The following is a 288,358-nucleotide window of genomic DNA, read 5'->3' as shown; positions in this document are numbered from 1 at the left end:
TGAGGTTGGAAGGGACCTCTGGAGGTCAACTGGTCCAACCCCCTGCTCAAGCAGGGCCATTTACAGCAAGCAGGTTGCCCAGGGCCAAGTCCCGATGTCTTTTGAATATCTCCAAGGATGAAGACTCCACAAACTCCCTGGGCAACCTGTGCCACTGTTCAGTCACCGTCACAGTAAAAAAGCGTTTCCTGTGTTTCAGTTTGTGCCCATTGCTTCTTGTCCTGATCTTCATCCTCTTGGGCCAAAGCATCCTCTTTGCAGCCTTATGATCTGTAGCAGGTGTGAGGAACAGACACTTGAGACTCTTCTGACTGCTGGTAAAAGGCGTGCTCTTCTCCATATGCAAGTTTTCAACTTTCTCCATAGGCATGTTTTTCCAGGTTACAGGTGTGAGGCTGAATATGACACTGCACTGCCCAGCAGTGTTGCTGGCCACATGCCCTTGGGACTCTACTGAGCTATGTTCATTGTGTCTAGCAGGCATTTTATCTTTCTTCGTATGTAGAACTATTGCTAGACCATAAACCATACACACAAATGGGCCTTGCCACCTTTTAGTGGCAGAGAACATTCATGGAGGAAAAAATAAAGTGTGTTTTGAAATGGAAGAGTTTCATGTAAAGGACAAAAGATTAGTCCTCTAACCCATGTGATCCTCTAGTGAAGTACTGTGGTTTAACCCCAGCCAGAAACTAAGCACCACACAGCTACTCGCTCACTCCCCAGCAGTGGGATGGGGGAGAGAATCAGAATGGTAAAAGTGACAAAACTTGTGGGCTGAGATAAAGACAGTTAAACAGGTAAAGCAAAAGCCGTGCACACAAGCAAAGCAAACCAAGGAATTCATTCCCCACTTCCCATGGGCAGGCAGGTGTTCAGCCATCTCCAGGAAAGCAGGGCTCCATCACGCCTAACGGTGACTTGGGAAGACAAACACCATCACTCCGAATGTCCCCCCTTCCTTCTTCTTCCCCCAGCTTTATATGCTGAGCATGACGTCCTATGGTCTGGAATATCCCTTGGGTCAGTGGGGTCAGCTGTCCCGGCTGTGCCCCCTCCCAGCTCCTTGTGCCCCCCCAGCCTCCTCGCTGGTGGGGTGGGGTGAGGAGCAGAAAAGCCCTTGGCTCTGGGTAAGCACTGCTCAGCAGTAACCAAAACATCCCTGTGTTATCAACACTGTTTTCAGCACAAATCCAAAACCGAGCCCCATACTACCTACTGTGAAGAAGATTAACTCTATCCCAGCCAACACCAGCACACAAAAAAATTATCATTTACTCTAAGTGGCCAAATGGTTAGCCGTATAACATGGTAATGGTGATATAGGTAATTACTCTGGCATCAGCTGAGTTTTCTGCTTATACATCCCATAGTTTCTCTTCGATAATAGAGAGGAAGTGTGTAACATGCATTTCAGCACAAGGATTGCCCATGGAGTACTGTAGTTCCAACAAATCTTTTTGTAGACAATCCAAGCCACTATTATTACTCTATTGCAACATGATATTTTCAATTATTAAACGTCAAACTGCAACTTCACAAACATAAATAGGTGATTTTAATTATCAGGTTTTGTTCATAAGTGAGACTATTTATAAAGAGACTATTTATAAATAGATCTGTATTTCTTTATTTATTTAGATGGAAAAGTATTATGTGACTTAATAAAAATTACTCAACTAAATCCCATGAAAGCCTTGGGAATAGAGACTGTTACATCCTTAACTCCCAAAACAGCAAGTCATTCTGAACTTTAGGAATGCTACATAGTGGCTTAATTAGTCTTGGCTTTGTTCTCAGCTACAAACAAACAATCAGCTTACAGCCCTGAGATTTGTGCAATGTGTTATAGTTGCTGTGTGTAGACATTCATCCATCCACATTTAGTAACATTCAAAGCACTCTGCAGTATGTTAAAAATTATCTATATTGACTTTCCCTCATTACTCAAGCCATGAGGCGTTCAAGATTTCCAAGATTTCTTGTGAAACAGTGTTGTATTTGCAGCTTTACCATCCTAGAGGGATTTTACCATCATTTGTCTGCATTTACAGCTTTATCATTTCTGCACATAAAAATATTGTCCTTAGTTGTCCTGAGAAATAAATATTTAACTGATGAGATATGCAGTACAGCTCTTTATCCCAGGGAATCCTAAAGTGTTTAATAAATTTCTGTGAGTTCTGTGTAAAATAATGGATCAGCTTTATTTAGACATAAAATGGCATTGTGGCTTCCCCTGTTTTCCTTCAAGCACAGTAATTCTCAACTTTTTCAATGATCATGATGTCCTTTCTGAAATTCCTTCTCCTCTTCTAACTTTCCAGGGTTAGTTTCTTATTTGCTAGGTGGGAAATAGGAGGTATTTGTTAGCCCATGACACCAGTCTTGGAGGAACCCTGGCCCTACTCTGAGAGCTACTCTCTATGAATATCTCAGGGCACATTCCCAATAAGCATTTGTGTAATTGCTCCAGGAGATCATATTATTTATTATTTTTCAAACAAAATGTCAGTTATAATAATCCAGAATATTATCAAGCTGTCATGTTGCAGCATACTGTGAAAATAAATATTTTTTATTACCATCCCTAAGTATTTGAGTGAAGTAATAATACTATCATTTTCTTTGAAATCTCCACAGTATTTATTCTGTTGTGTTATGATTCATATCAAATACATTACATATAAATTAAACACTTATGTATATCGTTGAAGGGGCTAATATTGCCTTTTGTTCTATTCAGCAAACAAAATCTTTTTGTTGTAGCTTGATAATTCCTTTCTTCAGATGATGCTCTCACATGGGAAGAATGCTTAAAACCTCATCAAGTTCTGAAAATGCACGATGGAAATACTCTTACTGTTTTTGAGGCAGAAAGAGAAGAGGCATCATAAAACAAACTGTCTACACTCTGGAAACATTTTCAGAGCACTCGGGACAAAAAAAGATCCTGATTGTAGATCTTTTCCTTGCCATCAAATCTTTTAGGAGCAAAACTCAACAAAATAACAGAGCCCACAGTCCATTCTCTACCTATGTTAATTTTCTTTTTGCTTCCTTTTGTTTTGCTAGGTTCAAGATGGTTTTGTTCAATATAACTATTCTGTTTATTTACACCTTTTAACATAGTGTTCCAGATACCCAGAAGTGCACCTACTTTGGCAGGTACTGGCTCTGCCTTTATAACAAATCTTTCAGCTTTCACATCTGTATAGAAAAACTGAAATAGCATTTGAGTTGAAGATTTACAACTTGGTCTTTAAATGGTAGATTTTCACTGACCAAATCTCCCTCTAACATGAGCAATCAGTGCAACTCCTGCTGTACTAGTTCATAACTTCAATTTCCTTCTGGATATTCTCACTGGCATGTACCCTCTTGGCAGGGTATACAAATTAATTCAGTTCTTACAGTCTTTTGCCTTGTAATGGAATGCTGGAGCGGGGATATGCTGGATTCTCATCAGATTGCTTTTCATAACTAATGTTATCTTGCTTGAGATGCTAGACAGCTTTTTGGTTTTTGCCAGTGTGTCAACAAAATATGAAATGTCTAGTGCATTGTTGTAGTGTCTTTAGCTGTCCAAGTTTTCTCATAACAAAGTTAGCGGCAAATCCAAACAAGAAAATTATGTGTCCCTCACTTCTGTGTCCAGAGTCTCGATTATAATGGCTGCAGTTAATGCATCTCCAACTGTTGTCAACTGCAGTTTTGGCCCTTGAACAGTGACTAGGAGCAGCTCCATCTCTGCTTCCAAATATGCCAGAACTAGCCCTAGGAATATATCACTGTTTCTTTTGCATTTCTTCAGCTGTACCTGAAAGACAATGTCTAATACTGAAAACTGATATGCTGTGCTATTACAACAACACTTTAAAAAAAAAAAAAAACAAAAAAAACCCCACACAACAAAAAAAACCCATAAAAATAAGAGAGAAGACTAAAACTGGCCATAGTATGCTGTCATCAATATCTTTTTGTCATTAGACACTTCAGCTGTTTATCACATTCATTCTGTATTTTTACATATTTTAATTCCAGGCTTCTTTACGGCATATGCAAGGTTACAAATAATGCTGCTTTGGCTTTCTCAGTAGTGTTTTAACATAATGCTGAAGTTCAGCTATTGTTCTGACTCTTTTATGAAAAAAAAAAAAAAAAAAAGCCAAAATTTTGTTTTGAAAAGAAAGGCTGAAATGTTTGCTTCTAGCTTTATTTTAAAATTTTATTTTCGAGTATAAGAATAACCTCATGCACCAGTATGGGGCTAACTGGGTGGAAAGCAGCTTTGCATAAAAGGACCTGAGAGTCCTCGTGGACACCAGGTTGAACATGGACCAGCTATGCGTCCTTGTGGTGAAGCAGGCCAGCAGCCTCCTTGGCTGCATGAGGCAGAGCACTGCCAGCAGGTCGAGGGACGTGATCCTTCCCCTCTACTCGTCGCTGGTGAGACACACCTGGGTATTGTGTCCAGTGCTGGGCTCCCCAGTACCAGATAGACATGGACACACCGGAGCGCATTCACCAAAGGGACACAAGGTGATTACGGGAATGGAGCATCTCTCATACAAGACAAGGCTGAGAGAGCTGGGACTGTTCAGCCGGGAGAAGAGAAGGCTCAGGGAGATCTCATCAATGTATATAAATACCCGATGGGAGGATATAAAGAAGACAGAGCTAGGCTCTTCTTAGTGGTGTCCAGCGACAGGACCAGAGGAAACAGGCACAAATGGAAATATAGAAAATTCCATCTAAACATAAGAAAGAGCTTTTTATTGTCAGGTTGGTCAAACATCAGCACAGGTTGCCCAGAGAGATTTTGGAGTTTCCCCACTTAGAGTTATTCAAAAGACATCTGGACATGGCTCTGAGAAACCTTCTGTAGCTGATCCTGCTTTGAGCACAGGGTTTGGACTAGATGGTATCCAGAGGTTCCTGCCGACTTTAGCCATCCTGTGATTCTGTAGTTTATAGCATGCTGAGTATAATACCCATTAACTCCCTGACTCCTAATGAATACTGATTTGTTGTTTGCAATATGAGGACATGGTGGAAGGTCTGAGGGTAGCAAGACAGGGAAACCAGTTTGCCATTTTATTCTTGAAACTCCTGAAACTATTAGTTTAAAGAAAATTCTTATTAAAGTATGTTTTGTACAGCACTACATTTTTCTAATTGACAGAGAGTATAGAGTGCCAAGTTTGAATAAATTAAGAGAGTAATAAATCTGAATTAAAATCCTCTGGCTTACAACCCAATACAAAGATGTGCATTGCATATATAAGCCTCCACTGAACATTGTATCTTTTTTTCTTGTGGAACCATCTTCTGTTTTCTCATGGACATCTTTACCTGGGTATTTCACCGCTTTGAATGGCTCTAGAATTGTCACTACGTACCAAATACCCAAAGTGCAAATTGAACAAGGCCTTGCAAATAGGCACAGGGATAAAAAGCAAGATACAATTTAGTATAATATATATGTGAAATAAAGGATCTAATTTAGCAGAAAGGACAAATTCTAGTCTGAATACATCAGTGTAATTCTGTGCTATCAATATACTTTCTTCAAATATCTAGATGTGTTAAAAAGAATAGAATATTGTCCTAATATTTCACCTTCAACTGTGTATTCTAGTCTTTCTCTCTGCTTCAGCTACATAAGTTATGGGTTTGGGGACAAGGGAGAGAGTTATTAGACATTTTTTGTGTGAAAGGGCTAGAGAACAATGAAGCTGTAAGGACAACTTATACAGGAGAGAAAACGGTGTTGGCTTTCTTTGATAAACTTGTTTTATGCACTCCCACTACAAATGTAATTACAGTGCATTAGTACACATTACCTTGATTTCTATGGGAAGTTTTGTGCCAGTTCAAAAGAAAGGTCAAAAAATAAATATTCTACTGCTACTGAGCAAACTTTTTGCCCAGCTCAGTTTCTTGGTCTTCATAAACAAAAAGAGCTACTGATTTTCTCCTCCATAATAATATCATATTTCTTATTAATCCCTCTGTAATTTGCTCCATTCAGTCTAGTTTTACAAATACATTACTTTAATAGCATATTATTCATCATGGAAATATCTGATTATGTTATGCCTTATATTGGAACATATCATGACATGGCTTTACCTCAGGGATTTTCATTCTCATCACTTCTACACTTCACCAGTTTTTACACTGCGGATGCTCTCATGGTCTGAAAGCCTGTCAGTGTCAATGGGAATGCAACATAACAGTACCAGAGGCTGGATGGGCTGTAGCAAGACCTGTATCATGTCTCCAATGAAATGAAGTATCCTGAAATTTTGCTTTGTGTTTTTGTAAGGTTTCAACAGCAAGCAGTGTATCCTTTTCATCTCTCTATCTTCCCATGCACTAAGAGACACCATGGTGATTTTTTCTTATCTCTATATTAAGACAACATTTTTGCACTGTAAAGGACTATTAACTACATTTCATAATAATCTTTTCCTAAGCACCATTAACATAATTAACAGCCTGTTAACCAAGGCATTAGAGCTTCAGCATCACATAACAAATCGTAAGTCCACAGCTGGTAGGAGACCCTTTCAAGAGAAACACTGCTCAGGAATACAACAGCCAAAACTGTGAAAATCTGTTTGTTCAGTGGTGGAGAACTTCCAGCATCCATTAGAGAAGAACAAATGTCTGACTTACTTAAATTGCTCCAAAAATGTACTTAAATAAATATCATGCTAAGGAGCTGCATTTGCACCAGCTAGAGCTCCATCAAAATTGGTTAATTATTCCTTTAAAGACTACTTCCTTTTGCTACATAATTTTGCTACAATAGCTATATATTGGGTCATTAACTACTCTTCAGCAACAATTATTTGATATTATGGTGAACTATTCAGAGAAACTTTAAAGCAGAGAACAAAGATCTTGCTGGACATTAGGAAGCAGGTAAGGCAAAAGCTATCATGTCCATCCATCTTGAGATATCTTGAGTAAATAATTTGCTGATAGCTAGTATCCTACAAGTTTCCTTAATGTTGTTAAAACAAGTGCAGTAGCCAACAGCTATAATTCTCATGATGGGTTTGCCATGCAAGTCTTAAGTTTATGAATTTTAATTTCCTCCCCCCCTCATTTTAAAACACTACCACACTGTCATAACATAACAACATTAAAGGAACATAGCTCAAGACTCTTTTTCACATACACCAGTGCCTTTTCTTATTTGTCTGGGGAATGAACTGCTGTTAGACCAAATTAACTCACACGGTGTGACATACCTCAGTCAGCCTTTGCCACAAGAGCTGTCACAACAAAAGTTGCTGTGCCCTACTTAGGAAATCAGCACAGAAACAAGCAGCATAATGGCACCATTATGGGAACATTAATAAACTGTTGACCACTTAGACCATTTTAGAAAAGTCTAGGGGCTACATGGCTGCCAAATGATTGTCGCTAGGTCATCACAATGCACTAGAGCAAGACAATCAATATAGCTTTGTAAATTTGAGATGAAGAACTGCACTGCCAATCCTGAGCTTTCCAGTAGACTCAGATCCTAACACTTCTCCTGCAAGATATGAGTTGAAGAAATGATATGTATCAAAAAATACATAATTTTCTTCTAACCATCCTTTACTTTCCCAGTCATTAAAACAATAAATTCCTGTGTCAATCCAAAAGCAAGCTGTTTTACATGAAAACTTTTTCTGTTCCTCTCCTGAACTGTCAAGTTTCTCTGTTGTATGCCTTTCATTTCTTTTAGCCTGGTTAAGCAGCAAGCAAGCACACAAAATTACTAGATTGGCTAGGGCTTGCTTGTTTGGTCACTCAGCATATGAGCAACCAGAGGACGAATGTAAAGAACAGCAACAAAATGAAGGTGGAAAACTAGAAAATGTCGCTTTGCTCTTTTAGTTGCTGAATTTTCTTAGGCAGTCACGCTCTTGGTAACTGAATGCTATCATTTTGCTAAAAGCATGAAAAGGAACAAAAGCATCTTCTGCTTCTAGCCTTAGCTCAGACCCCCTTACCCATGTCCTCCAGTCCCACTGCTGCTGCCATGGGCTACATACTCATCCACTTTTCCTCCAGAGGCTTTCACCCTTTCTTCATTGCTCAGTAAGAAACAAAGCTTTAGCTTCCAACCTGCAAGTCCCTCCTCAAGACTCACTTCTGTAACTACTATGGACTCTGCAGGTGTCACAGCATCTAGCACAGCTGAGCAAAATTCTGATCATTGCCCCCAACACCATCACAACAGCAAACGTAACACATCCATGGACTAAGAACCACAACCCAGGGAGCACATGCAGCCAAGACAATACTGTAATTTACCTCAGATTTGTTCTCCAGTATTAAAAAAAAGGCAAGAGAGTTACAGATAAACAGAAAAGCCATCGCATTTCAAAGGGAGTCAGAGCACAAGAAAGTTCCCAATAGGCTGCAGAGCAAGGAGCATTTCACATTACTAGGACCATGGATTTGCTAACACCTTTAAGGAAATCATGCAGATCCTAGCTGTACATGCTCCCTGATGGTTGCAAGCTCATATAAACCTGCATCTTTGTGAGTTAAGCTTCCACTCTTTCCTTGCTCTTAAAAAGCAGGGAGAGATGTTAATACTTAAAGGAATTCAAGGAAGTAAGATTGTCTTCCCCTGTTTCCATGTTTCTTAGCCGGAAAATCCCAAACGTTTGCTACACTTTCAAAAAAACTTCTTCAGGATAGGAATGGAGGATGTGAAGGAATAAAATGTGTAAGGACAGACGATTTTTCTGCTCAAACAACCTGACAACAGATACTGAAACCCCCAGAGACCGGACCTACTCTCAAGTTTGCTCACATGAACACTACTCAGTTCAGCAAAAGATACTATAATGAGGTGATCTGAGGCACATCTCCTGAGACACAAGGCTATGGAGAAGAAAAGCCTTATGAAGAAGGGAAAACTTAGGATGAAACTTACATTTTGCGGGGGTTTGTTGAGAATGTCTTCTTCCATCCATCTTCCTCATATGCAATTGTAAGTGTTAGAATTAATACACACTACATTCCATCTCTAAGGATAAAAGCCAAACAGGTTATTCAGCCTATATTTTTAGTACAACATAATGAACACACAGTTCTCCACTACCTGCCTTGTAAATAACCACAAAAGCACTCATTTTTCAGATTTTCACCACAAATATTATTGTGTCACTTCAGTCCACCCATCTTCCCCGAAGACAAATAATTTGATCTAACAGGGAAAAGAATTTGAACATAAACCAGAGTTCATGCACGCAGGGGAAATCACTAAGGAAACCAAATTTATGATCACTGTATTGTGAATAAATAGCTCTTTGATACATGCTATAGGATGAAATAAATATAGCAGCTAGTTTGTTAACACTTACTGCGCAGGTAAATACAACGTATGTTAAAAAAATTAATCCTTACTGAGGACAAAATATTATTTGCCATTAACATTCAGCAAATCTGCCTGTTGAAGCTGCATTAAAATATTCTTACACATCTCGAACTCCAGTGATCTGTCAAAGCGGTCTATAAATCATTATTTGTTGATCATGATACTGTGGCTAGACCTTCCAATTCACTGATGTTATCAGTGACTCAGATTGGGGTCAGCTCCAGAGCAGAAGACTCTTGCTGAAAACAATTCCCAGCTGAACTGGGTAACGCACAAAGACAGTGAGAGGCTTTAATGATCAAAACCAACACCCTGAGCTGCACTTTGAAGAGGCAGCAGGTCATTTAGGGTCTGATATATGAAGAGTAGATGCTGACTGTGCCAAAGAACATAATTTCCGGGCAGGCCCACCCATTGAGATGGCAGCAGCCATCACTCTGCTTCCACAGGACTGGGCTAACACGGAGCAGGACGACTGACCCCCTCATCCCCGGGGACCGCGCAGTTCCCCGGCAGCAACGTACTGCTCCCTCAGCCCCGTGCTGCTCTTCTTTGGTCTCTCTCTTCAGCAGGAAAGAAGTGATGCCACCTTTGCTCCAGGGGACAATCACTGGTGCTTTCTCTAGTGAGGGAGTGGGCAGGGGGTAAATCTGCTCCTTGTCCCCAACGCAGGTCCCAGAGCAGAGCCTGGCAGCAGCACTGATTTGGGACCACAGCTTGGACGTGCACTGCTCTGGCATCGCCATGGGCCACCCCAAACTCTCTGGAAAGTCCTGGAAGAAGGGGTTCGCTATGTCTCTGGGAATTCATGCAATTGTGTGAAAATTCAGCTTTATCATAACAAAAAACCACAACCAACCAACCAAAAAAAAATTTTGACTTGGTATCCCTTATGCTTGTACAGTTCAAATATCAGAAGGCAAAACTGGAATTCCATTTTCAAATGCTTTAACATAGTGTGACTTGTGGAACCCGACTTAGGTTTTTGAACATTTGGGTGTGCACATGGTAGACAACAGAGCAGTGGCTTGGAGTTTGCTGCAGGAAAATTTGTGCTGATATTACTGAAACAGAGAATTCATTTGTGTGCAGGCAGTGCTGGGATGCTGTTAGAAGAAGCCGGGGGCTCTGACAGACCAGTAAGTGTGGCTAAGAGCATTATCACCCCATCTGCCCACCCCCCTTTTCTCTCCAAAGTCAGTGTTCCCGTAGCAGAGGCATCAGAGGCAAACGTACCTGCTGCTCAGCAGAGATCACACTCTCAGCTCATCAACACTCCAAGCCGCAAAGCCACCCGGCTGCTGCAGCGACGGTGCGGATCACAGCAGCTTCTGTCACCCTGCTCCAGGGCAGCAGCTCCCAGCAGCATGGGGCAGAGGAGAGCTGAGGGTGGTAACACCTTGGATCACGGCTGCTCAGTCTGACAGAGCCCATCTGTCAAAACCCAAAGTGAGAAAGAGAGATAGATTACACAGGAACTGTGGTTGTATTAAGGGGATATGTAAAGTCACGCTTTCCCAGGAAAAATTATGTAATTAAGTCAGTTACCGTGCTTGGTATTTGTGCACACTATCTGTAGCAGCACATTCAATTAAAATTAAGTAATAGAAAATAAATCTTAGCTGAAGCAATGCCTGGATAAGTGCCCAAGCAGGAAGTACAGTTGTATTGTCTGAACGATTTATGTTTATGAGCAATTCATGAAACAGTTTTTTCTGTTGATTCTGCACTTTTTGCTGATAATTACAGAACATTTTGGGGGTGAGGAGCTGCCACTCTAATTGAAACAAATTTTCCACTCCAAACAAACAGGAGGTAAAAATAACCCTGTATCTTATCAAATTTTTAAGGGGAAAAGAGTGTTTAAAAATTCATTGTCTGTTTCTCATCTACTCTGAGGTTTCTTTTGGTATTATAAGTATGATTTATAATACTTTAACGTGCACATTCTTTGAAGTCCCTACCCATCGCCAGCATGGATGGGAGCGACCCTTGCATAAAACACAGCTTTGACTGTCAATGCACATTTTTAAATAATAGTGGTCTGCGTAATGTAGAGCCTGGCACATGCATTCCAGTTTTTCTACAAGATTTTTACAGAAACCTGGGCAAGCCACATCACCTCTCGCTGCTTTATCTGTGAGGGCATGGAGGCATGGAAAGTCATTATAGTCCTTCCTTACCTTACCAGGATACTGAGAGGAGAAAATATGGAGAGTGGGCATATCTTCACATGTGGTTACATCTATAGTAGTAAACTAAACAAAGTGAAGACACAGGCCAAGTGCTGGTCTGCAACTCTCCATTCAGTTAAACTGTTACCACAGTCCCTAACAGTGGTTTTGGCTTTGCTGTCTCAAACATTGCCTAGGAAGGTGTCGTGTTTTAACCCCAGCCAGCAACTCAGCACCACGCAGCCGCTCACTCAGTCCCCCCCCAGTTTATATACTGGGCATGACGTCACATGGTATGGAATAGCCCTTTGGCCAGTTTGGGTCAGCTGCCCTGGCTGTGTCCTGTGCCAACTTTTTGTGCCCCTCCAGCTTTCTTGCTGGCTGGGCATGAGAAGCTGAAAAATCCTTGCCTTTAGTCTAAACACTACTTAGCAACAACTGAAAACATCAGCGTTATCAACATTCTTCACATACTGAACTCAAAACATAGCACTGTACCAGCTACTAGGAAGACAATTAACACTATCCCAGCTGAAACCAGGACAGAAGGGCTCAGGGCTAGTAAGGGCAGGGACCTCTCTTCACTGGCAGCCTGGGCATGGCAGTCCCATTTTATGGGAAAAGGGAGCGGGATTCCTTCAGCCTGGACACACACCTTGCAGCACCAACTGGCCTCAAGACTGGAGACCTGCCCCTGTCTGTTTTATTTACTGTATAGACATAGCCCGTAAAAACCTCTGATAAAGGCACGTAGCTTCTGGTTACAGACAATATAAAACTAGATTAATGGTAAGAGTCAAGCACATACTGTTGTTTGTCAATTTGACCTGCAATTAGATCCACACAGACAGTTTCTTGGCTGAAGTCTTCCGGACATGAACAATGTTTCGCCAGTACAGCCATAGCCTTTTCAGGGTCTGATTCCGTTGATACATGCTTTTCAAATTATTTTCTGAAAAGACTAGACTCAGGGTCTATGACCTGAAACTCAACAGCATGACCTCCATCTCTCTAGCAATGTATGTGCTGCTGCAAGGACCTCTCCTACTTGTACATTGGTGTGAGTCAGGCAAGACAGACAACTAAGGCGTCCTGCAGAACTGCAATGCAAACACATTGGACTGGGAAACACATGGACTGGGAAACAAATTCTCTAGCAAACACCCAAGGAACAGGCTGTTGGAAGAACTTTTGGTGAAAGATATGGTTGGGTAACAAAGCACTCCCCAAAGAGAAGAAGAGCAAAACTGGTTTAAAAAAACTCCTGATGGAAAATTCTGTCCTACTTAAATCAAAGCACTTTTGCAGGAATGTTTCCATCTGTAGATTTTACAAAAATAGTCTACTTATTCCTTTTCAATATAGCTGAAACATTTCATTTTGAGAAATCGAGAGCATTCTCCTTCACTGCTAGTGATACTGTGTTTTATTGCAGAGTCTCTAAGAACTGACAGGCTGGAAGTTGTCTGAAGACAGCAACTGACTGTCCATTCCTCTGCTTTTTAGATACAATCAATTCAAATACAGCATCCCTGGCAGAGCTTTTTCTAATCTAGCCTCACAAGGCCTTTTTTTTCATGAGTTTCATCCTGCTTACCAGTCAAAAAGTTATTCCTAATATCTAACATAAATGTACTTCATCATTTTGGAAATATTATAGAAAAATGTCATCAGTCAGTCCCCTCCACCTGAATATGTAGAGTATAGTAGGACAAATAACATCAAATCAAAGCGAGTGGTCCTTGTTGAAACAGAGCACCCATATGTTACAAAAAAAAAAAAAAAAAAAAAAAAAATCGATATTTTTCTATTCCCTAAACAATTTTTCAGAATGTTTTTCACAAGCAGGATCACAGTCAGATGTTCATTTCAGTTTGACGCTAATGAATAATCAGAATTTCCTGCAGAATGGCCATCCTCACTCCCAGCTCTGTGTTGTCTCTTCATGATTAAATGTGCAGGACTACCTCAGTACACGTCTGCAAATGTAAGCAGAAGCCGTAGGGTGCTTCTTCAGCTTTGTCTCAGCTGAAGACAGCCTTGGGTGAGCTCTCAAGTATGGCACAGGCTGAGCAGGCAATTGAGATCAGGAGGGACGACAAGAAAAGAATGTTACAGAAAATTATTGAAGTATTCTTAAATTGTGAAGATTCTATTACCATACCAAAAGTAGGGGCAGTGAGAACAGCAGGGAACTCTCTGCAAATAGACCTGAATCTTGGCGTGGTAGATTTGCTATTTACGTGCTTGCAATATAAGATATAGCTGCCTTTTTGAGTATCCACTGGGAGTGCTACATTTCCTAAATTAATGAAAATCAAGAGTTAAGTTAAATGACATAATAAACTCCAGACATTGATTTTTATGTTAGTAGTCATCTTTATGCAAAGCATTATGTATCATCCTAAATGTCACTCATTCAGTAATACTATTTTAATGCTATTCCTTGGTGATGGCCAGGGAAAAGTTGTCCAGGGCATTCATCGACATGGTCACTATGTCATTTTTTTGTCTACTGTGAAGCCTGGCTGTAAGAGATCTCAGATATTGGTTGAGAGAAAAACTGGGAGACAGTTGCTACCAGAGCTGGTTCAATTGCGTGTGCCCCATTCCTCTGCTCTTCTGCGTGCTCAGGCACAATTCACCTCTAACAATCAATCAAAGGCAAACGGGGAGCTTTGGGGCCAGAATACTAGTAAAGGGTTTTATAACTGGGACCTCTAAACAATGCTGATGGAGCACTGGATGTATCACCACTAGCTCCCAGAGGTGCCTAACGAAACAGTGCATAAAGGGTTTGCAAATGGAGTTTGCAATGAGGGGGGGCCCTGAGCTTTATGGCCCCTTCCCAGCTCCACCCCAGCTCAGCCTACGCAGGGACTAAGCAGACTCTGAGGGAAGACTGCCATCTACTGAACCACAGCCTTTCGCTGGGCTGCCCACCCAAACACGGCTTGCTCAGCCTGAGAGTCCCATGTGTTCCCACCTGCAGCCTTCCCTGCCCGTGGGAGGTGGCCTTTCCCCTCTCCCGTCTTCCTTAAATACAGCGCGAGCAGTCGAAGTCTATCGAAATACCGTCAAGGTACAGAAACAGAAGTCAAATCCCCCTTGTTTTATAAATTAAATTTTTATTTATATAGCAAGAAAAATAACAGCTAAGCATACCTGTAGTGGTTGGATTGTTCTGGGGGTGATTAACTCAAAGATGTAAACATCCACATCTCTCAGCAGCGCTGTAAAAGAATCATCCTTCTTCATAAAGAATAAGAAATTGATCTATCCTCTTCTAAGACTAGAAAGCATTACATCTGCTGAGCAACATCCCTATTCATCAGAACAGTAACCTGCTGCTACGTTATCTGGGCCGCAAGGGTGCTACAGTATTTTTTCATTTCATTATTATAAATTAGCTGCTTGGCTATTAACGTGCTTCATGTTTAAGGGAGATAGTCACCAGCTCCTAAAGAATCAGAACCAGTCCATTACATAAACTGTCCCAGAGTTCATTTAATTACTGCGGTGCCCAAGTGTCTAAATGAAACTTCCTCCTTCAGATATGCCCCATCAGCACAGAGTGGAATCAATAAGGCTCATTTGAAGCAATTTACCTACCATCGTCTATATTCCAGGCAGCGCTTACATTCATCTGGGTAGTATTAGTTTATCATATGTCTCTGAAGTATTTTCCTGTTGAACTTTCTCATTCCATGCTCATACAGATGAATGAGCAGTGTCAAAATAATTTCAACCTGTTTTATCTTTGCGAGAATTTCAGAGCTGGGGGTGGGAGGTGGGAGTCATTATCTAGGTCCATGAGGGCCATGGAACAAGGACAGCATCCTTTCTGATTGTCACAGACATACTTTAGTTGCTACTCAGCCTTCAGCCAGATCACCCTAAATAAGAGAAAATGGCAATTCACTGTATCATCCCAACAGTCTTTATGGTCCTTTGCTCAGCCAAGGTAGTTGCCTCCTCAGAGTCTTTGTGCCACCTGAATGATATACAAAGAAAACATATTGCCTCACTACCTCAAATAACAGTGAGGAATTTGGGAAATGCAGTGTAACTTGCCCGGGTATCAGTTTGTTATTATTCGGTTACTTCAGCTCATTCCTTTACTCAGCAATAACAAAATATGCAGGAGATCAGGCAGATGAAATCATCTTTATCAGCAGTTTTAATCTGAAAGAAAGGGGCATCAGGTAATAAAAGAGACAAACTGAAGTTTCTGAGCAGTCTGCTTGACTCACAGAGATCAGAGTGAAGGAGACATCTGTTCCCAAGTGACTATTTAAGAATTAACCTTTAAAGAGGGCATTTGCTAGATTGAAAAGAAATGAGAATTCATTACTTACTTAGAAAGATGTGGCCCAGACTTGTTCCTATTCTCCTGGTGAGGTATTGCTCCCTTAAAGAGGCTTCCTTTGACTTTTAGATGATTAGCTATCATTCGGTAATACCAATACGCTCAAACACAAATTTACTAACAAGGGTTGTCACCTGCCTCCAATCCAGGCATCATGGGCTCTCCGACAGATTTAATACAATTCCAGCTGAGCCAAAAGCTCATTTGAATTTCAACAGCCTGTGGCCACATCAAGGAACAAGCAATTTCAGGTTTCTAGGAATTTCTGGACAAGAAGCATGATACAGCTGTATAATTACGGTATAGCAATATGTAAAATATGCAACTAACTGAGTATTTTAAATGATGCTTGCAACTGAAACTGATGCGTCCACTTCATATACAGCTTGATTGTCAAGACTTGTATCAATAAGATGGAGTGGAGCAGACAAGAAGATATTTGCTCCAGTCTATAATAAGAAAGTAGAGAAGAATCGTTTCAGTGCCATGGAGACACTGCCAAGAGGGTCACTTTCCATTGCATTAATGTATGTATAACAATTACAGAGAGGCTTTTTGTTTGCTTGTTCCAGCTGTAGAATGCAATGTGACACTTCTGCTCACACCATTGTGTTTGTGTCTACTGCAGAAGATAAAGGCTTTTTGGAAAGAACCCCCAAATTCAGCTAGAAGAAAATCCTGCCTTCATATCTCAAGTAAGCATCTGCATTGTGCAGTGAAGGTTACAGTAATCTGATTTTTTTTTTTTTCCTGTTAAATTTCAAATGAGAGAGCCTACAGTCTTATTTTGGGCCTTTCATTTTTTTTACTATGAAAAGAGATTTTTGTTTCTTGAACTCCTTCACAAACCCAAGCATGCAAAGCATTGAATATAGATATGATCAGAATGCACTCAATAGTAGACCCTAGTCTTGCAAAGAAATCAGTGCAAAAACATCCTTGTGCTTGGGGCAAAAACAGGAACCTCATTCAGAGGGAGATTAGCTAAATCTTCTGCTCCTTTGTTTTAGAGAACTGCCTTTTTTTGGACTAGGAAACAAAAGTGAACAAATGCATTTCCAGGACATTACTTTCCTGCAATTTTGTATGGAAGAGGGCAGTGCACCTAGTTTGTGAGATTATCCTTGATCTGTAACAATGTGATGTTTTCTAGGGAAAAATCATCACCCCACAAAAGGTGTGCTTGATTGAGAGATTTAGTGGTAAGAGGAAGAGCCCTCCAGTTCCTGTGTTGGAGCCGGGAAGCACAGAAATTCCCACAAACCAAACAGCTATGGGCAAGACAGGCAAGGAAACCTAATCACTTTCTTACATAGAACTTGTCCTGATGACAAAAAGCTAACAATGAATGAAAAGGAAACAAAGGGAAAGTCCATCCTGTGGGATGCTGAATGCCCTTGCCTCTGTTCAGTTCCCTGGGAGCTAAGGATGTTCAACAGCTTGTGTGTTTCTTCATTTTCACTACAGTTCATGTGTGGAACATTTGAAAAAAAGAACACTTCTGCATGCTAGTGCTATCAGCCCAGGACCTTTTCTGGGAATGAGATTCACTTTGAAAAAAAAATCACAAAACACCCACTGTTCAACAGTCCCTATACACAGTGGGGTGGACTGAGAACAGCGTGTCAGCTTTAATTTTAAATGTGTCTGATTTCTGGTTTTCATTTCTTATTTTTCTGGCTATTTATATAGAATTCTCTTCATTTTTCTTGTGCTAGTGCCCTGATTTTTAATTTCTTTAATTCTCATTAGGGTACATGAGAGTTGATACAGTCACACCATAATGTCAAGCATTTGCAAATAAATAAGTATTTACGGAGTTCAAAAAATTAAATTATGCAAATGTAGTTCAATAAAATGTGAAAAGATATATTATTCTCCAGACTGCATTGTGTGCATCTTCTTTAAAAAAATTCTTTTCCACTGATATTATGAGCTTGATAGAGCATAACACTTTTACTGGAACCGTCACAGTTTAATTATGTAGCACCATATGTATTCCAAGTATTTCTAAACTGGGTAGAATTTGCAATGGAAATTAATATCAAAATAGCTATTTGACCTGTGCAATAGCCAGTTTTCAGAGCTATATAGTAATCCCATCCAGAAAACATCAAAATGTTCTAAAAAAAATAAACAAGACACCATTTGTGCACATTATGCTGAAAGAAAAGGACCCAGCACATGCAGGGCCAGGCGTCATCTGCCCACAGTCCTTGTTACTCTGAAAGGATCGGGTTGCCTGCAGCCTGCATTGCATCGAGTCCCACAAGAAGATCATTCAGTTTTTACAGGGCAAGAGGAATTTTAACCAGCAGGAATGTGGCTTTTAAAACAGGGGCATTTTAGAAAGAAGTGTGTACTGATTTCAAAACAGCTTGTCTTCAAGGTACAGGTATGTAATGGTGATGCCAATGCATACCTAGATGGAATGAATTAGGGAAACATTGTGAGTAGAGCATATTTTTTAAATTAGAGACACCAATAAAACCAAGACTACAAAAGGTATTTTTGTTTTGCCGAGAAATCTATGCACACTGCCCATACCCTTCAAAAGATATAGCCACCAGCATTTTTTAAACGAAGGCATGTGCCTGACTTCATCCTTAAAGTGGGTATGTTTTCAGAAGAGTGAAGCAGCTGAGAATAGGCAAAGTAACCTCTTACTCTGGAAAATGCAGGCCATTATACATCTCCTCTAAAAATTTAATTACACAAAAAAAGATCTTAGCTAGTCAAAGTCATACAGGAAGGCTGTGCAGGGTGACTCATGCCGTACTCTGCATTGTGCTGGCAGAAAACTGAGCTGGTGGAGGCAATGCCTTCCCTTGTCTCAGTGCAATGCCCTCATCTGGCAGCTGCGGTGGGCTCCGGCCACTCTGAATTCTGGCAGGGGAACAGGCAGGATGTGCCAGGACCTCACTTTGTACAAGCCAGAAAGTGACAGTGAAAGTACTGCAGCAAGAAGCAGTTATGATTTTCTACAGGGCACAGATCCTGTTACCTACCTGTCTTCTCTTGGTACCCACTAGACGTTTTTCCTGGCAGAAGCTGAATACCTTGTATAGCCATGTCCATTTTGACGCAGCTTCTAAAAGGCATACATTAGACGTGTATCTATAATAGATTAAAAAAAAGACCTTCATAATCAGATTATGGATGCTGTGATAATCACGGTGCTCAACTATACAACTGTATATAAAATACCTAATGCTCCAAGAAGTGACATTTTTCAACATTAAATTAAGGTTGCTAAAAACAAAGTATACTTCCTGAAACTTGTCTCTGTATGTCAGAAGAGTAGTGCTGTATTTATAGCAAAGACAATACTTCTGTTAACTCTTTCAATCAACTAGGGACTGAGAGATTTGGCAAATTCTTTTCACTGTTATTTAGTTGGCTGGCTTTTAACCACAGTTAAATTTTACAACAGTGTTTCTCCCCCCACCCTTCTTTTATTTGATGTTATTATATCTGTCAATCTTGAACAGGAAGATGCACAGAGAATTAAAAAAAGTTGGTGTTTGGTCATTCTGAACCTCGACAGGGTGGCAAGTATGAAGAACTGGGGAAGGCATGTAAGAAAGAAAACATTACAGTTATGACTGATGGAAGATGATTTATCTGTTAAACCTCACCATGGCAGGTGACTGATCTTTAGTGGTTTGTTACCCTCACTGCACTAAAGACTGTTTTCCGTCTACCAGTCCACAGAAGAAAATATATCCCCATGGCAGAGGCACTCAATGTAAGGTCAGCTGTCTATGCAGAAGAGTTCACCCAGAAATGCAGGACTATGCATGGACATTACCTGGAGAAGCAGCACATTTTGTCCCTGCCAGCTGTGTTCAGGAGCAATGGCTGACAAAGAGGTAAAGCAGAAAGTTTAAGCTTGTGGTATGAGGTTTACAGGGATTTTTTGGTTCTCATGTGCCATATTTGCAGTGGATTCATAGCAGTGTCAAGGCCTGTTTCTTGGGAGTTACCTTGCAGGATAAAGGGTTTGGATAGGCTTTTACAATCGTAAATCATAAAAGGTACAAAAATGGGTGCAGGATTTTCCACTGATTCTTTTTCTGGACTATTGAACCTCCTGAAATGCAGCTGTTTGATCAGCTGTTTTAGTCTGCACACTTCTGGAAATAACATGGGAAAGCATTTTACATTTTTACATAGCAGTGATTGTAGGAGAAAATGTTGACCTTTTCCCCCCAAAATGATATGCAGGGTGGGATTCATCTCACCTGGTTTTAGCCATCTCAAATTTAGGCATTGACTTAACCAGCAGAAAGACCGAAGAAGCTTCAGAGAGAGATTCTTCCATCCTAAAATAATTGGCAAAGATGACTAGTGCAGAGTGAGGTGATTTTCCCTATTAGGAGCACAAGTGGGAGGTAGGAGGATTTATATTCTGTTTTAATGTTTTCATAAGGTACAAATCTTCACCATAAAAACTATTAAGAGAGGCCAGCTGGAAACATTCCCACTTAATATTTTAATATGGATTTCCCCAAGAGGAAATGTTTCACCATGGCTTAAGAAATTTAAAAAATGCTTGTTTGAAAAGAAACATTAGGAAGAAAAAAGTGATTTTGCGATGCATTCCAATAATACTATTGTTAAGTAACGGGATAAAAAGCTTGACTGCACGCACACACAAAGGAGCAGAGAGGCACAAAGGTAGGAGGGGGAGCTCAAATTACACCCTGCCCCACCTCATCCCAGGTGCACCCCGGCCGTCTCACCCTCAAAAGCCCATCTCCACATCCGTGAAGGAGCCCAGGGCTCAAGGCAGGTGGAGGAGCCCCAATAACCGGTCAGAGAAACAGCCCCTGCAGGACTGCCCCAGGAGAGCCTCAGCGCCCTGGGCTGGGGACACCCACCTCCACGGGGCGGTGGGAGCTGCTCTCCAGGTCACCTTTCACACTGGGGGGGCCACTGCCTAGGGGCATGGGACCCACCGTGGGATGCAGAGGAAGAGCATTTCAGCATAGCACGGGACTGACTACGGGAGGTTTAGGGCAGGAACCAGAGGCGGGGAAGGGAAGGATCAAGGTGATTTGGGGAGGAACATGCATAGGAAGGTAGAGGAGCGAGGGGATAAAAGGGATCGGTCACGTATGAACCCGGTCAGCACGCTTGTCTGGCCATGCCCTGCGCCTGATTAGTGCAAAATGTCCTCTTGCTAAACATCTCTCTAACTCCTTTCCTGGGTGAGGGACTCTCGGGGAGGCGGGGGGCCGTACGCGCGTGTCTCTGGGAGCGAGGCGGCAGGGAGAGGAGAGTGATGACCCCGAGCAGCTCCTGCATGGACTGTGTGACTAAGCCGAATTACAGGAGGGGTGCACAGTGCGTGTGTGTGAGTGTCGCTGCGGGTGTGCGTGTGTGTAAGAGGGTCTTTACCAGCTGCTGGAGTGAGGCTGCAGCCTTGGGGGCTCATACGTCCAAGTGCCAGAAACTGGGGAGGCTGGGACCCAGGGACAGCTACGGGGTGTCAGAGCCCTGCTTCTGGAGAGTTCCACATTGCACAGATGTATAAATTTCCACCAGCAGACCTCCGTCCTGCTCATCCAGAGAGGGGAGCAGGATGAGGAAATAGAATTAACATTTTCATTTTTATTCAAACAAGATATTTCAACTGACTCAAACAAACTGTGGAATTTTGCTTTAAAGAATATCTTCACACTGTTTTAAATGGGTTTTTCCTCCTGTTTTGAAGCACAGTATTCCCTATGATACCAAAAATATACTTCTATCTATTGCCTTAAAAAAACTTACTGGTACAGGTTCTAAAAGTATTTGCATCAAGAGTAGAAAATGTCTGAATGCCTTTCTGAAACTACAAGTTTGGGGAGTAATTCAGAAATCACACAGGGGAAATTTTATGGCCTCAGTAACGCAGTAGGACAGGTTAAATGATCATGATGTTCCCTTCTGGCCTTAAAATTTATTAACTTCCTCCCATTTTTCCTGTTGATAGGTTCAGTGATACTTTCCAACTACGCAGCTCTCTGTGGATATTATATGGTAGCTGCATATAATTACTTCCATCTTAGAGCACGAAAACCTGAGATTCAGAGAGTTAAGTGACACAATCATCATGCAAGAGTGCACTAGAACCCACATTAGATCTTAGATTTATTGAGTGGCCATCCTACATGTAGTCCATCAGCCTCCCAGTCTGACAAGTTAGTTAAGTCCACTGTTCCTTTTTCTCCTCTTCAATAAAATAAGGGCAATAACACCTTCTTGTTTCTATTCACCTATAAACTATTGTCAAAGGTGATTTCAGCTCATGGAATTTCTTCAGCTATTTCTAAGCAAGCTACCTCGGGCAACATTAGCTGTGTAGCTGCAGTAACATGGAGCTCATTGTAAAACAAGCACCTCAGCATTTAAAAAACATATTTTGCATCCTCTGCTGCCACACCTGATACAATGGCATGAAACCTGTACCAAGTACCTGTACCTGGGTGGCTAGTTTAAAGCCAGCAGAGGCATTCAGAGTAGATTCAAGCTATGACTATACACCGTTACAGTGTACAGGTACCCCAAGCGCACTTGTGAAGATCCGGTGCAGTTTTTTTTATTTCTTGTGCACCTGATATCCATACTCGGAAGCTCGTGGATTCTTCAGGAGGTGCGATCTTAACTTGCATATGCACCAATCTTATCTTTGATTGTCATTCTGTGTAAAAGTATTTACATTTTAAATGATGCATACTCATACAACATTTAATACACATAGCAAATAATTATGACAAACACTCTTCCTAATAAATAGTAGAGCGCAAAAAACTCCTTAGAATTTGCAGTTTGAGAAATAAAGTAAATTGGATTTTAATACTTAATTAAGTTGTTAAAAATTGAAGAACACTTTTTACAGCACATTTAAAAAATATAATTCATGTGTAAACTCTCAGAAGCAACTGAAAAAAACATGGAATGGAAACACCCTGCAGAAGCTCAGGTTTCTCCTCTCCAGCTGAATTCGAGGGCTGATTACAATGAGCTGTTTTCCACATCAGCTCTGTCCCTTTCTCCATTTTACTCAGTGCCTACAGAAGTTTTAGGAAAAGATCATAGGATAATGTACACAGAACTGATAGCACTATGCAGGTGACAATGAGTGCCATAAGCAGTTCTTTCAATCAGCTCTCCCAGCGGCAGCCTGTAAGCAATGCCTGAGCGAAGATGCAGAAATCAAAAGAACTCAGAAAATACACTAAATAACTTGCCTCCTTCATAGAAAGACCACATACGAAGGGCATCCGCCCCCAGAAAATGCATTCATCACACACACAGCCCTGGACTGTGTGACAAGTAACACAGCTGTAAAAATGTCTTTCCATCCTCCAGATAGGAGATTGCCCATCACTGCTTTGTACATAAACCCCGGGTGCTCTGCAGTCTGCCTCAGTCCTGCCAGGCATCTTAAATCTTGCTGAGTCCCAGACAGCAAACCTACCTACGAACCTTCCTAACCCCACCTAGTCCTTTACACTTGTTAGGTCCATCTCTACTTCATATTAGCTATGCATGCTCAGAAGTGCCTTTTGAGAGGAAATGAGTGTCTGTTACCTAACTGGGAACTTGTATGTAGATTAACAGGCACTTGGCTTCTGTCTAAATCCCCCAGAGAACCCAAATGGCTAGAGGTAGTCAGAGATGTGGTTAACTTTACATCACATCCCAATGACTACTTCCTACCTAATAATATATACACAACAGCATTTACCATATCCCTTTTCAGGTGTCTCTTTTCCAAGGTAAAAAATGCTGGGTTAGTTATCTCTTCTTCTATAGAAATCATTCTCTAGCTCTAGTTATTTTTTCTGAGGGGTTTGGGGGATTATTTTTAATTTTTTTTTACCTGCTTCAGATTATATACTCTGCTAAAGTTATTCTGAGACCTTTTTAGTATATACTTGTACATTTTCTATGGACAGAAAAAGGGACACATAGTGATTTCAATAATCACAACAAATACAAAACCAAATAACATCCCTTGCTTTTAGGTTTTTTCTCTTGCTTTGATTTCTCTTATTTATTTCTTTTCTTATTTGTGCTCTTGTTTTTCTTTTCAGTCCATGATCATTAGCTTCTACTGGAGTGTGCTGATCTGTAAGGGGGATATGTTTTGCAGTTCTCAGATACAGAACTTATGCCATAAGAGGCAAGCAACCGTCTTCTTTCACCCAGAAGAGACAAAGTACAAAATACATGTGCTTGACTTACTTAAGCTTCTCTGGGAAAAATACTTTCACACACATCCAACTACATTAATCTAGTTACTGGTCTTACAAACCACAGAAAGAAAAAGCATGAGATTTGCTATTATTTCCATTCTTAAATATATGATGTGCTTAATTTATGGAGATGTGGCACTCAGATATATGAGAGAAGGAGAAAAAATCCAAGCTGGAGGAAGGGGAAAGAGGATTCTGGGTTGTTAACACAGTATTTAAAGAGTTATATATATTCCAGTTTTTTCCTTTCAATGAAGCAAGCTTGGGCTTTGCAAATTAATGTTTCTGTGAAGGATTTCACAAGGAGAGAGAATTAATGTGGAAGAATTTTGCATTTAAAACAAGGTTTTGTTACCTGTACCAACATACGAGTTGATGGCAAATTAGACCAAAGATCTGCATAGAAGTTTTTCTGAGGCAGCAGGGAGAGGAATGGCACAAAGGATTTTGGCAAGTCCTAGTTGCCTGGGAAGACAGATAGCACACCCATCTGACAGAATTAGTACATGTTTCTTAGCATAGAAACTTCAGGTGCCTTTTGTGGCCAGGTTTTTTGCCAGTTCTCTCCTCCTTTACCCACAGGGGGGAAAAAATCTTCAGTATTAACATATTTGTTGAATGAGGCACATAATTCTGTCTTTCACTGTACTCCATTTCTCATAAGGCACATAAGCTATTCTCAGAGTTCCCAGCTGAATGCAGCTCTGAGCTTGTGGAAAGGATTACAGAATTTTATTTGAATAAAAGCTAGTAGTTGCATTTTGTGCGCGGTACGATTACTGAAATCACAATGTGTTCCTTTTTATGTATGGAGTAGATTTATACCAGCATATACAGTAAAGGCTTTCTCTGCCATTGGCAGAGAAGAATATCAGCTGGAGCATCTCCTAAGGCCACACAGTTGAAGTACACCTGTTATTACACGTTGTAGTGTTCCTCCACTGCCATAAAAAACAAGGTCTACATTTTCGCATGTGCATAAACTAATGATAGATGATTCGTATTCCAAATTACTGTTGTGGAAGCCAAGCCCCAGGCACCAACTCATTTTCATGCAAGCATGTCAAAATGAGATAATATCCTTGAGCCAAAATGGGATAAAATGACCCTTAAAAACACTAATAATTCTGACTTAATCAATGATTATTGCTCTTTTTCAATGGAGTTTAAAATTTGTGCAGTGGCTTTGGTTTTCACTTTTTGTTAAATCATCACTGCTTTTGCCAGTATGGAAAATCTGCCACATTGCACTAACACTTCAGGTGCATAAGTACAGTTTAAAACTCGGGAAAGTGTATCTTTAACAAGAGGATGGGAACTAGTTGTTCTTTTGCTGTAATATCTGGGGAAGCTGAAGGCAATTCACATTTTTGTGTGTCACCTTAATAGTTGCAACTGAACTAATCATCCTTCTCCTAGCCTTTTTTCCAAGGCTGTATAAAACCCCTGAGTGTGACACCAGCCCAGCAGAATTCAAGTGAAGATGGTACTGAGAGATGAGATTCATGGAAGAATCATTTATTTCAGAAATTATAGTTTGGTAGGGTGGATTTAACTTAGGAGGACATTCCACAAGAAGATATTTCTATAGAAACCTCTCTCTTTTGCCATGCCTTTTAATTAAGTCTGAAGCCTTGCATGGCTGTAATCAATTTACACAAAGTAAGCAAGCAGGCAGCTGCAAATACAACTGAGGGAAATAAAGGATGTCATGGGTTTCTAAACAAAGATGTGACAGATTTACTGGAGGGAGAAGAAAATAGAAAGAGCAGAAAGAAAGATTACAACCCAACAGGATTCTCTGATTTTACATTCTTCTTCTACTTCCATTCTGCTAGAACATGGGATGGATGCCAGAGATGCATCAAACTGTCCAAGTATAATTTAAGTAGTCAGGGAACAGATGTTCACAACAGTTTCTGGTCAGTGCAGGGATTTTATTACCTGCCCACAAGCTTCTACCCACTGTGAAAACTGTATTTCTTGAACATGCACTATATCAGATTATAACAAATTACGTGTATTCTGTAAGGTTGAATGACCCTAATCAGCTAGCAATGTAATACAATATCTCCTCCCTTCCCCTTATCCTCCCTTTTTCCAAGACTGGGTAGAAGTTACTTATACTGGCCAACATTATAATGTGGGCTTCAAATGCTCAAAGACTTTAGGAGTTTGACTTTGAATGTTAGCGACTTCCTACAGCGTGAACAGGTGGGAGAATGCTGGAAACTGAAGGTGAGCAACAGTTCTCCTTCCCTTCTCCCTTGTACGTGCAGCAAAGGTCACTACTCTAATCCACCTCTTACACTTTCAAAGGAAGAAGACAGCGTGCCAGCTTCAGAAATCTACCAAAACTTTTTTCCTTTTTTATTTTTTCCACAGAAAGTAAGAAAATGGTAATTTCTCTAAGCTGATCATCAAGGTATATTGGTTCTTTTCATTTAAGAAGAAAAGGTAACCCAAGACATTGATGGGATTTGAACATATCAGGATTTACATACAGAACCCAATGTATTGACATGAATGGAACTGGTAACAGAAAGAAGAAATTACTGAAACCTAGAAAAGGGTGACTGGAAAAATGCCAGTCAATGAATCAAATATATGACTTCAGCAGCATAAAACATTTACTGTGCATTAGGGATAAGCTTACACAGCAACAACTGTAGCCCACATATACACACTTTTGCTAGCTTTACGTAGGTCAGCACCAGTGGAATAGCTGCATCTTAGTGGACCTTTGTATCTGAAGTTTTTCCCAACTTCCCTGGAGCCCACACCAAGAATGTGCTATCACAGCAGCATTGCCAGCAGAATCCAAGGCAGGCAATTTTAAGCTACCTGAAGTTCCTCTAAACATGCTGCAGTACAACTGTAGCAGAATTCAAGTCTCCATCATCATAATATACTTGGTGTGTTTGAGGGTACATTTGACTTGTTTGTTTTCAACAGTTTGTTTAAGAAGGTTTCTGGACTAGGTCAGGCAGAATTTCTGGAAGAAGACAAAAGATTGCACATTTTCTTGGAGAGCTTTTGTGCATATTCAGGAAGAAAAGGCTCAAGACACTGTATGCTATGACAAATGAAAGAATCAGAGTACAGAGAGACCTCAGAGGCAGTGGGAAGGAATTTCCTAAGAACAAAGGGGACTCAGCAGTTTTTTGTAAGCTAGCATTACAGTGTTAACTGCAGTAAAGCTTAGAAGCAAGAACTCATTGCCTGGGACACAGTGGGCAGGGTAAGAGCTGTATGTAAAATTATTATTTTTCTTGTTTTCAACTTCCAGTCTGTGCTCCCTATTTGCTTAGAGCTTTATTTCAAAAAAGTGAAGTTCCATTCAAATAAAACAAAAGTTTACTGATTTTGAAAACTTCCTGGTCTCTTGGGAGAGCTGTTGTGGAGCCAATCTGAGTATATTGACCTCACAGCTGTGGCCTGCTTGTGGCACCATCTCGGCTACCCAAGAAAAAACAAACAAGTTAAGACTAATGGCCTACCTAGGCAAATAACACTTCTCTGTAGAGTGGCCAGGAATACTTATTGCAGTAGAGGTGAAAATATTTCTTTCCCTCTTTCACTTCTCTTTAGTATTCCACAGTATTTTCAAGCTATGAAAAAACCTGCATATTAGAAAACTTTGCAATTCTTATATATCCTTCACTGTAGTAGAGAAAAAGGTTGCACACTTGTTCCTTAAATGCTTATCAAATTGTATACTAATGGAAGATCGCTTTTGTAAGTAAGTCTGCTATTTTGAACAGAAGGACAATATAATGTTGCCTTATGACATGAGGGTCCATGTGGTACATATGTTTATTCACATCTAGGAGAACTCTTAAAATAGTCTTGAAACAAGTGTTCTAGCTGGTTTTCCAAGCACTGCCATATCACACTAGACCTCTGTGAAGAAACAGAATAAGCATGGTAAATAAAGCTTCCTCTATTTTAACACTGTCATGAAAGCAACAATGAGAAATTCTCATTTTTCTTTGCTTAAACCAAAGTTCCTAAAGTGACTTAGAAAGACAAAATAAGGAATACACTAAGTAGGCTTTTTTTTTTCTTTTGTTCCCCAGGAAAAAAAAAAAAAAATCTTCAAATATGCTGGCTAGGTAGCTAAGAATAAAAAATTTCAAAAAGAAAAAAAAAAGAGAGGAACAAAACATTAAAACATTAAGCAGGATCCTTCTTTCCCTGCTTAAAATGCACTAACAATCAGATGTTGTGTAAATGGTTCCACACCATCTGGCAGCTATGAGGAGAAAAACAAAACATCATTTGCAGGTACTGTACTTCTCACATTTTGAATAATGTACCACAGTGTACTAATTGTCATAACATGCAGCACAATATACAAAGAATTTAAAGTGCAGCATATTCCCTCTCATTCATATTTATGCTACACAGTTCAGGAATGCACTTACATTGTGTGCAATTACTATTCTGTGTATTGCCTGGCTGTGTAGATTACATGTGATATACGAGAGAGAGAGAGAGTAGATTATACAGAAATTACATACTTTCCACAATGCAGCCTTGCACGGCTGGAAGTGTACCGTGGATGATAATTACAACAACATTTTCTTCCACCATGCCGATACAGGGAGCCTGTCACAACCTCCTAGTGTGCTCCAGCACTCTCACAGACTGCAGCCTATCCTGCAACGATTTCCACTGAATCCCTACAGGTCTGCACAGACAGACATCAGCAAAAGCCAGATTCCTCAGCACTTGGCCACAGCCCAGGTCTAATAAGAATCATCAGATCAGTTTAGGATATGCCGTTCTCTGAGACAATCCTGCATCCGGTCACCTGATATAGTGATGCTAAACATAGCCCCAGTATACCTGCACCTATATTGTACTTCATTCGGACACAGGAAGGTGTGTTTCTCTAATTGCCTTGCTTGATTATGGTGGTCACTGGAAGCACCAGTGTCTGTGGGAATGAGCCAGGAAGGAAGCCACCACAGTCTTCATAGTAGCTCATGCAGGGCCTCATGTCTGCAGCATCTTGGGTTGATATTTTCAAAGCCAGCCAGAATAGTAGCATAGCCCTCCATTTCTTTTCAAATATGTGCCTGTTCTTACACAGTTCCACTGGCAGGAATTTAGAGATGGCAGGTAAAGGGCATTGCTCATGATCTAGAAATGGTGACAAGCAGGACCTTTCCAGGACTCCGTCCTGTCATAGTCTTAGAAACTAGACGGTAGCAAATTATTCCTCACAAACTCTTTAAGCAGCTCTCACATTTTTGTAAATCACAGTCTCTATCAGATGTAGTTAATTTGGGAAGAAACTCCTGAAGATTTGTGCCTTTCTGGTTGACTTCCAGTGGACCTCTTTTTCCCTAAGGAAGTCATCATTAAAACTTACCCAGCCAGACGAGTTAGCATGTGTCAGCCAGTCTGGAATAGCTTTCCATACCTATCTTCTCAGCCCACACCAAGGCAATTAGTTATTTTAACCCTCTTTCTCTGAAAGTTTACATTATGGAAATGTCTTGCTCTATCAGTTGGAGAAATGCATACGGTAGCGTCTTCCCCAGCAGACTCTTATGCCTTCTGTCATCACAGTTTTTCTCTCATCTTTCTCTCCTCCACCACATCCAAACTTCATGCCTACTCCCACTCTTTCCTCGTCCACTAGCCATCCTACACAGCTATGCCCCCTTCTTCAGTTCAGTAGGGTTTTTCCTTCATTAAGTGTGCATGCTACTAGGCAGACTCAGCCACAGAGTGAAGCTGGCATCTTACAAGGTCCTGCCTCTGCCTTCTGTACATCTTCATTATATTGAGAAATAAATTATCTTGTTAGTTACGTTATTACATTTTAAGTTGACAAGTAAATCTTATTATAAAAGTGTAATGATACAATAAGATATTTTATTCATGCATTTAGCCCTCTCTCTCTGACACTTAATTATATCTACTGCTGCATGGTGATCTGAAACATTAATTTGGCAAATCAACTAAAATCCTCCTGTCGTGGTTTAACCCCAGCTGGCAACTAAGCACCACATAGCCGCTCACTCACTTCCCCCCCACCCAGTGAGATGGAGAGAATCGAAAAAAAAATAAAACTCATGGGTTGAGATAGACAATTTAATTGGACAGAAAGGAAGAAAATAATAATAATTATTATTATAATTATAATAATTGTAATAAAATAAAATGACAATAATAATAAAATAATTAGAATATACAAAACAAGTGATACACAATGCAACTGTTCACCACTCACCGACTGATGCCCAGTTAGTTCCTGAGCAATGATCCCCGCCCCCCCTGGCCAAGTCCCCCCAGTTTATATACTGGACATGACGTCACATGGTCTGGAATACCCCTTTGGCCAGTTTGGGTCAGCTGCCCTGGCTGTGTCCCCTCCCAACTTCTTGTGCCCCTCCAGCTTTCTTGCTGCCTGGGTATGAGAAGCTGAAAAATCCTTGACTTTTAGTGTAAACACTGCTTAGCAACAACTGAAAACATCAGTGTGTTATCAACATTCTTCTCATACTGAACCCAAAACGTAACACTATACCAGCTACTAGAAAGAAAATTAGCTCTATCCCAGCTGAAATCAGAACATCTCCATAATAGACTGATTTCCTGCCCTTCTCTTAAGGTTCTAGTTTACTATATACTGAAATTACTTTAAATGTGTCCAGTGAACCTTTGAAGAGCTTGATGGGAATAAAAAAAAAAAAGACTGTAAAGGGAGTATTTCATTATGAACTGCATAGAGAATCAAATCTGAACTTGCATATAGGATGAGAAAAGAAGTTTTGCAAAGACAGAAATGGGATCTTCGCTACCATGAGCAGCACAGTACCCATGTTATCTGCTCCACCACAGCGCACGACCACATAAATAAAGAGTGTTATGCTATGGCACAGGGCAACTGATGTTGCTTCTCAGCTTTTTATGGAGCTTTGGCCCAGGGGACCTTCCTTCACATGCAGATGCGCACACAACCATGCACACGCATGTGCACACTGGCCAGGGAAGTTGTGTGAGCTAGACGCTCCACACCATAGAGCCCTGACGACCCTCAGGATCCAGCGTATGACATCCAGATTTTTTCTTTCAGGGAACCAGCATCTAGCCTGTGCTCAGGCTCCCTACAGCTCCCCATCACCTCAGTGTGGATAGTGCCAGACCTGTTGCGGGTCCTGAAAGGAAAAGCCATAGGTTATTCTCCCTGTTATCTAACTCTACACCCCTTATCTCATTGTAGGAGCTGATGGGGTAGCCAGTGACTGCACAGAGGTCCAGGGCCAGACATCGTGCAGGTAAATCACGCCCGGAGTCCACTTGGGCAGTAGAAGACCCATATGATGCTCCCCAAGAACTCTAGCAGGCTGACTCCACCAGAGCCCTGAAGGTATTCCAGCATACCTTCCAGCTTGATATTTTTATTGGAGCACTACCTTAAGGGCCATTCATCAGACAGCAATGCCAGGGCCCTACATCTTCCAGCAGCAGCATGTAAAACATGCAAAGCCCTATTGCACAGCTCTTCTCCCCCCTGCAGAGCTGAACTATCTCAGGCTGCATCCTGAAAGAGGCCAGAAGTGCTTGCAGGTATGAGGGCTACAGAGACAAGCCTGCATGGAGTTAGAGTTTGAAGGGGGGGAGAAGTCAATTTAATCTGCAATTCTTAATTTAAAAAATCCTCTGAAATTGAGCAAAAAGAATTATAGTTCCCAAACTACCTATAAATTGTGTTGATGACACTGAGATGATCTCCAAGCAAATAATCTTCTCCCACGCTGAAAACAAGCCTGACCCTGGTAATGCACACTTTCAGTAAGGAGCCCACAGACAATATAACAGGGACATTTTCATTTCCATAATGTGGACAAAACAAAGGACACAACTGCATCTCATAAACATGAAAGACATCCACCCTCTTTAACTAATAAAGCTGACAAATTTTCCCACCTAGTGTAAAGGAAAGTGGAAGAAAAGAGGCTGAACCTTTCTCTGTGGTGATAAATAAGGCTAAGAACGGTCCAGTAGAGTTACTGCACAAAATGTATAAGGGAGCTTAAGGTACTTTGGCACCCAGCTTTCGCTGAACATCAGCTGGAGGTAGATGACTAACTCTCCTGCACTCCTTCAAAAATCCTTCTGAAAATCATACTCACTTCATCACCTCAGTAAAATGTTGTCTTCTGCTTGCCTATCACATATCCCATCAAACTTGGGACTTGCCACTTTAAACAGAAGACTTAGTATCAGTAAACATGTCTTTTCTAGCCTGACTCCAGCATGACTCTATTCATCGGTAATAAACTCTGAGTATAAATCTTTTTTACCGCTGTAATTCTCTGTGTCAGAAATTCACATACAGATTTGGTATAAGCAAGTCCAACTTCCTCTGGAAGTTTAGAAGGCAAACTCTGCAATGACAGAACATTGTAAGTTATATGCAACTATAAAAACATTCAAGTGACAAAATATACCTATTTGTTATTCAGGGAGAGTATCAAGACAGCAATTCATGCTACTCTTTTCAGAACAACTAAACCTCTATAGCTGGGACAAAACATTCAAAAAATTTCAGATCTCACTAAGACACCAAAGGAAGTGACCAGGTTTTAATAGGAAGTCAGTCTACAAGTTGTCTACTAGGAGCTCAACATTTTCTTAAAGTCCAACTCCAATTCTGATCAACTCTACTGAAGATTTAAAAATTAGCTCATGAACTCTTTTAAAGGTCTGTTCCTTAAGGACAGCATGATAGGAAGGCATAAAGACTTTAAATTATACCTCTATTAGCTGTACTTCACCTCTTCTTTTTACTCCTACTCTCACTTCTATCCTTACAAATTTAAGTCTTCCCATCCTTGTTACGGAGGCACACACAATCAAATCCAACAGGTGTTAAAGCTCAGATTTATTCTTCAGTAAAAAGTTAGTTAGAAGTCCGGTAACATTTTGTAAACCACAGGCTCAATGATGTAAAGAGAATTAATACTACAGAGCCGACTTAAGAATTCTTAAGATTTAAAATGATGGCTCCAAAATGTACACATCACTCACCTAAAAGCTGAGGGCTCTCTCCCTCGAGGAGTTACCTTGGGCGGTGCCCGGCCCGAGGGGGAGTCCCCGACTGCAGACCCGCTGCTCCGAGGAGGACTGATTCCAACATGTCCTCCGGCGGGACCCCGTTTATACCCCCGTCGAATCTGACCTGTGGTCATTTAATTCTATTGGCCAAGACGGTCACCTTGGTGTACCTGGCACGTCTCAATGGGTCAGTTCAACTTTCAACCTGCGGCCTCTAGGGTTTGGGTTTTTTTCTCTTCTCCCTGCCTGGAGAAGTTTCGTTTCCTGTTGGGGGGAGTGTACTGCCACAGCCCTCCACATTCAAAAGCCTGTAAGCCACCATTTCACCCCAATTTCTGGAAAAGATTATATGGAGAGAAAAGTAGTCCAAACTCATGACTTGACCCCTATGTGCATACTGCTTAACCATAAGCTTGGGTGCAAGTTTACCATATGGTACTTAGGCCATCTGCAGAAGACATGTACTCTAAGTCACAACTGTTTCCTTCAGTACGCAATACTTAGGCAAGATGCCTAGAAGAGGTGCTGCAACGCTATGGGTGGTTTAGGTTCCCTTGAAGGGTCTAGCTCAGAGGCTTTCTGAAAATCAGCCATCCACTGGCTGGGAATAGGTGTAAATTAGTCTGTCCAGTAGACAGAGATTCTTTCTTCTTTAATTCTGCTTTAAGAAGTATCTTCAACTAGGGAGTAAAGGACCCCTCTGAACTTCATATTTCAACTTGAGAAAAATAACTAGTTCAGTTCCTGGTAGTCAAACTATCAACTTACTTAGGCAATTATTAAAGACCAATTAGTTGCTATGCAGTTCTGAAGGAAGTCCTTAAAAACACATACATAAATAGAACTTAGATTCTACCAGTAATAAACAGAAAGTAATCATAATTCTATTTTTAGAGCATTACATAAAACAAGCTTGTTCTGGAATCTGACAGGTTTGAACAACATATGTATGAAAAACACATTTTTGTTTAGTAACCAAGAAACATCATTCAAGAATAATGCAACAGCTCAAAAATATACACCATTATCCTTAGTAATTGGCAAAATCAATACCTTACTGCATGAGCTACAGTATCTGTTCCTGGGGGAACAATAAATTGAATCTACTTGGGAACAGTGGTGAATAGCACCCTAAACTTTCCTAGAACTCCATTTGTCATGTATGATTTACCACTATTTTTTCATTTCATGATGCAAGTGTCACTTGTTGGTCTCATCTTCCTGTAGAAAGCAAATTGTTTTGATGAAGGTCAACTGTATGAATTTGGAAAAAAAGGCAGACTGGTCATGATATTCCAATTAAGTGGAAAACCGTCCTACATGAATGCCATGAACAGTATCCTTCCTGACTGCAGAGTATCTTAATGCAGTGACCCCAGAAGGGAAACGCTCTCATCTCTGAGATTTACCTTAGGGATATTAAAATGTAAGTCAGAGTGGAGAAGACTGAATACAAAGCATGTTTCAGCCCTCCTTGCACAGACAAATAGACTTTAAAGAAGACAGCTTTTTATTTGTATTGCCAATGATATTATTATGATAACACCTCGAATTTTCCCTTCCCCTTAACCCTGTCTTACCCCATTAAGAACTCATTGTGTTAAATACTGAGGAAATCAATAGATAGAACCCCCCATGAATTACAGTTCAATTAAAACAAAATGCAAACAGTGAGAAGGAAGGAGTAAGAAGGTTGGAAAAAATTCCCCAGTTATTATCTTAGACTACAAACATTACAGAATTTGTTGTTTGTAGGAAAGAGACAAGGAAAGGGCAATGGATAAATGACCTAACTTTGGGAACTCTTTTATATAGGATTGATGACATGGAACAAAGAGCACCATTGTCTGCAGAAGTGCTTAGACAAGTAGTGGAAATTGATGCTGTTGTCAAGAATGAGGGGCATTCACAAGAGAAAGTATGAAGAAGAAGCTATGACACCCCTTCAGGACAAAAACCTGTGATGTTCCCCGACTGAGGTTTAAGGTTCAGTTTTCCAGACACTGAAATTACAAGCTGCTTTAAAAGAGAACAAACATACAATCTCCCCTCCAAATTTCTAGTTTTTGTAGGTAAGGAAAGAAATGTAAATGTTTCCTAAGAAAATAATGCCATGGAATCTGTTTGCTTTTGCAGACAGCTCAAAGAGATTCGAACTCCACCACAAGTATCATACATTTCCTCAAAATCACATTGGGTAACATCAGCTTTAGTAAATACAGTGTTCTGGGTGAAGCTAGCACAGATCTGTATTATTCACATATGTCTGGTATGTAGAGCTGACACATGTGATGTAAATCATTACATTTAATCAGAAGCTTGACAACCCCTGCTCCTCCTCAGCCCCAAAATTCTCTTGAATGGAAAAAGTAGATGTTCTCCCAAATGTCAACCTGTTGTGTTAGTATGGTATTAAATCACTCTCTCTCTCTAATGCCTTCTGCTGCTCAATTTGGTTTGGGTTTGGTTCTCCCTTCCGCTCTGTTTTCCTATGTAATTGTTTTCTTAAACAGAATTGAGCACCACATAGCAATCTCCGTCTGAGGTTGAACCACTACTAATTTAACCACAGATCTTTAGATATTTCATATCCTTTAAAAGTGAGCTAAGATGTCTCATCAGAGCAAACAGAATTTGCAAGATGAATTTGAGTGTCCGTGTCAAAAAGAGGTAGCAGTAAAATGGAAGACTGATGCCTACAAAAAAGACTGAAGCAGCTACTGTTTTATATTTTAGTTCAACGTTTAAATGTCTTCTGTACGGAAAGCTGTTAAATATTTTTCCCTTGATCATGATTTGTGAACGTTTCACTTATTAGTTGAACAGATATTTTTCATAATTCCAGAAGAAACAGAATTGTCCATATGCTATGGTCATGCTGCAGTCTTCTAAGCTGCAATTTATTTTTATTTTTTTATATTCAAGGTATGCTTCTGGGTAACTGTCAGGAAGCAGCGAGGCGTGGGGGTTCAGTCCTGAGCTGAAATGGGGCCCTAGGGCCCTGGGCAGTAGTGCGGGTGGGGTCCAGGTCAGGTCAGGGGTACTTGGGGCCCTGATACTAATAATTTCAAAGGCTTTTCTCACCTCAGGAGTAGCATATTATCTGCCACAAGAACACATGTGAAACTTGCACTGTGTACTTGAGTCATCTTTCATCCTATAGGACATTGTTTCCTCGTCACTCCCTGGGAAAATTAAAATTCATGAAGCCATCATCTAAGGCATTCTGTTAATGGTTTTGGTCCTTCTCTTTTCCTTTCTCCTTTCTTTCCTCTTGTTTTCCTCCGAACACACACCTCCCAGACATGAAGTTTCTGACGAGCTTGGTAGAAGCTGAAATATTAAATTCATTTTGAACTATTCAAAGAAACAGGAAGGATTAAAACCACTCACACCTCCAGGTGAGCTGCTCAACTGCTTAACCTGCATTTGCAAAAGAGAAGAGGAGACAGTGCTGTGAGCGCCAAAATGGTGCATGGAGCCACAGTGACCCATTTCAGCTTTCAGGCAACCACTTTGGCCTTGGTTTCAGTGGTGGCTGCAGTGGGAAAGAGCAGAGGAAGAGCACAGCATAAATTGCTGAAGCGATGTGACAAGCCTGTTTGGAAACAAACAGTTAGTGACCGGCTGGCAGAATTAGCAAGAATCAATCATGCAGTAAGTTCCTTGGAAAAAGAAAATGAGAGTAACAAGGGATAAGCTAAACAGTAGCTAAATAATGTGGAGAGGCAGAGTCTCAACAGGCTGGTGAGAAGCAATTGATGGAGAATATCACAGCCACTGAGGCAGAATTATAGCAAGTGTTTAAGCATAGGGACATCGTCAGAAGGTGGGTCTGAGCTGGGAAAACACTGCCGCTCGAGTGTGGGAATGGCTGTGGTCAGTGCTCATTCCAGCAGAGCACAGCAAGGGGTTGATCATAGCTGTCTGGAGTCAAGAAGAAATCCAATTAACCCCTGGATGAATAGACTTATATTTTTTATCTACTGTGCCATGTACACACCACTGCCTTGCAATAGAACATACATAGGTCAATGGAGTTTACAACCTTCAAGGGCAGAAGGACTTTCGTATCTATATTTCTGTGTCTTGTCATGAAAACTTATTTTTACCTGCCCAGTACAACATAATTACATGATCTTATGTCAATGTTTAATGCAGTTATTTCATCCACAATAGTCTCACCTGGTTCAAGAGACAGTAAATCATAAAACTCTTAAAACTGTATATCCAAAGGATAACTGAACCCATTTATTAGTAAGGAAACAAAAGAAAGATAACATATAACCTAATGGCAAAATACAGACTGCAACTTCTGTTTACTTGCATTAAAAATGTTTAATTGTTTTAATAACAGGCTCACTGGCAAACTTCTAATTTGGATCTATTATCTTCCTCATTAGAATTCCAGTGGCAGGGTGAGCACACAGGCTGCTTATTATACAGGAGTTCATTATCAAAATCTACCATAGATTGATTATCAATAAAGTGTTTTTCATTTCCTTGGAACCCTCATCACAGCGCTCTTTTATTTATTATCTTTCCACTCTCTTTTCTTTATCTAATCAGCCTGTGTTGAATCAGCTGCTAAGCATTCAAGAGCAAATGGTTTCTTCAGCCTCATAACCATTAAAAGTCCGTAGGAGCTATCATTCAGACCAAATGTGTTATTGTTCCTCTAAAGATCCAGCTCTCCTTTCATTTTTAAATACCTATGCATCAAGAGTGTAATGATACCAAATGATGACCAAATGCTTTTTCAGATAGATATAGAAAACATGCTTCAAATACAGAGTTTAGCCTTCTGATCGACGAAGCCGGAGTGTGTACCTACACATTGGCACCCTCCTCCTCACTAACCCTGGAGAACAAATATCGCCTGTGCGGAATTTCTGCTGGGAGAGAGCAGGGCCTGAGAAGCGACCCAGGCAAGCTGGAACACACTAACTAGAAGGCCAAGGTTCAGTTGCATGCAGCTGGTCTCTCTGGGTGCCTCTCTGATTAACAAGGTTGTGCTAGAAAACAACACGTGGCATCTCAAGTTCCTGCTCATTTGCAATCAGTGAAACTGAATTACTCAAACCTCCTCCGGGGCTGTGATTGGTAGGAAACAAGGGAAAAACATGGGTAATGTTTAAGAACCATCTTTTGTACATGAAAGTTGTCAAACTTCATAGAAATAATTTGCTGAAAGAGGCAGCTCTGGGCACTCTTTTCAGTGGAAAAGAGGGAAAATAATTCTGGAGATTTAAAGGAAGACCACAGAGCATCCTGTGCTACTAAACAGAGCAAACACTACATGCATCATCTATTGGGGCTGAATATACCAGAGGGAACTCAGATGACTGAAAAATTTGACTAGCTCTGACAAAGTTCATTTATATGACAAGCTAGTTACATCCTTTGAGTCTTAGTACTAGTAGGTGGAGATAAAATAAGAGTTATCAACCTCCCCCTACAAGCTAGAGGGAAAAACCTAATTTCTGATCTATGATTTCCATCCCAGCTATTTTTATTTACCTGAAGTGTAATACAGCGTGCAGTACAACATTACTCAGAGCTTTTGTATTTTGATCTTACAAGTGATGAGAGTTTAATGACTCAACTGATTTAACTGATAATGGTCCATAAACTGCTCAAAGCACACCACAGTAAGAGCCATAAACTGACTGCAGGTCCTCGGTCATTTTGGGAAGAAGATTTCAAGGGGCTCTGAGATGAACTCTCTGAAGTTTCCCAGCTGCCCCACAGGATGCTGTGATGGCTGGTTTCCTGGGACTCTGCTGTGCCAAGTGGGCCACTCTTGGCTGGTGGAAGCCGATGGCTTGCTGGCTGGAGACTGTGGCATAGGGGAGGGAGCCTTCTCTCGACAGCTGATGCAGATGTTGCTCAGTTTCGACTTGTGAGTGAAGTTTCAAATTGGATGGGATGGTGCTACCAGAGAGCTGGCTCCAAACAGGATAGTCACCTCGTAACTGGAACAGCATGGTCGTACGTCTGATACCCTGCTGGAGTTTTTACTGCTCTGTTTGAAAACAACAGTTCATGTGTTTTACCCAAAAGAAGGCACCTACATATCCCATTCTTAAGCATTTTTTTATGTCGGTGGGAAAGAAAAAGCTGCAAAGACTATAGAGTACCTAAAAAATGCAAGAGAAGTATGTTTGGAAGTGGTACTGTACCTATTCATGGTATTTATTTAAGAAAAGTTCCTTGGCAAGTGGCATCTTGGTGATTGATCCCAAAGGCAGGAATTTTAAGGAGACAAAACTATTGTCTAACTAAAAGCTACCTAAAACTTTCTATCTAAAGCTGTCTTCTTAAGGCTATCTTTCTAAAGTGACTGTCTCAGTCCTGGCCTCACCACCGAGCTTTACCAGAACTGACCCCGCAGCCCTGTCCTGTGTGTTTTCCTGCTGTAGATCTACAGAAATAACTTTCCTATCCATCTGGGAAGTTGCTCTTGTTCTTATATCTTGGACCATGAATCCAGACAGAATGGGTGAGACCCTCGAATTATTTAATGTTCTTAAGAAACATATAAAAGAGTCGCATATAAACATAAAAACAGAGAGGAAGGATCCTGTTTCAGAGAAGGTGCATAAAATGAAATACTTTTTTTTCAGTTGTTTTGTTTATATTTAGATAAACCAGGCAGTTTTTTGTAAGCAGATGTTTTTTCAGCATTGAAAAAGGTTTCTCATATAATATGCAAATAGCCTACACAATATTTTTTAGCCAAAATGTTCGTAAAATTTAACCAGCATTAAATACACCTGCACAAAAAGACCATAGGTAGTCTCTACTAGCTGAAATAAGAACTGTAAACTACATAAACTAAAGCCTAAGGGCTCAAACTGATCAATGCTGGAGGCCAAGGAGGATTTATATCCCCTTATATAATACTGTATTCCTGTCTAGGTATCCTGTGAGCTTTTTCTGCCCTCTTTGACAAGCTAGTAGGCTTGATGAATCATTGTTTGTTTTCTGATTTGGAAATTCCCATGTTCTTATAAAGAAAATAAGATATGACAAGGTCAAGAATATGAACACAATTATAAAAGAAACTTGACAGATCTGATAAAAATTCTGGGGTATAAAGGGAAAAAAATAAATAAGGAGTTTGAGAATGGACATTAGTGTGGATAGTAGGAACACAAGCAGAAATAGACAGCTCCAGTCCTGGAAAGGCACAGCAGTCAGTTATTTGTCAACAACAGGAAAAAAGAGGGGAGAAGTAGGCATTGTTACCTGGTAGCAATCTAAGCCATGACCGGTAAGGCATAAGATGTTGGTGTTTTTTTTTTTTAAAGTCCAAATTTAAATTAAAAAAAAAAAAAAAGAGGAACTAAATTCTGAGCTAGCGTAAAAGAAAAGAAATCCACATTGATGCCAGCCCACCTACAGGGTGTGCTCCCTGCAAGGATCTGGTCTGGATACACCTCAATCAGTGTTCAAAGCTGTGTTCAAGCCAAGGGCTCAGGGTTCGTCAGGAAAAGAAAGATGGGGATGAGTACATTCAGAATGAAGAAAAATAATAAGAAACAGCATGTCAGGTTTCAGGTAAGCAAAGAAAAGAAAGTCTTCTTGAATGAAAAGCAATTTACAAGTGAGCAGAAGGAAAAAATAAGATGATCTAAGGAACGTCAAGTCTTTGGAATAAGAGGGGAAAGTTCAATAAAAATTAAATGGTTTTGGTACAGATTACAGAAAATATAAAAGGATTTGGGCTGACAGTGAGAGATGGGTGTACAGGAACAGGACATAGAAGAGAGAGAAGAGCTGAGGTGGAAAGAGATGGTATTGCAGTCCAGGTGCTGGGGTGGGACTGTGATGAATAGCATCTGTTTAATTTTCTGGTTTGCAGTTAGTGTTTTTTTATGTTCCTTTGAAAAATCAATGGCTGGGCAGCAGGTAGGAAGACTGCTTGTTTGCCTTGCCTTGACAACTGGGCTTTGGCAAAAGAGCAATATTTTACAGGCAGCAACTGAACTTGCACAGTGGGAAAAAGGTGCAGGAGAGCAGATCTGGGCAGCTGGGAAGGGACAGGCTTGGCAGGCAGGAGCTGCTAAGGCACAGAAACAGGCGGAGGGGAGCAGAAAACAAACATGTAGTCCAGAGCTAAAGAAAAGAGAATTTTCTGAGGTACCTGGTGTGATGGTGGAAGTTGATCCAAACCAGAAAGCTACTGAAATTTGCTAGACTGAGAACAGGGCTGGAGAGAAAAACCTGCCCAGCCCTGTACAGGAGGCAGAAGGTGTACAGTCTTCTATTTTCAGCTCTTTTTGAGTTTCTCACTTCAAAAAAATACTTACTGTTCTAATCTGTTCCAATAAAAAATATTGTTAGAAGTTCAACGTAATATAGTATTTTTTTGCAGTAGCTGCTTTAAGAAAAAGAGGCAGACAGCAGCTTCTCTTTCTGGCAGATTCTGGCTACTACTGTCACAGGGTGAGGACATTTTCAGTTCAATTTCTAGTCCCAGCACAGACTATTTAGGTGATCTTGTGGAATGGTCTTTTCATTTCTGCTTTGGTCCCAAGTTTCTGATATATAGATGATATGTAGTCAGTGTATGACAATAAACCCTTGCTTAGTTCTGGAAGTTGTACACATCTGGATAAGGAGTAAGAAACTACCCTTGCATGTCCCTTAAGAATTTGTCCAGTTTGTCTCATTTGACACTGCTGCAAAAGCTTTTCTGTTAATGAAGTACAAAGAAGTCCTAGCTTTTAGGTGTAGTATAGTACAATATTAGCACTAGTGTAGGTATGCAAAATAGAAAAGATTAAACAAATTAAACAAGGAAAGGAGGATATCAGCAGTTTAGTAAACCTAATAGTTTGGACAGCTGTAGTTATTACGTATGTCTGTACCCCACAGTAACAATGCGAGAAACATCAAGTGGCTGCGACTCTTTGGTTAGAGTCACAATTCTGAATTCACTCCAAAACATGGCAAAAAGCTTTTGTAACACAACAACATCAGAAACCTCCAGGGAGGTTTTTAGATCAATCAGAAGAATTCATCCTTGAACGGAACTGGGGTCTAATCCTTAGCTAGGTAGTCTACACTAACTCAGTCTTAACTCAGCGACCGTGGAGCTGCTTTGCAGCATTGCCCTTATCTATGTTTTCTCTAAAGAATAACAGCCTAATTTTCCACAGTTTATTCAGATGAGTAGTCCCACTGATTTCAGCAGGAATGCATGGGAAAATGAAGTGCCTCCGAAACCAGGATTAAATTTTAAGAAGGGGAAGGGAGCACTGGAGATGGCGTGGCTGTAGCTATGTTTTTTCTGCAGTTGGAAGTGATGATTCCTGAAGGCACATGACCCTGGCAGCAATGAAAGCAGGGGGGGAAACGATATCTGTCATGAGCTTACCGAGGCCTTGTGTTCCTCCCATTCTGAAAATCCAAAGGAAGACCTGCTGCTTTCTTCAGGCTCTTGCATAAGAAGACCACTGAGCTTTGCTCTGAGCTGTAAGTTATGTGGAGATTCCATTCCTTTTAGCAGAAAGAGAGAAAAAAAACCTTAATTCCTAATCCCTCTAAATGATAACCAGCTACTGCCAGCATGCATGTCCTGGTTTACGGACCTGTTGCACTAGAAGACACCTAACCTTGAGGCTGGAGGTTTGTCTCTGAGAATGTCTCTCCGGTCAAATGCAAAGGGTACATGACTGAATCATGATGTGGTTGTATTATTATAGCCTGAACTATGAAACATAACCTTCATTTGCAGGAGCACAGCAAAGTAATGCACTTTCTCAAAAGTCAACAAATATACTCATGAGCTAGTGATCACAACAGTGATACCTACGGTTAAGCTGATAACTGGTACTGAGGTGAGCAAAAACACAGGATGCTGACACATCGTGGTGTGATTTAGCCAGCCGTGGAGGTGAAAAAACTAGAGGTTGTTTTGTGTGTTCAAACACAGTGTGGACACTTCTTAACCTATATCTTTGTAGTAGAGTTCAGCCTGTTCAGTAACAAAACCACTTAAGAAAAGAAGAAAGCTGTTATTTATTTCATGAGATCCTCATGTAATGCCATTGCTTAGATGTCTCCAGTTCTGTTTTGGTGTGGATGTTGTTTAGGAAAGAATTCTGATAAGTAGGCTGAAGAAATGCAGCAGATTAGTATGTTAAGAAAAGTGGCATATTAAGTTATGTGTACATTGCATTAGCAGCCACTGTCTTTGTATTACCAGGCAGTGCCGTTTCTGCTTTGTGATTTTTTTAGTTGAGCAGTTATAAACACAGGGACTAAAATTTTTAAAAGGTGCACCTGTATTGCACCAATAAAACAGGCAATTTTGTGCCTAACAGGCCATACAAATGCACTCTCATGCTCTTGAGGATTTTCTGAGCACAAACATTATTATGGACCTAACTGAGATTGAAGTAACAAATGGTACAGCCTGAAGCCATGGTTATCTATTTATAATAATAATCTTTCTCTCTTGAAAGCTGTATCCAACCTGTGACATGATTTCAAGGTAAAATTAAAGAAATGTGTTTCTTCAAATGGAGTTTGGGTGGATGCAGTCAGAGTTGGCTGGCTAAAGGCTAGTCTAAATCCTCTACTGCAGTCTGAATTTCCAGGGAAATACCATACTTTGAACCCAAGACCTATGCAGCTGGAGAATGGAATAAAGAGGCTATAATAAATTGTGTTACTCTATTAAGAGCTAAGAATCTATCAAGATGCTGCAGCAAGTGCCTTACTTTTTAATTATGTAAGAAACCATCTTTAAACATAGAGAAAAACTTTGTTCACGATTTGTCCTTCCGCCATAAAAATGTGCAGTATTTCTGGAATTCCAAGGTACATTATTCTTAATGTAGTAATGTATTCTTTCAGGCCACAAGTTCACAAGTGCTTTAAGCTGGCATTTGCCAGCATTGCCACCAAGAAAAACATCCTGCCCGCTTCCTGCACATCTCCTGCCTGCTGTTGTGCTTCTTCACCCGGTCACAAAGCTACAGGCAGCTGAGTGGCAGACTGACAGGGAACTGATACAAGCTAAATCTGAACTGGGAGTAGGAGAGGGGACAAAAGGCTCACTGCACTATTGCATGAGAAATTTAAGCACAAGGGTGAAGGCAATGAACTAACAAGGTCAGGCAGAAGCTGCTGGGGAAGGGTGTACTGCAAGGCTGCTTCTCTGAGCACCAGTGCGAACTCATGGCATTATGGCATGCAATTATACTGCTCTCGCCAAGAGACAATCAGCACCCTCCTCCTTCCCTTCACCTCTGAGAAATCTTCAAACATTGAGAGGAGCAGGCTGGACATAGCCCTAACCATGTAAATATGTGCCTCAAGCATTTCTTAAATAATTCATGGATACTCCCAAAATTACAAAGAAACTGTAATATACATCCCTCAGAGCTTTCTTTTGCACACTGAAAACAAGCCTATTTGCTTTAGAGCTGTCCAAGCAAAACATCAATTGTTTGTTGTTAGATTCATGTTAACTCTGTCCTAGAAACTTCTTTTCTGCTGTCCTGCAAGAGTAACTGGGAAATTATAATGCAACTTTGGTCTAGTCTAAGAGCTGTGTGCAGTGTGGGCATGGCCTATGTTGCATCCTGTGCTTCCATAGAGAAAGCAATTCTACATCTTGAATTACAGTCTGTTCAGAAAAGGTACAACATGAATGCTCTGTGGACAATATTCAACACTGTCTCCCATCCTAGCACATCAGAGCAAGAGCTTGGCTAAGGAATAGTACATCTAAGGAGGCAAAGCACGATTTCTGATTACTGTTTTGATAGATGTTCTATTTTACATGATTTTTTAAATGGAGATGAGTTCAGAAAAGAGCATCTCATTCTTCTATGAGATGAAATAGCAGTGGTAGGAAATATTCATCAAAAGCTCATAGGTGATGACATGCCTGTTTTGGAGTGGGCATTACCTAAGGAGAAAGGCCTTTGTTTCTCTAGGAGGGAAGGGGAAAAAATGTTCAGAGAAATAGAAAACCTGCATGATGATTTCATTATGTCAGGTCAGTGACCCAGTTAGATGGACTAGGACAGTAAGTGCCAGCAAATATTCTGGGTAAACAGGTAAAGGAGGAGGTTACTCACCCGACCAGGCCTTTTAAAAGTGACTGCAGGCATCATGGATCCTTTTAAGCAGAGTTAAAGATGGCAGATGTCTTTGCTGGTCACATATAGTTAGGCAACGTGTTGCCTGGAAACACATCCCGGTGGTTTAAGCACTATAAAGAGTCAATTAAAAAGCTGTCTTTGTTCCAAATTTTAAGTATTCTCTTGTTTTCAGCTTTTGCCTTCTTTAAGGCAACCGTTCTATATTTTGTAAATTAGCCATAATAGATATTAAACTGATGAAACCCCTTAATGCTTCCCTTAGTAAAAGTAAACAATGGTAGGAATGGGTACTTGAAACAACACAGCTAACTCAGCAGAGGTGTAAAGGAGTGAGCATCCTTTTGTCCATCCTATCTTGATTGACTGAGTAGCAGAAAGATGTGGGATAAAGGAAAGTTCACTTTAAAGTGCCCAAGAGGTAAAAGTGGGGAAAATAAAATAGCGGTGGAAAGCTATTAAGGGATCTGGCTGTGGGCAGCACACATGTGTTTGCATAAGGGCTGTCCTTCAGACAGCATTGTCAGCATGCTTGGCCCTTTATAGAACATCAGAGACTCCAAGGCTCAATTTAAAATAAAACCTGATCAAACACTGTATGTAATCTATGCTTACCCTGAAGTGAAGGGAAATGCTCCTGAGGAATGAGCTATATGCTGCTTCTGAATTACAAACACCTCAGCCCGGATCACAAAGAGACAAGGTGCTCAGTCTCACAGCCCCATTTTTAGGAACTTGGCTCCCTATCTGAAGAAATGCCTCAGGAAAGGATCACAAAATAAACCTGCCAAAGGGGAAGCAGCTTATCTAGCCAAGAGGAGACAGAACAGGTTTTTCCTTTGCTTTCCCTGTTCTCCCTCCTTTCCACCTCCTCCCATCTGGAGGAGCCTGCCTGAGATACTCACTGCCCAGGGGTAAATCTTTCTTCCCCAAAAGTAGCAGGCTTCATCCAGTCCTTTCATGCGGTTGCTTAGTTTTTAACTCACCTACGATGTGGGCCGTTTCATTCCCTTCATCTCTGCATATTTTGCAACACTGCAATTTCAGAACTACCTCCCTGGAGGAGACTAAAATGCTGGCCAAGCTGCGGACAGTCTGTCACCCTTGTTGAAGATGGGTCACAGTGCAGCCACGGGTGCAAAACTAACCAAGGCACAAAGAAAGCTCACAGCAGCAAACCTGGATTGTTACCTTCAACACAAGGGAACATGTTGGGGAGGCGATGTCCTGCATTTCAGATCCCACTGTAAGCATTTTACAACCCAGTTAGCATTTTCCTCAGATACTGCATAATATATCAACAGTCCTCAGGAAAGGACTGAAACTCAGGATTTTCCTTTTCCCTCTTTCAAGTCAGGATCCCGATTTCTGATCCAGGAACTAGGCTGAGAGCATGTCTAATGCACCAAACATCAGCACCGAGACAGATGGCACAGCATCCACTTTGTGAAACCTGAAAGCACTCAGGTGTAACACAGATGCCAAAATGCTCGATATTGTCAAATATAAGGCATCTGTGAGCATGCACAGAGGCGAAGTTTCATGTTCCTACAGTATATAGGGTTATGCAGCAGCTGAGCGAAAAGCTTTGGGATTTAGGCATCAAATTGTACTTACGTCCTTCAGAGGGATATAGGATTTGATCTTCAAACCCATGAGTGGGATTACTGTTTGATACTTTGTCACCGCCCCATCTGGAGCCCGCCATTACGGCTCCCTCCGGGAACTCCCATTTTTAACATGTAGAATCCGCCACTATAAAAGAATTAAGCTCATTTAATTTGCAGGATTAGAAATCAGTCACACAGGACAGCAGTTTGTGGGGAATGGGTACGTGTAGCACAGCTTCCAAAGTAATAGGAAAGCCTACAAACTAGTTGCAATATAGGGAAATTAATTAGTAGCTATTAGCTTATTATCTGGCTTATTACACACTCCAGACTGGAGTCCCGATTGGATACGAGTATTCCCTCACTCAGTACTGCCACATTTTATGCCCCAGACATGGACTCCCTCTTCTGCACACAGGTTGAAATGGGTATCTCAGGCTGGAGCTGCTGCAGCAGTGCTGGGAGTGGTGGGGATAGGTCTGCTAGAGAGCAAAAAGGAGATGCTGAAGTGAAACCTGTATCTGAAATACTTTGTGCATGGAAGTACAACTGCCAAAGGGGGCTCCAATGTCTAAAACTTTTCTTAGGGTTAGGTACTTACACCAGTCTTGATATACAGACAGTTGTTTCACCTGTGGACTTTTTGTTTGAGTGTTTGTTTGTATTTAATAGGATAAATTCAGGTGGGAAGGGACCGCAGGAGGTCACTAGACCAACCTTCTGCTCAAACCAGTGTCAGCTCATAGGTCAGGCCAGGTTACTCAGGGCTTTACCCGGTTGAGTCTTGGAAAACCTACAAGGATGAAGACTGCACAAACTCTCTGGGCAACCCACCCCACTGCTTCACCGTCCTCATGGGGAAAAAGGTTTTCCTTATATCCCGCCCGAACCCCTCTTCTTTCAGCTTATGCCTGTTGTCTCTCATCCTCCTTCGATGCCCCACTGTGCAGGGCCTGGCTCCACCTCCTCGATGCCTCCCTGTAGGCACCTGAGGCGGCTGCTCAGCCCCCCAGAAGCTATCCCTGCCCCAGGCTGGACGTCCCCAGATCCCTCTGCCTCTCCTCAGAGGGCAAGCGCTCAAATTCCCCACCATTGTGGTGGCCCTCGGCTGAACTCATTCACGGTTGTGAGTCTCTGCCTGGGACTGGGGACCCAAACCTGCTTCCTCTCTTTTCTGAAATGGCCCCACTGGATGGGGCAAATACCCGGGGAATGGAAAACTACTCTTCAGTGCCGCCTTCCCTTTGTGAAGCCAGCTCCCAAGCCACATCTCAGTGCTCCTAAAAGGGCTTCTAGATAAGGGGTGCAGTAGGGTGGGAAGGTGTGTACTCTGCAGATACACCTGACCCATACAGCTGGTGATGGAAGGTTAATTGAGCCACTGTGCCTGATTTTTATCTCCCAGCAGTTTGGGAAAGGGGAAGAAGGATGAGTCTTTTCCTGCTGCATTTCTTTGTTTTAGCTTGAACAGCTGCTTCATTCAGTTGAGCTCTATCATTTCTCATCCAGTATGATTTTGAAAGTCACAGCTTCTCCGGCTGTTTTGCATGGCTCTAAGCCCTAAGTTTCCTTGTTAAGATGAATTTCATTTTCCAACTATTGATCTTACCTTCTAAATTTTTCATTCGCTCTTTGAAGTTGCAGCCAAATAGAAATGTTCCTGCCACTGACTGTGATTTTCTCACATGAAAATTAGGCTCAGTGTATACTGGTATGTAAAGGTAATGAAATCAGATCATCATCTAAGAAAAATCAAAGCCTTTACCAAGTAACTTCTATGAAATTATTCTCTGTTTTCCTGTACAACGGAGAGCTATAATCTGTATTCCTGGCCTAGGTGTGGCTCTACTCAGATGATAAATATATTCTGATTCCATATAACTTCTTGATGATTCTGTTTACTCTCATAGATGCACTTTCAGCAGATTAATCATTGTTTCCATTCTAGAGAAGATTATTCAGTAATAATCCTTTTGGGTCACAAAGAAAAACTTACCGGATAGAATTGCTAATGTTTAGGTGAAATATTGCACAGGTCAGAATTATAAATTAATGACACATACACATATCCAAAATGCCTAAAATTCAGCTGAGAGAATTGTTTGTACATTTACTCTGCTGTGAATGTGGGGAAAGTATTTAGAGTCAGGTGATGATCATTAGTCAACTATTAGATTAAGAGGTAGGAAATGTTGACTTCGTGGACCCGCAGGACTTTGTAATTAAATTTTCTCCTGTTTTTAATCAGTGTAACCCTAATTATGAATTCACAAACAAGCTTACTGACCAAACTTCTCCATGCAAATTGTTTCTGTGCACAGGACCTCAGTTGCAGGGAGGAGGTTTGTCATAGAACTGAAGGGATGAGCAAGAGTAAAATAATTTTTCTAGAAAATATTTTTTTTTTTTTAGTTCTATTTTATTGTGCTTAGGACAACTTTTACTTATTGCAGGAAAGCCATAGTTAGCCAGACTTTCTAGGCATCTAGTCCAAGCTCTGAAGCCCGATCCAGTACCTCCTGGATCCATCCTGAGACGGATGTTCCAGTGTCCCCGTAGTCAGTGGGGTGCCCTAGAGATCCCAACACCCCTCCCAGAGAGCAGCTCAGGCCAACAGCAGCCCGATGGTGGCAAACAGTCTAGGCACAATAAATGGGATGCCGTTTGGAGCCTGCCAACATCAGAGCATGGGCTTTGTGGTGTCTGAGGAGTATCTGCCTGCAGGATACACTCAGCACTTGTAGAGCCCGGTCCACTGTCGTGGGCGGGTGTGTAGTCACCTCGTGTTTCTGGAGCTTGGGAAGCAGGAGCGGTGGCTGCCAGCCCAGCCGGGTGTCAGGGGGGTGACACTTCTGCTCCCGCTCCTCTGCTGGGTGTCCCCACCTGGGCCAGCCACGGGGCAAGGAAGGGACAGGCTCTGCCCTGCGGCTGCACGGTGAGAGTGCGCAGCTGGGGCTGAGCTGCTCAGGGGCCGGGGAGCGGGGAGGATAAATCAGACTCTGGTCCCCAAAGTCAGATGGGTGCAGGAGCCATAGAGATGGCACTGCATAAAATTTGTTCGTGTACTCTCAGGGACTTTGCAGCAGGAATGCTGGCTACCCTCTAGCACCCACCGGAGTTCAGTTTTCAGTGATCGGTTTTACATGGAAGGCACTCATATTCCCCAGGGATGGAGAAGAGTATAAAACAAGCAAACAAACAATTATACATCACCTTCATCCGCTCCTAAGCACGTTAATCACTGTAAATGTTAATACAGCTGTTAATCCTCCATTTAATAATGAAAATGCCTGTCTCAAAACCTGCCTGACTTTTATCTGTAAGCTATGACACTACAATGCTCTGGCCGTGCTTTGATCTTAGACACAATGGGACTTTGAAAAGCAGCAGACTGTTCATTTGAGCCTCTCGGAAATCTCCTCTCTGATCACAGTGTTTCTGTCTGAACAACCCCACTTTTATGCTGCACTTGCAAACAAAGGTCCTACCTTCTTTCCTCCTCTCTTCACATCTTTTGTGACCTATTTCCCACCAAAACTTTGCTCTTTTCAGAATGGTAACTAAGAAAAGTTTGCAATTTTCCTTAATTTCCTTTTTTTTTTTCTTTCCCTTTTGATGCCATTGTGGTGACATGCTGAACTCCAGACTCTGCTCTCAGCACTCCCTTCCTCCCTCTGGCTCGGTTTGTGCCACCCCTCCCCACCTTTCTGCATTCCCTCCTCTTTATGCTATTTGGTTTATGATCTCAATGAATATAACTGTTCTGTTTAGGAAAAAAAGATCACTTTTTCTTTTGATCCACTTCCAGTGCTCATTGTACTACCTCTTATTTCATTTCTTCTACAAAAGTAATTGTTAAGCCCCTTTTTTCCAAAGTATATGCCTTTTTTTGATTCAAAAATCACTACTTCAGTGCCTTTTCTTAAGAACTTTTTTATCGGTGCTGGTATCTTTTGTCAACTCCCACCGCATTTTCAATCTCCCTTTCCCTCAGTATGATCCCTGAAGTGGTATGTTTTATTTTTCTTACCTCTCTTCTCCTCAGTGCTCATTTCAACCAGGTTCCCATATTACAAACAGTACAGCTGCTGTAATCCTTCATATTTTTGGACAAACTACACATTTTGCTTTCTGAACATTAGTACATTGAAATTTGTTTCATGTCTGCCATTCCAATTCATAAATGTCATGATTTTTCGCTCTGCAGAAACGAGTGATCCTGCAAGTAGCTACATTCACCCTCCACTAATCTTTGGACACAGTTTACAGTTTTCCCCTTTTAAAAAATGTCCATGTTGTGATTTTCCTTATATTTGCAATGTATTTGTTCTCCAGACTGAAGATTCAGCATCTTTCTGACCCATAACTTCTTTTTGTACCATTGTCCCAAGCCATTTAGAGTTCAGCATTGCAAGATACTAAACATAATGCTGCATCGGAGCACTTACTTAAACATCGACTTACTGTTCAATACCTGTGCAGTCCACTCCAGGTGTAAGCACCTCTTCACATATTTAAATTTAAGTATGAAATTAATTTCTCAGGTGGATCAGGGTTCATGGGCTCAGTCACAGAGCAGAGCCTTATGTTTTCCTCTGGCATCCAGAGGTGCTGCTCAGCGCGGAACTGCGTCCACACGGCATCGAGCTCTCCAGAGCTGGATCTGAAACACAACATTTTTTGTAACACCAGTGTGTGGGGACTCTGTGCCCTCAAGTCCTGACATTTAATTTCAGTAAAATTGAAGATAATACTGGCAGAAATACCCATGCACCGATCAGCACATTAAAAAGTAGCTGTCTATAGATGTATCAAGCCACCTTACCTGTCTTCTGTTGAATAATTCCCCCATGCTATTCAACCACCAACCCAGATACTCCCCAAATTAAACCAGATTTCCTACACTACTGTTGCAGTAATTTTCACATACATCCTAGATTGCTTTTCAGTACAATGGTCTGTTCCTTGTAACACAGGAGGAAATACAGCCTGAAATATAAATTTGGAAATGAATAGAGTCCAAGTAATTATAAAAACTGATATTGGAATATATTATAGTTATGAAAAGCATACCAGAGAAATTGGAATAAATTGAAAACTGGAAGGAGAGAGGATATTAAAAGGACATAGAAGAGTACAGTGCAGGGATCAAATTTACTGATGTGAATATCTGAACAAATTCAGAAGAGATATTGCTACACATACTAAATGGTTAAGAGAATTTTAACAGGAAATAAAAATAATCGTGTGTCTCCTACAAAGCTGTGTCATTTCCTATTTACAAAAGCAGGTGATTAGTGTCCCTTGACCATCAACTTTTTGACATGCAAACTTGACAAGGAGTGATTGAGTCTCAGTAAATTATCCCTAAACCAGGCTTTCTTGCACATTTAACTTATCTAGTTGCATTTCCTATCATCTAGGCTATTTCTGCAAATTTCATGAGGACTTCATATTTTTACTCTGGGTCAAGATATTAATTTAAGCTTTCTAAAGTATGTTCCCTTACTGAAAATGTAAAATAGAGAACCACACAAATTTTAAAACCAGTTATTCTCTCTATCTTTTAAATAATCCAATATCTTGCAAAGAATAAGTACCAAAAGCTAAATCTAATCTTCAGAAGTATGTGCTCAGTTTTGTAGCACTTCCAAAACACCAAAGCAACTGAAGATTGAATAATACATCTAAATAAAAAATAATATTCTGGAAACCGATTGCTTAAGAGCAAGTTTTGGAGAGCATTATTTTTAATCCTTTATAAATTTCTAAAAGGAATGGAAGGTGAAGCATGTATTGCAGATTTAAATAATTAAGATACAGATAGACTTAAGGGACTGCATTACTAACCAGTGGTGGTTAAAACACGCAAGTTAAAGTAACCCCTACAGCCATGCACAGTTGCCCCTGACTCTGGAGTTACTGAAGTTACTCAAGTTTCCACCAATAAAATATCCCAGGCATTTGGTGGGTTTGTACATTAGGAAATTAGAAGCCTGACTTGAGCATCTGACTCCAGAAATATAAGGACTTCAGTATTGTGAGAGTCTGCGTTGGCTCCCTCCAGGGTCGGGTCCCAAGCAGCAGAAAGAGTGGCTGTGAGCTTTACTTTAAATGTTTCTTAAAATTTAATTCAGAGGTTGGGCATAGAGCTCACAGCTGAGTTAGGAGCGATAAGGGCCTGAAAGTGGACTTTCTTTTGTGGACTTTTGGACACGCTCCAAATGCACGTGGCTTCAGTAAGACTTGCGAGTTTAAAGCTAAACAGATGCCGAGAAATCCGTGGGCCGAGGGCCCGCAACAATCTTTTGGAAAGAGCTGTGGATGTTCAGTCAAACGGCAGCGGTGGCCCAGCCCTCCTGCCCTGCTGCAGAGATTGCAAGGCAAGCTGAAGAAGCTTGTTAAGAAATGCTCCAAGCAAAACTAAACAGAGAAAATCATTGTAAGGAGAAAAGGGGAACACTTCAAATGCAGCCTAAAATGATTATTCTGCAAATAAGTGCTGCCTTCGATCTCAGTAAAAATACCTGTTTGCACAAAGGCAGATGCCGAAAAGAGCAGTGCGTGCTTTAAACGGTGCAAAGCAAGGCGAGAGACGCCCTTGGAGTCGCACACGGGAAAAGCAGAGCACAGCCTGGGAGGAAACTGCTTCCCTGCTCCATTTCCCCAGGAAAGCCGTTCTCTGCAGCTTCAGGCGACAGCTCAGCCCCCCCGCGACTGGCTGTGGAGAGAAGGGTGCTCGGTCGGCCCCCGGGGGCTTTCCCTTGCCCTCATCCCCAGGCTGCTGCCAGGGCCTGAGGCAGACCCGCCGGCCTCGCGGCGCAGCCACCGTCACGGCCGAGCAAAGCGGGAGGTGTGGGCAGAGGACCCCCCGCCTGACATCCCTCCCCGGGCACAGGTACCTTCCTCAGCACCCAACTGCAGCAACAAAAGTGCGAACTCGGTTGATCACAGTAGACAGCAGTTTAGGGAATACTTTGCCAAGTTTCCCTGAAAACAAAACGTAGCTGAAATAAGGATGTAAATGTAGATTTAGCCAACCTGTATGACTAATTCCTTCTTCCCTTATGGCCACTTTCATTCCTCAGGTCCGGGGGCAGCAGGACTTGAAAACAGCCAGGCGTCCTCTGGAAGGAGCAAGGCTTTGGGTTTTGCAGCGTCTTTGAACTCCGTGTCATCTCCAGCTCCTCCCTGCTGTCTCATCTGGAAACCCAGGAGTCGAGAGGCAATGGTCCTTCCCTGGCATGCCGGCGATGCTACCGTGGGCTGCTGCGGGGCTGGAACCCCCCAGAACTGGGCTCCGTCACCCCGTCTGGTCCCGTCCAAAGGAAGGGGGTCTCAGGCTTGGCAGCCTTCCCACAGGGGCTGGGGTGCTTCACCCCTGCCGTCACAAAGCGGCTCTTTCTTCGCCTGAGTACTGCCCACCATGGGAAGAGTTTTAGCGCTGCTCACCACTCTTCTATGAGACTGGGGTTGCACTGATGTTATATTTCCTATCCTTGGATGATTTCAGTTGTGAAGCTGCCAGGAACTGAGGCTGAACTTCGTTAGGAGCTGCCAGATCCTGTAGCCTGGTAGGGGCAAGGCTGCCACCGCTCCCTGTTCTCGGGGCCATCCCAGTGGGACCCAGAGGTCCATGCTGCCGACTGGGGAGCCATGGGGCTCCAGGGGCCATTTACGCTAGATCTTTTGGTCCCTCCAGTAGCCAACTCTCAGACTCTCTGAACTCTCCACTGGCCATCCCAGACCGGGGGAGGGCTGTTTCCCTGACTGGGCTACTGGGGTTCCCCCTCCTGCCTTCCCTTGTGCCCCCGTGTTCTTTCATGTGTGTGTGGAGATGGGCTTTTATTCCCATAATTTAAAAACTTGAGTTAGTGTCTGCACTTTGTGCTGAAATGAAAATTTTGTCTATGGAAACTATAATATTGGTGGCTATTTAAATTTTACCGGTATTCATGTGATCAGTAAAAAAATGTACCTCTTAGGCATGTCTTCATATTTCTGCACTGTAGTCATAACTTGCTTCAGATGGGTTGAGATTTATCAGAAAGGATTAAGGAAAAGATCATGCTGTTTCTACAGCTGTTGCCTTATGTCTCTGTTTTCTCTGATGCCTGGCCATGTAACCACCAAACTAGAAAGAACTTCTCCTGTAGAGCAATTGAAAATCTTGGGAGTGAGATATATAAAGGCACTGTGCACCTAGTTTTATATTTGAGACAGTTCCAGCCGATTCTTCTATTTCCATTCAGTAGATCACTCACAAAGAAAAGAACATAAATTATTAATGGCAGACAATAGGGTTTTGGTTGCTGGGGTTTTTTTTTAAATCATTCCCTCTGGGCATGATCAGTGGAGTTACACCAGAGGTGAACTGTACCACAAGCAGGTGTTTTTACAGTCTACTTTGTACTAATCAAAATGCATAAGTAAAATGTTAATCAAATTATTTCAGAAATTGCATCCTAGTGTTCAGTGGTTGTTCTAGCTTATTACTGCAAGGTCAGAATCAGCTTTCAGGCTCTTGTCTTTCTTGTCAGTCTGAAAGTATATGTACTTCTACAACATAGAGGAAAAAAATAATGTTCATGTATTCACAGTAGAGATTTTGTATCATCAGATATTACCTGTTCATGCTGGCATATGTTATTGTTCTTAAATAATCATACCTTCAAACTGTATCAGTAAAAGCATTACCATGATTATTGGGGAAACATTTTTGGGAGCTAAAAGCCCACTCTGAAATGCAAAACTACCTACTGTAGGTCTCAACTTACTGAACTCAGTGGGACTTAACATAGGTCCAGTAAAGCCAGCAACACAATTTCTAGCAAATTCAGGGGAAAAAGGATCTGTCTCTTTGATATTACGTATCTCATTTTCCTTCTCGTGTATAGTCAAAAATACCGAGTTTGTTTCCAGTTATCTTTCATTAAGCTTATATAATAAATTGGGCTTTTTAATTACAGAAATAGAAATATGAAAAGCAATTTGAAAACCAGAATGATTCTTTCTGCCATCAGAGGTGGAAGATAATTACTACCAGAGTAAAGTATTATTTGTAAAAGACACCAGGAGAGAAAGAGCTTTTCAGATTCACAAGTGGCTATTACACACTAACCTCTCCAGGAATCTCCATGGCCACTGAATACTGTCAATGCTTGTGTGAAAAAATCCCCTCCTTATGGCATTTCAGCATCTCTCCTTAGAAGTAAGATAGGTTATAACCCATTTTGCAAAATAAAACACTAGAACAACACTGGCAAATCTACATATGCAACAGTTGACATGCACAGATTTGTGAAAGTCTAATGACTAAACACACCCACCACTGCTGTTGCCAGGTGAGCAGTGAAGGAAGCACGTCTGTAGACAAGTTTTAATTGACTGTTACGTGGCTTCTTCCATGGACTTTGATGTGTGCAGAAGCAGCTAACAGTACTTAAAAACACCAAGTGTGTGCTTAAGAGTTGTGTCTTACGCTACTGTCTTCAGTGGAAGAAGATGATACTGGCAATGGGAAGTGGCAGTAAAACCATGCTGGCGTAGACACAAATTTTAGATGCTACTCAGTGGGAAGGCATGTTTGGTTCAGAAGAGCAGAGCTATATTAGATTACAAGAGTTAGTGCAGGCTAAGTAATGAAAAACATGCAGAAGCACATTCTGCAGTAATGAATCATTTTTCTATCACAACTATCTTTTTTTTTTAGCTACAATACTAATTGAGTTTCTTTGCAGTTACTTCAGTTCATCTCATTATTAGCAGAAAATATATTAAATTGTGAATCAGAGCCTGTGGTGATCTCATGGAGGTAGGCTGATAATGAAGGACTAAAAGCGCCCATTTCTGCAGCTATGTTTCATGGAGCTGCAGAGAGAATTTACTGGGCTCTCGCTAGAGATCTTCAGCCTCTGAAGCTGACAGGTAAATGTTTACCTGCCACAGGAAAATTGGAAGGGTGGGAAGAAATATGATGTAGAGGACCCAGTGATGGTTCCCATACTGCCATGAGCTTTTTAGACCCTTCTCAGGTGTGAGCTAGCGGACCCCAGGCAGGAGCAGTGCCACAGCCCACTCAGCTGCCTTTTGTGACTCGAAGCCATGCTAGCTGGTTGCATCCTCTACCTGCAGGGCTTATGAGCAGAGAGAGTTCCCTGCAAACCTGACATCACCCCACAAAGATGGCTCAGATCCTGAGCTTAGTCGGAATAACAGGTCAGCATCAGTTTTGCTTTTCCACATAGCACAGGGGAGTAGCTGCGCATGAATTCTGAGCAAAACTGTCTCCAAATTATTGGTTTTTCCACATGAAAAGCAGTCTGGCATATATGCTTTGTGCTATGTCACACAGCGAATTCATTAGTTGGCAAATTGATCAGTTTGCAGATAACAAGTCACTTGCATCAAAGCTCTGTAATAATGATCTGGACTTTTTTTTTCTTTTTACTGTAAAATGTTTTGTATGCATTGGTATATATTTGGTTATTATATACCTAATTTAAGAAGTTTATCGGGAAGTGCTGTTAGTAATTGACTTCAGGGCTAGAAAGCGGGAGGAGACATGAAACGTTAACCACGCCACAGGAATATCCCCTGCTATCTGGAAGGACTTTGTGTGCAGTGAGCTGTAACATTTGGCGTGTCTGATCCCCAGCCTCAAGGTTACCTGCTTGCAGGTCTGTCCATTGCGGACACAAGCCAAGGTATTCACAAGCTCGGTTTATGCAGGTGAGAAGGAAAAGGGATTATAAACTTCAGTAGCACAAAGTGGTGAAGGAACCAAAGAAGGTGACTTAGAGCTGTGAAATGTCATCAGTGCCACCAGGTGGGCTGAACCGAATGGCTGCCAGGGAGAGGTTGGGCACTAACAATTTTGTAAGCAGCAGGGGAGCGAGAGACTGGCAATGAGTTAGTTCAGGAACAGGATCGTCTCTATAGGTGAAGCAAACAGCCAGACTCAATGAATCAAATGTACACAGAAGAGGAGGAGAAAGGCCATGTGTTTGCCTGTAAGCCTTTGATTTTTTACCTGTGTTTTTCTTCCTGCAGAGCCATATGTTTTGCGTTTTGCTGTAGGATATGTTCTTAGACCTCAAAGTCACAACAGACCTTATTTCTTTCAGTCTGTGAAATTTCACCTAACAGCCATTTGCATGAAGTAATAACTGCTTTGAGCTAAAACTGTGTCTTCCAGACAAGTATTACCAGCTGAACCGTTCAGCACTCCCTGACAGTTTGCTGTAAGAGATAATCCCACTGTTGAAGAGCTGAGCTCTGTTTCCTGTCCGAACTTCTCCAGCTTTGGTTCAAGGCAGTGGTTGCTCACCATCTTTCCGTGCTACTTGAGAGAGCTCTTAGGTACCAAATGTGTTTTTCCTGGGAGGTACTTACACACTGTAAGTCATCCCTCTGTCCTTTTTGATAAAGCTAACCATAGCAATCTCTTTAAACTTGATGTTACTAGGCCTGTTCTCCAGCCTCTAACCATATCTGAAGTTCTTTTCAGCAGCCATTTCAATTTTTCAGTGTTTGTTGTTTGTTCAGTGTCTGCCCTAGGACTATTCATATGTCTTTGATGAATTTACAGAGCAAAAACCCCTTCTCAGCTTCCCTTCTGCTAGGCTAAAGAAGCTGAGCTCCCATCTTCCAAAGCAGATTTTCTACTCCTCCATCCTACTAGCCTTTTCCTGCACCCAGTCAACACAAAAATCCCCTTTCTTGAACAGGAGTCACTAGAAATACACACACACATTTTATTCATCATCTTTCCCCCATGACAATGATTTTTCTTACGGCTGCCTTAGAAATCTATGGGTTTTTTTTTCCAGGAGCTGTTAAATACTAACATTTGTGCCTCTGGGCCACATAATTTTTTCCCAGTCTGAACTTTATAGCATTCCTTCTGTCTTTGGCAGTAAACAAGTTCTGGAATATTCAAGGAATGTCTTTTTCAGTCATTCCCTTGTTGTCCATATCTGCTACCTGGTATCCAGTGATAACTAGCAATCCAAGCGTGCTGCCTGTGCCAGCAAGCCCTGCTGGCACTTCAGACGGATGTGCTCGAGAATGAATGGGACAGAACAGGGTTCTGCAGGGACTTCAGAAACCCCGCTTCAGTTGTCATTTGTAGCTAAATAGAAACACATCACTACCTCCAAAAGAATACCTGATAGTCATATTTATTCTCTCTCTCAGAAACCATAAACTAATTCTTGCCATTTAGCTCTAGTTATTCACTGAAAGAGGAATCATTTGCTCAAAGAATGAAAACCTTGAGTCACCTCAGAAGTCTAAAGATCTGAGCCCCATGCTCCTCACAGACACAAAAAAAACTTCTTAGGGATCAGCAATGGCAGCTAATAGCCAAAAAGACTGAAAAATACACAGGAAGTTTATTCCTTGCAGTAGCTTTTTTCCAGCCATCTGCATTTGAAGGCGGTCAACTGGTGAGTCAGGGAATTAGTCCCACGGGATGTGGCTGTTGGGTAGTCAAGGTGATTTTGAAATGTGTTTGTCATCAATAGTGGCACATTCAAGCATCTGTGGTGCAAAGTTGAGATCATTTAGTGTGACTTCCCAGAGTGCACACGTTAAGGAATCAATTCAGCGTTTGGCCTCCCTGCATTTAACTGACTGGTAGCTACTTGCCCAAACAGTAAGAGCATCAGCCATCAAAACAATTGCTAAGTTCAGCTGTATTTCATTGGAGTGAAATTGAAAATCCTGCCAAAGAAAGGGCAGAGACAAGAAGATCTTGTTTTACCATTTCTGTTAACTGTACTCTTCTAAACAAAGAGAATATAGTTAATATAACAAATCCATTTTTCAAGTGTATTAACAGTAAACTAACATGTTCTAAAGGACTGTCAGAAGAAAAAAATCTTATTAAAGAAATAGGAAGAAGACATCTTATATGACTCAAAATCTCAGACTCCTGTTGCAAATTAATGCCTAAAGAGTCATGCTCAGCAAGTAGAGCACACTCCTGCACCTGTATTTTCAAATATCGTTTGAAAGAACCCCTGCTGTGTAACATCTAGACTCAGTGCAAGACCAGCCACCGAGATCAATACAGACACTCAGAACCCTGCAATACTGATAGGCCATTACAGCAATTCTAAAATCAATGGAGTATTTAACAAGGTGCTAATGCAACTCCAATGAGTCCAAGACAGCCAGCCTGTCGCAACATGCTCCTGACAGATTTTTGCAGAAGTATTTTCAATTTCTGTGTATTTTTGAGAAAAGGATACTCCTGATAACTGATAAATAGCAGTCGCCTTTGTGCACGGCATCCCAGATAACAACCCAGCCCCAGCCCGCCCCGCTCTGCAGCTGACATGGGGTTGTACTAACGCTGTTCTGCCCGACCGCGAAGCAGGTCCTGTCTAGCAGCGGTTCAGCAAGGCAGCTCGCTACCTACGCCCAGCATCCAAAGCTGGTGTTCTAGTCCACTGACCCGAGATGTACCATAGCTAAAGAAAGCAATGCGCAGAGCAACCTCTTCAGCTGCAGCCAATTATTTAAACTGCCGTAGAGCGAGCTGTATAGGATATTCCTCAAGGGTCACTTCTAACTTAATGTAGTAAACTACCCCCTCTTAACATCAAGTACACAGAGCAGATGCCACGGCAGCAATATTGATGGAAAATTCTTTCTCCGAGTGGAAACACGTGACCTGCAACTGCTACTTTTTAGTGAGAAAAGGGATGAGGGAACTAGAATGACATTGCCGTAATCAGTTACCTCGGTCCTCCTGTTGTCCCAAAAGTGGGGTCGTTTACCCGGTGTGCCAGACGCCAATATACACACGGAGCAGAGGTATTTTATTCCTATTCATGTTTGTGCAAAGTTGGGGGCTAGGTGGTAATCTGCAAAGCTAGCACACCTCGTGCCTAAACGGGCAAGCAATTTATACGGTTTAGTTTTACTATTTAGTTTCCAAAGTTCTTCCCCCAAACTATTATTGGTGGTCACTTATCTGCCACCGTTTCTATTGGGCTAAAGTTTTCCTCGCTTTGAATTAAAGGTGCAGTGTTCTTTTATTCTACAGCACATACTCAAGGGGATGGGGGGTGTAAGTCTTTTGGGGCTTGAATTGAATCAGTGGTTGTGATGTCCCCCAGCTGCCTTTACCTGTCCCCAGTTACCAAAGACCTTTGCTGAGTTCATGCCTATTAGCAATTATTCAACTTTCTGGGACCCCTGGGGTAGGGTGTTCCCTTCTTATCAGTCTTTTAGTTCTTCTTCAGAGGCACAGTCCTTAGCAAGGCATGCCTTGCAAAGGGTATCCTGTTTCACAAGACCTTTGTGGCCTTTTTAAGGTGGCTTAAATACATCAATTCAGTATCAGGCAGTGACTAGATGCCAGTTCTCTACAGCAAAGGCAGTATAAGAAGTTCCCATTCTGTCTGTCCTCCCCCACTGCAATTTTCTGCACCCATCAGCTGTGCAAGTATCTCTTGGGAAAATATTTTAAACTGGACCAGTAAAATGGCTGTGTTTTTAAAAACAAAAACAACAACAAAAAAAACCCACAATGACTAGCACTTGAAAATGATTAACCTTGATCCTATTGCACAAGTGGTTTAGATCATGGTCAACAGGCAATTGCATTAGTGAGACTGAGGATGCCTTAAAGTGCAGGCTGGGTGTGAAAAGTCTTGCACCCCAATAGAAAATCTGCATGGAAATATATCATGAAAAAGTGTGTGATGATCGTTGTCTTAGCCTGCAGAGCCCTCGCTTCTGGAGGGCTCAGAAATCTGTCCTCTCTTCCACCTGGTCAGCTACTATAAGAAGGAGGATGCCACTACGGTGTAAATGAAGGTCCCTGCAGTATACTGATGGACTGGGGAAACTTTTGGTTCACATGCAGGAAAAGCAGGATATTTATTAAGTTGCCTAATCTATGGAAACTGTTGCTCTAAAGTTTTTCCATGATGTGGCATTTGCACACAGGAATTAGAGACTGTAGAGAGAAGAAAGAGACGAATTTAAAAAAAAAGCAAAATTAGGAAGTCACTCAAAAAGGTAGATGCAGCTTGCAATGGTTACTTCATGCTTTTTATATCAAGAACTGACAGTAAAGCAGCCAGGTAAAAGGATAAAACACTTGGGTTCCATATACCCCTTCCAATTAATCTGTGAAGCTGTGGAATATATACACAGCTTGCCAAGAGGGAGAAGATTTCCTTCTTTTTCACTCATCCATCTTGCTTTACTCCTTTCCTTTCTCCCTGATCCTAGTCACTTTTATCTATTCCCCGCATTCTGCCAGCTTTTGTATGAGATATTTTACATTCACTAATCCAGTAATTTTGAAGCTTTTTTTAGGGTTTAGTCTTCTCCTGGGTACATTTAATTGGATCACATGTTGGTCTGGTGAATGCTAGATCCAGCACAAAGTAAGCAGTGCATAGCTAGGAACCACAGAAGTGGTGGTGGATACCACCACATTTAAACCACTTTGGCTCATGATGCTGCCTGAAGCCATACACTGGGTACCTAAGCTCAGGTTCTTTTCAGGTGATGTTCTCAAGCTGTTTTCAATGGGATATCATGCTGCAGTCAAGTAGTCATTCAAGGTAATACTGAATTCTGGTCAAATTCTTTGACTCTTGATTTCAAGAATCTGGAATCATCTACTGCCTGGCAATAATTAGAGACATTTCTGGAAAAAAAAAAAAAAAAAAAAAAAAAAAAGCTTTTTTGCCTGGCTGCTAAGATTAAATATTAGCTTATTCTTAAAGCTTGGCATAAAGTATTTCTTTAAAATTGTTTTTTATAAAACATATCCATCTGCAATTATAAATCAGATAGTTTTATAATTAAAAGACATACTTGGCCTTTTTTATCCAGCAAAGGTTTGCACAAAATTGGAGCCTTGCTGTGGGGTTCTTTTTTTTTTACATAATTGAACCTTTTCACAAATTACTTCTTCATACCTCTTAATTAAAATGTATAACAGCTTTTTATTTAAAGAGCACAAATTTATCAAAACAAACAACAGCCCAAATTGTCACTGAATTGTTGCATCTGTGTTTCCTTGTCACCTAGTTAGAGATCTGGAAAGTAATGCAGACATGTAGATGACATTTCATTCTTCACTGGTGCCACTACAGACTCCCAGCACTCCTCCACCTATTCTCCTCCAGGACAGCAGAAACAGCAATTCCTTTAGAGCATCAGTGCTGTTTGCAGCTCATTGGTAACATCTTTCTACTAAACTGTTGTTTTACCTGCTCTTCACCATTAAAACTGTTCATGCCTGCATTAATACACCCCTTCTCCAAAGCCCTAAGAATCATCTGTCAAAGGCATTTCTACTCAAATGGAAGACTACATAATCCTCTTCCTTGGACAAGATGTTCGTTTAAATTATCTTTCTCTCTCCTATCATAGTACTACTTAATTTCAGAGCAAATTCATTATTATTCTGTCATAGTCTCTAGTCTTCTCATATTTTGTCTGCATCATAGCATGGTGCAGTAAGTCTATGACAAAACCTGAATTAATTTTTTGTGGCTGCAGGAAAAACTGTGTGTTTTGTAGGCTGCAGTAATTGGGTGATCCTACTGGGACACCCTCATTGTCACTGCAGGATTTGAAGTGGCAGGTGTTTAGGTGTGATGCAGATTCATCCTCTCATGCCTGCACTGCCTAACAGCATGAAGGCAAATCCAAAGCTTCCAAAAGCCTGTAAAACTCTGATAATCCTACTAAGATTTACTGCAACTGTTCAAGAAAGAGATACGAGCAAGCCCTGAGATTAGATAAAAAAGAAACGTTTTTTTTTTTTAAAGATAAGGAAGTCCACTCTGAAGGAAGAAAGTCTGTAATTCACCTTAAGTACTATCCAAGGAGAAACTAATTCCTTTCAGATGCAGGGTCAAGTTTTATGCAGAGCCATCTTGAGCTGTAATCAGTTTGGCTATGAATAAACATATGTGCTCTAAGGAACCGTGGAGTGAAGATAAAATATGATCACAAACCATCTAGTCCAACTCTCTCGGAGGTCTGTGGAAAGGCTGCCATTGATTTCGATGGGATTTGGATGTAATTCTGTCATTCAGCACAGGTGCTTTTATTCAGGACATTTCAGTTCTCTCAGTGTCAGAACAAATGCAGCCCACACTATCATCAGAAGAAACCAGAAAAGCACGGTACTTCTGAAAATTAAGCTAGTAAATCTTTTAGAAAGAAGATGTGTTACCTCCAAATGAGTCCTTCTCTACTGGTGATGAACACCAGTTCAAGTGCTAGCTTAAATGGGAAGAGGGTTTTCAGCACAGCTGGAAAAAGCAGGCAGAGATTTTGTGAAGCTGGAGGTTGCTGCTTTTGTCCTTCCATGAGTGGCACTTTTTGTTTAACATACTAATTCTAGAGCACTCATTAATGACAGCCATCGCTAACCAGTGGATCTGTTTCCTAAAGTGGAGGGAATAAAAATACATAATTCCGGTTTACAATGGTCAGTGCATTAACAAAAGAGTTCACTATTTCAGTGATTTCTAGAATTACTAACATAATGTCACAAATAGCTGTTTCTCAGACACATCAGCTATAAAACTGAATTCATTTCACAGTGCTGAGATCCATGGGCTAAGTTCTTCCTGGTCCATGACAAAGAGGGTCATAAAAAATTTTAAAACATACTTCTGATTGCTAGAGCAATGGAAAAGAAGAAAAGAAAAAAGAAAATATCATTTTCCATTACTTGAAGTATTTGAATTTCAACTTCTGACTGGACCAGAAGTTACAGGGGAGTTGTAGGGCCTTTGAGGTGAGGCTAGAAGCATCTATTTAAAGCAGATCAAATAAGACAGTCATATCGATCTATTCTGACCATAACATCATTGGACAGTAGATCGATGGTTGAGCATAACTTTGGCACTCTATATAGCCTGTTGATAATTTTCTGTTACAAAAAATTTGTGTCAGAAAACATTCGGAAAATGAAAGCAAAATTCCTTGTGGAAACAAGTCAATATCAGTGACTCTTTCCACTGAGCAGAAGCAAGGACCCCATTGACCCTTGTCAGTCAGACTGGATTCCACTGGAGTATTTGTGGTTTTCAGCTAGCTTATCCTCAGCCCCCAGCAGGATGGAGTCCTTGGGGAGTCCCCCAGCCATCAGTCCCCACACACCATTTAAGACGTGACCTGGGGAGGCAGGAATGATGGGGATCCCCTGGCCGAAGAGCCCAGGTGTCACGTCCCACCTGGGCCACCCAGGACAGTCTGTGAGCTCAGTGTGATGCCAGTTCCTGGTGGCACCGACACCCCTTGTTCCTTCATCCTTCCCACTTTCCCGCTGCATGTCAGACGCTTTTCCTGACTAGTGTTGGCCACCAAAGGAGCGTTCTTTCAGACCTCTGCACTTCACCACTGGGAATAAGTGTGGGGGTTCAGGTCGGCTGAGGAGGAGCCCGCACTCCTGTCCTTAGGATCACCACCCAAAAATGATGGAGCCCTGCAGTTTTGCCAGTTACTCTGAAACTACTCTTAGGAAAGGGTAGGAAAAGCCAACAGCAAATCCATATACCAAATTCAAGCAGAGCAACTCCACTGTCTGTGGAAACAGTTGGACAGAAATGAAGGGAAACGAAGCATGCCTCACACGTGGCTGCTCGTCGGCCTGGGCCAGCTGAGAAGTTGCCAGCCACTCCCAGCCCTTCTGTTGAGGACACTTTCATCCAACCTCATGTCCTCCATTTGTACTCTTGGAAGAGGATGGGGATTTAGGGAGTTCTGGTTTCTTTTACAACCCAGCTCCAGCTTTGGGTGTAACTCAGATTCAGAACTCTCCCTGATTTATTGTTTATTACCTCAAGCGGAAATATCTCTACCTCCCTTACACAAAATCATTGCCTGTTACAACCACTTTGCACAGGTAAAGCCTAGTGCCACTCTCAGCTGGCTGTTGCTGACCGGAAGCAACCATGCCTGGCTAAGCCTTAATAAAGTGTTAACTTCTCATAAGGACTTTTCCAGGGATGTTATGCAAAGGCAGGAATAAATTTTTCACATGTAAACTTCAAGCTTTACTTATACATCCAACTTGTTAATCATATTTAATAGGATGTCACAACCAGACTGATACATGCAGTTTATTACCAACGGTCAGTTTAGAGAGGATGGTAACCACCTCTGAGATGACAGTGAGTTTGGGGATCCTCGTATCATCCTCTCTCTTACAAGCTTGCCTTTAAATGTTGACTTTGAAGACAATCAAGTGGAGCTTTTGTAGGTACCTGGGAATACTTTGATTTGAAAGCCACATGCTTTCATATTGCTGGAATGAAATATTGCGATATTTCAGTGGCACATTTTTAATTTTTTCAGTTGATGTTTTTGTCACAGTTCTAAATATAGTTTTTCAAAATATCAAAAAATGATAGCAGGATGCCAGTTAAATTTCCTGGACTCTGAAAGCAGACACTCAAAGGTTGGGTTTTCTAGGAAGCACCTTTCAAACCATGCATGGGTATAAGTGATGCAGCTAACTCAAGGTATGGAAGAGAGCAAATCTGTAGCCTAGCTGTCTGAAGTAGTTGAGAGAAGAAAAACTTTCAGTCATCCACACTGGGAAACTATAGTGTTTGGTTTTCACAAGGTACAGAGACACCTGCATCGTTTGCTACTGAAAAATTATATTTACAGTCTGTTTAGGTGAAATAATGTACTTTTATTCATGAAATTTAGAAGAGCTGAAGGGTTACTTTTTAAATAGCATTCTCTGTTGCCTGAAAGTTTTTACTCCAGAGCATAAGATGCAGAAGTAAATGTAGTCTGTCTCCAGAGCCTGAAAGCTAAAGTGGCAGCGCTGACATACGAAATAGTGAATAATACAATGAAAGTAGTCTGCTCTTCTTCTAATATGAGCTTGGAGATGTCAGTGCTGGTACCCTTCAGAGTAATAACATTGTGCATTATTAAAGACAAGATCTCAACAGCTGCTTAACGTTAATATAAGACCCCTGAACATATTCTGAGAGGCTCCATGTCAGTCCAATATAGGCACTGCAATTCTAACTTACAGTATAATTACTGCCTTCTCTTATGCTTTGCGAGTTTATTTCCTGTTTTGTCAGGCAATCATTAATCTCTTCTCCTTAAAAAAAAATAAAAAATTGAATGTTTGGAAATAACTCCTAAAAGCTACCCACAGTTCTCCATATCCTTATTTGAAGAAAAAGAAAGTTATTCTAGAGTCAGCTGAACCTCTGTCCCTTTCCTAGGGCCTTGGCATTCATGCTCCATCTTCACTTTTCCTTGAGTAGAATTCCACTGTTCCTGTTTTCCAAGACCAAGCAATACTGGCAGCAGCTCTGAGTAGATTCATAAAGAGCCTCATGCAGGATCTGAGTTTAAATTCTAGCTGTTCACACGCTGTGTGCTAGCATATGTTATTAGCAGCTATAAATTGTGTACAGATGTGTACTGGAATTCCAGTGTAGCCAAGCTAACAACATTGAATAACATCTCGTGTGCTTTGTAATTATACATAATGAAAGTGCTGTCATATAACAGAGTCCATGTTTGTGGCAGGATTTATCCACCGGCTTTGGAAGCAAGGAGTAAGAATTATGGTGTGAATTTTTAAACAAGATTTTTAATACAAGATATGCAAACCAAAGAGAGGAGACTGATTTCTGGGGAATGTTTTATGTAAGAGGCACTGCTTAAATGAGCACACAAGCAAGGACTTGAAAAAGATTTGTTTAGAACACGTTCTGAAAGTCTAAAGACAAAAACATTTACATATAAGTAAAAAGAGAAAGTATGCAAACATTGTCCTACTTGGGAAAGCAAAGTGCCAACAAACAGCAAATAGAGGGAAGCACAGTAAAGGAAACTGGGGGGAGCAGGCAGAAGGCGGCCACTCGAAAGACCAGGAAGAGCAGGGCTGAGGGGAGATGAGCATCCTTAAAGTACCTTGTAAATAATCTCTGCTGTCCTCTTGTGCAAAACTGATGATTTTCATCAAGTGAAGATTAGTTCGTTGCTCTCTGTAAATCAGAGTTTGAAGAATAAACGCTGGGAACATTGACCATCTTTTTTTGCCACATGGAGAGGGCAGACCCTCATTGCCCACGTACCGGCTGTGCCCTTTCCATGGGTTCAACAGAACAGCACCACTGCTTCTCTTCTGACCGGTGGCAAACACCAAACAGATACAGACAGCCTGCCTAGAAGAAATAACACTTTTCTTTAAGCTGTGTGAACAAAGCAGTAGAGGAAAAAGCAAGGAAAAGGCCTGAACACACTCTCAAAATGTGAGCGCAGGTTAGCTAGCAGCTGGCAGAAGATCAGACTTCTGTGGCCTCTCCCACTCAGCGTGTGTTTTAAGCTAATCTAAATCCAGGTTGCTCTGGCCCCACCATCCTGCCCGTTTCCAGCTTTTTATGCCCTTCTCCTCTGTGACTTTAGCACAGGCACTCATTTGATCGCATAGTGAAATGGTTCATGGAGCTGGAAAAACTGAAAACTTACCATGAAATAAAATAATTAGCTTTCAGCCAGGTAAGTTCCCTGAGCGGGATCCGCATGAAGTCAGAGAGGTGCCAGGGCTAATGCAAGAGAGGGGATGGAGGTGTGCAGCCTTGGTCCACAGGGAAAGTGCAGGTTACAGTTACCTAGTCCTAGATTACCTTAAGCTGCCATGGAAGCACACCATGATGCCTCTCAGCAGACATCAGAAGCTGCTTTGCAACCCTGTAGATACACGTTTGTCCCTTTTGGGTAATAGAGAGACTTTTTTTATAAACTAAGATGTTTTGTGTTTCCTCTTCCCCAGGTTGCCATCCTGATCGAAAGAGGACTTGTAGGTTTAATGAGAGTACTCTCCGATACACAGTAGCAGCAAATCATTAGTGAACAGCCTCAGCTGCGACAGAGCAACAGCTTTCAAGATTCATCCTGTGTTTGAAGGTGATTTGCTACATCAAAGCTGAGAAAATATATTAATAAGAGAAAGGAAAAGAATTCCATTACAGTTTGATTATATCTTGCATTTTTGTTATTCAACTTACCTTCTTTCTGCTTGTATTACACATTCCAGTGCATTTCTCCATGCACATAGTATTTGCATCATTTGGCAGAGAACATGAAAACCTAAATGATGATCAGACTTTCCAAACTGTGCTGGAAAGGGTTTGTTAACAGAAAACACATGCAGTTAAATCACATCATATTAAACCAGCAACATTCTTAACCCTGAAGCATGGCATCTTATTATTTATTGACTGTTTATGCTTGACTCTTTGGACTCCTCATATATCATGAGCCTGATTAGCTACATATCTGATGGTTATGTTTTCTCCTCTCTTAACACCCTTGGCTTAATCTGTGCAGGTCATTTTGCTTGACCCACTTTGTCCAAACTTGTGATACTGCTCGGTACCCTCAGAGTCTACCTTACAACATTGATAAAGCTTAACACTGGCTGGTCTCCAGCCTTTCTCTGCCGCAAACAAAAAGCTGAATACTCCCGTCCCTTATCTGGGAGGGACAGCTGCAGCTACATCCTAGCTCAATTTTAACTGTATATTTCTGAAAGATTAAGTGCTATATACAAATTCAAAGTGAATCTTTTGAAAAAAAAATATCTATGGAAAACACGTAAAAGCACAGAAGAACTAACACTGGGAAGGGTTGTGGCTCAAATATCCCAGGTAACATTAGCTTGTCTGTCTACAGACTGGACCAGTCAATGAGCAACATAGTTTTCAGCTATTTTATTGTCCCACGGCCTTTTTTTGCATTGGATGCTATACTATTTCTTTGAGACTTCTTATAAGGCAGACTATATTTGACCGCGTTATGTAGCAATGTTTCCTGATTTTCTGGAAGAACTGGTCTGAATTACATGATGTTATGCCATATAATGGTGGTAAGAGGTAGCAAACTCTGCTACCACTTAAGCAGTTTCTAGGCCAGGATAAACTGCAGCAGAGGAAGAGGACTCAGTGACAAGTTATGACTGGAGGAATTTTTGTAAGGGATGATCTTTCATCTGAGTGTCTTAAACTTCACCTTAATAGAGTGTCGCTGTGCTAGGCAATTGAGGAATTCAGCAGCAATGTGCAGGAATCCACAAAGAGTCTGTCATCAGCTTTCAGACCAGTCATTATGGTAGACCTGATATCAAGTACACAGTATGCAGGGTAACTTGGTAAGAAAGTAAAATACGAAGGTAGTGTATCATACATACAGAATAATCCTGGCCTCAACAACAACAAAAAATCAGGTATTGTTAGTGGTTCTAGTCATTTTAATTTTTTTTGAGAAAAACAACATAAGAGGAGTTGCTCCATCCCAAAGGATATGTGTTGCTACACCAAAGCACGACTAACTACATTGTTAGGACTTCAGCTGTAAGACTTAACATGCTCCACTGCATTCCCAAATGGCATTCCCTACTTAACAGATAAGGAATTAGTTTGGTGATTAAATTATTTCCATCAAATGCTCTCTTCTTTCAGCTATGCTGGTTGTCCTTTTGTTGTTTTATTGACCTCTATTTTCCAGGCCATTGCATTTCCAAACAGCAGTCTTCAGAAGCATTATCTCATTAAGGAAACAATTAGTTTGCAGATTTTAACATATCTGGGGCCTTACTGGTATCTGGTTGCATTTCTTCATCTGTCAGTTTGTTTCAGGAGGTTTTGCATGCCTTTGCTGCCATTTTAAGCGGTTGCTCTGGTTTATTAGGAGAAGCACTGCCATAGCTGCTAGGAGCGATGCCGGAGTACTAGACCGCGTTGTGCTGATATGCAATAATGCAGCTCCAGAGCTCCCCGGATTTCAGAGGCTGAGAGAGAACTGCTTGGAAATTTTTGCTATGGGAGGTGATTGTCTTGCCTAAGAATAAGTGAGTTCAAACTCAAAAAGGTGGCATAAGCACAATAGTTGAACTTTTAGGGGTTAGTTGTGTCTCTGTAAGGACTTTGGCATGGTAACCCCACTGCAGCAGGGAGATGGTGTTGCCTTGTGCAGAAAATGAGGCAGGAGTGTGACTTTGCTTTTCTCCTTTGTGACACCATTGACCAATATCTGTCTTTATAACCAAGAAACCACAGAAACGTTAATTGGGATTCATCCCTACACTATGCACGTGCTCTTTTTGTCTCCTTCCATTTCAATATTGAACCAAGTTGCAGAGGCAAAATCTGGCCCTGTGGTATTACTCAAGGTGAACAGCTGAAGGATGCAGATAGTCACTCTCTGAATGAGCTTGCGGAGGCTAAGTAGCTAGATTAGGAGAGTACAGGTGGGAAAGCGATAAATCCCACGATCAGAGGCATTTACAACAAGCTATGAGACTCTGCTTTGTGCTGTTTGTTGCTTTAGGCTGGGATTTTTAAATCCCAGGCTTTGTTGTTTTCCCAGCTTTGTTTGCTCAAGGCAAAGTGATTGTCGAATACCTCACACAGAGGCCCCTAATTCTGACTGGGACATCCAGTAGTATACCACTTAAATGAGACACAGTACTAGTACACAGAATTATGTCATTCTGGTCTTACTGCTGCTGGTATTTCACTAATTTTACCGTATGGTAGATGTTTTCAGTATGCTATTTTCCTATACAGAGTTTCAGCTCATATGCCAAAGCACAGCATGATGTACGCTAAAGTCCACGATTTGCCCCGCCGCAGTTGTGTCCTGTAAGATCTGACCAGTCCCCAAACAGCAACAGAAACGACATAATGGATTTTGCTGGTTCTGAAAACAGCATCATGGCAGGTTAAGCAAATTTCTTTTGATTGACCCTGATACTGAAGGAAAGCGAGTAATTTCTGATGACTGGCTTGTAATGGAACTATCCCTGTATGGCGTAAGCTTTGGACTGCGGTTACTTTTGTTATTCTTATGATATAGCTAGAGGCTTGATTGCCAAAGTCGTCTTTTATACGCTCAGAAATACAGGGTTACTGCTCAGGAGCTGATTGCTGAGTGCGGCTTCTGGCTCTTTGCAATTGTAGGATAGATGCGCCCTCCCGTGTACCAGCTCCGAAGTGTTTTTACAGCCATAGCATTTAGAGACCAGAGACACCTCTCTAGAGATTTGGAGATTTTTCTTTTTTTAACAATATTTCGTCAAATAGCAACTCTGCCAACACTCTCTTTCAACCATCCAGACTTTATTGATACAATTTTTAATTTGGAAGAAATGGAGAAGCTTAGACTTGAAAAACAGATAGCAATAAAAATAGCGGGGCTGGCTCCCCCCACCTGGCTTTTCTGCTTATGCAGTGAACCCAGGTCAGAAGAAACAAAAGACTACATTCCCCAAGAGTTTTTGCTACTCCCAAGGATGGTGTGATAAGGTTTTGTACATCCACCTTTCATAAAATCAGTAAAATTCCTGTCAAATAGAGCAGGGTAAAGAAAGAAACATTTCAAGGTAACAGTCACTTTGCATAAACTTCTCTGAAGGAGTGTAGCACCAGATGTACATTTTAATTTCAGGGAACCACTAGACTTTAGCTAGAACCACTGAGAAATCTTTTATTTTTTACACACTTTGATTTCGACACTATTATCCCTGCATCAGTTCACCACAAAACATTGAATCAAAATAGTGGCCATCAGTATCTGTGTCCAAAAATGTAAATTACTGCATTTTTCAAGGGTCTGTGTTTCTTCCTGAAATATTAGAGCATATCAGTAAATTGTAAGGTGCCTGCGTTACAGAGCTATAATGCAGGAGTCTAACTGACCAAGAGAGTGCCTTTGTTGACAAGGAAAAGCTCCTGGAGATAATTCTAGTTCAAATGGCAGAAGAGTTATGCCAGCTATTTCTTTATATTTTCCCTCAGAAATGGCATGGAGTGGGAGGTATTCCTATTGCCCATTTTCATGTAGCTGACTAATCCATCTCAGCTCTCAGCATGTCTCTTCCCCAGAGTGACTGGGAGCAGGACATAGGTTAGAGGCTGGCAACTGTCTCCATAGCTTTGTCTCTTCATGGTCCCTGGAAGCAATCTGTAGAGATCAGCTGAGTAATGTAGGCAGCCAGCTAGCTGCTTAAAACTGGGTACTGTGAATAATACCTTTTTGGGTGACAACATAGCTGCCTCAAAATATGCTTTGCCTTCCCTCTTTGTACTGCCACCCAAGGCGGTACAAATGATGCTAGTGTCTTTATTTGGGTTAGAGATGTATTGGACTGCTTTCCTTTCAACAGATTATCCAGTCAGATTAATTTTTGCCTTTTCTTCTTTTCCTTTTTTCTTCCTCTTCTTCAAAAAAGAGTAGTATTTTTGTCTTTGGATGGTTTTCAGGCTATTTTTCTTCATCTCCTATTGTAGCTTGGGAAATTCCAGATGTATTTTGTTTCCATTGATCTATTTTGCCTAGTCACCATAAATTTCAATCTTCTGCTACTGCTGCATTTATTCCATCAGTTGTCTTAACTGGCAGTTTCTTTAATAGTCCTTGTTCACGTATGAGATTTTCATAGCTTTGAGCTACTTCATTTCTCTAGAGAGGAAATTAATTTGCACTTTAAACATAAGCAACACTTAGTCTCCATTCAGACACTGGCAGCTCTTATGCTGTGGGCTGCCTCAGATCTATCAGTATTTTTTTTTTTTTTACCCAATTTGTTTCTTTCCTTTAATAAAAAAGAATCTTGGTACTGGAACCTGATTTCAGATTCTGAAATAACACTTCCTTTCACTCAGGCCAACCAAGAAAGAAACCTACCAATTACTTCTGAAGTTAAAATCACTTGCTTTTCAATAAGCCAGAAGCTGAAGCTGTATCACTTCCTCATTCTGCAGCTCCTGTTAGTATGCCTTAAAAGCCCGAAGGAAAAAAAAGCTTATAAAGAAGACTCTATCAAAGAGGAGATTGAAGTTTGTGCTATTACTAAATGCTCAAATATATTTACTTTATACAATATAAAGTTACCACATAATATGACAGACTAGGAAGATGCTTCTACAGTTCTAACACTTAAGGTCCAAAACTGGATTTGACAAAAAATCCAAAAGTACACACAAGTGTTTCCAAGAGGTTTTTTTTTTTTTAACTGAGTTTAAAACATAGCTGGTAGTATTTATTAGTCACCAAGAGACTGTCCAAGATACATATTCTCATACATGCTGGGCCTCAGGATCCCAAAACTATGCTGTTTGAAACCAAACTTCTATTCATTGTAGCTATATTAATCCATCCTGTAGAAATACCAGCGAGGTACCTTGGATGAGTTCCACGGTATGTTACCAATACGGCGCCTATTCCCTCGAACTATCGTTTCCTGCCAACTATTTCTGGTATCTCCTAAGTTAGATGAAAGTTGGGGTTGTCCCGCTTGTCTGAAAGGAGTCTAACAGGATCTACATGAAGAGCTCAGAGCAGTGTAATGAACTGAAAGCAATAATTCAGAATGAAAAGATGCATCTTCACAATATTCCTGCTAATAAAATTTGACGTAGCTTCCCCTAGATCTACTAGATAATTTGAAATTGAGAGTACCATTGCTGTCTAACAGAAACTTTCTGCATCAATACTTCACAAGAAAGTTGTATAAAATACAATCAATATATGCAAGTAGCAAGACAAAAGATTAATGTTAGTAATTTAGTTGAGGAACAATGATTTAAAGTGGGCTAGTTGGGCTCTTTGATACAGAGATGGGTCTAGCTAACTAAAGAGAGGACAATGTGGAGATTTGGCATTTCTGAAGCTTTATGCTCCAAAGTTTGCCTTTTCTCCTGACATGGAAAAACAACACAACCCGATTCATAAAGATGAATGCAAGGTTTAAAAAAGCTTTGAGAACTAGTCACACCTCTGATACGCAAACACGGTATGCCACCTTCTATCATATGCAAGTACTTTTCAGATAGCTGTTGGACTCATGCTGTACTTAAGCAATAGCCTCCAATTTTTCAATTGCTAATACTGTCACTTGGTATCATTATTCTTCAACAAACAGTTTAGTTTCACAACAGTGAAGTTATTCTGTTTATCCTGTAGATTGACAATATGTTACTGGTAGGTTACTAATTTGGGGGTGGGCATGTTGTGGTTTTTTTTAAAGAACACATTCAGTCAGGACATAATCAGGCCATTTTGTTGCTGACATACTGTTTCCGTCTTCCAGAGAAATAAGCAGGTATATGAAGTGAACACAGTTTCCCACTGATTTGTGGTTTGGGAATCTGGTCAGCTACGCAGGCCCTCCTCCGGACATTTCTCAAGTTCTCACTTGCTGTCAGATATCACCATCCCAGCCAACACTTCCCTGTAATGCTCAGCAGTTTTGCCCAGAACATGGACAAATGCACGGTCCGTTCTGTGAGGTAGGATCTTTATCTTCCTCACTGTCTGGAAAACAGATTTTGTAGTTTGGAAAATACTTAAATGAGAAGAGTAAACCCTATGATTACTATTACTTTTGGTTAGACAGAATGGGAAATTGTCCCCTATACATTTTACTTAGCAGCCTATAATATTTATTTACATAACAAGTGGTAGGAAGAGGATCCCAGTGCAAAGATCCCATTTTAAAATGAAGTAATTTGTCAATATTTCTTTTTTCACTCATTTCAGTTTGCATGCAAGGATACTAAGTTTTATCTCTGGCTGTGCTACAGGGCTATAGCTTATTCACAGCAGGAAAGATAGCAAATATAAACAGCAAGCTAATGGGCTGAAGCACTGTCTAGCTAGACCTAAATCTTACATACGTAAGGTTGATGTTACAGTACAGTAGCTGCAACAAACAGGTCAATGTGTCCTTCAGATTATAGCTTAATTGGGCCATGTGAACATAAATCTGAACTTCAGGTGTGCATTTTAAAAATGCATCTGACAGAATTTGTGATTTTTTCTAATGTATGTACAGAAATGCTGTTTCAAATTAAAATTGCTAGCAGCCACTTCAAAATATGAAAACGACAGTGCTGACATCTAGCTATGGGCTTGTCCTCCAGACTCCTTTAGTGCCAGTGGAGAGACAGAGAAGCTTTTTTGGTGCCACTCACTTGGCACAGTTCAGACATCTACTCAGAGGCAGGGGCAATGGCACGTGGAAGGACCTGTTTCTCTCCATCGTCTACAAAAAGAGTGTGTGCCAAGCTCAGATGTAGATGGCTACATTTCTGACGTGCTGTAAAACTGGGGAGATAATAACTTGCATAAATATAACAAAGTGACTACTTAACCAACACTAACTCTTATGTTGTCCACAGACATCCCCCTGTCAGGCCAATTATTTTGTGCTTATTACTTTTCTTGGGGAGTGCTTGTTGGATTTGGGTAACCTTTGCTGGCTGCATTTGCTTTTAACTTGAATTGATCTGACAGTACATTCGATATTATTTTCAGAGCATTTCCATAACAAATACAAGTTTCCACAAACTAACAGGTGTCCTTGGATGAGGAAAGATGGACTCTTTTCTTCTTATTCTGTTGTGGATACCAGAAATAGTATTAGCCAGCATGATTTGAATTACCACAACTTTACATCACAGAGGATGACTGCACATTCAACAACAGGCTGGCCCTTACCATTGAAACATTCACATAAAGTTTCTTGAGCAGCCTCTGTACTGAGAATGTAATGGCTGCTTCACCTGAACGTGAAGATGTCTGCTGCTCAGTATTTTGCTGACAGTGATGGAAAGCACCCTTTACAAATTTGCATAAAATTTTCCACTGATGCAATAATGGTAGAATATCTGGGAAAAAAAATTAACAACAGAACCTTTTCTTTACCGATATGCCAACTTAATTCATTCCTGCATGCAAAAGCTGAATTATTTATTTGCATGAAATATTATATTCCATATGGTTGCAGCAAATACTCATTGATTTCTTAGGATACTTGATCAGGTAGGTATAGGACTAGATTTTTTTCTCCAGATATATAACCTGTTGTTAACTACAGTCTAAAAGTGTTTCTACAAGCACTGCTTTGAGCTGGAGTTACTGACTTTACCAAAAGTGATGAAAAATTGTCAAGTCTGTTGAGTTGCCTTAGTTGTTAAAATGACATTTTATGAGTGAGATAGCCATCTAACTATTGGTAAGCCTGGGCCTCTTGTTACATCCCATGAGCTGTCATGACAGCTACGTATTTTGTATTTCTGCTGCTGCCTAAAGAGTGAACAGAATTGATCAAATGGGCTGGTAGCAGGAACTGTTCACTGGAAATCTCAGTTCTTTCTGGAGGAAGATGGAAATACATGGAAATAAATAACCTGAATTTCAAAAAGCTCTATGTCAGAGTCTGGATCCTGAGTTTGAGGATGAAGTTGTTCAAATACCCCTAGAGGTGCATTTCCTCATCCTTTCTGGAAATGAGAAATTCATGGGAATAGAACTCTATTCTCCCTGTTTGTTTTTGGTTTTTTCTTCTATTGCTCTGAAATTCAGAATGGTCTTTTTCCCATAAGAAGGATCTCTGAGTAGGCACAGGTAAGTGATGGTTGGATAAGAAATTTCTGGAATAAAGTGGATTGGGCCCCAAAATCCAGATCTGACAGAAATGAAATCTCAGTTGTGAAGGATACATAACAGGAAAATCAAAGCAAATATGTACAGTAAATCTTGATTTATCTGGTAACAAAGGCAGACCAACAGACACTGCAGTAGTCTTCAGCTAGAAATTTTGGCCCTCTCCAACTTACGTTTCTAAGTAATTCTGTAATAGGAACAAAATGAATACCTCTACTGTAGTTCAGACATTTAAGCTTCTGCCCGGAGCGTACGTTTCCAAGGATCTCCATATGTACTGGTGGCAAATTCAGACTTCAATTTTCTGTGTTGATGAAGCTTGATCACAAGCATAAACGTGAAAGTCCAGTTCAAACAAGTATGCTTTACTGACTGTGTGCATTAATTCTCATTTGGAAGCTTGTAGGAATTCTTTCGAACAAAACCAGCCTAAGTTTCATAGCACCTGTCTCTGAGAGGCTTTCTGTAGTATCACATCTCTGTCAGCCTCTCATTTCTGGCACGTCTTGATTCAAATGTGGGGTACATACAGAAGACTTCGAACTGTTAAAAGGTTCTTTGATATGGTGCCACAGCAATTTAATTATTTACTCCAGTGCTGCCTCAGCTACACTAAGCTTAATGAATTAGATGGGATGCAAGATTTTAGCTTTAACTTACAAAAATGCAAATGATCTGGAATTAAATTGCTCAGGAACTTCACTCTCCATCATACAGTGATTAGAAGCACTTGAGCTGGAGTTCTTTCCCATGGCACAGCATCTTGCCTGAGTGATTGTTGGACTGGGAGCTTTTCCACCTCGCCTCCTTTTCCCATCTCCAAAGAATTTAAAGCACTACAAAGCATTTACCTTCCTCTCCATTCTGTTTTCAAGGAGGAAGTGACCTGAAGTGAGGATCGCATTTCTGGAAAGTCCTTTCTGTTGCATTTCACATTTGTTCTGTGGGATATCTGCCCAGGACATAAGATAGATATCCAGGACTGCTTTGTACAAGAAATTCAGCTATGTCTCCCAGCACATTCCTTGTGAGATCTTGGGGGCTTTACTCCACCTTCTTGATCTCTTCTGCTTTTGAAAAAGTAATTTGAAAAATCTCCCCTTACTCATTTTCTGCAGGATCTTCAGAAGATTATAGCAGATGAAGAACACAAATTTCATACAGGGTGAGAAACCAGCATGATTACAATTCATCATCACTCAAGCATGTAACAGAAAGATTACCCATTGCATCCCTATGTCTTTTTTTCCCTGAATGCTGTGTGGAGTTTTAAACAGAGAAGTTATTAACTTTGCCTTCCATATAACCAGGTTTGTGTATTTTCTCAGCAGACTCATCTGGATTATTGGAAGTCTCCCACTAGCTTCCTTGACGTAAGGGACTTGAGCTTCCTGTACGTACAGGATGTCTCTCCTTGCTTGTTAACCTACTTAAGTCATCTTTAAGTTTCCAGGTCTTATTGACCCTATCACTACCTTTTACTGTGTCTCCTCACAGAGCTGAAGCTTCCTCTCCTTCCTTGCCTCCAGAGACGTACGGAATTCTGTACCTGCTTTTGTTTGCTTTGCCCTGATTTGCTCCACCTGCCCCCCCTGTTTAATTCTGCTGTGGTGTCAAATTTATCTTAATCTGCTTTTTGCAGAAAATGCTCAGTACCTTGTATGTATATGGTATATACAGAGAGAGAAGCTGTCTGTCTTATTAACTTGCAAAATCTATAAGATACAAGGGCAGAGAGTTGTAGAAACATAACTGAGAACAGAGATTTTGCTACTGCATTTGCTCTTGTGACACAGGGGTTTGAGACTTAAAACATGAACACACCAAAAACATGCTTTGATGTAGTATGCAATGTGCTTGATGAAAACAATAAAAAAAGCTTTCCACTCTATATAGCACTTCATAAATATGCATTTATTTCCTCATCTTTCATCAGTTTTACAGTTTTAACCAGTGCCTCAGTGTTAATAGTTGTCAGAAGCATACAAAGGAACTTCAGATACTTCTATTCTGTAGATCTGAAGTTAAAAGGGCCTTTCCATAAGGAACTGAGCCAAAAAATAATGAAACTGATTTCTTATAACATATTACAGAGTTACATAAGATTTCAACTTGCATTTCTATCCTACTCCATGTGCTGTATTTACATAGTTAACTAATTGGTTTATTATTTACATTTTTCAAATACTGTAATCATAAATCTTTTTATATTGTACATTCTTGTTTAAATTTTTTATTACAGAATTTATTTAACACGCATTTTAGACACTACAATGTCAATACTTCACATGAGTTCTAGGAAATTACTGCCTGGTTTCACTAGTGATGTGTCAAGATGCCTCCTTCATAAGAAAATACATATTACAAAGGAATTTTTATAATATTCAGAATCTTGAATTTTGAAAAAAATAAGTACATGGGATGTAATAATGATAACATTATTTCCTTTTCTATGTAATACTTTGTTTGGAATGATATTTTACCTGAGATGTAGAATTGTTAAATATAAGGTGGGAATTTTTTTTTAATAAAATGGAATATTTTATGTAAATCTTAAAGTATTGAAAAGTTGAAATTTTACATAAACGTTGGCCTTCTATTTACTGAAAACTATCCCTATCTGTACAGATATATAAATGTTATTTATATATCTATATCATATTTTCCAGAAAAGTTTATATCTACATAAATAAGCATTGTTATTATATTAGGAAACTTCCCACTATCCTTAAAAAGCAATGTGCTCAAGTACAATATTCAACTTCTGACACAGACACAATAGTAAATGTGACCTCTAATGGTAATACTTTCTTCCAAGGGAAGTAAGAGGTACCTGTTGAGTTTGGAAGACGTGGCAGACAACTTATGTGGACCCAATGAAGGAAATTCTATATATCCAGTCCCATAAATGTTATGCAGGAGCATCTGACACAGCAGACAACTTTGGGTCAACCTTCCATGTTACATGTAACTACCTAAATAACATCTTAATAGAAAAAAGTTAATTCTAGAAAACCCTTACAACATTGTACATTTAATGCTGTGTGTCTTGTCGTTACAATAAAATGCACTTCTATTAACAAATGATTGTAGATATTAAGTTTAAAGCAAATGGTCATAAATTTCAGGTTTCTTTTATTCTGTTATTGGTAGATATTCTGTTAGGCACAATATGACATTCTTTGTAAACATAAATTTCTATACATTAGACCATGAACTGAAGTTACAGAAAACAGTATACAGACATTTAAGAAACACAGATCCACTACACACTCTAGGCACAAATGCAGCAATCTAGGAGGCCTGATCTTGTATCCATTGCAACTGAAACCCCCAGCTGATACCAGTGGAACAGAAATACATCCTAGTCACCAAACACTCCTGCTTCTGCATTAATTCAGTTTTTTCTCTTCTACCAAAGATGTCATGTAATTTTAAAATACAGATCTCATAATGACATGTTGGTAAAAATGTATTTTATTCTATTTACCCTGAAACACCTGATTATTATAAAGTCTGTGTCAAGAACTAAGGCCCCTAAAACAAGCAATGTAACTAACACATATACAAAGCTTTCTTCAAAATATGCATCTACATATTTTTAAGAACTTGAAAATAATCTTCCAATAACAAGTCATAAGAGAAAACCTCTTGAAAATCTTTCATTTCCCAAACTTAAAAGTGCACTACACTTTTCGTGCAACGTTGTGCAACTCAAGAACTGAACTGAGGAATAACAATCTGAACTTCCAGTATATTGCTTATTGCAACTCTCACCCTTAATAACCTGTATGCGTAGGGTAGGCACAAATTAATATAAGTTATTTACATCCAATAGAGCAACATCAGAATTCTTATCTGAAAAGATTTCTTGAAAATAAATAGTGCACTTAAATTATGTAAGTTTTAGGAAATTATTCAGTATCCCATGATTATATGAAGAAACATTACTCTCATTCTATAAAGTCATAGAGGATTTTTATTCTGCTAATGACACAAAGGTGATCTGAGTATATAGTTACTGTTATTGTTATTGGGAACTATCTTCTCGATTCCTTTGAATAATCAGAAAAAAAGATACTAAATTATTTAACAAGTAAGCTTTGGAAAGATATAATAATTTTCCTTTTCTAACATGCTAGAAATGGAGAATAAGGCAACAACTGAGATAAAAATGTATCTTGCTTTGTAAACCAAGCTTCTTATTATGTTTCTTAAAAGTGAACTTTCATGCTGAAAAAATGAAAGGCCTTGAAAGAAAAGCTTTAATTACTTTGACAAGACCACATCTTCTATTTCACTCCATATTTTAAAAACGCTCCAAAATTTATAGAGAGGGATTTATGTGAGTGTTATAGATGAGTCTTCAGCTTTAAGCAACTCCTGCGTATGGCTAAAAAGCTTCTATAGCACCCTGCAAGACTTAGTAATGTTTAGAAAAATGCCACCAATTGCCATTGCAATCTTCCATATTCTTATATTATTGAAGTATTCTAATGTAATTCCATGGGAAAACAGATGCTGTGTGAATACCAGTGTCTTCTGAGTTATAACCAGACCTCAAGACACAGGCCTTGCTGTCTCATATGGTCTTTACGACTACGAAAAGTTCTTTTTTTCCACTCAAAGTAAATAACTTTTACTGACCCAAACTGGCTGATAAAGTCATGGCAGATGACATTGAAGTCATGACAAAAAGATTCCATAAGTAGTTTTAAGTCTTAGGTACATACAAAAATTGCTCAACATAAATTAGAAAGACTGCAATTCTCCTAATTAGAGAAGGGGAAAAAAGAAGAAAATTATGTGATAGACTTCTGAACTAATTTTTCATAGCAAGCAAAAAAGTTCACTTTTAAGTTCATTCAATGCTCAATATCCTGCTTTGTCCATTTCTTTGGTATTCTGTTCTCATTCTGCAAATTCTAACAGAATTTTAATGGTCATCTTAATTCAAATGAAAGAGCAATGAGCTGAAAGCACAACCAGAACAACAGATGCCATAATACTGCAGAACACGTTGTTCTTAATGATTTCTGGCTCTTTATATTCATTTCTTGTAATGATTGGGGGCATCTGCAAATGCAAACTTCAGTCTGTAGGCCTCTGCTAGGAGTACACTAATTTCTTCATTTCCCCAGTGTACTGTGGGCAAATTTTGTAAAAATATCAGCAATTCCTAGATGGAGAGAAAAAAAAAAATTTTTTTCAAATACCAGCGCAATAGCAATGTATTACTTATACAATGATTATTTATAAGCAATCACTCACGTAGCACCTCAGTATCCCAAGCAAACCTGAGATCCCATTAGGTTTAGTTATGGGAAAATCACTTTTATAGAAATACTTGCTATTCAATCTTTCAGGTCAGAAACTAGGTATTAATTGTAGCTGAACTATGGTTATTTTCTAGTGTTGAGAAGAATAAAATTAAAAAAAAAAGGGTGTGAACTCACTTGCTCTGTAAATACTATGAGTGAAAGAAAGCAATACTGCCCAAGTCTGTAAATTCTATGTACCCGCACTTGCCCTTGTATGATTATACCACTACTGGTACATGGATGGAGACCCCTTGTTGTACTCAGACAAACAAGAACTCACACACAGTGTATCAGAAACATTCCATTAGACTGCTAAGACATAAATAGTGTTAGCATATCCTTTTTATAGCTGGTAATTGAGATACAATGCTCATGGGTATTTGTGTCACTAGAAACTACCAGAAATTTAATTCTGAGCTCTGTAAGTCCAAAATGGTTTAACATGGGACCCAGTCTTCTTTTAGATTTGCCATATTTCCTACATTATTTTAGCACCTGGATACATCTTAACACACTTGCCAATTCCAACCAAGATCTAGAAGTCTTCACATTTACATTTTGCACATAGTTCTTTAAAAATTCCACATGCATTTTCCATATTTAAGATCTTCAATCTACTTTCAGTTTGTAACATCTGCTGCCCAGATCATTTCAATAAGCCTGTACTAGGTATGAACAAGAGGAATACCTAAACTTCCTCTTTAAACAGCTATAAAATACTTATTTGATTTTTAATACCTTAAATGCTTTTATAACCTCTTTATCAGGTGAGTAAGAGGTAGACAGCTACAGATAAAGCAAAGTTGCTGACTGCATTGCAGAAGCGCTAAAGTTCTCTTTCCTAATTAGTCTTTTCACATGCAAACATGAAGAATATCTGACTACTTCAGGTGCGGCTGCTTTCTAGGTATGCCTTGTATATAGTACAGCAAACAACAGTTCAATTTCTTGCAATATTAATTATATAGCAATACAGATAAAATTAATCAATAGAAGTGATTTCAAATGGTAATTTGAATTTAATTTGAAAAGGACTTAAAGTGTGTGGATTCATGCTTTTGTAGGGCATATGTTTTACTGCAGCAACATGGTATCAGCAAATGTGCCCTATCTCCTGTTGGCCAAAACTCCAGGATTGTAGCTCTATGCTGAACTGTGATGCACATGATCAAATCCCACTGCTGGCACTTCGAAGGATCCTTCAGAAGGGTTACTTGAAAAATGTTTGCTTCCTATCCCATCACTGGATGGTCAAAAGGGCATTGTACCTATCTGTGTTGTTGCCTGTCTAAAGTAGTATTGTGTTCCAGGGCATAGAGTTACACAATTGGATACATTCTCAAAATTATGGTTGATCACCAAGTCTGGGACTTTTGACAAAAACCTCCCAGTCACTTCAGATGTTTTCCTCTTCTCTGATATTTGAGGGAGAAGTCCCTCACACTGATGCAAAGATAAGCTACTTTTCTATTTATACATAAAAAATTATAAAATAAATTATTATTTCAGTCAGTTGCAGTCAACTCCTACCTCAATTCTTAGCCTTGTTTTCTCACTCTTTTCCAGTTTCTCGTCCTGAAATATTTTCCTAAGGGTCAGATTTTCCTCTCTCTTGTGTTAGGTTTAGGCAAAATTCATTTCCAAGCAGCCTAAGCCCAGGAATGGAGATAAGGAACTCACTGGGACAGTGACAGTACCTCTAAGTTCAGTTCTGATGACAGCACCAAAATCCACCATGACCTGCAGGAGCACAAAGCTTCAAATCCTCATCTGTATGCTGAAACTTGCCAGCTGTGAGAGGACTCTTTAGAAGATCAACTAACACAAATTCTCTGCCAGGTTCATGCAAATGACAATTTTATAAGGCTCATAATTTGACCAAACTCAGGAAGGAATTTTTTTTTTTTAAATAAATGGTGACCCAAAAGGTCACAAACCCTCAAATGTGATGCAAAAGCCACCCTAGGCCAAATATGAAGTTCATGTTTTAAACTTTCCAAAGAAATGATCACCTGGAGATCCCCTGTCTCAAGCTTGTAATTGTTTTGACCAAAAAATTCCTTAAAATTTAAGCTGTGGCAAAGCAGCAAAAGGGAAGTTTTTGGACGAGTTACATCACAACAAACTGAATGTGGAATTTTATGATGGGAGCCATAGGGCAATCTTCGGAATGAGTGCAGTTGTTAAGCCTGCTTGTATCTTCTAGGTGTTCTATTTTTGCAGAAAAAATGCAGACAGACACTTTGTGCATTTTGTAAATGTGCATGTATTTGTGAGCATGTGCATATGTATATTATACATGAGTATGTTTGTTAAGATTTATTCTGAAGAGCAGGAATAAGTAAGCAGGAATGCAGTTAAATCCACAACCATTATCTTGCTATAAATCATAATCCTGCAATATCATGTATAAGTACACAGTGAAATTCTTGTTCTTCATAAGGGTCTTATTTTCCTTGACCCCCCCTCCTCTTTCCTCTGCACCTGCTTTCATGGAAGATGGCTGTAGGAGCCCTTACCAAGGATTCTGTCATTTCAGGAAACAGCAAGAAGCAGAAATGAACATGAAATTATTTTTGTGTGTGTGTGTGAGAGAATTATTTTGGCTTCATCTATTTCACGGTCTTGCTATACTGGTTCTTGAAATATGAAACATGAAAAGATAGAAGTTGAGCAGTACTATATATTTAATTACAAATAATAACTAGTAATACAACAGAGTTAGCATGAGAATGTCTCTATTACACTTGAGAGAACACTTTTTTAATAAACTGTTATACAATTGCCAAAATACCACTTTTTTTAAATTTATTTCTATCTACTTATTTGACAGTTATGCTGATAACTGTAATTAATAAATTAGCAGTGCAGTGTAGGAAGGTTGTGTGGAGGGATGATAACTGCCTACCTCCATGAAAGTTGTTTTTTCCTTTTACAAAAGTAACTTGCAGACCTCAGCTCTTGTACTTTGTAGAACATCATCTAATTGGATGTTCCAACCAGCACCTGCCTATACAGAAGGTACTATTAAGCTATTCAACAGCTAGTGAATGACAGCTAAACTGTTTCAGCATGAGATTACAAAGCAGGAGTCTACATTGGTCACACATTTGGTCCACTACACTGATCGTTTCTGTGGCAAGCGTACATGTTTTTGAAACTAGAAAATGTTGCCACACATTTGTGAAACACCGATAATTCTTGTAGATAAATGAATCCTGCTTATATATTCAGTTTTGACGGTAAGGTGATCGTACCGGATATGCATATCAGAAAGTAAATACAAAAATATAGTTTATTTTCTTAAAACCTTCTACATAGCAGTCACTTTTACAAACATCTGACTGCTCAGTGATTAAAAGGAACTAAAATAACACTCACTCATATTAATTTTGTTACATTTACCTTTCCAAAGCACTGAAGGTACATTTTCTCACAGAACAAACCACATTTTCTAAAATAAATTTACAGTTTTAGAGGTTTATTTGGAAATGACCCATGGACAACCAGCCAACACACATGATTTTTCTCCCAGGAGACACAGCACAACAGCAGGAGAAATCACGTGCTCCAGGCTCAAGGCTGGAAAACTCAAACCATTCAACCTTACACTCTTTGTTGAACATGCAGAGACTACATCTTCAATATCCATATTACATGAAATTTAATGTGCAGCTCAAATCTGAAATAGGACTATTGGTGAAGAACTAGTTTAATATTTCTACGATTAATTGCAAACTTATTAATAATTTTCATCAGAACTGAATACATAAATAAATAGCAGAGTAATCCATTGACCGTCTAAGTCCACTTCTATTTGAGTGGGCATTTTGCCACTGTTACCAAGGGAAAAGACTCATTCCTTAACTGTTCATCAAAGTCTAAGACTGATACTGACTAGTGAATATGTTTTATAAATCCAAATGAATTAACTGGCCAAAGGCACACTACTTGAGTGATTTTCTAAAGATAAGGCTTATCTTCCTGTGATCTATTACAGAGTTTCAAAACTGGCTCAGATAGAAATAAAACTTATATCTTGTTAAAAATAAAGTAGAACGTGGCAAAAACCCTACTAAAGAAAATTTTATTTTCTTTAACTGCTAAAGAAAATCATGCTACATTTATTGCTGTCTGAATATGGAGCATTCTTTGAAAACAACAAAACAACAACAATAAAAACCCAAACCCCAAAAGAAACCCCCAAAACCAGTCTTTGGATTTGAAGAAATGGACAAACATATGCTACTTAATATTCACAAGACCACATGACAAGTTTATCTAAAACTGCTCAATTTAGCATTTTACACTTACAAAAGACCAAAGATGACTACAAGTGATTCAAGACTATTCATTTATTTTTAATGATTATTCTTATTTTTGCTCCAACAGATAAAGCAAGAACCGCTAGAATCCACGTGCAAATAAGGCATCCACGCTAATTGCTTAAATTCATTTTCGTATTGACATTCAGAATTAAAATATAAGACACTCTTCGAAATATGATGAATCAGGAACTTGTATTAATATTTACCATAAAAAACTCATTAGTGATAAACTGCCTGGTATATTTCAGAACAAGAAAACTGAGTCTGAAAAGCAATATTTGTAAAATATTCCTGCAAGAATTTTATTTTCTGCTTAATTTAAATGATGCTGTGATGCCACCTGGCTGAGGAATTAGGGCAGCCAGTAGATCATCATCAGAGCTGGGGTTTCCAAAATCCCAGTCCAATGTTTGTTTATATTTTGGCTGCATCTACAACAAATATACTCAAAATTACACCCTTTGCATTTGGCAAATAGAGCGCCCCGGTTTCATTGGACTCTTACTGCACTGAATAGCCATATTAATCTCTTGAACTGGTGCCCAGCTGCATGACCCAGCCTGCCAGCACAACTTCAGTTGGGTCTGTATGTGGCGTTTGCCCTCTCATGCCACACTGTGGAAAGGCATTCCACATCCAGCCTTCCTTCCTCCTTGCCATTCAAGCAGTGGCACATTTCCTCCTGAGTGAAGAAGAGTCACAGGTATCTGAGGTATGTACAACCAGCAGTTAATTCCTCATCTATGGAATAACTTTGTTAAATTAAAAAAAAACCAAACCAACCAAACCACACACCACCCACCCACCGCCCCCAACAAATTAATGCTTGTTTACTTTTACTTCTGCTTAAAATTTAAAGAAAAATAAGAGTATTTTCAAAGTGGTAAAAACCTGAACATTGTAAGGAATGAAGTAACAGTCTGATCACCTTCTTGCCTCGGTCTTGACTGACCAAGTCTGCTCTGAGAAATCACAATTTCTCAATCCCACGCACAACCTTGCTCTGTACACAGCAGCGACAGCTGGGCATACTATCCATAGCAGAGGAGGATCAAGGTACTATTTAGATTTGCTCCTTCCCACCCTCCTCTTCAAGTACAAGAAAATGTGAAGAGATTTTAGCACAGGGCCACTAACATGGTTAGGGGGCTGCAGCAGATCTTATACCAGGAGAGTGCGAGAAAACTGGGATTTTTTAGCTGGGAGAAGAGAAGGCTAAGGTAGGATCCAAGAGCAATACAGGGAGGGTTCTAAAGAAGGAAGAGGGGCCAAGAGGCAATAGTAACAAGCTGAAGCTAAGTTGTCATAAGAAAAAAGTCTTTTGCAATGAGGGTGCTTGAGCAGCTTGCCAGGGAGACCACAGGATCTGTCCACTGGCATTTTCACAACTCGCCTGGACAAGCCCCTGAACAAGCTGCTCGAGGTCTGACACTAGCCTGGCCTTCAGCAGCGGATTGCACTGTGGACCTCCCTTCCACACTGAAATTTTCCAGTATTTTATTTTTCTAAAGGACACGGGCTTAATCAGAAAAGAAATCCAAAAGCACAACAAAAAACTGCTACACATATTTACTCATTTGGTCCATTTCAGGAAACTATAAAGGTATGTTTCTAACAAGTAGAAGGATGTATTTCTTTATTTGGAATGAAAGAATATAAGGGGCTGGTATAGCCGTGTTGCTGGGCCATACTATGACTAAATTAAAAATCTATATAATCAAACTGATTTCTTAGTATGGCAAAAGATCTAAGCATAAGTATTTAATATAATTTGTAAGAGATTTCTGGCTTATGTTGGTGTATTTAAACCACAATTCTGAAATAATTCTTCAGCACATTGAAATTCAACATTTTCATCACCAAACAGAAAACCTCTTTCATACAATTTCACTCATATTTCCACTACTTTAACTGCATTTGGATTTACAAGATACTTTACATACATGTTTTTGTAAGATATACTAAAATATGCTAAAACACTTTATATAGCATGCTCAACTATGCTACAATATATAAAGTATGTTTAAACACTTACAAGCAGCTGTATAGAATGTACTTTTAAAGTACATGTACTTTCAAAGTGTCATTTTCCTTAGATAAATTAACATGTATTCTAGAACTATCCTATTCACCATGTAACCAAGACAAGACAGTGGTAAACTGGCTGGAAATGTTGTGGTATAAAAGAACCTTTAGACGCATGAAAAGTAAAAGTATGAGGTCTGTGTTTTAAACAACACAGCAATAAGATTTGGGAGTAATACTGCCTGTTAAGCAATCGCTGTTGTCAGATACCAAATTATTCTAGGGGGGGGGAATCTTATCACACAAGATCCAACACATATATCTAAAAAAAATACCAGACTACCAGATAGATCTCTCAAACAGAAGATGATTTCCAACGCCCTTATTCTTCAGGGTATTCCTCAGTTTCCTCTAAAATCAAAATGGTCAAGGTCTGTACCTTGTAAACTAAATCAAAACTGAATACTAATAAAACTTCACAAAACACATTTTTAATAACTATTACAAAGTTAACAGCTTCTTTCTCCTCACTGAGATTGTAATCCAATGAAATCTCAGCCCATTAAAACAATCTTAAAAAAAACCCCAAAACCCAGAGGCAAAAGAAAGCAAGTATCATGTTCTGAAATCTGGTTCATTAGCAAATCCCCTTATAGTATGAAGTCCACTATAATCCCTTTAATCAATACAGTTTTTAGCATAAGATTTGGCAATAATACTGGTCATTTGGTAACGGCTAACTATAGTTGTTATGCTATTTATTGTCACCCCCACTCTGGCTCCATATGTAGATCTTGAAGGAAGGAACATCAAAACCAGTTATAGAACAAATAACATGTTGATAGTTAATAAAACATAAAAATGTTATTCCAATGAGTAGAGCACAAAGGTCTCTTCTGTGATAATCAAAGCAATTTATTTACTCCAAAAACTCAGTTCAGACTTATTTGTCCGTGTGAATTATTGACAAAGTTCAACTGTAGGGTTTTTTTAACAGAAGAAACTTAACAGAACATAAAAACCAGTAATAGAATAGTATTTTTATTTCTAGTTAATATAAAAATGGCAATAACTGAAGTTAAAATCAAACTTGAACATAGTGAGGAAATTAATAGAGTTAGTTTTTAATGTCAAAACTGAGAACCAGTCTATTAATTTAACAAATAAAGGCAGTCCTAAAATACAGTATTTTTCTATGCGAGCTGTTAATCCTTCCTGCTGCTAACTGCAATGTAATTATGGTCTGAGTACTTCTGGTCTACCACAGCTCTATTTTGTACTGATAGGCAGAACCTGCAATCTTACTATATTTTATGATCATGAACTTTTCAATATTATACTTTAGGACTGCATATAACTAAATGAAAGGTAAATTAACTTTATATATAATCTTTCATTATTTAATAGGGAATTGCCAACAGCTATATTTTGAACAAGAGTTCAAAAGCTGCGCTTCAAATTTTAGACCGTAGTACCTACTTTTAAAGAACTAATGAAGTGCAATACTACTAGAAGTTATTTAGAGGAATTATTGAGACAAGCTAAGGAGGAAGCCAATTATTGCCAGAAAAAATGGCCATTTATCTTTTTAGATAATATAAACCAGAAATAAACCATATGCATACATACAAAGAATTCTAAATGTTTTTATGATTTTATGGGAAATTGTATATAGTGTGGAGCCAGAGATAGCCAGGACTGGACAATGATTCAAAATTTTTTTTCCAACCAAATGTAACCACTCTACAGGCAAAAGAAATACTTAATGTAGGAATGATCTAATTCCTACTTCCCTTACAACATTCTTTTTCACTTGCTCATATTTGGGATCGTCAAGAGTGAAAGGAAAGGGTGGCATGGATGGCTAGTACCAAGCGGGCATCCCATCCGGGGACCCGGTCGCTCCCTTGCTTTGCACAGTGAAGCAGCCAGGCAGATGTGCCAGAGCTACTGCCTGGCTGAGACCCTGTAACAGCTGCAGTGGCCAGGCTGGTAATGTGCTGTGCAATGCCAACCTCTAATCCTCTTCCCAGATACTTAGGAGGAAGGGTACCCGCTGCGCTGGGACTCGGCCAAGATCAGTCCAATTTCTCCCCCTTCAGCCTGCCATCAAAGTAGTAACAAACGCACCGGCTGGTAACATGAAAGCACAGGTCCGGTGCACACTGCAGAGCGCAGCTGACCTCGTTCATTTGCCTTAGAGCTACTTTTCCCTTCTCTCTGCCCCTCGCTGTTGATACGTACTGCACCAAGTAAGTAGGGCTCTAGCTCTGAGGCAAGTTCTCTTTTCATTCTTGAGTAGTGTTTTTCCTCTTTCAATGCACTCAGCACTATTCCTTACGCCGCTGCCACTTCTTATTTCTCCAGCTGTCCTAACCTGCTACATGGAGTTGCAAATAACGAGCTGTATTTCTGGAGTGCTGTGCATCTTATTAATTACCTATGTCTCGGAGTCAGAGAAAACATTTCATTCCTATTGGGCACAGCTGGAATTGAGAAAACTAAGATTTCAAAATCTAGTATTAAAGAGAGAGTAGGAATAGGTCATCTATTGCAGCTTAAGAAATACTTGCTGCAGATACAGGTTAAGAGGCATAAGTGGACCTGGATCCTTCAGTGGTACAGCTGACCACCTGCACTGCTTCCTGACCATGGAAAGCTACATGCCACAGCACACACACAGCGTAGGCAGCGATGGCCGAGATAGCAAAAACCAGTCCGGTTTGGATGCTGGATGCAATAATGCTCTCCTTGTTCTCATAATTTCAAAGATTATGGGTGAACTTAAACTTTGATAAGCAGAAGATGGGGAAACACTGGTTTATCTATGCTAAGTGGTAAGAGCATTTAAGCCTGCACTGGACACAATCTGAAGGATTTAGGAGACATACGTTCTTGGCAAGTCATAAATCAGTGTCACTCAAGAACTCCCACCCTGAATGTGAAAGTTCACATCGTGTCCTGTGAGAATTTAGAGGAAAAAGACCAAACAAACCAAAAAAACAAACCCAAATATTTGCTGAAATAGTGAACTCAACTTCGTAGATTCAATGCTAAATTTGATCTTTTTTTCCTTGTACATTTCTTTATTGCACATTACCTTAATTATGCTTCTAGAATTTCTTGAAAGGGTTATTAATTCTTTCCAAAGAATTGCCTATTAAACCATCATTCTTATTTATCTTAATTTCGACCTTTCTTTTACACACCATGACATCTTAACCAACAGACCACAGCATACAGAACTCAGAATAGTATGAAACTAACTACAGAAAAAAAGGTTATTGAGAGTTCTAACTAGACTGGTTGCACCTTAAAATGGATACTTTTAAAAAAATATGTAAATAGGTTAAAGGTTAATTTCTCCTGCTATCAGCTTACATTCAGCAACTCAAGTGCATAGTGATTCTCAACAAGTATATATTTTTTTATTCTTTGATTCAAATATATAATATATATTCTTTGATTTAAATATACTTTTTTTAATTCTTCATTTCAACTGAACAATCTCCCATTAATCTTCTGAAAACATACAGAAGTATGCTATTCTTATAATTAATTTCATATTCTTAATAAGAACTTCATAGAAACACTTTAACATTCTGAAAATGAAAACTTATAAAAAGTTGATGGTCTTATCATTTTCCTTTCATGTTTTTCTTTTCATGACTACTGAAAAAGATTCCTGAACTCAGCATATTAAAACCTCTAAAACAGCAATTAAAGTCCTGTTTCATTCAGTATGGATCTCTTACACAAGTCATTAGCAACCTTAATTGCTAATCATAAAACATGTGATTCTAAAGAACTATGTCAGAGAAGCTGTGCTCACTTAGCTGAAGAGAAGATTTACATCTTCATTTACATGGGTATGAAAATATATAAATTAATATGGTAAAAAAGTACCTTAAAGGACCACACCTTAGCTGATGCTGTAGGTAGCCTTATGTCCTTGTTCTCAAATGAAAACAAAAAACAAAACCACAAGTAATCCCCATCCCTAAATCTTAAAACAGGGAAAGAATTTGCATGTTAGATCTTTTTCTTAATGAAACTTACTATCTACATGTTATTATCCACAAGTTTGTAAGACAAGGTTAAGAACATAGATTTAAAAACAAAGCAAACATCGGCACAGCATCTAAAAGATGTGCAACTCCATACAGTCCTTATTTTTGTAATACCTTTTTATGCTGAACTGTCTCAAAATGCTTCAAAATTTTATGCATGTGAAATAGAAGAAGTTAAGGTAGTGATACAGAATATTCAATACTCAAGAAAGAAGAGGAAGTCATCTTACTCAAACACTGATGTAAATTCATACTTAAATCATCCAGTCAAACAAAACCAGTGTTGGGTTCTTCCTTAAACTAGAGAAAACAGAACTTCCATTTTAAAAATCGCATATGAAAATTGAATATCCCAGGAAATGTCCAGGAAAATTTCTCAGTACTCCAATTGCAACAGCACAGAACAGAATGGTCCTGAACCACTCTGATTATACTTTTTGCCATACCGTTTTATGAAATATTTCTATATTGCTGGTATTTGGAGATATGTGTACTTCTTATGCACCAAAACATAAATCATAGCAAATAAATAAAAAAAAAAAAAAGCCCAAGTATATCACTTGTCACTAGCTCCATGCAAAAAGCAGCAAATAAAGGAAAATAGATGCAAATATCCAGAGTATAAAAAGTCATGAAGATCAGAAGTCATTCTATTTAAAAAAAAAAATCCAAACAAACCCCATCCAAACATAGAACCTGCTGTATCAATTAAGACTTCAGCAATTATGGCAGAATTTCATTTCTGAAATGAATTGCCAATGAGTAAGTTACTAGTCAAGCAAGATCAAAATATTTGTACAGCAGATTCCAACAGAAAGTTTACAATTCTGCCTCTCCATAGAGTCCATATGCTACCTACTCTTCTCGGTTTGGTTTTCCTGACCATAATTTGGCAATGCATTTTAAGTGGAACAGTTTGTACACCTCCAAATTCACACATATTCCCCTCTCTACAGTGACTTAAATTTTAACACTGTAGTATGAATAGCTAAAAGCTCAGCAGAAAAGAAGAAAGAAAATCATAAAATACCAATTGAATATAATGAACCACAGGGACAAGAGTGTATCAAAATTTTATATATTTCAGACTTAAAGCAATTAGTATGTTTTGACAAAAAGGTATTTCACACTGTAAAATGTTCTGAGTAAAAACTCACCTTATTTTAGAGAATACATACATTAAGGATTGCAGATGCAAAACTGCCTGTATATATAATTTAAGTAGTACTGTCTGAGATATATAATTTTTACATCCAATAAATATGTCTCAATGCAGCACCTACTTAAACCAGTATATTTTTAGAAGTAAAAAAAAATAAATTCCTAAACATAATTCAAATGGAATATTGTCAGTATCCTGGGGGTATAGGACTGAAGGAGGCCATTTCCATTACGTCGTTCAATCACCCACACCACACGAAGCCATATATAGGTGTTTTGTTCTGAATAATAAATAAATGTTCCCTACTTGCCATGTCAAAACCCACAAAGCATTTGTGCACCTCTAACAGACTTCAGGACATTAATACAGAGAACCGACAACTTGATGATGGAAGAGAAGAACCAAACCACCTTCATGAAGATATCGCAGTTAAAGGAAAGGACAGATAAAGAATCCGCCCGAAGTTCTATGCTTCTACATTGGCAGGGAATCTGATAAGTGAAAATTTCCAAGTTAACCTGAGAAGCCTCACAAAAATCAATAACAACTAATCCAAAAGTCCCTTCAACTCTGAGGAGAACACCACTGCTCTCATTAAGAAATCGTTTAAGCTTCCTTGGTGAGCAAAGCACGCAGGCACAAGGGCACAAGAGCACGAGGACAGGGGATCAGCCAATCTGCACAGGTTCTCTCAACATACAAAAACAACATCCGCCCCAAATCTCTATCCATTCCTTGATGCCTTAAGAGAAAAATATATGAAATTGCACTTCCTTTGTACCTCTTAGAAGAAACGATGCTTCAGTTGGAAAGAAGTTCCAAAACTGTTTGCGCAGACAATCAGACTGAAGCATTAATTCAAATTAACACAATATAATTCAATTGTACACTATAAGTTAAAGAATAAAAGTATTCTAAAACAGTATAAATACTATGCAAGAAACATGATTAACAACTTTGCTCAAGACATCTTCCAATCTGTTTGGGGACAAAAAACCCAAACAAGGATTAATCTTACTGTATCGCACAATCACAAATTTATCAAGCTTTGTCAGAAAATATATACTGCTCTTTTTGTCCTGATATTTTACATAGAAGGTATTTCACTTTATCTAATGGTTTATAAATCAAAGTGGAACAATTTATATCCTTTTGATCTTTCACCAAAATTATGTTATGACTTTACCTCCATCTTTACCCCCATTACAAAGTGATCCAAACACATTCTAGAACATCATTATACTACTGCTCAAGCTTTGTTTCACTAGAATAAATAAGCTACATTCGGTTAATACTCTCTGCTAGGGCCAGTTCTTCATTTCCCAGTCTACTGTTGTTGTTAAACATAGTTGTGAAGAGATTACATAAAAACCATGATTCTCATGCAAGTCCCAGAGAGACGCAGTTTTTCAAAAGCATAGAGACAAAGAATATATTAATGGAACCGTGGAAAAATAATAATTCTAAATGGAGTACATGGAAGCCCTAAGGTACATACAAATATCCTAAGGCCCTAGGATTCTAAGAGAATTAAAATACTAACAGATTTTATTTATATAATATTTAATTGCCTTTCTTATATATCACCATACTGATAAAAACAGAAATCTACAACTTCAGCTTTGGCCAACCAGAATTTGAGATCAAATTTCTATATAAGATGATGAATGCCTCAACTTTCATGGAAAATACGAGTTTGCAAACCAACGGCTGAATGCAGGATTTATTCTTTGCTTATCTACAAAAGAACAGCCTCCAGACAGAAACAGGAGAGAAGAACTGAGTGTCTTTTCAGTGCAGTGGGTGACAATGGGCTGGGTTAATCTTTTCCGACTGCTGATTTTTAAGATTTCTAAGATGAAAGTCCTAAAAGTGCTTAGGCCGTGAGTACCTCTTCTTGGTAATTCTAGTCCATACATGTAAGGAAATAAACAAGGTTACACTCTAAAACTTCACAAAAATCTGCACGTTGAAAGCAGTGGCCCCTGTCACGGTACCAATACCCAACAGCACAGTTTGGCAGAGGAGCACTCTGACAATTGCAAAGCAGCTCCAAATCAGTCATCAAAGATCAAGCAAGTCAAAATCCTTAATTTTCCACTATGTAAGGACAAATCTTACTAAAAGCATGGAAAATCAATATGGAGAGAGAAATATTGTTTTCATAACAATTATTTTAGCATGTGACGGATGCTAGTATTACATAAAATAAATATTAATAATAGTTTGCAGTATTTCTCCCAGGTGCAGGGCTCTCACATGTGGTTTTGTAAAAATTCAAATTACATTAAGAAAAGGTTTGTGGCCTTGTGGGCTTCAGAGATTCAGAGAAAAGCTTTGAAAAATCTGTCTGAAGTGAATATCTCACGACTCAAAACCACACATAAACCAAACAGGTTTTAAGGAAAACATTATGCCCAAATTGATTTTCTTTGGAGAATTGGGCTTTTGACAAAATTATTTCTTTTATAAAACCATACCTTGCAAATAAAATGCCATTTTGATTAAATAAATGAACATGACCAAAAGGTGTTTAAGGGTTTGGCCAAAACTGTAATAACATTCCTAGTGGAAAAATACTTCAGTGGTGCATTATGTGGTCTAATGTGTTTGATGGGCTGGTTTGCCCACAGTGACTACATCTCTCTTCTGTTCCTTAGCAGGCAGATGAGAGGAGGGATTCCTGTATTTATCACAATAATCTCCAAGAGAGGAAACTATAGCTCAGCTTGGAAGATGTGGCCTTTTCTCACAGAAAGACATCAACTACATGAAATATATCTTTCAGAGGTCTATTACTGGTGGCAATTTTGGTTCGCTTTAATAGGCTTGCCTGCAAGCTGGCAATTCAGGGGCAGCTCTGTGCTATGCTCTGCCATCTTTTCTCTGGGGCGGCAATCTTTAAGAAAGGATGTGGTAGAGAACAATGGCTATTAAGGATTTCATCCTTAATAGGATGTTTAACCTCTTGTTTAACCTCTTGTCCTATGCAGATCAGCACCCGAAACTAAGCACACATGTAAGGATTGTGATGAAAAAAAATTAACACAAAGCTTTAGTGAATCAGTTCCTGAGGACTGGATGCAACCATTGCTATTCACTCAGCTAACAGCAAGCAAATGCTACTGTGCAGAAAATGAATTAAGATGGGATAAATGGGAGCTCTTACTATATTTGCAAAAGGATGTCTAATGCAAAAAACACTACAGAGAGCAAATGAGTTGTCATGTGTAAAGATCTCGCTCTTTACGGCAGCTAAAAGAGCTAACTAGGAGGCTACAATGGCAACAGTAAATCTGCTATAATGGCATTTCCGGAAGAATTTTAAATCCAATTTGTTTACAAGTAGATGACAAAACAATAGGCATTTAATTCTTGTTATTTTTACTGTCTTGCAGTCGCAATGAGACAATTTTGTTGTAAGACAGCAAAATCTACATGCACCAGCATTTACGAAACCATAGGAGGGAACAGAAGATTGAAAGAAAGAAAATTAATCCTCCTCCATCTGCTTGTCTCAAAGAAAGGCATATGTCACTTCATCCTATTACTCAGCTCATACTCCAAAAGCTTTTAGTTTCTCTTTGTTCTCTTATCAGTAGTTTTGATTGAGTTTGGTAGTCAAGTGTACAGGCTCCTGTGATTTTAGTCTTCTCCAGGGTTACACACTGATAAGGCCAATAATTGACGTTGTTATGCAGCAGTTTCTGCTGAAGAAATAAACATGGAAAGAAAACAGTTTTCTTTGTAGAGAGATGTCTCCAGTGACAGCTGTGAATTACTAACTAAATGGAAGCCCTGCCAGTGCATTTAGTTTAGCAGGTCACTTAAATTGCTCAGGAAGAACAACAGTTTTTTCTTTGTTCACAAAAATCCTTTTCATACTGAAATGGAGAAAACACAGAGATCCCTTTGTTGTATTTACTGAAAATAAATAAAAACATTGGTTTATGAGAGAAAAATACCTTACAGTAATCACAAAGTGCTTTTTCTGGAAACTTACAGGACAATGAAATCAGATTTTCATTGTATGGAAGATTTGATTTAAAACTTGGACAGTAACAGCATCTCTGTAAAATACAAGCCATAAAGCAAGGCTTACAGGAAATGTCTCCAGATTATACACACCCCACATGACATCCTTCCCTTCCTTTAGCAGGAATCAGACAAAACACAACTCTTGACAACACGTGCAGATGACGGGACCCCAATTTTGCAAGATGCTCCTCCCAGCCTGCAAAATGCATTGCTGGACCTGTAGGGAGTTTGGTCTCAGCATCCTCAGAGCTGTAAAGCTCTGAACAGAAAACATACATATATTTCCTGTTACTTGATATGGGCTTCCAAGATAAGGAAGGACACAATGTACTGACAGAACAAAAGGAACTTGTTTCTAAAGTTCAATTATGTTACCGGACATGGTGAAAAAAATTAAAAAAGAATAATGAAAAAGAGCAGTGATTACTCAACAACTGCTGAAGCCTTTTTAAACAAAATAGTGCTTTTTCTCTGCAACTAGGCTTTACAGAGATCCACAATTTTAGACTCATATTTTACAACAGCAATGTGGTTCTAACACTGTGTGCTTCTTAGTTGGTAAAGAAAACTAAAAGTTACTGGATATCAAAACGTTTAAGAGGTAATTGTGTGAAGGCAAAAACATGACACATGTTTTAGAAATGAGGACTGCCATTTCAAAATTGTACTCACAGGCCAATTCATTATCTAATTGTTTCAACAACTGTAAGCACTTCAGATGCTTTCTGTATCTATACACCACAGGAGCCATGTATGTCAGTGGGAGTAATATTTGTCAGATATACAACGCAAACTTTGGGCTGATTCCTAGAGTCATAGATGTTAAAGCCAGAAATCATTACTTACCTTGGTCTGACCTCTTGTGCAGATAATAGGAACTAAACCTAAATATTTTTTTTTCTTTCAGGAAAAACATCAATTTGAAATCCTTAAGAGTTGCAGAAATTCATTACTTATTTTGTTAGTGTCTTAGGATTTTTTTCATATCAAATTTCTCGTATATTAATCAACTCACCTACTGGTTTTCTTTTTGGCAAATATTTCAAGCACTTCAGAAGCCATGCATCCCAGGCTACAATCTCTTACTCCAGAGATATGACCTATTCTACTTATCCTGTATTTGCAAAAATTTTTCATTTGACTATATCAAAATACAGCTCACTTGAAGAGGTCAACTGAACAAGTGATTCAAGATTGGTTTATATAACTGCTCTGTTCTCCTCACTTTGTCAGAATGGTAAATCTGTGTCATCCACAGGTTTTTATTACCCGCTATTTTATTAGTGGAAATGCTGAATAGCATCATGCCAATTACTGACTCCCACAGAAGCTCACGAGAAAAACCTCTTCTTGAACACAATTAACTAAAAGATGTTTCTTTAGTCCTCCTGGTATTTTTGTTGATACTGTTAAATACTATTTAGAAGTAAAAAACCAAACAATCCCCCCCGCCCCCATGAAATCATTACATTGCACATTTACATCTATCAACAAATACGTAATATCACCAAAGAATAAAATCCAGTTTCACTGTGTTGTCTGTTAGCTAATGCAGATTCACTTTTCAGGAATAAAGGTTGAAATGAAGCTGTTAGGAATGACACTGGGGAAAAAAAAGTTTCCTATGTTCTTCTTAACTGATAGTAAGACAATTGGATATGTTACTAGATAAATACTAATTATTCAAAAATACTGTCTAAGTAAAGCTGGTAGAATTTAATACTTATAATTAAAACTGTATCTTTTTTTCTCTTCATGAACATAACAATATTATTTTCTTCTCACTGAGTTTTCCGAGATAGATAAACAAAAATGTCACACATACAGGAAGAACTTTTATGTTACAAGCTTGCCATTAAAAAAAAAATAAAGATAAAGCTATTTCTGCAGACAATATTAATAACTCTTATTATTATTGTTAGCTGACACACTGTGGTCACTAGAAAACCACAGTCTCTTTACAGTATTATCCTCTTATACCTTGGAGCTTCCCTATTTACAGTCCTCCTGAAAATTAGGTAAAGCCTTTGGATAGCACTCTCAAGTGTACAACAATGCCTACCCATGAAGAGAACAAACCCATCGCAAAGAAGAGTTCTGATAAGCTATAAGTGGTAGATACATTAACAAAAAGTAATTGAGTATTCAAAATCCTCATGGAAGCAAAACTAAATATCTAAGACTATCCAAAAAGCTAAAATTACCCAAAATAATTTTAACTGGAATGGATTTATTTCTGAAAAGTAAAGAAAACATAAATAAAGGTAATAAAACATCAAATTCTTTCATTACAGTTTCTCATTCATGACCTACACTGTATCACTTATTGGTAAGTAATCATGCTGCCACGACGGAAATGGTAACACGCTCAGCAAGACTGAAATAGGACGAGACTGCACCCTTGCAGCCTCAGCCAACCATGAAGTCAGTCTACTTAGGATGACTGGAACCACTCCAACCCTAATGCTACCTCATTTACTTTCTTACATTCTGTTGAGATAGAGAAGTTGCAGTACAGATTTGGAAAGCCACAACAGTCCACTGCTGATTCATGCTGCTAAATCATGCTGTTATTACATTATATTTATGCTGCTATCACACTATTTTATGATGAGAGACTTCATTACGGTCAGAGCCAGAGCAGATGATGAACTATATGTCAAGAAGAAACAACACTTGCTTGCCTGCATTAAAATATATAAAGTCTATACTTCAGGTGAAATTAATTCTACTGATAAAGAAGCATTACAAGTTTCAGATACAGTCACACAGAACTCTATTTCAATGATTAAACAAACACACAAGCATGTTTTGCCAAATGAAAGGTTTAGCTGTTAATCACATGAGGACAGCAGTTGAGACTAACAGAGCTCTTATTTTCCTTTGATCCAAAGAGACTATCTTTAGCTGAATTAGTTTCAGTATAATTTGTTGACACACTGATAGTCTGGCATTGCTTTTCTACAGTAAATGTCCTCTATTATGTAGATATTTTTATCGTAAGGGTCAAATTATTAAGACAGGCAACTTTACTGAAGACAAAATATGATTATTCTGCAACCAAGACAAACTCAATGTTTACTCTGAGAAAGAAATAATGATGATGAAACCATTCAAGATACAGCACGATTGTGATGTAGCAAAAATGAAATCTGGACTGATAAGAACATCCAATGGAATTTGCAAGAACCAAAAATCCCCTCCAGTTCCAAGAAGTGTACTGTTCTGTTAAAAGGTTATAACTCAAACGTCATGGAAAGTTACGCATTATGTGCTGTTTCAATGCACAAATCGTAGTTGGAAGGTATATAGATGAACACGTTAAAAGTCTATTTGGTAAAAAAAAAAACAACTGTACTAGCATAGACAGCCTCTTCCGCTTTGGATGGTTTTGGTTGGGCTTTGTAGGGTTTTTTTTTTTGTTGGTTGGGTTTTTTTAACATGAAGGGAGATTCGATACCTTTGAAGTTTTGCCAGTCCTAAAATTTCTGGTTCTAATTTCATTTTCTGTTGGTAGAAGGTCTTATCTGGTTTTGGTACTCACTTAAGATCAGCTGAGAACAGCATTACCCAGAATTAAACAGCACTTTTTAAAAACAGGGATGATAACAGAATATGGATGTAAAAACCTCAGCTCAGCTTTTTCATATTATTTTCTGCCAGGATCTTATTATGCAATATTAACAATGATATGTGTTAGTCTCAACTATAAAATGGAAAGTGTAAAACCTTCACATCTTGGTAAAATGCTCTGCAAATTATACTTGAATTGCTCTGCATATTTGCAAAACATTTTTGGTTTTGAAGCCTATTTATTGAACTTATATTTTATTGATTCTTAATGTGCCCAAGTGAATATGCTTTGAAAAGTAGTATGATTGTATTTATGCAACAGCAGCGTGCCTCTGGTTCCCCGAGGTTCTACTCAAAATATTCAAAAGACTATGCCTTTTTCTCTCCGTGTACAATTCAACTCTTCGACAGTAGCATTTACTAAAAATGGTGAGTTGAATTTGTCAAATAACTCAACTGAAGCCAAAACTGTATTATTATTCTGGTTCACTTAAAGCCATTCAAAGACCTGGAGGATTATCAAGGAACTACTTTATGGATAAGTGAACAAAAATCAGTCCTTATCCTTGCATCTTTCCCAAAGGCTTATTAGACAATTATATTCTTCATATCCATTGTATTTTATGTATATACTTTTCATCTCATTCTTTTTTGTAGAATAAGCGAAATAGAATTCTATTTCAATTATGACAATGTGATTTTTAGATGCAATCAGAACTACTTAACCATTCCAGCTTCTCACTTAAATGTAATTACAAAACTGTGCCAAAACCATAATTTTAAAAGTTTAGCAAAAGTTATTTAAATAAACTTATTGACACAATGACTACATTTGTTAGAGACTGTCAAGAGTCCTCTGTCTCTAAACAGGTTTTTTTTCCTCTTTGTGTATGATTATCTCTTAAAAAGTTGCAGGAAAAAAGTTTCCTACAACTTGATTTGATTAAGCTAGTGATTTATGAATTCTAGGACAATATTACATTTTCATAAATTTGGATTCATTGTGTTGTTTGCACATTAATAGCGTTAATTAGGTTGTGTTTTTCTGAACACTACAGATTTGCTAAAGCATTTTGCCCTGTATGTTCTGTAGTTGAATGTAACAAAACTGTGGATCCTCTGTATCTTGGAAAAAACTTTATCAGTTTGGGGTTTTTTTTAAAAAACCTATCATCACCCTGTGTAATATCCTGATAATATGGAGAAACATAAAATACATATGGGTGCCATCAGTTGTAACTATACATCCACAGTTCTGTTTTTAAAAAAAACAACCAACAATAAAACATTTAATCCGCATTAGAACCAGCACTGTAAAATTCTGATCTCTAACAATTGGATGACAGTAATTTACCTGCAATGTCTATTACACTGTTGTAAAATAACTACTATAGAATTTCATCTTACTTTTTTAAGTCTTTTATTGAGAAGTATAATTCAGCATAGATTAAAGTTAGATATAGTGACCAAGACAGAAACTTATAGAGTTTCTCACTATAAATACTGATAAAGTAACTGGATAAATCACGTTATATGATTGCCATAGGTGCAGTGAGTGACACTTGCATCATTTCTGCTTTGTAGTTTATTCGAACAACAGCACAATATGCTACAAAATCCAGCATCAGTTAACCACACCAACATTTCGTCCTTTCTAGATTTTCAGAATTCCAGACTTGGGGGGAAAAAAAAAAAAAGTCCAAGTACTACTCTTCACCTCAGTAAAATGTTGTTATCCATCATTAAATATCTTATGCATGAATGCTTTAGGAGCTCATCAGAATATATGGACCCGAAAACTAGATTTTCTATAACACTGTTCATAAAGAAACCTCCTTTAAAACAACAATGATTACACTACATTCAGTCCCAGCCAGTCTCATTCACTCTGGAAGTTGCATTTACTATTCATTTTTGTTGCCACATCTGGGCCTATTTATTGGGTGTCAGTTCATTCTGCAAGGACAACCTTCAACAAAAACAATCGAGTAAGGGACATAAAACCATATTAAATATCTTCCTGCAATTAAAACAACAACATTAATGAAAACAATAGAGGAAAAAAAGCACTTGATCTAGCACAAATCTCACCAAGCAATTTCCATTTAAAAATTGAGAATTAATTCCTGAGGCAAATAGGAAAAGCTGAGCAATGACACTGTAAGGTTAATGGGATCGATCTAATCACATTCGAAATATGCAATTTTCAGGCAGTATAATGAAACAAAGATTTTGGTAAACTGCAGAACCTTGCAGATATGTAACACTAGGAAATCAGCTTTACAAGATTAAAGTGTTAGGATCCTACAGTTTTTATGGTACCCAGAGTTTGAGAAAGAAATTATTACTATGCCATTGTTACTGGAATGATCTCTAAAGTTCTACATTCAGGTAACTCTCCATGTCCTCTGGTTTTTGTAATCCTTTATACTTCCTTCTTCAAGAAACTCTGGTTCCGAAGAGACTATTATGGTAGATAGTCAGGGATCAAGTGATATGTTGGTAATACCCTTTTTTAGGTTGTTCTGCTAATTAGTCACTATACAAAATAGGTAGTAACGAAAAACTTTAAAATAAATCAATAAAATACATTAAATCAACTATTGGCAAGAGTATACAGAAAGCATAGTATGATTTTACAGAATAATTGTAAGTAAAATAAAAATGCATTCTAGGGTTAACTCAGTTACCATAAAGGGATAAAATTCATTACTAAACAAGAGTTAAAACTAACTTGTTCAAAAGTAGAAACTAGGCATCTTATTGTTGGTACATTTGAAAATCATCTTCCTATTGCTACCACCAAAACCATACTGTATTCAAAGCTATAATACTAAATTCCTTAAGCTCAAATAATAATAATAATAATAAAATAGAGCTGCACACAAAGGGGAAGGGCTCAGGACTCTCATAGTCAAGTAACTCTGCCCCTAAGAATGAATGCATGCTAAAGAAACATGTATCTTTTCTTTCCCATGAAAACATTCAGAATTTAAAGGTATCTTTCAAGCAATACCAATTGTATAAACACTGTGCTCCACAGTTTTTCTCCACACAACAGCAAGTTCTACAAGTGGAATTATGTTCAGTATCTCTTTCCCTCTATTCAGCAGTCTCCACTGGATTTGATCCTGGATGCTTAAGAGCTTCCCCTCCCTCCTCCTTACTGAGAATGACTCTGGTAACAGCCAGTCCAGGAAATGGTATTTGGGCTTGCAAAGAGACTTTCAAACCTTCAAGGAAGTCCTCAAAGAATATTCAATATTCAGACCAGTAAATGTAGTAAATTAACAGATTAATTCTAATTTCTGCCAATGCCATGTTCCTTTGCAATTAACACAGTGAAACAAATATTTGCAGAGGGTAGGGTGAGATCAGGAGTGACTGATCCACACTCATGTCTTTCCACTGACTACAAATGTAATTTAAAATGACTTTATTTCTAATTTAGACCTGGCTCACAGGATTGGCTTTATTTCACTAAACCCTAAGCCTAACTACATAATGTAACCCATTTTCAATCTAACTGGTCTCTGTAACATGAATCATATCAACATGTAATATTTGTACGGAACTATGCACCTGGTTAACATCTTTCTTTTGTTACTTAAAAGATTAATATTTGAAGAATAAGGAAGACAAATAATAGCTAATGTCACACATAATTGATTTAGCAAATACAAATGACTGCTAATTTTGTCATATAGTTGCTTTGTTCTTTTTGAAGAACACAGAAAAACATTAGTTACAACTTGGTCCCACTAATATATGGTATCATGACCTCAGCCGACAAACACACTAAATCTGTTGTCAAAGATTTTGTTCTGCATGAAAGAAGGGGGAGAAGTTAATGAATTACTGTATATTGCACATGAAATCCAAGCACAAAACTTCACTTTCAGTGCTCACACTCAAACTTTTTATTTGATGTGTCATCTAAAATTCCAACATATTCCCTATCACAAAAGCAAACTATTCAAATAGTAACTTAATTTGGAACTAACTGAAGAAAAACACTGTCTAAATGTAATTTTTCAAATGGCATGAATATTTACATGGAAGAAAAAACAGAGTATTCAAGATTATAAATTACTATATCCCTTCTTGAAGATTTTTTTTTAATAGTAAACCAATGTAAAAGTATTACACATTTACACTTGCGTGTTTGGAGTCAAAATACATCTCAAAATTGTTCTGATTAGTGACATAAGATTTCTTAAGACCCTTGCTCTTCAAGCATACTCCCCACCAACTTGCAAGAAAAAGTAGCTGGCAATCACTGGAAAACAATTCTCTGTATTATTCTTCTCTCTTACAGATTTCCTCTGGAAACAGCCCCTGCAGCTTTTACAGCGATGTACCTTGTTCCCTTTTAGATGTTCTCAACTAATGTCCTAGGGAAAAGGCACTTGTTACTATGTCCCAGTACCTTGATTTTCAAGTTTGTCAAACTCCTGAGTAATAAATGACTTGGTAAAAGCCATGTGCCTTGAAATTACACTTAAAACAGGTTAGGGTAAAAATGAAAATCAAGTTACTAAATCTCAACACTCAAAGAGTACAGTTACAAATATTTATAAAAGATGAAAAAACTAAGAAAATATAGTTATTCTACTTATATCAATATCAAAACCTGAAGACCCTTGTCCTGTTTCTTATCACCAAGTTTTCACCTTTCTACTTTTCATGCTGCATTCCCAAAAGAAGTCCTACCGATATAGTATGCTGACCCTGTAGAGCTAGTCTCCTTCAGCAGGGATTTTCAAAATTTCTGTTTTGGCAATCCTATTTCAATATAAATGATTTTTTTAAAAACTATATTCTCCAGAGTAGAAGATGTGTCTGTTAAAAACTAGACAGATCTCCCAAGATGAGGACTTCTGGTTTTGCTCAGTTGCTTTGGAGCAAGCAAGGCTTACATTTCACTGACTCCTGTGATTTATCTGATAATATTAGACTAGTTCATACCACAGAGTAACTTCAGAATATCAGCAGAAAATATATGTATTCAAGCTACTTGCAATTCAGTATCCTTGTGCTATAACTTGCAATTTTACTATGTACAACTGTTCCAGATATTTTGAGGAATAACTATGACTTCTGGGAGAGGGAGCTAGATGGGAAGAGGGCAACAGAAACAGATGTGCATATTTCAAATTCAGATACAGAACCAAAAACTTATCTGTATTACTGGAGGTCAGTTAAATATTATTTTTAAAAATAAGTCAGATGTGAGTAATGTATTATTACTATGAACTCTTGGCCTACAAACTCAAGCAAAAGAAAGAAAAAGATGAATTTAGGTATACAAATATGCACATTTCTAGCTGAATGAACTCTAAATAAAAAATTGGGGGTTTTGTTTGTTTGGGGGTTTTTATGATTTCTATTCTCAGCTTTGCACATTTAAAGTCAAGCTTTTGAGGAAAAACAATGTATAAAATGGGAAAAATAGGCCTACAATCTCATCAGAAGAAAAAGGATCACAGAAAGCCACACTGAAGCTTCAGAGCTAAGACAGGGTAGTGTTAGGAGTTTTATTTCCTTTTTCATGTTTCTTAAGCCATTTTTAGTTTACTATATAAACTGGTCAGAATCTTTCAGTAACCTTCTAGACAGAGGGCAACTCCTCCTCCTGCTACAAGGCAAGCACCACTAGTTTCTCAAAGTGAAAAGAAGGATGAGGTACAGTCCACCTGTTATATTGTAGTTTAATATTAAAATTTTACAATAATAATTTCTGTGGGACAAAACTTATATTTCTAAGACTGTATGACAAAATATCTCTGTGTTTAATTTACAATACACTCACATGTGGAGATCAAGTCAAGATATTCATGATAAACAAAAGATGCAGAAGCTTTTGACTAAGTTGAGTAGCCTTTTTAACAGAGCAGTCAAATTGAGACTGTAATAGCTGAAGTTGGGACCAATGGACACCTGACATTTCTTCCCCTATAAGACTGTATTTAGATACAACTTTTACCAGTCACTCATTCTCTGTTGATTAAGCTCTTTGCATGTAAAAATAATGTCAGTAATTTTATTACTGTAAGTTGGCTCTCCTGAATAGAAATGATTCAACAGTGCTAACTCCTAGTCAGCTACTACCAGTACTCAGAGATTAAGGAGCAACCTCTTTAGATTGCTAGCTACGATGTTCAAAGTGTAAAACAGCAGAGCTTCCAGTTTCTTGCAACACATGATAATATATTGACCGTCTTCCAAAGTGCTCACAGCAGGGAATAAAATCACAGCAATTTTAGTAGTCAGGTTCTTTAAAGCTAGAAACATTTCCATGTTCACAGTCCTTAACTCTTTACAGGTTTTGGTACATTCACAGAAAAGACCCTGTTAACTTCCATACGTGGAAGAGTGAGGGCGCAGGATCCAGAACCACAAAACTATCTACCACAGAGCTTAGAGAGAAGAGGGGTAAACCCTCCTCTGTTCAGAAAACTAATCTGTTCAGAAACATTACTTTTTCTTGCTGTTGTTGTTAATTGAGAAACATTTATTTTTACTGCAGTAGCAATGGGAACTAAATGTCTAGCACAGTACACACCAAGAAGCTAAATTAAAAATATATTTATTAGTTACGCCTCATATCATATGAAGTGAGAACTCCTGTACTTTAATGCAGAAAAACTAACTATTTAAAAACTCACATCATAAACTAGGAACAAGATCACAAAAGATTAAGGAAACCTGTATTACCATAGCTGACCATAAATAGATGGTATAAAATCACATTTCTGATATATGACATGTTTCTATAGTAGATAATCACTAGGAAGGATATTAATATTAAACTTTTTAAACTAAACTGCAGACAGCAGTGTGAATTGAATTTGTCTTCCAAGCATCTTGTTATTCAGTCGCCTCTGTAACCACATACTAATCCCATTTTTAGGGTGCAAAGGTACATTATTTAACTTCTGTAGCTGTAGCAAATACACACTCTGACAGGTGTACAGAATCAGGTTTGTCTTTCTTTAAAACCTTCTCTTTCAAGTGATTTTAGCTCACAGACAAGAATCTACTTCAATAGAAATGTTACTTCCTGTGAAAAGTGAAATAAAAAATATACCCATAATAAATGTAACAGTCCAAATGTTGATAAATGCAAGCTACAGACTCCTTTGTGATTGTTAACAAAGTCTGTAATACTGTAACGAAGAAAACTAGCAGACAAGTCCAAGAATGAAATGAGGAGACAATATGCTCATCACCTATATGTTCCTAGAAAACATTTCTAGGGAAGAAAACCAAGCATTTTCAACAGCTCTGGTTTTAAACTGTTCTTATTATTTCAGACTTTCATGTTTAATATTAATATCACTTAATATAGGTATGAAATCCTCTGCAAGAAAGATAATCTGCTTTTTTATCTTTTCTTTAAAACTTGACATTAGGCCTGATGTAACACAAGCCAGTAACCTTTAGATGCCAAGGGTTCACTCGTAAAAACAGAGCACTATTCCTCTATTTCAGGGAATTACATAAAGCTTCAGGAACTTTGGAATCTAATACACAGAAAACAGACCACAGGTAGAAACAATTGCCTTCACACCCCAAAAATGCTTACAAATGTGAAGAACAAGACTAAAAGGACAAGCTCATGTGCTAAATGAGACTTGAAAAATCAGTACTGTATTCTTACCATAAATCAGAAGATATTAACCTGGGCCGCCTCTACTTTTATGTGAAAGAAGGGGGCAAAGTATTCAAGTGACCTGAGATTTAGGATGAGTGGTAGGTAGTAGTGAACCTTCTAACCCTGCACTGATTCTAACTAAGTGATTATTAAAGAGGGAAGGAAAAGCAAAACAAACCAAAGGTATTGACAGTGCTCACTCCACCACTAAGCTAAAGATGCACTTCAAAGTCACCCTGTATCTGACTTTCATTCAAATGCAGGCACTGTGAAATGTTTCCCTATCCTCTGGAACAGGCATCCATCTTAAAACTAACATAGACAAAACCTAAGATTAGTCTAAGAATAAACCTGACAACAACTTCATAAGGCATAAACATTTTCTTAAGTAATAACAATAACTTTAACTTCCTTAAAATTTTATTGATCATGTGATGTAGGAAGGTGGTGCTTCACATTATCATTTGAACTAACATTAGCTTCTAATACTTCACCATAATTAAACATCTGAAAAAAAATCAACAGTATTTATCTAAATTTTAATAGGACAGACAATTGTGCATGCATTCATTTTGGTTATAACGTCAATAAGGCTTACTCCCTAGTATTTATATAAAATAGTGATTAAAGAATCATTATTTTGAAGATTATATAAATCAGAATGAAGGACAGTCACTACCTTGAAGATTTTATGGCTCAAGTATAAAACAAGAGACAACAAATTCACAGAAAAGTAAAAAGCAGCAACACAAAACTAGTCAATGTGACTGTACATGCTATTAACAGACTCGAGCCTACCTGTCAAATCTATTCTGAGCATTGCAGAAAAACAGAACTTACGTAAGGATTTAGAAGGAAGTAACTGAATATCTGCATTAGAAGCTCTATTTAAGTAAGACAGTCAACTTGGGAGATAGCACAGATACTTTCTTGCGAGCTCAAGTGCGTGATGAGGCTGTCATCACTGGCTGATAAACTGGCAGTCAGCATCTCGACACTGAATATGAGATGACATGTAAGGTGTCGGTATTAGTCCATTAAAGGCCTTGAAAGAGAAAGTGTCTAAGTTTTCCTTGGTGCTATAAAGGAAATGGAGCTAAAAGAGATACAAAGCAAGAAAAAATGATGGACTGAAAAATGATCTCTACAGCTTCTTTGCAGTCTGGGTGAATATAAATGAAGCAAAAATGCATTTGTGAAAGCCGAAGAAAAGGACATTGCAGTAATAAAGATGTGAGTTGATGACAGCATGGGTGAAAATGTCTGTTAGACAGAAAAGCCTGTATCTTAGAATCAAGAAGAAAAAAATCTGCAAGACAGATTCCTTACCACAACATATTGAATATATTTTTATAGCTCAGCTATGTCAACAAAATGATAACCTACTTAAACTGAAAATTTGGATTAAATCTCTAATATCCAACAGTTAAACCAGTACAGTCCAACATTACTATTAGCTTATATTCAGTTTGACAGCTGAATCTAGTCCCTGAAGTCCTGTTTCCTTACAAATCTTTCAGATATCCTGTACACAACACCATTAAACTCAACAGCCATTATTTTCTATTAATATTTTAATTCTAAATATGCTCAAAATCATGCTTGAATATTTTGTCACTTAACAGCATCAACCCATTCACATCTCAAGAATTCAGGTAAATTTTGGAATTGTGGCTGTAGTTAGGAAAATGAACAAAAATAAGTCAAAGTCTAAGACATGCTGATGAATAGAAAGGTCTTCATTACTTCCATCTTTAATTACTTAAACTTAGTAGAAATTAAATGAATTTCACATTTTGCATTCACATTGCAAGTCATACTTTATCACATAAAAAAAACCATTGTATTTTTATTTATATTCAACTTACTGCTTTTTTTTCCTTTTTTTAATCTGACACTAGTATGGAACCAGTGAATTAACACAGAACATTTATACCATCAACAGAAACATCAGAAGCCAAGAATGACCCGTTCGATCCTATAAAACATCACATGGGTTACAAAGGAAAACCTGAGCCAGAATTAAAAGTTTTTACATTTACTGTCTGTCCATTGTGTACTCTGTTCCCCGACATGTGAACTAAAAACTGCTAATCTGAAGTATGGCTAGAGCTACAGAACTACCCAAACTAGCTTTCTGTACCTGGGTTTGTGGAGCATCCTATGTAGGCATAGCGGACCCTCTCTCACTAGAAGCGAGAACCACAAGAGAATAACAATCTCTAACCATAACTAAAACACTACCTTTCTTTTCAGTAATATTAATTTTTGTATTATACAGGGGCATGAAATATTTAAAATTATACCAATATGTTTTCAGGTAGACGTTTCACTGCTATCAAAAAGTGACCATGGGAAATTTGAAAATTGCATGTAATAATTTTTGCGCTCATTATATAGCATTGCATCCTATAGCTCGTTGCATGAAATAACCAATTTCAAAATGGGATCAGAGCTTACTAGAAAAGTTACTGATTCCTTTTATTAAGCAGAACAAAATGTAAGCAACTATAAACTCCTAGCAAAACAAAAACATTTGACATTTACCCCCTCCCCAGCTTCCTAAAATCAAATGTTTTCTCTTGGGAGACTGCAGTTTGAAATAGTTCTCCTTTGTTCTCCAGTGTACTGTATTTTACAGTAGTCAGACAGGAACAATTTATAAGGACATGGAATGGACGAGTGGCATGGAATAATCTGTGGAAAAATCAAGAGGTCCCAGTTTTCATAAGGCAGAAACATGGGACAACTTCTACAAATAACGTAAATTGCTCTAGATTTACATATAAAGCATCACCTTTCTCGTGACTTATCTGTTGCTAAAACTTATGTTAACCTGCAAATCTCATGTTTCAAAGGAGGTCTACGTTGACATCTTATACTTGATGAAATAGATGGCAGTAAGAACAATAACTTGTTAAAATAGATTAAAATGAAGACAACTTCCACCATAACTTGATTATCATCTTACAGTGAGAAAATTATTTTATGTTCTTTCAAACACGAAAAATATGGGATTAGCATCAACACAGTTTTATATGTTTGCATTACAAGTTTATATATACCTGTTTATTTATATACATGTATACCTATAATATATACATATAATACATACACATGATTATTTGAAGATTTGGAGGCCGGAGTTGGAACATTTATTTCTTCCTCTATTTCCCTCATCAAAACTTATTGCTGTTGATGCCATAATATTTAATTCTACAGTCGTAAACCAAATACCAAGTAGTTTTCAGGTTGTATCACTCCGTAGTATTAGTCCAGCCAGCCTGACTCCTTTTATTGCAAAATTTCTTTCTCTGCTACACAGCAATACACAAAAAACCACCCAAAAAAACCCCAACAAAACCAAACAACACCCCCCCCCCCCCCAAACCCAAGAAACATACACACACATGCTGTCTGTAATAAGGAACTATTATCCTGAAGGGCTGAACATTTGGTATATAGGTCTATTAATTAATCTGTTCATATGAGGAAGAATAAACATCATACTTTTACTGATTGCGTAGGTTGCAGCAAGACATACTCAAGAGAATGGAATTAAATACCTTGAGCAAAGATTATTTTCAGTCATCGTCCTGTCTGTAATGCTACTGATAATATACTTCATCAAATAAGAAAAAAGTATTGCATAACCAAATCCTTTAAAACTGGTCTTTGATTCAAAACCTGCTCAGTGCCTCATCTGGCATATCACCAGACCTGATGTTCTGGGGAAATTATTCTGCCTTAAAATTCCCATGAGGTTTTTAATTCTATTGAAAGAGGTCAAACAGACATGTAAAAGAGCAGCATCAGTTTTCACAGATAGTACTAAAGAACCAGGCTGTCTGACTGACAATTAGCAGAGATTTCCCTCATCTCTGTCATATGCAGAAAAACAAATACAACACACACTACGTGCAAGAGAAATGACTGGATGCATGTTTTGATGATTCTTGATACAGTTTACAGAGCAAAAAAATTCAGTGCAAAAAGTACTATAGCTATGACTTCTCAATACTGTGAATTCAATGCAATCAGAGTACTCCAACAACACATACTGAACTTCCCAATTTTCCAGTGCAGTTTAAATGCCTATTACTTCAGCTACTACTTTGAAGATTAGGCAATGGTCTACAGTTATTATTAACAAAGCAGAAGAATAATGGATTTTATTCTTGCCTGCGGGAGATAAGCATCATTTGGAGAATTGATAACACTTTAGTTTAGTCATTTTACAAGGTCATGTTACACAATAAAGAAGGCCAAGCCTTTTAGTGATAACATATGATAGTGATAAAACTAGCACTAGTCTACAGATACGCAAAATTACTAATTGCATTCCTATGTTGTAAGCAAGCTAAAGCAGTCTGATAAATGTGTTACAGTGTGTTCCTGATTTATATACTTTATAGTCTAGTTTACATAGCCTATAAAGAAATTAAACCATAAAGAAATACCTTAATTATTAAATAAGTAAACAAATCTGAACATATGTAAGGAGAACAAAACAAATCTTCGTAGTACTATACCTTGGGATTATTATTTAAACATAGTTGTAATAGATTTGGTAGAGAGGAAAATTATGAACTTTGGTGCAGGAAGTCAACAGGAAAAATTTAACAGGAAGGATTAACAGTGAACAATTGCAGTTGAGAGGCATGGCTGCCGACATTAAAGTTGTTTTTGACAAAATACCATAAATTGAGAAAATCTGACAGTGTTAGCAGGTAGTATAAATTAAAGTTGTTATGTTGTGCCCTTAGGCGTTTATGTATTGGAAAGACAGGCAATGACAGTTAAAGTGCTCTGAATAAATCATTTTATGAAGAAAGATAAAATAGACTGAAGTGATACACAAATTTACACAATGGTTCATTTGTACAGGGCAACAGAGTTCAGTCAGATGGAGAGAAAATAAGCTGATAACGGGCCATTTCCCCGGGGCAGGCAATGGTGGGGCCTTTGCAGCATGGTTTGTTGTTTGTTTACAGCCAGCCTGCAAACAGGACTTTAATGCCTTTCAGGCATTGCACGTGTATCATAGGGTAAAATTAAATATAAAATTTTTCTATGAAAGTGAACTGTCACCAGTTCACAAACATAACTGAACTCTACAGGGGATGCAAGGGGATGCAAATTATTTGTCTATTACCATACACAAATCCCACTCCAAACAACTCCCTGATATGCTCTTTGCTGGAAAAATGTAAGGTTTTGAAATGCAGGGACCTGAAGTAAATGCTCTTATGGTCCTTTTATTTCCTGCTGAAAAACAGGCTCCTTATTTTAAAAGACTGCTTGCCTAGCTTTTTTGAAAGAATGAACATCACCTTGTGAAGTGTGTGCTGTTATATTATACAGATGAGAAATTATAAATAAATAACTCCAGTGTTGCATTTAAGATTAAAAAAAAAAATCCAGTTACCTTTTCCGAAAATATCTCTACGAGAAACCAAGGCTCTACTTGTAACAGCATCTCCAGAAATCATCTTCTCAAAGTCTGTCTCAGTTAAAACACCATTTTTTTTCCCAGAGTGGACAAAGAAAATACATCTCCTACTGCTTATAGTCCATCACTTCAGATCTAACAGTTTTGGGGCAACTATAACAAACAGTCGGACACCGTCAGTCTTGCTGCAACTGCTACTATTTTGTCATAAATTCATCCCCAAGTAACACTAGGAGGCTAAATTTAATAAATACTACCCTGTGCTTGAAAAATATCCCCTTCACTTACTTGAAAATCTTTCTCTTCCAGGATCTCTTTCCTCCACCTGACAAGGAAGGCAGCACAGACGTACAAGTGGAAGTGAGAAAAACCCTCTGGTTCAGACTAGAAAAAATAAAAATATATCATCCTTTCAATACACAAATAATACTTCTGATCACCATATACCCCAAGTGTATTTTTATGGCATTCACTACTAACTACAAGTGTCATTTAAATCTCTCTCTTCATATTGCAAACATGTGTGCATTCCAAACCTCTTCATAGCTATTATCTGTAACAGGAATTAAGGTGAGGTATGAATCCATTTCTCATATTTAAATTCATTCTTTACAGATATGTTTTCCATTTCTGAAGTTATCCATTGGCTTTTTATCTGCCATGAAATACTGTACTGTCTGGCTCAACGTTGTGGTGTGAACATATGCTTCACCTCCATTATTAAGAGCAAACTTTACAACTATTAGTAGCTTTTTCATTATAAATTCTGCTATAGGAAATTATTAAGCATTTTAAATGCTTAACTTGGTCTATATTTGACTGAATTAGAGGTTTTTACTACAGGAAGAAAATCCACTCATAACACAAAATATTTACAACTCAGATTTGTATTTGGATCTGCAGCATTCTGTTCTACTTCAAGGCAGCAGATTCAGTCACTTTATAAAACTCCCCCTAGAAATTAAGATTTTATAAGTATACCTAAGAGTTCAGAAAAATTTGTGATCCTACTTTTAAAAGACTTCACTAAGTTTTCTTGTATTACCAAATTAATCTTAAATTTTATTTTCTATACAACTGAGAACTGAAAAAATAATTACGATATTTAATTATCAATGTGATGACTGTGAACTAATGCTACGTAAAATCTCATTAAAATAACATTTAAAAATAGTAATTGTAAGATTAAGCTACATAATCTGACAAATGTAGGGATACTTAAATGCTGATATCTAAATAATTTATAAGATCTAATTGTAGCGCTTTAAAAGTATAGCAATTTTTTTTTTGTATTCTCTACTGGTCATTCAAAACTGCAGTTTACTCTTTAGAAAAATACAGTGTTCTGCTCAAGTAACGTGAACTAAAACAACTTCTTAGGTAATACATAACGTGAAAAATATCTATTTTATTGCTGTTTAACCTAGAAGAGCACAGTACTTAAAACATTCCACGTAACACTCGTAACTGTGCAATAAAGTAACCTCACTGCTATCACAAGTCAAGAAGAAAAAAATATTCTCCTCCTCCTCCTTTTCCTTCTTGTCTACCCTTGACTGACAGAAGTGGACAGTGTACTACAAGGGGTTGGTACAAACACCATGTTAGCAGCTACAGAAACGACAGATCATCCTGTCCACCAAATCAGTAAGAGGCAAGAAAAGAGATAATACCAATTATTTGCACGGAAGTTTTAAGTCATTTACTTGGAACTGAAAATAGGAATTAGTTAATTTTGAAAGCAGAAAAGAAAGATTCTGATTATAAAATCATGTGATATTTTTCCTACTCTAGGAAAACACTCAACTTGAATAACATGACTTGAATAACATTGTAAAATACCAGGACAGACAAAGCATATGGTAATTTTAAACAGACTTCTCACCAGAGTTTGTCTTAATCAGAAAAACCAAAGTAAAGTCCAATTTACAATATTAGAGTTTTACAGAATCATGCACTTACTACCATCCTCCTGAAAAATCCACGTCTTTCACTTCAGTATTGGGATTTCTCTTGGGATGGAAAGTTAACATATATAAAAGCATAAAATGGTATCTCAAGAAGACATACTTCTAAGAAAAGTGCTGCTACCACTTATTATATCAGATACTATTGTGGCAATAATCAAAATAATCAAACACAACCCTAAAAAATGCAGGAAGCCAATTCTAAGAAAACAACCCTTTTCCTATTTTAGTGTGTAAATAAATTTACAGAACATGCAGTATTTTCTTAAATTCAGCCTTTGATAATCTTTTTTAACATTTCCATCTCTAAAATGAGAAAAAATATCTTTAAATTTTTAAAATTAAGTATAGAAACAGTACTTGTGGTCTATTTTTTCTCAGCACTGAACTGCAACCAATTTCTCACTTTTAACATGAATTTTAAAAATGTACTTTCAAGTAGTAGCCTTTAATTATACATGGAAGGTTTCTATTATTCTGGAATATACAACATAATCTTATAAAAGTGACAACGTTTCTTCAAATTTGGAGGGCAAACAGGGTAGCAATGCCCAATGAAAATAGACTGTGTTTAAGACTTAAGTCAACAGCCTGTACAAGAAAACATCAACACATTTCCCAGAAGCCCACTCTGAAATATGTGGTGTCACTGGTGAAGACCTTCTGGCATTGTAAGAACCAGGTCAGTTCACCATTACCTGGTGAACTATAATCTGTGTTTAGATCTACTTCAAAGAACGGGTAACTGAAGAGCATGGCACCAGCCTGAGCATTTGCAATCAAACAGGAAAGCAGGGAAGAAGAAAAATGATGGTTACAGGATGGAGGCAAATAAATCTGGATTGAGATTGCTGAATAGATAAAGAAAAGCACAAAAATACTGCTCAGGGTAGATTAAGAAAGAGGAAGACTATTTTTGCAGATGAAAAAGTAGGAAGACTGAATAGTCTGTAGGCAGGAAAATTTCATTTAAAATAATCATTATTAATCAGGATATTTTATGTATTGGATTATTTATTATCCTACCTGAATATAATAAAGGTTTAAATTTCTTTAATTACATGACATGAGCAAGAAAGAGGGAACTGAAAAGAACTTGGTTTGTTATTAATATATACTAATCCTCTTTTCTTTTCCTCACTCCTCCAACATTATGTAAGTTTTTGAAAAGCATAGAGGAGAAGGAGGCAGGATTAAAGAAATCTGTCTGAAAGTAGCATTTTAACTTTCAAAGTAAATTTGCAGTAGCTGTTAGCAAAACTGTTTATTTTGCTCTCTCTTACATTGACTCACAAAACAATATTACATAGCTAGTCAAATTAAATCATCAGAGTATTCTTTTTTCTGATAATAACCTAAGATTCTTATTTTAAGCCCAAGAATTCATTCTATTATTACATAATAGAGAAAATTCTTCCATTGCCAGAAAGTCAAGATAAGTGGCTTAAAAAAAAATTAAAATCAAAAAACCCCAGAACTGCAATATTGGAAATTGAAAATGTTTTTGAGGAATTGCAGAAAAAATATCTGGAAGTATATAAGAACCTGTACTTTTTCTTGAGGTTTTTCTGTTCAACATTTTTTTTCCCCAATACAATTTTCTTCAGCTCTTTTAAATTAAACCAAATAGGTTTAAATATGCAATTCATTAGAGAAAAAATGCATATCCCCCTATAGATTCAAAAATGCATCATGCTTCAGAGATAAGTCTAGGCTACAAAGTATTTCCAATGGATAGTTTTAGACAGTCTTAGAAATTGAGTAAAACAGCTAATGCATAATTGCCTATTCTAACACCTGCTACCTATTATACTTTTCCATTTGTAGCTTTTGAAGTTACAAACAGTTTGATCTCTAAATGTACAGAAATGCAGACTACGAGCTAAAAGCTATTTAAAATCAAATATAAACAATGACCTTGATTTAAATATTTTAGCAAAAGATCTCAAGACAGATGTACAACCTTCCAGAAGACTTATTCTGAACATATTACAGACGACTCAGAGCACATTATCTAAGAACCATCTGTCATTATCAATAAAAATCATTTAGATTGTTAACATCACAAATATCTCATTGCCCTGCAAATGCTGGATCTCCTCTGCAGCTGAAATGAAAGGCATTCTTTATACTGCACTCCCTAAACTTCTTGAATTAGACAATCACTGAAAGAATGCAAATTTTGTTGTATGACTAGACTGATTATTGTCTAGTCAACGATTAGTCTAACTTGCCTCCCATACCCTGGATACTTCAGCATTTAGGGAGGGTAATATCTCGTGGTATTATATTTGTTGATAAAAAATAATCATATATTTACTCTAAGTACTCAGAATGATTAAAACTATGAAATTGTGCCAGGGTTAGGTATTAAACCACCACATTTCACACGCAAATAATGGCTCAGACACAAGGACTTCCAAACACTTTATGGTTACAGATGAATAAAGCAACTTTAAGCAACTCCATTTTTACTACATTACAAAGAACAGATAGTTTAGCTGTAAAAGGTTTAAGTAATTTTTCCAAAATTATCCAAGCAGTCTATGGCAGAAAAAGAGAAAGAAGCTAGCACAGGATCGTCATGCAAAGTGGAATGTGTTGGCTGCTCCTCCAAGATTGGCCTTTTCCATCAGCCAGAAGCTCTGACTTCCTAGGCACAGACTCAATCCACCGTCAAAACTGAGACTCAGAGTTCCAGTCTGAGAAGAAACCCAGCACGAGCACACCATGGAGGGGTCCATCAGCGTAACTATCCTGCCACCACGAATGACCAACAGCAGATGACTAAGAGTATAAGAGTGCAAGCATATAGCAATACCTTCCCAGAACACTATTCTAACTTTTAATGATTTCACGCTCAGAGATGTCCTTACACAAGCTGTAGAATATGTCCATTTAATAGTTGTTAATGGATTTGTCTTTACTTATCTGCCCAAAGCTTTTTGCAACTGTAAGCTTTTTTGGTAATCACAAAGTCCTGTGCCAAAGAACTCTAAAATGCAAGTGTGTGCTATATAGCATGTCTGTTTTAAAGCCAACACCTGCTAGCTTCATTTAAAGCTGTTCAGTTATTGCATTGAAAGAGCGTATGAACAATCACTTCCTACTCACTTTCTTCAGTTCATTCATCTTTCCTTCTTTTTTGCAGACTAGAATATTTTTTTGCCTATTCCACCATTCCTCTTATACCGGTTCCACCATCTTTGCTCAGCCTTCTTAAACATCCTTTCCTGTACTTTTTTGATTTTGAAATAAGGTCCAAACTGTATACGGCATGTAAGGTGCAGAAAGAACATAACTCATAGCTGCATAATGATATTTTGTTCTCCTTTCCTTTTTCGCAATAATTCCTAGCCTTTGATTTTTTTTTTTCTTTTTCTTTCTTGACTGCTACTGAGCTTATGTTTTGCTCTTGCGCTTGAGTGTAGAAAGCTAAGTTGAAGCCCATGGTTATACTGGCACAGTTAGGATTGTTCCAGACACACACACACAGTATCGCTTTATATTTGTCCACTCAGAATTTCAGCTGTTATTTACCGCCTAGTTGTTTACAGCAACATGAAGTCCTGCAACTCCTTGCTGTCAGACTCTCACCTTTACTACTCTCAATAACATGGTGTTGTCAGCAAACTTCTCTTGTCTCACTCCTGTATCCCTTTTCCAATCACTTCAGCAGAAAAAGCTAAAGCCTCATCACAAATTTTAAAAAAATTACATGTGATTTCCTTTAATTTTGAAACCTGCCTGCTTATTCCTACCATCTGTTTTCTATCTCTCAGTTGTTATCCATACAAGGGCATTCCCTTTCATTCCACGGCCATGTTTTTTCTTTCACAACCTTTAGCAAAGAACCTTCTTCACTGTTTTCAGAAATCTCAATAGGCTACATCAACCTGGTGCATATGTTTACTAGCTTTTAAAGTTTTGCAAGGTGTGATTTCTCACTACAAAAATCATGACAACACTTTCTTAAAATGTCATATTTACTCATGGTGAAAGAATATTATGATTAAGTTTAGACAACACTGTATTGAAGTCACCTGAATCTTGTCATTCTAAAAGTACTGTAATACTTCAAGGATTGCAGCTATTTTCATTGTACACAGCAGCCTACCAACTCATATAGGATCATAACCTTCTCCTGCCTATCAGTTTTACAGTCAGTTATATAATGAAATTTTGATTATTCTGTGGTGCTAAAAATTTAAATTTCAATCATGATACATGTTAAAAAGTATTTTACAGTTATACATATATATACCTATTAAAAACATTTTTTTCATTGAGTTAGCACATTTTGGACTGTCTTCTATCATCGTTTTTGTTTCACCGTGACTATTCCCAAGGGGATGATCCTAAAAGCATTAAGTGACCAACAGCACTTGTCTAAGCTGAATCTAATCTGACAATAAATACAGCAACAAAGTTGGATCATTTATGCTCAAAAAAAAACCCCAAACCAAAAAACAACCTTACTTATAGGTAAGGCCTGTAAGTAGCTGTTTCTAATGCAAATACCCATCAACTAATATGAACATTTACAGGTTGGTTTGATCTTTGCAATAAAAACAAATCTGATCCAAACACATTTCATAGCACTTTAAAATCTGTAATCAAAACTAACATTTTCGGGTCATAACAGCTAGCTACAAGTATCTGGCACAGCCAAAACACCATGCAAGAAATACGATCTCAACCCTTAGTGCTCATTCTAAGTCCCTTATAGAAGAGCTATTTTAAAAAAACCTTTACAAGAACTGTGTTCACATTTCCTATTTCTGCTAGGAATGTTCAAAAAAGTTATTTATCTTACAGTTTTCTATTAGATTTGGAAGATTTATGCAGAAAACTAGGTGAAGATCAGTTTTCATAACAATTTAGTAGTTGGCCTCTCTGATCTCATCAACAACAACTTGGCAACAGTTTCCAAAAGATGACTTGTGATATAAACCTCTGCTGTGAAATCCCAGCCGCAAGGAACACAGACCATTGCTGGAGGGTTTTTTTGATCAATGTCTTGCCGTGTTAGAATGCTCCATATGGCATGCAAAATTCATGATAAGACTATTAATCTATATCAAATATAAATGGATGCTACTGATAATTAGTTTACTTGATTTACGCAGGCTACCATTAATCGTTTAGTTTTAAGAAGCATCTTTCATATAACTTTCCACATTAGCTTGTACTTTGAGAACAGAGTTTAAATTCTGTCCTCTTCACTTGCTAATATGTTCAATTCGAATAGAACAAAAAATAACTAACTTCAAGTATGTGTTTGACCTTTTGTCCTAGCTTTTCCAGAATAAACTGTGGTGAAAAAAATTCAATGTTTCTCATTTGGTTCATTTAAAGAATTTATCATGAAGTTTTTAAAGAGTTCATCATGACTAGGATGTCAAGTGGATTATGAGGTACCTTCACATCCAATACTGAAATGTGGTTTTCTTTTATAGTTATTTTTCTCCTCATGGGTGGTGGTTTATTACCTTCACATACAGGAAAGTTGCTAGATCTTAGCAAAGGAATGGAGCTTCTTATGCAACACCTTTATAGTCCTTCCTTGCTGAATTGGGTATTTAGAGAAGAAAGTGGAGTAAGGCAGCTTTCTTGAAGAATGCCTTCGATACAAATGCAAGGTGATGCTGAACTCTACACAAGGGAGAACAATTACACTTTGCAACACTTCCAACAGTACTTTGAAAAGAACCTAGATATATGCAGAAGAATTATGCAGTGAAATTATCAGAAAGCTTATTGATTTCTTTTCTGTAATTTCCCATGTTAATAAGCCTCTTCTCATCTGCCATGAAGACTGACCATTAGTTAGTTGTTCTTTGTACTTACTGGAGAAAATATTACTTAATCTGCTGCTTTGAATTTCTACAAAGCAGAAGGCAAACAACTTCTGTTTTGCCTACTAGTTATGGCTAGGCAGAACATGGCAAGAACAGAGATGTGGCAATGTGAACATGATTTCTACCAGTGATAATCAATCACGTCAATTTTAGCTAACAACAAACAACATAAAGGTCAGGGATAAGATATAAAACCCCAATCTAATATATGTATTTTCGGCTCCTCTAGCAGAAAAACAAACACACAAACAAACTTTCTGCAAGTTTTTCTTCCATGTAAGTTTTTAAGATCACAAACTCCCAACTTGTTTGGAGATGAGAACAGCAGAACCAGCAGCAAGAACTAACGGAACTACTCCTGGCTGGTTTCAGTGCATTAACAAATAACAGCCACCTAACATTATAAGTCCTCATCAGTAACAGTGGATAATTTACACTGTTTAGGTTTTAGAAAGTGGTTGATTACTTATAGCTATATTTTCTTTCGTTCGCCATAGTTAATGTATGAAGGAACAAAGTATTGCAGTTAGAGCCATTAATATGGTTCCTAATTATCTTACCACGCTGTGGTGCAGTGTAACGATTTAAAGTAGAGAATCTCTATGTAATTAACACTGAACAACACTATGTCCTTTACTTCCTTTCACAGCATGAAACACAAGAAATACAATGTATTTTGTTTCCTGCATGAGTATAAAGCTGAAGCATACACTTCCCTACACCCCTTAGTCCTGAGTATTTTCCTTGGGAAAAAACTTAGGCAGTGAGATCACACAAGCTGTAAGAGGATATGAGAAGATGACACTACCAACAGTCTGTTCAAAAATGTACACACACTTGAAAAGTCTAACCCTCTAGTTATTTCCCAGAAAATCCATTTTGCATTTTTAATTTACTCACATGTCCCCCACTGTAACTTAAAATCCCTCTTGCATGGAGAAGTTATGGAAGTACTGACTGAGTTGTTATGGGAAGCCTGAGGAGCAGTAAGATGAGGATAAAAAAGTGACAGACTAGTTGCCCCCCACCCCAGCACAGGTGAAGTTGAAGAAAACACTTTCTAAAAGCTGCAGGCTATTTCTTTTTTAATAGGTTACATGGCAGATTTGAATGAAAACCTCCAGACAAAATATTTTCAAAGGCATGTGCATTTGGGACACCAAAATGTAAATCTCATCTTTGTTTCATCTACAGTCAATGACAGAAAGAACATTTATTGCAAAGACGTATTTTAAGCTAGGCTCAAAGTTGTGCTTCAATTATTCAGACATGATTGTCCAGCTGGAAAGAAATTTGTTTTGAAGTTTCCTTCTAATTAAGATCCTATTCATTCTATCTGAAATCATTAATTTAATTTGAACCTAAACATTTAAATTCCTTCTCAAGTAACGACTTGACATCAATTAGTTGGCCAAAAATGTGGTGGGAAAAAGCAAAGCTGTGTCGCACCAAAACCAAAACTGCTTTTACTCACAGAATTCTACTTGAAGATATGATTCACCTTACAAAGCATAAACTAAATCCAGATCATTAGTAAAAAATATGCTGCAACTGATTTAATTCTGAAGAACTTTGCCGTGAGGCAAAATATTTTTACATAAATATTTAACCTGCTTTAAGCAGACTACTGATGTGGAACCAGGGCAGGCACCATTGATTAAAAAAGAATATGGCAACTTTCCCACCTTTGAGCAAAACTTCAGCAGATCATGTGAATCAAAACCAGATCATACTTCCTCAATAACCTGCTTTTAGAAGGCAAATGAGCACAAATAAGCAATATAACTAATATTTACTAAACTAATTCCCTATTTCACCTTTTGAATTTCTAAACTATTTACCTCATGTATCATTTTAATTATTTTTGCAGTTCATTCCCAGAGAACCTTGGTGCTGGGAAATTAATTAAAGGGCACAATAGAAGAACTGTCAGCATTGTTTAAATACAATTTCAGCACTGGCCTCATTTACATGTATCCCTTTATTCTGAACAATGGGACTGCTGAATTTTTTGTATGAAATTGTTAGTTCATTAAAAAGAGCACAATGATATCCTTTTCTGCAGATACTCATCGGTTATCACATTTTGCTGAAATACATAAACCATGCTCATGACAACCACTAGAGCTTCTAGCCTCTGGATTTCAAAGATACTGAAATAGTTGTATAAGAGTTGTACAATAGCTTTTTGTGACCATATGACTGCTTAACAACGTTCCTTGGCCTGCATGCTTTACATTGCATTCGGCTTCTGTTAAGACTAACACACTAATAATGCCACAGAAACTAAAGCAGGCAGCTGCTGAATGCAGCAGCATCTTCACTGACTAAAGAGAAGAAAAAGCACAACAGCTGAAAACGTTATTCAGCTGCTCTTCAGCTACGTCCAACACACAGGCTCTATAGTCATGATTCTGCAAAACTGCAGGTTTATAAAAGGGCTGATGTCAAAAGCAACTGAAAAGCCAACACCATTACTCATTCCAAGTATCTGAAAATTGCTAGTCGCTCAATATCACAGCTGAAAATGTTAACGTATGTATTTTAATTAAATTTATTAGATACTTGATAGCTATCACCAGGAGCTTGATCTTGTCTGGATGAGTAAGATAAGCTGCTTCTTACCTAAACAGTTAATAGAAAAGACTCACCAAGCTAATCCAAAAAATACTCTTCAGACCATTTCTATTCCCATCCACCAACTGGTCAGCACAGAAATAGATTAATAGTAGTGAAGATTGGGTGCAGCTTTGCTGAAGTCTGGTCAGAATGAGAAACTACATCCACTTTATTAGCTACAGCAAAAATATTTCCTGTGAATAACACTATTGTTCTGAAGATGCTAATGTCTCAATGGATGCCACAGCCTGCTCAGTATTTACGTATCTCTCAGGACACTGAATCAAGGTAACCTCTTTGATATGAATCTTCTCAAAATGCTGAAAATCAAAACCAGGTGCACAGCAGAACAATCAAGTTAAAGTCTGCACTAATAATCATTCTTCACATCGGATCACTGATTGAAGACAGCAGCATGAAACAAGAGACTTACGTGGGAATGGCAACACCTGTAGAGTTGTCACAATCTGCTTTATCAAGGTTCTCTGGAGGTTAACTCTGATGCTGCCACTCATCTCTTAGAACTGAAAGATCTGTCTTGACCCTGAAAAGCCCTGAGCAACTATGAGACAGTAATACTGTCATACTTTTCTCCAGCACAGGTGTAGCATACACTATCGATGCTTTCCTAAGTATATAGATTGCAACCGCTTTGTTGAGAAAAGCTTCTATGACAATATCCTATAGCAGTGTAAATGAAGAAAAAAGTGGCAGAAAGTGAGGCAAATTTTAACATATTACCACCTGCATACAACTTTAGTAATTCTAGTATTACCAATAACACATTGGAGTTTGGGGTTTTTTTTTTTTTTGGACAGCCTTACTCCATCACAGATACAGCATAGCTGAGCAGCTTGAGAAGCCCTTTCTCTACAACAGCTTCTTCCATACTGACAGCCTGAGGTGACCAGTACAGCTTCATGTTTTTCCCATTTGACATGACATCACCAGAGTGTGAAGTTTAAGATATTCAAATCTCTTACTGCTGTCAATAAACTTGGCTTGCTTTTTTCTTTCCACCAGCTTTTGTGAGCATCTCTCCACTAATCCATGTTGACATTTAAAGGGCTGAGTCTTCAGTACCAGTATCTTGACAGACACCAAAGCGAGCAAGAGTGCCCTAATCACTACCTCCACGGCCTTAAGCAGCTCAGAATGGGAGGATAGCTTTGATTCAAATAAAAGCTTTCTGGCTGATTTTTTTGGCTGAACACAGAACCTTCAGCTGAAATTCACAATTAACATCTAGTATAGTACTTCTGTAAATTCCTTAATCAAGAACTATTGACCAAATAATTTAAAAGCACAATACTACTCCTACTGAAACAACCTGGGCACTGCATACTGCATTAAATTCCTAAACATTGCTCCAAATTTTCAGAAGCCTTTTACAGCTTATTTTATTCAAGCCTTCAGAAGAGTGCCTACTGAGGTTATAAATGACTCTCACTAGATTTGTTTTTTAGTATTATAAAAGAAAAAAAATTATACTCCCATATAATTTTCTTCAAATCTATTTTATTAAATTGTAACAAGCAACAATAAGACAATCATAATCATCCTGCCAGTCTTCGGGACGAATTTTATCAACAAAATGAATGTGAAAGGAACAAATATTTAGCAAAATAACAATTCAGCCTCTACAAAATTACAACAGAAACCAAAATATTATCTACCCAAGTTGTAAACTAAAATAATAGATTAATCTATTAATAGATGTATCATCAAAATGTAATTTCTTACTGTATCTGTCCTTCAGCTTTATAATATTTTTCAAATTAAACAGATTTTTCCCACATGATTTTGCTTATAGCAATGAAGACTGAAGACTCTGAACTTTTAGGCTTTAAAATCTGACTAGAATACACTCTGAAATGTTGGAAAGAAGGATGTCAGGCTGTGTGTTCAAACAAATTTAAGTCAATGCCAATGTTTTAATCTGTCAGATACCATTTAAGCTGCAAAAACAACTTCTTTTGGTACATAGCTACAAGATTTTTGACACAGCTTACCCATCCCCCGTTACTTCATGTACATCGGTATTCCTCGATTCCCAAACACCCTAAATTAATATCAAAATGATAAAGGATGTTGAAAAATTAAATAAAGAATAAAACAGATTTACTGCAATTATAGATTTTCTATACCTTAAAAAACCCCATACAGAGATTTTATGATGGCCAATACTGATCATCTAATACCATTTTGGAAAACTGTTTTCTGTACACATTGTTTTTCAGGGTAGTAAAAACTTACCAGTATAAAACCTTTGCTATTACAGAATGGCTCTGTGGAAAGACGAAGCTCACCATATACTGACAATGTCTGTAGCTCATTCCAGTCAAAATGGAGGCAGTACAGTGCTATTAGTTGGAAGAAACATGCTCTAACCAACCAACGTGCATTGCAAAATGAGCTGCAAAACAAAGAAATCAGCTCATGCAAAGTTCTACTGAAGATTTACACACTGAAGAGACTCCCAAAGCCATGCAGAAACTGCTTGTCCAGGAGCAAGGACAGAAAGAGTGGTGCCAATTAATTGATTCCAGAAGTTTTACAATTCTCAGGACTAGCGATGAGCTACTGAAGATGGATCCTGGACACCTTTCAAGAATCTGCATTTGCCACATAACTTTCAGACAGCAAAGACTCTATCATGAACATTTCTAGGGCTGTTTATTTTTCATGTTACCTCAATAAAGCGTGGCTAGTCTTAGAAGGCTGTGAAAAGCCTCTGCATCCCTGGGGTCTTAAACTATAAACCAAATTAATACTCATTTGTGAAAAACGACAAGGTGCTGCTACTATGGAAACAGGCAGGAAGGAAAGTTTGTCATGCACTGCTCACTGAGAGCCTACAGGGATCCAAACTGCAGAGTTCCATTTCCATAAAGGGTACAGGACCAGAGACAAAGAGAATTTAAAAAAAAAAAAAAAAAAAAGTCATAGCCCAGTTACAATAAAAGAAACGAAGAATGCATGTGTAATGAAACAGGACTCAATACCACAGGGGAAGGGAATCTACAAGTCAGAAAACCAAAAACATCTTTACCACATCCCTAATTTACATAGCAGGTATTCAGAAACAATATTAATAATCACACTTCAAACTTTAAGAAATAAAAATATACTGCAATCATACTAACATTTAGTCTGCACTTAAATATTTAACTTCAAAAAGTGATACAGTATTATGCAACAAAATGCATTTCAAATTGTATCTTTGGAAATCTCAACAAAATCAAAGTTTTTAATTATGAAAATGTTTTAATAAAAGGCAGGTGTTGTATTATTTCAAATTAAAACAACAGCACATCACCCCCATAAAAGCAATTTTTCCTGAAACATTAAAATGAAGTTAAAACATATCTAAGAGACAACTTTCCTCGATCCGCAATCTAAGCTTTAAAAAAGTATCATTAATGAAAGTTGTTTATACCTTTCAGAAAGGACAGATTGATTTGTTTTCCCACTAACACACTGCTTTTCTGCAGGTTTGATAAATTACTATGAACAAATCTAGTCAGAAAGAAGAAAAACCTGTTTATTAACAAACAAGAAGACTATTAGCACTTAAAGCCTCAATCATGAAAATGCTACAGTTAATTTTGTGGAAAGGTATTTGAGCACGATGTTTAAAAATTTTTTTCAGCTACATAAGAATTTATTAAAGGATAATCAGAAGATAGAGTTTTTGTTGAGCTGATTTGTATTTAATAATTTATATAAAACTTTCAAACAATCTGTTCTCCATTTATGGAAAGAAAAGGGTAGACTTGACATTATCTGGAAATTTTCATCCATAACTTTTGCAAAAGAGAAAAAAAAAAAAGAGTTGAGAGTATTTAAATGAAAAAGCAAGAAAGCACATGCATTTCAACCATTATCTCTATTGCCCTATCTACTAGACCATGTTTCCCCTCCAAAATAAACTATTTATTTCTGCCTAGAATGCAAAAAATCTTCTGCATAGCTTTTTATATCCATTTAGCTTATTCAAGGTATTATTACTATTTCCTAAGTTACTGCATAAAACTTGCATTTTCAATACTATTTATTGTGTTCCATAAAAGTTCCATTAGAAACAAATTCAGAGCAAATATAAGTTGGAGGCATCATTTCCATTTATTACATTTCATAATACCTTTTTCATTCAGAGGTATCAACACAATCTATGGAATTATTGTCATTGTTCTCAAAGACAGATAAAGGACAAAAAAATCACAGCATAGTGTCTAATTACTGTCATCTATCAAAAACAATGGAATATATATTAAAAGTTATACAATACTGTGTACAGTAATCATATGGATATTTATGATGATCCAGTTTAAGAATATTGTGAAAGATTGTCAGTTTTATATATGTTTTCAGTTTGTGTAGGTTATATTCGTTTTAATAAACAGACACCAGGAGGTCAGGATGATGCCTCCGGAGAAAAAGTGAGATTCCCTTAAGAGCTTCCCTTCAGAGCAACTGAGGACACCTAGGAAGGAAACTTCCAGTGACCACAATGAAGACCAGAAGAAAAATTACAGCAAAGAATTGCACGAACCAGAGCCAGAAAGACTGATGAGAGGATCAGGAAAGAAACAGTTTGATGAAAGAAATCTTGCAGAGGCCAGAGAGGGCTCTAGGAGGCTTGCTAGGATTCAGAAAGTCATTAAGGGCACAGCTACTGCAGTGTTCTGGTTTGGATTGCAAGCATTCTTTTGAAATACATTCTCATGTACATTCATGTACTGAATCATGGCTTGCATTATAGAGTTTCTCTCCACAGATCCACTCCTATTGCACTGCACTGTTTGCCAATGCAGACACTCAAAGTTAAAAATCAAACCTGGAAGCAAACCCACCCTACAAAGACGCATTGAATAGACATAGAGTTGCCTACAAACTCCTTTTACTTCTGTTCTCTCATAAATAGAAAGAATTTTGTGACTAGTAAAGAAAATAATTATTCTAATTTCTACTTATTAAAACCCAGTCTTTAAACAATTCAAAAAGCATTTTTGGAATGCTTTCAAGTAAAGAGGAGGAGCTGTGTTAACCTACCTCCAAGCTCAGGCGAACCTGAGGTTTTACTGAGTATCCAGGGTCCTGTCAGAGGTAGTACAGGTAGTTAAGAACTATCCTCTTGCACATGAAAGACTTCCTGCAAAGATTTTTTGTCTTCTATTTCCATCATCACTTACAAGCATAACAGAGAAAAATAAGAGTCAGACTGGGAATTTGATGTAGTGTTTCCCCATATACTCCCTCTCTGCAGGAAAAGACAATCAGACACAAAGTATTTTAGTTTCAAAAACGTTCAGCCAAACTAAACCACAGAAGAGTCTGCGATTTTATCTCAGCCATCTGCTTCATTTATAAGCAAAGAATGTTCAATATACTGCAATAAATTCAAAGCCTTCAATCTGTCTCCTGTCACGAGAAAAACGAGAATGTTGCAGTGCAAAAGATGGGAAAAACTGTGAATTTCCATTAATACCTGAAGTGGTCAAACACCTTTTCACTCCAGACTAAAACAGAATATCATGCCCAATTTGCTTTATTCTGATATTCAGAACTAGAGAAATAATATAGACGCAGCTCCTGTTACCACTTAAATCCGAAGATTTCTCAGAACTTTGTAAACATTTATCGCATAATTCTTAGCACTCTGAAGTCAAATGGACACCACCATCTTCCTTCTAGAAAAGGAAAGCGTAGCTAATTCATAATTATTAACACCCACTCTCTTTCATTATTCACTCTCTATAAGAAAGCATGGACATGCACAATTGCTAGTCCAACCTCCAGCAGTAATGGTATTCATCAGTAATCTTCTTGTGAGCCTTTACAACGGCCCTACTACTTGACTTCAATCAGCTGTAAAGCTCCTTTATTCTGTTATCACATCAGTGTGAGGGAATGAATGCCAAGGATTGAATGCCCTCCTAAAGGAGCACAGTCATGCTGTTAGAATAGCAATGAGCTTCATCTGACACTGCTCAACACATTCTTTCACACTCCCTCACTCTTGCAGAGGAATGCATGCATGATAAAAATAAGTATCTGTTGAGTGCGAATGCTAAGAAACTTATCTATAGAATAATATACTAAATAGAGCATATCACAGTTTAATAGTAAGAATTGGAAACTGATATAAAGGATGCAATTAATAGACATAACTGGCAGCAGTTGTGTTCCATTTGCCAGAAGAAAGGGATGGGCGGAATAATTATTCTGCTAGTGAGAAAGATACACAGAATTTCAATACAGAATGTCTCATCTATTAATACTCAATTCTCCTTAAGCTCTTTTTGTTTTTGCTGATGCAAGGACCTAAACACAGACTTGTTCTTGGTCATTTTAATAAAGAGAAGAAAACACGAGGTCCAGATCAAAAAATGGATGATTGTTGATATTCTAAGTAGAACCTTTTGGTAGCTCAGCCTGTCTCCTCCCTGTACTGTTTACTGTTGTGCACATTGCTTTAGCCAAAACAAGGGGTTTAGCCTGATATGAAATCTCTATTAGTATGCCCCCAGAATCTAGACTACCATATCGACAAAGTTATCGGACAACTCAGGCAGGAAACTAAATTAGCATATTGCTTTTAGGACTCAGAGGTTTTTTTGCTTTTGTTTTTGTAATTTCAGACACATCATTAACACTCCACCATGAAAGTAAGCTATGCTTTAGCAGGAAGAACAAACCAAAGTGCATCTTTCGAGCTCAAGTATATTGGTGGATGTTCAGTAATAAATATGTTATAAAATGCTTTACAAAAAATTATATTTCAACAGTTAGTTAGTATAAATTCCACTTTCTGACCAGCTATAAAACAGTGTTTTTCCTCTAGAAAGGTTATTTCTACTAAGTATTTTTAAAAGATTTCAATCAAAACTGATTTTCATAATGATACTGAAAAATTTACACAATCTTGTGAATATAAGATACAGTGGCTGAAAGGAGGAAAGACATCAGAAAGCTTGGCAAACAAAATGCAGCAACTATCCTAAGAAAACTCAATCCTTTTTTAGGACATTCTCTTTTAAATCAACACTAGGCAGCAAGTCCATTCATTCTGTAAATCTTGTACTTTATAATCTCAAAACCAACGTGTTTATGCTTCTAATTCCTTACAGTCACTAAGATATTCTGATTTTCCCCCCCCCTCAGTTAAAATTTTTATATTTAAAAAAAAAATAAATCTTCCTTGCATGTGACCTTATCTAAATTCCTGTGGCGTTCTGTTAAGGATGAAGAAAAAGTATGGTCCTGTAGACTGTGAAATGCCTTTGTGTTATTTGACCAGAAGCAGGTTATTTCAATAGTGCACTACACTCTACAGTCCACTTTAGAGCAAACAGGAATACAGTGAAATCTTTCTGCTGTGAAGTATCTCTCAGCATCAACTCCTGCTTGGAGAAGCAGAGACAAGCTTTGTGCCCCTTCTCAGGAATAAGGCATTGGTGTGGCAAGTGAATGGGGCTTCTGAACACTATTTTTTGAAGATGAACTGACATCTCAGCATACTGGAGATACATTAGAACTTAACGAGCGACTCAACCGATGATGTTTTCTTGAGGAGCTACAATGATCCAGTGATATAAACAGCAACTTTTCCAGTAAGAATGTTTTAAATATTTTCTCCTGCACCTCTCGATCACGCCTGTAAAAAGATCAAAACTCAGGATGGAGCTCTACAAAACACTTTCCCCAGTGAAAGCATACATCTAAAACTGCATCTGCAATGGTGCTAGACTTTAGTATATAATATTTTGGTGACACCCTTTCCCAGTAATCTGAGGAAGAGAAGGCATCAACAGAAATCAGTAGAGAGGTGCTTTTTTTTGTTTTGTTTTTAGTATAGGTGAGCAACAAAAACTTATCATAACTTGGTCAGCCCTGAATTGGTCAGGCAGTTGGACTAGATGATCATTGTACGTTCCTTCCAACTGAAATACTCTATTCTATTCTATTAGACTAATTACATCCTAACAAACAGTTATTAGCATATATAGGCAGAAAAACTGAATCACATGTGGAAAGGGGCCAGAAATGATTACTTCTAACAAGGCCAGACAGACATCCCCTGCCTCCTCTCACAACAGCACAATACAGAACTGCCTAGCTCCCTATGCCTTGCTTAAGCTTAATTATGTCTAATAAACAATAAAGCTAAATTAGAACAGGATCCTCCTCACAGCCATGGGCACAAGGAAGGAAATGAATGGCAGCTGAGATGCCACAAGTCCAAACCCCCCACTGACAGGAGAACAGGAAAGCACTCATAGCTCACACTTGGTTTCAGTAAATAACATTATTCAAAAGAACTAGGCTGTGCCAAAGGTAGATTGCAAGAAGACACATGCTTGATGAGCAACAGACCTCTGAAGGTTGTTAACACGCTGCTTTTACACAACATTAATGAACTCCTGGGCATCAGTTTCAGGATTAAGCATGAGATTAGGCTTGTAGTTAACACCATGTGCTTTAGTCAGGCCTGCATACTTCTACATTTGCTCATCTTCGTACTTCCAAGAACTCTTTCTAAATATGAAGAGTTTTCTGAATCAGAATTTATTTGTATTCCTGAAACCAATGCAGAATAAGGGCAAAAGGAAAAAAAAAAAAAAACAAACCGAAAACAAACTGCATTGGTGAGTAAAACTTTTAATGAATATTTAACTCCAGAAAGTCTACTTTTACACTGATACTATCAGAATTTTTGGAAATGACACTAGGAAAAAACATTTATAGCAACAATCTGATTAATCTGAAAAAAGCTAAAATACATAGAGTAGCTTAAATCATACAAATATAAATTCAAACACATGTAAAAGAAAACAGATACCCATTGCATTTTAATACCAAAATAAGTGATTGTTAGATTCCTCATTAAAAAATCCTTTGTGGAAACTAAAATTTACTACAATAAAAGCACCTGCAACATTACTCTGACTTCGCATAATTTCCTGTTAATGACCTAGACTTAGCAATGTGATGGAAAACTTAACACAGTATTTAGTTCTTACATAAAGGAACAAACTGGAAGAAAAACAAATTCAGAAAGGTTTTAAATTACTCAAAAAGACAAAAGAATTTCCTTCATTTCCCTTTATTTTACAATCAGTTCTTTAAGGGATCAAAGCATGTTAACACAACTGTTTTATTTAGAAATGTTAAATACAAGACAACTTATTTCTCCTACACTTTTTCTCCCCACTCCTTCCCTGCTGAAGGAATAACATTAGTTTTTGCTCATGCTATTAAACAATATAAATGTCTTGTCCATAGTGGGAAGCTATCATGTTTAAAATTAAAGAAATATTTATTTCCAAATATACATCTTCCTGGCATGTAAACCCATATAGGACTGACATTAATGTTTTGTGAAGAATAGAATGCTTCCAATATCTATCTTGTAAGAAGGTGGAACTAAATAAAATACAAATAATGAAAAACTGGATTACTGGAAACATTGGAGGTGAAATCTGATGTTTGGCTGAGACCAGGAAAAAGAAGCACTAAAGACAGAAGTAGTTGAACAAAAAGCAGGCCTTGTCTCTGTGAGCAATACTAACACCTGAAGGAAATCATCTTGTACTTTGAGTAAGAGTTTATTCACACAAAAAGGTCTACCTATTATAATCCTGTTAAACATACAGTTTTGATGAATAATTGTTTACCTAATTAGATATTTTCTTGGCTTAACTGGAAAACAAAGACATAATTTGCCTATAATACAAATCAGATTTTACGTAAAATATTTGTATCGATTTTTCTCTTGACACTTTGCTTTGCTCATTTATTTGTCAGCAAATCAAGCAACCTGCTGAACCAGACTAAATGAAGAAGCCAGGTCTCCCCATGTATTTGGAGACCAAATGAGGAGTTAACTATCCCTACTAGGTTACATTGCCAAGTGCTGGAATAAAATGTATGTGGAAGGAAGCGCAGAAAAAAAATATATTTGAAAAACAAAGGATGGCACATTTTAGAGTCCTGTTTTTAAAACAAAACAAGATTTATGTGGAAAATGCAGGTATCAATATCTAGCAAATCAACTTCTTATATTTTTCTATTTAAATACGTAAATTACCAGAAAGCCTTCATTATCAATACTGTAAGTTAATAAATACTGTGAAGGAAAAAGTGATGCTTAATTTTGCATGTCCATGTTGCATTTCTTGGTACAACTTTAGACCCTAAATGTAACATGAAACATTCCAACCATGATGTGGGTATGAAAAAACACAGTGCCTTGCAGAAGACAAACATCCTTCTATCACATGGAGTTTCTAAAAACTGCTAAAAATACTCTCTTTTTCAACCTTTCTACCCTTTCTAGAGTAATCCTTCTGCTCTTTAGGACAACCTATGGAACTCCTATATGATACATCTGAGAAACTTTGCAAGTGTTCAGTTATTTTGGACAAATTTAGCTAAACAACCTTCATTATGTGGAAAGTATCCAAATGTTATCATCATAGTGTGGTAGGTTGACCCTGGCTGGGTGCCAGGTGCCCAGCAAAGCCGCTCTATCACTCCCCCTTCTCAGCTGGACAGGGGGGAGAAAATATAACAAAAGGCTCGTGGGTCAAGATAAGGACAGTTTAATAAAGTGAAAGCAAAGGTCGCGCACGAAAGCAAAGAAAAACAAATGATGTTATTCTCTATTTCCCATCAGCAGGCGATGTCTGGCCACTTCCTGGGAAGCAGGGCTTCAGTACGCGTAGTGGTTGCTCCGGAAAACGAAAATGCCCCCCTTCCGTCTCCCTTTACTTAGCTTTCATAGCTGAGCTGATGTCATATGGTATGGAATATCTGTTTGGTTAGTTTAGGTCAGCTGTCCCAGCTATGTCCCCTCCCAAGATCTTGCCCAGCCCCAGCCTGCCATTGAGGGGGGCAAAAATGTTGGAGAGACAGCCTTGATGCTGTGCCAGCACTGCTCAGCAGTAGCCAAAACACTGCTGTGTTATCAACACCTTTCCAGCCACCAATGCAGAGCACAGTGCTACAAGGGCTGCTATGGGGACAATTAACTCCATCTCAGTCAGACCCAATACACATAGCTTCAGTGTCCCAGTATGGCTACTATAAAAGAAACTCTAGGTTGAACACCTTGTCTTTGACAGTTGTCAGCAGTAAGGGAAAATTCAAGAAAGTTAAGCTTTAGGTAACTTCTTTCCATCCTCCAGCATCTTGGCACAGAGATTTCTCGAGCCAGATGTTGGAATCTGTTTAAATACCTAATGATGGATTTTTCTCTCACAAGTTTGCTCAGTTACTTTTTGAATCCCTATAAAATTCAGGACCCACAGAGTCTTGTGGTCAAGTGTTCCACAATTAAACTGTGTGGTGTGCACAGAAGTATCTTCTTAGGCTTGAATCTGACACCTGGTTTTAGATGTGACTAAGCCTTTCCCTATGTCATGCATATTTCCTACACCTGAACTATATTCCCCTCTCAACCTTTTGTTCCCCAGACTAAGGAGTCTTTAGAAAAAGCAGTTCTTCATTTTTACTCATTCTTGACTTCCTCCAACCTCAACCCTGATCCATCTAATGGCAAAATTAGCCTCTCTTATTCTCCATTCTAACATTTTCATAGATTATGACCTCAAGTTCTTGCTCCTAAGTGGCAACACAGAGTTCATGGTTAATGATTATGTACAAAAATGTAATTTCTTTTTCGTTCCCAAATCTTTCCATGCCACTTTACACTTACATGAATGGGAATTTCAAGCAACATTTTACTGCTGTCACTCTGTCTCAGAAGGTCTTTCTGCTTTTCTTGGTTCATAAGTTTTCTATGCTTAGTCTGAAGGAGCTGTTAGCAGCTGCAGGCTTTCTTATCCTGTTATTCACCTTCTTTTCCTGACTAACTGTGAAAATACTAAATAATGACATGTTCAAAACTAACTATGTAACATATACGTAAGGTAAATACAGATAGCATGTGTAGGAAAAATACACAGATATCTGCAGTGCTTTCTGTTCATCAGCCTAAAAATTGTATTTTAATCTGAAAACTTTCTACCCGTTATGCTACCAGATAATACTCTTTTGTTCCGATATGAAATAAAGGAAAACCTGTTTTATTTCAACTTCATCTGCTGTGCATTTGAAAGTAAATGGATGACTTTTGTTACGTTTATAATCAACAGAGTAATTTCCTTCACAGTGAAAAAAGGAGAAACACTGTTATATCAAAATATGTCTTTTGACTAATGTTTCCCAGGGGTTTGCACTGTCTCCTCTGAATTGATAACTATTCAATAACTGATTTATGTCAATATTACTATCAAAAAAAAGGTTCACCAAAGATACTTTAACTGCACAGTATCCTGAAACATGTTGTTGACATTTAACCCCAGCTGGTAACTAAGCACCACACAGCTGCTCACTCACACCCCCCCGACCCAGTGGGATGGGGGAGAGAATCAGGGAAAAAAAAGTAAAACTTGTGGGTTGAAATAAGAACAGTTTAGTAGAAAAGAAAAGAAGAAACTAACAATGATAATAATAAAATGACAATAATAATAACAAAAGAATTGGAATATACAAAACAAGTGATGCACAACACAATTGCTCACCACTCACTGACCCATGGATGCCCAGTTAGTCCCCAAGCAGCAATCCACCTCCCCCGGCCAACTCCCACCAGTTTATATACTGGGCAAGACGTCACATGGTCTGGAATACCCCGTTGGCCACTTTGGGTCAGCTGCCCTGGCTGTGTCCCCTCCCAACTTCTTGTGCCCCTCCAGTGTTCTTGCTGGCTGGGCATGAGAAGCTGAAAAATCCTTGACCTAGTGTAAAGACTACTTAGCAACAACTGAAAACATCAGTGGGTTATCAACGTTCTTCTCATACTGAATCCAAAACATAACACTATACCAGCTACTAGGAAGGAAATTAACTCTAACCCAGCCAAAACCAGGACATATGTTTAGTGTTTGGGGTTTTTTTTAAACCCTGTAACCTTGTTCCCAACAGTAATATTTCTGTGCACCTCTTCTCCAATTTCACTTTTAAATAATAAATCACCACAACTATTAATGTTTGCTCTGTGCTCACTGTCTCTGAAGTAATGTAATTCAACAGAAAGTAATGACAAATAAAGTAACTAAGTATATCTAAAGTATACTGGGATAAAATGACACTTACACATGCCTTCTTTTTTCTCTTATTTTTTCCCCTACATTGAAATCCTCATTTTTTTTCAACTTAAATAGATTTACCAATTAAAAATAAAGCTAATTACAGTTGACTGAATTTTAATACCAAAAAAATATAATAGATGATATGACACTCGAGGACTTTCAAAGAAGCAGGATAAAAAAGACATTTTCAAATACCCAGAGTTAGTTCTGTTGTAGCTAAACTTTAAACAGAATTATCTCAAACAATGCTATAGGTGCTGTTATTATTTTCTAGTTAGTTCCAGATGATAACAAAGTTTTCTGGAATTCTTCCCAAACCCCCTCTTAAAAAAATCTCTATTTTAGTTGCTAGGAAAAAAGACAGCCTCACACCAAAATTTGAAGTGAACCTCTTAGTTCTTTTTAAAGTATCAGCTGTAAGCTTACGAACTATATTTTAATTATTGTTGATGATCAACTGGCATGATATGGGTTTTCCTGTTCATTTCTCACAGCCACATATTAGCTTGCCAGTTAAATCTTTCTGAATATTCTTATTTCTAAATCCTATCCCCTTTGACTGTGATCCATGCTTAATTTCTGCTGAGGAAAAGGCATAAAAAGCTTACAAGTTCAAATGCTTAATGGACTTATGAAGAAGAATGTTGTAAGAAGGATTGCTTGGACAATCAACCAGTTTCAACAACATACACTGCCCTTAAAAATACAGGTACTGCAACTTACTTAGTGGATGCTACTGCATTTAAATTGAAAAGCATCAATATCACATCCTTCCAATGCAAAGCACCATGGAAAACGAACTGAAATACACTGACTAAGGATGATGGCATTTATAAACACACTGCTCTCGCCAAAAGAATAACTTAGCAAAAATGAACTACCTGTATGCTTATTTGTGAAGATGCATTTATATCTTAAAAATGTACATGGAATTTGTAACTAGTTTACACATATAGAAAGTAACATGACAAATTTTGGAACTATTGAGTTATACGGGAAAAAACTACTGAAGTCAAAAATTGAAATATTTACAGCATAGTCAGCATGGGTTTCTGAAAATCAGGTCCAGCTTGACTAACCTGATCTCCTTCTATGACAAGGTGACCCGATCAGTGAATGAGGGAAAGTCTGTGGATGTTGTTTACCCGAACTTTAGTAAAGCTTTTGACACTGTTTCCCACAGCATTCTCCTGGAGAAACTGGCTGCTCATGGCTTGGATGGGCATACTCTTCACTAGTGTACAAACAGTATGTACACTCTGTATGGCCAAGCCCAAAGATTTATGGTGAATGGAGTTAAATCCAGTTGGCAGCCAGTCACAAGTTGTGTTCCCCAGGGCTCAGTATTTGGGCCAGTTGTGTTTAATATCTTTATCAGTGATCTGGATGAGGGGATCAAGTGCACCCTCAGTAAGTTTGCAGACGATACCAAGCTGGGCGGGAGGGTTGATCTGCTCAAGGGTAGGAAGGGTCTACAGAGGGATCTGGACAGGCTGGGTCGATGGGCCGAGGCCAGTTGTATGAGGTTGAACAAGGCCAAGTGCCGGGTCCCGCACTTGCATCACAACAACCCCATGCAACTCTACAGGCTTGGGGAAGAGTGGCTGGAAAGCTGCCCAGCAGAAAAGGACCTGGGGGTGTTGGTCGACAGCCGGCTGAAGATGAGCCGGCAGTGTGCTCAGGTGGCCAAGAAGGCCAACAGCATCCTGGCCTGCATCAGCAATAGTGTGGCCAGCAGGACTAGGGAAGTGATTGTCCACCTGTATTCGGCACTGGTGAGGCCGCACCTCGAGCACTGTGTTCAGTTTTGGGCCCCTCACTACAGGAAAGACATTGAGGTGCTGGAGCGTGTCCAGAGAAGGGCAACGAAGCTGGTGAAGGGTCTGGAGCGCAAGTCCTATGAGGAGCGGCTGAGGGAACTGGGGTTGTTTAGCCTGGAGAAAAGGAGGCTGAGGGGAGACCTTAGCGCTCTCTACAACTACCTAAAATGGAGGTTGTAGCGAGGTGAGCGTTGGTCTCTTTTCCCAAGTAACAAGCAATAGGACAAGAGGAAATGGCCTCAAGTTCTGCCAGGGCAGGTTTAGATTGGATATTAGGAAAAATTTCTTCACCGAAAGAGTTGTCAAGCATTGGAACAGGCTGCCTAGGGAAGCGGTTGAATCACCGTCCCTGGAGGTATTTAAAAGCCGTGTAGATGTGGCACTTAGGGACATGGTTTAGTGGTGGACTTGGCAGTGTTAGGTTAATGGTTGGAATCAATGATCTTAAAGGTCTTTTACAACCAAAATAATTCTATGATTCTATAAATAAAGTATATTCAATATTTTATAGCCACATCCTATTCTGTAAATAAGAAAATATAATGCTGTAGTTCTGTTTTCTATTAAAAATATCCAGAAAGTTCAAAAGATGAAACAACTGACCAAGCATGTCTGGCAATTGTTAACAGGTCTGATTCAAAGAACTGCAGAAAATGAAATGTTCTATTATAATTTTGCCTTCTTGAATTCGTTGTTCTGGCAGTCATAACATTATCTAAACATTGCTTTACTCCTCCCTGCACTGAGTTTTACTAAACTTTATATTTTAGAAAATGATTCATAATCCATTCGTGAATAAAATTAATGTGCAAACTGGTACAGCTACAGCAGAAACCATGCAGATTTATAACCACCCTGTCATAACCAATCTCACCTTGGTGTAGGGAAGATCAGAGTATGAGGTTAGTAGCAGGATAGACATATCCTATGGTACTTAATTAGGAATAAGGATAGGTCCTTATTTTCAACTCTGGAGCTTGTGAAGGACAGGTCCTCCTTGTTTTCAACTCTATTATCAACACAACACAACTTTCTATATTGTGGCAAAACTTGAAAATTTTCTGTACAAACATTACTTTCCATAGTAATGATAATAAAGAATGGACTAAGTTCTGATTTATGGCTGCACAAATACATAATGAATTTTATCTTGTATAATGATGCCAAATGATTCCATCATGATACAGCAAATACAGCAAAACTAGATATATTTTAACTTCTGTTAACCAAGCACAACTAGTCTGAAATTACTATAGAAAAAATGTGTGCAACTTTTAAATCTTTTCAGCAGATGTTGAAGATGCACTGAGTAACATTAGATACAGACTAAGAGCCATCTGATAGTCTGCAGTGATCTCCATATAATAACAAATGCACTATTGGCCCTGAGATAGTGCCTACTTAATCCACGACTATATGAGATGGACCAAATAGGGTTATCGGAAAGCTCATGTCTGCATTTACATTAGCAAGTAACTCTGGGGAATAGCAGATGATGAGAAGATCAGAGCAGTTTGGGCTGAGGCTTCTACAGCTACAGTAAATGCAGCTTGGATTTGTGTCTATACTTTACAATCAATTTAGTCTGGGATTTTACTTCAGACTAGATTTAGCCTTGAGTCCTCAAATACAATGTACCCACCATTCATGTGGTTCAAAGCTGTCCAAGTCATTGACTTGAGATCTATATGTCCCTGTTAGGGTACATTATGTGTTGGAGCCTCTTTGGTGTGTAGCTGAAAAAGAGGTTACCATTAAATTTCCTCAGAAAGGAATTAACAACAGAAATATTCCGTGAACCAAACCAATAGAAGGTAAGTAAGGACAAAAGGGGAATTTGCTTCAGAACTGCACAACTATTCCAAACCAAAAGGCAGACTTGTATCTAAATCTTGCTTCTCAAGAGAAGAATTTGGAAAAAAGTGCCTAATAAACACAGAATCCAAACAACCTAGAAGGCGTCAGTATATCAAAATGTGAATTGAAGAATTCGTGAGCTGCACATGCTGAATTATATAATCAAGGTCATCTCACATGACTGCAGGGATACTGCCTACAACCACCTGCAAGTACAAAGCTGTAAGACTAGCAGCATGCCTATTAACACAAGATTGTTCAAAAAAGTTGGCAGTTCTCATTTCCATTGCTGTAAAAAATATGTCTTTTAAACAACAGCTTAATGGTTCTAGTAACAGAAAACATCTTCAATTTCAAGGGGAAGGAAAATTAAAAAAAAAAGAAAGAAAAAGATGAAGGCTGCAATTAGAGGACTTGGAAACAAAGACAGAAAGGTTGGTGAATTGTCAGTGCTGATTACAACAGTGGAGAAATAAAAACTAGCCAGGGTGAAATTAAAGTATTGTGAACCCCTGCAACTGGAATGAAAAGAAATCTCAGTAATCAACTAAATACAAGTGTACTTTATTACGCTGCTGAAGTGGGCTGAAGTATTCTTAATGTAATAATATTCAACAATTGAAAATAATAGCAGCTAAATTCAGCACATACCTTGGAGAAAAGGGTATTGTTCAACTTCACAAATTACTAGTTTTGGAGTGTACAACTGAAGGCACTTAAAAAAAAAATAATGTATGATTTTCTTAACTCATTTCATAAGCTACCTTCAAATGAAGTTCCCCAAAGGCATTTTTGGTAACCTCTGTCAGCATACATGAATGACAAACTTGTGCCATTGGCAACACACAATTCAACTTCTATCTGATTGCATGAACTCAGTAGTTCTCAAATATCACAGTTAATATGAACTGAGAAAGCTATATGAAGAACAGTATTCTTTCTTACAGTAAACTTTTTAAATAAATAGAAATAAAGTCCTATTTTTCCTTCTCTACAGTGGAAAAATACAGTTCCAGCATTTAACCCAAGTACCTCCAGCTTGAATAGAAGTTTATCTTCTTTCAGTTACCACCACAGTTGTGGCTTTCAAAACCTGCAACAGCAGATGTGGAGTCACTGTCTCTGAAAGATGTTTCTCACAACAGCTATTTTCATTTTATTTGTAAACTCTTTCATAGTTTACAAAGTCACAACAGTATCGGAGCACAGTAATGATGCTCAAGTTGTGATTCAGACATTATACTTAGTCTTGAGTGCTTTAGCGAGACTTGTTTTGATTTTTAGCATCATTGAAAGATATTACTACCCTATAGAACATTGTTGAAGACAAGCGAGTTACCTGAAATTAATCTTACCCACTGACTCCTGTGCGCAAGTTTCTTAACTGCTTTATTAAACACACAGTGAAAATGGATTAGGGTGTAGCCAAAAATGTTGAATATAGAAATGAATGTTCTTTCATAGACATGTCTTTTCAAATAGGTGAATAGAGTAGGCAAAATTTTTTTAAAAATTAATTTAAGAGATAGCAGTGTGAAATTAATTCATTAAGTTAAAATGTGCAGGTATTGTTAATAATAACTGATTTGTATACTTAATCAGAAAAACGTCTACAACAACCTAGTATTTCACAAATTGTACTTTCTAGTGCACATTCTGTACTCTGTTCAGAGATCTGAATAACCAGAAGGACAACTTACTTTCTGAACCAGTGCCAAACTGAAGATTCCTATGCTGAAATATTTTGTTGTTTTGAAATGAATCTTAAAAGTTAAAGGCAGCAAAGATTTAGTGGAATAATGCCTACTAATGACAGGCCAGAGGACAGCTGAAATCAGATTTAATTTGAAAACCACTGTCCATAACTGATGGCACATTAGGCATCACTTCAGAACCTCTTCATATTCACCTACATACTGCATCATATCTAGCATTATTTGAGTTTCACACTACAAAAATATTAATTATAATTAAGCATAGAACAGCCAAAATTTAGCACAGATTTATACACACTTTGAAATAGTTGGAGTTTTTTGATCAGTAATTCCTGAACTACTGCTGGGAGGAAAAAAAAAAAAAAAAAAAACCGATAACCACAAGAATACTTACAGAGAAAAATGGCAAGAAAATGAAGGAACTGAATGATGGAAGATCTGAGTAATGACAGAAGCAGCAAATTACATATTCTATCTGATTTAAAGAGATTCATCTTATTCATATTAGACAAAAAATTCAAAACAAGAATAAGAATTGGGCTTTTTTAAATTCTGTGAGGGGAAAGTAGAGTACAGATAGTCTGGAAAATGTAAGAGAAAAACATGTTGAACAAAAAAAAAATCTTATGCAGGATCTACTGTAAAAAGTTACAAAATAGGTGAAACAAGAGCTTTTCGGAGGAAAAAGAAGAATTCTTGGTATCAGTAACTGTCATCCGCTATCTAGGGAGAACTGTCATACGGACGATCTGAAATGCACAACTAAGGGAGTCAGGTCAGAAAAAAAAAAGTAGATATGCAAATCTTCAGCATAAGCTGACAGTGAAGTTGTAGGAAAGCCTCAGATCACCCATGAATAGGATGGAGAAGGAAAAGTAAAAAAGGACCAAGAACCCCATGAGACTGGAAGAAAGGGCAGAATAGCTCTCAAAATAGACAGTCAAGGGCAATGCAAGTGGCAGAGCAAAGCACAAGACTGTCATGTATCAGAAAAACAAGAAAGGCCAGAATATTAAGGAAGAAGTGATCATTACTAGGAGCTAAAGCACTGGGGAGACAAAAGAAGATAAGGTTCTTAGTATTTCATGTAGTTCTAATGTTGTTGTACATTCCAGAAACAAACAGTAATTATACCAATTTCATAATCCCCCTACAAGTATCTATGCTACTATAAAGAAACTGTTTTTACTGGATTTGTTGAATACTAGTTTGTCCTTTGTTCCTCCCCCCAAGGTTGTGTTTGAATTTAGGTACTACGTCTTACACAGTGGAAAAGAGTTTAAAATTATTTTGAAAGCTTAATAGATTTTTCTGTGCAGGCTGCTTAAAAGCTTTGCCTCTAAAATAGTCTGCTTCAAATCAAATCAGGTTAATTTACGCATTTCAACCTACTAATCTGCAGTGTAGCAGAATGTTCTGCAGTAGGTAGATGAATCTTGTCATGACTACGTACTAATTATTTTACACACGGTAGGAGGCTGCCCTGTTTTGTAAAGTGGTATCAACTGTAGATTTCTGAAGTTCAAGTCTATTTTATGGTAATTTATTTTGTTTCTTACCTGGATGGAGATCTGCTATTCAGAAATTTATTATGCATAATAACATAAACCATATATTCAGTATTATTTCCAATTTTGTTGTTCATTTACAGAAGCAACAAAATGCTTGCATTTTTATTCAACTGTTCATATTATATCTACTATAAACACTTCTGATTTGATTTTAAATTTTACTGTTCAAAGTTGGAAACATCACACATTCTCACATTAAGGTAATCTATATGAACTATGTGTTAGCTATGGATGTTTTAATAAATTTGATACAAGGAACCAGAGAACTGTATAACATGTTAGGATTATTTTACATTTGTTCAGTAACAGCAATAAGACATCAGAAACAAAAGGAAAAAAAATCAAATGGCGGTCATGGTTTAGTTGTTAGTGTTCACTCTTATGAACACTAATAACCAGCATAACTAACAACAGGAGCTTGAGAAAAGATTCCAGTTTTAAAATACTAAACTAAACAACTTGAACTTGTAGCGTAGCCTCTCAAGACACATAAGTGTAGCTCAGCGAGGAAGGGCTCTGTGGGAAGAAGGAGCAGCTCCATCCTGCATGGCAGGGGTGCCCTGCAAAGTTCCTGTTGTGCTCCAGCTCCTTCCCCTGGTAACTCTGAATTACACACTGACTCCACACCCCTACCCACAACCTACACAGGAGAGTCCCTGCATCCATGACAAACACAAGCACAAACAATGCAATGGTACTGTGTCCACTAACTCTCATGTTTTAAGAACATTAGGAGTATGAGAAGAAAACCCTGAATCAGTAAGCTCAAAGAAGTTTCAGATAAGAATGCTTGTAATGGAGTGTTTCCCTTGCTTCTTTCTTTTTCTTTTTTTTTTTTTTTAAATAGTATCTAAAGGTAGAAAAGGTGAAACGTGCAATCATAAGTTACACTGAATCAATTTGAACTGAACACCCTGCAAAGACAGTGGCAATTATTTTGCTATATTGCATAAAACGATGCTTACAATGGGTTTGAAAATCTTTTTCAAAAGTGTTTAAGATCTAATAACAACAATCTATTTTTAAAGTAACGAAGGAAGCTTACTCTCCTACTCTCCTTACTTGAAGTAACATCTAAAAACCACGCAGCTGACAGCACTCAATAGCTTGGATCTGTGCTGCTTCATGCATCATCAAAGGTACTTTTCATCAACAGCAATCCAGTTTGTCACGAACAAATGCCCTGAAGACAAACTTACGGTTATCTATTACTACAGCTGTCATTTGGCTTACAGAATTTTCATTGTGTATAGCTAAAATTAAGAAGCCTCTTCGACTTTCCCATACTAGTTTTAGATTGCTGTATTGGCAGTTATAAAATGAAATTTAATAACTGAAAATAAACAGTATCTTACACAGACACTGGACCAATTTCATTGAGATAAACCAGGAATAACTGAACTAAAACAGGTTACTACATTTAACAATACTGTATGTTGAGAATGACCTACTTTTCAGAAGCACTGGTCTTACTTATTTTAAGCATCTGGTTTACACAAATCTGTCTGACTCAGACTACAAAAAATACAGAATTAAATTCCGATAGTGTCGTATCTGGTAGTGATACTTTGGGAGGTGATCATTCAGAGGACTTAAGTTAGGTTTAAGTAAACTGAGAGAATACCTATTCAATCAACAGAAACTGTGAAGTACCATTTTCAGAGAACAGCCATACACTTAACAGCTGCTGAAACAATAGTCAAAGGAGATTAAAATCTGACATATTTAACTAACCTAGCCTACTTTACTGAATATCCAGGATAACAATAAAGCACAATTGTGCACAAGAGTGCACAAGACTTTTTGAACAGGATGCTAGTATTTCTTTCTTAAGCCAAGTATATTTCTCTCTTTATCCATGCCATTTATTGAAGTACCCAGAGCATAAAATCCGTTAATCTGGAAACTGTTGGCCTATTCACATAGGTAGAACTAACAAAGGAGTTTCCCCACTGAGGAACCATTAACTTTACTTTTAGAGGAACAGGAAAATAAATTTGCAAGTAGAACCAAATGATGACATTAAGAAACACCTACAATAATTTATTTGCTATGTAATGGGAAGTCATTTAATGCCACATTGAACTCAATAAAATGTCTTGTATTTGAATGGTGCTTGATAATACTTCACCTCTACACAGGCATCCTTGCTCTGACAATTAGTTGTGCCTACAGCATGAGGCAGATGGGCTAAATGGTTTTGCTCACATCTCCACATGAACAGGAGATATGGCTATACAAAATCCCTTCTACGTATGCAGACTTCCTACAGAGGGAAAAAAATAATAATCCATGTACAAAGACAGCATTATGAAAAACTTCAAAACATGGAGTTCCACAGCTGCTTTAGGAGAACGTTAGCATAGGCTGCTGCCGAAAAGGTAGTTTCACCTAGCTCACCGCCTTGCACGTACTTACGTGATTTCATTTATGCCAACATAAAGCATTATGTAGACCCATAAGGAGCCAGATCATTAAACTCATCTAGGTGAAAAACTTACCCAACAGAGAAAAGTTTTATCATCTCAAAGCAACAGTGAAATCACAGCAGAGATGGACAGTTCAGCATACCAGGAAACCTCTGACAGCTCACTCATCAGAAAGACATTCACCTTTGCCATTCTAGATGATTCAGCTCATTGTGGGGCAGGAAAGCATGAGATCAGTGTAAGGAAAGTTGTAGTAATGGACAATGGCATATGTGGAAGCAAAGGCAGAAATATGTGTCAGTGGTTGCTTCATTTAGATGTCTCAAGTAGAAAGTGTGAACACATATCTTCCAAAAACTTGCAAGAAAACCCATTTTTGAAAAGCATGTGATAAATTCTCAGTTCCTGACTTCCCAATCTGCATAGGCAAAACACATGTGAAGCAGCTACTCTTAATACATACTCGTTTAAATTATGTCCAATATAAATCACAGAATCCTTTCAGTTGGAAAGGACCTCCTGAGATCATCCAAGATCATCCAGTTTAATCACCCTGCTAAAGCAGGGTCACCTAGACCGGGTTGTCTAGGACCATATCCCAGTTGGCTGTTGAATATCTCCAAGGATGGAAACCCCACAAATTAGGCAACTTAGGCCAGTGTTTGATGACCTTCACAGGACAAGCGCTTTCTTGTGTTCAGATAGAATTCCATGTGTTTCAATTTGTGCCCATTACCTCTTGTCCTCTCACTGGGCACTGCTGAGAACTTTTACAAATATAAACTTAATTCAGAAACTAAAGGAATACATGGGGACTAGAGATGCTAATTTTAAAACTACCTTTGAAATTACAGAAAAGTGTTATGAAAGTCTGATAAGTACAGAATCTAAAAGATGCACAAAATTAAAGAGCATATGTAGATGTGAGTAAGGCAATTTTTCCTTTCTCTCTTGTGTAGCAACATAATTCTCTTTCAGACTTTGGTCTTTAAGAACAATATTAATTTTAATAAAGCTTTCTTCTAGAAACACTGACTACTTCAAAGTAGCTAAGAAGCAAAACAAACTATTTTCTAGACTGTATCTAACATTCTATTATCATACTATAGAGTCATGCATCAAGATCCTGATCAATAAAGCACTTCAGAGCACATGCTTAATTAACTAAATTCATGAGTTGTTCTATTGAAGTCAGTTAGATTACTCGCATTCTTTAAGCATAAGAGAAAGTACTTTAAGTCATCCTCTCTGCATTCACAGTCAACTTCCATTTAGGCGCAGAAAAATTACCATGTATTTCAATAGTACTGGAAGCTGCCTTAAGAACTTGAAGCTAAAAAAATCTACAGGCTTCCCTATGCATATCACTGAGTTTTGATTTTGTATGGGCTTTGCACATCTAAATACCTTCCTCAGAGTAGTGTGGCTACATATCTTTTTCCTTCTTTTATTTTCCACATTGAATCTTCACTGGTGTCAATGAAAGCTACCAAAGAAAAATGGGCAAAAATTTGCAATATGCAAACATATTTGCAATCCACACTTACTTACGTTAAAAACAGTTGATCTAGTGGCCCAGAATTTCACACAATAAAAAAGTCCTTTTGCACATTATGAAAGGAATTTGAACTCACTTTTTGCAGAAATTCAGAAAGCTTCTATTCTGAGATTAAGATTTCTAAATTTTAATGTCTACAAGCATGCTGTGTACTTAAGCTACACAGGTAATGAAGATGTAGTCAATATGTTCAATGGAGCCTAAAACAGGATTCAGCTGACCAGCTACTCTAAGCCATAACTAATCTCTCTCTAGGCTCCTCTGAGTTTATTTACTAGGCCTCCATCAGCTATCATGGAACCTTAAGATACGTGACACAGCAATACACATACACACAAACTTACAGTAAGACACCTATATTTTTGCATTTGTATCTCAAACTGAACACCACCTCTGCTGTTCACAGTAAGCCCACAGGTAGGAAGGCCAGAGACTAGGAACCTCGGAGTTCCAGATCCGACAGACCTCTAAATACAGAAATTCCCATGTATTGGCGAGTAATATGCAAACCCATTCAAAGGCATGGTAGATGATAACTTCAAATTTTATGGGGAGTCATATTTAAGCATGTCATACAGGCAGCTACTGTCAGTTTTATAATTGCTAGTGGAAGTGCATATTTCTCAGAGTTCAGGTAAACACCACTATACAGGTATTTACATGCAAGAAGTAACCCAATACGCATCTCTCATGGTCCCCAACATGCTCTGCTGTACCACAGAATTCAAGCAGGGTTATATGAAGTGCCAAGACTGATTCTTCCTGCAAAGACAAGACAGAATGTGAAAATAAAGGCAGGGCTAAGCAGATGAGATGTATTAAGTGATATGGCTAACATCCCAATTAGGAAAGGTAAATGGCTGGCACAGGTATAAAGCTGACTTTATTTGATGGAGGAAGGAAATTAACCTTTTTTTTGTTTTGTTTTAAATCCTTGTTGGAGCAAAACATACAAGACAGGATGGGGGAAGGTGAGGATCTGAATGTGCATACTGCTGTATGCAAGACTGTAGTCCAGCTCAAAATCAGGACCTGCTTAGTCTACTTTCACTGGGCATTTGGCAACCCTGTCTCTCAATAAGAAACTGCAAAATAAATAGGAACAACTGACAAACTAGACCTGGATGATGAACAAAAGGGTACCATTGTATATACGTATCATTATAAATCTACAAATAGCATTTGGCTTTCTTCTTTTCTAGGAGAAAACCTGAGAGCTTATATAAATGTGAATGAGTGTATTTTAAGGTCACATTGAAAAGCTGAATTATTGTTTAAGAAACTTGGTTCTTCTCTATTGTAATCCTTACACAATCCTTACGTTAAAGACTGTACATAAAGTTATATATGCTGTTCAAGATAAAGAAGTATGGGTCTTTTTTTGAGTAACATTCTTACCTTCTTTTCTTTGAGTTTTATGTTATTTCAGATTGCACTTAGCACAAGATAAACAATAAGAGGTCACAGACTTCAGTGCTATACCACTGAAATATAATTGCCTGACACAATAAAGTCCTAATGAGCACAGCTGTTGTCTATGGGAGGTTGCCTTGGCAACAAAGTTATCCCAGAAGATAACTATCCATGCAGTAGAAGGTGATGACAGTCAGTTGCCTGACCAAGATGCAAAAAGTATAAAAACTTTTCAACTGCTCAAGTCGAAGGGAAGCTTTATGCATCAGGAATCTACTGACATAAAGGAAAATACTGACTTGCTGAACACAAAAGGATCTAGAAACTCCCCCAAAAATGCAGAGTTAGAATAAGGACGTTTTGTTTAAACAGGAACATGTTTAGACTGCCAGTCTTGCAAGTAAAATTTCCTTCGTTCATGTGTTCATGTCTTCCTGTGGTGTCCAAGAACTAAATTTGATTTAAATCATACTTTTAGATTTACTTTTAAAGAAAACAATGTGAAAGGGTGCTCGTGCTCTTGAGTTATAGCGAAAGAGTGTGAGATCAAGGCTGGGTTCAGTAAACAGCACGATGTTGAATTCCAGCTCTCTGGTAGGAAGTTTAAAAAAAAAAAAAAAAAAAAAAAAAAAGGAAAAGTGGCAGAATCAAAGGGAGAGGCATTTCCTGAGTACAGGCTCCAGAGGCCACTGATGCTTTTTAATCCAGGAGCTGGTTCTCTGATGGTATATGGCAGGTGGACAAAAAGAGTCACTACCAAGTCACACAGTATTTTTACCTTTATTTCCTAAGAAAATTAAACTTTCACATTTTATGACTGGGCAGGAAAGGTTATATCCCACTATGTCTGTCTCCCCTACTCCAGAAACATTTAACCCACTGTCCAGTTTCAATCAAATTGACAAATGCCTAGAAATCTTAAAGACATGATCCTACCCATGTGTTAGTAATTGGGTATTAAATATTCAGATGTCCAGGCACTTTTATCAAGGTCACTAAGCAAGACTCTAAAATTAAGTTGTTGTTGAAAAAGAGAGGAAGTGTTCATGAACTAAAAGGATAAAAATAATGGAATAGGATCTGTGTTGCTCACTGAATTACTAAGTGGTCTTGAAAAAGAATAGTCTGGTAGAGATGAAAAATTATCCAGGATAGCTTTTACTGGTAAAAAACAAAGCTGGCTGCAAAAAGTTGCAGAAAGCTGTCATGCCACTGAATAATAAAATGGCAAATTAAATTCAGTCTGGATATACACACAGAGGGAAAAACCCTGTAAAGCATACACACCTGATGCTGTCCTTGGCATTAACCATTAAGACTGGACTAAGCTGGACTAACTACAGTTACCTGAAAGCACTCATATTAAACAGGAGAAAAGGCATGAGAAATTTTAAGTATGGAAATAAAGAAAGAAATAGAAAACAATTTCATCTCACTTTATGAATCTATGGTATGCTCATCTCTTAAAGAAGTTTGTTTAGTATATGACAGAAACAAAATTTATCATAAAACTATAAAGACTACAGAGAAGAAAGGCAAGCACAAAAAGTGCATGAAATGGCTTCTATAAGTACAGATATTTTCAGCTTGGAAAAGGAGTGATTGCATACAGAGACAGAAAACAGTTTTGAAGCAGGTGATGGGGAAAAAGTGAATAAAGAATGATTTGACACAATTTCTCATAATCAAAGAAATAAGTGGAAGTGAATTCAAAGAATCTTTTGTTAAATCAAAGGAGGAGAATTTCTTTTCACACTGCATAAAGAAATTGCAAAAAATCACTGACACAGGATGTTTTAAACTATAGATTTTAAAACAATTAGATACATATTTAATAATACTCAATGGGCATTTTTGTAAAAAAATGTGTAACAGAGAAAGATATAATAAAGCTTCTGAGTAGTAGAAGATGGGAGGGTATATACCTTACCCACTGTTTTGCTCTCGCTCTGAATATTTGTTGTTGTCCACCTAACCTAACCTGGTTCAAGGATCTTTATGGTCCAAAAAATGCTTTGTATAAAAAAAGAAAAAAGACCAGACCACTGAGACAGTGAGAGGTCTTATGCTCCTGCTGAAGAAAAGGACAAGAACAATTGTCTACTTAATATTATGGGCTTAATATGGAAAAGAGATGTTAGAACCGCCATAAAAAGAAAAATATTCCTGGCCGTGAAAAATTAAACCTGCTTTCAGTAGATGTATTGTGAGTCTCTTGTCTCAGGTGGCTTAAGGCTTTGATTTAGACCAAAGTAGTAATAATATCTCTCTTGTACAGATGCTCTGGTGTCTGCTGAGAAATGCACTCTTACTTCAACTTTAATTGATTTTATTTTTTTTTAAATAAATACTAATCACAAGACACCTCAACTGAAAAACAGACCTAAATCATTCTCGTGTGCAGGGAATCAAAATCTCTGATTGAGTCCACGTAAAAAATGGAAACACAGGAAAAAAACTGTAACTGCATTTTTGAACATTTCTTAAACTTCAGTGACTGATGGCCAGACACATAACATTATTACATATAACCTTTTTCCCTCCCCTCTTTTCTCTCTCTTTTGTTTTTTTTTTCAGCAAGAGGTGGTGGTGTTGCAATTTTTATAACCAAATTTTTATTTTAATATGTTCCTGGAGTTAGAACTCTTCTTTTACATTTGGATAAAGAGAAAACCTGTGCTTCTGCAGTATTTCATGACCTTCAATAAGATTTTTGGGTCCTCAGCACGACTGGAAAATGATACCAATGTTGTTTATTAAATATAACATTAGATGTCTACTTTTAAACAAAATCCCCTTGATCAAAAGCTAGAAATGAGCTACATGAATGATACCAACAAATAAATGGGAAACAAAGATGTCTGTTACCATATTGGTCAATAGAGTATATGAGGTCCAACATGAGATACATGACAATAAAAATGAACACTAAGTCAAAGACAGGGAAAATAAACTTCATCCCTCTTTGAAGAAGGAAAGGCTATAAATGGCTGGTCAAGTACATGTGATAATACTTGGTCTAATGAAGATACACTTACATTTTCCAGAAAAATGAGAGAATGTTTATTTTGAGAAAAGGAAGCATTAGTCACTTGGATGAAGAAAGATTAAATTTCAAGGAGGGAAAAATACATTTTTCTGGACTCACTTGCAGGATTTCAGGAAGAGAGGCATAAGCCAGTACATTCCACCAGCAATGCGTGCTCTCTATTGAAGTTTCTCAAATGGATTCAACCTGAGAAATGTACTATCTACCAAGAACGAAAATCTTCTTCGGAAAAGACAGCAAATAAGCTGGAAAAGGACAAGAAATCATTCTGGTTTAACACTAGGGTTCAAATCACAGCTCTGCTCTCTCATCCTCTCTCCCTTGCACTGGCTGTGGTACTCATCAGCCCCCTCACTGGGCTAATCTGAAGAAAACTAACAAATACTGCCAAGGAGCAGGGGGTAACAGGAACTAGGGAAAAAAAACTATTTCAGCAGTGAGACAGTAAATCAACCACCAGTATTGTCCAATTCTATCAGTGTTATTATTTGCTTTTTCCTATATGTTTTGTAAATCTCTGTAACTGTTTTGCATTTTACATGGTAGGATTATACACTCTAATTTGCATTTATTTTCCATGGTAAGCCTTAAGATATCTTGGTAACACTAAAGTTTTCCTCACACAAGAACAGGGTAAAGCTGTAAAGTAGGACAGCAGGGCACTGTAAACAGTACCTATCTCACCTGCCTGTTTTGGTGTAGCCAATGAGTCTGAGTATGTGACTCATTTCAACTACATCAGCCTACTGGTGGGCTGGCAATACAGCAGTCAGCTAAATGGTACTAAACAAAAAGGCTTCCTGGCGGGAGAAAATATTAGGCTGTACACTTGAACTCTAAACATTCACACGACACTTGCCACCTTGTATTTAAGATTGAAAACTAATATACATAGCTGCTAGGATTTTTTTCATCCCCCCCCGCCCCCAAGCAAGTTTTCAGCTATGGAACTTGTGTCAGTGCCTCTTCTGCAAATTATGTACTACTACAGTTACTTACACAGAGAAATCACTGCACAAAAGACAACACAAAAAGGTAATTTATGTAAGCACATCAGATCAGAAGGAAAACACTGTAATGACAAATACATGCACTCCATTCTACATGAAAAGTAAATAAAATGAAGTACTTACATGCCAATGAAAATTCTTATCGTATTTAAAACAGCAGTCAGTATAACACCATGTTATCTTGTATCAGGATGATTTGATGGCATTGTTAAAGACTTACTTCCAGCTCCAAACTGCCCAGAAATCAAACGTAGTTTTGAACTCAATATTTAAGCAGCTTAAAATACTGATAGTTAAAACTAAACACTGTTCTGCGCTAAGTATTGGTATAAAACCACTGACTTTCAAGACCTGTATTGCCATTTCTAGTAAAGGATGAAGATCTTAGACTGGATGCCATCACTGTAATGGCACTGCTTCCTCCACCCACCAACAGAGAAGTATGCAGCTACATAAACACAGTGGCTCTTAAAAGTGCCTGTTGTGGTTTAACAAGGACAACACACGCTTTTAAGAAATAAAATAAACCCAAAGAAAAACTTGATGCAAACTTCGATAAAATGTCTTAAATTGAAGCAAGGATACTTTCTGAGGTTTTGATAGTAAACATTTAAAAGATTTTTCTAGAGTAGAACAGTACAGATGCTGAGCATGGAGACATCCCCAACATTTCTAATACAATATGTTGAATATTTTAAGTCAGAGTTAGAAGCCAACAAAAGTCAGTTTCAAATACACAAAGCAATCTTTAAATTAGTGTCAAAACACCCCTCTGGCAAGGAACAAATATAAAACTAACTTGCATTTCATAAGTCTATAGAAATATGTTAAACACTTATATATCCTGAATAATTCAGCCATCATGCTATCTCATTTTACCAATCCTTTATGCCAAAAAAGATGACAAAATGTAAGATAAAAGGCAAGAGACAATAAAAAGATAAAACTGAGGTCTTAAGTTACACTATTTTGGTTTGCAGAATCTTTCACACTTGACAAAGTCTATGAACATTCATATTAATCAGTTCTACAGATTTCCATTTTGAAAGAATTTACAAGGTATTTACAGCATTCATCTTTAAAAAAAAAAAAAACAACAAAAAAACAACAGTAAAGCCCGAATCAAGTGAAAAAGTGGGATAATTCATTAAAATGTAATTCAGGTTAAAGAATAAACCAAACTAAATATTTATGGCTAAGAAGCTCTCACAACATATCCTTTGTAAGCAAGATACATAATGTCTTTAATTTTTCTACTTTACAAAGTCCTGCTACAGAAGACAGTGATATATTTCAATGGATTTCATAGATACAGTTGCAGAATACCAGAGTATTTACTGGTGAGAATTTGGGAACCTTTCCAAATTTCCCTTCCCCTAAACTCTAACTAGCTCAAGTACAGGTATTATATGTTCAATGATTTACTTCACAGAGCCTAACAAATGACTGATGAATCCTAAATTAAACTAGACAGAAAATATGACACCAGCCTGAGTATCTTTGCTACTGTACCTACTGAGACAGAGGTGGACATCATTTAAATCTCCAATCCTATTCTCACTGAAGTCAATGGAAGAACCACAACAAAGTTTGAGAGACACAATGTGATTCTAACAACTCCAGACAACAACAGTTATCTATCGCACTAGGAAATATATAACAGCAGACTATTTAAGTGTGCTGTCATTCCTCTGAAAACCCCTGCTGCAGTTCATGAGAAAATGGGGCCTGCTCTGAGAATGACCAATCCGGAATTTAAACTGGAGACAGCACAATATTTATCTTTCCACTGCAAACAGAGGAAAACACTCAGCTCAGCAAGACAAAGCATTATTTCAGCTTTGATGGGGAGAGAGGAAGACAAAGGAGACAACACTTTTTTCTGTGAAAACATCATCAACAGGATCCTCTCTTTCAAAAGAGGCCACTGTTCTCTAATCCTTGGGAGGGGAAGGAATCCATCCACCATCACCCTGGATTTCTGCAGGAAACAGGGGAGCTAGAATGCACCCGCGGTGCAGACATAAAGGAATTCGACAGTCCCACCTGTCTTCCCATTCCTTCCGCCTGAAGGAATCTGACTGTCCCACCTATCCTGACCCTCCTGTGCCATTCCTGAATCATGCCACACACTGGGCCTCAAGCTGCCTGTAAACAGTGCCTTGCAAAATGCCCATCCTTTCCCGAGAGCCGTAAGGTAGGTAAAGTCTGAGCAAAAGCATCACATCAGCAGTGTCAGGATGCCTGTAGTCCCTGCTGTGACTAACATTACATTGCAACATGATTAGCTCACCTTCTCTCTGAACTTATACTGCAGTTAAAGGTATTTCTGTTTACAGTAGTTGAAGAATATCACGGGGGAAAAGTCAGTACATGCACATCCTGAGTAGCCACTAAAATGGCAGAAGGCATAGGTGTGGAAATCTAAGGAGAATCCCCATGTTTTCTTACTTTTCTGCTTTAGGACACATGAGGTACCAAAAGCAAGCCTGGTAACAGCATCATCAGCCTTTGAGTGCAGTGAGAAAAGCAGTTAAGCATCTACCCCGGCCCTTAAAATTATTAGTAAGATTGATCCTTCCATCTGTATCTGGAAAGCTACATTTCTTTCAAAAATAAGATCCCCTATTATATTTCTGCCTTTACAAATTTTACATCTCTCTTTCAAATCCAACATAACGGGTCCATCCATAGCTAGACCCTCTGAAAAACTTCTTTACCAATGTATCTCTAAATGACATTTTGGCCTATAGCAGGCTTCACAGTTAAAAATATGAATCAGAAGATAAAACTAACCAAACAAATTCCATCTCTAAAGTGTTTTCCATTTGGAAAGCAGCACTGCTGATACAGTTGTAAATGATTAAGTTAGAAATCATACACAACAGAATGGCTTAGTGACAAGTTATTTGTGTAAATATCTACAATGTTATTGCTTAACACTTTAGCAAAAACTTTGCACAAACTTTACCAGCTCTTGTAGGTTCACTGCATTTATTATCTATACTATCAGGTTGATGAGATCCATATTATAAGTAGATAATAAGTTAGGTATAAACACAACTGAAATCTGATAAACAACTTGTGGAATTATTCGAGGTTGTTTCAGAAAAAGGGTTGGTAATATAGGTGACTGTCTATATTAAGATATCCTTACTGGTTTTAAATACACTGTTCACCAAGAAATGCATGCAGAACAGTCTGCTAAATAACAAAACCTAGGAAACAGTACAGGTCTGCTGCACCTGCCGAATCAAAACACAGAATTACTCCTTAAGCATGTTTAATATACAAAAATAATCCCACTCTAGGTATAAGAATCCCATTTAGGTATTTAAATATAAGAAAACTCAATTTAAAAGATACACTTGGAAATCCAACATAAATATGTAAGTATTACGATTTTAAATACTACAGAGAACTACTGTAATATAGCAGAATTTGCTAAAAATCAGAATTAATAATCAGAACCACTTATTATGCATAAAGATCCCATTGAAGTGTAACTTGAGAGGTGCCTATGGGCTAGCAATGAGAAAGGGTTCCTTTCAGCATGGCAGCAGTTACTTTGAGAAAGTAACTACATGCTTAGTCTTCAAAAGAAATTTCTCAACATTATCATAGAATCATAGCTCACAGATGAGGTCAAAGTGACATTTGGGCAAAACCAGCTATTTCTTGGGCACATATGGATGGTTAGCTGGATTAAGGAAGAGCTTTTACATGATTTTAGCACATTGATGAGACTAATGATCAAGTACCAAATGCAGTGCTAGAGTTAGCATGGCAAAAAAAACCTTCCAGAGTTAGAAATGCTGCAGCAATAGCCAAAAACTATTCAAAATGAGAGAAATTAGCTATACTGAAACAATCATTCAGTTTATCAGAAAGATCTTATAAAGAGTAAATGTTTTCCACTGCAAGAAAATGCCAGGTAATAGCAGATATTAAAATGAATAACATATGTTATAATGAGACAAAGCAGGTAAAAGGACCCCACATGGAACAATAGCTAAATTCAATTCAGGAATTTGTTGAAGATGAACAACCAAATAAAACCTGCAAGGATATCACCTCTTAGGATCGATTAACAGTAGAAGTGATAGATCTCTCATTTCTTAACATTTTCTTATCAGATTTGGATACCATTCTACAAAACACACTTCACTGAAACAACTTACTGGACTCATTAAATGAATAGCAAGCAATTCTTAACCCTCTATTAGAGATCTAGATAGATTATCTAACTGGACATTCTGGCACTAAACTGTATGAAACTAACTAAACACTGCTACATAATGACTAAATGGAAAGAAACTGATATTTAAAGATGTTATGACTCTTTACGAGACAAATTATGAGTTATTCACATATTTACTAAGCTAATTCAGTTGAAAATTCTTATGGAATTTAAAATATTTTTATTTTTCTTCCTTTTTCTTTTTTCATTAACTTTAACAACAAAGATAGAAAAGGATATAGCATTTAAATACATGGTAAAAAATTGCAACCAGAAGGTACTGGAACAACAAATAACAGAACTAAGAACGAGTAAGCAGTTTTTCTCTGATATCAATTCCTTCACTTGACAGTCAGGCAAGAAATTATTGAGGAAAAATAATTACCTCAACTAGAGGTCAGTAACATAAGGAGTTTTGTCTGGATAAACAATAAGACAGAAGATATGACAGAAGGATGAATGCTGAGAACTGGAGACTGGAAGCTAGTATTGGACTGAGTAGCTTAGCAGATGGGCAGTAAGAAGCCTGGAACTCAAAACTGATGGAGGGCATTGATTAAACACAGTTCAATGTTTTGGTTCTCTGAAGAGACAGAAGAGAATATTGACATTAACCCATGCTTTGAGTGAGTGTTCATTTTAGTACTATGAACTATCATGACATCAAGTGCTTGGTTTTGAAGGGCAAGAATAGTGAAGACATTAAATGTTTCTAAGTGGTAATGATCACTGAAGGCTTTTTCTCTTATGATGATTTTCAGATGACACTAAAACAAAAGGTTCAAGAAAAAAACACACACAAACATACTGGCATGTCCAAAACACATTATCAGAATTATGGAGGTTTAAAAAAGTACTTACTTGGTATGTGTCCCATAACCTGATGGTACACCGTAAAGGGACTTCCCTCATCAGCAAGTTATTCATCCAACGGAAAGCAAATTGCAAGTATTTCACCTCATGCTGATCCAAGTGCCTATGAACTTGTTCTGAAGACAGAATAAACAGACATTTTACTGCAACTTTTCTGAAGTCCTTAAGTATCAAATACATTGTCTGAATAAATAAAATACTCTTCCGATCTCAAGCAAATAAAATGTGGCAGTGCATGCAAACTCTTACAACTGAATGAAAATCCCCAAAATAGAAATTACTAGTTAAACATTATGTTGGATTTATTTTTCTGCCTCTAGATGGCTTAAACAACTGCTCTCAGTTGTGCTATCTAAGAAAAGATTAAGGTCAGAGCTTTACAATATACCACAACAAAACATACAAAGTTATAAAGTGAAATGATTAGGTACATATACCCTCACTAATTTCTTAGGCTACGAATTATTTGGGGTAAGACGACAAGAAACAAGGTATGTAAATAACATAATGGCTTCCAAAAATAGTGTTGGCAATAAAAAGAAGACAACATTAAATTAACAAGGAAAAAAAATATAAGGAAAGTACATGTAAAGGTTGCATTCAACTGAGACAAAAAAGTGAGATTAATGTGTAGGAAACAGACTGGGCAAATTTAAGTAATTTGCAGCTTAAATAATTTCTTGGTATAACAAATAAATACAAATAAAACCCAGTACAAATCAATGGTTTCTAAAGCAGTGCACATACATGCTGTGTTTATTGTAGCATGTTTACTATTTGAAAGCTGTGATAATCACTTGCACGGGTTATAAGCTAACAGAACTAATCTACTACATGGCTTTTATATATTTAGTAGAATTTACTCCAAAAAGGATCACAGACATTCTGTTAACAGGTTTTAGCTAACAGGCTAAAGTATGACATTGGCATGGTGTAAATGACAAATACTGCAGAAACGCTAATGTCTTTTTTTGGATACATTTATTACAAGAGGTCTTTGTTAAAGCCTAAATAAGACATTCCTACTGTCTGTCTTTATACAAACACATTCTTGGGAGATTTTGCAGATCATCTTTCATCCACATTCACAGAGACGTATTATCAGCTAAAACAATGAGTACATGCTGATCTTACAAATTTTACATTTCTCAGAAAGATCTAAAAAGACACTGAAATTCTAAATGAACAAAAAAAAAAATCCAAAGAGTATGGTAGCACTGTTACAGGAAACATTACTTAAAGATTAAGGTAACAGATGTTAAATTACACTAAATTATAATATAGACTGAAGTTGTTCAAATCTTTTTTTTTTTTTCCTCAAGATGTATTTTCTGGCTATATGAAAGTGTCAGCCAATATGATACAGTTGTTTCAATACGGAAGCAAGAAGTAGAGATTTTTTTTAGATTTTAAAAACAATCAACAGTGAGCTTTTTCAAAAATAAGATCAGTCACAACACATTACACCAAAGGTCCACATATGACAACATCCTGTTTCCAGTGGTGTCTGAAAACAAATACCCATGGAAATGTATAAAGCACAGGTATTTCTCCATGGCACTTCTCAGCCTATACCCATGTGTGGCTAAAGCACTATTCAGCAGACCTGGTATCTATATTCCTAAAGTCATATCCTTCTGTAATATAAATACACACAAATATATAAAACCGTATGTACATCTTAAAACTATCTGTTACCTCTCCTGGGAACTTTTAAAAGTTGTAGCTGTATATAAAGACGTGTCAATCTGTAAATGATTCATTTCATTTCTAGGTATAACACTAACCAGCCAACTAGATACTTCTGCTACACAATAGACTGAACTGCTACTATGGGATGTGAAAAGGTAGAGAATGAGGGTGGAGAGGTAATGATCTTGTGCTCTTTTAAGTGATCTCATCAAGTCTTGGATAATCCCTCTCCTTCTCTGTCATTATGTGTACAAGAAAAGTACTACAGCATTACCACTGTATACTATGCCTACATATTGTTGATATTTCTAAAATTACATGAGAACTCTGTGATGGATCTTCCACTACCCGTAATAGCCTCAGCCTTCCAGTCTCAAAACCCTGTGACTAATCTTCTTCCTTTCTCTACAAACCTAATATCCTCCCATCACCTTCACACCCTTCTTTTCCAGGCTTTCTGCAAAAATCATCAGCTGCCCCAGCTGGGAGAGAGACAACAGTCAATATCAAGGCTAGTTCTGAGCTCTGCGTAAAGTGAGCAACATGTGCAAATGCAACGAGCATCTAGCCGGCACTCCAAAAACAACAGCTAACTGTGGGCCTTACTCTGCAGCCCTTCCTCAGCAGCACTGCTAATCTGGGTCAGTTTTTTGTTTTTGGGGGGTTTTTTTTGTTGTTTTTTGTGGGGGTTTTTTTGTTTTGTTTTGTTTTTGTTTCTTTTTTTTTTTTAAATAATCAACTAATGAGCTTTATAAAAGTCATGGAATTCTGCACAGTGGAGACTCTTCTCCCTCTGTAAAGTGCTGATGAAGCAAGTCCTCAGCTTGAAAAGTTATTGGAAGCAGAAGACAGATGTGGTAACTACATATGTTCTGTAACCTTAGAGAAATAGGCTTAAAAATGAAACAAGGCAGTTTATATGTAGAAGTCTACATTTTGAAGACAGTATAAGATTTAGAAGCCTCTGTATTTTCATTTTCCACACAGAGGCCTTGCATGCCTCTAACTTCTAAACAGTTAGGTTAGAATAGAATAGAATAGAACAGTTGGAAGGGGCCTACAACAATCATCTAGTCCAACTGCCTGACCTATTCAGGGCTGGCCAAAAGCTAAAGCATGTTCTTAAGGGCATTGTCCAAATGCCTCAAACACTGACAGGCATGGGTCATCAACCTCCTCTCTAGGAAGCCTGTTCCAGTGTTTGACCACCCTCTCGGTAAAGAAATGCTTCCTCATGTCCAGTCTGAACCTCCCCTGGCTCAGCTTTGAACCATTCCCACACGTTCTGTCACTGGATCCCAGGGATTAGAGCTCAGCACCTCCCTTTCCACTTCCCCTCCTCAGGAAGCTGTAGAGAGCAATGAGGTCAACCCTCAGCCCCTGTTTCTCCAAACTAGACAAGCCCAAAGTCCTTAGCCGCTCCTCACAGGACATGCCTTCCAGCCCTTTCACCAGCTTTGTTGCCCTCCTCTGGACACATTCAAGGACCTTCACATCCTTCTTAAACTGTGGGGTCCAGAACTGCACACAGTACTCAAGGTGAGGCCACACCAACATTGAATACAGTGGGACAATCACCTCTTTTGACTGGCTGGTTATACTGTGTTCAACGCACCCGAGGATGGGGTTTGCCCTCTTGGCTGCCAGAGCACACCCCTGCCTCCTATTGAGCCTGCTGTCAGCCAGCACCCCCAGATCCCTTTCTGCAGGGCTGATCTCCAGCCACTCCTCTCCCAATCTATACTTGTGCCCAGCATTACTCCGTCCCAAGTGCAAAATCTGGTATGTGTTCTTGTTAAATTTTCAAATGTTAAATAAATCATTGATGATTGCCCAATGCTCCAATCTATCTAGATCCCTCTACAAGGCCTCCTCCCAGTTTGGTATCATCATCAACCCTGCTAATGGTGCATTCAACTCTTGCATATCACTGATAAAAATATTGAACAGAACTGGCCCTAGAAGTGAACCTTGAAGGACACCGCTGGTGACCGGTCACCAGCCAGATGTAGCCCCACTCACTAGAACCCTTTGAGCTCTGCCCTTCAGCCAGAAGGCTGCTTCTTCCTCCAGCGTACCATTATTAGGTCAGTTATTCAGGACAAATACAGATTTACTATAGTGTATCTGCCTTTGCTCTAGGCAAATTTTGCTGCAAGTTAAATATACTGAAGTGAGATACTATGTTAAAATTTATTTTTTAAATGTCACATTTAGGTACCTATATTGCAGACTACTATAATTAGATAATCCACTACACATCAAGCAGGATGCAAAAAACAGTTTTATTTCTAACAGAAGTTACTAACTCGCAAACATTTTTGTTCTTCACACAGGAGAAACAAATTTCATTTGGTTGCTTGCAGCCATTGAAAGTAAGTAATGAAGAACAATAAATTGTGCCAGTTGTGATATTTCAATTACAGGTGTTAATAGGCATAATGAATTTCTTGAAAGTTGCTTTCTAGTCTAACAAGTTGAAAAACAGACTACTAAACTCCGTGCTTTTTATACAATTGATGCAAGACTGGAATAGAAGATGCATTGAGTAAAAAAGCTAATTCTTCTTACTTTGTAAGTAATCGTGAGTAGAGGCTATTTTGCTGATAAAGGTAATTTGGACAGTCATAATCTAAATTTAAATTTTCCATTTCAATGAAAATAAGTACATGTGTGCAATGAACAAGCAAGATATATAATTACTGTCAGCTTTCGGACTTCCAAGTATTTTATAAAAAATATTTCTACTGCATATTTTGATAGTAAAATTATTTTACAGCTTTTAAAAAAAGATAGTTCTTATACAAAAATTCAAAAGAAAGAAGAACTATATTTAACAAGTTTCCCAAAACTTTCAATAAATCTATATATAAAGTTTTGGTGGAGCAAGTCTTCTGATTAAAGAATAAAATACATTATACAGATGCATTCCAAAGTAGCATACTGCCAAAACCATGTATTTTGTACATAAAAAGCATTTATAGCTATTTATAATTTTAATAAATATACTTATTGGATATATTAGTTTGAATGATCACATTTAGCCACATAAAAAAAAGCTTCTCATGGTAGAAGGACCTATACACATAAAATATTTATTGTTATTGTTTAATGTCAGCTTCTTATGCTGTTTTACTGATTTCAAAATTGAAGTTGTATGTGACTACAGCATCACAAACTAAAGCCACACTTAAGGACAGAAATAACCTGTACTAAAGCATGACTCAACTGCTGTCCTGACTGGGGGATACTGTCAGAATGAGTACATAGGCAAGTTACATATAAGCAAAGAGGAACTGCAAAATAATAGTAAAATTATGCATGAACTGCCAAATTACAGTGGCACAGCATGGTGCCACTGTATCCATCTGTATAATTTATTACTTCAGAATATTAGCCTTTTGGTGTTGCCCTTTACTTTAAGATTTCTACCAACCCTAGCAATCTTTTCTGATGTTTGACTTTAGACCTAGTTTTGACTTTTTTTTTAATTATTTAAAGTTCATTTTTTACTCGTATTTCATACACAGGGGACTTCATTTTTAACTCCATTTTATCAATATTTCATTGTAAATATAAAAAGCATTTATTGTTAAAAAATATCTCAAATGCAGTTAAGCTAAGAATCTCTGATGAATAGGCCTTTTAGTTCAATGAAAGGAAGAAAACTGTATTTCTCATGAACAGCCACACAATTCTTCTTGAAAAGCATACACTAGCTACAAGAGTAACTCCTATGGTACCAATCCAAAATGAACAGTAAAATAAGCAGCCAACCTTTGCCACAGAGGCTTACTGGCACTGCCATTTACACGCAGTGATGTTTGTGCATTGCTCCTTAACGTATGAACACATGCTATAGAAATATGCTAGTGCTCTTGTTTTCCATAGAATCACAGAATCATTTAAGTTGGAAAAGACCTTTAAGATCATTGATTCCAACCATTAACCTAACACTGCCAAGTCCACCACTAAACCATGTCCCTAAGTGCCACATCCACACAGCTTTTAAATACCTCCAGGGACGGTGACTCAACTGCTTCCCTAGGCAGCCTGTTCCAATGCTTGACAACTCTTTCGGTGAAGAAATTTTTCCTAATATCCAATCTAAACCTGCCCTGGCAGAACTTGAGGCCATTTCCTCTTGTCCTATTGCTTGTTACTTGGGAAAAGAGACCAACGCTCACCTCGCTACAACCTCCATTTTAGGTAGTTGTAGAGAGCGCTAAGGTCTCCCCTCAGCCTCCTTTTCTCCAGGCTAAACAACCCCAGTTCCCTCAGCCGCTCCTCATAGGACTTGCGCTCCAGACCCTTCACCAGCTTCGTTGCCCTTCTCTGGACACGCTCCAGCACCTCAATGTCTTTCCTGTAGTGAGGGGCCCAAAACTGAACACAGTGCTCGAGGTGTGGCCTCAGCAGTGCTGAGTACAGGGGGACCACCACTTCCCTAGTCCTGCTGGCCACACTATTGCTGATGCAGGCCAGGATGCTGTTGGCCTTCTTGGCCACCTGGGCACACTGCCGGCTCATCTTCAGCCGGCTGTCGACCAACACCCCCAGGTCCTTTTCTGCTGGGCAGCTTTCCAGCCACTCTTCCCCAAGCCTGTAGCATTGCACGGGGTTGTTGTGATGCAAGTGCGGGACCCGGCACTTGGCCTTGTTCAACCTCATACAACTGGCCTCGGCCCATCGACCCAGCCTGTCCAGATCCCTCTGTAGACCCTTCCTACCCTTGAGCAGATCAACCCTCCCGCCCAGCTTGGTATCGTCTGCAAACTTACTGAGGGTGCACTTGATCCCCTCATCCAGATCACTGATAAAGATATTAAACACAACTGGCCCAAATACTGAGCCCTGGGGAACACAACTTGTGACTGGCCGCCAACTGGATTTAACTCCATTCACCATAATTCTTTGGGCTCGGCCATCCAGCCAGTTTTTTACCCAGCAAAGAGTATGCCCATCCAAGCCATGAGCAGCCAGTTTCTCCAGGAGAATGCTGTGGGAAACGGTGTCAAAAGCTTTACTAAAGTCTAGGCCAACAACATTCCAATGGCACTCTAGCAGGATTTTCTTCTTTCTGGACCATGCCAATACAGGCAAGCATTATAGACTAATCATTCAGAGACTAGCATAATGGAAGATAAGCCAAAGAAATCAAACGGCATGAAGCACTGACATATTTCAGAAAACAATTTCCTCATCTACTACAGCTGAGAATCTCCACTGTCTAATTCTTTGTTTTTTAAGTAGTCACCTTGTTATTTTTAAAAAACAACTGACATTGCAAAGAAATAAATAAATGTCATAATCTATAAACTAAATTATAATAACACAGGCACCTAATAAGGAAGCATGACACTCAGAAGAACTATTGTTTCAAAACTTAAAACCCTTTCTTTTTGAAATACATAAAGTCTCTTGCAAAATTAAAATAGGAGCCTGTCTTTATTTTAATTCTCTGATGACTCTTTTGAAAGGTTGATTGGAACTGATTAATAGACCACTGTAATCCAAATTTCTCCTCCTGTCTTCTCTCCATGGGTAAGAAAGATAAAAATTCAGCAAGTTTTCAGCTGCAGAATTTGATGGGAATTTGACAGAATTTGTTGTTTTCCTTAGGAAGGAGTTTTGAAAAAAATTTAATCAGTTGAATTTAAAATCCAGGCACCTTTCATCCCATGTTAGGTCAAATATAGTAAGAAATTAGTATTTATGACTTAACTCACTCAATTTGACAGTTAATGGTGATAATGAAGCTTCAAAACATAGGTTATATCAAATCCATATTTAAATTTTTAAAATGTTCTGTGACAAATAGTCAAAATATTATAATGGTTAGCATTTCATTACCTCATGGTTGATCAGATTTCTCCCATAAACTACTGTGCAAACATTTACCTTTTACTAGAGATATCAGATTATCAGTTAAGTTTTGCCACTGATCATTAGAAGGATGAATTCTAAAAAAGAAAATCATGTGGTTTAATCTCAAGTTCATTCACAAGGGATGTGCTTGCAAGCTTGGAATTTGTCTGACCGTTAGACTAAAATCAGTAAAATGCACTGCCACAATTTGTGTGATATTGAGTAGGCAACAACGATGTTTCCCTCCTTGTACAATATTGCAACTTCTAGACTACAGAAAAGCTTTCATAGCTCAGCTCATTACAAGTATGAAATGTTATGTACAATCTAAGTAAATAGCATAAAGTAACATCTCTTTTCCAGTTTCTTCCTAATGCTGTGACTTGATACTTGACTGACAGCTTCCAAGTACTAGTTTCCAACTACAAAACTTCAGTACCGTTTTCTTAACTGTGCAAAGCAACCAACCAACTAAATTTTATTCTACTTAATGCAGTGCTATAGTGGGCATTTATTTCTACTTAGCTGAACTTTCTAAAAGTGTGGGTAGCTATTAAAAAAGACAGTATCATAACACAAATAAACTACATAATCTAGATGAACACTGCTTACTGGAAACGGTGTTACCAGCAAGGGATGTCCCTGCAAGCCTGGACTCATGAGACCAGAACCTCCTGAAAAGCAGTGACTGCTTAAGGCTCACCTCTGAGTTACCATAAACATTTGATAAAACTGGTTTTCACAGGTATTGCTTGCAAGCTTCCAGACGTCCTTAGGGAACAAGCATCCCTTTGATCGCATCAGCCCCCACATGGATATGGTCATCCATACCTGTCTTCCACCATTTTCCAGCACATTTTGCTCCAATCTCAACTCATAAACAGTTGATTAACATGGAGCAGTTCATGCAACTTCATTCATTCAGTTAGGGATTCCACAACCAACACATCCACCACCAGCTTGCGTGTACTATCCATTCAGTCAATGTAGTAACAGAATGTTGAAATTTTTTCTACTACCCCTAGATTCTTTAAACATTGCCATTTGCTTAATATTATAGCTCCCACATACTGAACTTTGCTGTCCAAAAGAAGGAACTTCGTCATCAGTAAATGATTGCTTTCTTTTTGAGTACTCTACCCACCAAAAGCAATTTCTTTTATTTCATTCTCTCTCTTCCTGAATAATTTCTACATTGTTCAAAGCCAGTATGTTTATGGCAGAAAAAGGTGAGAGTTTGGAGTAAAATCTCAACACCAGGTGTTGCCAGATGCAGATTAAGACTTACAACCCCCCAACCTGAATTAATGAAAGTCTGAACAGAAGTAATTGTCAAGACTACAGCTTAGCAATGAGTTATTATTAGTTATGTATATTAATTTTTATTAATACACATTAATAACAAGAGAAGTTCCTGATGACTGAAAAAGACATTCAAAAGATCATAAATGTGCACTTGAAGACAAGATCTCATTATGATACACAATTCTGCTTCAAGTAATAGTCGGGATCCGAGTAAAAGATTTACATGCTGATTATATCTTGTTCCAGAATTAGTTTGCTTTTTATAACTGTCTAAAATCATCCATTGTAAGAATTATAATAAAAGCATTTTAAAAAAAATAAATTGAAAAGACCTGTACAAAATGAAAAGACGACTGGCAGAAAACCAGAAATATTACCAAATTATATTCTCCTCATGGCCTACAATTTAGAGATAATGGTCTATTTGAATTTAGCTCACTAAATGTACAGCTAGTAGCTATGACTGAGAAATAGCTTCTTCATACACAAAACATACAGCTGATACTCCAATACTAAAAAGCCCAAGATGCTGATCCCAAAGCAAAAGAACAAAATACTAGAGGAGGGGAGGAGGGGAGGGAGGAAGGAGGGAAGACCAAGTTGCCTCAGGGAATCAAATGCAAGTAACAGTTCTGTGGCATCCAATGCAAAATGGAGGAAACTATTAGGAAAAACAGCGATCAAAGAAGATCTGTCGTTCTAACTAAAAGTTAAAAATACATCCTGTGTTTCCAGGTGGAACTTGAAATTAATATTCAAAGTGCAACAACCAACAGTGAGAAAAATTTGATGAGACACTTTACTTCCAGGTAGCATTCACTGGACTTCGGTAGCCTGTTCTTCTAAATCATAACTGCATTCATAACAGGGTTGATGCCTCACACTTTTTAAATCCCCTATCATGTTAAACTTCTTTTTTCTTCCCTTTTTTTTGATTTGCCATAAAAATAGTAAGTTTTGGCTATTTAAAAGTTAAAGTGCTTACAGAAGTCAGGAATTTACAAATTATTTTACAGTCAATCTCAACTCTTGCTAAAATCTCTGAACTCCATAATAGCATACAAATATAATCTCCATGGTAAAACATAAAAATATGATTTAAAAGATATATTAAATAATTATTATGCCCACTGAGCAGCACTTAAGAGTGGATTAAAGTATAACACAGTAATTACAACCATAAAATCAGATAAAAAATAACTACTGGTGAGCTAAATAAGATGGCTTTGTTAAAATGAAAAAAGCTTTATGGCACAAATTAATTAAAACAATTATGAAATGCTTACAAGATTTTTAATCACTTCAGCACAAAGCTGACACATAAAGATAGACCGAAAGAGAAGGTCCTTCTTAATCACTAATTTTCAACAGCAGCAGTAAGGTCTAAATAAATTCCATGTCCATTTCCAATTCAAAATGCTTCTGCATGGTTAAAGAATACCAGTCTTTTCAACTGTTAAAATTAGAGCTCTTTTTTCCAGATACTTCAACACGATCCCAGTTCAAAATTATACGTGTCAGTAAAATGTTTTACAGTATAATTAAACATAATTTTGCACATACAATTAAGTATTCTTTAACCATACTTTTAAAGAAATCATTAGCATGATTGAATACATAATGAAGATTGACCAAACGTCACCTAATACCACAGTTTCAACATCAGTTCATTGTACGAACACCCAAGATTCAAATTAAAAACCAAACAAATTAGTTAATCTATATCTATCACAGTATATCGAACACATCACTTGTTCTGTGAGTTCTTATTAAACAATAGTAAGTGTTTAATAAGAAAACATATTAGTCTTGGTTGATATTTTGCCTTTTTCAGATTCAGATTTTCCTCAACAAAAAAGCAAAACTATTTTCCTCTGCAGTTTACAAAGTTCAATCAGCACAGAAACTGAATGTCCTTTAGAAACTATGAAAGTATCAAAACTACTCAATAGGTATCTCTAAGTAACTTTTCGGCTTAACTTGTCATATGAAATTAAGTTCTGAGCAGAACCATGAAATGTTTGCTGTTGAAGCATTGGACAGTTCTATGGGAATAGGCACCTTTATCTCTTGGGACAAAAACCTGCTGAATGACGAACACCAAGGCAACCTTCAGAAGAGTAACTGTAGGAATCCCAAGTGAAGTCTGGACATTTAAAACTTTAGCAGCCCTGAAAGAACACACAGCTCTTAAATCAACTCAGGCACTAGAAAGGACAATTCCACCGGCACTAATCCTATTGTAATCAAGGAAGTTTTATAAACTTCTCCAATTAAATAAGAAACCATAATATCATACATAAATATTAAGAATTATAACTACCAACCTTTTAGACACATCTACAGCAAATATTTCAAAGCATGAGAAGTATACAGAATGGCACAATTAAATAAGCTCTCTCACTGTGGATAAACAAAAATACATATAAAAATGAAATTTTTTTAATTGACCAAGTTTCGTGAAGAATGTGACCTGCACTGTCCTGGTTTTGGCTGGGATAGAGTTACTTTTCTTCCCAGTAGCTGGTACAGTGTTATGTTTTGGGTTCAGTATGAGAACACAACACATATAAATATATACAAGAGATTCATATTTTAAATTTCTGTATGCTTAAATAGCAAAAACATATACCAAATATAAATGTAAGACCATGATGTGAAAGTACTTTATTACAAGTCCTTACTTGTGGCATTATCTACAGAACTGCAGACAACTGACCAACGAAAACATCTGTAACCCAAGACAGAAATAAGTAAATAAAGTATGATTAGTGGAGCCAAGATTCATTTGTTCAGAACATTAAACCAAAATGCATTATCTAATTTGTATTTCATTTGAAGGGAATGAAACAAACACATTTACAATATGGCAGCAATAAAAAAAAAAATAAGACTTATAAATTCATTAATATAACATGGTTTTAAAAGGTGAAAGAACATTTTAACTGCACCTAGGCATAAGTAAAAATATTTTCCCAAACATTACTATGCAGTATTTATTAAAACAGTCATTCTTTAAAATAATTCTAATATAGCAACTTTAACGTTACACTAAAAATACCTTTCTATTGAAAAATTTGTAATTTTTTTTCAATATTAAAATGGAAGTAAATCAGAAATTGTCCCAATTAAAATATCATATGTAAGAATATCTGTAGTAACTCTCCAAAACAGATGGCTAGAAAATGTGTCCACAGTGGACACAGGAGAAATACTGAAATATTACTGAACTTTTGAAAAATGTAGCTGAATTCTAAATGAACTTCCTTATGGGAAAGTCAAAATCCAGCACTCTTTTTATGTTCTTAGGTATTTTTCCATTACTTCCATTTTCAAAAGAAGGGGGAAAAATATATACAGCAACAGTAAGAGCTTTTTTCTTTTTATAAAATAATTTTCTGCATTCTTGTGTTTCCATTTCTTGTTACTAAGATTCAAGGGCCAATTCTGCAATAAGGTTGGTGATTACTGGTGAAAGAATTTGGAACACTAATAAATGGAATTTATTTAACTATAAGAAAACACAAGCACAGATCAGGCTGTGCAGAACACAGATGCAAATCCCGGGAGTTGTTCTATAAAAGTTGTAGAAAAAATCTTCCCAAACTTATGCTCACAGAAGATGCAGAATCTTTATACTAAGTTGAGTCAGCAGTACTGTCTTTATAGTTTATTGTAATGCTAATAAGAAGCCAACATAAATAAAAAAATAAATATAACATTATAACGGGCTATTTTATTTTTTTTCTAGAACTGCCTTCTTGCTCATTTAGAGAGAATGCCACGCAATCTTAACATCTTTTATCAATGTTTAATGGAAACCCAAGTCTACTTTTATCTACAAATGCTCAGCCTTCTCCAAATGGCTATCTCAAACTCTATTGTAAGTACCAGATATCTTACAGTAAACTGAAGAAGCTGAGACTCTCCCAACCATGAAACCAGCCAAATGCTAAACACCTGTAAATTCTGGAAACACAAATCCTGAATTAATTTTGGCATTCCTACACCACATCTCTTGGCTTTCAAGCCTAAATGAAGCAAAAGTGGAAGACAGCATGCCACATGATTGTGACCTTTTACAAACCAGGAGAAATGGTTCATGATTTAGTGCAGAAAAGCTCTACTGACATTACAGGAAAAGGAAAAGATAATTTGTTATAACAGTTTCCTTATATTATTGAACTACCTATTGTTCCTACCTTTCACTATTTTTGTATAATTCCAAGAAGAATCCGAATGATGATGACAAGGAGATAAATGAGACTGAATAATGTTTTATCTTCAAATTCCATCTCATCTATAACAACATTTTATTAAGAAACTCAAAAATTCCGTTAAACACGATTCATCAAAATTATTTTCTGGAGTTCAAGCAGACTGAGATTATGATTAAATTAACAGAGTAGCTTGGCCATTTGAAGTCTACTGCAATGTTCTGCAGTGTGCGCACAAGGACAGTTACTTTGAGAGGAGTTGTAATCCATAAGGCTGGGTTAATGAAGGTTGCTTGAATCACTAACATAACACATTAACACTCTCTGAAGGGCGAGCATCACTTTTCATACACTGGTAATCCATTACTATTAGCAAGCAAGCTGTACAAGCTTCATCCATTCATGCAACTGCTTACTACATTAAGATTCTCTTCACCATGCAGTTACCCACATCAAGAAAATAATGTGACACAGTAGCAACAGGAATATTATTTTGTTCCACAATAACCTTAACTAGCACTTAGGATATTTACAGTAAATACAGATAGTAAGATTTCTTTTTCAAAAACAATTCATATCAGCTATACATTTCCCTTTAGCTACAGTATTGCAGGCCCAGTATAAAGATAAAAATACAAAAGCAAAAAGAAATGAAGAAGAGTAAAGCACAATAACATATAATTTATTCAAACTATGTTGTGATTCCATCAAAAAACCAACCAGGTCAGGATCCCTTACCTGAGCCATCCAAAAGTTTATAAAATTACAGCAGTATACATCCACCATTGCCTAACAACTAAAACTTTATTTAATCTTACACCCACTTTGGTGTACTCTTCTGGCAAAAGAAAGCAACTGAGTGGGCAGTCTTCTAGACAAAAAGAAACAGCCCTAAGAATATTGAAAAATGCCTATATTTTAGTATCTAAAACTTTTAACCGGACCACTGTATTATAAGGATTGTGATCAGCAGTACAAAGTCAAATTGACAGCTAATTTACTAATGGCATCCCTCAGGGGTCAATACTGGGACCAATACTGTGCAACAGCTTTATTAACAACTAACGATGGCATAGAGTGGACTCCGTGTTTGTGGATGATACCAGACTGGGAGAAGTGGTTGACATGTTGAAAGTCAGGGCTACTATTTGGAGGGACCTTGGCAGGCTGAAGGAATGGCTGATAGGAACCTTCTAAAGTTCAGGAGAGGCAAACGTCCTTTATCTGGGATGGAATAGTCTCATTCAACAGCACTGACCAGGCACCAACTGGCTGGAAAGCAGCTCTGCCAAGAAGGACTTGGGGGTCCTGGTAGCCAACAGCTGTACCCACATCAGCAGTGTGTCCTTGCAGAAAGGAAGGCCAATGGTATATTTGGCTTTCTAAGCAAGAGAGAAGCCAACAGGTCAGGAAAAGTGATTCCTCCTCTGTTCTCACCACTTGTGAGACCATGTCTGCAGCATTATGTCCAATTCTGGGACACTGGCATACAAGAGCAAGTCCAGTGGAGGGCAACCAAGGTAGTTGGGAAGCTGGAGTACTTTACACATGAAAGGAGGCTGACAGAACTGGGTTTGTTCAGCCTTAAAAAGAAAAGCCTATGAACAGCTGAAACTAGCTAATGGGAGGGTATAGAGAAGATGGAGCCAGATTCTTCTCAGAGGTACACAGAGATAAAATAAAAGGCACTGGACATCAGTTCCATAAACAAAAATTTTAATTATGTATATTCAAAAAAAAAAAAAAAAAAAAATCACAATGATGGTAGTCAATCCCTTGAACAATCCTACCCAAAGAGGCTGCAGAACCTCCATCCCTGGAGTTACTCAAAACTCAACCGGACAAGACTCTACACAGCCTTATCTAAGTTGGCCCTGTCCCCTTAGATCAAGAAAGATCATGAGAGGAAAGAGCAGAGCTTTGGAAAACTGACTTCCATAGGCTCCATATAACCTAAATAGTTCTAGGTTTCCATAATGTCAACTACATCCAAATCTTACTGGTTTCCTTTTCAAATAGCAATGACAACTTTTTAAAATACTTCATAGTTTCTACAATGAAAAAACGCGTAATGAAATTTCCCTCACTCTGAAGTGTTATAATTGCCATTATTTTTTTAAGTAGTTTCCTTTAACCTATTTTCTACATATGCTACAGCAGGTATGTCATACAGACAATCTGCAAAATATACCTGCTATAAGATGACCAATTCCTTAAAGTTGGGATTTTGCTTTGCTTTCTCCAACTATACTGCTCAAAACAAGGAAACCATCCTCTACTACTCAACCATAAAAACGACCTAGAGTTAAGATTAATCTAAGATGTTACTTTGTAAGTATTTAGGACTATGAAAAATCAACATTAACTAGCAAACACTCATGATGTCTATTAAAAACTACAAAAAAAAATTTCTAGTGTAGAAAAGGTATAGTTCAGTACCCATTTTCATTTTCAAAAAATCTTGGCAGTCATCTACAATCACACACATTGATACAAAATCTGCTATAACATATAGTTCAACATAAAATATACATTGTATTGGTTACCTCCTTTACTAAATACTATACAATTTAGATCAAAAAACATTGAATAAAAAATTGGATCCACATTTAGAAAGATAAACAATTACAGTTTTTGATATGGAACTACTTCAACAATGTCCTATTAAATACAGTCCTATAAAGACCTCACAAAATTATTTTAAATCAGATAAAAATCAGGAACCCACACTTTACTTTCAGTTACAAAGCCTGGTAAAGGACAGTTTAAGAAAACACATTTACTTGCTACAACTGTCTGTCTTACTTTTTTTTAAGTGTGAAGCCTTAAAAATAATGCTTCCCAAACCTAGCCATTGAGAAAAGTTATTTAATCCCCAAAGCACTGAATGTACAAATAAGCCTTCAGCATTTCTTTCTTTCTTAGAAACTGAACAATAATATATTGTATTATATTTAAATTTTTATTACACCGAACAATAAGGTTGATTATCAGAATGGTATTTTTCATTTTAAAAACTTGGTTAAAGAATTTGTTTATATAAATGTTCATTGGCCAAGTTCTGGAAGACTATGTATAGGCATTATAATTATACACTTCATTTAGTATATAATCATTTGCTTCTATAAGTAATTCAAATGTAAACTCCAATATTGATACAAGCATAAAATGATATACAAGTCACACTGCAAGCAGTTAGACTATTTCTGAAGTAACAAAACACAGTTTTAAAGATATTTTTAATATAAATGTATCACTACCCTATATACAGAAGTATTCAGTTATATTTTTCACATTCATTTAAACAAAAAAAATACATCTACAACTAAAAGTTTTACATACATTTACATTTATAGTGTAATATTACATAAACACTGTTCTCCTGCCTTTAGTTTTTGATCATTAGAAATACTTTTAACATCCTAAAAGGACACAAAGAGCATTATCAAATGTTCAAGATGCAAATATGTGCCGGCCAACCCAAAATATGCTATGGTAAGCACTGGAACAAAAAACCTCACAGTATGTGTAATGAAAAGATGGAATTAATCTTTCCAAGAAGATTACCAAATACTAAGCTACACAAGAAATATTTTTTCTATCTCATCATTGACAGGCTAGTGTCACAAATATATGCCTGGTTCTGCTTGGCAACATTTTGTTAATACTCTGTTCATTAATTTAACAAACTATCAAGAGAGTATGTTTAGAATGGGCAAGCATTATCTCTTGCATTTCATTTAATTAAACTCTCTTCTAGCAATATGACAGTCAGCATTTCATGAAGGGAATTATTTTAAGGATGAAGGTAGAAAATATTTCAAAGTGCCCTGCTAAAACATGAAAGCATAATCTAAAATTACCCCTGCACACACTGTAATTTATCTATAATATTAAAGATGTTATTTCCAGAGCTCATAATTAATTGGATTCCACAGAGAAATTATTCAGGCATTCCAGATAGCAAAATAAAGCACAAAGGCACAAAACATAGTGCCGAAGGACAACCATAAACAACCACTGTGACTTGCCCGAATTACAACAATCATTGAGCTTAATATGAAATGAATACTGGCTGCCTTTTGTATGTGGTCATTACTCTGCTGCAAAGAAATTGCCAGTGAATTTTGATTATATTGCCTTAATAAAAAGTAATGAAAGTGGCTCATGCTCTAGTGGCTTTCTTTTAAATGATACACGACAGTGATCTTGCAAAGGCCAGTGTGCCACAAATTGATTATGACACCTCATCTGAGGAAGGTGATGTAACCTACCTATTGTAGGTAACTGCAGTGATGTTCGCTTGACTTCTTACAAACGTTTTAACGAAACACTTCCAGTGAAACACCAGTTAGAAATTAGCTTAGCTTTTAGGACTTACCATCAATCCGACTAACAAGTTCTTCCAACATTTTCACTTTCTTCTGAATTCCTGGCTGTGCAAATGTGTAGTTATCCTGAAGAAGAGACCATATACAAGTATAAGTTTGGGGGTGGGGCGAGTTTCTTTTCCTTCAATTACGTATCTCAATCCATTTATTTTTCTATGTTTTAAGGTGTTTGTGTTTTGTTTTTACATTTCCTGGGTCTAATTCTAGTGTTAAGGAGTAAAGCATCACATTGTATAGTCCTACTTCCAGTCCCCATCTCTAACAGTATACCCTATAGCTATTACTGCATCAATTGCTCTCTACTTGCTAATCTAGTGCCCCTGAAGTTACAGCTTTATTGCAGAAGTCCAAGTAGCTTTAAAAGGCTGTCATCTTAAATGCCAAAAGGAGCCACGCCAGAGATTTTTTTAAGGTGATTTTTTTCTCCTAAATTTACAATTCTACCACAAATAATCTAGGAAACTGAAAATTTAGACCCTAATCAGTGACAGGATAAGAATTTGATCTTTAGAAGTTCAGAATAACACCTTCCAGCAGCATAAGAAACCAAAAGTCTATTTCAATGGAGTCATGAAATTTACAATTCTACCACAAATAATCTAGGAAACTGAAAATTTAGACCCTAATCAGTGACAGGATAAGAATTTGATCTTTAGAAGTTCAGAATAACACCTTCCAGCAGCATAAGAAATCAAAAGTCTATTTCAATGGAGTCATGACTGTTCTGAACCCAAGGTTACAGTTAATATCATGAATCAAAATCTAACATGCAAGCTATATAGCTAAAACGGCAGGGTATTTGCATGTATTTGTTTGAATATATTAACTCTAACTGGATTTTTTATTTTTGGACTGCAGCTCTATAATATATACTAGAGTTTTAAATAACAAGAAAAAGAAAGGTATCTCCACTTTAACTCCAAAGTGATCAATCTTTTTAAATAAAGACATTATTTAAATACACAGCAATGTTTCTGAATATTTGATTGACAGTCCCTCCACTCAGCTCATTTTGTTATAGTTTTATAGAGAGATTCAAGAAAAGAAAACTGCCAATATATATTTTAAAAGAAAGCTGCTATGTAAAGTTGTTTTCATGTAACCACTACCTACCCAGAAAACCAGGGTAAAGGATTTTTCGTATCAACTGCTATTGTTTTAATAATTCATTTATGAAAATCAAATGGAGAGCTGAGCAACTATGCCAAAAATCATCCTAAAAAAATTTTCACTGATGTTCTAATATTATTTTTTCTTTACTTGATTTCAAATTTTAACTTGGCCTTAGAGTAAAATGGATGAATATCAGCTCATTTTTATGTATCTTAAGACATTTTTTTAATTTAAAAAAAAAAAAAGCCATGTTGACTTTCTTGACTATATTTACATGGGAAGGGTTATTTTGATTTGTTTTATGAAACTGAATTGCAATTTAATCTTCAAATTCTAGAAAGCTGCCATAAAGCATGAAACCCAAAAGTTCACAAGGGAAAATTATGCACTAATAATTCTGTTGGTTATAGTACATCAGCCAGCAAGTGGTTTACAGTATCAAAAAGTCTATTATGTGCTCCTATCACTTGTAACTGACCACAGTAGTAGCTATTTAAAAAATTATAGCAAAGTTCTCTGCTGGCCTAGCAGTAGCACCTTCACAGTATTTCATATTAGAAACCAATTTATAAACTAAAACAGTGTCGATGAGGAAAATTCTCTGAATTTTGGAATTTCCCACAGGAATGACCAACTAAAATAGGCAACCATTTCATCTTGCTGGCTTTGTCTCTCAAATCGAACATGAGCATCCTCAGTAGGGCAATAAAGCATCAAAATAGAATAAAGCATCAAAATAGAAAGAATGGAAAGTCTCATACAGAATTCAAATCTACTATAATCTTACTTCAGGGACAGAGAAACTATCCCATGCACTGTGATAATACCTTTTATACAAATCTGACACACTCCTGTATTAGTCATGTATCATATCCAGGATACTGCATCTTCAGGAAACAGTATATTCATTTTCTTTACAGAACCTACTCTAACAATGAAAACTGTATTCAATTTTTTTTTTTCAAATGTTTATATACTGTTCTACTTATTTATTTAAAGAAAGTTAACTGGTATTTCTAGAAGTAGTACTGTACTCAAAGTACAGCAATATGGTACTCAATTATTTCATCTATAACAGATCCTCTGTAAAAGTGTCTTCATGTATTTAACACTGAAAGCCAACACAGAGCTAAAACACTACTACTTCAATCATTAGTCTCTCCCCAAGTGGTGCAACTCCCAACTGGGATCTATGAATCTGAAACTGTTTTCTTTCTCAAAGCATCATTTACTCTGTATACATACACCTGGAAATGCAACCCAAAACTGCCATCTTGGATTTGAAAACAGGTAAGTTTGCTCTCCACTACATTTTATCTTTTGACTATTCATTTATTTTTCTTTTCATTATTTCAGCTGCAAATGAACACAGCTGGGAGTCACTCTTCTATTTGTGCTGACTCATCTAACTGGAAAGATCTTTGTTGGCTCCCCCAGTCCTCTCTTCTAATTAAACTACACTGTACATATTCCCTCCTATGACACTTGTAACTGACTTTCTGGAGTTTGCAAAACTGTGAGAAGGACTTCGTAAACATCAAAACTACTCTGTTATCTACTACTCTTGCTCCCTTTGTGCTTATATGTAGAGGAAAAAGCTAGTAACACAGATAAAGAAAAAAATGTGACAAACTCATGAAATTAAAGAATTATTGCTCGGGACAATATAGAAGTACAGTGGTTAAGATTTTAATTCCTCTACCATACAATTTAATTGGCAACACCAGCTTCGAAATTTGAATCAACTTTACTCCCAACTCTTCTACCTCCTCCCAGCCAAGAGGCGCAGGTGGATGGGGAATGGGGGTTGTGGTCAGTTCATAACACTTCATCTCTGCCGCTCCCCATGGACCATATGTCCTGTCAGAAAGCCTGCTCTTGCGCAGGCTCCTCTCCACAGGCTGCAGCTTCCATTAAGGGATCTCCACCTGCTCTGGCATGGGGTCCCTCCCCGGGCTGCAGGTGGAGATCTGCTCCACCGTGGACCTCCCTGGGCTGCGGGGGGACAGCCTGCCTCACCATGGTCTTCACCACAGGCTACAAGGAAATCTCTGCTCCTGGAGCACCTCCTCCCCCTCCTTCTTCACTGACTTTGGTATCTGCAGGGTTGTTTCTCTCACTCCTCTCTCACAGCTGCTGTGCAGTGTTTTTTACCCTTTCTTAAACATGCTACCACATTTGGCTAGCAACCGGTCCATCTTGGAGCTGGCTGGGACTGGCTCTGTCCGACATGGGGCTTCTTCTCACAGAATACACCCCTGCAGCTCCCCTGCTACCAAAACCTTGCCACATAAACCCAATACAAATTCTCTGCTAACTTTTGAAGAAAGAAGCGTTTCAGTATTCAACTCTCCTAACTATTCCTACTCACAGTTGTAGATCCTCAGAAGAACATTTCATTACTTATCCTGCAAATTTTTGTTATATTTCCTCATTTATTCCTTGTGTAACTTTGACCATTGATATTAAGCAAAAGACGAACTCTGAAAAAGTCATAAGTAACCGAGAACAGGATTGTCTTGCCTTAACAGATCTTCAGCAAACAGTTAACACAAAATGCCTTATATTTCTAACCGCTGTTCTTGACACTTTCTAGTAAGTATTCACATATGAAAAAGTATGCATGAATACACAACAGAATCCATGATAAACATAAAAAATTCATGCATTGGTGTGCAGTATCTAAATTGACGTTCTGCTCAGCTTCCAACATACTTTCAGTGAACTATGCTAACCTACTTCACAGCTGAGTGGTTAGAAAATCTAGTTCAGACTCTGGCACATAATTAGTTTCACCTTACAATACAAAAGGTTAAGACTTCGTAATGTCACAGGGGCTTAAAACTTGCTTCAGTCTCAAATTTTTGTGTTAGTAATCTGTACTTATTCTGTAGAGGCTAGTATAACCACCTCACTGCCCTGCAACTACAACTAGGTCTGGCAGGACTTCTTCTCAAAAAATAATCATTATAATTTAAAATAAAGTATTTCAATTATAGCCTTCACTAAACATGACAAAACATTAGGTAATGTCCTGGGTTTGGCTGAAATAGTTAGTTTTCTTCTTAGTAGCTGGTATAGTGCTGTGTTTTGGATTTAGGATGAGAATGATGTCGATAACACACTGATGGTTCCGTTGTTGCTAAGCAGTTTTTGTACTAAGTCAAGGACTTCTCAGCTTCTCATACTGCCCTGCCAGCGGAGGCTGGGAGTGCACAAGAAGCTGGGAGGGGGCACAGCTGGGACAGCTGACCCAAACGAGCCAAAGGGGTATTGCATACCATATGATGTCATGCCCAGTATATAAACTGCAGGGAGTTGGCCAGGGGATGCTGTGGCTCAGGGATTGGCTGGGCATTGTCAGAGGGTGGTGAGTAATTGTGTTGTGCATCACTTGTTTTATACATTCTAATATTATTATTATTTTCCCTTCCTTTTCTGTCCTATTAATCTGTCTTTATCTCAGCCCACGAGTTTTACTTTTTTTTTCCCGCTCCTCTCCCACATCCCACTGCGGGGGCGGGGAGTGAGTGAGTGGCTGCGTGGTGCTTAGCTGCCAGCTGGGATTAAACAACAACAGGTAATTCCTTACATTTTCAATACCTTGGAAAGGTGTTTACCTTGAAAAGTAAGTCCTAAAGTAACCTTTTCTGTGGATACACTGAGAAAGTGATATTGAGTGAACTATGGATCGTCCTACTTGCATTCTGAATATCCTCCAAATGTTGCAGTATCTACACCATACCCCTCTAGCATTTTTTATTTGTCTACCAGGAATAAAATACCAAAGTAGATTCTACTATTTTCAACCATGTATATCAATGAGATTCTTATTAGTCACTCTGATGCATATTCTAACAAATATACTCCATTTCCAATCACCATAGGCAGCCACAGTACTGACAGCTATCTGTTCGAAATACTACTAACTTATGATGGAGTGCCAAAAAGAACACAGATGCTTTTTAAGTGCATGTTAAATGTACTTCCAAAGCAACTGTTCAGTAAGTTCAACATACCTCCATTATTTTAATTTTAAATCTCTTCCAAAATACTACAGATACTTCATAACAATGAGTCCATAATAAATCTGAAAATCTTTCCGACTTCTTGAATTATTTCAATTACATGTGGAAAAAGGAATGTAAACAGCATTTGTGAATGCCATCTGGTACATAAGTACAAAGGCAGCTGCAAGCATACAGAGAAGGAATCAAATACTTACTATTATATATAAATATAATAACGTATGTATATTATAAATTTATTATATATAATTATTAAGTAATGTATATACATATATCCTTCTGTGTGTATATATAAACAGATATATATACACTTTATATACTTCCACAGAAATGAAAACACACTATATTACTTTTCCTACTCATTCCTTAGGAAATATTTTCAAGTTTCAAAATGCAACTTTTCTTATCTACACATAAGAAATTTTAATATTTTAGATCGTTTGCCCTTCTGCACTGATTTATGTTATTTAAAAATATATAGAAGGAATTTCAGAGTATTAAAAATTGTTTCCCAGGGTCAGAAAATGAAACAAATTTGCAACTCTCTAAGATAAGAACCTTGGGGAAACAACGCCCTCTGAATGATACAGAACGTTACTCCACTATGTAATATATTGCACATATGACCTTTACTACAGTTATCATTATCAGGAATACTTTCTATTTTGAAAATTCAGGCTTTGCAGGCTTTAGCTAAACAAAAAGTCACCCATCTTTTTCTATAAATAGGTGTTGACGGGATAATTTTAAAAGAAGAAGAAAGCTGAAGAGGAAAGGAAAACAACCTTTTATGTCATCACAGAAAGAAGAATAGAGCCAGCCAAATTGAAAAGAAAAAACACTGTCAATAATTTGACAAGAATGACTGCAGCCAAGCACAACTACAGGCACAGTACTTCTCATTCTTTTCAGGTCACACAAGCTGTTCACCAACAATGTACTGTTGAAAACATCAGAACCATTTACAGAAGCAAATGGAAAGTTTTGACACAAAATCTTCATGTGTTGTTTGCTTGCTTTTAATAAGGTTTTATCAATCAGATCAGAGCTCTTAAATATAAAGAATACATTAAGCAATCTGTATACAGCATACCTAGATGTCTGTTTTCTCTACTGATGTATATTTAAGAATTCCTATACATCAATTTAGGTATGTTCAAGTATATTATCACATGAGCAAAAGACAACTGAAAGAAAAAAAGCTTTCTGAAGGTGTATATTTATCTCATTATGTCAGAAAGGGATCTTCTCAATTTTATTTTTAGAACTCATTTAAGTACTTCATTCACACATTTGTGAATCCTCTAAGCAAACTCAATTAAAAATCTTGGTTCACCTTGCTCTCAAAGTTACACAAAAAGGCGGGGGCAGGTGGGAGGGAAGCATGACACTTACATGATGATAGCCAACACATATATCAACACTAACAATGGTAGGCACAGTTTACCCAAAATGTTTCCTGAAACTGGAGATTATAATGTAAATTCAATCTTAAATACAGTTTAGGGGAGAGAGAGAGTACGCATGCACTAGAACAAATGCACAAGTGTGCTGTGAGTATGCTGTTTGCACATATTCCATAGTATGTTCCATAATTACTCCAAGATGCTTCCTTTAAAAGAAATGATCCTTCAGCCTTTGTAATTATTAAGCCTGACTTTTGAAACTTAAAATTTCCTAAGCAGTAGGAAAGAGATTTACAAAGTGTTGCAGCCCAAAATTTTCTACGCGGAAAACAGTATCATATTTATTTCTACATAACAAGATGGAAAAAGCAACATCTTATTAAAAAGTAGGTACTGATTCTCATATGATAATAGTATCCATAGTCTCAGAATCAAAGACCCTGTCTTCTACTGGGCTATGTAATCAAACCTCAGTTTTACACAAGTGGATGTATTATAAATTACAGAAACTGTTAAAGTAACAATAAAAGAAGTGCTCAGGGTATATTTTTGGATTATGGCATAGGCCGGACAACAGTTCAAATCCAGGTAAAAGCTAGAAATCATAAATATGGACACTTATGATCCCAAAAGCTGATGCTGTAAATCTTAGGTAGAAGATAAAAATATTTTTATTCTGAGGTATACTGATGGCACAGTATATTTAATCTAAAACACAGAAAACAATGCCTTTTATATAAGTATACAGAGCCAATTACAAATAGATTTGTTTTCTTCCTGAAAATTTTACTCTCAGTGACAGGCTAGAAAACTGCATTATTGGATTCCAAAGATACACAGGCTCCTTAAGAGCTTCTGAAGACACCTGTCCTGAAGAACAACTATAGCCCTCAAGATAAATCCTACTGATGCCCTCAATCTTCTGATACCCGAAATCCCAACAAAGGCTTGTTGTTACAAACTTAAAATTGGCTACTGGGCCAAACAAAAGAACCACCTTGTTTTTTCCTTTTAAGAGCAGTCAGCAGCAAAGGACCACAGGGGACAATAGAAGTAAAATAAGCCTGCAGTGAATGCTTGCAGCATTCTTTCAGTTTCCAGTTTGCAGCACTGAGACTTCCCTAACTCAAGGTGGTATCTTGGTAATTAAAGTTGTTTAAAGATTTTTCTTCAACCAAACTTCAAACTATTCAGGTGCTAAACCCATGTAAAATGCTTTTCATCCTTTGTCAAGCAGCCCTGCAGCTTAGTTACTCAACCACTCTTTTTTAAGCCTATCACTCAGCAGTATTAAGAGATATTACCTAGGTCTTGCATCAGAAGAGAGGGAAAGCAACTACTCCCTATTCACCTTCTTCATGCAGCTCATCATTTTAAAGACTTCTATTACATTCCTCCACTTAGCTAAGTCATCCAAGCTGAAGAACATAATCCATCACCCAGAAACTGTTCCATATCTTTGATCACATATTTCTTGCTCCATGATTATTTTTTTAACTTTCAATCCATCATTTCAAAATGGGATGGACAGAAGGGATTAGAACGGCATACTGAGCACAAGCTCATTTTAGGTTTTAAAAGTAGCAAAGTGATGTTTTCTCTTTCGAGGACTGCTTACATAAACACTTCTCCTCCCTATGTGGTAACAGGCAATGCTTCTACCATGGATGCTCAGCTTCTTTATGAACTTCTGGTAAAGGACTTGATCAAAATGCATTTTGGAAATGCAATTAAACTATACAGTTGTTCATAGGCTCACTGATTCCTTCCAAAAGCTGCCAGATTTGTGCTTCTTTACAGGAGTTATAGAAAATATTGAATAATATGGTTTTTATCCTTTAACCATTAATTCTGTTTATTTTTACACTTTCTACAAATCTTTCTGATGCACATGTCTAGTTGTCTGTGCTCTCCTGAATCCCCTTGAAATCATTTTCAAAATCTGATGTCATACCCACCCCATTCCATACCTCTCATACCAAAACAGTTTTGAGCATTGATCTTCTTGTTTACCCATTACCAGAGACCCTCATAGGAGGTAATCACAGATATATTTCACGCTGAGCAGAGCTAGCCATTGCCTCTGAAATTCTTACGAGGCATCCTGATACACAGTATCCTAGTGATGCATTCAATCTTCTCAAACTGCTAGGGAGGATTATAAGTCCTCCAGCAACCAAGCAATACACTAGAAATTTCAGGAGACTCCCAAAAGATCTCTCATGGACAGGCGCTAGTCCAAACTCAGCAATTTTCATATAAAGCTTATTGTTGTGGCATACTTGTACTATACAGTTCAGTGATATCACAAACAATAGATTTAATTGCAATTCTTCTATATCAATGTACTATTTATACTTTCCAAAGTAGACACTGATGCTATATGACTCAGGCTCATTGTTAATGACAGTCTCAGTGTAGCCGAGTTTGAAGGATTATTTATTCCAAAAATCTAAAATGTTGACATTTTTAGCCTCAGGTTTTGGTACATCAAGAGTTTCAGGATCTACTTTGAAACAATCTGTCTGAGGCCAGATCATCAACAACCATGATACAGTCCTTAGCTACTCAGACTAAACCTACTCAGAGCCATACAGGAAGAGCATAGCAGATATGCTTTTTTTTACATTTTAACTACTTGAAGTTTTGAACAGACAATAGCAGACATGATTTAATTACTGTCATATCAAAAGAACAGGACTAACATAGCAACTGTGTTAATTACATTCCATCAGCTCGTAGTTACAACTCTACTGCCTGAGTTTGTTTATTAACTTCCTAGCATTGTTCAATAAAACATACGTTTTTTTCCTTCAGGTACTAATAAAGTCTTCAAAGAACTCTATGAAGAGAAGCTTCAAACAAGACTTTGGAGATCTGAAGGTCCTTTAGAAAAGGAAAAGTCACACAGAATGACACAATACTGCATGTGTTTTGCCCTCAAAAAAGTCTGCCCTTAATGGTATTCATTCTTAATAGTAATTTATATGTATTCTGTGTAAGAAAATTATTTTGAATTGAGAAAGGTAAAACCTGCTTACAGAAAAATTTCTAGACTCTTGTTCTACTTTGAATCTTCTTTTCTTTCACTCTTAAGTTTAAAACACCATAGAACAGTATTTCCTCCAATAGATTATGTAAGAAAAATAGAAGCAGACATCTGAACATGAATACAGAAAGGATTCTGGATAGAAGCACCTGTTGTGGCCATGCTTATGTTTCAGAAGATTTGAGTCTCATATATGACATGCAGATGGAGTAACAGAAGAATAATGTTTAGGGGTATCATTTGATAAGTGATTACTAAAAATGTTGAAGTTGTCCATTTCTCATTAGAAGAAAAGCCATTCCAGAATCCTGAACAAGCACACATGCCCACCCTAATTGCAGAACCTACTTCTCATTAAATTTGTAATGTTTATGACTTTCCAATTAATATCTAAATTTGAGAAACTGGATATTTGGATTTAAAATGATTCATAATTTAGAAACAGCTTTATGGAAGCCACTGATAATGAAAAGAATAACAGTAATCCCAAGCTATTGTTTATTCATCAGAATAGAAGCCTCCATTCAATAATAAACTCACTTTCGGCAAAACAGAGCAATCTGTTTGCAATCATCAGCAGTCTTCCCTATAATTATACTTATTATCATTCATGAAGTTTCACAGCACAACTCGCACTTCAATTCTAAAATAAAAAGTTGTTACTTTTATAAGTGTTTTAAAACACAATTCTGACCAAGCAATCCATTGTTTTTCCTTAGAATAGTCATAGCTTCAAGAAAGAAAACCACCATGTTTTGTCATTCTCAGGATGCAACTTGGACAAGACACTAGCATTAAATGAACAATCTGGATTTCTGAAAATTACTAAACAGTTACTACCATATAGAAGTTCTATCTCACAGATGGAGTTACAGCACTAGCAGCTGCAGGAACAGACATGGGACATGAATATGCAGCTCAAACGTTGAAAGAACTATGTACAGAAATAACTACTGGTAGTATTTCTGACAATTCTTGACAGGACTTCCACATTTCTAAAACATACATTTCTGACTGGCATTAGGATCTGTTTATACAGAAATTGGAGCATGACTGCAGTACTGTCTTTCAGTATCAACTATATAATGTTAGTGGAGACTCTGAAGACTGCTTGGGAGACAGTTATATCATATATCACATTTTCCCTGAAGGCACCGCATCTGTGGTGCTATGTTCAGCTGAGGAAGGCGGGAGGAAAGACTACTTTCTCCATTTAGCTAAGCCTACCAGAAGCGCTGGGCTGGTGCATACCCAGAAACCCTAGACAAGCTATCACTGCATTTGCACAGGTAGTCCCTGCAGTACCTGTGATACAGAAACTTGACCCATGCCTGAAAACACATATGCAACAGACACATGGTTCACATGACAAGAGACAGATAACAGACAGATGCAGACACTTACAGTACATATTCCTTGCATCTGTCTATCTTGGCTAACAAACCCATATTCTCAGACAACAGATCTGCAATTTATCAAAACCCTAAACTAGCTACCCAAATGAACTGCAGACAATCAAGAAACTTGTCTTGCAGTTTAATGAAAAGGTACAAAGAAAGCTATCTTCAACCTACTTTTTCCTTTAAAATAAACCTTTGGAAGGTCCTGTGAAGAATTTTCAGAAGAGCTAGCATCAGTTATTTCTGCACATACTTCTCAACATTTGAGCTGCATATTCATGCTATTTATCTGTTCCCGCAGACCTCTGAAAGCCTTTTCAAGCAGCATTCCATCCACCCATAATTCAGACTTGAGGCACACATTAGCAACAACTTTCCAGAACTCAGGAGCGAGAAAGAACTTTGCAGGATTCCCTTTGCAGATCATAAATCTTACTATTTAATCAGCCATAGAAATAGCTAATATATACCTCAGTATACTCCAGTCCCCAGAAATAAATTATCTCCCTTTTATTCTAAAAAATTCCCAGGCCCTGATAAATAATGATATTAATATTTTATTGCTATTTTTAATACATCTGATTAGGTCATTATGTAATGCATATATTTCCCCTGTGGTTACTTTATTACCATTATACTTGAACTTAAAATGAAGAACTATACTCTAATTTTATGTATGAGCATTATGTTTTCAGGTGGCACAGATCAGTGTGAACTTTTTACTTGAACATTTCCCATTTTGAGGAAAGTGTTATAAAGGACGATTTAGTAACAAAAAAGCTAATTACAATGGATATATGGGAATGTCTACTTAATTAAGTGGAAAAAATACTTGTGGGATAAGTTCTAGTTTTCCCATATGCACAGCCATTATTCCTACAGGTGAAAATGCTAAAAATACTCATGCATCATCTACAACTTAGAAGTGTTCTAAAGTCAACCAGCTTTATCATAAGCATGGTAGATTGACATCTGAAATGCTTTATCTTTTGATTGTTCAACTTGAAATGCAAGAAAAAATAGTTTTGGAAATTGACCAGCTATAAAGAAAACCTAGGAATACATGATTCTTATTCACAATAGGAATGCACCAAAATACTGTAATATAGATTAAAAAAATGTGAAATTTCCAACTAATGCATTGAAAATAATCAAGAATGGTGGTCTTATTTAGCTGTATTTTGCACATGGCCACACACACCCTCAGAAACAGATTTTTATAAATCAGCATTATTGCATCTTGCAAGCATACAGGCTGGAGACAAACTGGCTGGGAAGGAGTTCTGTGGAAAAGGACCTGGAAGTCTCAACAGACAGCAAGATCAGTCTGAGCTGGTGGTATGCCCTGGCAGCAAAGGGAGCCAGCAGCCTCCTGGCTCAGTAGATTAAGGGAACTGATTATCCCCACTCAGCACTCATTGTGGAATCTCTGAGGTTGGCAGGGACCTCTGGACACCATCTAAGCCCAAACCCTGCCCAAAGCAGGGCCACCTGGAGCAAGCTCCTCAAGGCCATGTGCAGTCAGGATTTGAACTCCAAAGACCAAGACTCTACAACCTCTCTGACCAAACAGTTCCAGAGTTCAATCACCTTTACTGTAATGATTAAAAATAATTTCTTGTATTTCAAGACCACATCTAGAATACCACATCCAGTTTTTGGGACCCTAACACAAGAAAAACATGAATAAACTGGAGTAAGGGCAAAAGGTCACCAAGACGCTCAGAGGTACGGAGCACATGCCCTGTGAGAGGCTGAGGGAACTGGGTTTGTTCAGCCTGAAGAAAAGAAGGCTTCAGAGGCACCCAATCGCACCCTGCTAAAACACATGTTATCAGGAAGACAGAGTTCTGGTTTTAATAGTGGTGCATAGTGGGAGGATGAGAGACAAGCAGCATAAACAAACAAGAAGTGTTCCATCTGGCTATAGAGAAAAACTTTTTCAACATGAGGACAATAAAGCATTGGATCAAATTAACGCCCTGAGATTGTGCAGTCTCCATCCTTGGAGGTTTCAAGACCCAACTGGACAAAGCCCTGAGCAAGTCGATCTGACCTTAGAGCTGACCCTACTTTGAGCAGGAGGTTGGACTAGATGACCTGTGGAGGCCCCCTCCTACCAGAATTATCCTATGTTCTTATGATTTTAGAAGTTCTCATTTGTTTTCCTGAAATAAATATGAAAAATTGCAGTGAGGTACAGTTTCTGGGACAAAAGCTAAAGAAAAAATTTGCAGCACATAGTCATGAACCACTGGAAAGGAAAACCATTACAGCATATCATCATCCAAAATTGACTGCTGTAAGACAGTACATACAGCTACAGATTACAAGATTAACTGACATCTTGGAGAAAGACAAAATTATATTTAAAAAATCTCCTAGATTTCTATTTAAATCAATTTTTTAAAAATTTCAATCAAATTGTGATGACCCTTATGTGCAGCCACTTAGGAGCCTATAACTAGAGAGAACAAACTGAGAAAGAAGATGCAAAGTAACCTGAGAACACAAGATAGATTAAACTACTGTGCAATATCAAATATTAACTACTGGAAGAGTTCTGCAAAACTTTGTAACTGAAGCCAATGACATACTTGCATAGAAACTCCCAGATCACCAAAAAACAGCACAAGTGAAGCTGCTAAAGCAACAGATGATTTGACCAAGTTTTTTATTTCTCCTCTAGGCTAAGAACTGTAAGCATATCAGGAAGTGATTGTCATGCTGCTCAATGCCAACACTGTCTTTTATTCCATAGGTCCCTGGGGTTCAAAGATGTGCTGTTATATTAAAAATACACAGAGTCACATTAGCTAAAGAAGAGATGGGGGTAAGATGACTGAGGAAAGGAGAAATGACACATACTAGGTGTAGCAAAACTCGACCAAGAAATACATATTTCTTAATAACACCTTTGACAATTCTGGAATCAAGAAAATGAGACTGTTGGGATGGGTTGGAAAAATAAATTAGTTTTCTGTTAAGAATAATAAAGGGATACAAATACAATCATTCTTCCATTACACTTACGCATTGGAAAGACAAACACACACACACAAAAAAAAAAATGTATCTAGCTTGTATTACTAAAAAAATTTCACAACAGGACCCAAACTGTTATCAAAGTACACTCTTTAAACTTACCCAATACTGGTAGGCCAACAACAAAAGGAAGCCAATATTAATAAATAAATTAACAGAAATATTCTGCAGAGATTTTTAGATTGCAGTTACCACCACATGTCACATATTCCTCTTCTCTAAAATTCTTGTACGGTTTATTCAGACATCTCGGACGAAGTATCAGTAGTCATACATTAAGTCTCTTATGACGTACTTTCACAGGAAAAAGGAAATGTAATAGCACTAATCTTGTTTGGGATTCTCCTCTGGTTTTGTGTTTTTATGTTGTCTAGTTTTGTGGCTTTGTGAGCTATAAGCAGTTTTTCCTGGCTGGCTGTAAAGACATTCCATTATCTATAGTAGATCACATGGAAAATACTAAGGGAGTAGTAAGAACTAATTTAATTATTATTTTCAAGAAACAATCAGCAGCAACTGTTTTGACAAGGAGAAAATTAAGCAGATCATCTAGACTACTGCATATTGGCAATCAGCTTGGTAAATTGAGAATCTGCAGCCGTTAAAGTAAATCTAGGTCTCGGCTGTCATGATCCTGCCTTGGCCCTACTGTGTAGTTCTACTCATTTCTTTGCTACGGTACCTATTCAAGGTGTTCACTCCTTAAAGCAACCAGTGGGTTTTTGTTTTGTTATGTTGTCAGGTGGTTCAGCTCTGTGAATCAGCTTACAACAGGTACCACTCAGCAAGGCATAGACAGGAATGAACGTTCAGGTGCAGGCAGGAGCACAGGATTATTACAATTTGATGTAAATCAGCTTATGCAATTTGGGACACAATTTGATCTTAAGTTTAACAATTCCAGGTCCTACTTCACCCGTCCCCATCTAGTTCTTGCCCTCTGCCAGTGAATCTGGTGATTGTGCATCCAGAATGCAAGTCAGTTAGAATCATAGAATCATGCAATGGTTTGGGTTGGAAAGGACCTTTAAAGATCATCTAGTTCAACACCCCGCCATGGGCAGGGACATCTTTCCCTAGATCTGGTTGCTTAAAGCCACATCAAACCTAACCTTGAACACTTCCAGGGATGGAGCATCCATAACTTCTCTGGGCCCCCTCATCATAAAAAAAGTATTCCTTATGTCCAATCTAAGTCTACCCTCTTTCAGGTTAAAACCATTGCCCCTTGTCCTGTCACTACAGGCCCTGGTAAAAAGTCTCTCTCCAGCTTTCTTATAAGTCCCCTTTAAGTACCATAAGGTCACAATAAGCTCTCCCTGGAACCTTCTCTTCTCCAGGCTGAACAACTCCAACTCTCCCAGCCTGCCTTCATAGCAGAGGTGCTCCAGCCCTCTGATCATCTTCATGGCCCTCCTCCGGACTTCACTCCAACAGGTAAATGTCCTTCTTACATTGGGGGCCCCAGAGCTAAACGCAGTACTCCAGGTGGGGTCTCACCAGAGCAGAGCAGAGGGGCAGAATCACCTCCCTTGACCTGCTGGCCATGCTTCTTTTGATGCAGCCTAGGATACAATTGGATTTCTGGGCTGCAAACACACACATTGCTGGCTCATATCCAATTTTTTGTCCACCAGTATCCCCAAGTCCTTCTTCACAGGGCTGCTTTCAATCCCCTAGACTGTACTGATACTGGTGATTGTCCTGACCCAGCTGCGGGACCTTGCACTTGGCCTTGTTGAACTTCATGAGGTTTGCATGGGCCCACTCCTCAAGGCTGTCAAGGTCCATCTGAGTGGCACCCCTTCAGGAGAACAATGTTTATTCTCTGGGGTTTTTCATCCCCTTCCTTTCAATGACCTAATTTCTTGTTAGGTTAGTTTTCCCAACCAACTCAACCTGCAACTATATAACCATTCTATCTGACAAGTAAAGTCGTATCAACACAGAAGGAAACCAAAACAGGAGAATGGAGGAAAAAAAACCAAGCAGCAGCACTCTGCAGTTGCACTGAATTAACTGTAACATCATTAGTCACGCCACTAGCATAATCTTTCAAGCCTGCTTTTGATAGATGAGCGCATCCTTGAATACATCCAATTGATAACTATTCTGTTTATATAAGAGCTTAAATTTTCATCAATGCAGTTTAATTCCATTACAATTAGTTTCAATATTTTCCTTATCAGTACTTGATGGTTTTGTATGAAAACAGAATTTTAAGGAGAAATGATGTCATCTCTGAACTTCCTTTTGTAGAGCAGCAGGCCTGTGACACAAGATGTTCCAGAAACAGGTAAAACAGTTGGAGGGCTTGCATTTTTTTTACCTGGCTTTCTTCCTTTCAAGTAGATTTCAAGTTCTCACCTTTTTTCTTTATAAGTTTTCATATATTTTTTGAAATGTAGTGAAATATTTTAAAATGTAGTAGTTCTGAGGGATTGAAATAAGCAAACCAGATTCTTTTTTACAGGAACCACCATGAGAAGAAAACCATGCTTTTCAATAATGCTATACAAAACATTGAGCTACTACTCATTTGACCTTTAACCAGGAGAAATACACTTAAAATAGCCTCAAATAAGCTAAAGACTTCTGTTTGTTGACTCAATTTTATAACAATTTAGTCAAAAATGAACTCTGTTACAAGTTTAAATTCACAATATGCCTTAGCCAACATGCCTTAGCCAATGAAACATTCATATTAAAATAGAAGTCATAAGCAGGAATATTTTAAAGCACTTTTAAAAATACTAAGTACCATAAGGAAAGAAATAACTGTCAAAAAAATGCAATCAAAATAAAGAACCTGGAAAAGACTAATTTAGTTTCACTGAAAAGTACAGCTTCAATTCATAGAAATGTTTATGGTTATTCACATTTTATGATGACTTATTAATGATTGGAGGATAGCCATTTTCCACACACACAAATTCAATCTCCAAGGCCTTTGCTACATTAAAACCACTTGGAGAAACAAAACCTCAAGTTTTCAAGCATTTGTCCAAAGCATTTCAAAACAAAGTTACATGGGACCTATCAAAAGGATAGAATCTAATAATTACAGTAGAAGCACTTGTCCATCACCTCATCTTTTAAGAGAATGTTGGGAATAAATTAACCAAAGTTTTGCTATCCCTGTAACAATTTCTGTTGTTACTAAAATAATACTGAAACAATTTCACAGAAAAGATCCTCTACACTATACAAGTAGCTCATTTGAAAGCAGGGAATAATCAGAAAGAGAAGGTATGAACATAAAAAAAAAAAGAAGCAGCAATCTGCTAAATATTTGTAACCATAATTGATTTTCTAATCAGCTCACTGAAAGCAGCAAATGAACCCTGAGTGCAAACATCTGCCTACCAAACATCGCTAAAAACAATTCTTTGTTGCCAGTGCAAAATAGAAATCATCACCTTTCAGAAACTTCCACATTTCTAGCAAAGGTCAATTTTGGTCCCATCGTAACCCAGGAATTCACAATGACTTATTTTAGTGCATATATTCTGATTTTGTAATCAGACTATTTTTACTTTCTAGCAAGATTCAAAATGTTTATCTGAAATGACACAGATCTGAAAAATAGGTATTAGATAAATATTGTTTGATGCCTATTGCAACACAAAGCCTATACATTTTAATTCAGGTAACTTTTTTTAAACTGAAAAGTCCAAAGGTTCTACTTCATGGTGCATTAGCATTGCAGCACAAAGTGTTTTAGTACATTAAATACCAAATACAGATGTTTGGACTCCCATTTAATCTATGGTAGGTCATATGGATTCCTCCCTCACCTAAATGCAAGATGTTCAGCTACATATTTACTGTTTCTTGTAGATCCTTCTAATCTTCATAAACTTTTATGTCAACAAATGCGAACATGTACACACAAATCCACCGTTCTTAGTCTTCAACTTGCTGCATTTAACAGAAAATTGTGCCTGCATTTATAGCTTCTCCACATAGAAAAAAATTCAAACACTTTGTGAAGTAGCATAAGTACCAAGTTTTAAATGTATGTTTTAAACATATGAAGATAATTTCAGGAACTATTAAGACAGCAATTGTTTATAAGTTGCAATATTAATGACTTAAAAATGAGTAAGCAAGACAGCTTTTCATCACTTCAGTGAGACCATTTTACTTGGGAGACTTGAGCAAATATCCTCCATGCTTGGTACTGAGGTGTGCAACATGCCTCTAGAATTGGAGATTTCAACTCTGCTCTAGAACACCATACTACAATGAAACGTGCAGACATTTTGATGAAAGAAGTGGCACGATTTTTTTTTTCCTTTCTTAATACTAAGCCAAACTTGCAGCAGATTTCTCCAATGGGAAAACCTACTTCTCCCCTGTTATTCACAGATGTACTGTTTCTCAACAACCTTAAGGTAGTTTGAAGCTGTGGAGCTAACTGATTAATGTCACTACTTACAGACAAGAAAAATCAATTTACCTGAATGCCATCAAGCAACTTGCTCATGCACCAGTAACTGTCGGCTTCTATGTTCTGCAGCACTTCTTCAGGCAGACTGGAAACATCAAAATTTTCTACCACTTCTTCTTCTGTTTCAGGAAAAGAGAAAGACAAGTCAATGAAGTGCACAGAATAAATAAAGCAAGGATGAGGAAAATAATTGAAAACAAAGACAACCACCACTAGTCAGAAACTTCAACATACGTTTCCTTTAACAGGGACTAAATGAATCATTTATTGCTCAACTGTGTCATCTAATGGATTTACATGTTAATGAATATTTAATTTCTTGCAGACTGTGAAAATCTCAAATCATGCCTGGTTAACCAGAAATAATATATAATAAATTACTTCATTCTAAACATTTCACACCTGAAAAAGGATCATCAGAAGCACTTCAAGAGTCCTCAAGCTATGTACGAACAATCTCTGCAGAACATGTCTATATTTGCATCATGCAAAAAAAAGTCTTGACAGAAGAAAAAACCCTGAAAAATACTTTTTAGAAAACCAGTGAAATTTATTTAGAAAGCTGACTACAGCTTTTCAAGGAGGATTTGTTTTTCAGGCAAGCATTTGGAATCAGAAGGCAATTAGACAAAAGGAAACAGATGACTCCTTCCCCCATCCCCAAAAAAACCCCTGATTCTCAATACTGGAAAAGCACAGAATCCCAATGATGCCTAACGCATGGAAACTGAGTCTTTCACACAAGTGTGTTAAAAGAAATTCACATTTCACTGTGAACTGAAATTTTACCACCTAAGCCACATTGTTTTATTTTTAAACCATGGCATCTGAATTAATCCATTTTGAAAAGAACACAGAATGTGCTGCCTTGCCAGCTAACTCCCAAAGCTCCCATACAGCCACAGAGTTTAACAGGAGCTGGGAATGCTCCGAGTAAATGCTGTAGCTACCCTCTTGCAGCAGCTCAGTGTCTTACTGTATCAAGATGAGAATCAAAGAAGCATCTTTCCCAGCCCTGGTTTCTTCCCATGGAGGGGAAGGTGCGGGAGAGAGGTGTTTGATTCTACTTAAACAGAGTATGATATACCAAAGAAGGAATTTCCTCCGTTACACAACTACAAGGTAGCATAGAATAAACAGTAAGAGAAAACCAAGAATATGTAATATCTTAAAACTCCTCTATTATCTGTCTCATAGCTTTGCAGTATGTCATTACAGAAGCCTAAGTACATCTTTAGATTGTCACATTTGATTATGCTACCTTAAAGCACTTATTTGTCAATTGGTAATAAGCATGAACATTACACATTATAAAATAATTTCAACATACCAGGGATTTTACCACTATACTAGTAGACACTGGTAGCAAGGTGTTACCAAATCATTCTTGTTTGCACTGGGTGTCTATATGTGGGTGTGCATCTTTTAAGGGATCATTGGGTTTGGACTGTGAAATATTAACAGCTGTAGGACAAGAAGATTAGGTCATGCTGCTAAAACATTAGTTAAGATCTTGGGAAACCTGGTAAGTAAAACAGGGGATTGCAGCGGAGACTCCGTAAAATAAAAGCACACAATGATCTCAGAGGTGGCAGGACTGTAAACAATGCACCAGTATGTGCACTGGTTATTAAAGGAATGCCTCCTTTGCATTGGAGTACAGTTTTAAAAACCCAGTTTCTAAAAGAAGATCAACAAACAAGTATCCAACATATTTTAAATACCCTATATAATAAACTCAGATATAACACTGCCTTGCAAAACAATGAAGAAATATTGAGTAGCAGACTGCAACAGCAAATCTTTTTAATAGCAGATCCTTTTGTGAGGAGGAAGAAACTCCTTACCCGATGTCAGCAGCATATTCCTCCCAGCAAAAAGGAGGACAGACCCCCCCAGAAATCAGTATCATACTCCTCTTCCAGCAATGGACAGCAAATTTGCACAATGCTTTGCGGAAAACGTGGGTAACATAGGCTGTAAATGGGAGGTAACGCTCCCCTCCAACATCATTCTGTTCAGTTCCCACCACTTTCTCTATTAGATTCCCCTCATTAAAGACAGCTTCTCAAACAAACTTGGGTTCATTTCATTTATTAAATCTAACCCTTCAGAAAAAGCATGTTAAGAGAAAAGCCTAGCATAATATAAAAGTTTTTTCATGATAAAGATGCTTGAATACAATGGAGATAACAGGAAAGGGTTGAAGGCAAGCAGACCAACATGAAGAAAAAAACCAAAACATCTAGCAATGAAGAAACCTAACTCAGATTAGACAAGTAGCTAAGGTAATACACATTTGGCAAAATTAATCCAAATTGAAATGGCAGTTCCACAGCTCAAAAAGAAGACAACAGAAAGGTCCCTCCAAGTCTAGAAAAAGTAGCAGATTATTATTGTCAACATGGTCTTTACTAAGTCCACTAAGAGAAAAATTACTAAGAGTACTCACAAGACTTACTCACAGAAAGACTGAAATTTACTAGACTTCACATGAACAAAAAAAAGTCAATTTAAGATGACAAGTTTCATATGAACCTGTGGAAAAAAAAAATATCAATATTAAGTAACTATCTATCTACCTCCAACCTGATGTGCCTTGAGATTTTAAAACAAAAAAGAAACCCCCACAATTTTCAGTAGAGAAGCCTTTTTTAATAGCTCAGAAGTGAAAATTAAGGATGAATATTCCTATTAATTTAGAAAAGAAAGACTTTTCCAGTCAGAAAAGAAGATGAATGATGTATCTTTACAGCAGAAATTAATTTTTTGGTATATCCTACACATTAACTCACAAAAATGTCTTACAGTTACAGAGTTTATGTTTATTATATATTCATAAACCAGTGCCCCAGTGGAAAAAAAAGTATAGTTAGTATTTTTAATTTTCATTTTAGTATTTTAAACAGCAAAAAAAGGAATAACCCATTCTCTCTCTGCCTCACAATATCTACAGAAAAAACAACAAAGGAACCAGATTTCCTTATATTTATATAAAACACAAACATATATTGAACTTTATTCCCCCTGAAAGAAGCAGTCTTCAGAGGCCCTCCTTCACAAAACACTTGCTGAAAGAATCACATTACAACTACTTAGATAGTGTGTTCCTTTGCAAATTTCCTGCCTTTGAGCACCTTTTCTTTTCGTGATACTGCTATCGCATTTCTGAACAGCAAGGAAGTTATAAACCATATAGCACACCACAGTAACTCTTCTGCAGGTGGGCATGAAAAGATAACAAATGAGAAAGACTTTTTATCTTCTCTTTCTCATCTTTCTTATCTTACCGCTTTTTTGTCCTTCTCTTTCAAAATCTACCATTTCACACTATATTCTCATACCACGATTTAAACCAACAAAAAAGCTGAAGATACACCTAACCATGGAAGGTGGGCATCTTCACCTCCCTTCAGAGCCAACACAGAAAAACAAGTAGTGACCGAGTATTAGCTGTCTTGTTCTAAAGTAGAAATCTAAAATAAGTCAGATGAATCACATCCAAAGAAAATCCTATTACTTAATATTAGCTGTAAGTTGAACTTAAAAGGATTGCCTCAGAATGCAGACCTCTAAACTGTCAAAGTCTAAACTTAGCTGAAATGAAACTTTAAACGCCCATCAAAAGACTTCCTATCCTGTGACTGAACTACCTGCAACAAGCAAACATGACAGGCTGTGAGAAAACAACGGCAGTTGGAGAAACAATGCTGAAGCAACTTGGACAGCAAAGCCACCCCAGCATTAATGTTTTGGAAAAACTAGATTCTAATAGTTCTAATAAGGAAGGACTATTAAATTAAAAAGACAATTTTTAATTTTTTTTTCCCAGAAAACAGAATATAGCTTTTAAGAAACATCCTCCAATGGTTCCAACTACTTTTCATCACAGGTATCTTCACCAAGCACAAAGAGGATGTCAGGACAGGCCCTTCTGAAAAAGAACATAGGTCTCACGGAAATTCACTATTCTAAGTAGAATTCTCATTATTCACGGGACAAAGTATTAGAGACGGAAAGGCAACTATTATCAGGTTCTTTCTGCTTTAGTGTGGCTGGTCCTATAAATCAAAAGATACAGATAGCATTTAGAAACCATCCAATTCTTTCACTAAAAGAATCCATAGTCCCTAAATACAATGTCACAGAGTCACAAGCTCAACCATTACAGAAATAAAAATAGCACTTGTAGGAAGTACTCATCCAGTTTTCTTGTTCTGTCTATCCCTTTGGAAGAGACATCCAAGAACATTATGCTTTTCTGTGGCTTATACTGACTGATCTTTAGCATTTTCATAAGCCTCAAATGTAAAACAAGTATTCAGGATTTTTCATATGTTCTTTAAAAATATAAGCTACTTCCAGTCCAATTTTCATTCCTATTCTGCTTCTCAGGCATCACTATGTCATCTCTTCTAATGTCAGATAATGAAGTTATGAAATAAAAAAAAAAAGTCTAATTAAATATGTAAGACAACTCAACTGTATTTCAATTATACACTAGTAGTATTTATCCTATGTAAAACAACTGTCCCAAACTTCAGCTTAAAACTCTGCAACCAAATATTTCAAAGAGTAAATCTAATTACTTAGAGATATATTAAAATACATTTTTTCACTAGATCAGATAAGCTGTATATTTTTGTATATGTTATATTAACTAGTACTTTTTGATTTAAATGTGGTGTATGGTGAACAAGGAGCTACACTGTGGAAGCCATCCAGATGCTAAATCTAAGAAAGAAGGCACAGCATCACAAAAGCCACCAAACAAGCAAGTGCTCAGTGATGTGCAATGGTTTCTGCTGCATTAATTCACCTTAACTTGCTGCACTGTACTGAGGAAGTTCAAAACTGACTCTGAATATCTTGATGACCCCTTTCCACGCTTCAGCTGAAATAAAAAAAGGCCATCCATTTTCATGACAAGCTCCAATTACGAAACATCTGATTGGCAGAATAATATGCAAAATAACAGTTTACATATTTAACATTTATTCATTTATTTGTGTAGGCACATAGTGCAAAGTGCTTCTTTTTCCATGCAGTTTTAAGGGGAAAAGCAATCAAGCTGCGTGTTACTTTTTTTTTTTTTTTGGCTTATTTAGATGAAGAAATAAACACACTAAAGAAGTTTAGAAAAGAAAGAGTGGAAGGGATTTCAGGACAAACCAATAAAAGAAGCAAAAATAATATCTCGTACTTTTGGGATGGTTATTTTCATTTAAGACTTGTGCTTGAAAACAGAATTGCAAATTCTGGCTTTAGATAACTTTAAATTTATTTTCAATGAGTGAAATCTGAATGGACAGTAATATAAAGATTAAATAACAAGAATATGGGGGAAAACAGCAGGCCAATGTGTACATGTATCAGTTTCTGGGGGAAAAAGATCACTGCATAAAATTTCCCGATTACAAAGTCTCACAGCAACGTTTCTCATTTTCTTCAGTCTCCTGCAGAGATCTTTATCGTGTTATCTATGTAATTGTAGAAGACAGTAAAATAGTTGCCGGGAGGAAAACTGCTGTAGCATGGAGTCAATGACATGCTGATCCGAATATGTGCATTGCTGTAAGCATGGTATTAGCTGTTCTTTACTCATTCCCAGTGTATGCTTCTGAAACTTCCCACAGTGCAAAAGAGCAACTTTTTCTAAACAGCTTTAGCTGGATCCACTCCCAAAAGCAGAGACATAAGGATAAAATGAAAAATAAAACAATTATTACTTACAACTACTTACAGATTTATTCTTCCAATGACAGTAGAAAATAACCATGCTAAAAAGATGATAATGGCTTGCCTCCATTAAAAATAGGTTTTAATAAGAGATTAAGCCTAATTGATGATTTTGGTAGAAGTTGTTCAAAATGTCAAAATTAAGTTCATATCTGATCTCTGCCTTTTAGATGTATCTTATTTCTTCTAAAAAACACTTGATTTTCACCTTTTCAGTACAGATCATGGGTAAAAACATCTGCCAGTACAGACAGATGGAATCATACAACAGAAATTTTTGCATTAAAGAACAGGAAAATTTTAATTTCAGAGAGAATTTTATTTATGAAGAAATCCTGTCCTGAAATAAAACTTAAATACCAAAAACGTATGACATTATTAAAATGGATTAATGATATTGCTACAGTAACTAACAGCCCTTTCAATGCATCCAAATAGCCATCTGTGTTCAAGTGTGTTCAAATGCAACCAACAAAAAGGCAACCTGCATTCAGAATTTCTCTAAATCTGTTACTACACCAACACCAATACTCAGTCTTTATAAAGTGGGAAAGAAATGAATGTAACTTGCTGGTTTTACTAATTCATTACACTAAGCAAGCTCATACAAAAAATATCTCTGTCAAATAAAGCATATATTCTTTCAAAGGAAACTAATTTTTAATGAAACAGACATTTAATTGGCTTATTAATGTTTTAATTTTAGCTTTTCATCTTGAAATGGTGTCTCGGCACTCAGAATCAGGCAAAACTCTGATGAATTCACTGGAGTGGGAGGTAGGGGACGAAATGGATGGCGGTATAAGAAAGATCCACTGCTGAAGTCCAAAACAGACTGTAAGATCATCAGTAAATTATGATCGTTCTTTACATATACCCAATATAAAAAAATAATACATCGAAACATTAGAAAGGTTAATTCTCTGAACATCCTTAAATTGTTCTTTTTTCAGCACTAATTTGTATAAATATATTTCTCATCTAATATATAAAAAGTATTACCATATACTTCAAGTCCAAATTATATTGCTTTTGCAGAGGTGCAAGGAAATAATTCTGACTGTACATGCACAGGTACTTGTCTGTACAAAGTTTACTTTGCTGTAATTTACTTTGTTGTAATCTACTTTAGGTCTATCTGAAGATACAACATCTAACCTAAAAGTTACCAGCTAAGTATACAAAACTATACACACACAACTGTATGCAGAGGTACACAGTATTATTTCCACATCTAGATCTTACCTATTCCACTTCAAACTCGGTTTTGAAAAAGCCTTATGAAACAGCTATTCAGTAACAGCTGCACTAAGACAATGTTTTTCTAAGGAGATCAGGACATAATAGAGCATTTAAATGTAAATTCTTTCAGTAACAATTACCTAATTAAATATGTACATAACCACATCAATATCTCTCATTGAAAAAATCCTAATTACATATTAATCTGATAGAAATAGCTTTTGAGCTGTTAAGGATTAATTACCAAAATAAAAACTTCCCTTTGTGATACTGCAGTCACAAAGGTAAAATTAAAAAAAAATTAAAAGAACTCAATCAGCTCATCAGTCCAGGCTTAGGTAAACATGACCTTATTGCATTTCAAATATTCCCCTATTACCATTCATGTTCTCACATAGACAATGTATTGTTGACTTGTCTGGTTTAACACTGTTAATAATCTTACACTTGTTTTCTGTTGATCTGCTACAATTTCCTTAAGATGCAATAAGAACAAAGATAAATATCTTTATACATCAGCATAAGAATGTTGTTTTAAACATTAATCATTTTACTTTATTAATTCTCTAAATAACTTTACTACACATGAGGAATTATATAACCTCCTTTGACCTGGAGAACAAGGTAAATCACCATCTCCAAAAACACTGCAAGCTTGATTACATTGACCTAATTTTTATGGTCATCAAAAATTAATATATGACCCTGCAAGTACTCTTAATTTTTTCTATCCCAAAAGAGCATATACTTCATATACTTATTCTCTAATTCCAGATTCTGCATAACAGTAATCAGTAAATCATTGAGAGACTTCCTTTAGTGGGCCTACATGCTTGCTAGTAAGAATTTTCTACTCAGGCTTTTTCTAGACTATATTTTAATGGCAATTTTTTTTTTTCCCCTGCACACCAATAGTCCAGAACATGCCCTTAATTCCTATTCATAGCCTGCTGCACATATCTACACAAAAATAGGCCTGTTTTTAAGAATGGTAAGTTTATTTGAAAAATAGGGAAATTCTCAGCTCATGTTGCATATTGAACAAAAGACATTGACTCCTCATAGGCTGCAGACTAAGATTACTGCTCAACAATTCAGATACGAGAAAGATGAAAAATATCTTTACTACTTCAACAACTCTACCACCAAAACAGGGTACGAAAGAGAACTAAGTAAACCAGGTGGCACAAACAGGTCTTTGACCCACAGAACTTGCATAATACAAGACGGACAACCTCTTACACAGGTGAGAAATCTGGCCAGTAAATGCAGATTACATTTAGAAAAAAAGGTATAAGCCAAATCTTTGAGTATGACATTATTGTGAAACAGGAGTCTTCAAAGCTTATAAGATGACAGCTCTTAGAAACTTATTTTAGCAACAATGAAGAATACAACATTCAGCACAAATTCTTCTAAGAGTAATCCCATCAGTAGGTTTGCTGCTTTCAACCAAAACAGATTGCCACGGAGAAGTGGTGCGTGTGACACCAAATTACTGGACTAGTAATTAGCATCCAGTATGCATGATGAGCACAGGATGCTGATGAGCATTTTCTTAGAAAGCCTGATACGGGAGTTTCCTGAGAAATCCAAAAGGTGCTTGGAGAATAGGAAATGAAAGCTGAAAGATTAAAGGTTGAACATGTCTCCCAAATCACATTTTTTAATTACCTAGTTTGTGCTTATCATTTAATTTTTTACAGCATCAAGCCTATGTATGCGCATACACACAAACACGCAGAGCACAAAAGAGCAGGAATGGGATAAGAGTAAATCACAGTGTGGACAAACAAGTCTAAAGCAAGCCTTAGGAACAGAGGCCTTGCCTGTGTTAAGGTATGGGATTGATTACAGGGCTATTTTAAAGAGAGTCATTCTAGCACTGTATTTTTTTTAAAATGGAAGAGACTTCAGAAGGAATCTATAAATTAATGTGAATTTAAAATTAATTATTTATTGGACAGGGAAAAAAAAATCAACTACATTAAAGGCCAAAATGTATTTAAAAGATTAAAAAAACAGTCTATGTATCTGCGTATGCAAGGGTGAATTTAAGAAGTACTGGAAATTAATACTTCTTATCCTAAACTATATAAAAAAAGAAATTGTCTTGCACATAATTACTTAAAAGGTAGGCAAAAAGAACTCATTTCAACAATCCCATTGTGGTGGGTTGACCCTGGCTGGATGCCACACGCCCACCAAAGCCGTTCTATCACTCCCCTCTCCTCAGCTGGACAGGCGAGAGAAAATATAACAAAGGGCTCATGGGTCAAGATAAGGACAGGAGAGATCACTCACCAATTACTGTCACAGGCAAAACAGACTCAACTTGGAGAAAATTAACTTAATTTATTACAAATCAACCAGAGTAGGGTAATGAGAAATAAAACCAGATCTCAGAACACCTTCCCTCCACCCCTCCCTTCTTCCTGGGCACAACTTCACTCCCAGATTCTCTACCTACTCCCCCAGCAGCGCAGGGGGACGGGGAATGGGGTTTACGGTCAGTTCATCACACGTTATCTCTGCCGCTTCATCCTCTTCAGGGGCAGGACTCCTCACACTCTTCCCCTGCTCCACCGTGGGGTCCCTCCCACAGGAGACAGTCCTCCACGAACTTCTCCAACGTGGGTCCTTCCCACGGGCTGCAGCTCTTCATGAACTGCTCCAGCATGGGTTCTTTCCACAGCATGCAGTCCTTCAGGAGCACACTGCTCCAACGTGGGTCCCCCACGGGGTCACAAGTCCTGCCAGAAAACCTGCTCCGTGGGCTCCTCTCTCCACAGATCTGCAGGTCCTGCCAGGAGCCTGCTCCAGCGCAGGGTTCCCACGGGGTCACAGCCTCCTTCGGGAACCCACCTGCTCCGGCGTGGGGTCCTCCACGGGCTGCAGGTGGATATCTGCTCCCCCGTGGACGTCCCTGGGCTGCAGGGGGACAGCCTGCCTCACCATGGTCTTCCCCATGGGCTGCAGGGGAATCTCTGCTCCAGCGCCTGGAACATCTCCTCCCCTCCTTCTGCACTGACCTGGGGGTCTGCAGGGCTGTTTCTCTTACATGTTCTCACTCCTCTCTCCGGCTGCAGTTTCTGTCTCCCAGCAACTTTTTTTCCTTCTTAAATATGTTGTCCCAGAGGCACTACCACTATTGCTAATTGGCTCGGCCTTGGCTGGTGACAGGTCCATCTTAGAGCTGAGCTGGCATTGGCTCTCTCGGACACAGGGGAAGCTTCCAGCAGCTTCTCACAGAAGCCACCCCTGTAGCCCCCGCCACTACCAAAACCTTGCCACACAAAGCCAATACACCCATAAAAAGTAATATGTTTAATTAATTACCGGGATAACTTAATCAGGCTAAAGGTTCAACTTCAACTTGGATAAATAGAAAGTAATAAAAATTATCCAAGACATTGTATGTAAATATAACAACTTCTAAAAATTCAGAAGTTTAATTTTTTCAGTGATGAAAGACCATGTCAAGTAAGCTCAGCAACCATTTACATAAGACAATAACTCTATGTAAGTATCAATTCACCCACTCATGAAGAAATTTTTACTTTAACCTGTTATTGTCATGAACTGAAGAACTAAATAAATTCTCAAAGAAACATGGATGGCAGGAAAAATAACTGTTCTTCAGTGACATGGTACACACAAGCCTATGATAGTGGCAGTTTGCTGCAAATTCAAACTATGCAACATTGGTCAAATTTCTTAATCAAAATGACATCTTTCCTTATTTTGTAATCTCCCACATCATCCACAGCTAATAAAGAAATGCACCTTACAGACTTCTTGCCTTATTTACAAAAGAACATAAGTACCATCCATTATTTGCACTTTTTAGCACAAATTGCATATACTGAATTAAAAAAAAAAAGCATATTTGAGGAGAATGAACTCTGACTGCACATGCAACACTACTTCTTACATTGCTTAATTGTTGAGTGCATTCCTCAACTATCTTAATCTGCTGTGATTTACAATTTCCTAATGAAACTGCTACATACGCATTTGTGGCAAAAAAGCCACAAAGCTTGCTTTATTTATGAGATTCAATCATATTTTTACACACTGTATAGGTTTTTATCATTAAGATAAAGAAATAATCATGCCACATGCTACAAACTCGGAAAAAAAACCTGCTCCATCTATTCAAAAATAAGAGCATGGTTTCTTGATTTTTCTTCCCATATCTTCCTGTAAGAAAGGTAGTATCTTTAAATTAGAGTTGTACCATAATAAAGTAAATTTTTATCTCATAATTCACTAAGGACAGAACATACAAATCAGGTCAGAAATGTCTTTGATGAGAAAACAATTCATAGAATCATAGAATGGTTTGGGTTGGAAGGGACCTTAAGGTCATCTAGTTCCAACCCCCCTGCCATGGGCAGGGACACCTTCCACTGGACCAGGTTGCTCAAAGGCCCATCCAACCTGGCCTTGAACACTTCCAGGGATGGGGCATCCACAGCCTCTCTGGGCAACCTGTGCCAGTGCCTCACCACCCACACAGTAAACATAGCTTTAAAAGTAAGAGTAAAAAAAGAGTAAAAAAGAGTAAAAAAGAGTAAAAAAGAGTAAAAAAGAGTAAAAAAGAGTAAAAAAGAGTAAAAAAGAGTAAAAAAGAGTAAAAAAGAGTAAAAAAGAGTAAAAAAGAGTAAAAAAGTACACTAAATTACAGTAGAGCAAAGTAAAATAAAATAAAATAAAAATCACATAGCCAATGAAGCAATTGTTACAACCTCACAGACTTCCTTGGAGAGAACAGAAATGTGTGGTGGTAGTAGTAAAATGACGTGGAATAAACTTTCAGGAAGAACCAACAGCGGAGACAACCTGTAGTCTAAGAAGCAATTCTACTCACCAGCAGAAATAGAAGACAAACTAGTATAATTATGCTACTTCAGCATTTTTATAACTCATGCATTTAATCACAATATAAAATTAAATTAATGAAACTTAAAGGTCCTAAAGACTTCCTCTAGTAATACACAGACAGTAGCATGCTGAGTAACTCAGACTGGATGAATCTCTCTGTGAGCTGAAACCATATAGCCAGAAAAAAAAAAAGCATAGTCAGAAAAAAGCAAAGTAGGGTTTGTAGGATGAACATGTATCTTGTCACACCAACTGATTAATCAGGGAGAAGAACACAAGACAAGTTTACAGACACAAAAGCTACTTTCATGGTCGCTAAAGAGATATTACCACATTACAGAAACATTAATTTAATTTTGTTAAAACCTTTGATTAGTTCCATTTGACCTTTGAAATTCCTTATTAATTTAGAGATTTGTTCTATACATCTCTTATAGCAATAATTCAAAAGAATTTCTCCATTTCTGTCCATAAGACAGGGTCTGGAAAGCTTCTTCACAGCAAACACCTAAGCACAGAATCCACACATATCCCCTGCTATGGGGTGACATTTCACAGGTTCCCTTCACGCCTCTGTCAGACTTTCTGACTCTTTGATAGGCTTCCTGGTACTGATATGATTGAAGAAATTATTACTAACTTTCAAGTCTCTATCTGGCTATTCCTCTAAAACATATAACCATGACTGCCATCTACAAGATTTAACTTCCTTGGCTTATAAACTCCTTTCCATACTTCACATTTTGATTCTGCTTTTCAGAAAAGTCTTCACACCACAGCTTTACTATGAACAATAACTGGAGGCTGGGCCGTACATCGCAATATACTGATGAGTATTCTCAACATACTCTTCTTTCATATGATACAGAAGCATGCACACAAAGATTAACAAAAAAAACCCAACCCAAAACGTCAAACCCCACATGCAGATGCCTCCGCTCACAATAATGTGGAGAACAGAACAGAGAGCAGGAAGCTGTAAGCTTAAGGAAACATCATCCAGTTACTTTTCCCATAACAGCAGTAAGAAATTTTTGTATTAAGGACAAAATATTATGTTAGGAAGAGTAGGAAGATGAAGGTAATCTTACACCTACAGACATAAATGATTCAAAAAAAGGTGTATGAAATGGCAATTGCCATTTTTTCAGTTACTATCTTATGTCAACAAAGAAAAAGATCAAAACTTCTCATTTAATTCTCTATTTAACAAGAATGCCAGTCATATACAGCACCATCTTTAAGATAAAAGCAATGTATTCAAATAGTGGGACCTGGAAGTAATTATTACCAGTCATCAGAAAGAGTTAAGTCTGATAAATCCTCTGTCTGACACTTATTTTCATCTTTGAGATAGCAGGTGTTTGCTTCTTCAATAGTTGCTCTTACAGCTTTTCTCTGTAGCCAATCTTTCTTAAAAGGATCCCTCTAGGCACTTCTTTTTAAACCTTGTCAGCCAAACACAGATCAAGAATACAGCAACTGTTGCTTACTACACTTTCAATGAAAATATTGCAGTATGATAATTAGATATATCACTGCTTTGAAATACTTATTTAGGTAGGTTAAAGTGACAGCTTTGGGACTCAGAGCACACCAACTTAGTATGTAGATGCCACTCTGAAAAAGGAAGAGCATTTTCTAACATGACAAGTCTGAACAACTCAGATATTTTCTTAAGTACATAAAAGTCCTTTCCTTTTATTCAAAGACCTATAAAAATAATGCTGACATTAAAAAAAAAAAAAAAGGACGTTTGCAGGGTTTTCTTTTTATCTTTATAAACACATTTTTACATTTTTCCCCTCTTCTCCTGAAAAAAGGGAAAGTTACTTTTTAATACAAGTTTTCATGTGAACGTGTATTCGTAAGAAATCATTTACCTTTTTAAATTTGAAATACCTGAGTAACCTCTAACGTAGTCTTAGTACAAATCCACCACTTGCCATTTTGTCTAACTTTTCTATTCCTCTTATTACCATATTTAATTTGACTCAGAACAGCAAAAGTTAGGAATAGCTTTTAAAACAGGTGAAAGCATCTTTCCTTTTACACTTCTTTATTTACAAAAATTGGATCAAATTGCATCAGATAAAAAAATCAGGAAGATTACACTGAAGAACTGTTCTTAGACAAATATATCATTTCAGTTTGTTTTAGGACATTATGAAATTAGTATAAGCAGAAAGGAATGCAGAAAATACTTTCCAAATTAAAAAGAAAAACAACTTAAATATGTACTTCTCTTATTTATCAAATAGAAGCTCATGAAAAAAAATGTTAAACCAAACTGTCATCTTGAATTATATTTTGATAATTTGCATAATCTGCATTTGTATGTTGAATATATAACAGTTCAGAACTATAAAACTCAGACACCATTATCTGAAAACTGTTTGAATAATCAAAAAATACCATGAATATCTAGACTGTAAATAGTAACATTATAAAGCAATGCAGCAATCCTATTAAGTTTTAGTAAAGTCTACTTTACTCTTTGAAAATAGAAGGCAAACTGTTTCAAATTAGATGCAAACCGTGACAGAGAAGCTTCATAAAACTCTTGAAGATTAATACAACTGTGACAGCTGCTCTTTGTCCCCTATCATCTAAACTTGAATTTAGATTCATAATGCAACACAGAAGTTCATTTAATAATATAACTGAGGTATTATTACTTTAATATTTTTCAACAGGTCCTGGATTTGGGGTTTTTTCCTTCTGTACATTTTATGACTTGAAAAACAGTGTTGGCTTCATGAGCTGAATTCTGACAGCCTTGGTTAACTCTACTAACATACAAAATTGCACATATTTTAAGTTTTACAACAACATGACGACAGACTCCCTGTTAAAGGCTTTTTTTTTTTTTTTTTTTTTTTTTGCAAAGGCATCTGTCATATATACTTTACATACTTTTTTTTTCATTCAGTATTAACATTCAAGAATCTATGCTTTAGTTATGTGGATTGCCCTTTCTTTGAATACAATCTAAAAGCTTAAAAAAAGTCTGAAAGACTAATACACGTTAAAATTTCAGGGGTTTTGGTTTTTGTTTTTTAAACAGAAACACATAAGACACTACGAGCAATGAATACCATTACTCAAAATATTAATTTTCTCTCAGAGAACTAAAAATAACAGAAAATTAAGCAGTTGGATATACTTACTGGGAAAATTTTAATGTCTCTTTTTCAGTTCTGACAGCAATTGTTAACTGCAGCCAGAGAATTCTAACTTTAATCAGGCTTATTCCACTTCAAATAGATAGGAACCTTTTTTAATAGTATCCACAAAAAAGTTTTAGTTAAAATATGTTAATTTTTCCTTGACAGATAGTGAAGCTGAGGGTACATCCTACTTCTTCAACTAACACACCCTTATGAGTTAAATATTCAGCACTACTACTACTATAAATCTATAATCAAACTAAAGAAGATATTTTATCACAGCCCACACTTTATTCAAACTTGCAATATATGCCAGTCCATAAGAATAAGAATTTTGATTTTGCAATTTGTGTGGTTAACCGAATGGATTTTCAAGAACTTGATTTTGTTTCAGTGGAGGTCATGAAGATGGCTGGAGTGATTTTCTCCATCCCATCAGTATGATATGACTTCAAACACTTTGGTTACAAAGATCTATGGAATTACTTAAAAAAAAAAAAAAAAAAAAAAATCAAGATTATAGAAAACATGACAGAAGTAACATTAAAAACAATTCTACATATGATAAGCAAAGCTTAGGCTTTGCCACCTTGCATGGGAATTTTCAGGGGGACTAAAAAAAAAGTTTGTGTTGCAATTTTTTTTTTTTTAAATTAGTCTTGAAGTTGAAACTGGTAACTAGAAAACTTAAATTCAATTTGCTTGGTTATCACAATTATTGATAAAAACTTGTTCTATCAGTATCAAATCTTTCTCCAAGAAGTATATTGGATGCAACCATGCACCCAACATTTCAGATGAACTGTTATAATTAGCTCCGAAATCTGACAGTATATTGAAGAGAGTGAAATCAAAATTGAAACACAGAGTCAGAAAAGGATTGATTCTGTAAAACAGTATTGTCTATTATCATAAAACACAGCCAGCCATTCAAGACAGTACTAGGAAGTAAAAATACTAAAAAAGCAGGTTGCCATACCCTATATCTGTCGGTTGAGATGATTTTATGAGTACTCCCTAACGTGCTAAGCAAAAAATAAGTGGAATTCAAAGACTTATCATGATCATGAAGTTTAATAATGCAGCTAAAGCAGTCTAAGAGCTGCCTGGCATTAAACAGAGATCTTGCTTCTCCCTTCTCCCCTAATATGCTCCTATCCCCACATCAGCACTGATGTTCATCTCTGATCCTCGAGATGAGAGCAGAAAGTTAAATTATTCATTTTATTATGGTGCTAGTTTCCTGCCAGTTTGACTGAACTGACCCACTGTGCCAGAGAAAAGCCAATGCTCACCAAAGAGAAAAGACAGGAATGCACATTTGGGGTTAGAAAATAAAAAGCAAAGCTACCCAATTTTGACAGCAGCAAGCTCTCATTTAGCTGTGTGATCTAAGCACATGGCAAGCAAACCCCTTTCTGTCCAACTACACCCGATTTGAAATACTCAAATATGCAGCTCCACTGTTAAGTTTAAAGAGCAGTGAAACAAAGCTAGAACAGGCAGGGTACACTGATCTCCTGAAACAGCAAATGGGATCTGGAAGAAGATTAATTCTACAGCACATAAGAACGTAGTTCACACAGTTCCAAGCCCTTACTGGGAATCAAATATATTAATGAGTAAAATATACGTGGCAATATACTATCACCCAACTACACCAAACAGTTACCTGTAGATGTGTGCTCAGTTGCTCATTATTAACACCTTCTCAAGTCTACTATACTCCAAGAAATGCCAGTAGCACTACTGGGGTTCGTACAATTAGCCAAAAATCCACTGATTAAATAAGTAAATCACCTCATTTTGACCAAAGCAGACTAAGAGAGAGCTTATGCAGGCAGATTCACTCATATATTTGATACCAAATGCCACCACTGACTTCCAGTAGGTTAAGCAACTATGGAAAAACAGTAGAGAATAAACTCTATCGCTAGCAAGCCACGCACAAAGTCCATACCTGGGTAAAGTTCAACTACAGTCATTAGGGCTTTTACTATTTTAACTACATAGAAAAAAAGTTCTTAACTGAAATAGTTATATAACTCTTAAGCCAGAACAAAGTGCTCACAATAGGATTAGTCAAACTGCAACTAAAAAATTAATATTCCAACAAGTCACGCTGAAAGATAAAGATTAATTTTTCCAGGTAAATAATTAAAATAAATCTCCAAACACAAAAACAAAATGATCAAAAGATTAAAGGAAATTTATAGTTCATTAGCCCCCTTTAATCAATCCTCTCCGTTTCACGACCTGCAAAAATATCTGCCTTCCTTCATGCTCTCTCATTCCCTAACCCTTCATAAACTATGCATGAGATGTCCTCTTAATACTATCCACATTTTCCTCACAGTTCTGTTTGCAATGCCTCCAAATATGCTGCTTTATTAACCAACCCTTGACACAGCAGTATATTATAGCAAGCACTGCTAGCTGACAAACAATTCAAACAATTCACTGCTAGTCATTCTCACATGAATTCTCCTCCTTGATTAAAGTGAATAGGAGGATGTAAAATAGTAAGATTTCTTTGCCCAATTAGGCCTGAAAAAACTATATTGTATATTAATAAGAAAATTGCTCAGACGTAGTAAATGATTCATTTTTCTTAAGTGAGACATACATAAAAACAAATTAACAACTTAAAAATATAATCTAGCCAACTGCTTCAAAAGAGTGCTAAGGGGGTTTTTTTTAAAGCATTAAAATTTAGGTCTGTGTTTTTATCTCCTTTGATGCAATGTAATTTACCTGGAGGAACTTTGGGATTTTTTTCACTACAACTGAAAAATATTTAAATGAATAGGAAAAAAAAAAACCCAAACCCAAAAAAACAACAAACAACCTTCTGAATTACAGAAGGATATGCATGTATTTTAAAGTGATTACAAATTCTCAGAATACACTGCTTCTTCACAAAGATCAATTATAACAGGTCTATAAACATCAGAGTCTAAAAATTGCAGTGACTTAAAAATAGGGCAATCGGTACTTTCTACACGAAAAGAATGGTTGAATTCCAGCTGAGGAACCTGATAGGTGGTGTAAAACAGATGTAAGGAGGAAGTGAGACCTATAAAAGCATCTCAGGAAGCTCCTAAACAAAGTAGAACAAGCCAAATCATAAGAAACAAATAGGATAAAACACGATTTAGCTCCACAAAGGCTATTTAATGATGAGTTAGGAAACACCCTGTTAGAATTCTCTTTCAGCACCTACCATTTCTAGCTGCTTTCCCACTGCAGTCAAAATCAGTGCTGCCACACAGCACAGAAGACTGGTACAGAAGTACCAATCCTCAGCACCACAGATGGGCACAACACAGGTCTCTGCTTACTTATGGACCTTCTTTACCTTTTCCATGATAAAAAGCAGGAATCATCAATGTGTAAAACCAAATTGAACTGCTGTTTATCTTACTCATCACAGTCCTCCCTCTCTTCAGCTACTCTGCAACGTTTTCAAAATACTTTCACTGGACAATAGATTGGCGCATCAACAGGGTGAGAGTGGGGGAACATATTCCCAGAAATTGAAAAAGTGAATGTGATTATCTCAAAGCAATCTAAGATAACGCTGAAGAATTTTTCTGTCATGTTATAGTTACATATATGTATGTGTGCATATAATAACTGTTTCATAATATGTGAAAGCAGAGTGCTTCAAAAATAATTGACAGGTAAGTCAGAAGTTTCAGATCACTGAGCGGCTCGTGTATGTTGCAGATCTTTTACAGAGGAATGTGTATAATGTTTTCTGGACTTATGCAGAAGATGGAATTTGGTTTTCAGTATTTTCAAGACGTCAAAAAAGTTTTGTGTAAGCTTTCTTCATTCCTTGCCTACTCAAGTCAAACAGATAACGATATTCCATTCAATTATCAAAGAATATTTCATACAGTATTGTTCATGTTTATGAGAATTTCAGTCAACTTCACTGATGTCGTGAGTATTACTATAAAAAGTCATGGAAATTATTAAGAAGCAGCACTGAAATATTCCTTTGTATGTGGAAACTACATTAAATTTTTTCTCCTTAATGCAAATCACCAGTAATGTGATCAAATGGAACTTGTGGCACTGAATTTTCATACGACAAGAGTGATTTAAATTATTTTGAATAGTTTTTCATGCAAGTTTTACAATGGTTTTAAAAAATGAGGAAATATTTTCTTAAATACTTTTACAATTTGCAAGAAAATGTTAAAATGTCAGTTATGGTTCATGTCAGTGCTTTTATGCAAATTTAATTTGTATAAGCTTCATAAATCATTTCAAACAAATGGGTAAATAAGAACATTTTAATACAGTATTGTTCAAAAACATGTATTTATTTAAAGAAAGAAAAGCATTAAAACAGTATTAGTTTGTTATAAAGCGTAATGTCAAAATTATCAGAAAAGTTCAAGAGCATACAACAACTGCAAATAAAATGTTTTCATCTCTCTAACTGAAGAAATCCCTCATATTCCTGAGCACTCTGTCCTGGGAAGTTTTCCAGTATTTCTTTCCTGGTAAACCAGAATACAGCAAGGATGTCATTCTCCAACCACTTCAAGGGCCTGGAAGAGGGAGAAGCATCCAGTTAATGTAGTTACAGCTCCTTATTTAACTTCCATTTTATCAACACAATTTGTCATTCCTTCAGTATCACTCAGTCTCTTCTAAGTAGAATAACTACAAATGTGTTACATCTTTTCCACTTTATCTCATCAAAACCCCAATGCACGAGCCCTATTCAAAATTCTCCAAAGACCAGTGAATTGGTGGAACTAAGTAAGAAAGGTCTAGGTGTTTAGATAGCAGGACTAATTATCTCAGATTAATATACATACTGCAGTAATCAAGGTTTCAGCTTGGTCTTGTAAAGAAAATAATGCATGCTAAACAAAAATTTACTTTCTAACCCTGCAAGTATGGGAAAAATCTTCTAGCAGCTCTCTGAAGTCAGTGGGTTTATACTCTTTGCTCTCTAGTTTACTGCCTCATCATTCAGAAATTTACTTTTACATGTACGTTCTAAACAGATTTACTTACTGCATAAAAATTACAACTCTCCTGCAAAAAAAAAATAATCTCTACTATATTTATAAAATATGAAAAAGTTGTCAATTAACACTGAGGAATTACCTCAGATACAGCCATGATATAATGCTCTGAAATATTACTCCAATTATACTATGAAAATAACAATTTTAGATACAGCATTCAACAAACTGCAGAAAAAAAATGAATAGTTTTAAATTTAATTATTTGCAGCAGATATGCTGAAAATGAAGGGAAGAAGGCAATAACCAGCATGAAATCTCATTTTAAGGACAGAAAGACTTCCTGTGATACGAGAAGGAATGGTAAGAAAGGTAAGCAAGGGAGCTATAGACAGATGATAGCTTTTCGAGGACTAAAGAACCTTTATGTTCTCATAGTAACACTCGTCTGGGACTAAATGCCATCCCAATCCCATTAGGATTTGTGCCTGGATTAATTATTCCATGAAGTCATGGCAGTATCAATTTAAAAAACACTAGAAGTTGCATTTAATGCCTTCTACAAAAGGATTTAAGATCACAAGAAAAATACTTACAAGGGTAAGACCCCTCTTTCCAAAGTTTTCAGTTCATGAGTTCTTGTAAGCATCCTCAAATTGTCTCAAGCTCCTCTATTGCAAGAAGATTGCAGGCAATATCCCAATCGCCATTCCAGTCTTCAGCAGCCTCATTTTTCTTGACATTCTTTATCCGACATAAAATGATGAAATGCTACGATAGCGTTCATTTTCTGCCCTTGACTTCGTACTAACTCCTAATTTTCTCTTGATCCAACACTGCTAGGGGTCTTAAAGTGATTTCAAACAGCCATTCCACTTAGCAATGGCCTGACATGCATCCTTATTGCAATGGTGTTTCTCTTGAGCTTTCATCTCTCTGGATGATGAATAAATCCAGGTCCTCTCTGTGGTTCTAGATATACACACAAGGCCCAGTGAAGTACTGAAATGCAGATGTAGTACTGAAAGGTCAGATGTAGTGAAGCGTAGCTGAGTCCATGAGAGCAAGAAACAGCAAGCAACTGTGCAGCACAACTTAATAGTTGGAAACAATGTACATCAACAGGAACTCGGAGCACGAGAAGGTGTACAAAGAGAGCAACATGTTGGGCAACTTGAAATAGGACTTACAATCCAGTGCAAAATTTCCTTGTCCACATTAAGTCAGCGAACAACGAGCAGTCATATGGTATACCTTATCTCATTAAGAGAAAAGCCTCTGGAATTGCATCCACATGGACGAGATTAATTTCAACACAAACTAATACGCTACAAAGACACTGAGCTTTCAGAAAAACTGTCCTGACAGTAATTAGCGTTTGTTCTGACAACGTATGTTTTAACACTGCTATGTCATGTAGGAGGTTAGAAGTAAGCACAAAATAGTTTTCCCATACCACTAGCGTTTGAAATTCCAAAGAAGCTGTTATATTGTGGCAGAATAAGCTTACAGATCTTTAGCATTGTTCATGGGGAAAAAAAAAAAAAAAGAAAAAAAAAGTTGAGAATGACACACACAATCACCGGGTATGAGAAACCTAAGGTTTAAATTCCTCCTCCTAATTTAGACCAGAAATTCTAATCTGAATCTACTGTATTCCAGCAGGGGCCAGTATATACCCCCTCTGAAATTTCTTTAATTGAGGTTGTGCCTCTCCTGGCTTGGTTTGACAACCAAGTTTTATCTTGCTGAAAATGTTACAGTATTCTGCTTTTATTGCAGAGTGGGAACTAATGAAACATTACCAAATTAAACTTTCATCATACACTGCTGGAAAGGTGGAAAGAATGCTCTCAACATTTAACATACTCAATTCCTACATTCAGTCACTCAACCTATTCTAACTGTGTGAACCTATGTGCTAAAATTAGATACATCAATCCATACTAAACCATCAAAACATCTATGACTTTGATCCTTATAAAAAGACACACAAATGTACTTTTTGGCATTCAGATTTGAATGAAAAAAATGTTACTAGGCAAGTAAATTATCACTTCCATACATGTCATTTGTATTTTCAAAAGTTCTTTAACAACACTTCTCCAAATGGTTTCTGGATATCTTTAGCAGAGCAGAAAGACTCCCATGACTAGAATAAATATGTCACACACTTGTTATGCAGGATTAAGGGCTCTCTCATTTGTCATAAAGCTAAAATAAACATGGCTTTCCTTCCACCAGAATATTTGACAAAACTGCAACTGTGTGTAAACATTATCAGCGTATACTGTCAGATGATTTAACCAGCACAGATTTATCATTAATGGCATTGGCAATAATAGGAATTTATTATTAATCTTTAGTAATCCTTTAGGACCTCTTTTTTTTTTAATTACAGAAAGAACCTAAAATAAAAGGCATTATCACTCAATGGCATGAATGAGGACCCAAGTGACTCAGAACTGCAACACAAAGGTTTCAGTTAACTTGAGAAAAATACAAAAATCAACGGTTAAAAGAAAGTAACAAATAAAGCAATTTAAGGTACAAACCAATATTCACTTAAAATCAGAGCAAGAAAGAAGATCTAGAGTAAAAATCTAAGGTAAATACAGAGTATTACTAGAGTACATATTAAATATATTAATAGCTTAAACATTTTGGCTAGGAAATTTCTGCAATTCTGCATTTATTTCTATCTAAATTACTTGAGCACAATTCATAGTCTGAGTTTTGAATCCTTCTATAATTCTATTACAAATCTCGGGATTTTTGAGGTACTTCATAAATTTAATGTCCCCATTTCAAGTTTAAGTAAAATGCACACTCTTATTCATTGAAACTTGAATGCATCACTCAGTGTAACTTGAATATATTAGAAAGACTCAAATCAAAAAGCTATTTAAAGACAAATCTTAGAAAGTTTTTATGTCACTGGGGGAAATAACTGCTGGCAGCACTTAGCCAGGACCACTACTATATTGAAGAGAACACCTTCATTTTAGTATTTTTCTTATTACATAGATATTAGCTTTTAAATGAGCCTTCAGAACACAATTTTCTGAGTTTCAAAGATTTTGAGTGGCAAAATATCTTTAACGGTTGTTAGGTTTTGAGTTTTGTCTTTCTTCACTGGACACTTACTGGAACAGCTATGCTTTCCAACACAAAAATACTGACAAACTGGCAAATACATTAACAATCACCCGGGTCTTCCAATGTAAGTTGGTGGTAAAGACAAACTTATTTACCATATTAATTAAATGGTCTATTTAACATGGAATATCAATTCTCTAATCACATCTCATTTGAACTTCTTATTTCAATTAACAACCCTAAAGTCTACTAGAGACCCTACTGTTCTAGGATCATTAAGAACATTTTCATTATCTGTCAAATGAGGGAGTAAAAGGCAGAAACTGCAAGTACTCTCAGGAGTAGGCCTCTACCCTACTTAAGAGATGATTAGGGAGAAAGCAGCAGTAGTTCTCATTAGTTGCTTAGCAATGAAATGTCCCCCTATGAAACAAGAAATTAACAAAGCAACAGAGGTGTTGCCATGCAAATGAGTAAATGGATAGTCTATCATCCACTCAAGGATAATCTGTCCTTCATTAAATCTAATCAATCTGGATTAAGACACCAATGGGTATCTCACATAGAGAAGGTAGGAAGAATCCAGTATATACAGCCTCACTGAAGTAGCCAGACAATGTCTTGTGCAATTTTATACAAGCGTTGTGTATTTTCATTGTATGTGTGTATGACAAATAGAAATACAAGAAAAAAAGTTTTAATTCAAACCAGATGAACATTGTCATTTATACTATTTAACCTTACCTTTTATATCCATAGTTATACCAAATTATCAATGAGTTATTGTTAATGATTAGCCATACTCTTAATATTTATAAAGACTTAAATACTAATCTATGAATTTAAGATATGAATTATGTTCTAGTAAGAGATGAGCATTTAACTAATATCAGAGATTGCCATATAAAACAGTTTTCAAAAAGTATACTCCCATATAAGGCCACAAACTCAACAGAAATACAGCTGTTTACGCTACTATTGTATTAGTGTTGTAAGCCCCAGAAAAGCAGAGTTCTTAACCAGAGAAATCTGATTACTGCTGCCTTAATTTTCCAACCCTAATTCCAGGTTGCCATTCTTTCAGTCACAGATCCAGTTTAATAGGTTCCCTCTACTTTAATTTCCCCGCTACTCATTTAAAAGGTTTCCTTGTTTCATGGGGGTTTTTTTTTGTTTTGGTGTGGTTTTTTTCTTCGTCATTGTTGTCTGGTTTTGCTTTGGTTTTCTTTTTAAACACCTGCCCCCTTCATATGTACAATTTGAAATTTTCACAAAAAATGTGAATTAGGAGAGAGAAAGAGAGAAAGGGAGAATAAAAACAGCTATGAAGAAAAAAGCATCAGGAGTGGTGAACACTTCTTAACTAGAAATCGAGATGAAAGCATATCCTAGATTGTGCTTATTTCCCCTGCTTTCACACCTGACAAACGGGAACATTGTCTGCAACTTCTACAGAGGGTTTTGTTTGGCTTTTTTTTTGTTGGGGGGGAAGTTGTTTGGAATAAAAACCTGAAAGATTCCTGAACTTCACTGACTACTTATACAAAATCTGATTGCTTCTAAGTATATATTTAAAAAGAACTATACAGATTTATAATAACAAAAATTTACGATAAAATTCATGCATCGAATTAAGCTTTGATTAGCTCATCCAAATCGCTATTCAGATTAAAATGAAGATGCTGTTCCAAAACCAGTACCAATTCATAATTCAGTATTAAGACAAATCTTACCTATATATTCACAAACGAAGACTACAAAAAAAGGAGTAACAAGATCATTTATGCCCTGAACATATCCACTGGCTGGATGACGTATTGCCCAGATAAACAAAATTCTTTCAAAGATCTGAAAAAGAGTTAAAGAGACTGTCAGATAATTTATCAAGGGATGACCACATTTTAAACAAGACACTTGAAAATTATACAAGGACAAATTTAATATCATAGAGTTACTAGTATAAAAACATGCATACAAACGCATAAATGATCACTGGTATTGAGAATTAACTTCCAGTGCCAAGTAATCTTCCCAATTCCTCAAAAGGAAGTATTTTCAGGGATTAGCACATGTTAAAACCAACCTAGTATATAATTCAATTACAGTAGTTACAAAGTAGCACTCATTCACCTGAGCTTTACCAGTAAGCTAGAATTCCTCTTTCCTCAAGAGACAGAAATATTAAATCATCTTCCCATGATTTTTCACTGCTTTGAAAGAAGTATTTTATCAATATAGGATTCTATTTATTCCTAAATAACAGAAAGAAGTACTTTGTATAGCTTAGATTTTTTAATAACATGCCCATAAAAAGAGATTCCATAATAGTTAGCTTGCCTAATACTGCAGTGTGGGGTTTTAGACTTCAGAAGCATGTATACTGGTTAATAAAAAAATGTGATAAAAATCAGGAAATGTAGAAATAAGGCAACTGCCTGCTGTATTGCAAACCTCACCCCCTCAGCTCTGTAAACTGTACCTTGCTTAGGATCTGCAAAACCTCCTAAGGTCACAACATATCTGATCATGGGAAGGACAGCATGAGAAGAGTATGGAGCAGGGAAATCACAGAACTTCTCTGACACAATTTAAGTCTGTGACAAGCTGTATTTCCTCTCCATTATTTGCTTCTGAGCATGCTACGTGTCTTTAAAATGCTGCAAATAAGGAGCAGTGTGAAAACTTCTACGTGCTTTGCCCTAATTACAGGTACTCAATCAGGTATAATCTTCTGAAGCAAAAGAACATTTGCTCTCTCCCTGGAAGGTCTGCCCAAGAAGCCAGAACACAGAGGCAGCTAACTGGAGCAGAGAAAGGAGAGCTCAACCAAAGGACTATGTTGCTCTTAGCATCGGGCCTCAATACTAATAAAAAATGAGAGACTTTGTAAGGACCCCAAGGAGATTGCGTACTTTGCTGCAACCCCAGAAGTCAACGAATGCTCAGGCTTCGAGAAAGTCCCTAAAAGACCTGCCCTGAAAGGACGCAGTGTGGAGAGGGAGTTTAGTTTATGAAGTCTGTATTATTTCTATGCATTCTCGCTTCAAGTTTTTGATAGATTAAGAAGTTGACTATTCTAATTCCATTCTAAATAAAATACTATTCTTTAGTTTAAAAGCCCTCTTGCAGAGATTTTCAAGTAAGGAAAGATCTAAGTATATATGACTTGCATCTGGGTGCTTGAAAGTCCCATCACAGGCTTCCACATGAGCTACCTGAAGCTGAAACAGATTGGCACCTTTCGCTTTTAAAACAAGTCCCAAATATCAACATCTACCTTTCTCCCACAGGCTTTCTTTTGAGAATCAAATTTCCTTGATCTCCAGGTTTTATGTTTCCCTGGCATGCTGAAAATCCACAGAACAAGGGAGATGGTCACCAACAATAAATATGAAAAGCTTTGGTGGGCACTGAAACACAAGCCTTAACACAGCTCGTGCCTCATTCATTACAGCTACAATTAAGATTCAGTTTTTGCTCAGTGTGATTTCAGTTTTGGGGCAAAGATTAGGCAGAAAGGGGAGGTAATGATTTAGCACATTCTCCATAAAAGCCTCTTGTTTTCATTAGCCAAGATGTTTATTCCTTTAGCTATAAATTCTTCTTGGTGCTAGTCCTATCACCTCAAGTTTTTTAATATGCACTGCATATTAAACTGAAAAAATACCAACCTCTGCCCATCAAGCAATAACCAGTGGGGTTTCATTGTCTATCAATAACTGTATAAAGACCTTAAGTTCTGCCATTTACAGCTTGCTTTCACATTTTATATAATTATACCTTTATGAAATTACAGTTGTTTATGTCATATTTTTACTACCACTGGAAAACTGCAAATCTGTCTAGGTTGGTTAGCTCACAGCCATCCTTCCTGCTTCTGTCAGTTGCCATTTCTAGTTTCAGTAACATTAGTTCTTCAGTATTATCAGTGTTACCATTCTGTGTTTCACTTCAAATAAAGGACATGTTTAACATACTGCAAATACAAATAACTTTCTTGAAAACAAATATCAGATAGAGGTGACTAGAAAAACCCATCTAAATACCAGTCGCTGAATGTAGAATAGTGTTACACACTAGGCTAAACAAAAAACTCCCAGTGTGATAGAGTTACAAAATATGCACAGTGAGAAACAAACAAACAAAAAAATAAATCAGTAATTCAGTAAGTAACAGCTATCGAAATATCCACAGTAAAAATTCTAAAATCAGTGTTTTTCATGAAGCCATGTCTCAAGTCAAACAACTCCCAAATTCATACCACCAACCTCTTCTTTCCTTAGAACCTGATAATATACATAGTTTGCATTGCAAATTGAGATGCCTATGGATTTCAAAGCATTTTTAAAATCCAGGTATTAAAACTAAGGGGGAGGGTTGGGTTTTTTGTTTGGGTTTGGGTTTGTTTGGGGTTTTTTTTATTACTACTGAGCAGGAAGGATCACTCAGTGATTGGCACATCAGCTTTAATATCCCCAAATGCATCTAATCAGAAATTGAACAAACACACATTAAAATAGTGTTTTCAATTTTCTACTCATTTTCATAAAGTTTCATTTACTGTTTTGAATTGAAAAAAATGAGCACTGAAAACCTGAAAGGCAGACTGATTTAAGTTTCTATGCAGCACTCATCACTGTGTTCAAATAGGACTCATTAAAAAGGTCACTTTCCCAAAAGATTTCCTTCTTGATTTCCAAACCAGCAACAGAAACTGGAATTACTTTTCTACAAGGAACCACTACATCTCACAAGATGTCATTACCAAACAATTATTCTCTTTTGAATTTAACTCTCATTCATGATAACAGTAAGAACTATATTCATATACATAAAGAGAAGAATCCATTAGCTTAAATGCAGATTTTTAATTTTTTGTGGGTTTTGCCACCTAAGAGGAACTCCAAAACCCCCAAACCTTTAATCATGAAAGCTTTTGAGAATTTTATTTTTGTTTTCCAAGTAAGGGGAGGGGGAAGAAGATATAGGGACAAATTTATAAACTATTTTTAAATTGTGTTGGTTACTTGAAATTACTTCTCCCATATTATGCAAGCATAGACGGGAAATACACAGCCATGTACTATCCATTTCAACACAACTCAGTTAAACATAAAGCAGAAATTGGTAATAGATTACACACTACTCCACAGCAACTAAATCAAATTTATTAAACCTAAACTTATAGTCATTAGTCTTTAAAATAAACTTGACTGAACTATATGGGGGAAAACCTCCAACTCCCCTCTCCTCCTCTTTGAAGGCCACTATTTATTTATTCCCAGTCCTCTAAGTCCTTGCTCCAACATTACCTTCCCCCCACTCAGGATCCGCATAACCCCCATAAAAAATAAACACTTCAAACTGATTTTAAAAGGAACATATAATAATGAGCTATTTCCACACAACAGACTCAAAACACCTTTTTCTTAACTGAAACATTACAAAAACAAAATTCCAAGTTCAGATAAGAAATTAAAACAGCTTCATTAACCCTAATGAAAAGCTCTTTGGGAACAGAGACTCAGATACCACCAAGAACAACAAAAATTTTGGAACAGTAACATTTGGAAATTGAAGTCAGAAGACATTCTGAGGTTTACACACGCGTTATGTTTCTAGTCTTTTGACTAGCGTTTTTCTCCAGCTTTGTCACCTACAGTCTTTTCATCTGATTCTAAGTAACATTCTTCCTAGTAGCGGTATCATTATTCTAAATCTCTGCAGCATCAAAAACTAGTATGTACAAAACCCATCATAATATCCACAATAACGGTCTTGCACACAACGCCACCCTTTGAAACCTGTCTTTCACCCATACTCTGATTCCCTTCTCTTCTTTATAGCTCTTGCCATCTCGCCTTAAAAAAGGGGAAGTGACTGTTGCTCACCTGGGACCAGCGATGTCTTCCCCCTCCCTAGAAGGGATTCAGCTCCGGGTAAATGTGAGGCCCCTGCCTGCACTGAGCCCTTGGGAGTTGGAAGGGATCCCCTGTGAGGATAAGGGATTAGGCTGGGCTAAGGTACGGCTCAAAAAAACCCAGAAAGGTTGAGGAGAAAACAAGGGAAAAGTTGGATGTTATGACCCTTCCAGCATCATTTGCACTAGTCTTTGTAAGATGACATCAAACAAGTTGGGCTTGACTCCCTTGGGTCAGACAGGGAGCAAAGGCAAAGACATACACAAGCCCACCCTGCCAGTAGCCTACACATCTAGTCAGATCAGTGGAGCTCTAAAAACATCTAACACATGAAGATCCTGTGACTCTGTCAAGTTAAAGGATACTGACGGATCAGTAAAAATTAAATCAGATCACTATCACTTCTTTATAACTCAAATACTTCCTAGATTTCCCCTTATCCCACTGACTGCTGCTATCAACCCTTTTCACATTCTTATTCTTCTGTACCTCAAGACCACTCACTCCCAGCTAACAGAATATTATTAAAATACACCTTTGTTGGGTTTTTTTTAAGTGTTAATCAACTGTCACATCTCACTCCTCCAAGCTTTCTATCATTTTTCCATCCATTTCGTTACTACTTACTAGGGAAGAAAAAAGGTGTGGAGTAGGAAAGATGGATGCGATAAGGTATGGACAGGGACTGGTGGGGGGGGGTGAGTTGGTTTTTTGTTGTGGTTTCTTTTTTTTTTTTTAAACAAGAAAGCAGCAGCACTCTAGTTGTACAATGCCTTGATCACACTAATGAGAAGTATGTCCATCTACTTTATTTGGCTCAATTACGCTTGTTACACAGCTCAAGTCACTAAACATTCAAACTAAAGAAATGTAAGTATGATCAGCAAGCAGGGTTATTGGGCTGTATTGAACAGACTAAATTATTTTAAGGAGCTGTATACATGAAATAGAATTATTAGTGTTGGAAGATAATTTAATGTCACTTGCAAGAGCAATCACAGTTTCTAAAAAGTGTGGATTTAAAATATGTTTATTTTAAGGCAGTGTTTAAGATGCACGTATCCAATGAAGCATTAGAAAAACATACCTTTGGACAAGTTTAACAAATAACTAGAAACGAAACCAATGCTAATTTTATGGAAAAAAAAAAAACAAAAACTTGCAAATGAGATCTCAATAAATCACATTAAAAGAATATGCTACCTGAGCAATGTTTTTATCTGCCAAAAGACAATTAAAAGCAAAAAAAAGACCTAAATAATTTCACATATTTAATGATCCCACAAAATTAACTAAAACTGCATTCCAGATTGAAACTTTACTGAATAATATTTGCTATTGAAGTTCTATTGACATACCAGATTTTACTTAGCAAGAAGTTACCTAGACACAGTATTTCCTTTTTATTTTAATTGCTCCCAAGAAATAATAAGTGTTTTATTCTGGGAGCATCTGCTAGTTCTGAAGTTGACTGTCAGCATTTTCATTAAACCAGCCTATTTTCAGATTAATTATAATTCAGCTATTAAAAAAAATAATCTTTCAGCTGTGACTGCTTGTAAAAAATACTGCACTACTATCCTTTTCACATTAATATACTCTCCAAATTCCCAAACTCTTTAGCTCTAAGTTAATCATTCAATCAAAAAGGGATTGTAACTATCCTGTAACTCTAATTCTTTTCAATGTCTTATTATAGGATGCTTTTCCCAACACACTAAATATTATAGCAAAAATACACATTTCAAATGTTGGAAAGCCTTGACCGTATCTTCTTTAAATATCAATACAAGTTTACTCTATCATTTCTAACTGTATTATGGAAAAAGCAGATATCATGGTAAATACAAAGTTGTGTTCCTACGAACTATTATCAAGTTTGCATCTAGTCTAAAGAAATGTATTAACCATCTCTTCAGAGCAGACATATATCTTTCTCATGTATAATCAAATAAACAAGAAGACAAAACTAGCCCAAGATCCTACAGGTTTCTATTTCTATCTGACAATCTCATCATTTTAGTAAATTATACTTTACTTCAAAATATTCTCCCATGAGAATATTTTGTTTCATAGTATCATTTTATTAAGCTACTTGAGTTCTCATCCAAATAATTTAGTTAAAAGAAAGGACATTAAATATATTCTACAGAAGATGTTTACCTGGAATTTCTATTTTAAATTTGTTTTTACAATTGTTCAGCTAATTTAGAAATAAATATACCATCTAGCAGTCTTTTTTGAAGAATTTTGTACTTTGCAATCTTCCTTTAAAAACAAGAGTATACATAGATTCTTACACCAGACAAGTTAAACAGCTTCTAATTTCTCCTTCACTAAAACACAGAGAGGGGGCAGGGGGGGAACCCATCATCATTCTGGGCTATTCTCACCCAAACTAAGAACTACAAAAACACAATTGTACATCTGAACCACAGTCATATTCATGAGACACAGATGATGTTCATTAAAACCTTACGAACAGTTTAATCAAGCAATGCAAGGAAGTAAAAAACGCACCCCAAAAAAGCCACCACTTCAAGTTGAAAGCAAATACATCTTTAGAATAATTTAAGAGACTATTGCTGATACAGCACAAGTATTTCTTTCCTCTTAGAAATATTTGAGCGTTCTTCTTTCTGTAGTAATTTCTTCCATGAAATACAATTCACCTCCAATTTCATTTATTGGCTCATTTCTAGCTACAACACTGACACTGATCTTATTCATTTCTTTAATGGTTTATTTCTTGCTGGCATTGTTTCCCCTTCTTGTCCCTTTATTTTTCTTACTTTACTCTTTGATTCATCCCTAGAAAAGCCCAGGTAAAACACAGCTGTGTAGAAAGCAGATGGAAAGCAGTATTTTTATACCATTTTCTTTCAAAACAGCAATAGGCTATTTCTTCAAACCAATTTCTCCAACATGTGTGGAGGAGCACTTCCATTACAGAAGTAATTGCAAGAGCAGAAAAACAAATGAAAGCTAGCTCTGCATTTAACTTCTCATATCATCTAATGAACTATCAGAAGATGTTCTACGTGGCTTTATAATGATACTAACAGAAACAACATGGAAGTACATTTGAAGGTCTAACTAGAATCATTAGAAAAGAGAAGAAATTGAAGGATTAAAAGAAATAATTGAAAGAGGATGATTCACACCATCTATACTATTTATGACCTATATACTTTACTAAGAGAAGTCCCCATGGGATTCAATTACCCAACAATATAGACCAATTGATGTATATTTACTATGGTAGTAAAAGAATATAAATAGCGTACTCAACATTTAAAACTTACAAAGAAGCAAAATCAAATAAGGAACACAAACCAGTCATGCTACGAATTGACAATAAGAGTATTTCCCAAGTGGAAGACACTGTGATAAGAACTTCCAGACCGTGAATGATTTTGACAAACACATAGAACCATGGGAACTATGCTCTAGATTACTTCAAAAACACATTATTAACAAAATATATCAAAAGAAAAAAGTAAAAAAACCTCAAAGGCACGAGACTGAAGAAAAAAATGACAAATTCAATGCAGGAGATTAACGAGATGCCTTTCTTTTTACTACTTATATTTAAAATGCTATTCTTAGCCTATACTTGTATATCCTTATTTTTTGGACTTTAAGCTAGTTCTGAAGTCACAATAGCAAGTATTGTCAATTTAATTATTAATCAATGCTGATATTAGATTCATCAATAAAATGATTTCTCAGAAAAAAAAAATCTTTAGATAGCATTCTTACCTCCGTTACTTTGGGCTGAAGTCTTAAAACTTCAGGACTCATGCGTGGGATATCTATATGGATCTAATTAGACAGAAAGAATAATACTGTAAAAGGAAGCAACAGTACACTTTTTAAACACCACAATAGTTAAAACCATCCTATGGTTTTATAGTATTATTTATAATTCCATTGTATCACTATTTTTGGAGTAACATGGATTTACTGTATTTCAAAACATACAGCCAAATCTTTAAGTCATTGTTAAACTATGAATGAGGAAAAAAAAAATATACATATATATACACACTTTGTTTTCACTTTTTAGGATCCTTGTATCACATTTTGATTGTTTGCAAATTATATTCATATTGGCAATACTCATTACCTCAAGGTAATGAGTAAATACATGCTACTACTCCTGTAAAGTCATGTTCAATTGACACTATTATATGTACTTCTTGCTGCTAAAGATGAAGCTTGAAGCTGAAAGACCAACCTTAGCTGCTTCTGTCCCAACAAAGGCAAAAGTAGTATTGCTTAGTCTATACTTAGTGATACAAATTATTCATTTTAATACAAAACTTGAAGAAAAGTTACCTGCTCATCTGGGTGGGCAAGAAAGTTTGACACACCTATGTTTATTGCACATCATACACCGTTTCACCTTCTTAAGCGTAAGTATGGAGCCAGTAAGAAACAGTCACTGTTATACTCTCCCTGTCTATCCTCACTCATTTAAAGCAGGGTCTGAGCAGGAGATGAAAGATTTTAAAATGCTACTATTCTTAAATGGAAAACCATGGCAGCACTGAATGGCAGTACCACATGGCATGACTAAAGCTGACATTAAAAGAAATCCACTATTTCAAATTTCAGACCAAAATATTTCATATTTTTGCTTCTAAACTGTAGGAAAACAATTAATTAGAGAGCTGTCTATCAACTAAGATTAAAGAAATAGAGAAAAACAGTAGCAAACTTCAAAAATAATCTCTTTAAGTTTTTTAGCAGATAACCTGTAGGTAAAAGTCACTGCAATAGGCATTCTACCTGTCTATAGGTATCTTGGTGATTTTCATCATTTCTGGAATCATAGTATTGTTCAACAAATGCAAAATACTCTTTGCGTTTTCTTTGTAAAGTGCTTTCTCTTCGGTCCACATTTGCAGGAAGATAGCCCTGAAAAAAAACGGTGAAATAAAAAGGATATTACTCTTTGCCTTACAAAAAGCACCGCTGTCATTCGATTACATGTAACAGGAAAGCTAATCAATTAATGTAGTGCCATGCAGTCCTACATGGATTCCAACTGATACAAAAGTTCAGATACGAAACACCTTACTAAAATAAGCTTTTTTCTTTTTTTAAGAAAAAGTTTCAAGTTTTCCCAGCTTTAAAAAGCAATTTCTCATGAAGAATTCTAAGATGATGTTTGCCTTCTGGAAAGAAAGTACCAAATAAATAAGTTCAGATAAATGTAATGCTATATGAGTTCATTAATTTCTGCATTCCTATGTGCCCATTATTGGAGCAATTTTATTAAATTTTTAAACAAAATGCGTATTATCTCAGTTGCCTTCAAGTAGAAATGATATATATTAGCAAATATGTTTAAATTATGGTTAAACTTGTAATACAATGGAATATTAATTCAAAAGCTTTAAAAACATTCTAGCTACTTTATTTCACTGTTTCAGATGAGGAAAAAAATAACTTCAAGCTTTTGTTTCATCTCAAGATGTTATTAAAAGTTTCATCACAGAAAAAGACTCAACAGCACCAGTGACTGGGCTCTTAGATGTACAAGCACTAGCTGTACATTTCTTTACTCATTTCCCAAAAGCAGTTTATAAATATTATCTTATTTAGCATAAGGTATGGACACACTCAGATATGCAGGATTATACATTGTTGCATTAAGTACAAAATATATCTGAATGGTTCTTCACTGAACTTACATATATCTGAAATCCCAATCTTCCCTCACCCTCGCCAAAAAAAAAAAAAAAAAAAAAAAAAAATCCATTCTCATTTTCTTCTTTTGTCCAGTTTGTTCCCCATTTCTGTCATCTCAGCCTACTTTCCAATTAAAAAAAACCACAGGCTCAGGTTACTATTTCAGCATTTTATGAAAGGAAGTATCATGTATATTATTAAATGTTCAGTTTATATATAAAGTACACTTAAGAGAAACACCATTATTCATGTAACTGGCTACCAAAAAGTTTCCTGAATATTCACAAATAGTTAATGCTTTCTTGTAAGCAGCTTGATTTCAAACGATCAACACCAATATCCCATAACATTGCAAAAAAGAAAACGAGTTCAGATTTTACATACATGGCAGTCTTGAAAAAATATTTTGTATAAGAATGGTTCTGAAGATAGATGGCTTTGAAAGAGATATGGACATCTAACACAATATAAGAAAAATCTAATAATCGTATTATTCACTAGTCAAGTCAAATGAAAATATTACTTGCCGATATTACAAAAGCTCTCCTTCCACAGTAAAACAGTGAAATTTGTGTCAGATTTAAGTTTCCCTAACAAAAATAATCCTCGTAACATCAAAAAAATCCTATACTAGAAGTGCAGCATGTATTTGCACTTATACAATGAGCCACAGCCACTGCAAGTAACTAATAAAATGCTGTGCCTTTAACTACAAAAACAACTTTCTTATTCAGTCCTAAACACTACAAGCAAAAATGGAAGGGGTAAACCTAAGGTGCTAAAATTGCTAATTATACAAGAAAATTAAACACTCTAAGAATAAGTATATAGGTTCCATTACTCTCCTGCAACAATCCAACATCACGTCCTATTTCTATAACTTCTGGTTTGCTCAACATTTAGGGAAAAATAAAAAATACACATATTACATTCCAGATACCTTAAGAGGTACTTGCTTTGGTGAAAGCATATCTTTCAAGACGTACTGACCTGCGTTTGGTTCCAGGTACTTTAAATCGCACCAGATTAACTTTTGCCTCAAGACTCAGTCTGACATTTAATATCCTGTCCCAGTGTTTTGTATTAAGTTAAATATTGAATTCTGCCTCCCATTTATTCTCAACAGTCAGTTGGTTTTTTTCCTGTAGGATATCTTAGTTCGATTAGAAAAGAATTCATTTGTGAGATCAAATATGATTGTTCGAAGGATACCAATATCCTTCATTTCTTATCCTTTCAATATTTCTCAGCAAGTCTTTTTGCTATTATTCAGTTTCAAAGACTGAAGTAATCTTTCAATTGGACATGTCTTGTTTCCTGTTCACTTTACAAATTAGGTTTTATTTTCAAAAGTTGAAAAGGCTTGCAACATATCATCAGGGAATAAACTGGTGGAGAGTTTAATCCATTTATTCATTAATTTCCTCCAAAGGCTTTTGCAACCATATCTTTAGTTTTGTTATTCATAAGAGAAGTGAGCGTGAATAGTTCTGCAAGCTGTTTAGGTACAGTATACCTAACATTTTTGCGGTATTGTAAAAATAAATTATGTAATTTTTTATATAGTTACCAGTAGACATGCATAACATCAACAGCACCTGAGCATTATATTGATTTTCATATGCTTTCCCTTTGAAAAACTGTATTCATCAAACACATTAACATTATTAACCTTCTACGTAATAAATATCTCTGTTTAATTTTTTAAATCCTATTTTAAAACTTCCAACTTCAATGCTGATTTTACAAACAAGACAATCACCTTCTGCCTCAGATACTACCAATTGCACTCCGTTCCCCAAATAAGTCATACTTTGGGATTTTTAAGTAAGACTTCTGAAAAATTCCAAAACAAAACACATCCAGGCTTTAATTCAGCTCTAAACTATGCTTTGGTTTCTTTGGTTTTCTGGTCTTTTTTTGGTTTTGCAACTGATCTTTAACCAAAACAGTTTTGCTTTTGTACATTTATTTCCCCAATAGCTCCCAGTGCACCTTATAGCACAAAAGGTTATCACATTACCCCCTCTTACCTGGGACATACATTAGCAGTAGGTAACATGTTTAAACAAATAACATGACTTAAAAATGAATTACCGTTAGAGAAAAGCATCATGGAGTTTATAACCACAAATACTCAAAGGACTTTTTCTTCCCCACTTTGGAAAGAAGATGAAACAAGCTGCTGCCTTACAGTATAGAAAAGTAATGATCACTAGATGACTCGTCTTTGGGTTTCCAGAATGTATTAATTGAGGACCACTTAGTAAATAAGAAATCATAATAGAGTTACATAAGAAAAGCTGAGAACTTTCAAAATATTGCTATTTGGTGACAGGAAAAAAAAAAAAAAACCAAAAAAAAAACCCACAACCACCCCCCCCACCACCACCACCACAAAAAAACCACACCACACTTTTGGAAGTGTCTTACACAAAAAAAAAAAATCCACTTAGTTCTTAAAGTAAAAACAAAATAACCTCAAGACAGTTTCTTTGCAGATATATGGCAAGACGGCCAAAGAAAACAACTGAACTGTAATGGATCCTGAACTAGAGTGGTTGAAACAAAAGAACAAGGGAATGCCACACTTAGGAATTTCTCCATTCCTGGGAATCTCAGGAATACTAAACTAAAATCAACTTCTGGAATGAAATTGAAGCTCATGGAAAGCCCATGCTCTTACTTGAAAGTAAGAAAGTGACTGCAGTTAACTTTTGCATAATTCCAATTCTCTAAACCTCAGTGTCACTCCTCTGATTCAGAACTTAACCTATCCTTATGCTTTAGCTTACTGTGTTTCGAAGTCAAATTTGAGTTAGCCATAATTTTTTTTACTGTGACTGTTTTAAAACAGGCATCCTAAACTTCTAGAGGAAAAAAAAGAAATGCTCTTTTCTTTACCAATATCTCAGACAACAACTTTGGAAACAGAACTAGAGTAAATTGTACACTGCATGTTTAATTTTAATTACAGCAGGGTATTTGAATATCCACCATTAAGAACCCACATCTGCATTTAGCATTAGAAGGAACTAAGCTGCAAATTTAGTAGAACTCATCAGCGAGACTCTTTCAGTCACTGGAAATCAGTCTCAATCTGAAGTAAATACTTCATATTCTCCAATGAATTATTCTATAAAAAGCAAAGCTATTTAAGTCTACTTTCTGAAAAATTCAGTAGTGTTAAACTTGTGTGTATAACTCAGAATTTTAAACAGTTCTTAAATGCATGAAGATTTGCTGATAAAGTGTCTCTCATAGCCTCTGGAGAGTAGACAGCACGAGATTTTTGCTTCTTTTTAATACAAACATCTTCACAAGTTCTTCTCCCAACCACAGGAAGAGAAAAAACAGCTAAAATGCACAACCATTTGACATTGCAAGTATTATACCTGAAAAGACTGACGTGAAAAATACTCCTACGAGGAATACATTGTATTTCTGCAAAAGAACCTTTTCCAATACAGTGCAAACACCGAGATTAATAAAATCCAGTTCTGTAACAGCAAACCCAGTGAATCCCAGATTCCCACAAGCTTTTCTCTGATGCCCAACTGAAACACCTCCGTGTGCTGTTCCATGGTATTTCAGTCAACCTACTCCCAAGCTACTGCCGTTGCAAAATCCTCTGACCACCGGGCAAAGTTCAGAGACCTCAGCCAGCCAAAAATTCACACTACAAAAAAGTGATTAGCTTTTTAATTAGCTTGTCTACCTGAACTGACTCACAGGTCTGACATCAGGAGAACCAATGCCACAAGGTAACTGACCACAGTGGTTCAGATTTGTTCGTCTTAAACCGCTATAGAAAAATCAGCCAAAAAAACTGTAAGATCCTATCACAGTTTTTCCTCTGTACAGCGTTAATCCTTTCTTGTAGTTACTTTAATGTGAAGGCAAAGTGAAGCCTTTCATAGGACGCTGATAGGCTTCATTTCTTCTACTGTGTGCCTATTTTCAAGAAAACTGTAAGAACGTACTTGTCTTTGAACTCTCCACCATTCCATCAAAATCAGTTGAAAGAGCCCACTGTTATCACATAAGCCTTTCTTTCACAGAAAGCCAGGCTGAAAAATAAAGATATACAGCTGACATGATTTACCACTACTTCTCATTCCCTTCCTTTCAGGTTGACAAATTAATCTTGAAATAGAGCAAAAGAACAGAACTTTCACTACAATTCAGCAACAAGACACAATGTTTTCAAGTATCACTGATAGATTACAACTCAAGCAAACTTATTTGCAATGCTTGAAAAAACTATTGCTACTAAATGCAAAGGAAGAAGAAGAAAAAAATACAACTTACTGAAAGAAGTTTCCATGCAATTGGACGAACCCGTTTGGGAATGCCAGACCAACTCAATTTCCGTAATTCTTCTATTAAAAGAGAAGTATTTTGTGAGAACTAAGGAAACTACTATCAATTAATATACACAGGTATATTCAAATTAGCACAGTTGTTTACAACAATGATCATGTCTATAAGAAGAAAAGTCCAATGAAATCAGAATTATATGGCAATTCTAATGAATTAATAAAATACTGGATAATTACTACCCATAGGGATACCTATGATAATAGGTCCTGAGTATGATAAGGTACCTTTCTGGAGTATTTCTCAGCATTACTTCCTAGTATACATGCCTTATGTTCATATGTAAGAGACACTCAAGTCTTATTGTACAATATGCTTACACAGATCCTAATTAAAAATGAGATATGCAGTTACAGAAACAGAACGATACTTTATGTCTGAATGCTGGAATTAAATCCCATGCCGTATTCTCATTCTTCGTGTTGTACTCCTTGTTCTTGAAAGCTGCCTGTCAGATACCATACCCAGCTAAACTGATCTGTGGGACTTCACATATTTTTTTGTGAAAACTGTTTATCATGTGGAAAAGAATTAAAGAAAAATCATGGAAAATGTAATGACTACAATGCTTAACAGTGTCCCTAAGAAACAATAATTTTATATCTACTTGTAGCTCTTTCTCTTTCTTTATCTTCTTGCTGTGAGTAGAAAATATAGGTTAAAAGTGCACAAATTCAAATTATCAACCTGCTAAAGAATACAGAACAACAAAATTCTACATTTTGCTTTGTATATACTTATTCCAATAAATAATATATATATTTGAATTAACTCCAGGGAATTTGGTCCCTATCATATGCATATATTTTCCAAATTCTACACTTCGACAAAGCCTTTAAAAACATTCTGTCCATCTACCCACCCCAAGAAAATGAAACATAGAAGAAAGTAATTAGAATAAGAACTTTGAGTGGATGTCGCAACTGACTGACTTTGGCCATTTATAAATGCATATTCTCTTTATTTTTTGTTAAGACAAGGACTCCTATTAGCAACATCCGTCTTCATCCTCCCACCCCCACCCTCCTTCTACAACTCTAAAAGAAATGTGCATCTATAATATCAAGAAATACAAATTATCATGTTAGCTGTGGTATGTTATCATAGAGCAAATGATTTCTAGACACATTCGCAACTATTTTTAACCAGGAATGAAAACATAGTCCACTGAAACCAGTACATTATTTTAAAAAATATATAATAAATTCCAACAAAAAGGAATCTGATTTAAAAAGTCTATCAATGTTAAATAGTTAACGGAAAAAAAAAAGTATTTCTTAATTAGGAATTAAAGTTTCTCAAAGAAGCATCGGCTAAAGCAAACAAAAAGCTCCAGTAACCTGGATTTCCTGGATTTTGCAGTATGAAGTTACCTGATCATTAAGATGCCCTATTTTTACTTTAGATACATGCTAGCAGAAATGGTACTTGTAAAATCCATTTTGTCTTAAAACGAGACGACAGCATTAAAATGAAGTTAAATAAATCATGGCAAAAAAAAAAATTCCAGCTGAATGAATTCATACTACCATCTCTTTTTCTTACAGAAAATAGAGAGGAAAATTGGCAGGAGGCAGAAATGAAAGACTACCATGGTCATAGGTAGATGAGTGGTTTTACAGTGGTCACTTCAAACCAATCATGACTATTCCAAACAGACATGGGCTTACCAACAATTGTTCAAGTAAGAAAAGCTTTACACTACTGGATATACACATTCAACAAGTTATGTTTTCCTTCTCACTTTGAGCAGCAGCCTCAGCCAAGACAATAGTGGCTGCACAGAGATCTCACTTGGAACAGTGAGGCTACGTCACCAAAATCCAAGCAAAACAGTGACCAGATGCTGCATTAGGATCAAACCAGAGCAGAAACCCAGAAAAAGCAGAGAAAAAAACCCAGATATTAAGAAACAAGATGTTAAAAGCCTATCATATGAAATTGAATGTGTCTATCACAAGTCTTGAATTCAGTCTAAAGAAAAAGGATGACTTTCTTACAACATCAATGAAACTGTCTTTTATCTACAAGCTTTAAAATACTACTGTATTTGACAAAAATAAGTTTCATTAATAGCAGGTTTTCTTTTTTACGTTTCAAACCCTTGAAAAAACCAAACCACACTGACACATAGGAAAAACTGAAAAAAAAAAAAAAATCTCCTAACAAGTTTTTGACTTAAAGTTATGGTTTGTTTGTAGTTTTCTTTTTAAATGAACCCATTTATATCTTTCCTATAGAAGAAGTACAAGGACATCAAGGTGACACCTTGTTAAAGCAAGAGTACATAAATAAGTCAAAGTTATTTTCTGTCAGTACAATTTATATTTAGACAAGTATTACTGTGTAAGTGTACCAAAACAGCAGAATACCTAACCATTTAGGAATATCATATTAACATGACTGAAGATAAATTCAGTCATATACTTTGGGCAATCCAAAGACTAGAATACCAAATACTAAAGGAAAAAGTACAAGAACACACCAAATATGAACTGACTTATTTGATTTCCAGCAAACAAGATTCCTCAGCCTTGTATTTCCTTTTACTTGTAGCCTATCCACGTCTTTAACAGTAAGATTAAATATAATACAGAGTTAATAACTACACTCACTGTAACTGACTACATTTTATTTTCTTTCTTATTTTCAGTCCATCCCTATCCAACATGCTGATCATTACCACAAGTATTCTTTGCACAAAAATTGTAATGACAGTTCTTCCCCGCCCTCTTTACTAATTGGCATAGGCAAATTATTGCCTGCTCTTTAATCTGGAAAAAAACCCATACACTATCAGGCAGAAACAAATTTAAGCTCATTTTACCAGTCCTAGCTCCAAAACAAAAAACATGAGAGCTTCGGTCAGGGAAGCCCAAACTGGCAGACTGAGAGGCACTTTAGGTTCAGAGAAGGTCTAGATATGGCAAGGCACTGAACTCTTTTTACTTCCCCTTCTCCAAGCACAGAGGTACCTCAGAAGGAGCACCTACTGAGATACATACAAAATAGTAGTTACAATGATGAAGTTCACTGTTATACCAAGGTTCCTTGATAGCAGCATGACTACGAAACCAAAAGCAAACCTTCATCCCTTCCAACACTAATTTCCTAACCTCTACTTCCTACTTACAGATCACTCCTGAGTCCCATTTATACATTTTACCCTCTTCTCCAGACTTCCTTTTTCCTTATTTTCCTCCTTTGTGGCCCTCATCCCTACATATTTCAGCTGTATCCTTCCTCAAATCATCAACTGAAATTCCAGACCCGTCTTCATTGCTAGCCAATAGAATTCACTGTATAGTTAAGAAAACCTTAAATTATTAACTAAAAAGTGGTACCATCTTTAAAACAGAACTGTAGCTTAAAAAAATAAAATCTAAATAATTATTTAAAATATTTTCAAAGGAACCTGGTTTTTGTTCATCTCAGAATAATCCCAGAGATTGATGCTCTCTTGCTTTCTTACTTATACCAAACTGTAACGATAAATTTAACTACAACTTTCTGCATCACAGATGTTTTAAAATTAACATGTAAGAATGTGCATTAGAAAGAAAAAAAAAAAAAAAAAAATCACATAAAGTCCAAATGTTCATTACTATTCTATAATCTAAAGCCTGCAACAACTCCCATCAGAAAAAGAAAATTCTATTCAGTTTCACAAAGACAAGCTACTGTAAAGGATCAGTATATCACCAAACTACATTTAAATACACCAGAATTATTAAAAACAAGATATATGTTTTAATGTGATTATTCTTGATGTCATGTTACCTCCCTAAGATTGGGCTATTTTCTGTTGTTAACTTACAAACACCAGAGTGCTGATAGGGCTTCTAAAAATGAAGTCTAGACAGCAAATTTCGCAGATTTTTTTCATATGGTTTCCTTATTTCAAAGTTAACTTTGAACACAGTTGTCCTGCTATAAAAAGTTCTCACAAGAAAATTTTACCTTTAAGGTTTTGTTGGAAGAACGCTTTTTATGTCTTAAGTATCAAGTTAATTCTAACCCCAAGTTAATTCTAAATTAATTTTTTAACTTAGGTAATTTTGCTGTCATGAACTATAGTCACTCTGTTTACCCAATAACTTTTTTAAAAGTTCAAATTTGTTTGCATTTGTAAACATGATTATTCCTTTTATTATATTATTTTTAAAAGATTTATCCCACTGTAGAAAAGTATTTTATCTTATGAAGCAAGTAGACATCATATGTAATGTTATAGTAGTTTTCTTTCTATAATATAAAATCCACGTGTTTTTAACCATCAGCTTGAAAGTTACTGAATAGAACTATTGTTTCCATTACTTCTCTCTGTATTGTAAATCAAAACGAGAATTTTTTTTGTCTCACTTCACAACTTACTATAGAAATATATTATTCTTCCACAGCTTTTTGAGATACATATGAAGGGTATATAGTATATCAAAAGCAGGAAAAGCAGTTTTAATATATTAGAGTCTAAGCAAAATATAAGCAGCAGCAGCAGCATATGCTTTCAAAAAACATTAAGCAGCTCACAGTACTTCTGCACACTAAATATGCATGGAGGAAGCATGAAAGCATGCTTATACACATAACTCGAAGGAATTTGGTGGTATCCCCATAAATTCCTCCCTTATTCTTCATCTCAAGGAGTTGATAGGCACTGGAAGAATATAGAATGAATATCAGTAGCATCAGAAAAATATGATACTACTAGAGTTTAGTGCGAACCAAAGTGTCAAAGAAACAATGAAAGCAGAACTTGTACAGACTATAAACACTGATTAAAAGAACGGGTGAAGTTTAAATTGAACTACATATCACAGGCTGGCACAACAAATATACTTCATCATGAGTATGCTGTCACTGCAAACACAAGGGATTCAATGGGAAAGAGATGTAATAAGCAACTGAAATTCTCTGATATTTAGTAAGTGACTCCTGAATTTCACTGAGACTAAATAGGAAATGGCACCCAGGATTCTCCATTCATGATAAAAACGTAGGCTTGGGCACAGAGATGCATCAAGTGCAATGGCAGAGACACTGGCTGCTGATACACTGAGAACAGAAAACAAAAAGCAGTTCTAAAGTCAAAGAGCTATGGGATGTCATGAACAATAGATTGTAATGGATTCTGAAGAAAGCCCAAGAATACACATGACAAAAAAACCATGCAAACAGCTCTGCCACAACACGCAGCAAGGCTCGAGTACAGCACACAGCCGGACAGGAACAGGCTTCATTAAGGAGACTTTCAAAGAAAAGCAGGAAGATGGACACTACTGAAGTGAAAACCAAGAAATAGAATTTTTTTAATTTTTTTTTTTTTTTACATCAGGAAAAGATGAAAAACAGTCTGCTACTTCAAAGCAGAACAAAAGTCTGAGTACATTACTATTTGGAATGGGCTTTTTGGCTCTTGGGAATTTGTTCTTTATGGTGATAGCTTTGAGGGACTAGTTTTTCAGGATGGGGAGAGGGGAGATGGTGAGCAGCAGAACAAAGGACACAGGAATTCCTGAACAGAGAAATTACTATGTTATTGTGGCATTAAGTGATCATCTTCAGAAGATCTTGATACTTGGCCTTAAATAGATGTTTATCCAAGAACTTCAAGTTAAAACAAAATCTTTGCATTCCAAAGAACGGAAACAGCCAACTTCATAATAGATGTCTGAGATCAAGAACAGTGTTGCAATTAAAAGCATATTTATGCTACAGTTTTAGGTCATAGCACCTTTAGCAATTTTCCCAAAGCAACCAGAAGATGGATCCATTAATCTGATTTACATGCAATTCCAATTTTCTAGTCTACAAAAGCAGACAAGATACTATTCTAATACTACGAGTTCTCAAGAGACTGTCAAAAGCAAGAACTATCACCCAGTCTAATACTATAGGCAGTGAATGACCACAGCCACCATCGTGTTATGGAGTAGTGGCTCCACAACAGGCCTGGAAGAAGCACTAAGCCAGTGATAACGGGATTCTTGATCCACCCGCCCAGGTGTCCCCTTGCCAGCCAAGGAAGTCCTCCTCCCCTCAGTCTTCCTGGCAGCTGAAGCAGGTTTGACTTATATTGTATGGTCTTAACAGGTTTAGTTTATTGTCAGACTCCATCTGCAATGATCAAGCACGAGCTGCCCAACAGGTACCCTCGGACAGCACCTGGTCAGATACCTTACCATTTTTTCCCATTACTTAATCTTTTTCCACCACCCTTCCACCTCCTTTTCTCTGCCCCAAATTAACCATCAACTCCAATTATTTCTTCCCTTAGTGATCCCAGTTTCACTACAGCTATAGCCAAATTTGGTATTTCTGAAATTATTACCTAGGCACTGTTGGTCTTGTAACACTGCACCTTCCAAAGTGGCCACAGTGCTCCCCTCCATGCAATGGCACTGTTTGGATATTTCTCACACAATTCCCCCTTTACTACTTGTGAAATCCAGGCATCCCATAGGGTGCCATCTAAAACTTCTGTCAGCTTCTCACACTGTTGTTTATTATGTTCAGCAATTTCTCACATCGCCTCCAGTAGTTCTCCACACCCTAGGGAGTTAGCTCAGCCTCCAAGCAGGCCAGTCAGCAGCTCAGATATTTGCCTACAGCCCTAACGCATCTGCAACAAGTTTCAATTTCACCCATGTTTCGGTGTCAAGTAAATCCCCAAGCTACCAAGTGCTAAATCATAAGTAACAGTATCACCAGTTATATTGTTCTAAAACTCAAAAAGTCAGGAATCAGTCAGAACAAGCAAAGGCAAAGCAAGCATGTAATATGAACAACACTAGAAAAATGGTATTTTGTATAGTTCATGAATAAATAAATGAGATAATATCTGCCTTAACTAAACACATCTACAAATTATATATGTATTTCGCCTCCACCACAGAACATGATTATAAGCTCCTTTGTTGATTTAATAACAAAGAAGGCCCCAAGACTTCAAAAGCAAGCGATCTCCAACTGCGCATCATAGTGCTGCACTAGTCCTTATGCAGTATTTATGAACAAGCATGCTTTACCTGGTCTGATCTGTTTGTGTCACTAGTAGTCTGGCTGAAAGGAAACAGATCTTATTCATCAGTTTATTACTTCCTTACACAATCATTTTGCTAAAGCTTCGAGTTCTGGCTACGGTTACACACAAGCACACCGTTTACAAACTATGTAATAAGCATAGTATATGCAGAAAATAGAAAATAAGTTGCAACTCAGAAACTACTTTTATTACTTTGAAGTAACATCAATTGCTCATTCTGAACTGTATACCCCATTGAACCCTCTCTAATCTTTCACCTTACTGGTTTTTTTTCCTCCTCCCTTAACCCAAACAGGAATCAATGCACAAACATGGGTGCTAACCTCTAAAAACAACCCATGTAAAGAGAAGGGAAAAAAAACCCCAAAAACCACAACAAACAAGCAAGCGTAAAACAAGATGCAAATCTACTGTCAGAATCAGAAACATGGAGCATATGATTAAATCAGTGACAAATCATCCAAGACAAAAATTCCACTTACTCTTAAGTAACTCATTTAAGGCCAAAGATAGGAACTATACAAACAAATTAGAATATAGCTTATTCTAGTAAAACTTTCTATCCTGTGATGCAGCTGAGCTTTCCCACTATGTTCAGGACCAAGCAAAGACAGTTTTCACAAAGAGAATTTAAATTATGACACTATTTCAAATGAAACCTCCGCTTCTAGGCTAAATATAAACAACTACTTGTAGGACTTACTGAACTAAGGAGTCATTCTTTGATAATTGAAGAGAAAGGAGGAATAATTTTTTATTTCAGCAAGTTTCAAGAGAAATCAGTTATCATTCCTGACACTATCCTGCAATGAACATACATTTCCTTTAATTAGAGATAGCTTTGGCTGTCATGTAATTCCAAACAATAACATACATATCCTATGGCACTGGGTTTCAAAGGGCTGCTCTTTCTAGAAGAAAATCTCAGCACTGGACAGGGAAGTAAAAATGTACACCAAGGACAAAACATCTTTGTTTTACAACATAACACTTATTTGAAACAGATCCTCTGACTAATTGTCCATAATGTAGGATTTGGGAGTGAATATGTCCCTACATTCTTCCAAGCTGAACACACATTAAACAATTATTTACGTTCTTCTGCCAGAGCCTTATCCTCTCTGGGTGTGCTTTTTACACCTGGATTGCCTGCTGGGCTGCAGAATCTTTGGCAATTTTCCTTCTCCCAACATATTTGAGAAAAAGCATTTAACACTAGTTTTTATGCCTTTTGCAAGTTGTTTCTCAAAGTCTCTTTTAGAAATGCTTCCATGCATTTACCCTGACAGGATTTATATTCTGTTCTACTCTCCTTATTTGACACAGAACTTTACCTTTTGGACTGTATTTAATAACTTCCTATTGTATTTGATAACCTCTTCTACTCTGTTGTCATATCATACAGGATCCTTCTCAACTTTCTCAAGGCTTTTCTTTCTGGTTTTGCTTTCATAAGTGGTACGGTAATCGCTTTCAGTACAGAAAATGTTAGATAGATGATTGCGCATCTGAGAGTTAAGTCAATTTCATCACAAACCATTAGCCCTGGGTATGTGAAAATTCCATTTCTGCACCAACACGGACTCCTGCCCTACATCACAGTCCTCCAAAATTCCAGGATCTCAGACTACTCTAAAAATCATATAAAATTCTGGTCCTGTCTTTTCACTACAGTGAGCTTAACTAGCATTTTGCCAGTGACAAACGGCACACGTTACAACTTAAAGAGGCTATGCAAGAATTCATATGAGGTGTAGTAGCAAGCTTTCATGATTATCACCCCAGTACTCCAGGTGGGTTCTCACCAGAGCAGAGCAGAGGGGCAGAATCACCTCCCTCAACCTGTTGGCCAGGCTTGTTTTGATGCAGCCCAGGATATTGTTGGCCTTCTGGGCTGCGAGCGCACATTGCTGGCTCATGTCCAGCTTTTCATCCACCAGTACCCCCAAGTCCTTCTTGGTAGGGCTACTCTCAATCCACTCATCCCCCAGCCTGTATCGATACCATGGGTTGCGCCCCAACCCAGGTGCAGGACCTTGCACTTGGCCTTGTTGAACCTCATGAGGTTCACATGGGCTCACTTCTCAAGCTTGTCCAGCTCCCTCTGAATGGCATCCCATCCCTCAGACATGTCAACCACTTCACTCAGCTTGGTGTGGTCTGCAAACTTGCTGAGGGTGCACTAGATCACACCATCTATGTCATTGGTGAAGATATTAAACAGTACTGGTCCCAATACAGACTGTTGAGGAACCCCACTTATCTCTGATCTCCGTCTGGACATTGAGTCTCTGGATGTGACCATCCAACCAATTCCTCATCCACCAAGGAGTCCACCCATCAAATCCATATCCCCCAATTAGAGAAAGATGTTGCAGGGGACCATATCAAAGGCCGTACAGAAGTCCAGATAGATGACATCTGTAGCTCTTCCCTTGTCCACTGACATAGTCACTCTGTCACAGAAGGCCACTAGGTTAGTCAGGCAAGACTTGCCCTTGGTGAAGCCATGCTGGCTGTCTCGAATAACCTCCCTGTCCTCCATGTGCCTTAGTATAGCTTCTAGGAGAATATGTTCCATGATCTTCCCAGGCACAGAAGTGAGGCTGACAGGTCAGTAGTTCCCAGGGTCCTCCTTTCTACCCTTTTTAACAATGGGTGCAATGTTTCCCTTTTTCCAGTCACCAGGGACTTCACCTGACTGCCATGACTTTTCAAATACCATGGAGAGTGGCTTGGCAACTACATCGGCCAATTTCCTCGGGACTCTGGGTTGAGTACCTCAGCCTTCTCCTTGTCCATTGTTACGAGTTTGCCAGGCATGTTCATCAGGGGCATACGCTTTCTTTGACCTTCCTTTTCTGGCTGACATACCTGTAGAAGCCCTTCTTATTACTCTTTGCATCCCTCGCCAAGTTCAGCTCCAGCCGTGCCTTGGCCTTCCTGACCCCATCCCTGCACAACCAGGCAACATCCCTATACTCTTACCAGGATACTTGCCCCTGCTTCCACTGCCTGTGCAAGTTCTAGTCTTAGTTGCCACAGTATCACTTTTTTTTAATCCAATTTTCATTAACTTTTCTTTTAAACACCTGGTTCTTCCCTTTTCCTTCCATGTTTCCTACCAAACATTTAACTTTCTCACCGAGAAGTGCTAAGTACTTTCATATTCTACAGTACCTTGTAACAGAAAATCCATTTAAGGCTGAATTTTCTCCATATAACACATGATAAAAAGACATTTTTTAAAAAAAGTTCCATACTGGGCCAATATGTAACACACAGCATGCTTAAGGGAGCAAGTAGTTAGAAATAAATTTGTTGAGAGCACAAAAGAGCTACAAAAATATATGAAATGCCTGACAGAGGTCAGATGCTTGACTTAAGAGCAAATAAATCCACAAAGATGTCATGCAAAGAAAAAACTATTTGATTAGACCTCTAAAACCGGTATCTTTCCAAGAAACAGAAGCAAGTAAGACACTTGACAAAACAGTGTTAGAAAACAGGTATGATATGCTGCTCTTATAAACAGCCTTGACATGATAAGAACCAAGGCAAGACGTCAGCTCACACAACATCTGATACTGAATCCTTTCTGGCATCCAAGAAAGCAGAATGCCTTGTGTTTATCTGCGCATGCCTGAGTGTCTGGCCTTGAAAGCTGTCACCAGCCCCACGTGGCTCCTGACAGCCACAGAAGCTCCAAACCTGGAACCCATCTCACAGTTTCAAAGAGACTGAATAGTCCTCACCTACATCCACAGATGCTACATCTTCACAAAGAGAAGGAAGAGAGAGAGGCTAGAAAAAGAAGCACTACTTGTCTAACTTCTGTCAGCTTTCTATATGGGAAACCTGTTATCTCTTCAACCTGTCCACCAGCAGAAGTTTTCATTTCTTTCCTTTCCTGAAAATTTTTTGTCTTTTCCCCCCCATCATGTGTGACTATTCCAATGGATTCACAAAACAAAAGGATGAATGCCAACTAATGCAAAGAGATGCCAAAAATAACTTGCTAAGATGAAGCAGGTAAATTGAAAGACAGAAAGTCCGATGATGCAGCTGGAACTGTATGCATACCAAAATACTATAGCTGTTTGACTCTTACACTTAGCCCTTGAAGTTTGAGTTCTTTACTTCATTTTAGTATACAGTTTAGTGTAACATCCAAAAGAAGGGAAATTATATTTTACACTATATATTATAGCACTTAGTATAAACCTAGTATATATTACTTGCTGTTAATACACAATGTACAAGCCTTCTCTGATCAATTTCCAACAAGCGAAAGTGTAACTAGGGCCTTTCTCTCCTCATTAACACCTAAGCACTCTACTCTTATTCCAGGTCATCTTTAGGAAGGAAGATCAGTAGAACAGAAAAGAACCATCAAAAAAATTTGTCTATACACCATCAAAGGCAGAAAAAGCATCCAATGGTCAAAATGAAGAGTCTAAGTGCAGGTTATATTTAATTTCTGAAACATATTTACTCAATTATTGTTAATAATTAAGGCAAAGGATAAATACAAAATCCAATTTACTTGATCTTACTTCTTTGAGGGGAACATTCCTAGAGCACCTATCCAAATGCAACTATAATTGGGGAAAACGGAAGAATTTTTGGTAACTACTGATCTCTACATTGATTTCTATAATTGTTTACACAGCAGTAGGAATGGCTAATCTTTTACACCAACTAGAGGTTGAATTCTAGTTTTTCTTCCAAAGAAAAGCTCATCTGAACTTCACAGCTTTTTTATCCCGTTTTCATTCACAACAGTGTCTTGGCCAAGCTGATACCCCTTCACAATAGTTCTGAAGAAAAGACTTGCGTTAAAGTGCTGCGGGCTTTTTTTTTTTTATTGGGGTTTTTTGGTTTTGTTTTGGTGCTTGTTTGGGTTTGGGTTTTTTTAATATTCAAAGCATTTCTATACCTGTGATGTCATGGGCATGCCTTTTTCCCCATATTAGTCCTTGGCTACTAAGGTGTTCTCAATTTTGTTTCTAATAAAGCTAAACATGAAAGACTGAAATTAGGGGCAAATACAGAACGAATCTAAAGCTACCACATTTCTGCTGTGTAGTGTACAAATAGACTCCAACTACACAGTAAGTTTATTCATTTTTATTGCAGATAATGCAGCAGTATAGAAGTACAGGTGTGAAGGTCTCAAACTTGGAAATTGCTGTCTTATAAAAACCTATTTGATTATATATGTCTACCCATAGTTTCCAACACTTCAAATTAAGGCATCAGAAGAAATCCATCCTCAACCAAGACTTTGAGTACTAAGGAAATGTACTTGTGCTTATATTTGAAACTTGTCCTCTATTTAATATCTAATTAACCATTAAACTATTTGTCATTGGTTGAAATGTTACACTCTCCCTAGTCAAAGCATAATTCCAATTTATTGTCATTATACTAACTCTCTCCCCTTGTAGATTTCCCAAGGCATCAGACGTCCTAGTTGTGAGCTGGAGAACATGCTCCCCAGCACAGGATTTCTACAAAGGAGTTTTAATGCCACCTACAAATCAGACACACATTTTCAATCAAGACAGTACTGCAAAAAAATCCTTGCTTCAAAATGATTAATGTTTTCTTAAAATTCAAGAACAATTATTTTCAAAATAAGCAGTTGTAAAACATTCTTATCACAGACACAATCACTTGTTAAAAATGCGAGCACAGAATTAAGTTTAAGCAACTGATTCAGAGCTGAAATTAGCCAGATCCAAAACCAGTATTTGTAAAACCTTGCCTATAAACTCTGTCCCAGATTGAAAGGATACTTTCTGAAGCAACACTTTGAACCACAGTTGCTACTCTCTCTTTCAGTTGTCTCATTATTTTACAAAATTCTGTAACCAATAAGTATCAAAATATTTATAAAACCCCATAGATTTTAGACCAAAAATATTTCCATTTAGTAGTACTAGCCAACTGTCACTTCTGCTTAGGACACAGCATTTATTTTTTGCAGAAACACTGTTGGGTTAAGATATCTTATTATGAAGGGATAATGTGGTATGGAAATGCTTCAAATTTATATAATTTATTTACCTTTGGAAAAATTTGTTTTATCTGGTTTACTACAATACATTCAGATATTGATTTCTCTCTCTGAAGAAAAAGTTGAAAGCAATTATTCTAAAAGAAATCTTAGGACAGTATCCTTTTACTGCAGTAGATTTAAAGATTTTTCATATTCCATAAATACTTCATGGGGTATTCTACAAAGAAAACATGCCATTAATTTACCAGCTTTCTAACCCCACAAGCTATTACTAGAGCTATTGCCCATTACACCTAAAACACACAAGGCAAAACAACCAAGTCTACAAGTATTTTTCTTGGAACTACAAGCTCATCATTCTATCAGTTACAAATAAATAAAAAATAAGTCAAGAAATATTAAAGGAGTTCAAAATTTCTCTGTATGCATTATTCATTTTTGATACAGCTGTTATTTCATTGACATTACTGTAAACAGCTACATGAAGTGATGGCCTGCATGAACAACCCCACAATCGATATGATAAACTAGATTTACATGTTTTATGTTCCTATAACATAAATTCCTTGGATAATTTAACTATACAAAGCTGGAAAATTCTTTCAAGAGCATAGATGCACAGAACTGCAGCTCCCCCAACAGCATGTTATAATACAGGCAGTACATATAGAAAATAGCTTTAATAGAGGGCTTGTTATTACTATGGCAACCAGAGCAACTGGTTTCCAAAATGCATAATAGCTCTGTTAGGCACTTCATTAAATTTTTTTTTAAGCAAACACTGCCCTTAATCTTCTCAATGGAACAAAGAGTTCTTCTGAATGCATGCAGAAAACAGGAAATAAAGTCCAATCCAATGTTGTAAATACAGGGTAAGACCTTTTTCAGGACCTTTGCGAGAAAAGAGCAGGAAAGTACATCTTGTCCGCTATTTCACATAGAAAGTTGGAGAAGCAGATGAGGTTGGTGTTAGAAGGTATGAGAAAGCAAGTGAACAGAAAACTAGGAAAACTAAGGCAAAAGGAAGATTAATAAAACTGCTAAGAAAGAATTGCAACAACTGAAGCCAGCGATGTAAATTATGAAAATAAGTAATAGAGAACAACTATGCCAGCAGAAGATTTTAAACGGCATTATAGTTTTTCATAGTTCTCCTCCAATGTTCAATTTCTGTGCATCATCAACTCTTTTTATTTTTACATTAAAGCCATTCAAACAGTCTCTGACAAACTTTCTAAGTAGAACTAAGGTATCTCTCTATACAGAAATAGAGAAAATAGGAAATACCACTTACAGTACCAGTTAATTAAAGGAGACAATTTTGCCACTTTTTTAGAACTAACAGACAGTATTTATTTCTCCTGTTTGGGGAGAAGATGGAATTTTGCAGTCTGTTGACGAATCACAAGAAAGATCTAGTTTTTAAGTGAACAGCCAAGTAATAATTATTTACTTTTGGACAGTGTCAGCTGTATTCCATCCCCCAAACCTTTTTTTTTTTTTTTTCAAATAGTCATATGCATTTAGAACATATAATCAAGGCATAAATTTACTTATTACAATACTAAAGCTTCATGTTATTAAGAAAAGACTCCTCCAAAACAGACTTTAAAAAAAAAAACAAACAAAAAAACCAAAACCACTGTTGCAATATCTACACTGAAAATGCAATCTGACACTGGTCCTTCATAGTGAAACTATAATACAAGAAAGGCACAATTAAAATAACAAGGATTAATAGATACACGTCTAGATTACCGAGCCACAAAATTCATGCAATTATTCACAAGAGCTAGAACTAGAGAGCTCCCCCATTAACAAAAAAAAAACCCCAAACCAGTAGGTCTACCTACAATGTCCATTTATTTACCACATAAGAAAAGCAAAGACTTCCTTTCTTTTTATAATTTCCCTCAATACCTTTGGGTTAGGAGGAAAGCTGCTGATAAACTCCATAATGTATGAAATAAAGAAGATCCTGATCAGGCAAAGAATTTCACATGGAATACACCTAACGAGCTACAGTTCTACTCTTGGATCACTTCCTCCATATGCATTCAAATTTGAGCTTGGGAAAGTCAAATAAAAAAGCAGGCAATCTTGCAAAATGAATTAATTGACTTGGTCATCCAAAATTGTTTACAGATTGCCTTTCAACTACTGAATTTGGCTCTCTCTGTTCATATTAATATAGTGCATTCCATGCCACTTTCAGGCATCTGGTATTTTAGTATTCCCTGCCTCTAAGGAGAGCTAGTGTCTGCCTATCAACTCAAAGTGAGAAGACTACTAGGACAGTAGTGTATTCCTCCTAAATGTTTCACAGATTTAGAAAGACAGGTAACAAGCCTGAATTTCAGTTTGTGGTCAAGCACTAGAGGAGATGGAGAAGCTGAACTTAGCTCACAGTTCACAAAAAATGAAAAATTGCTAGTATGTACCATGAGAAATCCTTTTACTCTCATTTTAATTGTCAGCATTAACCAAGAACAAACACCTAGCTGTCAAAGAACCTTATCTATACCTAAACTGAAAATAGTATTTCCAATAAGTCCAATGATTGTAAGATTCCATTAAAACAAAAAGAGCTACTTTTTTTTTTAAACATTCAAGACAAGTTTTAAAAGCTTTTCCCTAATTTCCCATCTCTATTACATCAAATTCCTGTAAAAGGCTAGCCCATAACCTCTAATCCACATAAGGTTTTCTCAGTTAACTGCGAACATGCACTACATCTCCAGCGTAGTTGTCCATTATTGCTGAGACATGTGAGGGCATATCTAACCAATAATCAGTATCAGGAAGGCAGCAGTGAAACATGCTCCACCGTGATTACTTTCCCAGGCAATAACTGCTTTACATATATTTTTATATCTATCTTCCAGTTCTGGACTTCTTGCTAATGAAGTAACTAACTATAACTTAGATTTCTATTTTTTTTAGCAGTGGAAGAGATGGTGGCAAGAAAACATACAGGATGAATTACACTTCCTTGAGCCTTGGTAAACTGACTTACAAGCAGAATGTACCACTCACTACAAGATGTAAATTGCTAATCTTGATGTTCAAAAGCTTCAGGGCCCACAAAAAGTTCAAAGTTCTCAAAAGCCTTGTTGGTGCCATTCCTCATAAGTTCCTCCCCTGCTGTGTCATCTGCACAATGCTGTGGGAAGCAGGCAAGGCTGCTCCCTCGGAGAGTCTATGACTACCACAAGCAACACTGAACTTCTCACCCAAGTCTCTTTTACTATGATAATGCAATTTCACATAGTGTCTGTGTAAGTTCAGCTTTCATGATGCTATCCAGAAAGAAAGGGAGACAGCACACTGAAGAAAAATAATTAAAAAAAAAAAATCCTACCAGAATACTTCATCATATAGTACCTTTCTTTCTCCCAGCTCATCCAGAGTAAAACATCCCTCTGAATCATTTTGTCCACCACATGGCTCAGGCTTAAATATGATTTTTGAACACCTGATCACCAATCAATACAAGGAGAGGTATATGATCTCCTAAAAACTCAGCTAAAACTTCAACTGACATGAAAAATCTTTTAATTAATGAATTTTGCAATTTGTAGTAGAATGCTGTCTAATTACCTTTTTTTTTTTTTTCAATGATCAGTTAGTGGTAACTACCAAGGTAATCTTGTGAGTACACAGGAATTTGGATGATAATTCTGGGATTATTTTTTTGTTGTTGTTAAACAGTAACCCCTTCGCATCAGCTGAACTTATGGTCCCACTGCAATGCTCTACATCCAAACCCATTTGGAAACAGAATTAGTACAGAACTCCACTCTTGCTGAAAGGAACCTACTGCCATGAGTATAACATGGGAGTTTTAAAGACCGTGGTAAGAGCACATTTCTTTTTGAGTGGTGTTCAGATCAAGGGTTCTAACCTAGAATGCTTTCTGTGAAATTCAGCACAAAAAGAAACACTTTTACTCTCTGTGCCATGCTGCTGCAATTGATATTAACAAAAATGAGATAAGAGATCCTCGATTTATAGGCAAGTATTTCCTGAAAGAAGTCCAGAACCTTAGAACTAGGGCTCTTCTGTGGAGTCCACAATGTCCCATATCCATTCGTTAATTGAGTCATATCTGAATACCAAAGCTCCTGACAAAAAAAAAAAAAAAAAAAAAAAAAAAAAAAAGGCAAAGATTTAGGGTACAGGCTCCTTTTTGAGAGCTGAGAAAAGGGGAAGACTATTGTTAATAGGATCTGCAGCTGTTCAGTCTTAGTCTTTTTTTTTTCCCCCCAGTAAAAACTTAATTCAATGATAGGTGGTGTTTAGAACATGGAACAGGAAGGAGCCTTTGCTCAAGTCAAAATTAACAAATCCTTGCTAAAAGAAAACAATGCAAATCTACATTTTTTCCTACTTGAAAGTATTGATTCCAACTGCAATTCTTCTGTAAGGCCTTTGATACAGTCCCCCACAACATTCTTCCCACTAAATTAGAGAGATACGAGTTTGATGGGTGGACTGTTAGATGGGTAAGGAATTGGCTGAATGGCCATGTCCAAAGAATTACAGTCAAGGGCTCAATTCTGAGTGCAAATCAGTAACAAGTGGTGTCCATCAAGGGTCCACACTGGGACCAATACTATTTAATATCTTCACCAATTAAATGGACAACAGGATCGAGTGCACCCTCAGTAAATTTCAGATGACACCAAGCCAAGTGGTGCAGCTGATTCACTAGAGGGAAGGGATGGCATCCAGAGGGACCTTGATAGGCTTGAGGAGTGCACGCAGGCAAACCTCATGAAGTTCAACATGGCCAGGTGTAAAGTCCTGCACCTGGGTAGGGGCAATCACAAGTATCAGCACAGGTTGGGGGATGAGTGGATTGACAGCAGTCCCAAATTACTAAATTAATTATTTTAACTGGTATTTTGAATACTAGGAAATAGAGGTGTAAAAGCAGAACCGTAAAAAAAACCACAAAACACTGAAAACCTGAGATCAGAGAAGGTACAGAAAACAGAGAGGAAAAATTGGAAGAAAATAAAAAGTTCATAAAAAAAAAACTTTAAAGACTGATCCAATACAGAGCAAACCAGTTAAAAATGTCAACACTTATGTAATGCAATGATTACTATGTCAGTCAAATATCTTTACAAAAGAAGAGAAATACATCCACAGGAGACAAACTATGCAAAATCCTCTCAAAATTGTTTCAAGAACCTATCACCACCTAGTTACAATTAAAAATAATAAATTAATACCTTTAAATTGAAATTTCCCACTAAAACAGTAATCAGAATAAACACTGATTATGACCTGAAACCACAAGTTATGAGACCAAGCCACAGAAAATAGGAAGACAAAATACTAAATCTGCAAAAAAGCAATTAATATAAGGAATCATTTATGGATATTTAGCACTGATTTCTTTCGTAAGACTTTTTTTTTTAAATTAAAAAAAGAGATGTTCCAAAGCCTACTGGTAGAGTACTGACCTTTTTTTATTAGTCTTGTTTATTAGTTGAAAAGGCAAGCATGTTTTGCAGATTACGTAACTAGAACAGAACAGGAATCAGAGAGGACGCCTTTTGGTGATAATACTTTGAAAAGATAGTTATGACTATTAGCATGTCACATGAAGCAGCAGTAGGACATGTTCACTTTATACTGTATATCAACGAACTGGAAGAAGAATAAGCACTAATGTGATCAACTACAGATAATTCAAAACTGCAGGGGGCAATAAAATTCTAATTGATATGGATGGACTAGGAGCATAGAGAGAAATCACTATGCAGTTCAGTGCAGATAAATTAATGAAGCTGGGAACAAAATTAATCACATTCATTTCAATTAATACATTTTGTAAAGTTATTGAAAATTTTCCATAACATGTTTGGCGAACAGTTTTAAAGGACATAACAGATTGCTGTTACAGACTACTATGTTTATGAACCATAAATAAAAGACAATTACTATGTTTAATCAGGTTTAATATACATCTAGAATGTATAAATAACTGTAAGCACAAATAGGAAAATCCTACTTTTCAAGCTGCTGCAACAATACGGGTGACAACTGTAATGGGAAAAAAACCACATCTAATAAGTTTTCTTTCTAAGTTTCATTGCTAGAGAACCACCCTAGAATTCTTTTATTATAGTACACAGAGGCAACCAATTACTGTTACGAGATAATCTGAGATTACACAATTTGTAATTCCTGTAAAATTATGGAATTAGTTTTTGCTATCAGATTAATCAAAGGCTCAGCTATTCTTTATATGTTCTGTAAAGACTTCACAACATTATCTACTACTTCTGTAGCAAAGGACTGGCTAAGGAGACAGCACCCCACTCAGCAGCTTGTAGTGCTCTCTGCAAAGGTTTTCTTTTTAGAGATTTTGTCAGAATGAGTAAGAGTTTAAAAAAAGTGCAGTGAAACAGAGCTTTTGAAGGTTAATATAGGATACAGAAATATGAGTAAATTTAAGATAGGAATGCTTTACCATTTCCATGGGTGCCTTTACAGGGCATTCTATTATTTTTACCAAGGTAGTATGCTAAAACTTCAGTATGTTATTTTGTTCAACTTGGAATACGTTGTGACTAAGTAGAAAGAAAAGTCACCTTAACAGGCAGAACAACTTTACATCTTAAGAAATGAGCTGTTTTGTCTTTGAAAATTTTGATAACGTGCCATGTTGCATAACAGTAGCATTACAATGTTATGAAGCTTTATTAAATCAATAGAACACAGTATACCAAGCTTACTGTTGGTTGTTGTTTGATTTAAACATACATGTTTCTGACATCCAATTACATGCTCATTAGCTACATGTGTGTAAAAAAAGCAGAAAATTAGTTGAAGATAAAGAGGGAGTTAAGGAAGTGTTTTAATAGGCTATTCTTTAAATTGATATTACAAAACCCATCATATATCTGCTATGCTGAGGTTACAACTTGTTTGTTGTTATAAGTCAGTCTGATTTTATCAACACAATTTGCTTACATTGCATATGCATAGTAAACAGCTCCCTAAGAGATTGTACAAGGCTACTTAAAAACACAAGTCTAACAAATTTAATAGAATTAAACTTACATTGGAAACCAGACAGACATAACAGCACTGTCCCTCTCAAATATGTAAACAGTGGTCTGTTGATAAAAAGAGAAATTTCTTCTCAGAGACACTCCCTATGCCACTTTGTTAAAGTCCCATCCCCTTGCCACCTCTTAAAGCAACCAATTGTTTGCAGAAGATTCTGCAAGCACAGAGTCCATCTTCATTCAGTAACGCAAGGTCCATTACAAGGAAAGACAAGGCCTGAAATGAAGTAAATCTACATCAAATTGACTGCAAGGCAAGCATAAGCACAGGTTGATTGCACAAAACAACTAGCATAAATTGTTGTCGCTGAGTAACCTGGCGTGCAGTAACAGGAGTAGGAGGCTGTGCAGACATATAGGCCCTACAGTCTACTCTGCAGTTGTCTACTAAACACACCTGTACTGCTTTCTCCAGTTCTATCCTGCTTCCTCAATTTGCACCCAGTATACCTCAATATGATCTAACTGACAGCAGTCAGACCTCAAGTCCCTCTCCAACCAAAACTGTTTCTGACAACAGGCTCCTTCTACTAGCCCACATTTCTTGCCATAACATGGTTCAGCTTGTTTAGCAGCTTTCATTCTCTAATTTTAACTTTCTGAGATTATCTCCCCATTCTTTGTGTTATATTACTGCTTGAAGGTATATTGTCAGGGCTCTTGAATACTTCTCTCCTGCAGCACATATCATACACCTAGAAGTAACATTTCTATAGGAACTGAGGGTTTTTCTCATATAGCTAACTACTCTTGACATCCAACTCACATTACACTTTCCCCATTTATATTAGAGGTAATAACAGCATAGCAACAGTCAAATAAAAAGTGCCAAATGGAAATAAGGCATATTATTTGCATCTGTTTATCATGCAAACAACAAAAATGCCTGCAGGACAGAGAAGTAAAGCGTGTTAGGAGGGCTTAAGGGAAGACTCAGAACAACTAGAAGGGCAATTACAAATTACAAGAGTGAGTTTATTAGTTCAGCTCTACAAAATATTAAAAAAGAGTTAAGGGCACTTTTAAGCCATGGAAATAACTCTTATTTATAAGAGCCTAAGTAACCTAAAAGTATTAATTCTTTTATATTCTGAGAATTCTGGGGTGGTTTTTTTTCTTCCTTTCCTAGTTCATGTTCTTAGATTGTGCCTCACTAACAACTAATTGTGTGTATAAGCATCTGCTGGATAAAACTGAACACAGAAACTTTGAAAGTGACTCTGTCATGATATATTTATGTAATATTTACCAGTGGATTCATATCCAAATAGTAGTCTATACCTGGCATACTATTTTGCTCAGTGTATAACTTGATCGGGTTGATAGAAATATGTGGGTTCTACAACTTCACAGTATCCAACCTATGGACCAAACCCAAGTCCAAAATCTATTAGTGGACTTCAATGGCTAAAATAATCTTCACTTACAAATTTATACGCATAATCCATCTTTTCGAGAGTTTTCTTGTGAAAGAACACGCTCTTTCACAACCTTTAGTTGACATACAAGACTAACATTGCATTTTACACTGCCTTTATAGGATAATGATTATTCAAGTGTGACTGAAAGGATTTCAAGGTCATTTGTATTAATTTGTGTTCTTAGTCTATGTTGATTTCTCACATTATGATAAGAGAGAAGCCTTGAGTTGAAAATGCACATGACGTTGTTTCAGTTCCACAGATTAACTTATTTTCATATTGCTTTGAAAGGATACATCGCATAATCTCTTTCACCAATATGCAAAACTACATCAAGAAAACAAAGTCAACAGAAATACTTTACTTCCAAGCTACTACTACTTCCAAGCAAAACCAACACTATTAGATGCAGAAATGAACAGAAATATTTGCTAAAATGTCTCCAAGACAACTACTCACTAATTCAATTCATCGTGACAAACAAAACCCAACTATCTGTGGATCTAACACAATACAAAGACCCACACATACCACATCACACACACACACACACACACACACACACACACACCAACACAAAGAGAATGAGCCAGCTGCAACAGAATAGCTACCTGTGCCTTCATTACTCATTACAAATCTTAGCTTGGAGCCTGTAACCTAGTTCTACCTTAGTCCATTTACAGTATTACTCTGAAGAAAAAAAACCAAAACAAACCACCACACACAATAACAACAAAACCAAACCACCACACACAACCCACAACAGTTTGCCAGGCTACCACTGTCATTATAAATCAAGAATCCTTTTTAAACATAGAATTCATTGTAACACAGAGCTAAGCCAAACATCTCCCAAAAATGCATACATACCTGCACACACCAGATTCTGATGAACTGTACGTGTGGTCATATGCATAAACATGTTTGCATATGTATATATGCATACACACCCTTTCCCTAATATATACATATAATGTAGTCCAAGCTCTACCATCACATATGGCCTACTACCAACAGCTTCACGATCATCAAGAGTTTGCGTGTCATCAATAGAGTTCATTTCTTTCACTAAGAAATATCTATAAATAATACACGATTTATTAGGAAATGCTAATGGATATATCCCAGATACAGAAGTCAAAAAGTTTGTAACAAAAAATCAAAACTGGACTTCTAATTCACACAACTTCAAATTCTATACTCATCAGTTTGTGCAGCAAGAGAAGGGACAAGCTTCCTATAAACAGACATAGAAAAGGCATTATTTAGTGATATCTACAAGAAAGACTATTGAGAGCTTATTAGATATTTTTCACATTTTAATAATATCAAGAGCAATATATTCAAATTTCATATTCCTATGTATATTTCTGTGTAAGATTTAGAAAGTTCAATAGGGAAAAAACCAAACAGTTTTTTTAAGTAACATTGACTAAACTCTCATCACAGTCAGGGTGACTGCACTCCTGATAAGAGTGGAAATTTTCTTTCACTCCCTTCCAAAATATCTTACTCAAATCCCTAAATTGCATCTACTGGGAAAGTATTCTTATCTAATTAGACAGCAAAAGTGAAATGCATAGGTTTAAATTAAACTTTGTCTTCCCTCTGACTTTATAACCTTACTTAACAAAGATTTCTACCATTACAGCATTCTTAAAAGTTATGAGTTTTCATGTCTGTCACAATCACATAGCTCATAACATCTGTTGGATCAAAGGGAGAAAAAGTGATATTTGATTACCACTTTCAAGCTTACATAAAATATGTAATTTGTTTTGACACCTCAGAGTTTATTCACAGTTGCATTTTCTAAGAATGTCCTATAACTCACTGAAGTGTTAAGTTTCATCTAGCTAGTATTGTTTCTGTAGTTCTACTTTGCTAGCATATAGCACAATAAGACACAGCGCAAAAAGAAAAAAAAAAAAAAAGCCACAACTTGGACTACATTATATTGAAGAAGTCTCACAACAACTACAAGGCAGGAAAGCATCAATTCAAGAACCACAAACGTGCAGTTTCTACTTCCTTCCATAAGGGTTTCCTGTAGTTACCTTCCAGAATGGTTTAACTAAAAGTCATTTTATCAATTATTGACATAAACTCCTACTTCTGAGTAACCAGCCAAGTTCTCCAAATGTAGTGTACTATCTCTACTCGCTCCAGATTTTCACTTGGGATACAAAGCCATTTGATTCTGTGATACCCTCTCAGCACTTGTATTTACTATTCAGCAGTTACAATGCAGGGCACAAAGGGAACAGTCAAGTTATCTGACAATATATTTGTTTTCACATTAATGTCAGCATTCACAGATGAAACACGGAACTACTGTATCAGTCTGTGAACATGAGGAATGCTCACTGAGTAGACAAGCAGTAATACTTTCACGTCTCATTTTTCACATTCATATTTCTAAGCGTGAGAATCATTCTTGTACTGCATGCTGTTTCACTATCAGGCATTAACACTAAGCACAGCTAATTATACTTTGATTTTTCTCCAGAGATTAGTCCAGTAGGAAGAAACAATGTGAGAAAGAAAAGAACAAGAAGCCATCTAACACCTTAAGTATTAGTAGGGTGTATGCAAACTGCATATTACAAGCATGAATACTACAAGCATTCAATTTTATTCTTTCTTTTGCAAGATCAGCTCTAAATGTTGAAAAGATTAGATCCTAACCAAACCATCAGGCAGAACAGTACAACAAACAGGAAAATTTTATAGTTAAAGAATAATTTAATGTAATTCATAGCTCCTATAAGAAATACTCACCAAGATCTGTATTGGGGCCAGCAAGCAGCTGCTTAAATTTGTCTAATCGGGATGCTTCTCTTTCAGTTAATGCAGGAGTAACTGAGGTATTATAGTCTGCCATTCCACTCACCAAGGGAGGTGTGGAAGTTTGTGGCAGGGACTGTGATCTCTGCATGGAAGAATTTTCACTCGCATTATCTGAAGGGAAAAAGAAGCATAACAGTTAGCCTCAGCTAGCGCAAAGGCTACTAACAACTTGAATTTAATTTGTAAATTTAAAACAGAATTATGTTTTGGAGAAATGTAAACTCAAGTACAGCACAAGTTTGGACTTCAAATTACTTGGATTTAGGAGGAAGATAATTCCTCTTCCAAGCAGTATTCCACAATTAAAACACATCAATTAGAGGTCATACTAACAGCAAGGCTAATTGATTTCTAAAATCTCTGTGCTAATGAAAGCTGTTTCTATCCCCCTCACCATTCTGAAAAAAAAAAAAAAAAAAAAAAAAAACAACCCTGCGAAATCATTCCAATTGGTTACTTTGAAGTTTATACATAAAACATGCACGGTTTTCTCCAGTTTTTCAAGATACTTTATACAGTAGCATTTTAATAACAATTTTTCACAATAGTAGGAATACTATTAATTGCATACATCATGGTGCAGTTAACCATTAAAATACATTCAACAGTGCAAGTTCCTTCCAAAATTGAGGATTTATTAAGGCTGCAAACAAAAAAGTTTAATTATTCTTCCCTCACCCATGTGTTTCTCGCACACATGCTTTACGGTTTAGTATAGCATGCAGTATCTCCCTCAGATAAATCAATATTGATTAGTAATATTTTCCTGTGGTATTAAGAAAAGGTTAGGAAGCACTTAATGTCTTAAATGGCAAATATTATAGCTCTCCTCATTTGATTTTCAAGATCTTTTTCATACCTGATGAACTCGATGTATGACCTTCACTGACTGATTTAACAAGCCTATTATCACCACATGCAACTGAAGACAGCTCTGCAGATTCTACTTGTTTCTCTTCCTGTAGATGTTCTTCCTGAAATTTATGCTGTTCTTGTAGCTTGCTGTGATTCTGAATTACTTTGTGAGCTGTTTCCATGACCACTTCTGTATTTAAGTTTTCAGCAGCTATTGCTAAGAGTTCATCATCATCATCCCCAAGATCCCAAGCATCACTTGTATTACTTTCAAATTCTTGGAAAGTGCTGACTTTCTTTAGTTTCACTGGAGTTGTAGGTGGCTTTGAACCTGGTTTTATCAAGCTGTTCAAAAATAAATAAAACAGTATTTAGAGAACTAGCAATGGAGTAAGCAAAACACTATGGATAGGGCCAAAAAGCCCAAAAGTCCATGCTTAACATTATATAGGTAGCAAATATTTATCTCCCTCCACTCATGTTACTGCTACATCTGCCCACGATAACATACAGCTGAATATGTCTGAGAACAAGGGCAGGTAAAAAATGACTCTTCTTGACTTTGAATAGAAGCTGGAAAATCCTTCCTTCTCTTGTCTTAAAAAAATAAAACAAAAGCAAACAAACACAACAAAAAAAGACCAACCCCAAAGTCAAATAAAAGGAATAATACTAGAATAGTTTACAAGATAGACAGTACACACTGCACTTCTCTTGCTTCATGAACTTCTGTAGAGATTTCAGGCCTTTCAATGCAATTGCTGCTTAACAACACAGGAGCAGTAATCAAGTCTACTCCTAAATCATCATAAGCAATCATGTAATACAATCACTGCCATAAACAAATCAAGTCTCACCTTAAAACTCATTAAATCTATCATTCCTCCCCATTCAGGCACTCCAGCACAAATTTGCTTCAGAACTTTGCTCTTCTCATAAGCAGGTTACTTTCACTAGTTACTAGTCTAAGTGTACCCCTAAGTGTACTTTTGTCCCTCTGTCAACACGCAGTGTAAGAGAGATGAACCAAGTATCCCTCCCTAGCTTGGCACTTTTTCTTACTTACAGTAATGCAAAGCAATCATGCCTCCCTTCAGATTTCAGCTAAATAAGGCATAAAGTTGAGAGAGTTTCCCAGTCTGCTCTCAAAAGAAAGTTAATGCCATTAACTTCATTGTCCTTTCTAACTGTCCCTGTCTTTCTGCCTGTGCCAGTTTACCTTTTTTGTGTTAAGACAAGGCAGCCAGAATTGGAAATCAGAAAAAGTTCTTGCACAGTCTTCATACAATGTTAGTAATGTTTATGTTATGCATTACAGGGAATATCTTTCCTAACAGGTGGTACAACATTGACACTTTCACCAAACTTGTCATCATTGTTCAAAATAGCAAGGTCTTTCTCCTCTTCTGTCATCATACCAAGCAATAAGCTTTTACTTTTTGTCTCTCTGTTTAACTCCACATTTTGAACCAATTCATCCCATTCCTTTTTCTTCAGTCCTCAAGGGCACACATTTCAATTGCCTTCAACTCTGCATCATCTGAAAATTAACTAGCACATGTTTACTTCTTGTGCCACTTCAAATCAGCCCTTGAAAAAAGCTATTAGAAGTATGACCTCCTTCCAAGCCAATACTTTTCCTTCTAACATTATCTTTTGCCCTTACCACTTTGGGCCATTCATTTCATTGGTCATATAATTTTCCCAAAATTCTCACATACACCAACATTTTAACAGCAATGCTGGTTTCAAAGAAGCTGTGAAATCTACCAATAAACCAGAAAAAACTTTGCCCTTGACAAAGCTTAAAACAAACTGCCTTAAAAAAAAAAACAATAAAGCAAAATATAAAAAGCAGAAGCTGTCAGAATGCAGCATTTTGCTAAACACCTCAGCCACAAGGAGATGAAAATCATTCACTTGCATTAGTTCTGATTTATCAGCATGAAATTTATTTGGTTACTAGAAGTGTTTAACATAATGTTGCCATTTTCATGTATATTGTGTTCTTATATCCAATAATCATCATCTAAGGTAATAAACTTTTGAATCACTGTAAAATCTATTCTACCTACTGTCTTCTCGCTCACAAGCAAAATGCCCACCTTTGCCTCAAAATGATCTATACCACAACCTGACTCTTTCCTTTTATAGATAGACAAATAAAGCCAGTCCATCAACAGAGATGCATGCAGGAAAGCTGCTTACACCTGAGTTGTAAGCTTCACCTGCTAAATTAAGATTAATATTTACCACACAATTTCCAATTTATAAGGCACTGCAAACAGATAAAAAAAGTTGGCAATCTATGTTACTTAAGAACTGAACAGTTCATTTGTTGCTCCCAATATGGTAAGTATCAGGAAGTCACAAAAGAGAAGTTTGAACAGAGAAGTCAAGATTATGACAAAAACTGAAAAAGGAAGACTAACAATAAACTTTATAGCCGACAGGGAAGAAAAAGAGGAGAGAAGGCAGAGGAGATCCAAATTACCTGGAATATTTAATAATTAGGTTAACTTACGTTCCATGCAATAATGGATCAAAAGGCGGATGCTGAGCTCCATATACATGTTGAATACTAAAGGAAAAGAAAGAGAGTTATCACAAAAATAATAAAACATTTGGGGGTTTTCTGTGTATTAAGTAAATAGTCAATAATAAACAGAACTGAAACGTTCCAAGTATTTTCCATTTCAAAGAATCCCACATACCACTAAAAATAATGAAGCTGAAATTGAAATGTATACTAAAAAGTAACTTAATAAAAATCATAGATTTGCCAAATGGGAACTCTTTTTGAGGCCTAGACTAACTTAGGCTGACTTATTTTTCTGACCAGGAATTAAAACAAGGGAAAAAAGTTAACTCCACAATAAGAATCTACACTGCTTTTAAATTCTTTCTCTCAGAATTCTGATTTATCATTTCTTCATTTATCTCTTGCAAAAAAAATAAATAAATATTCTCAAAGAAATGTCTGTAAAGATTTAATCTTCTATAAACTCTTGTCACCCAAAATCCATCCAGTCAATTCTTAACCATTACTAAAGTACAAGGCTGATAAATTTAAAGACAAATGCAAAAGATGGCATGTTAGAGAATAAAAGCCATGGGAGTACTAAAACCAAATGCTTTGAAATAAATAAGCTTCCAAAGACAGATTTATTCACTACAATGTCTAACATTACAAAATAGCATGTTACTGTGTGAATAATAAAACTACAAACTAAAACTTCATTTCCTCCCAGTTTTCAGCTATAAAATTATTTCATAAGTAAAAAAACTCCACAGAAAATACATCAAGATTTACATGTGGCTTCATAATGGAAACTATTACTACAAAACTCTCTGATTGTAAGAGGAGCAAATCATACACAACATTAACATCTGCCTAAGCCTGTACTAAACACCACAGAAAAGGAAACAAACATGCCCTCCTGACAAATCAAAACCAATCTCCAGACCGTAAATATAAATAAGTCCAACCTTAGTAAACCTGAGATAGAACCAAGCCAAAAAGACTGTAGTCATAACAAATTTCAAGGGAGGCTTAGACTTATACTACAGGGGCAGTATTAACAGTAGTGAAATTAGCCCTAGAGATGACTGAGAGTGGTGGTTTATAAACTCTCGATATTTATGTGATTCCATGCAAATCAAAACATCAGTCCACCACCAGTCTTTCTACATGATTGTACACCATACACTCCACAGTCAAGTCTCTGCGCTCATGTGAGGGTCAGTTGTCACCTTCCATTTTGGCATACAGACAGAATCTGCCTTTTCCTTCAGATGCTCTATGAATGACCATGATGGAAATCCACCCAAATATAAAGCAACAATGCTCTCCACACCATTAAAAAAAAAAAAAAAAAAGCACATTCTCCAGTGTCCCCGTTTTTCCACATGCCTGCAGTTGCCTGCAACTATTCATAGACCATGTATAATCAAGGAAGGTCAGAAGTGTTTTACCCCCAAAGGAATCAGCAAAGTTACAAAATAAGTTCTGAGAGACGAGAACAGTTAGACTGAAAGAGTTAGTTTATAACCAGAGAAATAAAACCACTACCAGTCTACCAGTTAGTGCTTATGGGTAACTGAGAATGAAAGAAGTTAAATCAGAGGGATTATTTTGCTGAATTCAGGTAAATGGTATGAAGTATAGAGTTACTGTTCTCTGAGAACCAAGCACACGCATCATTCTTACAAAACGAACACACAAAACCAAATTACTGTGAGAACAGTGTAGGGATGGAAGCAGAAAATGGTATTGTTAAATAAACACCTGAACATGTGTTCCCAGCCTGATGTAATGGTCAAGGAGTTAATGCGACTTTGGGGATGTATTCCCTGGAAAATTTTGATTGGGAGAACGTGTTCGTAGCTCTTAACAATGATACAATGACTGGGTCTGCTGTTCGCACTTCAGGAAGAAAGTTGAGAAATAGTTGGTATTTTGAAATATCAAGCAAAAACTAAAATATGGCTATATGCCTATAAAGTGCAGCCTCCTGCATAGTATTTCAAGATATTGTAACACGTATCAAGTCACAAAACATCATAACTTGTATCATTGCTAAGAGCCACAAACAGGTTCTCCCATTCAACATCTTCCAGGGAACACATCCCCAAAACCAGGTGAACTCTTTTGACCACGACATCAGGCCGGGAACGCGCGTGCAGACAATTATTTAACACCTTTTCTGATACAAGTTATAACTAAGGCTTCCTGAGACCACCAGCGACCTGCGATCGGGTAAGCGGAGGCGCCCGAGGCTGAAACGCTCCCGCCACTGAGCTGACGGGAGACGCGAGGGCGGGACGGAGCCTCCCGGCTACGCGCAGCGACCGACCGGACACGCTCCCCACGCAGGGCACAGGACCTGCGGGGACCCGCTGGACCCCGCGGCCGAGGCGGCAGGAACACGGCGCTGAGGAGACGAGGAAGCGGGCCGGGCCCCGCGGCGGCGGCGGCAGCGGCCGGGCTGGGCAGAACCGCTCCCCCGCGGCCCGGCACCACCGGGCTGGAGGCTCGCCCCGCCGCCCGGTGCTCCAGCTGGCGGCGGGACGGGCCCGCGGCCGCCGGGCAGAGCCTCCGCCCGCGGGCCCCGGCCTTCCTGCGGGCCCTCTCACCTGCCCGGCACCTTCGCGCCGCTCCGCTTCCAGAACTGCTTCCTGCCCGCGTCGCTCGCCATGGCGGCCGTCACCTCATCCCCCTCCCCGCCGCGCGGCACGGCGCGACGCGCGGCCCCGACCCACTCCCTCAGGCTTCACTCGCCCCCATTCCCTCGCACAGGAACGGGACTGAGCGCCGCCATCTTGGGACCAGGCAACAACCCCGCTCCTCATTCGCCTCCCGAGGCGGCACGGAGCCTTCAGCCAACCAGAAGTGAGAGTGCTGCCGGGTGGGTCAGGTTGGGCCAATCGCAGCGAGGGAGTGTGGGGCGGGTCCTAGGGGCAGCGCCTGCCGCGGTGGCGGCTCGGTCCGTCCCTCCCGTCATGGAGGCAGCGCCCGGCCTCGCCCTCTCGGGGAGGCCGACGTGGGCTGGGCAGAGGCGGCGAGAAAGCAGCTGGCAGCGGTGGTGCCCGGTGCCGGGAGCCTTGGCCGGGTCCTGTCGCAGCTGTGTGAACCCAGGCCGAGGCCGCCGGCGCCAGGGAGCCTTTCCCTTCCCGTCCCTCCCCTGGCCTTGTCGTGGTGTGTGAGGTACCAGCCTGCAACGGTGCAGAGACTCACTCGTGGTTCCTGTTTGTGATTAACTAAAGCATTCCTATAAAGTCGGTTTTTACTTTGTGGTACTCCGAGTATGATGTTGTCAGGTTTTAATCCTTTTTAATTTAACCATAAAGAGTAATTCAGAGTACTGTCCAGGAAGACATGCAAAACTTGCCATGTCAATGGAAGGAGACATCATTTGAAGAGGACAAGATTTCAATCAAGTTAGCTCTTAACACCGTTTTATAACAAAATACATCAGATTTTCAGATTTTTTCCACTTTTATTTTTTCCCAAATATTTACTCATCTACGGGGGGGGGGGGCGGCGCTTTAATCTTTCTCGGCTTTAAAGTTTTCCTGAAGATTGGACTTATCCAATCATTGTATCCACTTCATTTATTTGCTTTGAGATGACACAAGATTGAGGGTCTTTATATGCTACTGTAGAGTTCTCAGCAATTCTGATCCAAGGATACATCACTTCTGCAAACAAAATCGGTAAGGTTTTATGTTACTCGTTGCAGCATGGCACCTGAGAAAACAATGCTGACATACAGAGTTTTTTGCTGCATCCTAATGCAAGACTAATTTAATATGTCAAAGATTGTGCAGGGAACATTCTGCCATAATTAACTCAAAAATTGGCATGTAGTACAAAACCTGACCTGCAGTGCAACATTTGTATTTCATGTGTAAGTTATTTATTAAGAATAAAAAATAATGAAGATTTCTGCCTGCTTTGGGATTTACTTTAGCAGTTACCTTCTAAGAACTGACAAAAATAAAATGTTTCACAGATCTTGCTAGATCACTGTCCATGAGTGAAAACTGATGTCCCAGTAATTTCAGTGCTACTTATAGATAAATATGCTATGTGTAGTATCATCTTCTCTACTTGTGTCCTTCAAGTAGGATCCCTCTTACAGATTCTGCACCTGTAGGCTTTTTGTAATGCATCGTGACCTTGAGTATCAGCAGCTTTAATAGAATACAGAAGAAACATAATGTAATATGAACTACGTCTGTTAGCTAAAGCGAAAATGAAACCCGCAAGGTCATGAATAGAACTTTGCTTGGTCTTAGCTAGATAAATTTAAATCTAAATTAGACCTGTTGCTATTAGAATACCAAAATGAGGTACTTTCGGTTGTGACATTCAAAAAAGTGATAAATCCATAAAAGATACATTCTATCATTAGCATTAATATGGATGTTGAAAATATGTTCTTTTTATTTGCTCATTGTTCATATTTCTCAAAGGGAAACTTCATTAGATTCAGCCTGGATAGCCTAAACCATCTGTCATCCTTGTAACAGTTGACCTGAATCCTGAAGTAATGCCATTGAACTTCTGTGTCAGTCTGGTGCAGCCATGTGGAACTTATGGTTCATTTCAGAAGTGGAGGTTTTACTGAATTACATAATGAAGTCAGTACAAATTTAACTTTTACGTAGTTTTCATTATATTCAGTATATGTTACATTGTGCTTAAGTTTTTAGGGTGGTGCAGAGTTTTGTACTGGAAACAACTGTTGCATTCATTTGTTCACATGAACAAGTATGACCTGCAAATGGCGCTACCTTTGTATCTAGAGGAACTGGAAGTACACAGTCACAAAATCTCGGTCTGCTGCTGTGGAGAGCTGCTGCCAGTTTAGACCCTTGAGCTGAAGTCGTCTAGAGCTGGACTGGGCCCTCTCTGTTGTTGACTCTCAAGAAGGCAAGGAATTTTAATTCCCTTTCTATTAACTTTTATATTTTTTCCTTATTCTGTGTTTTATTTTATCCCTGACACAAACCTCTGTTGCCAAGGTTCTGGAGAGGGAAGGGATTTGGAAGGAGGAATCTTTCAAGACCCCATCAGGTAATTTAGGTACAATTCTTTGTGCCCATCACATAAGGTGATCTGACCACAAAGAGTGTGTCCTTGAAAAGGACTTATAAAATGGTATTAATAGAGTATCATAAGAAGGTAATTTCACAGCTATACAGTACTTGGAAGGAGAAGGTGGTCTGAACACCTACTTTAGCAGTGTTCCTGCTTAACTTTTTTGGTTACAGAAATGTAACATGGGTGGCTGAGGGAGTACACAGATTCCACTGTCAGCCTCTTTATTGTGTTTGGGAAGGAGATCTGCCAGTGTTCAGGTGCTGTCATTCAAGGAGTATAACAACACTGCATTCACCACTGGGACTCACCTACTGCAGCTGATTAGCATAGTCCTCAAACACTCCCAAGAATCTAAATAAGCACTTGGGAAATTGGTTAATGTTGAGTTGCGCTTGGCTGTAGTTACACTGCTTCAAACATCCAAACTATCTATTTTAAAGTCTGTGCAGCTACATTAACTAAGCTCCGCCCTACTGGGATTGAAGTATAAACTTGCAGTAATATTTCAGTTACCACTTGCATGGGAATTTTTGTTACTTCAGAGCAAGAAGAAATGCTAAAAGGCCTACTGCAGTATTTGTTTTGTTTCATGCAAAGTTGTATGAAAGTATTTATAGTTAGGAAAAGGTCTGTTGCCAGCATGGGCAAATAATGTATTGAGCCAATGAGAGGTTTGTGGGCTTTTTTCTTTTGTTTCCTCCTTGTTTCCTCCTCTTTCTCCTCTGCTTTTATTTTTCATGGGCATTTTTCAGAATCAAGTCACTGTGTACAGTTGGTAAGTGTTATTGAGGATGCCCAGGAAGTTTCTGTATGTTCTAAAATGTAGAAATGTAGCCATGTTCTTGGCTGATCAAAATTAGGAGTGTTGTAGCTTGCACTAGCAATGTTTTCAACAAAGTAGACACTTTATTTATTTAGTGTGATAGCTGGTGAGCTATATATGCAGGTGTTTCAGTGGACATTCAGTTATACCAGTTTGTTTTTCAGCTTGTCTGTTGTGGAGATTTGCTGATATAGCTGTGCTGATATGGTTACACATAGACTTTTCAGTGGAGGTGCAGTGTATTTGGGGAAAAGAAGCTTTTCTGATGATGCATGGGAAAGTATAGATTGATGCTAAACATAATTAACTAAGCTGACAACAGCACTCCCCTGCTAATTTAGCTACACTCATACCAGGAGGATTTGCTGATAAAGTTGTGTAAGCTAGGGAGTGTGCTTTTTCATGCTTATCCTTACATCGCTGTGTCAGCAACACACTGTAATGTAGGTGCAACTGTGAGGTGTCGTTTAGACTGGCTGTTCTACAAGCTAACAATACTACGTTTCTCTATACACATTTTTTTGTTTGCTTTAATCAATAAGGAAAAAAATTTAAACTGAATTCAAAAGAGCCACTTCCATGTGAAGCATTAGTTTCTGCACATGTTTTTACTGTTTAACAAACTGGTGGAAGTGCTTCTGAATGCAGCACACAGGGCTTTCTGTGGTGGCTGATCGCTCTTTCTGTTTGGTCCATGCACACGCCTTTCTACCAAGCCATTTTATCCATCATCTACTTCATTGTAAATACCATGGAAGGAGCAGTACTTCAAAATAAAATTGAGCAAAGGGAGTGAAGATGCCAAGCAAGATAACCCAAAACCAGCATTCTGAACTGTCATGGTTTAACCCCAGCTGGCAACTAAGTACCATGCAGCTGCTGACTCACCTCCCTCACAGTGGGATGGGGGAGAGAATCAGAATGGTAAAAGTAAGAAAACTCATGGGCTGAGATAAAGACAGTTTAATAGGTAAAGCAAAAGCTGCGCACGCAAGCAAAGCAAAACAAGGAATTCATTCCCCACTTCCCATGGGCAGGCAGGTGTTCAGCCATCTCCAGGAAAGCAGGGCTCCATCACGCCAAGTAATGGTGACTTGGGAAGACAAACGCCATCACTCCAAACATCCACCCCTTCCTTCTTCTTCCCCCAGCTTTATATACTGAGCATGACATCATATGGTCTGGAGTATCACTTGGGTCAGTTGGGGTCAGCTGTCCCAGCTGTGTCCCCTCCCAACTTCTTGTGCCCCCCCAGCCTCCTCGCTGGTGGGGTGGGGTGAAAAGCGGAAGAGGCCTTGGCTCTGGGTAAGCACTGCTCAGCAATTAGTAAAACATCCCTGTGTTATCAACACTGTTTTCAGCACAAATCCAAAACATAGACCCATGCTAGCTACTGTGAAGAAAATTAATTCTATCCCAGCCAAAACCAGCACATGCACAAAAAGAAAAGGGTAGTAGAAACAGAGGGAGCCACTTACACTAGGGAAGACAACAATCCCAGAGGATACAATACTTGGTGACAAAAAGACACAGGGCAAGGTAACATAAATGGGAGTAGTAGTCATGTAGAACTATGGAAGAAAGAGCAAAGGAATGTTAAAGAAGAGGGATAGCCAACAGCTAGATTGAAACAGGTTAGACATGGTCCAGCAAATCACATAGTCACAACAGCTCTTTCAGTGCAGTGCAATTTTTCTCCAGAAAATTGCAGAGGAAAAAACGGGGAAGGAATCAACATGAGAGAGTAATAGCCAGGAGGAGTCATCATTGCAGACGAGCAGTCATCATAGCATTTTGTAACTTTTTCTCTGTAAGTCACATTCCCTATTGCATGAGTTGAACAAGATTTTGAAAATAAGAGCAGAATTGCCAAAATACACTTACGCTGGTAGTGCACATGTATGGAATTCTGCACACTCACACTTTGAATTCAGTAACAGTGAAAGATGACTGTGAAACAGAAAAGAGCATAAATAAATTTGTGCTGTCTCTGGGTAAATGTCTTTCTTTGTCTCTTGTTTCTCCTAGAAGAGTGATCGATGTGGTTAGTTTTCAAAAGCTGTCATTCACTAAAATATTAGTAACAGTGCTTATGTTTACATTTCATACATTTTTAGGTGAAGGTTTTTAGTTTTGTTTTTATCTGTGTCACAGCATCAACTCATAATCTGACACCGTCTGTTGGGCGTAGCCTGGAACAGCAGTCTGTGTCCAAGGAGTGCTTGCTCACTGGCAGACCAGTAGATGAAACTGCTCTTTTCTGAAGTCTGATGCAATATGCAGCTGAGACTTAAATGACTCGGAGGAGGAAGGATGCTTTGTAAGTGGAAGACTTGGGTAGAAGACAGGGAAGCTGGCAAGAGCAACGGGTCCGCTTTCCAACATACTTCTAGTTCCTTGAAATTCCACCTTATTATGCCTCCAGTACATAAAGTGAAGGTTTAAACATAGCATTGCAGCATGACAGAACTTCAAACACAGAGACATAAATCAATGCATATTTGGCTCTGAGCCATGATAATTCTCTTCTGTTCATTGCTGATAGTAATTTGTTTTCTTTAAATTCTACAATTCCAATCAGTTTATAAACTTCATATTTAACTTGCTATCAGACCAAGGTGAAAAGCAAAATCATTGGAGTGTTAGTTGATTTTTCCTCAAACTAAAAGATCTTCTCAAGTTATTGGGAGAGCTTTGGAGGTGCCAGAAGACCTGCTTCCTACTGTGGCTTGATGAGGAAGTAGGCAATACCATTTCTCTAAAGTCAGTAAGAGTAGGCAATTCCTTCGAGCAGACACAGAACCACTTTTTTTCCAAAGTCATAACAAATAGCAAAACTGCCTACTGTTGCTTTAATGTAAAAACTGGTCATGAAATAGGGCAGAATGTAAAAGATGGGTGTCTGGAGCTTTTCTTCTGAATCTCCAAATTGGCTTTTTTTAAAAAAAGTATAAACTGTAATTAACTGGAGTGCAAAACCAGATTTGGGCATGTAATATGAGAGTGAGTAGGGCTCTTGGATCCCTTAGGTTTCTTTTTAGAACAGCCACACTCATCTTGCTAAGTGGCCTCACTTTTTTTCTTCTTTGTAAAGTTTGTATTACTGAATTTTTCAGAGAAAGTACCTGAAGCAAAGTGTCTTGTAACTCTAAGAAGGAGTTTCACAGCAGAGTTTAGGTGCTTTGGTTCAGTATCTGTTTTGGTCATTTTGGTTCTAATGGACAACTTCATCTCAAATTTCAGGAAATGCACCAGCATGGAGAGAAGTATTTCTCAGCATTATTTACTTTTTGGTTATCCTGCTGCTGCAGTGACTGCTGATACTGACCTGCTCTGACCCGTGGTTTAGAACAACCTCTGATGATTTGGTATGTAGATCTTTGAGTCTTCTTCAGTGTTCAAAACCTCCAGACCTATAAAAGTCTATAAAAGACATGTTCCATTTAGTTCATTCCCTGGACAGTCTGTGTTTCTTCTCCTGTTTGATCCATTGTTCTCAGAAGATGTATTCAACTTGGAGCCATTGCATTTGGCATGCCACTAGCATAAATCATGTCCTTGGCCCCTTTCTTTTTTGCTCAAAAAAAGCTATTTAGAAGTTAAACTCCTCCCATGTATGTAAGAAGAATGGAGACATGATACTACACAGAAATTTTGATGGATTATCTTCAGCAGATATTTTCAGGCATTAGAACACATCAAGCTGTGTGTTAATTGGCATCTACAGTTTATCTTGACAGCATACATTTGTTCTCTGACAATATTCATGACTGACTGCTGCAGGGTTTGGTTGGGTGGGGGTTTTTTTGCTCTAGTCTTGTCTTTGACCATCCAGCTCCATCACAAGCGCTTTTTGCAATTCTTTTTGTGTTTTCTCCTTGGATCTCTATATCTAATTTAAGTCTCCCACTGACTTCTCTTTTCATGCCTCAAAGCCACCGTTAGTGCCTTTTTCATGTCATTTATGTCTGTATGAGGGATTAGTTTTTGTTGGTGTTTCTTGAGGATAGCAAAGCCTTTACCATGCTATTCAACCCCATTTCTCTCTCAATTAATTTTTCTTTGATCCAAATGTATATTAGAAGGTAATTAAGTTTTACTCTTTGCTTTTTAATCCATTTCTGAGTTTCTCTGTATAGCAGTTGAAATGTACATTTAAACTGAAAACAGCCTTCTTCCCTTCTTCCTTAGTGTTCCACATATTTTCAGTATTGAAATCCTATTAATACAATTTCTGTAGAAAAGTATTAGTGGTAGAGTGAGTTCAGGTAGCATAAGGTGAATGACTAATACAGGATAGACTATAAATTCACAGTTGGCCTTACAGTGTGTTGCATAGATATAATTTCCAAAAATATCTTCAGTATAATACATTATAGTTATTATTCAAGTGAGTTGTATCAAAATCATGTTTTCTTTTTCTTAAAGAGGAATGGAATTTGCTACTTTAGATGTATGTCTATATCAGGTCTTATTAATTGTTCTTTATTACTTGAATTTTTATTGCTGTTTTTGTAGTTTGTGTATGCTCTTGTTTGAATGACAGCAAATGTGAACATGAGTGATGAGTATAACTAAGATATTGCAGTTGGAGTTCTAGTAACAGGATCCTTCCAGCACAGCTTTCAGTAGACAAGAGTACTGAGTGCTCCTGCAGTAACGCTGTTGGCTGAGCTGCCCATTTTACTAGTGAGAGCATTGGGAAGGCTTATGATTTAGCAACAGAGGGGCTGAGAGCTTGGTGAAAGAGACATAAGCAAAATTATATTGTAAAGAAAATGAGAGTAGCTCGAGATATTTGGGTGAAAAGATATGCTAAAGGTAACGAAGTATTTTATACATTTGCTTTAAATCATTGCTGCTCCTTATCCAAGAGATATACTCTGTTAGTGAATTGGATTTACAAAGTACTCATTAGCTGAAGATTATAAATGTTTTCCCAGATTTAAGAATGTTGGTGGAACTGGGAAAAAAATCAAAACCTGCATAATTTTGTTCTTTTATACCTTGTTACTTTTGAGAAAGGAGTAAGAATAGTACAAGTTTTTCAGCTAAGGGGATAAAAGAAAACTCAGACTAAAAAGTAAGAATTAAGTATTTTGCTATTCATATCACTTTCTTGTATAACACAGCATGTAGCATCATGTTGTAAAGTAATAAAAGAAAGAACAGCATAGCTTCTAAACCTTGAAATGAAAATTTGCAATTTCACTTGAATGGTCTTGACAGTTGTTTTAGGACTGGCAATCTTAGTGCAAGAAATGAACTAAGAATACTGACGTAAAACCACCAGAGTCCCTGAGTTTTGAAGAGAAAATGATAAGGCAATCACAGGCAGCTCCTCGGAAGTTAAAGCCATTTTAAGTAGAAAGAGCTCAACGGATTAATCTCTTTTACTGAAATCCTGAAGTAGTGTGGTAATAATTCTAGTATGCATGGTCATTAAAATAAGATTTCACAGGTAGCCAGAGGAAATAAATACATTATGCATCATTTTTCAAAAATCTCTCTAACTCTGAAAATCAGCCATGGGCTGCTGAACAGGAACAATATTGAAATACTAATGAAGCTTAAAAACTTCTGTGTTTTCTCCTTTTTGGCTTCAGTTTGTGAGAGGAAAGATTTGCTCAAGGAGATAGTATCTTATAGTAGACTAACTAATATAGCCAAGGGAAGAACAGATAGGTTCTACTAGACAAACCTTTGCCTGTATTTTTACACACCCTTAAAAAAAAACAAAAAAAAAAAAGCCAAGAATTTCTTTAATAGTGAAAAAGAAAGTTTTATAAGTACGGCATGACAAAAACTTTAAATTCATAGTTCATGTCATACTGTATTTTTGTTCCCACATTAATAATACTATAATTATTAATATTATTAATATCAAGCTGATCCCATACAATCTTTGCTGTCTACGATTTATATTAATTTGTATGTGGTACCCTTCTGTTTGTACCAGTTCTCAGATGCTAGCCAACATTCTTATTAATGCTCTAAAAATTCAAAATCACTGGTTTTGTGCATTTGTAGGTGGCAAAAATTGAGAGTTGCAAATAATGATAATGGCAATCACTACTAAAGAACATAGCAGAGTCACAACACGATTTAATGGTTGGAAATTAATACTAGAAGGAGTTAAGGGGAAATACTATCTAAAGAGGGAAGATAAGCAGTTGCATCATTGGGTAAGGGATGTAGGAGCTTCTCCATAAGTTTAGTTCTTTAAATTAAGACAGGATATCTTGCTGAAAAATAGGCTGTACTTCAGCTACAATTCGTTGGGCTTGATTGAGGTTTTTGCTGTGTGAAAAAATCTGTGTTCTTTGTACAGAAAATCAGATGAGATGATCATAACAGTCCCTTGGGCTGCACAACCTATGAATTGCTCTCAAAGCTATTCCCTTTTGAATTTCTTATTGTTATTTATCTCTCTTTTGGCTTGTATTACTTAAACTCTACAATAGAGAAACAGTTACATTACTTCATTTTAGACATTGCATGTGTATATATGTATATATATGAATGCACATTAGATACAGATGCTTAATCTTATATAGAAATCAAATTACAATGTGGTTTTGTTGGAGTATCACCAAGAATAGTGGGCTTTTCTTCTTTGTGGCAAGAGGAAATTTAATGGAACAAATTTAAATAAATTGCTGTGTCTAAAAATGGGCTTTCCTATGTTTGTGTAAGTGAAGAAAGAAGGCCACCTCTGCATAGTTTTTAGTCCAGCTAAGATCTAAACTGCTGTCTGGAAATGCACGCTTGTCTCTCTTCACTGAGAAGTCAGGAAAGTTTGCTCCTTCTGTAACATGGCTCATGAGAGGGGGTCTGTATCGGGGCCTTTTCCTTTGGAAAAGATAACTCAGGCACTTTCTTCAGAGCTCTTAAATAATTAGCCAGTTGAAGTGTGAACATATGGGAGCAGTGAAGGAATAAATCACCACAGCAGCAGCTATATTAGCCAATTTTCTGTCTGTTACACACTGCACAATAGAAGAAAATGTCCACTTTATTTCAGTGCTAATAGTTGGCAGTACGCTCAAAGCCAGTAAAATTAATGAGAAGATTATTATGGTAGAGAAATAGAAGTCAGTCTTCATCTAATGCTTAGAAATGATGGATCTAGGATAAAACTGCCTTCAGTAGGCTTTGGGTTTGGCCATGATGTTTTTCATAGCACCCTTGTTGTTCAGTAACCTTTCAGTATCTAACTTAGCTTAGGAAATCTTCTGTTGTGTTTTATAAGCCGGGTTGAAGCTTGAAGCTTATGTGCTTTTGTTTTCACTCATCTCAAAATGTGAAAGAAGCATTTATGTTAATAAATCCTTGTTTTCATTCAGGTTCTCCTTTCTTGAAGGCAGAGGACTATTCATCAGCACTCTGCATCTCATTGCTCTTTTCAGTGTGCTCAAGCATGTCTGGAGAGGGACTGAGGTGCCCTTGGCTCCACTGGAAACATTATGTCATCATCTCAACAAGATGTTGTAATGCCAGGAAAGGATCAATACTTTGATGAGGAGCTGCTGGCTCAAAACTACCTTGTTATTTGATAAAGGACCACTTGGAACGTTTTCCAAAGCATTTCCCATGGTATGAAGCTCTAGGGACTGGATTTGTCTCTCTACCTAGGAAACTGAGTTGATTCATCTGTAAATATGTGTCTGCCAACCTCAGATAACAAGAAAAATTGCACCTTCTGCCCACGTTAGGCTTCAGCCTTTCAGCCATTTCAATAATATACTGTCTGTGAAGGAAGTGCTTCACATACCAACAATCAATTCAGTGGGGAAGGGAGGAAAAGGTTTTAGCCTTTTTCCTGCTGCCGACACCAGACAAGTCTAGCATTTAGTCCGTATGACAGCACAGCCCTGGGAGTGCTGCATTGTGCGGGGTGCAAGGGCTGGCAGCCGCACAGGAGCTTGACTGCGAAAGTGTTTTGTGCTGCAGTCCTTCCATCCGCCCCCAGCCAGCTTCCCTGCCAGGTTGCTGTGCCAGTGCTGTCAACCGTGTCTGCCTCAGGATCTCCAGCTGAGACAAACCAGGACAGCCGCTTGCCTCTGGGTCAATGTGTTGTGAAAGGCAGGACAGCTAGACCTAAAGGGCTCTCTGTCGAAACAAGCTCAGCTCTCTGCTGAGAAACAAGTCTCGGAAGAGATTAGAGTTGTTCAGGGTGCTAAACCGTCATCACTTTGGATAAGACCACTAATATACAATGATCAAGGATTATGCAGTACATGAGTGAAATGGATTTAAAAAAGAAAGGGCTGGCCAAGCCATTTAGACTTTTGTATCCTCTTCATGCAGTCAGGGATGGCTTTAGCAGAAAGGCTGCATGGAAGTCCTGTAGCTCTGTATGAACAGCCCGTCATCTGAGGGGAAGACACTACCTTTCTACGTATTGCAGCTTCATTTAACTCTCCTGTTGGCTCATTTAATCCTCCTGTTGGCTCAAGTCCTAGGTAACCCAATTTGAGGATTTATATGCCCAAAGACAAGGAATTATTTTGTGAAGGTTTTTTTCTTTTTTCATTGAAGAGGAAAATCATGACTCCAATAACATTAAGAGATATGGAAGAGGATGGGATGACTCAGCATCTTTTCATGATATACAGATGTACATATCACTTTTTACATTGATTGTCTGTTTATACTATGGTTGATAAAAACTCAGTACCTAGTGCAGTTTTGAATGAATTTGAGTCGTTCTAATATAATGTGCTCATTTGTGTTATGATAGTAAACAGATATTTACCTTGACAGAAGGCAAGCTTAACAATGTCAAATCACTTGTATCATACTTGTTCAGGTCTAATTTGTGAAAAATGCTCCCTGGTTCTTCCTTGTGTTCTGGGGCATTGAAAATATTGAAGAATTCATGTCCATTCTAGCTCAATTTAACTGTTATACACCACTATTTAAACATTGATTATAACATTTGGATTGTAAGAGCTTCAGAATTATTGACAAAAATATTGCTTCATCTTATTTTCTTCAAACCTAAACAATGCAGAGCCTGCTTTTCATACAGAAACGACGGGATTCTCTACAGCCAGAAGGCAAGAGCAGCCTGAATACTTATTTCACCTTAAAAGAATTGCTCAGTGTTTGTTCGCTATTTTGTTTCTTTCAACGGTGAAGCCATATGATCTTTTCCTCTAGCAGAAGAAACAGGCAAGCAACTTTGGCAGTGCTGTTGTGAAAAGCCTTTCATAGCATCCATCAACTCCTGCAAACTTCAGTGGGATTGTTCATCTCTTTGATACCAAGGAAGAAGGATCAATATCTGAGAGATCTTTTGTAGGCCTAGGAGTCATAGAGAAATCAGCCAGCAATAGGCATCTGTGATTCTCTGAATGTTTATTCTTCCATGCAGCCTTTTTTTCTGTTGCCACCTGCTCATGTAACCTGCACTGTTATAGATTTTTCCCTGGCAGGTAGGCCTCAATATACATATATACAATGCCTAGGAGAAACTGAACCTGGGTGGTAAGGTTTCACACTGCTCTAAGAAACAGTGATTTTTATGAACAGTCCAGATACAGATATTATTGTTTCTAAGGACTGTAACCTTGAACAAAGACATTTTTTTCTCTGAAATATTCTGAGAACTTTTATAGCAGCCACAAGAAAGAATAGCCCTATGTGCTTTTGAGAGAGGACTGGGCTTCATGACTTGGTTCTTTTCTGTTACAGTTAGTCTACTTCATTTGCCCTCTATTATGCAATACAATGAACTCATTGTAGCATCACTGTGTAAGTGGCTTTCACTATCATTTTGTACAGGATCAATGCTTTTCCTCATCTAAGCAGGCAAAAATAAAAATTCCTCTTACTATCCCTCATATTAAAGTATCATCAAAGCCCACTGTCTTGGTTTCAGTTTTCTGTTGACCAAGTATTGGACTTTCAACATATGATTTTTCCTATGAAAGCAAGCACATAGCTCAGGAGTGTCTTCCCACTTGCAGAGGAGGATCTAGGGAATGTTTTCCTTGTCACCAGCATTTCCATCCTGTACATAACAATAAATGGAGTTTTGCAGTTACTAATAATCCCTCTTCGAGAAAGAGCAAGCAGTTTCCCCTGAGGTTGCTATTAATACCTCATTATGAGATTATGATAAGAGGTCTCCCTGCAGTCTGCCAGCAAAACAGCTGTTGGAGTAGGTGTGTTGGTACTGCTCAGTGCTGTAATGTTTTGATAATCCCATTCTAGAAGATCAAGTCAATTATCATTTGCAGCATGTCCAGGTGCCAGTCAGCTGAAGACCGAAGAGTTCTGGCATGACGTTTGAACCTGGCCTTTTTCATGTCAGCATGTCCACTGGGCTGCTAATGTGAATCTGCATTTTTTGGAACCTACCTACTTTGATAGTAGCATTAGTGTATTAGGAGGCAAAGTCAGTTTATTACAGTAACTGCAACATTGACAAGCTTAAGATTATAATTGAAAAATGTTAATATGGGAAGGGAGAAAAACAGTCCTTCATGAAGTTTGAAGAGCACATCCTACTGTATCTCTGACTCAGAAGTCCTTATGTATAGATGGATGATTGGAGGGGAGACTTCTGCTTGAGACGAGTAAAAAATTCTGCATGTTTGTTTATCTATTTTTAAGTGGTTTTTTGTCAGTTTGTATCTCCCCTATACATGCTTTCCAGAGATTTAGCAAAAGAATATTGATGTAAAAAAGGATTCTTCCTAATTCCATTGCTATAATAGCTGTGCCCATACAAACCCATATGAAAGCTGCTTGAGCAGCAGTAGTAAAAACTGTGCCAAATATATTCAGCTGTTTACTTTCAGGCTAAGCAGTGCTGCAGGGATCTTGGCATATGGCCTCCACTATTTGAAATCTGAGGAAATTCCCACTGGGCCTGAGACCAAACACTTTCTTGCAGCCATTTGGTGGGCTTTTACTACTGCGGTGTTTTAAAAAGCTGATGGTTAGCAGCCTCTCACTGCTCAGGAATCCAGCTGAGCTTCTTCACAGAGTGCTGTTCAGCTTGCCTTGGTTGCAAACACAATTCAGCCACTCCCAGCTGTGTTCTGCCCACTTACAGCAATGATTAATTTCTTCCCAAGACTTCAATATAAAAGTCATCTGCACTGAGTGATGTGCAGTGCTTCTGTTCCTTTTTGCTACATTTTTTAATATCAAGGCAGTGAATTATTGTCTTTTCACATTAGAATTTTCAGAAATATAATCTCTTATATTCTATTTTTATTCTAGTGGCCTTACAGAAGCAGGCTGAAAACAAATCTGTAAGTGAAAATTGTACTTTTATGTAAGAGGCAGCTTTTAATCTCTTTAAACAGTACATACTACGTATTGATTAATACATAATTAATACATATTAATAAAAAAGTGTTCATAAAGTCTGAGTAGAAACAGCTTTCCTTTCTAATTATTCATTTTGCACCAGTTTGGTGTTTCTACTATGTGTTTATTCTAAGCTAGGCTGAGGGCATTATAGAGGTTAACACCTGATAATGCCAGTATAAGGTAGAAATGTTGATTGTAGACTGTGAAGTTGGTAGGCCCAGCACTTCCTATATTTATTCAAAATAATTACGGGTGCCAAAGGTAGAATCCCCATGACTATTCATGGGAACTGCACTGCTGCAGTTCAGACTAGTGCCCAACCATATAGAGAGGTCAACGGCACTGCAGCCCATGGAACGAAGAAGTATAACGATTAAAAAGCACTCATACTGAATGTCGGTAGAATATTGTAATAAAATAAAGCAAGCTTCTGTAATTGAAACATGTTCTGACAAGCCATGGAACTATTCTTAAAGTTGCATCATTTTGCATCCAAGAGAAAAATCTTATAATCTGTTGAACATCCATTTATTTGATGAAAGCTCTTGGCCTCTCAGAAATAAGCTGAATTTCAAAGCATGATGGAAGGACCTGGCTGTCTGAGAGAGCTTCCCTCAGGCGCCATAAAGGTCAACAGAATTCCAAGCCAACCATTTCCCTGCAACAAATAGTAGCAAGTGAGATTGCATCTTAGGGACTGCATTGTTCGTGCTATTTTGTGCATTTGTGCTAGTCAGTGCCCTAAAACAATCAACAGTATTTACTTCTGAACTATTCTAGGCTACAAAAACTCATGTAGGATTTGATCATTCACTAGTAGCCTGCTCTAAACAAGATATTTAGTTTGCAGGCTGATTTTCTGTTTCTACTATCAGCTTTCAAATATTGATGACTCCAAGGAAAACAAAAGATTATGTGCTAAAGAGGAAAATACATTATGCCTTCCAAATTCATTGGTAGAAATAAACTTGAAATTTGATGTGCTTATGCAGTTTAGCTATTGCATCAGCATGAAAGTAGCTTCTTCACCAAATTAAAGTGACACAGCACTTCTGTGCTTACCATGCTCCTGTATGAGTCAGAGATTTTGCATAAAAGATGCATCCACCCATGGATTCCCTCTTGTGGAAAACTGCAATGAGAGGATTCTGTGTGCCTGCTCTTAATGAAATAGCATGATACCTTTCCAGTTTTAGTCGGATTGATTGAATGCTTATTGAGTCATTAATAACAATGTCCCAGCAGCACTGGGTAGTAGGTGTGGTTTGGATAGACTATACAGAAGTGACCAAGCAATTCCCATACAGTGAGCTGGAACATGTGAAAAGGAGGATGCATGGTAAGATAATACTTCAAAGACATCCTAGGAGCATATTTGACTGAGCACACTGCTAGCTAATGCTTCTGGATTCCTAAACCAAAAAGAGGAGTCTTCCACACAGGGTTAAAAGTAGCTACAGGTGTTAGTGTGTTAACACCTACCTCCTTATGGCAACAGCATCTTTGACTCTGAGACCATGATAATGATGAACATGATTCTGATTTCACAGAACTGCCATTTCATTAGCTGTCCATTACGTCTTTCAATAAAAAATAGATATGAAAGGAATTAGAGATTCTATATGATTTATATAAGGTGCTGTAGAAGATCATTTGTAGAAGTGGACAAATAAGCAGTATGTGTTGTGTTATTGGTGGACTAGGGAAGAACAAATCATGGCATAAGTTACAGTCAAATACTGATGCTGTAGAGGGTGTCTCTGTAGATTCAGTCCTAGATGGGTTAATAGAAGAATACAAGGCATGATAATAGCTTCACCTTTGCAAAACTGTTAAAAACCAGGATATTTTAGTTTGGTGGTTAACAAAAGGTTTCTGCATTAGCTGCTGTGTCTTGAAGGTACCGAGATATCAACTTAAGGCCATTATAATTCAGCCATCATTTTGCTTGAAACCTGTTTGTTTTTTCTAATACTTGTACTGTAGCAGGAACTTGAAATGCAGTCATGAAACTATGAAAGATCAGGTAGTGGCCATCAAATCCTGATTTGCTTTAACCCCTTTGATACAAAGGAGGTATCTTTTGCCAGTTGCCCATGTAGATTTGAAGCCTGGAAATTCCTCAGGTGACATACAAAGGCAAGTAAAGACAGGAGAGGGTTTTTTTTAAAAAAATAATGCTTTCTAAACCATGGAAGCTATTTCACCAGGTAGTGAAGCTGATAAAACTATGGAAGTGGTCTGGCCTAGTAGCCATGGGCCAAATCTAAGTTTTGAACATACGGTGTAACCAGGTGTACATTAGCAACTTGGTTCAGAGCAGTAATGCAGTTTTGAAGCAAATCCCTTGGTTATCTCCATTTACTGTGTATTAGTTCATTTCTGAGGACAGTTGTGGTACCTGTGAAACTGATTCTGTTTGGAAGGAAACTAAATCAGAAAGGTTGCTCCAGAAGTGCTGCAGTGCTCTTCAGGAGCAATAGGTTCCTAACTTATTCGTGGACTATACCACCAAAAGGTCTTCCAGTTCATGCCTATCACTCTTTCTTGTACATTGAACCACTTACACAGTGGAGATGTTTGACCCGGGAAACCAGCCGATATCTAAATCAGGGTAAGCCTCCTGAGCCTCATATAATGGAGATGTAAGGAGCCTTAGCACCAATCTCTTTGATCTGCTCATTGCACTTCTAGTAGGGGACAAAATGTGTCTAAATCATTAGAAGTTCCCTTGGCTAAGACATTAATCCCAGGATTTAGGTGACAAAACTCTTGAAGTCTGCCTGCTAGAGAGTGTTACCAGACATGGAGAGTGATATTCCATTGCCCAAACCTAGGCATTTAGTGCTTTTTTAGAGGTAGAGTAGCTGTAGGGTATCCATCCTAGCTACCAGTGCTGCTTCAGAGCATGTGGGTCTTTTCTGAGGCCCTGTGTCATATCTGGCTGTCCCAGGCAGACATCCAGGCTACCCAAAGGCCTCCCGATTCGCCTTAGGCACTTTGGTTTAGGCAGCTGGATCACAACTGGGTTCAGCATCCAGGTGTGTGCTAAACAAAAAAATCTGAAAAAACCCTAGAGCTTTGAACAATGAACTCCACAAATCAGACCAGGTTAGAAATCCAATGGCTTCCATGGCTTCTGTCCAAACATGGCATTTTGGTGTCTGTCCAGGAAGTGGAACGGGGATAGGGAGTGATGGCAAGGAGTTTCATTTTAAGTCTGCTTTACCAACAGGTGTTTATGCCTTTCCAAAGAGTAAGCTACTTACGTATACATTTGAAACTCATTTTAGGAGGCAATACTCTAATACTCTTGCTAGGCTGTATCTCACTTTCTGTGAAGCAAGCATTATTTATTCTCATATATCATACTCTCTGTCCAGCTAAATAGATTACCAGAGAGGAGAACACAGGAAGGAGAAACTTTAAAGATTTTTAGGATTAGCAAATTAAGTTTCAAAGGTAAAGAAGTCTAGCTACATTATACTGCCATTACTCTGAAGCATAAAGTAGTGGGTGGGGTGTTAACACCATTATTACCCAGTGAATTTGGAGATTCAGGTAAATGTTTTTTCACGTGGCTGTACATGCATACCTGCATGCATACCCATACACTTTCTAGTCATAGTGTCTTCAGAGAGTGAAAGGAATTAGTGTCTTTCTTCAGTATTGTTTTGTCATTACTCATGTTGCTTTTTATCTGATAGTTTTCAGAGAGCCATGCTAGCATTGATTCAGTTTGCGTAGGAACAGTTTGTGTGTTTTAACCCAACTTCAAGCTATGTTGCTGTCAACCCTGCAATGCATGTTTCTCTAATCAACCACATGCAACATTGCTTGTCTTCTGAAACAATGCATTGTGAGTAGGGTTTTTTGCTGGTAAAAAAGGGAAGATGTAGGGTATTACCTCCTCCTGTTCTTGTCCTGTTTGTAGTCGGGCACTGTCAGCTTTTGTTAAGCCTATAGTTGTGTTTCTGTTTTTTACTGAGAAAGTCCATAGCACACTTCTCTATTTCTCTCTCCCCACTTCATGTTCTATCCCACAGTGTTTCAAAACGCTTCCTTCCAAAACCAGAATGATTTGTGATGTTGAGATGATCAACCATATGGTATAGTGAGTAAGTCACACATGTTTTCTCAGTAGCCAGTGGTTGCTGGCTGTGAAAGACACACATAGCATTACATTAGTTTCTGTCCTAAGAATTCTAGTCACAGGCTCAAAGTTTGCTAAAAAAAGCAAGAGGAATGAAATGTTGTACAAGTCCTTTTTAGATTGAATATTTACTTCAACTCAATACTACTTCTCTGGTTTCTATTATAGTTGCTGTTCTGGCCCTTCATAGGTTTATTGTACGCCCACCCTACTGTGATGGAGGAGGAAGTTTCTTACAGCTAAATCTAATATGAATGTGTTATTAGTTCAAGTCTCATTATTGCATTTCCTTTTCTAATCAAGGGAAAGAATCTGCCATTAGCAAGGTAATCTCTTTTCCTGTTGACTTGCTCTTATAGATACAACCATAAAAGCAATTGGTTTGAATGGCTCCTTTGCACTCAGGTTCTTTTTCAAAACATTGATTACTCCTAATTGTCATTTCTTAGCCACAGTGATTTAGGATTATGTCTTTCAGAGTCATGATTTTTGCAAAACTATTCGTATTTAACTGTCTGGAGATGGTTTGGAGGTGATTGATTTTTCGAAGCATTGCAGTGAAGTTTGATTTGTAGTTCTGACTAAATGAGCTGGTTGACTAAAACCCTGTGCAATCTTGAAAATGTATTACTTTCATCAAAATCTACAATTTCTGTAAATTTTATTTAGAATGACATGTAGACTAGTCAGCTCTAAATATGTTTCTGATAAAATGGTGTGCTCCAATTTAATTTGTCAGCCATTGCCACCTGGCAAGACAAACAGATTACAAATGTTTATCAGGTTACTCTTCAGTCTTTGAATTTTCTTTTCAACATATTCATCCTCAGGATGATTGGCATCCCTTTGAACAACTATGAAGTCAGGTACAGTAAAGTTTCTTAAATATATTTGTTTGCTAGAATTAAATATTGAACTTCAGTTATGAAAAAGATCCTCTTTGTTCTCCATTGCCCTCTTTTTTGGGTAGTTGTGTCTGATTTTATATTCTTTTCTTAGTTTCCCATTTAATTTGATACTAGAAAATCAAAAAGAGAGGACACCAATTCAAGTCAACATGCATGCTGAGATGTCAAAAGGCATAATGTGGAAATAGCTCTGCTTTGCAGATTTTATGCAAAGTATCGGCATGTACTTGCATTCTAGTATCACTGATTCAGACAACTTCATACCAGCTGTCATCATCTCTACTACAGTAATCAGCTGAAAAACAATCAAAGTGAAAATTACTCTATTCAGACAAACTGCTTCAATCCATCTTTGATCTGATCATTCAGAATCTTGGTCTTTGTAAGAGAACTTCACCTGCATTTCTAAGCATTTACTTTAGGTTTATATTGTACTTTTAAAATATTGTACGGACCACAGAAAGTAACATTTTTAATTAAATTACATGAATTAATTAAACCAGTTTCAAGGAGACAATACACTGGCATTTAAAGACAAAAACCCCTTCCTTCTACCTTAAATCCACAAACGCAACTTTAAAAGAATCTACAACCAGGATCTTTGTCTTTGCAAACGTAGATGTTATTAAAATACTAATTTATGCATCTGTGAACTTTCCAATTATATAACGAATCAATAAGAAGACTGATGAGACTGTATCCAAAGACTGATAAGATTGAGAAAACCTATATATTTTTTTTATTTAATATACTCTTATCTTTTCTGAATTAATATTGTTCTGATAAAGGTATTGTGTAGGATTGCTTTTTTCTACTGAAACTGAAATGGTGGGATAGTTTGAATGAAAATATGAAACTATAAATCTTGAGTGTAAATCATGAATTTTTCAACATGGACTTTCAGGAAAGTCAAGTCTGTGATCTAATGCTACTTGACTTCAAAATGACAGTATTCACAAGAAAGACAGAATTTAATGCGTCAATTTTTTTTTAGTTTAGCCAAATGTCTTTGCCCTTCTGAGCATCCTTCTTCCTCATATGGTAACTCTGCTGTCTTGTAAATAGTGGCTATGTCTTAGAATATCCCTTGCTCTTGTAAGAAGATGGACCTCAAGATCCATCTTTAACTGCAGTTATTTGTAGTCTTGTAGAAGTACTGAAAAAAGCATGAGCTTGTGAATATCAGGTCAAAAGTAGACATCTTCCAAGAAGACTGGTGTGAATGTTTGTGTTTCAAGGTACATTTGATACGTGATAAGTTCCCAATAGCAAAAATTGATTAATGCATTGAAAAACCTTCCAAATGTCAAGAAAGGAGCAGAAGGACTTTTTGGTAACGTGATTAGACATTTCACTAGCTTCTGAGTGAGCTCAATCTACCTGTGATCACAGGCATGATTATCTTTTTAGTCAGAAACAACACATCAATGTCATTTCCTCAGTGATAAGAAAAAAATATTGAAAATTATTTAAAATATTAATATAAATTAGGTTTATGTTTCATCTGATTCAGTGTGCATCAGCTAGAGTTTTAATCCTGGCACCTATACAGAGTCAAAAAACTTTTTTAAAGAATGTAAATTCTTCACAGATACATTCTGATTTCTGTGTTGTTTATGGTTTTTCAAGTTACTAACATTGGGAGGCTACAGATATGTTCACTGATTCTCGGAAATGAAGAAGTTATTTGAGTTTCTTGTATGACATTGCTGTTAATATAATTTCTATTTTATTTTATCTTATTTTATTTTATGTAAGATGATAAAGACCATAGTTGGTGCTTAAAGAGATGCTTCCATGGTTGTCTAAAGTCCTAGGTACTTTATCTGGTTTTGTGTGCTAGGTTAATTAGTCTAACTAAGCATATCTTAGGTAATAGTTGGTCTGGAGTGTCATGGTAAATAATGGGGCTGTGCTTCTCATATGCACTTATTTGCCTGCGTTGATAATCTGATTATCTCTATTTTTATTTAGTTCCTGTGTTGTTAATAAGGATGTCCAAAACTGAAGAAAGTAAATTGTATTTTCCAGTGTAATGGTTTCTATATTGAGATTGTTTTATTTTCAAAATATTCCTTTAGTTGATTACTTTATGTCTGATAAATATACTCTCCAGATTTTCCTCTTCTGTTTCAGAGAATCTTGCTTCTGGTTTGGTTTATGTTCTCTTTGCAAAGAAACTGTTGCTACTGCCTCCATAGTCCGTGTAATTTTTTTTCCTATGCTTTCCTATACTTTTACCTGGAGTGTTGATTAGTAGTTTTACAGTGTGTTCTGCTAAAAGTAGCATAAAAATATGTCTCTCCACCTTAAATGGAAGAATAATCTTACTTTATTCTTTAGTTTATGAAGGCCACACTTTCTGGTATAAGTTAGAGGAGCCCTGATATAGATTAGAGCCCTACCTGCTGAAGCAGAGCATCAGAGAAGCACTCTGGGAATAAAAAGGTCCAGTTAAAATGGCTCAAACTAGAGGTCTAAAAATGAGTTAGGAGAAAAAATGTTGCTTTGGTGATGGTAGAAATTTTTATGTTAACAATTCTTTCATCCTGAAACTCGTTAATTGCATAGATTGGAGCCCACACTTGAAATTTGTCAATAGTGTCATGCTGTTGGCATATACATGCCCTGTAATTGTGTAAATAAGTCTCCAGGCAGAGTTATAAACATTCACAAAATCTTACTGTTCTTACACTCAGTAAGTATAGGAGTTAGTATATATGATGGAGGTTACTATTGAACATGATACATAGTTTGATAATAGTTTGATACCTGAACTATAAAAAATTGTCTGCCTACCCAGAGTTACCATCCTTAGAGCTCTTCTTGAGAACTGGTCCATATGCATGGTTCTGCAAAAAAGCATGTGGGCATGCTCCAGGCAAGGTCTGCATTGGCCTGGTAAAG

The 288,358-nt window shown here is 37.3% G+C and overlaps 1 protein-coding gene and 1 long non-coding RNA gene across 6 annotated transcripts; one reads left to right on the top strand and one right to left on the bottom strand.

The window, feature by feature from the left end:
* Nucleotides 1–79,372: 79,372 nt before the first annotated feature.
* TBC1D22A (TBC1 domain family member 22A) lies at nucleotides 79,373–265,964 on the bottom strand. Of its 5 annotated transcripts, XM_030015094.2 has the most exons (13): nucleotides 265,764–265,964; nucleotides 263,152–263,208; nucleotides 260,632–260,972; nucleotides 259,704–259,883; nucleotides 235,275–235,345; nucleotides 230,058–230,186; nucleotides 229,026–229,088; nucleotides 221,076–221,190; nucleotides 196,224–196,333; nucleotides 177,711–177,786; nucleotides 160,236–160,363; nucleotides 115,394–115,489; nucleotides 79,373–82,658 (listed from the first exon to the last, which is right to left on the bottom strand). In XM_030015094.2, exons 1-13 carry the CDS (start codon nucleotides 265,823–265,825, stop codon nucleotides 82,530–82,532), a joined length of 1,557 nt encoding a protein of 518 aa, XP_029870954.1. In that variant the 5' UTR covers nucleotides 265,826–265,964; the 3' UTR covers nucleotides 79,373–82,529. The 5 variants fall into 5 exon arrangements, with proteins under 5 accessions (XP_029870954.1, XP_040979518.1, XP_029870955.1 ...); XM_041123584.1 differs by lacking the exon at nucleotides 115,394–115,489; XM_030015095.2 differs by lacking the exons at nucleotides 79,373–82,658; nucleotides 115,394–115,489 and adding an exon at nucleotides 129,881–130,038.
* A 2,176-nt stretch (nucleotides 265,965–268,140) lies between these two features.
* LOC115341324 lies at nucleotides 268,141–280,443 on the top strand. The gene is made up of 4 exons (XR_003923356.2): nucleotides 268,141–268,209; nucleotides 271,214–271,379; nucleotides 272,303–272,427; nucleotides 276,406–280,443. It is a non-coding gene; the product is annotated as an uncharacterized LOC115341324 (long non-coding RNA).
* Nucleotides 280,444–288,358: the final 7,915 nt, after the last annotated feature.

This window comes from Aquila chrysaetos, chromosome 5, assembly GCF_900496995.4.
Source record: "Aquila chrysaetos chrysaetos chromosome 5, bAquChr1.4, whole genome shotgun sequence".
In the NCBI taxonomy this organism is placed as follows: Eukaryota; Metazoa; Chordata; class Aves; order Accipitriformes; family Accipitridae; genus Aquila; species Aquila chrysaetos.
This window is presented reverse-complemented; position numbering and strand designations above follow the sequence as displayed.

Excerpts from the sequence above, each read along its gene's own strand:
- TBC1D22A (XM_030015094.2), bottom strand. The coding sequence starts at position 265,825 with ATGGCGAGCGACGCGGGCAGGAAGCAGTTCTGGAAGCGGAGCGGCGCG. Across the intron at positions 229,089-230,057 it reads ACCAAGATACCTATAGACAG|ATCCATATAGATATCCCACG; the intron begins GTAGAATGCCTA and ends CTGTCTAATTAG. Across the intron at positions 196,334-221,075 it reads CTTCGTTTGTGAATATATAG|AAGAAGAAGTGGTAGAAAAT; the intron begins GTAAGATTTGTC and ends TTCCTGAAACAG.